The sequence below is a fragment of the Pseudophryne corroboree genome, chromosome 10, assembly GCF_028390025.1.
Source record: "Pseudophryne corroboree isolate aPseCor3 chromosome 10, aPseCor3.hap2, whole genome shotgun sequence".
NCBI lineage: Eukaryota > Metazoa > Chordata > Amphibia > Anura > Myobatrachidae > Pseudophryne > Pseudophryne corroboree.
In genome coordinates this window covers 21,081,430-21,369,787 of record NC_086453.1, presented here as the reverse complement: position 1 = coordinate 21,369,787, position 288,358 = coordinate 21,081,430, and the positions used below count along the sequence as shown (strand labels likewise).

Genomic DNA, 288,358 nt, shown 5'->3' with positions numbered 1-288,358 from the left:
TGTCCAGCTAGTGGAGCCCGATGCTGGTGTAAAAAATACGGGGGACCCCTACTCTTTTTGTCCCCCGTATTTTTTGCACCAGCACCAGGTGCAGCGCCCGGTGCTGGTTTTAAAAATACGGGGGATCCCCTGTCCGTTTTTCCCCCTGGATTTTTAGAACCAGGACCGGCTCGAAGAGCCCGAGGCTGATTATGCTTTGGACGGGGGACCCCACGAAAAATTTTTTCCGGGTCTTTCACATTCCATTAAAAAATTAAAAAATAATCTTTTAAAAAATATATAAATAATACTTGTGCCTCCAAAAAAGACAAACCAAGTACCTAATCCCTTCTAATATAAATAGATATGCTATTACCAAAAAAAAAAAACAGCAAAAAAAACATGTTTTTAAAATTTTTTATTAGATTCCGCCAGCAAAGTGTGGCGGATTGAAAATTACGAATTTACTGTTTAAAAGCACTGTTGTCGAATTTACAAACTTCAATTGAATATACTTTTGTCGAATTGCCGCATTTGTACCGTTGCAGAAAAGTCGAATTTGTCAAATGTCGAATTTAAAAAAAGTAGAATTTTGAAAGCCTGTAAGAATAGGCCTCGCCCCCTTCGTCACATCAGCCGTCCCCTTCTACCCCTGTACCTTGCTCTCTCCCGTCTGTAGGACTAGGCCCCGCCCCCTTCTTACCCTCCAGTGACTGCTCTCTCCTTACAAGTGGACCAGGCCTGCCCCCTACACGCTGCTGGTGTCTTCATTGTTACTTGGTCTGGAGCTCCGTTGGGGAGAGAACTCACGTGAGCTCATTAAGAATGAGGAACTGGGATGTTTTAATTTTATTGTGAGTAGTGTAGTGTAGTGTGGTGATGTAGTATGTTGTATGGGGGGTATAGTGTAATTATGAAGTGCAGCATATGGGAGGGCTATAACATAGTGATGTAGTGTGGCATATGGGGGGTGGTAGCGCATAGGCGTGCGTACAGGGGGTGCCTGGTGCGCACAGGCACTCCCTAATGTCCAGCACCGCTGCACGTCACGCTTGCTGTAGCACAGTGATCGCTGAGTGTGTGATCGGTGGAGCCTAGCCTGCAGCTCATTTCCGTACCTCCCACCACCGCTGCGCCCGCCCCCCCTCTGCCTGCTGCTAATACTATGCTGAGTGCATTCGTCGGCGGCCTCACTGGGGGGACTGGCGTCACCTTGCAATGTGACGTGGTGATGTCCGCCCATGCTCTCCTCCCGCCCACCTGTGCTTTCCTCCCGCTGCGGTCTCTCAGTCCTAGTGTGCCGCGGCCGCCACACCACTGGCAGTGTTCCTCTAGGGAGGACTGGGAGCCGCCGGCATACACATTTTGCTGAGACTTACTTGTCAGTGCGGGTTCCGAACGGCAGGTGGGAGGGCAGACGGGGAGCAGGTGTCACAAGGAGTGTTTGGGTAACTAATGCACAATACTTCCGCTCAACGTGGCACTGCTGGTCCTTCATCTCCCATGTCTCTTCACCAGGTGGCGGGCGGCCCGGAAATTAAGTGATGTGTTGTGCAGCAGTCAGTGTGAAGTGACTGTGAGTAACACTGGTGGTGCTGATGATGCTGCTGCAGAATCGGGAAGCAATTAATTCATAAATATAATGGCCCTCATTCCGAGTTGATCGCTCGGTATTTTTCATCGCATCGCAGTGAAATTCCGCTTAGTACGCATGCGCAATATTCGCACTGCGACTGCGCCAAGTATTTTTACAATGAAGATAGTATTTTTACTCACGGCTTTTTCTTCGCTCCGGCGATCGTAGTGTGATTGACAGGAAATGGGTGTTACTGGGCGGAAACACGGCGTTTTAGGGGCGTGTGGATGAAAACGCTACCGTTTCCGGAAAAAACGCAGGAATGGCTGGAGAAACGGGGGAGTGTCTGGGCGAACGCTGGGTGTGTTTGTGACGTCAAACCAGGAACGACATGCACTGAACTGATCGCAGATGCCGAGTAAGTGTGGAGCTACTCTGAAACTGCTAAGAAGTTTGTAATCGCAATATTGCGAATACATCGGTCGCAATTTTAAGAAGCTAAGATACACTCCCAGTTTAGCGTGAGCAACTCTGCTAAATTCGCCTTGCGAGCGATCAACTCGGAATGAGGGCCAATGTACTCTATCAGTGTATTATACATGCATAAACATGTACATATGTGTATTTGTGTATACATGTATATGCATGTATATACATGAGTGTGTGTGCATATATATATATATATATATATATATATATATAATAAGACTTGGGGTTTGTTTTATTAGATAAAGCATGTCCCTGTGACGTGCCTTTTGGGGTTGTGGTTTTTCAGAAAGTTACAGGGTTTTTTTAATTAAGAGAAATATTCCCCATTATAGAGATAGGGCATTTCAATTTGTTGCGCCTGCGCAGTGGCCGCCAGCAGGGGGTGTACTAGAGTGCCTTCACTTGAGAGCCGCAATATGGCCGCCTTCTCCCCGGTTATTCTGTAAATAGGAAAATAACCTCACAGGTTCACATAGGGCAGAGTTGCCACTACTAGTGCAGGGCTGTAACGTACAGTACTAAGGAAAAGCCATATACTAAAGCGGCACGGTGACCTCACCCCTCTCAGAGACACCAGGGCGCAGCACACTGTACGGGGTACACTTGGTACACACACCTGTTAGCTCAGGGCAGCACTATAGGACCCTCCTGTTATGCTGTGCTGGCGGCGTGTAGTGATCAGGGCACTGGGAGACTGGCTGGCTGGTCTCCGTCTCTGCTGCCTATAGAACTTCTACCTCTGTAATATATCAGGGCTGCTCTCCTGTGTGTTCTCTTCCTCTCCTACCTCACACTGGAACTGGCCGCCCAGAGAACGAGATTGCAGCGGCTGACTGAGAGGGTGCAGCAATCTGTGTGGGCAGAGCCCTTCACAGCAAGGTGTCCTTATGCTGTGCCCCGTGTAATCACTGTGATCAATACAGACTCTCACCCTGGTATGCTCTCTATTTATTATTTATTTTTTTACACTGCAGCATGCTCGAGGGAAGGGAGCTGGCACCCCACCGCCACTACTCCGCCAGCATCACTGCAGAGCCGGTCAGTGTTCCGGCGGCAATGAGCAGTAGGCAGCCACCAGCAACAACAGTCAGGAAGCTGTTACTCCCGGCAGCAGTAGCGTCAAGCTGCAATTCAGCCAGCGGCACGATTATCCGGGAGACAGTGGCAGCACAGGGAAGCAGTACCCCCTCCAATCGCAGCACCAACCAGGAGACTGAGGCAGCAACCTGCCCCCAGCAGCAGCATCACCCTGATGATAGGTAAGATGCATTTTGGTGTCACAAGAAGGTGGCCGGAGTAGTGGCTGGCTGTGGTCACACCCCGGGGAAAAGTGATAGTGATTTCAGTGTTCCCTTGCGCGGGGATTGGATGTGTAGATTTATGGAGGCTATGTATGTATAGATGTGAGCGTTAGTGTGCGGAAGTATGAGAGCGGCAGTGTGCGGATGTATGAGAGCGGCAGTGTGCGGATGTATGAGAGCGGCAGTGTGCGGATGTATGAGAGCGGCAGTGTGCGGATGTATGAGAGCGGCAATGTACGGCTGTATAACTGCATTGGTGTGCGGCTGTATGCGTGCGGCGGTGTGTGGATGTATGAGAGCGGAAGTTTGCGGCTGTAAGAGTGCGGCAGTGTGCGGATGTATGAGAGCGGCAGTGTGCGGATGTATGAGAGCGGCAGTGTGGGATGTATGAGAGCGGCAGTGTGCGGATGTTTGAGAGCGGGGTTGTACGGATGTATGAGAGCGGGGTTGTACGGATGTATGAGAGCGGCAGTGTGCAGCAGTAAGAGTGCGGCAGTGTGCGGCTGTAAGAGTGCGGCTGTAAGTGTGCGGCTGTATGAGTGCAGCAGTGTGCGGATGTATGAGAGCGGGGTTGTACGGCTGTATGAGAGCGGCAGTGTGCGGCTGTATGAGTGCGGCAGTGTGCAGATGTATGAGAGCGGCAGTGTACGGCTATATAAGAGCGGCAGTGTACGCTGTATAACTGCGTCGGTGTGTGGATGTATGAGTGCGGTGGTGTGTGGATGTATGAGTGCGGCAGTGTGCGGATGTATGAGAGCGGTAGTGTGCGGATGTATGAGAGCGGTAGTGTGCGGATGTATGAGAGCGGCAGTGTGCGGATGTATGAGAGCGGGGTTGTACGGGTGTATGAGAACGGGGTTGTACGGATGTATGAGAGCGGCAGTGTGCGGATGTATGAGAGCGGCAGTGTGTGGATGTATGAGAGCGGGGTTGTGCAGATGTATGAGAGCGGGGTTGTGCGGATGTATGAGAGCGGGGTTGTACAGATGTATGACAGCGGGGTTGTACGGATGTATGAGAGCGGCGGTGTGCGGCTGTATGAATGCGGCGGTGTGCGGATGTATGAGAGCGGCAGTGTGCGGATATATGAGAGCGGGGTTGTACGGATGTATGAGAGCGGCGGTGTGTGGCTGTATGAGAGCGGCGGTGTGTTGCTGTATGAGAGCGGCGGTGTGTGGCTGTATGAGAGCGGCGGTGTGTGGATGTATGAGAGTGGCGGTGTGTGGATGTATGAGAGCGGGGTTGTACGGATGTATGAGTGCGGGGTTGTATGGATGTATGAGAGCGACAGTGTGCGGATGTATGAGAGCGGCAGTGTGCGGATGTATGAGAGCGGCAGTGCGGATGTATGAGAGCGGGGTTGTACGGATGTATGAGAGCGGCAGTGTATGGATGTATAAGAGCAGCAGTGTACAGTTGTGTGAGAGCGGCAGTGTGCGGATGTATGAGAGTAGCGGTGTACGGATGGGGTGGTCTTCTGTATGCCGGCGGTCGGGCTCCCGGCGCGGTCGGGCTCCCGGCGCCGGTATGCTGGTCGCCGGGAGCCCGACCGCCGGCCAGCCGTAGTGAACCCGTACGGATGTATGAGAGCGGCAGTGTGCGGATGTATGGATGGCAGCGTCATAGGGAGGGATGTCGGAATGCTGTTATAGGATTCCTAATACAAAATGGAATCCGTATAGTGGGCGGGGCTGGCACCATGGCACCACGTTGGGCTTGATGGGCAGGTAGTGCGGCAAGCACACCCAAATTGGCGTCTGACGTCGTCCGCAGTCCACACTGTTGTGAGGAGTCCGAGTTAATTTTGACTGTGTAGTGCACTCACAGAGGACCTACCGCCCGTCCCCTCCTCGCATCTGAGCAGCAGGTCAGGCTCTTATTTTCTTTTTAATCAGTAGAGGCTGAGTGAACTGTGAGCAAGGGGGCAGAGCTACATGGGACCCAGAGGGGCTGCTGTGCTGTCAGAGAGGAAGAGAGAGATGAAGAAACTGCAGATCCCCAGCTGATTGTGAGGTGCCGGGTTGAAGGGTGATGTGAACACCCTTCTCCCTCGCTGCCGTTGGGGACCGCATCTAGGCTTCCTCCATCGAGGGCACGCGGCGCAGCAGTGGGCAGCATGTAATGAGTTTGTCTGACTCATACTGCTGCCTGTTGTGGACACCTCCGTCCGTACGGACTGGTGTACATGCCCAGCACAGAGGTGACAGTGTTGGTGGAAGTGCTGCCCGGCTCTGACCCTGCAGGCCTCCCTGATCTGGCTGCGAAACCCCTGCCGGTCCCCTCCATAGGCTTCTGCCTGGCCAGCACTGAGGTACTAGGGGTAGCCCAGCTGCGGGAAGGGTATGTCTCTGGCTTTCTCTCCGGCAGGGGAAGGTGACCGCGGCGGAGGAAGCGCTGCCCACCTCAGACACTGCAGGCCTCCCCGATCAAGCTGCGGCCACAGCTGATGCTGCCAGAACCCCCTGCTGGTCTCCTTTGTTGACTGCCGCATGGCCAGTGCTGAAGTACTGGGGGTAGGCCAGCTACGGGAAGAGTGTCTCTGCCTCGGGCTCTCTCTCTGGCTGGGGAAGGAAGGGCTGATTCTCTGGCATAACAGGGAGGGCTGGGCTGCAGGAACACAGCACTGGAAGAAACAGGAGGCCGAACTCATGACCAAAAAGTGAGCAGTGCAGTGATCAGCCCCTTGGTCTTTCCCTCTCTCTGGGTGCAGAGCTGTATTCTATAGAGAGAGCTGGGATGGGAAGAAGGGGAACGGCACCTGACACACACATACACACGCAACACCTGACACACACACATATACATGTGCGGCACCTGACACACACACACGTAGCATCAGACACCATAAAATAAACATGCAGCACCTGACACATACATACACACGCAGCACCTGACACATACATATACACGCGGCACCTGACACATACATATACACGCACACCATCAGACACACTAATATACACACGCAGCACCTGACACATGCAGCACCTTACACACTCATGTACACGCGCAGCACCTGACGCACACTCATGTACACGCGCAGCACCTGACGCACACTCATGTACACGCGCAGCACCTGACGCACACTCATGTACACACGCAGCACCTGACGCACACTCATGTGCACGCGCAGCACCTAATGCACACTCATGTACACGCGCAGCACCTGACGCACACTCATGTACACGCGCAGTACCTGACACAGACATACGTATTCATGCACAACACCAGACATACACTTGTACACACGCGGAGCACCTGATACTCACACACATATACACCCGCAACACCTGACGCACACACACGTGCGGCAGCTGACGCATACACACGCACCATCAGACACACTCATATATACACGCAGCACCTGACACACACATACACACACACACACACACACAGGACCTGACACATACACAGGCAGCACCTGACACACACACATATACACGCACAGCACCTGACACCACGCACTCACACGTACAAGCAATGCATTTCACGCCTACCTCCAGCCTCAGTCACAGGCTGCTGCCGCCTACCCCCCTCCCTGCATCAGCTGCAAAGGCAGCAAAATATTTTGACCAAAGTCTAAAGGCCCATACACATTAAAAGATGTCGCTCTGTGAGCGACATCGTCTAATGTTTCTCCCTCCCGGGCCGGTCGGCCGGCGGCCGACTGTACACACTGAGCGATATGACCGCTCAAATCGCTCAGTGACGTCACGCCCCCGCCAGCCCTGCATGAAGGTCGTGGACGACAGTCCACATCCTTCATGCATGCCCTACCGACAGCGACGATTGTTGCCGACCCACGGGGCCGCGCATCGTTCGTCGCTGGCGGCTGTTGAATTCTCTTGGATTAACTAAATTAACCATCTTGTTGCTGTTTGGGTTGTTAGGTAAAATTAATGAATTGAAAATGGATTTATAAAAATCAATTATTATTTATTCAAAGGGCCACGCCCGTATACAGGGAAGAGGGACATCCTCTCGTCCTGTGTCAAATCATTTAACAACAACATACACGTATCAACAATGAGTTTTATATAATACAAAGTAACGCCCCTTTTGTATATTCCTCCCCTATGATTTCATACCTCAGGAATACAATGTTAGGCAATAGAGTTATGCAATATTGGGACAATTATCAAGAATACTAAAATGATACTCGTGATCGTCAACTGTGTCCATATTAGGAATTACATCTGGACTCTGAGCTTTTAGAAAGTGCGTATGTGGAATTAATACTCAGCCAACAAAGTTGTCTTTCTCTCAGGGTGTGTATAAAGTTCAAGATGAATTTGCTATATCATCTAGTTAGAATCAAAATGGATTCTGTTATGCTTTCATATTACACTAGTGAATATGAGAACCCTTTGCTTATTGGATGTATACATAATATACGTACTATCCCGTAGTGCACACACATAACTGTTAGGCCTTCAGCAGGTTGCCTCAGTCCCAGTATTCGACAGCTCCACCCTTTGATCAGGGACATTATCCATGTACCCTGTCATCTCAGGAGAATTTCTGGGAACGTATATTTCACTAATAATGTTTTCATGTAATATTGCTATTCTGCATTTGACAGTAGTCTTCTAAATACAACATAGGCCGCACCTGTATGCGGTGAACATCAAATGAATGTCTATAATCACATCGGGGTTACCAAAGAATAAACCTCATCACAGAATACATCATCACATACAATCACATACAATATACTTAAAAAACATTTTCCTAATCCTGAAAATTGAATACTAGGATTTAAACATTTATCTTTTCCAGTCCATATCATAATGCCTTGGTTAAAGTTCTTTTATATCATGGACCTCCTTTATATACTTGGCATTACACGTATCAGGATCCGTAATGTCTTTGGTCAAATAAGCACAGCAGTGAGCTTAAAGTGCTGTTTCCGGACAGCAACAATATCCTCCAATTTGTGGTATTAAAAAAAACTGTAGAACAATATGGTATCGTAATAGTTCGTGTCCAATGTCCTGGAATCATCACAAATGTCCACAGTTCTGGAATATCCTATCATAAAGATCAATCATGTTATCAATAATTTAATTGAAATAAAACGTCAACTTCCAGTTGATTAATCATACGACTTCATTAGCCATAGGAGAACTTATTAGCCACCTTTACCACTTCGAGGTTTTATTGATACTCTGGTGGCAGGAACATGTTTCCTGATTACTGAGTCAATTACTCTTTTTAGGAATAGTTCATCCTGCAAGAAAACTTTTCTCAAGTTAATATATGTTTTTGTATAACATTGCTAAATCAATCTTCTTAAATAACAAACATTTTTTTTAGAATTAATAGGTAAACAATTATATATCATATCCTAAGGACATGGTGACAACTACCATTCCCCGTTATGTATGATATCTTCTTTTAACCTTTGAATCTACTCCTAGTAAAATACATATTACATCATAAACCTTAATGAACATCATATGTAACCATTACTATATATATATATACCTAACTCATTATATCTAGCACATCTAGAAACCTTAGGTTAGTATATTGTAACAATCCTTTCACATTCCCTTAAATCAACCTTTTCTATCTACATAAGATAATTTTTTATTTCCCTGTATTATTGACCTATTTTATTTCCACTAACTGAAATACACCTGACATGTGTAACTAATATTATCACCAGTGGTTCTTTCTTGAGATACTATTGTATCTATACACATGTACTGTGTTTCACTATTATCACGACTCTATAAAGTTTTGGTAATCACATCAAATGTAACTTGCATAGAGAACTTTGGCCTGCTATTATCTATGTATACATATCTAACAATTATAATAGTCTTAAATAATGATTAGCAATACAATTTATATAGCTGCAGTACTTAAAATCTTTCCAACAATTAATGGTATTGCTGGACTGGATACTCCTCAGAATAATATCCTAAATTATTTAAATTATCCATGCATTAATCTATACATTTGTCTTCAAGTGGAGTATAATACTCACAACCACGTTTTTCAAAGTGTGTGTTCGTTACACCGGTCATAAATCCCTCTGGATTTCCTGCTTAGAAAAGAAAAGAGGAAGGAAGGGTCTTATTGAAATAATTCCCATCCACAATAATGGATGAGTACTCATACCTACACCACACGTTTGCTCGCTCTCTCTTCAAAGAAAAATAAATAAATTAAGTCCTAATGCTGTTATAAATAACGTCGCTCCCGTATACTTTCAAAAATATTAAAAGTTCTGTAGGATATTAGCTTATAAGCACATAGTCTATTATCAATGATCATAATCATCTCTATCTTGATTGAAGGGTTCATTCAAATACAACTCTGTGGTAGTAACAGTAGTAACAGTCTCTGTATTGTATCTCCATACAATTGTTTTTAGTGTTAGGTTCCTTTAAGCTCTGGTCTCTGACCTTTTCATTTCATTGCAAGCTCATGGATCTAGGTGTCCTTCTTCTGCAGCCTTTGCAACGGCTGTATCAGAGTCAGCGGTACTTGCCCAGGACCATCCTATGCGATCTGTAATGGAACCAAAACATAAGCAACTTCTCACCATAACACCGTCTTCACTCTCTTAGTGATTGTCCTGTGCCGGACTGTGCGTTTTCGTGTTGGTTAAATATCTTTCCAAGGTTCTTGCAGCTTTTGATATTCTTGTAACTGTTTAAATAATTTGTGTGACACATTTGAATCGTCAAATCATTTTGTAGTTTTGAATCAGTCTCTGGATAATATATCTTTGCTGGATTCCAAAAAGAATAACAAAAAAATGATATAGAAGAGAGATTAAGCAGAGGCTTAGGTGTAATTCTACCACTATTGAACCAACGATTGGACCATGCCATGATTCAAATTCTGCCTTTCCTGTCTCTTTTGTAGATTAATAATGCTTAATTCTTTAAACCTTTCTTGTCACATTATGACTTTTTATTCTCAACATTACACATATTAAACACAAAATATTCTTCAAACTCCTATAAACTCTTTCTATCAGTAAAGAAACTTTACTGTCTTTTGAAACAATAGCTCACACCTCTGGCCTTATTATTCATTTCTCAAATAACCCCTTAACACCTGTTACACATACTATAGTTCCTTTTTAGCATTACACTATGTTGTATTAAAACAATGTTGTTTTTAATCAACCCAATCATCTGCAGTAAACATGCTATAGCTTTCTTTATCACCATCACGATCCCTCTTATTATCACATAAATTATTTTGGTCCCATGCCAAAACACAATGTACACTTCTCCATTAAACTTCATCCCACTATAGAAAGCTTGTGAATCTAATTCATGTTAGTTACCCTTAGACTTGCATAACTCATGACATTTCCCCTTAATGAAAACTGGCAACAACACTTTATTATTAATAATACTAATTCACTAATTCACCATCCCATTATCCCCTATGGATGCTCAAGAAATTATTCTCCTGTTAATCAGTTTTTTTTCAATTCCTTTAAATGCAATGTAAAATGCGATGTAATCATTATAATTGTCTTACTCATCCACATTATATTCCTTATACTCCCCACTTTTGGGGGTGAGGAAGACAAGTATGCAGCTGTATCTAAGTTGTGGTGGATCCTGTGAATCATCAGCAGGAAACACTCTGAGCTGGGCATCACTGTGCCACCAGAGGAAACCCTACCAGAATAGGTTCTTGGACAGGGGAATCGGGTGACGAGGATCAGTGAAGCAAGTAAAAGGACTGATACGCTGAATAAACCATCTGCGGTGGTGCCTAGGCTATTTTCAGCCTCAGACCCAAGTTGCTTCTTTAAGCTAGCCCACCGCAATCCCATTATATGTTGAGAGATTTACATCTATCACACGGTCACTTTAACTGGTCCAGATTCACCCATGCACTTTATGTATGTAGTATGTCAGTGAGTTTATGTGTCCTAATAAACACATTTTTCATGGAACAAATCATTTGTTACAATTTCCCTGTTGGTTCATATATCCCCTATTGAATGAAGGGATATATCTTTAAATCTGAAATCTCTCCGTAAGCTACACTATTGCTATATTATATCTAAGTTGTATACTGTCAGAGGTAAAATGTACACATCATATAAAATCTACTGCTTAACCTCAGTATTAAACCTATATACTCAGTATTAAACATATATGTTCTTGCTTATGCATAATGGATGGTTTGGCTCTGACTGTGTATTCATAATGTTTTATTTATGATAAAGTGTAATATTGTATTACCTTCTATAATTTCTTTCGTTATGAACTTAAATGTATGCATATAGCATTTCCAAAAAAAAATTACTGTATCTAGAGATTTATCATCTGGTCATACATATCTATCTATCTATCAATAAATGTATACCAAGGCTCCACCCTCTAAGGGTTTTAACTATCTTTGGCCTAGCGCCAAATCATGTCTAGGTAGTTAACTATGTCAGCACACCGTTGACTTTTGTCTTTCGACACCGTGTGTCCTTTTCTGTAAGAAAACACAACTGTTTAGTATCTGACACCAATACTTCAAATAATTTATAACACAAAGGTATATCATCCACATACTGGTTACATTTCTTTACTTATCTCAACATGTCATTCAGACTGGCCAGTCCACACAAACTGTACGTTTTTTTTTCATGCACACTCTTATTTGCTTCCAAGCAAACTTTTCTTGGACTGTGTCCACTCTATGGAATGTCTTGGCACATATACGTATTCACTGAAAACTTACAAACTTAACAACGCTCCTGCTTTTATCTGTGCTTTTGTATACGATTATGTCCCCACACTTCCTGGCTACGGAACCTGGTTCATCACTGCATATTGTGCAGTCCACTAAGAACTTTTGCAATGTATTATATCGATGCCTATACAATGAGATGGATTTTAGCAAGCATATTTTTTTTTACCTCACGAACCCAGGGTAAGTGATATATAGATATGCTATGCATCCAATGTAATCTGTTCCTACTTTATTCTTCCTGGAATCTTTAGAAATACCCAGGGTAACTTTTACATTAGGATTCTTCCAAATAACTTTGAAGAATTGTCTAAAAGTATGTTAATACTGGAATCGTAGTGATTAATTGTTTGTCGCAATGTTTGATTTACAGCATATACATTAAAGAAAGCGTATTCCTTTATTTTTCCCTATGATTTTAGCTGCTGCTTTGAAAACTTTAGCTCACAAGAGACAGGGCGTTGTCTTCTTGACTGTCTGCCAGATGCAGATGTGTTAGCTTTAACGCTGTTAGCGCGTCTCTAGCCCATATCTGTTGCTGGGATTTTTTTGTTCTTATATTTTCTGATTACAGTTATGCTGTAGAAAGAAATTGGCAGCCTTCTCTACAGGTTATCTGGTTAAGATATTAGTTCTTATATTAAACTGGAGTAGATAGTTTGTATAACAAACTTTTCTAGAGTATTGCTTATGCCAGAGGTTCCCAAACTGTGTGCCGTAGCTACCTGGGGTGCCTAGGACACTTTCAGGGGTTCCCTGGGTTGATGGTCTAGTACCAATTCAAATTATTCAGTGCTGGTGGCTGCCAGTCATAAAATATGTGGCCAAACAGAAGCAAATATCCCTCACCACACAACTGACTCTAAAGATGGCATATAAACGCCATCTACTTAATGTAATATATTTTTACATTTCTTCCTAGGGGTGTTGTGAAGAAAATTCTGATATTCTAGGGCTACATGATTAAAAAAAAATTTGGGAACCACTGACTTATGCTTATTATGATCCATCTTGTTAGATGAAAAAAATTAAAGCTCACTGAACACTTTTTTTTTCTTTACTGCGTCATGGCTTACACTGCTGCTGGAAAGGAGGGGGCACGTTTCTGCGCTGTTAAAACTCTCCGTGCTCTCTGCTTCACAGCATTGGAAACTGAAGGGGTTTTTCTTTTTTTTTTTTTTTTCTTTCTGCTGGCAGACCTTCTCACAATATATTGCATTAAAGAATATTTGCGTATTAAACAATACCATATGGAAACTTCACTTCATAGTTAGATAGTAACATTAGATAAACACATATTTTTAACTACAGATCTGCCAAAAGCCATTTGAACACGGACATCAACCTTTGTTTCCTCCGTTCACAAATAAATATATATATATATATATATAAACTTTATTATTTCAAAACTTGTAACCATGCCAATCACAGACAGAAGGTTTCTATTAGACACAGATCTGAGAATATACTCCATTAGACACAGATCTGAGAATATACTTAACTGAACATTATGTCCCACACACAAAATCATAACACAAAAATTTAAATATAGTTTGCAAACTTCAATTTCTTGCAGATTTCAACAGTTTTGCCGATTTCAAAATACGCTTAGTATTGGTTGATCAGGCCAATATTATACAGCATGATTGAAATGCAAAACATAGACTGTACCCTTTGTCACAGTCTTATACAAAATTTGTGCTTCTATGGAATATTTCTTCCATACATGATATGCACACTTAGGGTTAATCCTCCCTGCCCTTCCCATACGCTGGAAAAATTCGCAATCCCTGCAATTTTTCACACACGCGACACGTCTGTCATCTGGGAAGCTGCAGTAGATCCTCTTATCACAGACTACAATCACAACGCAACATGCTTAGGTTATGCTTAAAACAACCAGCAGATCTTAGTAGCTCAGTATTGCAATATATTATTACACTCAATTACATATAATCCCTATAACCTCGGGTTGTTCACTCTATTTATTTAAAGTACTCTTCTTATACATGTGTAGCTGACTAACAAGGGGAGGTGATCTATGTGCTTTTTACTTTATTTGGCTCTTGGTCCAAAGCACTTATTCACGCAATCATTCATAGAGTGAAAAACACAGGTTCTTTGCTCAAATCTTTGAATTAATTTTGGTATTCTTATTTACATGCAACAGCATCTGTCAATCATCATTTCCGAGTTACTTGGTCCTTCAACCGATTTGGACATAATTTTGGTATTAATTTTACAAACAAGCAACAACAAACAGGCCCCTGAGTTATTTTACTAGTTTTTTTTTTCAATCTCTCCACTCATACTTCTCATATTATAAAAAATACAATCACACAGACAGCTGGCAGGTATAGAAACAGCATGTACTGGAATATAGCACATACCATGGTATTCTATACTTACCAGTGCTGTAATGACTTGGTATGTTCCATCCATCATCAGCTGCTGGCTGGCACACCCCTTTGAGAATTTGATGAAGAGATCGAGATCTATAGTTCCAAGGACATAGCCCCCATCTGTTGAATTCTCTTGGATTAACTAAATTAACCATCTTGTTGCTGTTTGGGTTGTTAGGTAAAATTAATGAATTGAAAATGGATTTATAAAAATCAATTATTATTTATTCAAAGGGCCACGCCCGTATACAGGGAAGAGGGACATCCTCTCGTCCTGTGTCAAATCATTTAACAACAACATACACGTATCAACAATGAGTTTTATATAATACAAAGTAACGCCCCTTTTGTATATTCCTCCCCTATGATTTCATACCTCAGGAATACAATGTTAGGCAATAGAGTTATGCAATATTGGGACAATTATCAAGAATACTAAAATGATACTCGTGATCGTCAACTGTGTCCATATTAGGAATTACATCTGGACTCTGAGCTTTTAGAAAGTGCGTATGTGGAATTAATACTCAGCCAACAAAGTTGTCTTTCTCTCAGGGTGTGTATAAAGTTCAAGATGAATTTGCTATATCATCTAGTTAGAATCAAAATGGATTCTGTTATGCTTTCATATTATACTAGTGAATATGAGAACCCTTTGCTTATTGGATGTATACATAATATACGTACTATCCCGTAGTGCACACACATAACTGTTAGGCCTTCAGCAGGTTGCCTCAGTCCCAGTATTCGACAGCTCCACCCTTTGATCAGGGACATTATCCATGTACCCTGTCATCTCAGGAGAATTTCTGGGAACGTATATTTCACTAATAATGTTTTCATGTAATATTGCTATTCTGCATTTGACAGTAGTCTTCTAAATACAACATAGGCCGCACCTGTATGCGGTGAACATCAAATGAATGTCTATAATCACATCGGGGTTACCAAAGAATAAACCTCATCACAGAATACATCATCACATACAATCACATACAATATACTTAAAAAACATTTTCCTAATCCTGAAAATTGAATACTAGGATTTAAACATTTATCTTTTCCAGTCCATATCATAATGCCTTGGTTAAAGTTCTTTTATATCATGGACCTCCTTTATATACTTGGCATTACACGTATCAGGATCCGTAATGTCTTTGGTCAAATAAGCACAGCAGTGAGCTTAAAGTGCTGTTTCCGGACAGCAACAATATCCTCCAATTTGTGGTATTAAAAAAAACTGTAGAACAATATGGTATCGTAATAGTTCGTGTCCAATGTCCTGGAATCATCACAAATGTCCACAGTTCTGGAATATCCTATCATAAAGATCAATCATGTTATCAATAATTTAATTGAAATAAAACGTCAACTTCCAGTTGATTAATCATACGACTTCATTAGCCATAGGAGAACTTATTAGCCACCTTTACCACTTCGAGGTTTTATTGATACTCTGGTGGCAGGAACATGTTTCCTGATTACTGAGTCAATTACTCTTTTTAGGAATAGTTCATCCTGCAAGAAAACTTTTCTCAAGTTAATATATGTTTTTGTATAACATTGCTAAATCAATCTTCTTAAATAACAAACATTTTTTTTAGAATTAATAGGTAAACAATTATATATCATATCCTAAGGACATGGTGACAACTACCATTCCCCGTTATGTATGATATCTTCTTTTAACCTTTGAATCTACTCCTAGTAAAATACATATTACATCATAAACCTTAATGAACATCATATGTAACCATTACTATATATATATATATACCTAACTCATTATATCTAGCACATCTAGAAACCTTAGGTTAGTATATTGTAACAATCCTTTCACATTCCCTTAAATCAACCTTTTCTATCTACATAAGATAATTTTTTATTTCCCTGTATTATTGACCTATTTTATTTCCACTAACTGAAATACACCTGACATGTGTAACTAATATTATCACCAGTGGTTCTTTCTTGAGATACTATTGTATCTATACACATGTACTGTGTTTCACTATTATCACGACTCTATAAAGTTTTGGTAATCACATCAAATGTAACTTGCATAGAGAACTTTGGCCTGCTATTATCTATGTATACATATCTAACAATTATAATAGTCTTAAATAATGATTAGCAATACAATTTATATAGCTGCAGTACTTAAAATCTTTCCAACAATTAATGGTATTGCTGGACTGGATACTCCTCAGAATAATATCCTAAATTATTTAAATTATCCATGCATTAATCTATACATTTGTCTTCAAGTGGAGTATAATACTCACAACCACGTTTTTCAAAGTGTGTGTTCGTTACACCGGTCATAAATCCCTCTGGATTTCCTGCTTAGAAAAGAAAAGAGGAAGGAAGGGTCTTATTGAAATAATTCCCATCCACAATAATGGATGAGTACTCATACCTACACCACACGTTTGCTCGCTCTCTCTTCAAAGAAAAATAAATAAATTAAGTCCTAATGCTGTTATAAATAACGTCGCTCCCGTATACTTTCAAAAATATTAAAAGTTCTGTAGGATATTAGCTTATAAGCACATAGTCTATTATCAATGATCATAATCATCTCTATCTTGATTGAAGGGTTCATTCAAATACAACTCTGTGGTAGTAACAGTAGTAACAGTCTCTGTATTGTATCTCCATACAATTGTTTTTAGTGTTAGGTTCCTTTAAGCTCTGGTCTCTGACCTTTTCATTTCATTGCAAGCTCATGGATCTAGGTGTCCTTCTTCTGCAGCCTTTGCAACGGCTGTATCAGAGTCAGCGGTACTTGCCCAGGACCATCCTATGCGATCTGTAATGGAACCAAAACATAAGCAACTTCTCACCATAACACCGTCTTCACTCTCTTAGTGATTGTCCTGTGCCGGACTGTGCGTTTTCGTGTTGGTTAAATATCTTTCCAAGGTTCTTGCAGCTTTTGATATTCTTGTAACTGTTTAAATAATTTGTGTGACACATTTGAATCGTCAAATCATTTTGTAGTTTTGAATCAGTCTCTGGATAATATATCTTTGCTGGATTCCAAAAAGAATAACAAAAAAATGATATAGAAGAGAGATTAAGCAGAGGCTTAGGTGTAATTCTACCACTATTGAACCAACGATTGGACCATGCCATGATTCAAATTCTGCCTTTCCTGTCTCTTTTGTAGATTAATAATGCTTAATTCTTTAAACCTTTCTTGTCACATTATGACTTTTTATTCTCAACATTACACATATTAAACACAAAATATTCTTCAAACTCCTATAAACTCTTTCTATCAGTAAAGAAACTTTACTGTCTTTTGAAACAATAGCTCACACCTCTGGCCTTATTATTCATTTCTCAAATAACCCCTTAACACCTGTTACACATACTATAGTTCCTTTTTAGCATTACACTATGTTGTATTAAAACAATGTTGTTTTTAATCAACCCAATCATCTGCAGTAAACATGCTATAGCTTTCTTTATCACCATCACGATCCCTCTTATTATCACATAAATTATTTTGGTCCCATGCCAAAACACAATGTACACTTCTCCATTAAACTTCATCCCACTATAGAAAGCTTGTGAATCTAATTCATGTTAGTTACCCTTAGACTTGCATAACTCATGACATTTCCCCTTAATGAAAACTGGCAACAACACTTTATTATTATTAATAATACTAATTCACTAATTCACCATCCCATTATCCCCTATGGATGCTCAAGAAATTATTCTCCTGTTAATCAGTTTTTTTTCAATTCCTTTAAATGCAATGTAAAATGCGATGTAATCATTATAATTGTCTTACTCATCCACATTATATTCCTTATACTCCCCACTTTTGGGGGTGAGGAAGACAAGTATGCAGCTGTATCTAAGTTGTGGTGGATCCTGTGAATCATCAGCAGGAAACACTCTGAGCTGGGCATCACTGTGCCACCAGAGGAAACCCTACCAGAATAGGTTCTTGGACAGGGGAATCGGGTGACGAGGATCAGTGAAGCAAGTAAAAGGACTGATACGCTGAATAAACCATCTGCGGTGGTGCCTAGGCTATTTTCAGCCTCAGACCCAAGTTGCTTCTTTAAGCTAGCCCACCGCAATCCCATTATATGTTGAGAGATTTACATCTATCACACGGTCACTTTAACTGGTCCAGATTCACCCATGCACTTTATGTATGTAGTATGTCAGTGAGTTTATGTGTCCTAATAAACACATTTTTCATGGAACAAATCATTTGTTACAATTTCCCTGTTGGTTCATATATCCCCTATTGAATGAAGGGATATATCTTTAAATCTGAAATCTCTCCGTAAGCTACACTATTGCTATATTATATCTAAGTTGTATACTGTCAGAGGTAAAATGTACACATCATATAAAATCTACTGCTTAACCTCATTATTAAACCTATATACTCAGTATTAAACATATATGTTCTTGCTTATGCATAATGGATGGTTTGGCTCTGACTGTGTATTCATAATGTTTTATTTATGATAAAGTGTAATATTGTATTACCTTCTATAATTTCTTTCGTTATGAACTTAAATGTATGCATATAGCATTTCCAAAAAAAAATTACTGTATCTAGAGATTTATCATCTGGTCATACATATCTATCTATCTATCAATAAATGTATACCAAGGCTCCACCCTCTAAGGGTTTTAACTATCTTTGGCCTAGCGCCAAATCATGTCTAGGTAGTTAACTATGTCAGCACACCGTTGACTTTTGTCTTTCGACACCGTGTGTCCTTTTCTGTAAGAAAACACAACTGTTTAGTATCTGACACCAATACTTCAAATAATTTATAACACAAAGGTATATCATCCACATACTGGTTACATTTCTTTACTGACAATGCTAAATTCCTTTGTCGTATAAACAACCCTTTTATGAAGCTAAGAACACTGTACGCTGTTTACTTAAGAAGTACCGTAATGGTACGCTATTGGCGTAGCGATCGCTCAGCAGTAGGCGAGACGCTCAAGCGTCACGTTCGCTCACGGCCCAGTGATCACAGGACACGTTATTGGCTATGTCTAGGGGAATGAATCGCTATGGCGTAGCATACGCTCGAGACCACGAGGAGGTCACCAGCGATGCAGACGCTCACAACACTATACCTTTATGTTAAATCCTTATACCAATGAAATACACTGAATACCTTAATGTGAGTACAGGGTGTAAGTGCAACCTTGTGTAACCTGGCTACCTACAAAGCTGCTTGAGCGTCACCGACGCTCAAGTGAACACTTAACACTATAGAAAATACAAAGATCCTGGTTTAGGTTTCCAAAGCCTATTAACTGTATTATATCTAATATACTTGTAAAAGGGGATAACAGTACATATGATACACTACAATATAACAGAGACCTCCTAACCACAGAACTAAACAATAAATACAAAAAGACAATACTACGCTGACCTAAATGCAATACAATACAATACTATGAGGTATATAAGAGAAAAGAGGAGAGAGAGAGATAGAGAGAGAGAGAGAGAAATTGGCTCACAGAAAGACAATGATTACATTAAATAAGAGACAACATGGTTGCAGATAAAACTACACATGTGAGAGACAATCGCTGCGCAGTTAGTCAATGCTGAATACAGCATGGGATGGAAGCTAGACTCCATTTCTGAGAAACCTCCACTTGATTCCAAAGACCACACCACATGCCTGAAAGGGGGAGGGGAAGACATCCAGCGGCAGCCATTTTAGATTTGCAGGTCCAAACACATGGCACCACAATCACATAGCAGAAAACACAAGACTCCATTTTATTCCAAAATGTCCAAGCCTCAAAACAATGCATATGTTCTGATTTTACAATTCCAAACCATCTAAAACACCTTTCACAATTTCAAGCAAACACAGTATCTCTATAACCAGAGCATATGAGTTATCACAAGACCAGACCACCAGGTACTCACAAGTATCAGCCTGCCATTGCTACCAGCACATATTCAAAAGTACTGCATGGTGGTATTTATGATTAACAAGATCCCAGCTACCATCACAGATTCCACAGGGCACCAACACTAACACCCAACAATCATCACAGATTCCACAGGGCACCAACACTAACACCCAACAATCATCACAGATTCCACAGGGCACCAACACAAACAAGTTACAATCACACGGCTGCGCAAGCCTCACCATCCCCAAGCCATTTGTTTCACCAAACCAACCACTCTATGCTTACCCATCTTTCCACAACTACCCCACCTCAAACCACACATTTAAAACTACTCTATGCCAATCAGCCATGAGATATTGATTTTATGATACTTAGCCTTTGTTTCGATGGCGAGGATCCAGCCATGCTTCTGAGAGCTCTGTTCTGAGTCCAGCCACATCACATCTGCTCTCTGAGGCAAAAACAAGCAACACTGAAAAACTACCTTCCTGTTTGACCAGTCCCTGGGGGAGGGGTCTCTCTAGCTTTTGTATTGAATCACTGTTCTCTTTGTATATGCTAATCAGGTTCAGCCCTGAAAACTTAGTTGATCATCCATTGTTCCCAACAAAGCTGATCTTAACTTTTATACATATAATCATATCTATCCGCTGCAATGTCCCACGACAACACAATAGGTCTCAAACTAAACCACACCTTATTCTGCTTGCTTCAATACCAAACATGATGTGTTTATCTGGTTCGGTTCGAATGATACACATCCATGACATTAATTCATCAGCCAATTCTAAATCTCCATAATGTCTGGTGTTTGCTGTGCTCGCTGCGCATATTTGCAAGTATAGCGGCTTATATGTGTGCAGTTTATATGGTCTCTCTATGTAATATTTTTGACTTTGACAGTCCACCCTTTGGCAGTCACCAATAACTGCCACTTCCTAAAACATTTCAAAAAGAGAAAAATATATGTCAGGGGTTAATACATTTCCATGGTTGGGTAAGGGAGGAGAGAGGAGAAGGTGTGAAGAGGGTATGACCTAGTGAGAAAGCAGAAGCATGTGTGTATGAATCCATGTTTGGGGGGTCATGTATCATCGTGCCGTACGTGTTGTACATCAAGCTTCGAGGTATTGCGAAGTATACATTTGAATTCCTTCTTATCCCGTACTAAGGGTCTGTGGATGGGCTGTCAAACTTTACCGAGCTCATTTCGGCTATGGTTGTAACAAAATGGGGATGCACATTTTAATTGATGATACATGAATGGGGGAGGTATGTGGTTGCTGATATCTGTGCCTGTATTCCCTATCGACTATGTGTGTCATTACCTAAGGGTTGTAGAGATGAAGATAAAGAACACTTATGGAAAATGCAATGATGTTCTATGTCAGGTTAATGTACGTTCGTCGATTGAGGTCTTGATTGGTGTCGGTTGATCGGAGTCTTCTTCTTTGTGCTTTTGCTCATAAATCGTGAGTAAAGCAAACAACGTCCATGGATTTACAAAAAATGTTGGGCTAGCGTGATTTTAAAATTTCTAGGGAAACTGGGGTACCCATGGCATTGTCCATCAAAATCTTGTATATCAGGTCGTCTGCTCTTCTTCTTTCCATCTTTCCGTTGTCGGCCCCTTGGCTCATCAAATCCTTCGTCTACGTGGGTCTTTGTACCTCGGAGGAAAACATAGAAATTGGTGAAAGACGGACCGTATACTCATTACATCATTACGTCGTGGTTTCTAGCATTGGGTCATAAATCAAATCCAGGTTAATTACAGTTTCCTCACTCCTTAAGCTCATCACTTTCGTACTTTGCTTGCACCTCATCAAAGCCTGCCCGCATCTAAATATCAATCCAATAGATATAACGACACCCAAAATACATAGGAGAAACTTTCCAACATCCATTATGACTCCTTGAGCCCAGTCTCCTAAACCGGAGAACCAATTTCGCGGGTTCAACCATGACACCCAACCAGTCAGCTCATTACCTACAGCAGCAAGGGTGAGATTGTGTTTTCGACGAAATTCCCACTTTAGTTGGAGAATATCGTCCATCTTTTGGTCTATGACCTCTACCGGATCCTCGGTGCTATTTGTGATATACGTGCAACACTTTATGCCGTACTGTGTTGCCAATGTAACACAATATCCGCCTGTTACTGCTGTAAGATAATTAAGAACCATCCTATGCTGAACTAGTTCTGTTTTGTAAGCTTGAAGTTCTCTTCCAGTGTATCTAAACGTGTCATCATACATTTCAGTGATATTATCTAATAAATTGGCGAGTGCGGAAATGTATCTATAATTCATCACACCTCGAGCGGTGCGAGTGAAATCTAACGCCACCAGAACCTGAATCCCGGTGGATTCATGGATAAGATCAGAGGCCGGATGCTCTAACCTTTCTGACAGTTGTCTTTTAACAAGGTGCTCGTAGTGAGTGTGAGTATAAGGAGCTTGGGCACCACGGTGTATGTCCTTCATTTTGTCATGTGTAACAGTCATCACTTCAGGCAATACTTTTCCAATATAACACAATCCTTCAGAGTTTGGGGCAAGCCACTTGTACGCCTTTCTCCCGCATATGAAATATGCATCATCGGGGAGAACATAAGGGACGGAGAAGGACATGACCATGTTACAAACCTTCCAGGTGAAATCTCCTGACCCTAATTCTTCCATCTGTCTAATGCACGTATCAGTTTGTACGATATGTGCACAGTATCCTGGTGATACCTCTCCAACTTTAGTAATCCTATTTCCTAAGGTATATCGATACCGGAAAGATTTTCCTCTACTGGCTATGTGGCGTACGAGCTCTGTATCTGTAGGCATTCTATCTGCTCTGTGTGAAAAGGTCATGGTAAGGTTGCTCCATGACACTTCCCAATTTCCCGGTTTTCTGGGATTGGAGATGTTAAAACATAAGAGGGACCTATCCACATGGTATTGGTGGAGCTTCAAACTAGGAGGGCTGGAGATGTTAAACCTCCGGTCCACCGGTCTCCCACCCTTTAGCTCAAGTACCTCCCCTACCGTTAAAGGAAATGGTACTAGCCCTGATTTACTATGACCCTGAGGTACTTGAGAGCATACCCAACAATCTGTTTTATTTAATACGTTACCCACTAAGGAGTGATAGTCACTCAATGGATGCCGGTCCATATGGATATTAAAACTAGATTGGCATTTCTTTGTTACAGAGCCTACAGATACAACTTTCTTTTTGAACTAACATTCCTTCACAGTTGTTTACAAATAACATGGTTGTTAGATCGTGCCCGGTACTCGCCTTTGCTTGGTGATTGGGTTACTATTGGAAATTTACACCTCCGTCTCAGTCATCAGGACCTTTCTGGATCCTTTCTCGACCTCACTGGTACTCTCACCGAAACAGACTGCTCTGGTCAACATCATGGTTAACGGGAAAAATCCATATCACAGTCTCTTGGGGCAAGTCCATCTTACAGGAGGAGAAAAGAAGAAATTTGTAAATGGGGTATAAGAAAATCAGTTTGAGGGGGAGAGAACTCGTTACGATAATAAGTTCTCTCGTCTTGTTGTTCTTCTTGTTCTGCTGTCCTCTCAAAGGTGTTGTCTCTCAGTCTTCAAAAACGATCATTCTGGTGATGCAATATTCCTTCCTAACCGACGATCTTTCTGTAAGGAGCAAAAATCTGGCATTACCATTGGTTAACACTTAGGGGTGACATACCATCTTTAAATCATGGAAACATGAGTGAGGAGAGAGAGAAAATAAAAAAAACAAAAGAGATAGAGAACAATTCATGTGCATATATACATTACATAACCCGACAATAACCACCAATAAGAGAAGAGAAACAAAGCATTTCATGTGCATATATACATTACATAACCCGACAATAACCACCAATAAGAGAAGAGAAACAAAGCATTTTTAAACGTTGTCAACATTAGGAAAACATTGTCAGACTATTAGGCTGTCGTATCTACGTGTCTAATGGTTTCCTTGAGCAGTCCCTCCCCACCAGCACTTGCATTATTCCACTGTCTGTATCTGGCCAGAATACATAGTGGCGGATAGGTCATGCTGGGGTTTGGTAGACTTCTACAAGGACCAAGCGAATATGCAATGTTTGAATTCTTACCAATAATCGTCAGAGATGGGGATAGAGAGTGAGAAAAGAGAAAAAGATTTTCACGAATACATTTACAACTTTTCACCCGGTCATTCCTGTGTCTTCAGGGAATGACCTCCCACTTCATTAACCGTTACCTCAGGCTTACCATCAGTCCTAATGATCACCTTTCCTGACCACATATCATGGGTGTGGCCCGGAATTCTTCCTATATGATCCCTGATTATAATTGTGTGTGTTATAATTTTGCTCATTTCTTGGTCTAGGGGGTCTGACTTTATATGGGTTATTACAGTTGCTGGCATAATGCCCTTCTCTTCTACAATTATAACAAATCCTTGGCTTTCTTCCAAGTGTCAGTGACCTGAGGTTTTGGTTGATTTGATGCCTCCCCAAACGCTTGGATGCTCATCACCACCAACCGCTTTCCCTGTACCTACCCGATCCCTTGGATACCATGATTATGTCGTTGTCTAGGGAGTTGATATACCTTCTGTGAATCTTTGATCATACACTTAGATCTTTCCTAGGATCTGGGTAATCAGACATGATTGATCTCAATTCTGTCCGGGACCAGGGATGGCGCATTGCACTGTCCTTGACGGGGATGGTTCCCTGATCGTCAGTCTTCCCATTGGGGACTGTGATCACCCTGACAGGACTAAACTCAATTACATCACCTTGTTTTGGTCTTACAATATGGGGTACATTTGTTTGTGCGTGATATAAAACATTGTACGTACCTGTGGACACGACCTCACCTGACCCTCCGTTAGGGGGTTTGATTATTGCCTTTACCAATTTGGTCGTGTCCACCTGGATGTCTTGTAGGATGGCTTCTGGAAGAGGTGCTGACATCGTTCTGGGCTCACTTTCTTGTTTGTATTCCTGAGGAAAGTTTAACAAGGAGTGCAACTGGCACGGGTTAGAATTTGTAATTTTTACACTTTCATTTTCATAAACATTATTACATTTTACACTTTCATTCTTAATACAGTTACTAAGTGCCTTTTTACCGTACAACATTGTGCTTTTCTTTGCAACCATAATGTCTCCATTGCCATGTCTCTCTTCCCATGATGAGGGTTAGGTATGTAAGTTACATTTCTTTGCATTTCACTTTCCTGTTGCCATAACTGCAAACAATCATGATGCTGAATTCGTCTCTTTGTTGATTTTACGAGACATATCCTCCTCCTTAAATTTTGTAACACCTCTGGACTGAAGCTACCTATTCTTGGGAACTTGTCCCTGTCTTGTACAGTCATTCTCTCCCATTCATCACATAAAACCTCTGTGTGACTACCGTATTTTTCACACATTACATATCGTGCCGACCCAACTGGTCGGTTCACAGAATCAACCTGAACCTGGGTTGATCGCCCCCTACCTGAGCAACTGGCCCCCATAGTCTGTAGGTGTTGCTTAGTCCTCCTTGGATCTCTGTATCAAGGTTTTCAGCAAGCCTTTTCAGACAACCAAATTACTCCACAGTAGGCCGGCGGTGGCGGTTTACCGAGTACCCCACTCACTCGCCCACCTCGACCAATACGACCTGATCACACCGACGTGGTGCTGGCGTACTCGATACAGGGCCCCTATGGAACCTTCAGTTTACTGGAACATATGAGGGTTACCCGCAGGACACTTACTCTTTCCAGTAAAGGTGGGGTTGTTAGATAGTTCCTGAGTGACCAGCGAACTTCCCTTCCAAAAATAAAAAATTACACAAATCACGTCAGAATGTACAAATAGCGTTTGTGACCACTTTACTCTAATGGTATTAGGTCAGATTACTAACTACTGCACACAATTACGTGCGGTCCAATCGTTCAGTACACGAGCACTACTTGTCATGTACTGAAAGACCAATGGAATCGATGTTTCCGGCCGCGATTCCTTCAGCAAGAGCTTATGGCCTATATGGGTTCTGCACCAACACCCCAGGCGTTGTGCCACTGGACTTTTATAGCGGACCTTTTACCTTACGACCTCCTGGTCTTGTTCCTTATGACCTCCTGGTCTTGTTCCTTATGACCTCCTGGTCTTGTTACCTTATGGTCCGCTATACTCTAATGCTCAAATATTATTTAACCAGGGATGCCTCCCTGGCCACCGTATATGTCACTTACACGTATGTCCCTTGACGAGTACCCGGCTTTCCTTTTGGTTCCACCTTAAAGTTATATAAACTTTTGTATACAAAACACACTCACTCAACACATGTACACTTTGTTTCTATATCTATTTCTGCGCAGAAATTGTCTTCAGGCCAAGAGTGTTACCAATTAGGAGCAGGATCTGTTAAACTAAATTTCAGATTTTTCCAAAAATAGATTTGCGTTATTTACCGCTTCGCGTTATCTACCGCTGTGCGTTACTTATCGCTTTTGCGCTAATTATCGCTTTGCGCTAATTCAACTTTTCGTGACTTGGGCTACGTGGGCGTAACCAGACGCTACGTTGCGTAATGAACGCTGCGTGCGTCTGCCTTTTGGATTGCGTACGCTAGTCTTTGTTAGCGACACGTGTACGCAATGCAAAGGATCCACCGTAACACAATATATATACTTTTATCAATGTAAATGATCCCTGATCATCTACCGCAATCCACACTGACTGCCTTGTATCTCAGACAAACCGTGTGTTTGTTCTATACTTTAACTATTACCTCTACTATTAAATAACAGCAAATCTCTTTTTAGCACTTTCTATCAACTATAAAAATTGGCAAACAGGAATGTGAGATGTGAAACTTACACAGATGAAAATGCAATTCTAAATTTAATCTAATAACATACATTGATGTAAGCACACGCATATGAAATTACATATAAGTACCAATCACTATTACTTATGATTGACTATGATATAGATTAAATAAATGCATAAAAAAAACCTCATTAAATGATGATTTCTTTTTGACAGTGGATGGCTGATTGTTTCCTGAGTCAACTGAAAACCAGCCGCTCAGAAAAAAAAAATTTTTTTTTTTTTTTTTTTTGACCTTCCCAAAATGGCCGCTGCTCCTCCCCCTTCCACCTCCATGAGGGTCACACAAAATGGTGGACAGACCATGCGGCCTCTTGTCACAAAGAAAGTCATCATTCAAAACTCCTAAAGTTATTCTAGGCCTGAGTGTGTAGTTGGCACCAAATTGAAATAAAAACCAGATTTTCAAAGACAATAGCGTACTGTTCTTACCTCCGGTTACCGGGTTCCTTCAGCACTCTTTATCTAAGCGAAGCAGACGCTTATCCCGTCAGCACTGTGAGACAACCTCCCACCCTTTGCTGGAGGGATAATGTCTGCTGATCTACCTAGTGCAGATATGAGAAGTATAGGACGAGCCCGCAATTGACAATGCTAAATTCCTTTGTCGTATAAACAACCCTTTTATGAAGCTAAGAACACTGTACGCTGTTTACTTAAGAAGTACCGTAATGGTACGCTATTGGCGTAGCGATCGCTCAGCAGTAGGCGAGACGCTCAAGCGTCACGTTCGCTCACGGCCCAGTGATCACAGGACACGTTATTGGCTATGTCTAGGGGAATGAATCGCTATGGCGTAGCATACGCTCGAGACCACGAGGAGGTCACCAGCGATGCAGACGCTCACAACACTATACCTTTATGTTAAATCCTTATACCAATGAAATACACTGAATACCTTAATGTGAGTACAGGGTGTAAGTGCAACCTTGTGTAACCTGGCTACCTACAAAGCTGCTTGAGCGTCACCGACGCTCAAGTGAACACTTAACACTATAGAAAATACAAAGATCCTGGTTTAGGTTTCCAAAGCCTAATAACTGTATTATATCTAATATACTTGTAAAAGGGGATAACAGTACATATGATACACTACAATATAACAGAGACCTCCTAACCACAGAACTAAACAATAAATACAAAAAGACAATACTACGCTGACCTAAATGCAATACAATACAATACTATGAGGTATATAAGAGAAAAGAGGAGAGAGAGAGATAGAGAGAGAGAGAGAGAAATTGGCTCACAGAAAGACAATGATTACATTAAATAAGAGACAACATGGTTGCAGATAAAACTACACATGTGAGAGACAATCGCTGCGCAGTTAGTCAATGCTGAATACAGCATGGGATGGAAGCTAGACTCCATTTCTGAGAAACCTCCACTTGATTCCAAAGACCACACCACATGCCTGAAAGGGGGAGGGGAAGACATCCAGCGGCAGCCATTTTAGATTTGCAGGTCCAAACACATGGCACCACAATCACATAGCAGAAAACACAAGACTCCATTTTATTCCAAAATGTCCAAGCCTCAAAACAATGCATATGTTCTGATTTTACAATTCCAAACCATCTAAAACACCTTTCACAATTTCAAGCAAACACAGTATCTCTATAACCAGAGCATATGAGTTATCACAAGACCAGACCACCAGGTACTCACAAGTATCAGCCTGCCATTGCTACCAGCACATATTCAAAAGTACTGCATGGTGGTATTTATGATTAACAAGATCCCAGCTACCATCACAGATTCCACAGGGCACCAACACTAACACCCAACAATCATCACAGATTCCACAGGGCACCAACACTAACACCCAACAATCATCACAGATTCCACAGGGCACCAACACAAACAAGTTACAATCACACGGCTGCGCAAGCCTCACCATCCCCAAGCCATTTGTTTCACCAAACCAACCACTCTATGCTTACCCATCTTTCCACAACTACCCCACCTCAAACCACACATTTAAAACTACTCTATGCCAATCAGCCATGAGATATTGATTTTATGATACTTAGCCTTTGTTTCGATGGCGAGGATCCAGCCATGCTTCTGAGAGCTCTGTTCTGAGTCCAGCCACATCACATCTGCTCTCTGAGGCAAAAACAAGCAACACTGAAAAACTACCTTCCTGTTTGACCAGTCCCTGGGGGAGGGGTCTCTCTAGCTTTTGTATTGAATCACTGTTCTCTTTGTATATGCTAATCAGGTTCAGCCCTGAAAACTTAGTTGATCATCCATTGTTCCCAACAAAGCTGATCTTAACTTTTATACATATAATCATATCTATCCGCTGCAATGTCCCACGACAACACAATAGGTCTCAAACTAAACCACACCTTATTCTGCTTGCTTCAATACCAAACATGATGTGTTTATCTGGTTCGGTTCGAATGATACACATCCATGACATTAATTCATCAGCCAATTCTAAATCTCCATAATGTCTGGTGTTTGCTGTGCTCGCTGCGCATATTTGCAAGTATAGCGGCTTATATGTGTGCAGTTTATATGGTCTCTCTATGTAATATTTTTGACTTTGACATTACTTATCTCAACATGTCATTCAGACTGGCCAGTCCACACAAACTGTACGTTTTTTTTTCATGCACACTCTTATTTGCTTCCAAGCAAACTTTTCTTGGACTGTGTCCACTCTATGGAATGTCTTGGCACATATACGTATTCACTGAAAACTTACAAACTTAACAACGCTCCTGCTTTTATCTGTGCTTTTGTATACGATTATATCCCCACACTTCCTGGCTACGGAACCTGGTTCATCACTGCATATTGTGCAGTCCACTAAGAACTTTTGCAATGTATTATATCGATGCCTATACAATGAGATGGATTTTAGCAAGCATATTTTTTTTTACCTCACGAACCCAGGGTAAGTGATATATAGATATGCTATGCATCCAATGTAATCTGTTCCTACTTTATTCTTCCTGGAATCTTTAGAAATACCCAGGGTAACTTTTACATTAGGATTCTTCCAAATAACTTTGAAGAATTGTCTAAAAGTATGTTAATACTGGAATCGTAGTGATTAATTGTTTGTCGCAATGTTTGATTTACAGCATATACATTAAAGAAAGCGTATTCCTTTATTTTTCCCTATGATTTTAGCTGCTGCTTTGAAAACTTTAGCTCACAAGAGACAGGGCGTTGTCTTCTTGACTGTCTGCCAGATGCAGATGTGTTAGCTTTAACGCTGTTAGCGCGTCTCTAGCCCATATCTGTTGCTGGGATTTTTTTGTTCTTATATTTTCTGATTACAGTTATGCTGTAGAAAGAAATTGGCAGCCTTCTCTACAGGTTATCTGGTTAAGATATTAGTTCTTATATTAAACTGGAGTAGATAGTTTGTATAACAAACTTTTCTAGAGTATTGCTTATGCCAGAGGTTCCCAAACTGTGTGCCGTAGCTACCTGGGGTGCCTAGGACACTTTCAGGGGTTCCCTGGGTTGATGGTCTAGTACCAATTCAAATTATTCAGTGCTGGTGGCTGCCAGTCATAAAATATGTGGCCAAACAGAAGCAAATATCCCTCACCACACAACTGACTCTAAAGATGGCATATAAACGCCATCTACTTAATGTAATATATTTTTACATTTCTTCCTAGGGGTGTTGTGAAGAAAATTCTGATATTCTAGGGCTACATGATTAAAAAAAAATTTGGGAACCACTGACTTATGCTTATTATGATCCATCTTGTTAGATGAAAAAAATTAAAGCTCACTGAACACTTTTTTTTTCTTTACTGCGTCATGGCTTACACTGCTGCTGGAAAGGAGGGGGCACGTTTCTGCGCTGTTAAAACTCTCCGTGCTCTCTGCTTCACAGCATTGGAAACTGAAGGGGTTTTTCTTTTTTTTTTTTTTTTCTTTCTGCTGGCAGACCTTCTCACAATATATTGCATTAAAGAATATTTGCGTATTAAACAATACCATATGGAAACTTCACTTCATAGTTAGATAGTAACATTAGATAAACACATATTTTTAACTACAGATCTGCCAAAAGCCATTTGAACACGGACATCAACCTTTGTTTCCTCCGTTCACAAATATATATATATATATATATATATATATATAAACTTTATTATTTCAAAACTTGTAACCATGCCAATCACAGACAGAAGGTTTCTATGAGACACAGATCTGAGAATATACTCCATTAGACACAGATCTGAGAATATACTTAACTGAACATTATGTCCCACACACAAAATCATAACACAAAAATTTAAATATAGTTTGCAAACTTCAATTTCTTGCAGATTTCAACAGTTTTGCCGATTTCAAAATACGCTTAGTATTGGTTGATCAGGCCAATATTATACAGCATGATTGAAATGCAAAACATAGACTGTACCCTTTGTCACAGTCTTATACAAAATTTGTGCTTCTATGGAATATTTCTTCCATACATGATATGCACACTTAGGGTTAATCCTCCCTGCCCTTCCCATACGCTGGAAAAATTCGCAATCCCTGCAATTTTTCACACACGCGACACGTCTGTCATCTGGGAAGCTGCAGTAGATCCTCTTATCACAGACTACAATCACAACGCAACATGCTTAGGTTATGCTTAAAACAACCAGCAGATCTTAGTAGCTCAGTATTGCAATATATTATTACACTCAATTACATATAATCCCTATAACCTCGGGTTGTTCACTCTATTTATTTAAAGTACTCTTCTTATACATGTGTAGCTGACTAACAAGGGGAGGTGATCTATGTGCTTTTTACTTTATTTGGCTCTTGGTCCAAAGCACTTATTCACGCAATCATTCATAGAGTGAAAAACACAGGTTCTTTGCTCAAATCTTTGAATTAATTTTGGTATTCTTATTTACATGCAACAGCATCTGTCAATCATCATTTCCGAGTTACTTGGTCCTTCAACCGATTTGGACATAATTTTGGTATTAATTTTACAAACAAGCAACAACAAACAGGCCCCTGAGTTATTTTACTAGTTTTTTTTTTCAATCTCTCCACTCATACTTCTCATATTATAAAAAATACAATCACACAGACAGCTGGCAGGTATAGAAACAGCATGTACTGGAATATAGCACATACCATGGTATTCTATACTTACCAGTGCTGTAATGACTTGGTATGTTCCATCCATCATCAGCTGCTGGCTGGCACACCCCTTTGAGAATTTGATGAAGAGATCGAGATCTATAGTTCCAAGGACATAGCCCCCATCTGTTGAATTCTCTTGGATTAACTAAATTAACCATCTTGTTGCTGTTTGGGTTGTTAGGTAAAATTAATGAATTGAAAATGGATTTATAAAAATCAATTATTATTTATTCAAAGGGCCACGCCCGTATACAGGGAAGAGGGACATCCTCTCGTCCTGTGTCAAATCATTTAACAACAACATACACGTATCAACAATGAGTTTTATATAATACAAAGTAACGCCCCTTTTGTATATTCCTCCCCTATGATTTCATACCTCAGGAATACAATGTTAGGCAATAGAGTTATGCAATATTGGGACAATTATCAAGAATACTAAAATGATACTCGTGATCGTCAACTGTGTCCATATTAGGAATTACATCTGGACTCTGAGCTTTTAGAAAGTGCGTATGTGGAATTAATACTCAGCCAACAAAGTTGTCTTTCTCTCAGGGTGTGTATAAAGTTCAAGATGAATTTGCTATATCATCTAGTTAGAATCAAAATGGATTCTGTTATGCTTTCATATTATACTAGTGAATATGAGAACCCTTTGCTTATTGGATGTATACATAATATACGTACTATCCCGTAGTGCACACACATAACTGTTAGGCCTTCAGCAGGTTGCCTCAGTCCCAGTATTCGACACGGCATACACACTTAGCGATAAAACGAGCGACGTCGCTTAAGGAGGGGGAGAATGAGCGACGACGCTCATTAAATCGTTAAGTGTGTACGGACCTTAAACAATTCGGTTTGGTAAATAAAATAATTTTGCACAGAACAGTGATGTTATACGAACATTTTTATTAAACGTTTAAAAAATCAAATGTTTATTCTTACAGTGAAATTTTACATTTCTGAATAAAAAAAATAAATTTAAAAAAAGCGATGAAATTCCATAGACAAAAAACCTTACGGTTTCACATGTCCCATTAAGGCTTCTTAGACATGATCGAAATTTCAGAAACCTGTTGTAACTCTTCCACTCAAACTCCAAAAAGCAATGAAATTCCGATCATTAAGGCTGACGCCTTAATGGACGTGTTCCTTGCGCAATACAGATATGGTATGCCATCACAGCCTGTGGGTAAGTGCAGATTCAGCACTCTCACAGAGTGACATTGCTGTCACTCACACAATGGTGGAGCTGCTAATTCACAGATTTGTGTGCTCATTGGAATACACACATGCAGTCTATGCAACTGAAGGTCTGGGCGGAAGACAAAGCTGCTCGGATGAGGTAAGAGTGTTGTTGGTTGGAGGGAGGAGACAGCATTGTGGATGGGGGAACAAAAGTGTGTGGCTAGAGGGAAGACTAAGCAGCATTGATGGGTGGTGACAAAGAAACACGGGATAATTCAGACTGCAGCGATCGCAGTCTGAATTAGTTTGTGGGGTGCGAATGCGCAATGGCTGCACTGTGCGTGCGTACCCGGGAGCCCAGTGGGGGGAGGGCCTGACATGCGGGACGGACTATCCCTGTGCTGGGCATCCCGCCGCATGTCAGAGTAAATGATTGTAGATGTGCTAAATTTGGCACATCTACAACCAACTCTGAATTACCCCCACAGATGGAGGGGGGGGGGTAAGACAGATGGGGGAAAGACAGTGGCACAGATGGTGGGGAGACAGCTGCATGGATGGGTGGACAGTGCCGTGTGGATGAGGGGGGAAAAGCAGCACAGATGTGGGAGGGGAAAGAGCAGTATAGATGGAAAGAAACGGCATGGATGAGGAAGGCAGAGCAGCATGGATGAGGGGAATACAGTCCCAACATTGGAGGAGATAAGTATTTTTACCTTCCCTTGGGGGGTGGCAGCTAGGCCTAATCCTTGGGTGGGTTGTATAGGGCAACCCCCCTCCCACCCAAATAGTGACCCACGAAAGGATGACAGCTATATGAATAGGGTAAGAGTGGTGTGGATAGGGGGTAGATCAAGCAGCAAGTATGGGAAGGGAGACATCGGTGCAGATCGGTTGAAAACACTGGCACGGATGGGTAGAAAGCTGGTGCAGATGGGAGAGAAGACAGTGTGCTATGTATTGGAGGAGGCAGAGTGACGTTGAAGAGGGAAACACTGAGCAGCACAGAGAGAAGGAAACGGTGGTACAGACAAGGCACAGGTGGGGAAAGACAGATGGTACAGATAAATTAGTACAGACTAGCACAGATGGGAGAACACAGCAGTAGGGATTGGGGAAGACAGAGCAGCATGGGGGTGTATAGGGGAAGTAAGTGTAGATGCATAGACCGTAGATGGGGTATTATAGTTTTAGCAATTAACCAAGATGTTTGAGGGAGCTAAATGTGTATTCTAAATGAGATGGATGTATGGAGTTAGAAGGATGTTGTAACAAGGTGGGATTGTTGTGGTGACTGAATGGGATGGTTGTGAGGACTGTGTGGGATGGGAGCACCACATAACTGCTCAGACCTTCAGTTGCATAGACTGCATGTGTGTATTCCAATGAGCACACAAATCTGTGAATTAGCAGCTCCACCATTGTGTGAGTGACAGCAATGTCACTCTGTGAGAGTGCTGAATCTGCACTTACCCACAGGCTGTGATGGCATACCATATCTGTATTGCGCAAGGAACACGTCCATTAAGGCGTCAGCCTTAATGATCGGAATTTCATTGCTTTTTGGAGTTTGAGTGGAAGAGTTACAACAGGTTTCTGAAATTTCGATCATGTCTAAGAAGCCTTAATGGGACATGTGAAACCGTAAGGTTTTTTGTCTATGGAATATATATATATTTATTATAAGACAAGCCGCTCACATCAACAAATCCAACTTCAGGAGTGCTAGGCTTATAGTATGTTTCAATGAGTAAAGTGAAAAGCCAGCAGCATCCGATTCAATCCAAAGAATCCTTTATTATATTACTGCATGTTAAAAATAGATGAAATTGCAGTGCATATCAAAACAGCATACAACGTACAAAAAGTAGGAGACTGGGATACATGACCAACAGCGTGGTAATTAGTAATAGGAGTACTTATCCACCAGTGTCAGGGTGATGAACGAGCACCAGTCATCCTATGGGAGCAAAGTATAGCTCGACAGCTGTTTCAGTGCATCCATTGCACCTTAGTCAAGAGCATACTCCACCAGTGCCAGAACCCCCCCATATATATACAGGACACAGACCAAGTAAGCCCATACAAATCAGTGCCGTTTCTTGCGGCGGGCGAGCCGTGCAACCGCACGGGGCGCCCGCCGCGGCACTTCTTCTGCTCTTTGATTCCCCCTCCTCCAGAGTAACCAGCTCAGGGGGCGGAGTTTCGCGGAATTACGCGGGTGCATCGTGACGTCACAACGCAATAGCGTCATTCCGCGAAACTCCGCCCCCCGAGCTGGGTACTCGGGAGGAGGGAAGAGGCCAGGAGGGGGAGCCAAGCTGTAGGGGGAGCCAAGCGCGGTGAAGACGAGGGAGAGGCTGCCGAAGAGCGGGAAGAACCACTTCAAACGTAAGTAAGCCTCTCCCTCTTCCCCCCCCTACCAGAATGTGTAAAATGGGGACTCTTGCCTGCCATCATGTGTAAAATGGAGACGCTTTCCTGCCGTATTGTGATAAATGGGGACACTTGCCTGCCGTATTGTGGAAAATGGGGACACTTGCCTGCCGTAATGTGTAAAATCGGTACTCTTGCCTGCCGTATTGTGGAAAATGGGGACTCTTGCCTGCCGTATTGTGGAAAATGGGGACACTTGCCTGCCGTATTGTGGAAAATGGGGACACTTGCCTGCCGTAATGTGTAAAATGGGGACTCTTGCCTGCCGTATTGTGTAAAATGGGGACTCTTGCCTACCGTATTGTGGAAAATGGGGACACTTGCCTGCCGTCATGTGGAAAATGGGGACTCTTGCCTGCCATAATGTGTAAAATAGGGACTCTTGCCTGCCGTAATGTGTAAAATGGGTACTCTTGTCTGCCGTAATGTGTAAAATGGGGACACCTGCCGTATTGTGTAAAATGGGGACTCTTGCCTGTCGTAATGTGGAAAATGGGGACACTTGCCTGCCGTAATGTGTAAAATGGGGACTCTTGCCTGCCGTAATGTGTAAAATGGGGACTCTTGCCTGCCGTAATGTGTAAAATGGGGACACCTGCCGTATTGTGTAAAATGGGGACTCTTGCCTAACGTAATGTGGAAAATGGGGACACCTGCCGTATTGTGTTAAATGGGGACACTTGCCTGCTATATTGTGTAAAATGGAGACACTTGCCTGTCGTATTGTGGAAAATGGGGACTCTTGCCTGCCGTAATGTGTAAAATGGGGATTTAATGTATCAAGGGCATTGCAGTTTATGGCATAATATATATGTTTTTATTTTTTTCCTGTGCTCGCCGTGATCTGCTGGTGCAAGGTCAAAAACTGGGGTGTAACGTAGTCTTTTCAGACGAGGCCACACCCATTTTACAGAGCCCACTCCCCCTTTGCCAGGAGCGCACATACCTTCGGTGTGCGCATACCTTTTTCTTTTTATATTTATGGGGGGGGGGTGCATTTTTTTGTTATGTCAATGGGGGGGTGCATTTTTAAATCTCGCACTGGGAGCCAAATTGGCTAGAAACAGTCCTGCAAATCGGACTCACTAATGTAGATCACCTGAAGCCACGGCTCCGCGGTCCCGGAAGTGTGCGGTCTCACCATGGAAACTAACAGGATATAGTAGCCTGTTACATGGACAACCCTAGACTCCACAGCGCTGGGCTACACCACACAGGAAATTACATAGTCAATCCGGAAGCAGGGAGCCACGTCTCCTAGGAGACCAGGGTAAACAGCCCTCCGTTATACACAATGCTAATAAGAAGTATGTTAGCAGCTTAAAGCAGGACAATCTGCCCTTTAGTAATAAAAGTTATATTACCACTGTTAAGGACATTTTAATTAAATGTAAGAACATATAAAAAAATTACAGAAAAGAGTCTGTGTCCCATATATACAGAGGGGCACATGGCATCACAATACATACATATAACAATACATACATAATCCAAAAAATACAGAAAACATAAAAATGGAAAAAGGGAGAAAGAAAGAGCAAAGATACATCAATTAATTAGAGATGTGCACCGGAAATTTTTCGGGTTTTATGTTTTGGTTTTGGGTTCGGTTCCGTGGCCGTGTTTTGGGTTCGAACGCGTTTTGGCAAAACCTCACCGAATTTTTTTTGTCGGATTCGGGTGTGTTTTGGATTCAGGTGTTTTTTTCAAAAAACCCTAAAAAACAGCTTAAATCATAGAATTTTGGGGTCATTTTGATCCCAAAGTATTATTAACCTCAATAACCATAATTTCCACTAATTTTCAGTCTATTCTGAATACCTCACACCTCACAATATTATTTTTAGTCCTAAAATTTGCAGCGAGGTCGCTGGATGACTAAGCTCAGCGACCCAAGTGGCCGACACAAACACCTGGCCCATCTAGGAGTGGCACTGCAGTGTCACGCAGGATGGCCCTTCCAAAAAACACTCCCCAAACAGCACATGACGCAAAGAAAAAAAGAGGCGCAATGAGGTAGCTGTGTGACTAAGCTCAGCGACCCAAGTGGCCGACACCAACACCTGGCCCATCTAGGAGTGGCACTGCAGTGTCACGCAGGATTGCCCTTCCAAAAAACACTCCCCAAACAGCACATGACGCAAAGAAAAAAAGAGGCGCAATGAGGTAGCTGTGTGAGTAAGCTAAGCGACCCTAGTGGCCGACACAAACACCTGGCCCATCTAGGAGTGGCACTGCAGTGTCAGGCCGGATGGCCCTTCCAAAAAATACTCCCCAAGCAGCACATGACGCAAAGAAGAAAAAAAAGAGGCGCAATGAGGTAGCTGTGTGACTAAGATAAGTGACCCTAGTGGCCGACACAAACACCTGGCCCATCTAGGAGTGGCACTGCAGTGTCACGCAGGATGGCCCTTCCAAAAAATACTCCCCAAACAGCACATGACGCAAAGAAGAAAAAAAAGAGGCGCAATGAGGTAGCTGTGTGACTAAGATTAGCGACCCTAGTAGCCGACACAAACACCTGGCCCATCTAGGAGTGGCACTGCAGTGTCACGCAGGATGGCCCTTCCAAAAAACACTCCCCAAACAGCACATGACGCAAAGAAAAATGAAAGAAAAAAGAGGTGCAAGATGGAATTGTCCTTGGGCCCTCCCACCCACCCTTATGTTGTATAAACAGGACATGCACACTTTAACCAACCCATCATTTCAGTGATAGGGTCTGCCACACGACTGTGACTGAAATGACGGGTTGGTTTGGACCCCCACCAAAAAAGAAGCAATTAATCTCTCCTTGCACAAACTGGCTCTACAGAGGCAAGATGTCCACCTCATCATCATCCTCCGATTCATCACCGTGTACATCCCCCTCCTCACAGATTATCAATTCGTCCCCACTGGAATCCACCATCACAGCTCCCTGTGTACTTTGTGGAGGCAATTGCTGCTGGTGAATGTCTCCATGGAGGAATTGATTATAATTCATTTTAATGAACATCATCTTCTCCACATTTTCTGGAAGTAACCTCGTACGCCGATTGCTGACAAGGTGAGCGGCGGCACTAAACACTCTTTCGGAGTACACACTTGTGGGAGGGCAACTTAGGTAGAATAAAGCCAGTTTGTGCAAGGGCCTCCAAATTGCCTCTTTTTCCTGCCAGTATACGTACGGACTGTCTGACGTGCCTACTTGGATGCGGTCACTCATATAATCCTCCACCATTCTTTCAATGGTGAGAGAATCATATGCAGTGACAGTAGACGACATGTCCGTAATCGTTGTCAGGTCCTTCAGTCCGGACCAGATGTCAGCATCAGCAGTCGCTCCAGACTGCCCTGCATCACCGCCAGCGGGTGGGCTCGGAATTCTGAGCCTTTTCCTCGCACCCCCAGTTGCGGGAGAATGTGAAGGAGGAGATGTTGACAGGTCGCGTTCCGCTTGACTTGACCATTTTCTCACCAGCAGTTCTTTGAACCCCTGCAGACTTGTGTCTGCCGGAAAGAGAGATACAACGTAGGTTTTAAATCTAGGATCGAGCATGGTGGCCAAAATGTAGTGCTCTGATTTCAACAGATTGACCACCCGTGAATCCTTGTTAAGCGAATTAAGGGCTCCATCCACAAGTCCCACATGCCTAGCGGAATCGCTCAGTGTTAGCTCCTCCTTCAATGTCTCCAGCTTCTTCTGCAAAAGCCTGATGAGGGGAATGACCTGACTCAGGCTGGCAGTGTCTGAACTGACTTCACGTGTGGCAAGTTCAAAAGGTTGCAGAACCTTGCACAACGTTGAAATCATTCTCCACTGCGCTTGAGACAGGTGCATTCCACCTCCTATATCGTGGTCAGTTGTACAGGCTTGAATGGCCTTTTGCTGCTCCTCCAACCTCTGAAGCATATAGAGGGTTGAATTCCACCTCGTTACCACTTCTTGCTTCAGTTGATGGCAGGGCAGGTTCAGGCGTTTTTGGTGTTGCTCCAGTCTTCTGTACGTGGTGCCTGTACGCCGAAAGTGTCCCGCAATTCTTCTGGCCACCGACAGCATCTCTTGCACGCCCCTCTCGTTTTTTAAATAATTCTGCACCACCAAATTCAAGGTATGTGCAAAACATGGGACGTGCTGGAATTTGCCCATATTTAATGCACACACAATATTGCTGGCGTTGTCCGATGCCACAAATCCACAGGAGAGTCCAATTGGGGTAAGCCATTCTGCGATGATCTTCCTCAGTTGCCGTAAGAGGTTTTCAGCTGTGTGCGTATTCTGGAAAGCGGTGATACAAAGCGTAGCCTGCCTAGGAAAGAGTTGGCGTTTGCGAGATGCTGCTACTGGTGCCGCCGCTGCTGTTCTTGCGGCGGGAGTCAATACATCTACCCAGTGGGCTGTCACAGTCATATAGTCCTGAGTCTGCCCTGCTCCACTTGTCCACATGTCCGTGGTTAAGTGGACATTGGGTACAACTGCATTTTTTAGGACACTGGTGAGTCTTTTTCTGAGGTCTGTGTACATTTTCGGTATCGCCTGCCTAGAGAAATGGAACCTAGATGGTATTTGGTACCGGGGACACAGTACCTCAAACAAGTCTATAGTTGGCTCTGCAGTAATGATGGATACCGGAACCACGTTTCTCACCGCCCAGGATGCCAAGGCCTCAGTTATCCGCTTTGCAGCAGGATGACTGCTGTGATATTTCATCTTCCTCGCAAAGGACTGTTGGACAGTCAATTGCTTGGTGGAAGTAGTAAAAGTGGTCTTACGACTTCCCCTCTGGGATGACCATCGACTCCCAGCAGCAACAACAGCAGCGCCAGCAGCAGTAGGCGTTACACTCAAGGATGCATCGGAGGAATCCCAGGCAGGAGAGGACTCGTCAGAATTGCCAGTGACATGGCCTGCAGGACTATTGGCATTCCTGGGGAAGGAGGAAATTGACACTGAGGGAGTTGGTGGGGTGGTTTGCGTGAGCTTGGTTACAAGAGGAAGGGATTTACTGGTCAGTGGACTGCTTCCGCTGTCGCCCAAAGTTTTTGAACTTGTCACTGACTTATGATGAATGCGCTGCAGGTGACGTATAAGGGAGGATGTTCCGAGGTGGTTAACGTCCTTACCCCTACTTATAACAGCTTGACAAAGGCAACACACGGCTTGACACCTGTTGTCCGCATTTCTGTTGAAATACTTCCACACCGAAGAGCTGATTTTTTTTGTATTTTCACCAGGCATGTCAATGGCCATATTCCTCCCACGGACAACAGGTGTCTCCCCGGGTGCCTGACTTAAACAAACCACCTCACCATCAGAATCCTCCTTGTCAATTTCCTCCCCAGCGCCAGCAACACCCATATCCTCCTCATCCTGGTGTACTTCAACACTGACATCTTCAATCTGACTATCAGGAACTGGACTGCGGGTGCTCCTTCCAGCACTTGCAGGGGGCGTGCAAATGGTGGAGGGCGCATGCTCTTCACGTCCAGTGTTGGGAAGGTCAGGCATCGCAACCGACACAATTGGACTCTCCTTGTGGATTTGTGATTTCGAAGAACGCACAGTTCTTTGCTGTGCTTTTGCCAGCTGAAGTCTTTTCATTTTTCTAGCGAGAGGCTGAGTGCTTCCATCCTCATGTGAAGCTGAACCACTAGCCATGAACATAGGCCAGGGCCTCAGCCGTTCCTTGCCACTCCGTGTGGTAAATGGCATATTGGCAAGTTTACGCTTCTCCTCCGATGATTTTATTTTAGATTTTTGAGTCCTTTTTTTACTGATATTTTGTGTTTTGGATTTTACATGCTCTGTACTATGACATTGGGCATCGGCCTTGGCAGACGACGTTGATGGAATTTTATCGTCTCGGCCATGACTAGTGGCAGCAGCTTCAGCACGAGGTGGAAGTGGATCTTGATCTTTCCGTATTTTTGGAACCTCAACATTTTTGTTCTCCATATTTTAATAGGCACAACTAAAAGGCACCTCAGGTAAACAATGGAGATGGATGGATACTAGTATACTTATGGATGACGAGTGACTGATGACACAGAGGTAGCTACAGCCGTGGACTACCGTACTGCGTCTGCTAGTATAGAGATGATAATGATATAAAAAATATATATATATCACTACTGCAGGTATATATAATATAATGACGGACCTGCTGGACACTGTCAGCAGACTCCTAAACTACTAGTATGAAGAAGATAGAAAAAAAAACCACCACCACAGGTAGGTATACAATTATGGACGAGCACTGATGACGCAGAGGTAGCTACAGCCGTGGACTACCGTACTGCGTCTGCTAGTATAGAGATGATAATGATATAAAAAATATATATATATCACTACTGCAGGTATATATAATATAATGACGGACCTGCTGGACACTGTCAGCAGACTCCTAAACTACTAGTATGAAGAAGATAGAAAAAAAAACCCCACCACAGGTAGGTATACAATTATGGACGAGCACTGACGACACAGAGATAGCTATAGCCGTGGACTACCGTACTGCGTCTGCTAGTATAGAGATGATAATGATATAAAAAATATATATATATCACTACTGCAAGTATATATAATATAATGACGGACCTGCTGGACACTGTCAGCAGACTCCTAAACTACTAGTATGAAGAAGATAGAAAAAAAAAAACCACCACAGGTAGGTATACAATTATGGACGAGCACTGACGACACAGCGGTAGCTACAGCCGTGGACTACCGTACTGCGTCTGCTAGTATAGAGATGATAATGATATAAAAAATATATATATATCACTACTGCAGGTATATATAATATAATGACGGACCTGCTGGACACTGTCAGCAGACTCCTAAACTACTAGTATGAAGAAGGAAAAAAAAAAACCCCACCACAGGTAGGTATACAATTATGGACGAGCACTGACGACACAGAGGTAGCTACAGCCGTGGACTACCGTACTGCGTCTGCTAGTATAGAGATGATAATGATATCAAAAAAATATATATATCACTACTGCAGGTATATATAATATAATGACGGACCTGCTGGACACTGTCAGCAGACTCCTATACTACTAGTATGAAGAAGATAGAAAAAAAAACCCACCACAGGTAGGTATACAATTATGGACGAGCACTGACGACACAGAGGTAGCTACAGCCGTGGACTACCGTACTGCGTCTGCTAGTATAGAGATGATAATGATATAAAAAAAATATATATATCACTACTGCAGGTATATATAATATAATGATGGACCTGCTGGACACTGTCAGCAGACTCCTAAACTACTAGTATGAAGAAGATAGAAAAAAAAACCCCACCACAGGTAGGTATACAATTATGGACGAGCACTGACGACACAGAGGTAGCTACAGCCGTGGACTACCGTACTGCGTCTGCTAGTATAGAGATGATAATGATATAAAAAATATATATATATCACTAATGCAGGTATATATAATATAATGACGGACCTGCTGGACACTGTCAGCAGACTCCTAAACTACTAGTATGAAGAAGATAGAAAAAAAAAACCCACCACAGGTAGGTATACAATTATGGACGAGCACTGATGACACAGAGGTAGCTACAGCCGTGGACTACCGTACTGCGTCTGCTAGTATAGAGATGATAATGATATAAAAAATATATATATATATCACTACTGCAGGTATATATAATATAATGACGGACCTGCTGGACACTGTCAGCAGACTCCTAAACTACTAGTATGAAGAAGATAGAAAAAAAAACCCCACCACAGGTAGGTATACAATTATGGACGAGCACTGACGACACAGAGGTAGCTACAGCCGTGGACTACCGTACTGCGTCTGCTAGTATAGAGATGATAATGATATAAAAAATATATATATATCACTACTGCAGGTATATATAATATAATGACGGACCTGCTGGACACTGTCAGCAGACTCCTAAACTACTAGTATGAAGAAGATAGAAAAAAAAAACCCACCAGAGGTAGGTATACAATTATGGACGAGCACTGACGACACAGAGGTAGCCACAGCTGTGGACTACCGTACTGCGTCTGCTAATATAGAGATGATAAAGATGATAGAGATGAACAAAAAAAATATAACACTACTGCAGGTAAATATTTATATAATATAATGAATGACGGACCTGCTGGACACTGTCAGCAGAATGCATTTATAGAATAATAATAAAAAACACCACAGGAGTGTTTAACTTTTTCAGGCAGACAATATACTGGTGGTCACTGGTCAGTCACACTGGCAGCAAAAGTGTACACTGTACTCCTGCTATAACTGCACCCCAGTCTCCCCCACAATTCAGCTGTGTGAGCAGTGAGCACTCAGCACAGTCAGATATACATAGATGATATTATCATGCAGCACACTGAGGCTGAGCACAGATATGGTATGTGACTGTGTATCGTTTTATTTCAGGCAGAGAACGGATTATATTAAATAATAAATAAAACTGGTGGTGGTCACTAGTAACTATCAGCAAAACTCTGCACTCTGAGTACTCCTAATGCTCCCCAAAATTACTAAGTTAGTAGTAAATCAACTCAAGTGTCTCTATCTATTCTAACGGAGAGGACGCCAGCCACGTCCTCTCCCTATCAATCTCAATGCACGTGTGAAAATGGCGGCGACGCGCGGCTCCTTATATAGAATCCGAGTCTCACGATAGAATACGAGCCTCGCGAGAATCCGTCAGCGGGATGATGACGTTCGGGCGCGCTCGGGTTAACCGAGCAAGGTGGGAAGATCCGAGTCTGCCTCGGACCCGTGTAAAAAGGCATAAGTTCGGGGGGGTTCGGATTCCGAGGAACCGAACCCGCTCATCTCTACTATTAATGGCATGGTTTTATAACAAAACCACCACCAGGTTCAAAAGTCATATACCTATAGGAAACAAGAGACTGAGCCTCATATAAGCCATTAGAACAAACGGCATATAAACGATATATCCACATGCATTCTCTTTGGAGAAGTAATTTATTCCGATCCCCACCTCTTCTAAGTGGAGGAATATGGTCAATCGGCGTACAATGGAAGGGTCTGAGAGACACCGGGGGAGTATTGGTATCCACTTTAAACATAGCTTTCTTGATTGATGAACGATGCATTAATATAAGTTCCTTAAGTGAACAAATTGTCTTCCCTACATAGAGAGACAATTGGCTGATGTAGAATGCTACAAGATGTTGACCTATGATCCTACCTACAACTATTAAAAGGAGATTGATGCTATTATTGCTTTAGGGTTGGCTAACAGATGGATAGATGAACCTACTTCGCAATTTCTTACTCAGACACATCCTAGAACACCATTAATCTATGTACTGACTAAGATACATAAAACCTTGATACGACTGCCAGGTAGGCCGATAATTTCGTCCTGCGGGTCCCTATGTCAATCGATCTCCCAGTACATAGATTTCTGGTTGCAAGCAACCTATTGTACAAAATATGGATTACTTTTTGCGTGATACTTCAGATTTTATTAGGAAACTAAATGCACTTGGCACTTTACCTGAGTCTTGTTTGTTGGTAACCATCGACATCACCAGCTTGTATACCAGTATAGAACATATAGATGGTTTAGACTCAGTCTGTACACTTGTCTCCACCAGTCCATACTATAAGGGTCCTAACTTAGATTTTCTATTGTTGCTGTTCCAAATTGTTTTGCAGAAAAAAATTTTTTTATTTGAGAATTCATGCTACCTGAAGCTGAGGGGGACTGCGATGGGATCCAGTGTGGCCCCATCGTATGTCAATCTCTTCATGCATATGTATGAGTAGCAGCATATTATGGCACACCCATTTTTTTCACAATTTATATATTTTTATGCAAGATATATAGATGATCTTTTTATGGTGTGGACTGGCGGTGCTGACCGTCTGATTGAGTTTATTGATGTCCTCAACTCGCTCAATACCACCATCAGTTTCACTCTTTCCTTTTTTGAGACTACCATTAATTATTTAGACGTATGTGTTTCCCTGAAGCAGGTACCCTGTTTACAAAGATTTTTAGGAAAGAAACGGACAAGAATATGATACTGATTGTGGATAGCTTTCATCCAGAACCTTTGAAACGTGGGTTGCCACTATCCCAATTGCTCAGGGTGGTAAGTATTACCTCGGATGTGGATGAACTTCCATATGCATTACAAGAAATGGGGAAAAGATTTATAGAGAGGGGTTATGCTGAACATGAGATCCAGGATGCCATAACCAACTGTCCTAATCTGCCATGTGATCAGACTCTCTTGAATTGTGAACGAGATACTAATAATGACAGAATTATGTTTTCCACCACTAACTCTGTTTCCTCTAAACATATTCGCAACAGTTTTTTTAAACTTTGGCATATAGTACAGTCGGACGAAATTGTTGGACCGTATTGTCAAGAAAAACCATTGTTCTGCTACAAGAGTAGGGAGGCCAATTCCGGCCCATTTTTTCAATCCCGGGTATCGGGATTGAAAAATGGTCAATCCTGGGATTCCCGGGATCCCTGGGATTGGCGTTTCCTGAGGACGCTCAACGCTGATCCCTCAATCCCCGGGATTGGAGCTTCCAAACCCGGGATTGAATCCCGGACGTTTTTGGCCCTAAATCCCGGGATCCCGCTGATCCTGATTCTGGGATTGGCCTCCCTATACAAGAGGAGTCAGAACATTAAAGATATTGTGGCCAAATCTGATATCGGGCCTATTAAGAACAACACTTGGTTGCAACCCAAGAATGGAGTACATAAGTGTCATGGGTGTGTAAACTGCCAATTTTTGTGTTTGGAAAACAAGTTTGTGGATCCTAAAAAAAGGAACTGTATATGACATAAGACATCATCTGGACTGTGATAGTCGTTTTGTGATATATGTGATCAAAAAATGTCCCTGTCAAAAAAATCTATGCAGGAAAGACAATTCGTTCACTTAAGGAACTTATATCAATGCATCTTTCATCAATCAAGAAAGCTATGTTTAAAGACCAATACTCCCCCGGTGGCGAGACATTTCTATTCGTACAAACATTCTCTCAGAGACTTCCGTTGTACGCCGATTGACCATATTCCGCCACTTAGAAGAGGTGGGGATCGGAATAAATGACTTCTCCAAAGAGAATGCATGTGGATATATCGTTTAAATGCCGTTAGTCCTAATGGCTTAAATGAGGCTCAGTCTCTTAATTATTTCGTATAGGAATATGACTTTTGAACCTGGTGGTGGTATTGTTATAAAACCATGCCATGAATACATGTATCTTTGCTCTTTCTTTCTCCCTTTTTCTATTTTTATGTTTTCTGTATTTTTTGGATTATGTATGTATTGTTATATGTAAGTATTGTGATGCCATGTGCCTCTGTATATATGGGACACAGCCTCTTTTCTGTAATTTTGTATATGGTCTTACATTTAATTAAAATGTCCTTAACAGTGGTAATATAACTTTTATTACTAAAGGGCAGTTTGTTCTGCTTTAGGATGCGAACATAATTCTTATTAGCATTGTGTATAACGGAGGGCTGTTTACCCTGGTCTCCTAGGAGACGTGGCTCCTGCTTCTGGATTGACTATGTCATATCCTGTGTGGTGTAGCTCAGCGCAGTGGAGTCCAGGGTTGTCCAGGTAACAGGCTACTATATCCTGTTAGTTTCCATGGTGAGACCAGGGCCGGCAACAGAAATTTTGGGGCCCGGTACACTGATATCTCTGTGGGCCCCCTCCAGGCCACTACTGTCACTGCCACTAATGTCACTACCATGTAAAGAAGTTCTATTCCAAGTGCAGATAGTGCTAGCCGTGTGCTCAGCAGTAGTGCAGTATATTTTTATTACACTGCATATTGTATAAAACAGATAATATTTGCTATGCAATGTAATAAAAATATGCTGCACTACGACTGAGCACCCAGAACAGTGGGCCCAAAATCTGTACCTTTGTACACACGGGGATATCGAGACAGGTGACCTGGTGGCATGGGGCGGTGGTGAGTCCCCAAGGCCGTTTCTAGACAATATTGCTCGCAGTGAGAGCAATATAAATGCCCCCTGCAGAGTGAGGTCATGCTGCAAAAAAGGGGTGTGGATTAACTGCTAGGGGCATAGCCAAATAAGTCTTTGAGAATTACTTTAATGGAGGACAGTATGGGTGAGCTGGGGGCATAGGTAATGTAGTTAGCAGAAATCCTTCTACTGTGTGCTAAAGAGCCACATAGCCCAACAAGGAGAATGGAAAGTAATGCCCAAATATAACAGGAGGTCTCACCCAGGGGTCACTGAGGCTGCAGTGTCCAGGTGATGTCTCCACTGCTGCTTTCCAGCTGGCCAAGGATACTGAAAGGTCCCTGGAGAGTGTCTGGGACGCCATAGAACCGCACAGGCAGAGTGCTGCAGCGTGAAGCATTTCCAGGCACACAGCCGGAGGGAGCTGGGGAAGCTGTATGCTCCAAGCAGAGGGGAATGCTTCAGTGACACAGGCAGGACGAGGTCTGGAGTCAGACAGAAACCAGTGGTGGGGAGCAGCAGCCAGCAAGTCAAGGTCAGCGTGATAACTCCCCACCAAACTGTAGACAGACGCTCCAGGAAGCTGCGGCTGTCACCCGGGAGCAGAGAGGGGAAGTAACAGCACGTTTTGGCAGGGGCGTGGCAGGGGGCCCTGAGGTAATGATTGACAGCTGTTAGTTGCCCAGCAACTAACTTTCCCTCACAGAATAGGGTCAGGGGCGCCCAGTGCGATTGCGGCAAGCAGGCGGCCAGGTGCGATCCATAAGCATTTTAATACATTTATTGCACCGCACTGCCTCTAAATCCACGCAGCCGCCACACTGCCGCAGTCATGGTTACCCCAGAACCTTGGGGCCCCTTACAACGTCGGGGCCCGGTACGGGTGTCCCCTTTGACCCCCCCTGTCGCCGGGCCTGGGTGAGACCGCGCACTTTCGGAAGCGCAGACCCGTGTCTTCAGGTGATCTACATTAGTTACAGGTAGGGGCGGATTGGCCCACCAGGACACCATGACAGATTCCGATGGGCCGGTTCCATACCCCCCTCAGCCAGGCTGATTCACACTCAGTCTGGGCTGGCTCACACTGCTTCCAGTACTTGCAGTTCATTGGAACAGAATCCAGAAGTTAGGCTAAAAAGGACTTCCGGGTGTCGCTAGCCGTGAAAAGTGGTAATGCTGTTCTACCAACGGGGGACCTGGAGAAAGTTAACCAGCCCTGCAGAATTCTCTCCCTGGCCCCGGCCAAAGGTCTCTTCAATGATCCTGTCTCAGAAGCAGCAGCATAGCGATGGTCGGAGCCGGGTTCACTGTACCAGCCGCCACGTTAGCTCCCACACTCTCACTGAACTGGCCAGAGCGGCACCTGAGCACTGAAGGGGACCCAGCAGAGAGATTATTTTTAATTACATTATTTGCATTGTCATGTTGATGTAAGGGTTAGGGCATCCCCAGTCACAGTGTATGGTTTGGGGACTGGACAGGAGCAGAACGTACCTTGTTCTCAGGATGTCAGCTGATCCGGCAGCACTCACAGCCTGCTTTGTAGCAGCATATGCATAAAGTCGCATGATAACATTAACATAACGTAAAGCAAAGGAGGCCAGAACTGTGTCTATCTCAGAATCAGGACCTCTGAGGAGTGACCCCTCCCTCTTAACAGTCCCCTCCACAGACTCTGCCCCCATTAGGGCTGCTTCCATAAATTTCCCGGGCTGGTGTTCGATCCCAATCCGCCCCTGGTTACAGGTGAGTCCGATTTGTATGGGCTTAATTGGTCTGTGTCCTGTATATATATATATATAGGGGGTTCTGGCACTAGTGGAGTATGCTCATGACTAAGGTGCAATGGATGCACCGAAACAGCTGTCGAGCTGTACTTTGCTCCCATAGGATGACTGGTGCTCGTTCATCACTCTGACACTGGTGGATAAGTACTCCTATTACTAATTACCATGCTGTGGGTTATGTCCCCCAGTCTCCTATTTTTTGTACATTGTATACTTTTTTGATATGCAATGCAATTTCTTCTATTTTTAATATACAGTAATATAATAAAGGATTCTTTGGATTGAATTGGATGCTGCTGGCTTTTCTCTTTACCCTATATATATGTAAAAAATATGTTTTTACATAAAATGTGTGTTATATATAATATATGTATATGTGTGTGTTTTATGTATATATAGGGTAACTAATTAAACTCCAAATGTTTACAATATTTTGAAATGAAAGAAAAGTCTCTTTACAAGTTAATCACTGCTTTTCAAAATATATTTAAAATATGTCAGTTCTTCATGTTCGTTTTGCTGTCTGTAAGTTGCCACAATGATTTGCGTGTATACAGTATACATAATTAGTGGCAACATTTTGTGATTGTGATAGCCAAACTACAATGTGATTGCCAGCAGAGCACTATTTTAATTTACTGAAGCCAGTCACCTGACAGTGGGTAGGAATATTTTTCAGAAATGTGGAAATGTGCATTAACCAACTGAAATAATATTTTCAGAGTAAAAATGATCACTCTCAAGTAGGAAAGGTAAGATTACAGTCACCCAATGTTAATTTATTTTTTTATTAGCTTTAGTTCCATTTTACCAAGCATACATGTTTCACAACAATAAAAATACAGGACGGCATAATTAAGTATACATTAATGGTACAGTAGATGAGCACTTTTTCTAAGCTACTGTAGAAACGCTTATGTTTCAAGCAAATGTCCGTTTGAGGACATACATTAGAGTAACAGGAGATCCTTACAGTGGAGAAGACAGGATTTGAAGTTTCTTGGGAAGAATGGTGTAGATTAATCTTCTCATACCGGACTAAAGGAAAAAAAAAAGTTGTTGAAAGTTTTGATTATTTATACTTCGGATTGAAGTATGTGAAATAAGTATACTTATAAAAAATGCAAGTTATACTCTGTGCTGCTGGGGACCCTGCTCCTTCCACTATATACCTCTCAGTCTGTGGCTTCCTGCTGCCTCCTTTCCCCTCCTCACATAATGTCACTGCTCCTGTCACATGCAGCCCTGTCCTCACTGACACATCACTCATCTCCTGATATACTCTGTGCTGCTGGGGACCCTGCTCCTCCCACTATATAACTTCCAGTCTGTGGCTTCCTGCTGCCTCCATTCTCCTCCTCACATCATGTCACTGCCCCTGCCACATGCAGCCCTGTCCTCACTGACACATCACTCATCTCCTGATATACTCTGCGTTGCTGGGGACCCTGCTCCTCCCACTATATAACTCTCAGTCTGTGGCTTCCTGCTGCCTCCATTCCCCTACTCACATCATGTCACTGCCCCTGTCACATGCAGCCCTGTCCTCACTATCCTTATCACTGCCTCTGTCACATGCAGCCCTGTCCTCCCTAACACATCACTCATCTCCTGATATACTCTGTGCTGCTGGGGGAATCTGCTCCTCCCACTATATAACTTTCAGTCTGTGACTTCCTGCTGCCTCCATTTCCCTCCTCACATCATGTCACTGCTCCTGTCCCATGCAGCCCTGTCCTCACTGACAAATCACTCATCTCCTGATATACTCTGTGCTGCTGGGGACCCTGCTCCTCCCACTAAATAACTCTCAGTCTGTGGCTTCCTGCTGCCTCCATTCCCCTTCTCATATGTCACTGCCCCTGTCACATGCAGCCCTGTCCTCACTGACACATCACTCATCTCCTGATATACTCTGTGCTGCTGGGGATCCTGCTCCTCCCACTATATAACTCTCAGTCTGTGGCTTCCTGCTGCCTCCATTCCCCTCCTCACATCATGTCACTGCCCCTGTCACATGCAGCCCTGTCCTCACTGACACATCACTCATCTCCTGATACACTCTGTGCTGCTGGGGACCCTGCTCCTCCCACTATATAACTCTCAGTCTGTGGCTTCCTGCTGCCTCCATTCCCCTCCACACATCATGTCACTGCCCCTGTCACATGCAGCCCTGTCCTCACTGACACATCACTCATATCCTGATACACTCTGTGCTGCTGGGGACCCTGCTCCTCCCACTATATAACTCTCAGTCTGTGGCTTCCTGCTGCCTCCATTCCCCTCCTCACATCATGTCACTGCCCCTGTCACATGTAGCTCTGTCCTCACACATCACTCATCTCCTGATATACCCTGTGCTGCTGGGGACCCTGCTCCTCCCACTATATAACTCTCAGTCTGTGGCTTCCTGCTGCCTCCATTCCCCTACTCACATCATGTCACTGCCCCTGTCACATGCAGCCCTGTCCTCACTGACACATCACTCCTCTCCTGATATACTCTGTGCTGCTGGGGGATCCTGCTCCTCCCACTATATAACTCTCAGTCTGTGGCTTCCTGCTGCCTCCATTCCCCTACTCACATCATGTCACTGCCCCTGTCATATGCAGCCCTGTCCACTCCTCACTGACACATCACTCATCTCCTGATATACTCTGTGCTGCTGGGGACCCTGCTCCTCCCACTATATAACTCTCAGTCTGTGGCTTCCTGCTGCCTCCATTCCCCTCCTCACATCATGTCACTGCCCCTGTCACATGCAGCCCTGTCCTCACTGACACATCACTCATCTCCTGATATACTCTGTGCTGCTGGGGACCCTGCTCCTCTAACTGTATAACTCTCAGTCTGTGGCTTCCTGCTGCCTCCATTCCCCTCCTCACATCATGTCACTGCCCCTGTCACATGCAGCCCTGTCCTCACTGACACATCACTAATCTCCTGATATACTCTGTGCTGCTGGGGACCGTGCTCCTCCCACTATATAACTCTCAGTCTGTGGCTTCCTGCTGCCTCCATTCCCCTCCTCACATCATGTCACTGCCCCTGTCACATGCAGCCCTGTCCTCACTGACACATCACTAATCTCCTGATATACTCTGTGCTGCTGGGGACCGTGCTCCTCCCACTATATAACTCTCAGTCTGTGGCTTCCTGCTGCCTCCATTCCCCTCCTCACATCATGTCACTGCCCCTGTCACATGCAGTCCTGTCCTCACTGACACATCACTAATCTCCTGATATACTCTGTGCTGCTGGGGACCGTGCTCCTCCCACTATATAACTCTCAGTCTGTGGCTTCCTGCTGCCTCCATTCCCCTCCTCACATCATGCCACTGCCCCGTCATATGCAGTCATTTCACAATCACACAAGTGGATAGGTTACAGTCTCCCACAAGATCGGCACACTGTATTCTGTGCTGCTGGGAACATCATGACAATCTAATTTCAAGACCGCTCCGTGACGATGACAGTCTAGTGGTAACAATACTAGCAACCCGATTATACCCAGCATAGGCGGTACTTCAGATCTGATCGCTGGGCTGCGTTTTTTGCAGTCCTGCGATCAGATAGTCGCCGCCTACAGGGGGAGTGTATTTTCCCTGTGCAAGTGTGCGTTTCTACAGTATGTGTTAGCAGAGCTGCTAAAAATCAGTGTGTACAGTCGCTGCGCAGCCCAGGACTTACTCTTCCAGTGCAATAGAATCAGGCTGATGGGGGCCGGAGCTGACGTCAGACACCCTCCTTCAAAACGTTTGGACACGCCTGCATTTTTCCGGACACTCCCTGTAAACGCTCAGTTGCTACCCACAAATGGCCTCTTCCTTTCAATTACCTTGTGAACGCCCAATGAGATCGGATTTTTCGCACCATCCCGTTGTTGACCGGCGATGCCTGTTATAGCGGTGCATACGCATACGCAGTTTGGACCTGATCGCCCGCTGTGCGAAAACGTACCGCAGCGATCTGATCTGAATTACCCCCATGGTTCCCAGCTCTGAATGGAGACATTTCTGTGACTTGGGGAATCGGATAAGTTGATGTGCACATTTGATAACAATAGATATATTCTTTGTCATGGACTAATGAGAATAATATCTATTGAAATGTATTTACTTTTTGTTCTTTTATTCCTTTTTATATCAATAAAAGAGAAAGACGATCAGGGTGAAATGAAGGCCCTCATTCCGAGTTGTTCGCTCGCAAGCTGCTTTTAGCAGCTTTGCACACGCTAAGCCGCCGTCTACTGGGAGTGAATCTTAGCATAGCAAAATTGCGACCGAAAGATTCGCAATATTGCGATAAGACTTCTCTGTGCAGTTTCTGAGTAGCTCGAGACTTACTCGGCATCTGCGATCAGTTCAGTGCTTGTCGTTCCTGGTTTGACGTCACAAACACACCCAGCGTTCGCCCAGACACTCCCCCGTTTCTCCAGCCACTCCCGCGTTTTTCCCAGAAACGGTAGCGTTTTTTCACACACTCCCATAAAATGCCCAGTTTCCGCCCAGAAGCACCCACTTCCTGTCAATCACATTACGATCACCAGAACGAAGAAAAAACCTCGTAATGCCGTGAGTAAAATTCCTAACTGCATAGCAAATTTACTTGGCGCAGTCGCACTGCGGACATTGCGCATGCGCATAAGCGACTAATCGCTCCGTTGCGAGAAAAAAATAACGAGCGAACAACTCGGAATGACCCCCGAAATACAGGAAATACGGGAAAGATGCCTTTGGAGACGTTTTCTTGGCAACGTCTTGTTTCATTCCTTACAGCGCTGTATAAAAAACGCAAGCTCTTACCATGGGCTCAGGTGTTTTGCAAACCAGGAGCTTATTGTGAACGCGATGTCCATTGAGGGGCCGCCATTCCGCAGCCGGAGATCATCGCTGGCAACCCCATTGAAGTTTCCGCAGGGCCCACATATATTTCCGGCTGTTTGTTTTTTGCCGATCAGTTTGATCTCGCCGCCGGCGTTCATCGTCACCGTGACCTGGTCCCGCAGCACAATAGTTACTGTATCTGCAGAAACCTCAATCTGTACAGAGCCACCTCCGAGGACACTTGGGGCGTGCAGCTCCCATCCGTTTAACTGGAGAGAACAAATGAGAATAATTCAACATATTGATATCATACACACATAATACCATTGTCTACTGCGTAATGTGCTGTTATACTGCGCACCCACAAATACTGCGCGCAGTCATTGTATACCGTATAATGTGCTGTTATACTGCGCACCCACAAATACTGCGCGCAGTCATTGTAAACCGTATAATGTGCTGTTATACTGCGCACCCACAAATACTGCGCACAGTCATGGTATACTGTATAATGTGCTGTTATACTGCGCACCCACAAATACTGCGCACAGTCATGGTATACTGTATAATGTGCTGTTATACTGCGCACCCACAAATACTGCGCGCAGTCATGGTATACTGTATAATGTGCTGTTATACTGCGCACCCACAAATACTGCGCGCAGTCATTGTATACCGTATAATGTGCTGTTATACTGCGCACCCACAAATACTGCGCACAGGCATTGTATACTGTATAATGTGCTGTTATACTGCGCACCCACAAATACTGCGCACAGTCATGGTATACTGTGTAATGTGCTGTTATACTGCGCACCCACAAATACTGCGCGCAGTCATTGTATACCGTATAATGTGCTGTTATACTGCGCACCCACAAATACTGCGCGCAGTCATTGTATACCGTATAATGTGCTGTTATACTGCGCACCCACAAATACTGCGCACAGGCATTGTATACTGTATAATGTGCTGTTATACTGCGCACCCACAAATACTGCGCACAGTCATGGTATACTGTGTAATGTGCTGTTATACTGCGCACCCACAAATACTACGCGCAGTCATTGTATACCGTATAATGTGCTGTTATACTGCGCACCCACGAATACTGCGCGCAGTCATTGTATACCGTATAATGTGCTGTTATACTGCGCACCCACAAATACTGCGCACAGGCATTGTATACTGTATAATGTGCTGTTATGCTGCGCACCCACAAATACTGCGCACAGTCATGGTATACTGTATAATGTGCTGTTATACTGCGCACCCACAAATACTGCGCACAGTCATTGTATACTGTATAATGTGCTGTTATACTGCGCACCCACAAATACTGCGCACAGTCATGGTATACTGTATAATGTGCTGTTATACTGCGCACCCACAAATACTGCGCACAGTCATGGTATACTGTATAATGTGCTGTTATACTGCGCACCCACAAATACTGCGCGCAGTCATGGTATACTGTATAATGTGCTGTTATACTGCGCACCAACAAATACTGCGCGCAGTCATTGTATACCGTATAATGTGCTGTTATACTGCGCACCCACAAATACTGCGCACAGTCATTGTATACTGTATAATGTGCTGTTATACTGCGCACCCACAAATACTGCGCACAGTCATGGTATACTGTATAATGTGCTGTTATACTGCGCACCCACAAATACTGCGCACAGTCATGGTATACTGTATAATGTGCTGTTATACTGCGCACCCACAAATACTGCGCACAGTCATGGTATACTGTATAATGTGCTGTTATACTGCGCACCCACAGATACTGCGCACAGTCATGGCATACTGTGTAATGTGCTGTTATACTGCGCACCCACAAATACTGCGCACAGTCATTGTCTACTGTATAATGTGCTGTTATACTGCGCACCCACAAATACTGCGCACAGTCATGGTATACTGTGTAATGTGCTGTTATACTGCGCACCCACAAATACTGCGAACAGTCATGGTATACTGTATAATGTGCTGTTATACTGCGCACCCACAGATACTGCGCACAGTCATGGCATACTGTGTAATGTGCTGTTATACTGCGCACCCACAAATACTGCGCACAGTCATTGTCTACTGTATAATGTGCTGTTATACTGCGCACCCACAAATACTGCGCACAGTCATGGTATACTGTGTAATGTGCTGTTATACTGCGCACCCACAAATACTGCGAACAGTCATGGTATACTGTATAATGTGCTGTTATACTGCGCACCCACAAATACTGCGCACAGTCATGGTATACTGTATAATGTGCTGTTATACTGCGCACCCACAAATACTGCGCACAGTCATTGTATACTGTATAATGTGCTGTTATACTGCGCACCCACAAATACTGCGCACAGTCATGGTATACTGTATAATGTGCTGTTATACTGCGCACCCACAAATACTGCGCACAGTCATGGTATACTGTATAATGTGCTGTTATACTGCGCACCCACAAATACTGCGCACAGTCATGGTATACTGTATAATGTGCTGTTATACTGCGCACCCACAAATACTGCGCACAGTCATGGTATACTGTGTAATGTGCTGTTATACTGCGCACCCACAAATACTGCGCACAGTCATTGTATACTGTATAATGTGCTGTTATACTGCGCACCCACAAATACTGCGCACAGTCATGGTATACTGTATAATGGGGGTAATTAATGCTGCATCACTGCAGCGGCAGCGATCGCAGTCTGAATTACTTTGTGGATTGTGGTCGCGCAGAGGCCACACTGCACGTGTGCACAGGGGTGCCGGAATGGTTTGTGGTGGGGTGGGGGCGGTGGTGGGGCATAGTAAAAATAGATTTTGGTGCTCCCCCCTTCCCCCTCCCCCGTTCCGACGCCACTGTGTGCGCACCCCAGGAGGCCAGTGAGATGCTATCAGCATAAAATATTGTCTTTTCCAGGAGGACTTAAGGTCCCAGCAAATCTAGCTGGTACTTGGAGAACCACAAGTGTCAGCATGCCGCTGGCATTTATAAGCTCCCTGTTAAATAAATACAAAAATAAAAACATGACAGCGAATGTTTTAATATTTTATAATGCAGCACCTTAACCTGGGGGCGGCGGCCTTTCAGCTTGTTTGCATGTCCGCCGCCCATCCTGGAATTCCCCACTGTTTTCTCTCTTCAGTAGCTCTTCTTGCTCCTCCTCTGCCATCGGACTAACACCTGCTGCCTCCTACTGGCTAATATTAGGCAGGCACAAGGGGGCAGGGTGATGACACAGTCAACCATGATTGGCTCACCGAAGCCATCTTGAATTTAAACAAAATGAGACAGCTGCGCCATTTTTGAAACCGGAAGCCACGCTCGCTGCTATTAAGCTTTCTGCTCGTTGTGAGCTCTTCACAGGTAAATTTTTCTGTCCCACCGCCTTGCTCTCCACCACCATACCCTCCCCTGAGTTCCGCAGCGGCAGCGGATGGTGGCAGGATCCCTCCGGATACACCACCGCCACTATGCTGATAGTGTGCTGGGGGTCCCAGCACCGGATATCTGTTATCTGCTCCGCTCTCCACAGCCTACACACCACAATATTGGTCGTCTGGTCAGCTGTCGGGTCTCCTGGTTCTTAAGCAGGTTTAAAAACCAGAAGATCCGACAGGAGACCAGGATCGGGTGTGAGGGTTGGTCGGCAGAAGATACACACTTGTCCAATGTTGGGCAAACCGGTCGGTCAGGAGGATTGGACAAGTGTGCACCCAGCTTAAGATCTTATCTAGAGTTTTCTTTAGATCTGTGAAGCGGTGCTGCTGATCCCTGGGGTCAGGAAGCCAGTACATATATTACACACAACACTACAGGTATGTTTATATACTGTATGTAAACCCCCCCCCCCCAACATTATGGTTGTCGACATTGTAAATATTGACTTAATGGGGCATATGTACTAAGGCGCAGGGTTAAAGAAGTAGGGATATTGTCCATAGCAACAAATCAGTTTGTCCGTTTCATTTATTTAGCACCTTGTAGAAGATAATAGAATCCAATTGCTTGATATGAGCAACATCTCCACTTCTATAAACCCGCCCCTTAGTAAATATTCCCCTATAACTGCATCTCCTCATCTACGTATGGAGTTTTCCAGCAATCTAATCAAGATTATTTAACCATGAGTGGTATTATAATTGTTTAGGTGGTAGTACGGACGGTGTATTGGTCAGCATTACTGCCTCACAGCACTGAGGTCATGGGTTCGATTCCCACCAAGGCTCCAACTGTGTGGAGTTTGTATGTTCTCCCCGTACTTGCGTGGGTTTCCTCCGGGTACTCCGGTTTCCTCCCACAGTCCAAAAATATACTGGTAGGTTAATTGTATCCCAAGAAAATTAACCCTAGCATGAATGTGATTGCGTGTATGTGAGATAGGGAATATAGAGTGTAAGCTCCACTGGGGCAGCAACTGATGTGAATGGACAAAAATATTCTCTGTAAAGCGCTGCGGAATATGTGTGCGCTATATAAATAACTGGTAATAATAATTAAGTTCTCTCATCTATTGATGCTACTATAACAAACATGAAAATCTCACCCAGACTTCCCGCTCTTTGTTGACGGATATCAGCCCCAGTGATGTGAGGATGTGCAGAGTTATTCCACTTTTAGACTTTCCGCTGCATTTTCTTACGTCGACGACAACCATAAAACGCTCTTTGTCGCTTGCGTTGCAAGATGACGACATCACGTACGACCCTTCATTTGGAAACATTCCAGACACCCCATCAAAAGTGGTGAAGTGATGGTCAGCTCTTAGGGTACACTGAGATTCCCTCGGCTGGCAACCGCGTAACCCTTCTCGGAGCTGGCACACCTCGCTGGCGGCACAACTGATATTGACGCATGACACAACACCCGACCGACAGGTACAACGCTGCCTGCAGTCCTCGGAAACCACAACTTCATTTGCCTGAAAATAAAAAAGATGCAGTATCAGCATTAAGAACACCCTGAATTTCTAGGAAGAATTCTTTATTTGATACAAAATGATGTAACACATTGGTGGTACTGGGGAGCGGGGACCTGTAGCGAGGGTCCTGGGACCCCGCAGAAGGTAGCTCCTTGGGCTGAAAGGAAGGACAGGAGGCAAAGTACTTATCTCTGCACCCTCTCAGATTCTGCACCCGGGGCGCATGCTCCCTTAGCCCCCCCCCCCCCCCCCTCAGTTGCGGCTATGCTACTGTACAGTGCACCCTCTAGTATAGTGGGCAAATTCCTCACGCTTTAAAATAATAATTGTCATATGAATGTGCTGACAAACAATCATTTTGGTATACTTCAGTCGTGACAATGATTAAACCATTTTTGGACTCACCTTCAAATATCTCCCTTCGAGGTTACATCCACAGTTATTCATGGTCACACACTTATCTCCGTCATATATATAACCAGGGTCACACTCACAGCCTTCAAAACATCTGTCGCTACAAGAGCTCGGTGCGAGGAGACCATTACAGGTGTAGTCGCAGGTCCGGGTACACAGCGCATAATGGCTCTTGGATGGACATGCAAGTGCTGCACAAAATTAAAATTATTATTATTATTATTATTTTAATAAGATGATAAGACAGATTACAAGTATTTGCATATTAAACATAACAATACTGCCATAAATAATTATGTTTTTCAAGCAGCGTGGTTATGTTTTATCATAATTCTATATTTTTCTCATTGTTGAGTTATAAGGTGTCACAGTAATACACAGCGCTGGATAATGGGATAAACAGGACATCTATAAAACTTGGATCATACAAGACAAATTAAATGCACAAAAGATAGGACTTGCCCTACTCGGGAGAAATTGTAATCTAGCACAGTGGTTCTCAAACTGTGTGCCGTGGCTTCCTGTGGTGCCTCAGGACACTTGCAGGGGTGCCCTGGGTTGTTTGTTGGTCAATGTAATAGGCAAAACCAACGCTGGTGGCTGCCAATCATAGCTTATGTGCCAATCAGAAGCAAATATTGTCCCTCACCACACAATAGAACCTAAGGATGACATGTAAACACAATTTACCTAATTTAATATTTCTTTCTAAATTTCTCAATAAAAAACTTTTGGCCTAGGGGTGCCGTGAAAAAAATTCTGATACTCTAGGGCGCCGTTTTTCAAAAAAGTTTGAGAACCACTGATCTAGCGGTTAAAAGTCACATCTGAGACATGATGAGCAAGTGTAGCTCAGAGATGTAGACCATTGTAGGCAGTGGAGGCATTGGTTGGTGACATCCAGTTCAGTAAACCTTCTCCTCTTGAGCACCAAAAGCGTGCACAACTGAAAAAGGGTGTGGCTTTGGGGAAGGGTATGGCTTTTTGGGAAACATGAATTTACTACAATATGAGGCGTGGCTTCGCAGGAGGGGCGTGACCTTGCAGGAAGCCCCCGTTACATCACTCCAGTGGCGTGCCCAGCACTCCTGGGATTCTGGGTTGCCCTTAGAGACTCTGGCTAAACTGCTAGCTCCTCCGCAGTGACAGGTGCCGGGCACTGCATGATAATGTCTCAATGTAGTACCCGGCTCCCTGTCACTGTAGAGGAGTGACACTTCTGGTTGGGAGGGTGTAGTAGAATGGTCAGTACAGGTGGAAGAGTGTAGAAACTACTGTAGTAAAGAAATGGGGGTCTAAAGAGTGCTTAAAGTATTTAAAGGGAGACTTATAATAGATTTCCAGACAGGAAAAGGTTACAGTAGACAATGTGGGAGATGATGCGAGATTGGATGAGAATTTTGGGTGGACCTTTGGTAAGAAAGGGTCATACAGATGTGTCCACTTACATCCTTGCTATTTTGCTAAATTTGGCACAACATGCAAAACACGGCTCAGCTGTTATTCACGAGTAGCGAGTGGATGGATTTTAACATCTTTGCGTGCCATAATAGAATATGTATAAAGTAATATATTAAAGAAGCAAATTAAGACAAATCACAAGGCATGGCTAAATCTCTGAGTGTATGGCATGCAAAACGATGCCATACATGGCAGGATATAGCAAAGATGTATGTGGACACATCTGTACCTTCATCATACTAAACTGGCAGGACTAATATCTCTGTGCATGAAAGGTTTATCTATTTTGTATTCTTAGAACCCTGGCTACAATGTATATAGGGCAGTAGTGTGAAATAGGAGTTTATATCATTGTTAGTAGATAGATGGAAACATTTCTAATATAGGGCCTAATTCAGACCTGATCATTGTTGTGCGAAATCGCATAGCGGGTAATTATCGAATGACTGTGCATGCGTATGGATCGTAATGCGCACACTGCGATAAAATCCTGTGTCTTTTTTGATCGCTAGTTGAATGCAGGCTGATTGAAAGGAAATTGACGTTTTTGGGTGGTAACTGTCCGTTTTCTGGAAGTGTCTGGAAAAACGCAGGCGTTCCCAAGCATTTTCAGGGCGGGTGTGTGACGTCAGCTCCGGCCCTTATCAGTCTGCTTGTATCGCACTGTAGGAATAGATCCTAGGCTACGCCCAAATGGGATTACTTAAAACTGCCCTAATAAAAAAACAACAGAAGCTACACAAAAATACATAAAAAGCAGCCTTTATCAAACTGGGTTCCGATAAGGATCCCATCAGTCAGGATCCCCGCAGACAAAATACTGATGCCAGAATCCCGACACTCATCGGAATGTCGGCACCGGCATCCCAGCTCGGATCACAAGCACGGCTCTGGAATCCTGAATGAGTGTTTGCCGGACCGCCAAAGAGGTAAGCCAGAAGGTTAGGTTAAATAAGGCTGAGGGGTGAGGGTTAGGCTCTGGGAAGGGAGGGTGGGGGGTGGGGCATTGGGGAAAGGTAAGTATACTTACCTTGACCCTGTCAGGATTCTCACCATCAGGACGCCGTGGTCTGTATTTTGATCGCTGTCATCCCAATACCGGCATTTCAGACCCAGCCCATCAAAACAATTTGTTATTCATTAAATATTTCTATAGAAACTTTCATCTACTTTTCGCTCATTTTAATTTTATCAATACATAGAAAATATTACTCTCAAACAGCAATGATAAGTTATGATGAGAAGAAATATACCACCCTTTAATGACTTATTTTATAATTTATCATAGATTTGTTCCCTTGAGAACTAAACTGCAGATTAATACCTATAAAAAAATGTTTTTGCAATATTACCACAGAAAAAAATAAAACACTAAAAATAAAACCTCACCCGAACATGGTTGAAATATTCATCACAACTGATTTATTCATTCATAATGAATTCAAGAATTAAAAGAGCATGACTTACGGCAACTGGCGTTATCTCTCCAGGCTCCGACGTTGGCTCCTTTTTCTTGGCATATTGCCATATAAGCTTGTAAGCTGGCACACACAGCAGCTCGTCCACCGCGGTTACCACAGCCATCAGATATGCAGCTGTTGGCATATCTCTCTGGAGGCACCAAGGCATGGCAGTCCTTGAATGGACCCCGAGGGTCTGTTAACAACCCACATTTGGTGGGAGAATTAGCCTCAGCGGATGCAGCTTGAGTACAGACTGGACAGTGGTCTCCTGTACATCCGCGACAATCCGAACCATCTCCAGCTACTGCCCAGGAGCCACCAAACACCGCCGGATCGGAGACAATGGTGCCGTTCGGAAGACGGAAGTCATCTTTAATGTTCTTATTGTAGTTTCCACAGAGCCCTTCAGTGATTCCAGCGTATGAACTGGGTACCCAGACTGAGACAGAGTACTGCCGGTCAAACATCACCTTAAAGCCAGCTTTAGTTTGAATGATAACATTATTCCCTTCTTCGTTTATCCAAAATTGACGATTTCGTTGCTGGCAGGGAAGGTTATATCTTTCACTGTTCAACTGAGAATAAAAAAAAAATTAGAAAACAGATCGGTGGTTACAATAACAGAAATATTCCACTGTTGTAATAATAATACATAGCGACAGCCATAGGTAGTTGTCACGAACAAATGACGTTAATATTTTCCTGAAATAATTGTTATGTCGTGCTCTTCTCTACGGATGGCAAGGTTCATCCCCAAGGATCCCTGGCAGTCCATGTTTTCCATATAACCTGTAGCTCTTTTAAACTGTGTCTGTAACTGAGGGGAAGATGTATTATAATGGCACAGATTGTGCCGGTATGGCTCATCCTGCTTCACTTCTTTACCAAGGTGAAGCAGGAAGAAGTATCGACAAGATAATGGAACATGTCGGCTGCCAGAGAAGGGGGTTTAATAAACTCCCCATTCCAGCAACCCCTGTCTGACCCCCCCACAGTGCTGATGCGCTGTGTCTCTCCTCCCGGCCGGGTCCACTGGTCATAAGCAAGATCTCGCAACCATCACAAGATCTCCCTTGCAGCCCGGATCCTGGCAGTTGCAGCAGCCACAGACAGTGGCTGTGACTGGGACAATGAATGACACCTGCAGCTAGGGCTGCCATCAGAAATTGTGGGGCCCAGAACTGACAAAATAGACTGCTCCACCCCTATGTGATGTCATACATTGTGACGTTACATATAGGTGGAGCGTTGCGGACCTACCGTTCCGGTTCAAAGAGAGCTGATATGCAGGGAAGGTTTGTTTTAAGAAGTCCTCCTGCGCATCAGACTGCTGTTGTTTCACAGCATGGTGCAGCTCTCCTGGTATTGGCAGTAAAAGCCAGGGGTGGGCCCCCCTCTCTGTAAGGGCCCAGGACACCAGTCCCCACAGTCCCCTACTGATGGCTGCCCTGCCTGCAGCTCTTGAAATTGATAGAACATCGGTGACCAATAAATTGGTCTTCCGATAATTGGAACATCAAGTCACCATGGCTTTGCATTTATTATTGACTGCTCTTCTCTTCCAGAGGCCATAATGTATATGCAGGGAGGCTAGGGGCTGCTTCCTCTACATTTCCTCTCTGCAGCTGCTAAGTGGGGGAGGTGCTGTCGGGCTGGCCAATCAGTAGTGATCGGCTGCACGAAAGGTACTGGGGAGAGAAAAAGGATACAGAGGGGTCGAGTGGTCCTTCTGACATTGTGGCTGCTGGAAGATTGTCTTCCAGCAGTCATCCAGCGTGCATTTCTAACTAGTTGTATCAGGTGCTACCATGCCAGGCAAGTGATTAATCCATCCAATAGAGGTGGACAAATGGAAGACCAACGAAAATCAATATATATGCATCCTAATTTACATAATTATTCTTTACTATACATTTACCAAAGACTTATTAACAAAGGAAAATATAAAAAATAAAAAGGTAAGCAAATCACTAATAAATCACCCACCACTATGCTCCAGGTTCTCTCTCTCTCCAAATGTATGATCTGGTCTCCAATGGTGACAGTGACTGATTTGATGACAGCAGAATTTCCATATGGTTCATAGTCTACCCTCACCAGAAAACTTGCTTGGCTTCCCTTAACCCTAACCAAGGCATAGGAGCACGTGCCCTGAAGGCCATAGTATACATTATCAAAGGAGACATGGTGGGGGTCACCCCATGTCACACATTGGCCAAACTCTTTGGCATGGCAGCCCAGGACACCATCCACTTCTTTGCATTCTTCGTTTGCTCCACAGGGGCTGCTCCGGCAGGTGGTGATGCCATTCTGCCCGCACGTACATTTCATTCGGCACAGGTTGTCGGTGTAGAATTCCTGCCCCAACTTGTAATATGTATTGTTCGTAACACAACCACATTGGGGAATAGGCACACAGTCCTGGCCACTGAGGATGAAGCCGTTATCACAGTAGCAGCCTTCAGTTTGGGATTTGACACAGTCTGGTGGAGCTTTGAGACCAAAACAGGTAGCCGGGCATCCATCGCCAAGGAGTTTATGGTGGCTTTTGGTGGGGCAGCCCTTTTCTGAAAACACAAAATAAGAATATTGGAGATAAATGTATCACAGAGGTGAGGAAACCAAAAAATTATATGTATTTTTGTTTTTTTACCATGAATGGAGTCTAAATCTTTCCTCATTTTTTCCCGTTCCCAAAGAGCTCATAATTGAGAACAGGATTTTAATAGTTTTGGTCTATTGCTTCCTTTTTGTCTATGAAGAGAAACTACTGCATCTCTACAGAGGTTGCTCCCTTCATAATTAATAATAAAAAGCTTCTTACCACAGAAAGATGGCGTCCTCCATTCCTTGACCACAGAGCCATTTCCTTGGCAATCGGAGACATAGGAATCAATGCTGCCACAGACAACAGATTGGTGACCATTGGAAGCACATGCATCAGATAAACAGTTATTAAAGTATGGAGTTGGGTCAATGGAAGCATAGCATTGGCTGAATGGACCACCAGGTTTGGTGAGAAGTCCACAAAATCGGTCATTTTTGTAAGTTTCCATTTCTTTCTCATTGCACTTTTTACAGTCTGAGCATTTATCCGTGCATCCCTTTACTCCCCCCACCTTCCAGTGGTCTCCAAATTGTTCTGGAGTTTTGGCTGTTGCTCCTCCACCCATGGTGAAGTCATCAGATGGATTTTTATTATTGTTGCCACACAAACCATTGACGGCTCCCTTGTAAGTACTTGGCATTGCCACTCGTACATGGTTCCATCCATCAAAACTCACTGATAGACCAAAATCTGTCCTCATAATCACATTATTTCCTGACAAATAAACTGAGACCAAGTTCACATTTTTTCCTGGCAAATGAGTTGGCTGAAGATAAAAAGGCAAGCTTGTCCCTACTTCATCAACCTGATCAGAAGAAAGGCATATTAATTCAGACAGAGAAAAATAAAAAGGGGTACATCACAGCGTATAAAATATTTCAATTCATAAATCCCTTTTTACGAAGCACAACACAAACACATATGAAATAATGAAAAATAGTGAGATGATTATCTTTCATGATAAAACAATATTTCACTTAATTCACTAATCCACTGTATGGAGTATGTTTTGTGCCATGCCCAGCTTCAACGTGTTTCATCAAACCTGAATTTTGTCAGGATGTTGGGTCAACCTCAAATGAAAAAAAAAATATATACTGTAGAAACCAAACTGCTGTAGAATCAGTGGAGTGAGAGGTGAGTTTAAGAAACACAATCACTGAAAAAATCAGTAATAAATAATCAGAATGTTTGGGTGAAAGGGATATACTGTACAATAATTTAAGTATTCTCATACATCAAACAGCAAACTACTATCAGTAAAAAGCACTTTACATCTTCTAATATATTCATGAAGCAGTGAAAAGTTTGAAGAAGAGAGCCAGTAGAGAAGTTGGCCATGGCAACCAATCAGCTGCTACGAATAATTGAATAGAATGAAGTTTATAAATGTTACCTCAACACTGATAGGTTGCCATGGGCAACTTCTCAACTGGCTCACTTCTCCACACTTTTCACTGCTTCATGAATAGACCCCATAGTCTTTAGCCTGGAACACCTTCACATTTGCCTATCTGCTCTCTGGTCATTTGCTGTATCTGATACAGTGTACTCATCCCTACTGCAACATGGTCACAGGAAGTTATGATGTCTACAGTATTTCTGTACCTTGATCTGCTGGGGGGAGTCTCTGCTCATGGTTATTGTTTTTTTGTAGACCTTCAATGTCACATCTTTTATGAAGGATATGGCCTTGTTTCCCCGCCATTCCTTCTGTATACTGACTGTGAAGGGCGTCAGAGATTGGTTATTTGGTATCATGTTCACCATCTCATAGATACAGGTGCCCACATGTGAAAACCACTTATTATCAAATGTCTTGTAATGATCCCCAGTAGCAGTGCAAGTGGAGTTCTTGGTAGGATAGCATCCCCGGATCCCGTTGGCCACCATGCACTTCTCACTGTCTTTGCAGCTTGCCGATTGGCAGGTCACTTTTCCCAGGAGTGGGTCGCATTTGCAAACCCTAGTACACTTCTCATCATACCAGGACTGGTTAGGCTCGTAGTAGCGTCCGTTCTGTTGGCAGCCGCAGTTTGAGATGGGGACACACTTGTTCACACTGAGGACCATGTTGTGATTGCACTCACACGTCTCTACACAATGCTTTGTGCAATTTGCTGGGGCATCTCTGTTGGAGCAATAGGCTGGGCAGGCATTTCCACAGGCGTTATAGTGACTGTTCTTATCTTCACATATCTTGGCTGAAAGGAGTACAACAAAATGAATATTAAGCAACTGCATAATATGATGTATAACTAAAAAAAATGTTGCATTGCTCATTCTCTTATTTTTCATTTATATGTTTATTGTGTCCCACTATACATGTCTACAGTATTTGAACCATCTCAGGCCTTTCACTTCTCGGGATTACTAAAAAAGTTATATCGGACTATTGCAGTCTCAGTACAAAATGGGAGACTGAAATGTTTGTCAAATCTGACAAGTGTACAGCAGTGGTTCTCAAACTCAGTCCTCAGGACCCCACACAGTTCATGTTTTCCAGGTCACCCAGCAGGTGCACAGGTGTTTTCATTACTCAATGATACGTTTTAAAAGATCCACAGGTGATGCTAATTATTTCACTTGTGATTCTGTGAGGAGACCTGGAAAATTAGAACTGTTTGAGGTCCTGAGGACCGAGTTTCAGAATCTGTGATCTACAGTATATACGCATCCTACAGTATATGACTTATGAAACAAAGGCTATCCAACCATCGATGAACAACAAGATCAGTCAAAATTGTTTGGTAACTTTATCTAAATGTGTGGTATATATTAACTATCTTAACATTATTTTACTTTATATTGTGTTGCAATCTTTTCTCTTAAAGTTAGTGTTGTTTCTGGTTAAAAAAGTCCTATAGTTTAGGTTTCTTGATCTCTGGCATCAGTCTAAGTTGTGTAACTTTATTGCCCCCTAAAAACCATCAAGACTGATGGTATATGACAGTGTAGTACACTTTTCTCTTAGGGTTGTAGTAGCATCATGCTTAATATAATTTTTTCCAAAATGTACATTTAGGTTCGAAAGGTAAATGCATTAATTCTTACGGCAACCAGATGGCGTCCTCCAATCGTAAAGTTTAGCTCCTTGTCCTTGGCAAGTGATTGCATACGTCTCTAGTACTTGACAAAGAATATTTTTAGCACCATCACTCATACAGACATCAAAGAGACAGGAGTCAAAGAAAGATCTGGGGTCGACTTTTGAGGTACACTCTCTGAATGGTCCATCCTTTTTAAAAATGAGACCACAGTTATTATTGCTGGCAAACTGCTGCTTCTTGCTTTCTTCGCAGGTCGGACATTTGCCTGGACAATGGTCAAAACAGAACGGGTCTCGGTCGTAAACTTTCCACAATCCTGCCCAGTCTACAGTGGAGTTCACTAGATTTCCATTTGGTGCTCTTTGATCATCTTTTGGATCTTGGTTGAAGTTCCCACAGAGTCCAGATACCGAGTTATAGTAGCTGCTGGGCACGGTTACGGTAGTGTGCCAGTTCCAATCAAAAGTGAATACCAAACCACCTTCAGCTTCTACAATGGCGGTCAGACCACTTTGAGTCACTTTGAGTTTGCCGTTGGCTAGGCTGACTGGAAGATTTGTTAATTCATCATTGACCTGTGCAGAAAAAAAATATACATGTTTTATCTATCTAAAGCCAGACAAAACTTCAATAGTCTATTAAAATAAATGTTACAATGCTTAATGTATTATGCTGTTTGCAAGAAGATGTTGTCTTTGGAGTGAAATAGCCACAGGCATGCTAAGTAAATGTATCAAACAAATGTAGCTTTTACACTTTTAGTAATATAAATTACCATTATTTCTGTACTGCCTACATATTTTGCAAAACATTTTAGATTTTTTTCCAGTCGTTGTCCTAGTAGAGCCTACAATCTACAGTCCCCATCATTTGACCTCACATAACAGCAGGGCTAATTTGTCAGGGGCCAATTAATTGAATTCTCTGTATGTATCTCTATCTATCTATCTATCTATCTATCTATCTATCTATCTATCTATCTATCAATCAATCTATCTATCTACACAGTGGTTGCTTATTGTCATATTCACCAGTGCGTAATTGGCACCAGAAGTAGAGAACCCGCATGTGATCCACAGCCATACACAATTTGAAAATGTGTATTTTACATACAAACAAGACACTTACATCCAACAATATGTAAAAAATCCAACAATATGTCATCCCTGATATGAAGTATACAAAAAAATTATATAAAACTGATTGATAATTTCTAGCAATAACCTTTTTTGGGTAATTTACATGTAACACATTAGCGCTACTTACTCGTATTTGAGGAAATTCTCCAACATTAATTTTGATGTCGTTGGAATACATGTTAATTTCTGTGCTCCTGACAAATGAGGAGGCTTGGGTTGCCCTGTTATCATTTTTTATGGTGATCTGGAATGGTTCCAGGGTGGGATCTTTACCGGTGTATTTAGCAAGGATGTAGCTGCAGGTGCCTTGGAAGTCAAAGTCAAGACCATCAAAGGAGTGGAAATGGGGGTCACCCCATGCCCAACACAAGCCGCTGAAGTCTGGCACACAAACGGCTTTGTCATTTTGAACTTTGCAGCTCTCCTTGGCACGGCAGGTCTTGTATCTACAGGGGTCTGAAATGAAATTTTAAAACACAGTTAATCTGCAATAAACAATCCTGTGTTTCATATGTAAAAAAAAAAACAAAGAAAATACTGATCCTGGGATCAGCCCGGTGACCGAGGAAGAGGGGGGGGGGTCAAAGAGGACAACCTCAAGGGTCATTGGGACCCCACGGATCCATTACAGAAAATGTGGGGTTGTAGCACCTATTACTACTTTTCAAAATGATCGCCTAAATGTCCGCCTACCAATTACTTAAATTAATTTTGACCCTGGCTGCACGACCTCCCCCTCCATACACTGACAAATGGTCTTGCCCAGAGGTGACACTGTGCCAGCCCTTCCCACCCTGTCTCTTGCACTGCCACCGAGGAGCAGACACCAGTTGTCTGTGCCCAGCCGGCCACCAGCGCCGGGCACAAGGAAAGTCCCTCCAGACAACACAAACACCCTACCTGTGGTGAGTCCCTCCAGGGCACCTTCACCCCTGTGTTTATGTCTGGGGTATATATTACATATTATATATATATATATATATGTGGTCCCCAGAGATGTCAGTTCACCAGGCCCCAAGATGTCTGTTGTTGGACCTTCCTGGAATACAGACATCATTTGCATGTTCACAAATGTCAGGGCGGTTTCAGTGCTCCAGTCCGTCCCTGGGCGGAACACATGGTTCAGGTTAGTGGCAATGTCTGTGGCTCCCTGAACAGGGCTATTTGGCGCGATTTGAGGATAGGTGTATGTGGACACATCTGTATTCCCATTGCTAAGTAAATGTTCTGCACTCACCCTTGTTGACACACATCCTCACACCATCCCGCAGCTGGCATCTCTCATCCTGAGCACAGCGGGTGCTACGGCAGCTCACGCTGGGGCCAAGATTACATGTGCACTCTTGGCTGCAGTCAGCACTCAGCACCGATTCATTATACTGTAACACAGGACCAAGATGTTTCATATATACTGTATAATACCCTTGTTATTAGTACTTCACTGCACTAACAATACAGATTATATAATACATATTCAATCCATAACCGCAACCCTAAATATGCGAAAATGCTTTTACATGTTTGCCGGGGTATGGGGAGAGCCTGGCATGTGGGGCGGACTTGCTCCGTGCTCGGCATCCCCCTGCATGTCAGTGTAATGTATTGTAGATGTGCAATTTGTTGCACATCTACGATCCATGCTGAATTAGGCCCTGACTCCTCAATTATTTTAGTTTAGTTTTATTATTATGGGGTGTTTTATTCCTAATTTTCTGTCTCTTAAGAGAGCATTAAATGCAATTTAAGCATTCTCTGATGAAGTCAATGGGTGTTTTACGAAACGCGTTAAATTTACTGCTTTGGTTATTTGAATTACCTGGAGAGCTACTATTACTCTATTAATAATTAAAACATTTGGAAAAAACCTTGTGAACAACTCTAATTTATTCAAAGTGGAGATAACACTCCAGCCAAGAACCCTATGTAGATCGTATACCTCTGCAATGACTATGTTATATTGTTTTAGCCTCAGACTGTTTTTTAGGTTATCTCTTTGTTTCAAGTCATCTAAAATGTTGGTGTAATTTCATCTTTTCCTAGGAAACTGTCCTTGTGGTATACTTGCTATCCAGTGGTGATTACTAATAGCCAGAATATAACATAATAATATTCTTCTACTTTCTTGTAGTGTGATTTGGTTTCTATCATTGAATCTCTGATATAAAGTATATCTTTCAGTATACAAATTACATAATTCCTTTGCTATAGTTAGATGTGAACCTTAAGTTATGATCATTGGAAATGAGGTATGTGAGAAATTGTGTCAAGTATGTCTCATCTCCTTGTCCTATGAATAATATATCATCAATATATTGTCTCCTGTGAACCGAGATTGCCCCTTGGTTCTCTGGAGATGATACTCTACATAGATGATTACCTTCAGGTTCACAAATAACTTACACACCTGCAAACAAGACCAAGGGTTAGGTAGGAAGACAGAGTAACACAAGGGCTGGATTGATAAGCAGACAGCAGAAATGCCCTCTATCTTTTTTCAACCACAAGTCCCCACAATGATCACTCATCTGTCATTCACTGCTTTGGCAAGTGGCAAGACAGCAGCAGAGACGTGTAGTAAGGTCTATGGCTGGGGAGGCACTGACTAGTATCCGAGCCAGATTTACACACATACTGTATATTTTATTTGGGGGTGAGTTTTGACTATACAAATTATTAGGTTAATACAAAGATGATATGTATAATACTAATATGATATTTCTAAATTAAAATGTCTTATTGGTATTATTCTAATTATTTTTATATACAACACTTTGGCAGTGTGACAAGTGAGGCTCTACCTCCCCTGCCTCTCCTGATGACACGTCACTGGATAGCAGTGCCCCGTGGTATGATACTCCATCTGTCTTCACCCTATCTAGTAGAAAATGGTCACAGTATGTTGGATTTTTATGTTGGATAGCCCACAGTACAGCTTATGTACTTAAACTCACTGTCACTTATGAAAAGAAAGTGCAATACAGCAATGCACCCCTATGTAGCATTACAGCACACTGTACAAATATTCTCCATATTAAAGCATCACAAAATAAATCACTTAATAAATGCATCATAAACCCATTAACAGTGGGTTTATGATTCAGAAAGAAAATATCTAACAAAATCTAATGGAGATGCAGTTAAACTAACTCAAACAAGTATATCATTCACTTAAAGATTGTTATCTTGGGATAAGTATTATTATATTTATGTTTAGGTATAATATACACAATATATTTGAATGTACAATTTACTTACCCTTAAATACCTTCCGTTGTGGTCGCATCCACATTTATCCATTGTGACACACTTGTCCCCATCGAATATGTAACCAGTGTCGCACTCACAGCCTTCGAAACATCTGCCTGTACAAGAGCTCGGTGTGGTGAGACCATTGCAGGTTTCTAGGCAGGTCCGGGTACACAGCGCGTAATGGCTGTGGGCCTGACAGGCAAGCGCTGCAGAAAAATATAATGAGAATATTGTGATGGCTGTTTTGCATGATGCTGTATGTAAGAAGTGCAGAACAGTCTCCTCCTTCCATGCGCCAGTGTCTTAGAATTTGTGCATTTAGTGATTGACCTGTCAAACTGTAAGAACCCTTTCAGACCGAAACCCTGGATCTATGAAATCATCTGCAAGGGCCAATGAGCTACCACTCCATAGGGGTTGAACTTAACCCGAACCAACTGGGTAGGTAACAGGGTTGGATTCCCGGGGTCACTGGACCCAGGTTAACCCTTTCACACAGAGCTGCAACACAGGTTAACACGGCAATGACCTGGGTTTTTGTGGTGGTGTGAAAGCGGTACAAGTGTTGTGTACCATAGTTCCTTAAATATATTATTGCTATAAGTCCCCATAACAGGCATCTACTTATGTGTATACTTTTTTATTTAATGATATTCATGAAGAGAAGCCTTTGCCTTGGCCAGCCATTGGTTACATTACTTTGCTCACAATGGGCCTCATTCTGAGTAAGATGCAAAGTGGCTGTTTTTGTTGGATGCTACAAACCATGGATCCAATTGCGCAAGCCGAAAAGTATGGAGAGGGATCATTCAGATCCCTCTCCAGATAATTTTTTGCCATTGCCATCTATTGTTGGGGGGCACAAGCTATGGAATGTAATGCTTTTTGGTGCTTGCTCCATGTGGGTATATGGCAGGCACATCGGACTCTACGGGACTGCTATGCGACAGGACAGCAGCTAATATATCTAATATGTTCTGCATCCAATTGTAATACATATGGGGATCAATATCTACCACAGAGTATTTACCACATTGTTACTTTTATACATCCCTGCTGTGGTGAAGGTTTACCGTGACTGGACAAATGGCACCTTAGCGAATAACCAACGTGGAAACTGTAGCGCACCACGTGCCATTGATGTGAGAGGTGAATGTCGGCTAGGAAGGTGCGTGAGAGGTGACCGACTTGCTACAGTGGAGAAGATCACCGTCAAAATGAACCTGGGGTCTACCAGACGTGTGTCTGATATATGACAGATCAGCCCGTCTAGCTGCTGTCCATGCTGCACATGGCGGTTACCATGGCTACTTGCAGGAGGTCATAATAATGTGACGGTGAGTGTTGCATACATAAGAACATGTTATGTGAAAGTCTCTGTGAGTCAAGGTCTATGCATCATATTTTTGGGATAATTTGCAATTCTCAAAAACAATAACTTTAAATGAAAAGCTTACGGCAGCTGGCAATCTCTCTCCAGGATCCAATCGTGACGCCTTTTTCTTGACATAATGCTGTATACGCTTGTAGGCTGGCACACAGAGTGCCATGCCGATCACTTCCAGCGCAAACATCAGACGCACAGCTACTGGCATATGTATCTGGGGGCACTAGAGCATGGCAGCTCTTGAATGGACCACGGGGGTCTTTTATCATCCCACATTTGGTAGGTGAATTAGCCTCAGCAGATGCAGCTTTATCACAGGTTGGACACTCATCTCCAGTACATCCTTTGCAACGTGACCCATCTCCAGCTACTGCCCAGGAGCCACCAAACACTGCCGGATCGGTGACAATGGTGCCATTCGGAAGGCGGAAGTCATCTTTCTTGTTTTTATTGTAGTTTCCACAGAGCCCTTCAGTGATTCCAGCGTATGTGCTTGGCACCCAAACTGAGACACAGTACTGCCGGTCAGACATCACCTTGAAGCCATCCTTTGCCTGAATAATAACATGATTCCCTTCTTCATTTATCCAAAATTGTCGATTTTGGGACTGGTAGGGAAGGTTGTATCTTTCTTCGTTCACCTGCGATTGAACAAACAAAAGCAGAAAACCTATTATACAGGACCATTACAAAAACAATAGTCAATGACAGTTATAAATAAGACATGAAACCCAATGGTATTTGTAAATTCCTAAAATAAAAGTTGCATGTTACTACCGCCAGCGATGCACAAAGCCTGTAGACTTACAAACCTCACACAGACAATTGGAGATCAATGACTGACGGAAGTAACTATTTTCCTAATCCAACCTTGATTTAAGATTCCAGAACAATCATTTCTTAATGTACCCACATTGTAGACCCTGTGGGTAGGCATTCTGACTGCCGACATTTTGAGAGCTCGGCATTCCAGTGTCGGCATGGTGACCGCCAGGATCCCAAGCGCCGGTGACATGACCGCATTCCCTCCTGAATACACTTCTATGTAAATGTATACTGTGACTAGGAAGACATGGCGGTAAGGGTGTGCCCATAAGTAACCATGAGAAAAAATAGCAAGGCTGAAAACATCATTGTATTTATTAAGCATTTACCACTTTGGTGATATTTAACAATGTATGCTCATTTATTAGTATGAATCAAGTAAAGTGAAAAAAATTAAATAAATATAAAGGGTTGCCAACCACTCACCACTATGCTCCATGTTCTCGCTCTCTCCAAGCGTAAGACATGGTCTCCAATGGTGACGGTGACCGATTTGGTGACTGCAGAATGTCCATACGGTTCTTTGTCTACTGTCACCATATAATTTCCATAGTGTCCCTTAAGCCTAACAAGGGTAGAGGGGCAGGTGGTCTGTAGGTCATAGTATACATTATCAAATGAGGTGATGTGGGGGTCACCCCATGCCACACATTGGCCAAACTCTTTGGCATGACAGCCCAGGACACCATCCACCACTTTGCATTCTTCGTTTGCTCCACAGGGGCTGCTCCGGCAGGTGGTGATGCCATTCTGCCCGCACGTACACTTCATCTGGCACAGATTGTCGGTGTAGAATTCCTGCCCCAACTTGTAATATGTATTGCTCATAACACAACCACATTGGGGAATGGGCACACAGTCCTGGCCACTGAGGATGAAGCCGTTATCACAGTAACAGCCTTCAGTTTGGGATTTGACACAGGTTGGTGGAGCTGTGAGACCAAAACAGGTTGCCGGGCATCCATTACCATGTAAATCATAGTGGCTTTTGGAGGGGCAGACCTTTTCTGTGAACACAAAACAAACATTATTGGAGATTAATATATCATAGATTCTTATAAGAGAGTAAACAACAAATTATATGTATTTTTTCACCATAAATGCATTGGAGAGCTGGGCACTACTGCATCTTCTGTTTAGTAAAGCCGGCCAGGCACCCTTTACCAAAATGGCTGCCGGAGTGTCACTGCACATGTGCTACCCCATGTGTTGTGTGTTGCAGTACTGCACAGAAGCTCAGGAGCTAGCTGCTCTGTATGAGTACCTGCTGTTTACCACAGTTGGGTGGTCCTACCGTCACTATACCAATTACCACTGTCACTACTGTTTCTGCTGTTCCACAATAAACCTGCAAACCTGGCTAAGGATCACAGTGTGACCTAACTCCATTATCCAATTCCACTGGTGTCTGTTATTATTAACCTCCTAGGTCAATAGTCTGTATTTTTCCTCATTTTATTTGTTCCCCTGTTCCCCAAGAAACTTAATTGAGAACAGGATTTTAATTAAAGTAAGCAAAATAGTTTTGGTCTATAGCTGTCTTATTGTCTATGAGGAGAAACTATTGCATCTGTGCTGAAGTTGTTCCCTTAATTACTGTATGTATTAATAATAAAAAGCTTCTTACCACAGAAAGATGGCGTCCTCCATTCCTTGATCACAGAGCCGTTTCCTTGGCAATCAGAGACATAGGAATCAATATTCTCACAGACAACAGATTGGTGGCCCTTGAAGGCACATGCGTCAGATACACATTTGTCAAAGTATGGAGTTGGGTCAATGGAAGCATAGCATTGGCTGAATGGACCAGCAGGTTTGGTAAGAAGTCCACAAAACCGGTCATTTTTGTAAGGTTCCATTTCTTTCTCATTGCACTTTTTACAGTCTGAGCATTTATTCGCGCATCCCTCTACTCCTCCCACCTTCCAGTGGTCTCCAAATTGTTCTGGAGTTTTGGCTGTTACTCCTCCACCCATGGTGAAGTCATCAGAGGGATCTCCATTATTGTTGCCACACAAACCATTGACGGCTCCCTTGTAAGTACTTGGCAATACCACTCGTACATGGTTCCATCCATCAAAACCCACTGATAGACCAAAACCTGTCTTGATAAGCACACCGCTTACTGACCAGTAAATCATGATCTTTCTTAGCTCATAATAAAAAGGCAAGCTTGTCAAGATACCATCAACCTGGTAAGAGGAAAGGCATATTAATACAGGAAAAGTTGTGAGCGTTTGTTTGTATTTGTCAAATATAATATAGTGACAAAACAACTACAAAACTGAAAGTGCATTTATACTACACGGTCAAGTCACATTATTATGACCACCAGCTAATAACCGCTGCGTGCAGCACAGACAGAAGCTAGACAGGCTGAACGATCATTTTAGACACATGTCTAGTAGCCCACAGGTTCTTTTTAACTGTGAGCTGTTCCACTGTAGCGTGTCGGTTGGCCATCACGCACCTTCGTAGCCGACGTTCACCTCTCATATCAATGACACGTGGTGCTCCGCAGTTTCCACGTCGGTTATTCGCAATGGTGTCATTTGTCCAGTCACAATACACCTTCACCACAGCAGCACGCGGACAGGTCACACACTGCGCTGTGTCAGAAATACCGCCACCCTAGGCCCGAAAGCCGATAATCATCCCTACTGCAATTCAGATAAATTGCCCCTTTTACCCATGACAGCAACGAGTGATATGTGTGCAGACGGCCTATCACACACCTTATATACCCACCAAGCCAGCGCACGTCACATGACATACTTCATGGTCTACGCAGTGCCAGGGTCAAATGTAGGAGGAGGTGGTCATAATAATGTGACTCCACCATGTATTACCGTTATCTAGTACAGAATTTTATATATAAGCGTGTAGGAAAGTGTAGTAGATTTAAGAATTTAATAAAGTATTATACAGGTTGAGTATCCCATATCCATATATTCCGAAATACGGAATATTCCGAAATACGGACTTTTTTGAGTGAGAGTGAGATAGTGAAACCTTTGTTTTTTGATGGCTCAATGTACACAAACTTTGTTTAATACACAAAGTTATTAATAATATTATATTAAATGACCTTCAGGCTGTGTGTACAAGGTGTATATGAAACATAAATGAATTGTGTGAATGTAGATACACTTTGTTTAATGCACAAAGTTATAAAAAATATTGGCTAAAATGACCTTCAGGCTGTGTGTATAAGGTGTATATGTAACATAAATGCATTCTGTGCTTAGATTTAGGTCCCATCACCATGATATCTCATTATGGAATGCAATTATTCCAAAATACGGAAAAATCCGTTATCCAAAATACCTCTGGTCCCAAGCATTTTGGATAAGGGATACTCAACCTGTATATTGTATTTTTACATTTGTTTAAACATTAATTCCAGCAGTATTCAGATGTCTATGTAATCAAGGTTGTTGCCAATGACTGTCAGGTGTCTTCCAGCTGTGGTACTCTTTATCATTGGGTCCAAGCCTCTGACTCTCATCTAAGCTGATTCATAGGGGAGTCATTAGATAACAAAACCTGTGGAGAGGGGCTATGGAATGGGGCATGTGCAGTGGGCCAGATGGGAGAAGGGCTTGGTTCCGTATACATGTACAGAATACTGTATATTGAAACCAAGTGCATTTTCCACAGTCATATAGAGGATTATGTAACAGGTTCCGATATTTAGGAAACTGCACCATTCTGGCATGTATCATGTGATTTGGCAAGTCTATTTAAAGTGGCAATTACTTTAGGGCAAAACAGCCTTTAAAGCTTTAGGATTACCTGAGCAAGGGCAGTTGGACTTAATCCCCTGCTGTAATGACTTAATCCCCTGCTGTATTGTTCTCTGTATTGTATTGCAGCTGAGAACAATAGATGAAAGGCTCATGCTAATAAACCTTGGTGCACCTAGGTGCAGCAGAGAAGCCTAGATGAGCGTGGCTCCATCTGTATGTGACCGGCGCACAAACCCGACAGTCGGAATGCCGACAAAAAGGGACTATTCCCACTCGTGGGTGTCTACAACACCCATACAGTGGGAATAGAGCCTGTGTTGATGGCAGCTCACCACCGAGCCTGCAAGGGTCTTCATTGCGCTCGTCCCCCCCCTCCCCCATCCCCCACAGGGCATCTCAATCCCGGGATGCCAGCGTCGGCATGGTGACCGGTGGTCTCCCGACCGCTGGCCACGTGATACACACCCCTTGAAACAGGGTGTTATATACTTGGCATGTTGAAGTGAAAACATTTGGTGGCAATGTAATCATGTATGGGAAGCCTCAGTTATGACCGTATGCTACATCTGTTAATATCTTATTATATGGTGACTTAGGAGGTAATTTATGAAGCCTTCGAGAGATATTGTGGAGAAGCTGCCCATGGTAAACGATGAGATGTCTCTCTTATAGCCTGTGCTAGATAAATGATAGAAATTGATTATTTGCGACAAGCAACTTTACCACTTTGGGGGTAATTCATAACCCCATCCTGGCGCCAATGCGCACGTGCAGGTCCCGTCTTGTGCATGCGTGACCAGCCAATGCAATCTGATCGCATTGGCTGTGAACGCCTCTGCCTGATTGACAGGCAGAGCCGCTCGCAGGCCGGGCAGGGGGTGGTGACAGAGCGTTGCGATGGCGGTGGTGGGAAAATGGGGGTGGGTCGGCGGCATTTTGGGACAGCTCCGATGTAAAAAATGGCTTAGCTGCGGCTGCAGGGGATCTTCCACAGTTGCTTCCATGCTACATGCTGGGCGGCCTTGCCCTGTGATGGGTGGACCCCAGCAGTATCTGCAATCTGTACTGAATAACACCCTTTATCTCTCTGAGGTTTGACACATTTCCCCAAATGTCACATAAGAAGGTAATTTCCAGAGTCTTTCCATACCTGGATCTGCTGAGGGTAGTCTCTGCTTATGGTTATCGTCTTGCCGTACACCTTCAATGTCACATCTTTGGTGAAGGATATGGCCTTGTTACCCCGCTGGTCATTCTGTATACTGACTGTGAAGGGCGTCAGAGATGAGTTGTTTGGGATCACGTTCACCATCTCATAGATACAGGTGCCCACATATGGAAACCTCTTATTATCAAATGTCTTGTACTGATCCCCAGAGGCGATGCAAGTGGAGTTCTTGGTAGGATAGCATCCCCGGATCCCGTTGGCCACCATGCACTTCTCACTGTCTTTGCAGCTTGCCGATTGGCATGTCACTTTTCCCAGGAGTGGTTCGCATTTGCAAACCCTAGTACACTTCTCATCATACCAGGACTGGTTAGGCTCATAGTAGTGTCCGTTCTGTTGGCAGCCGCAGTTTGAGATAGGGACACACTTGTTCACACTGAGGACCATGTTGTGATTGCACTCACACGTCTCTACACAATGCTTTGTGCAATTTGCTGGGGCATCTCTGTTGGAGCAATAGGCTGGGCAGGCATTTCCACAGGCGTTATAGTGACTGTTCTTATCTTCACATATCTTGGCTGAAAGGAGTACAACAAAATGAATACTAAGCAACTGCCATAAAATTATGTATAACAAAAAAAATGTTGCATTGCTCATTTTCTTTTTTTATTTCATTTATATGTTTATTGTGTCCCACTATACATGTCTGGTTGAACCATCTCAAGCCTTTCACCTCTGGGGATTACTAAAAAAGTTATATAGGACTATTACAGTCTCAGTACAATATGGGAGACTGAAATGTTTGTCAAATCTGACAAGTGTACAGCAGTGGTTCTCAAACTCAGTCCTCAGGACCCCACACAGTTCATGTTTTCCGGGTCACCCAGCAGGTGCACAGGTGTTTTCATAACTCACTGATACGTTTTAAAAGATCCACAAGTGGAGCTAATTATTTCACTTGTGATTCTGTGAGGAGACCTGGAAAATGAGAACTGTTTGAGGTCCTGAGGACCGAGTTTCAAAATCTGTGATCGACAGTATATACGCAACCTACAGTATATGACTTATGAAACAAAGGCTATCCAACCATCGATGAACAACAAGATCAGTCAAAATTGTTTGGTAACTATCTAAATGTGTGGTATATATTAACTATCTTAACATTATTTTACTTTATATTGTGTTGCAATCTTTTCTCTTAAAGTTAGTGTTGTTTCTGGTTAAAAAAGTCCTATAGTTTAGGTTTCTTGATCTCTGGCATCAGTCTAAGTTGTGTAACTTTATTGCCCCCTAAAAACCATCAAGACTGATGGTATATGACAGTGTAGTAGACTTTTCTCTTAGGGTTGTAGTAGCATCATGCTTAATACAATTTTTTCCAAAATGTACATTTAGGTACGAAAGGTAAATGCATTAATTCTTACGGCAACCAGATGGCGTCCTCCAATCGTAAAGTTTAGCTCCTTGTCCTTGGCAAGTGATTGCATATGTCTCTAGTACTTGACAAAGAATATTTTTAGCACCATCACTCATACAGACATCAAAGAGACAGGAGTCAAAGAAAGATCTGGGGTCGACTTTTGAGGTACACTCTCTGAATGGTCCATCCTTTTTAAAAATGAGACCACAGTTATTATTGCTCGCAAACTGCTGCTTCTTGCTTTCTTCGCAGGTCGGACATTTGCCTGGACAATGGTCAAAACAGAACGGGTCTCGGTCGTAAACTTTCCACAATCCTGCCCAGTCTACAGTGGAGTTCACTAGTTTTCCATTTGGTGCTCTTTGATCATCTTTTGGATCTTGGTTGAAGTTCCCACAGAGTCCAGATACCGAGTTATAGTAGCTGCTGGGCACGGTTATGGTAGTGTGCCAGTTCCAATCAAAAGTGAATACCAAACCACCTTCAGCTTCTACAATGGCGGTCAGACCACTTTGAGTCACTTTGAGTTTGCCGTTGGCTAGGCTGACTGGAAGATTTGTTAATTCATCATTGACCTGTGCAGAAAAAAAATATACATGTTTTATCTATCTAAAGCCAGACAAAACTGCAATAGTCTCTTAAAATAAATGTTACAATGCTTAATGTATTATGCTGTTTGCAAGAAGATGTTGTCTTTGGAGTGAAATAGCCACAGGCATGCTAAGTAAATGTATCAAACAAATGTAGCTTTTACACTTTTAGTAATATAAATTACCATTATTTCTGTACTGCCTACATATTTTGCAAAACATTTTAGATTTTTTTCCAGTCGTTGTCCTAGTAAAGCCTACAATCTACAGTCCCCATCATTTGACCTCACATAACAGCAGGGCTAATTTGTCAGGGGCCAATTAATTGAATTCTCTGTATCTCTATCTATCTATCTATCTATCTATCTATCTATCTATCTATCTATCTATCTATCTATCTATCTATCTATCTACACAGTGGCTGCTTATTGTCATATTCACCAGTGCGTAATTGGCACCAGAAGTAGAGAACCCGCATGTGATCCACAGCCATACACAATTTGAAAATGTGTATTTTACATACAAACAAGACACTTACATCCAACAATATGTAAAAACATCCAACAATATGTCAACCCTGATATGAAGTATACAAAAAAATTATATAAAACTGATTGATAATTTCTAGCAATAACCTTTTTTGGGTAATTTACATGTAACACATTAGCGCTACTTACTCGTATTTGAGGAAATTCTCCAACATTAATTTTGATGTCGTTGGAATACATGTTAATTTCTGTGCTCCTGACAAATGAGGAGGCTTGGGTTGCCCTGTTATCATTTTTTATGGTAATCTGGAATGGTTCCAGGGTGGGATCTTTACCGGTGTATTTAGCAAGGATGTAGCTGCAGGTGCCTTGGAAGTCAAAGTCAAGACCATCAAAGGAGTGGAAATGGGGGTCACCCCATGCCCAACACAAGCCGCTGAAGTCTGGCACACAAACGGCTTTGTCATTTTGAACTTTGCAGCTCTCCTTGGCACGGCAGGTCTTGTATCTACAGGGGTCTGAAATGAAATTTTAAAACACAGTTAATCTGCAATAAACAATCCTGTGTTTCATATGTCAAAAAAAAATCAAAGAAAATACTGATCCTGGGATCAGCCCGGTGACCGAGGAAGAGGGGGGGGGTCAAAGAGGACAACCTCAAGGGTCATTGGGACCCCACGGATCCATTACAGAAAATGTGGGGTTGTAGCACCTATTACTACTTTTCAAAATGATCGCCTAAATGCCCGCCTACCAATTACCTAAATTAATTTTGACCCTGGCTGCACGACCTCCCCCTCCATACACTGTCAATTGGTCTGGCCCAGAGGTGACACTGTGCCAGCCCTTCCCACCCTGTCTCTTGCACTGCCACCGAGGAGCAAACACCAGTTGTCTGTGCCCAGCCGGCCACCAGCGCCGGGCACAAGGAAGGTCCCTCCAGACAACACAAACACCCTACCTGTGGTGAGTCCCTCCAGGGCACCTTCACCCCTGTGTTTATGTCTGGGGTATATATTACATATTATATATATATATATATATATATATATGTGGTCCCCAGAGATGTCAGTTCACCAGGCCCCAAGATGTCTGTTGTTGGACCTTCCTGGAATACAGACATCATTTGCATGTTCACAAATGTCAGGGCGGTTTCAGTGCTCCAGTCCGTCCCTGGGCGGAACACATGGTTCAGGTTAGTGGCAATGTCTGTGGCTCCCTGAACAGGGCTATTTGGCGCGATTTGAGGATAGGTGTATGTGGACACATCTGAATTCCTATTGCCAAGTAAATGTTCTGCACTCACCCTTGTTGACACACATCCTCACACCATCCCGCAGCTGGCATCTCTCATCCTGAGCACAGCGGGTGCTATGGCAGCTCACGCTGGGGCCAAGATTACATGTACACTCTTGGCTGCAGTCAGCACTCAGCACCGATTCATTATACTGTAACACAGGACCAAGATGTTTCATATATACTGTATAATACCCTTGTTATTAGTACTTCACTGCACTAACAATACAGATTATATAGTACATATCCAATCCAAACCCCGCAACCCTAAACATGCGAAAATGCTTTTACATGTTTGCCGAGGTATGGGGAGAGCCTGGCATGTGGGGCGGACTTGCCCCGTGCTCGGCATCCCCCTGCATGTCAGTGTAATGTATTGTAGATGTGCAATTTGTTGCACATCTACGATCCATGCTGAATTAGGCCCTGACTCCTCAATTATTTTAGTTTAGTTTTATTATTATGGGGTGTTTTATTCCTAATTTTCTGTCTCTTAAGAGAGCATTAAATGCAATTTAAGCATTCTCTGATGAAGTCAATGGGTGTTTTACGAAACGCGTTAAATTTACTGCTTTGGTTATTTGAATTACCTGGAGAGCTACTATTACTCTATTAATAATTAAAACATTTGGAAAAAACCTTGTGAACAACTCTAATTTATTCAAAGTGGATATATCACTCCAGCCAAGAACCCTATGTAGATCTTATACCTCTGCAATGACTATGTTATATTGTTTTAGCCTTAGACTGTTTTTTTAGGTTATCTCTTTGTTGCAAGTCATCTAAAATGTTGGTGTAATTTAATCTTTTCCTAGGAAACTGTCCTTGTGGTATACTTGCTATCCAGTGGTGTTTACTAATAGCCAGAATATAACATAATCATATTCTTCTACTTTCTTGTAGTGTGATTTGGTTTCTATCATTGAATCTCTGATATAAAGTATATCTTTCAGTATACAAATTACATATTTCCTTTGCTATAGTTAGATGTGAACCTTAAGTTATGATCATTGGAAATGAGGTATGTGAAAAATTGTGTCAAGTATGTCTCATCTCCTTGTCCTATGAATAATATATCATCAATATATTGTCTCCTGTGAACCAGGATTGCCCCTTGGTACTCTGGAGATGATACTCTACATAGATGATTACCTTCAGGTTCAAAAATAACTTACACACCTGCAAACAAGACTAAGGGTTAGGTAGGAAGACAGAGTAACACAAGGGCTGGATTGATAAGCAGACAGCAGAAATGCCCTCTATTTTTTTTCAACCACAAGTCCCCCACAAGGATCACTCATCTGTCATTCACTGCTTTGGCAAGTGGCAAGACAGCAGCAGAGACGTGTAGTGAGGTCAATGGCTGGGGAGGCACTGACTAGTATCCGAGCCAGATTTACACACATACTGTATATTTTATTTAGGAGTGAGTTTTGACTATAAAAATTATTAGATTAATACAAAGATGATATGTATAATACTAATATGATATTTCTAAATTAAAATGTCTTATTGGTATTATTCTAATTATTTTTATATACAACACTTTGGCAGTGTGACAAGTGAGGCTCTACCTCCCCTGCCTCTCCTGATGACACGTCACTGGATAGCAGTCCCCCGTGGTATGATACTCCATCTGTCTTCACCCTATCTAGTAGAAAATGGTCACAGTATGTTGGATTTTTATGTTGGATAGCCCACAGTACAGCTTATGTACTTAAACTCACTGTCACTAATGAAAAGAAAGTGCAATACAGCAATGCACTCCTATGTAGCATTACAGCACACTGTACAAATATTCTCCATATTAAAGCATCACAAAATAAATCACTCAATAGATGCATCGTAAACCCATTAACAGTGGGTTTATGATTCAGAAAGAAAATATCTAACAAAATCTAATGGAGATGCAGTTAAACTAACTCAAACAAGTATATCATTCACTTAAAGATTGTTATCTTGGGATAAGTATTATTATATTTATGTTTAGGTATAATATACACAATATATTTGAATGTACAATTTACTTACCCTTAAATACCTTCCGTTGTGGTCACATCCACATTTATCCATTGTGACACACTTGTCCCCATCGAATATGTAACCAGTGTCGCACTCACAGCCTTCGAAACATCTGCCTGTACAAGAGCTCGGTGTGGTGAGACCATTGCAGGTTTCTAGGCAGGTCCGGGTACACAGTGCGTAATGGCTGTGGGCCTGACAGGCAAGCGCTGCAGAAAAATATAATGAGAATATTGTTATGGCTGTTTTGCAGGATGCTGTATGTAAGAAGTGCAGAACAGTCTCCTCCTTATATGCGCCAGTGTCTTAGAATTTGTGCATTTAGTGATTGACCTGTCAAACTGTAAGAACCCTTTCAGACCGAAACCCTGGATCTATGACATCATCTGCGAGGGCCAATGAGCTGCCACTCCATAGGGGTTGAACTTACCCCGAACCAACTGGGTAGGTAACAGGGTTGGATTCCCGCGGTCACTGGACCCAGGTTAACCCTTTCACACAGAGCTGCAACACAGGTTAACACGGCAATGACCTGGGTTTTTGTGGTGGTGTGAAAGCGGTACAAGTGTTGTGTACCATAGTTCCTTAAATATATTATTGCTATAAGTCCCCATAACAGGCATCTACTTATGTGTATACTTTTTTAATTAATGATATTCATGAAGAGAAGCCTTTGCCTTGGCCAGCCATTGGTTACATTACTTTGCTCACAATGGGCCTCATTCTGAGTAAGATGCAAAGTGGCTGTTTTTGTGGGATGCTACAAACCATGGATCCAATTGCGCAAGCCGAAAAGTATGGAGAGGGATCATTCAGATCCCTCTCCAGATAATTTTTTGCCATTGCCATCTATTGTTGGGGGGCACAAGCTATGGAATGTAATGCTTTTTGGTGCTTGCTCCATGTGGGTATATGGCAGGCACATCGGACTCTACGGGACTGCTATGCGACAGGACAGCAGCTAATATATCTAATATGTTCTGCATCCAATTGTAATACATATGGGGATCAATATCTACCACAGAGTATTTACCACATTGTTACTTTTATACATCCCTGCTGTGGTGAAGGTTTACCGTGACTGGACAAATGGCACCTTAGCGAATAACCAACGTGGAAACTGTAGCGCACCACGTGCCATTGATGTGAGAGGTGAATGTCGGCTAGGAAGGTGCGTGAGAGGTGACCGACTTGCTACAGTGGAGAAGATCACCGTCAAAATGAACCTGGGGTCTACCAGACGTGTGTCTAATATGACAGATCAGCCCGTCTCGCTGCTGTCCATGCTGCACATGGCGGTTACCATGGCTACTTGCAGGAGGTCATAATAATGTGACGGTGAGTGTTGCATACATAAGAACTTGTTATGTGAAAGTCTCTGTGAGTCAAGGTCTATGCATCATATTTTTGGGATAATTTGCAATTCTCAAAAACAATAACTTTAAATGAAAGGCTTACGGCAGCTGGCAATCTCTCTCCAGGATCCAATCGTGACGCCTTTTTCTTGACATAATGCTGTATACGCTTGTAGGCTGGCACACAGAGTGCCATGCCGATCACTTCCAGCGCAAACATCAGACGCACAGCTACTGGCATATGTATCTGGGGGCACTAGAGCATGGCAGCTCTTGAATGGACCACGGGGGTCTTTTATCATTCCACATTTGGTAGGTGAATTAGCCTCAGCAGATGCAGCTTTATCACAGGTTGGACACTCATCTCCAGTACATCCTTTGCAACGTGACCCATCTCCAGCTACTGCCCAGGAGCCACCAAACACTGCTGGATCGGTGACAATGGTGCCATTAGGAAGGCGGAAGTCATCTTTCTTGTTTTTATTGTAGTTTCCACAGAGCCCTTCAGTGATTCCAGCGTATGTGCTTGGCACCCAGACTGAGACACAGTACTGCCGGTCAGACATCACCTTGAAGCCATCCTTTGCCTGAATAATAACATGATTCCCTTCTTCGTTTATCCAAAATTGTCGATTTTGGGACTGGTAGGGAAGGTTGTATCTTTCTTCATTCACCTGCGATTGAACAAACAAAAGCAGAAAACCTATTATACAGGACCATTACAAAAACAATAGTCAATGACAGTTATAAATACGACATGAAACCCAATGGTATTTGTAAATTCCTAAAATAAAAGTTGCATGTTACTACCGCCAGCAATGCACAAAGCCTGTAGACTTACAAACCTCACACAGACAATTGGAGATCAATGACTGACGGAAGTAACTATTTTCCTAATCCAACCTTGATTTAAGGTTCCAGAACAATAATTTCTAAATGTACCCACATTGTAGACCCTGTGGGTAGGCATGACTGCCGACATTTTGAGAACTCGGGATTCCAGCGTCGGCATGGTGACCGCCAGGATCCCAAGCGCCGGTCACATGACCGCATTCCCTACTGAATACACTTCTATGTAAATGTATACTGTGACTAGGAAGACATGGCGGTAAGGGTGTGCCCATAAGTAACCATGAGAAAAAATAGCAAGGCTGAAAACATCATTGTATTTATTAAGCATTTACCACTTTAATGATATTTAACAATGTATGCTCATTTATTAGTATGAATCAAGTAAAGTGAAAAAAATTAAATAAATATAAAGGGTTGCCAACCACTCACCACTATGCTCCATGTTCTCCCTCTCTCCAAGCGTAAGACATGGTCTCCAATGGTGACGGTGACCGATTTGGTGACTGCAGAATGTCCATACGGTTCTTTGTCTACTGTCACCATATAATTTCCATAGTGTCCCTTAAGCCTAACAAGGGTAGAGGGGCAGGTGGTCTGTAGGTCATAGTATACATTATCAAATGAGGTGATGTGGGGGTCACCCCATGCCACACATTGGCCAAACTCTTTGGCATGACAGCCCAGGACACCATCCACCACTTTGCATTCTTCGTTTGCTCCACAGGGGCTGCTCCGGCAGGTGGTGATGCCATTCTGCCCGCACGTACACTTCATCCGGCACAGATTGTCGGTGTAGAATTCCTGCCCCAACTTGTAATATATATTGCTCATAACACAACCACATTGGGGAACGGGCACACAGTCCTGGCCACTGAGGATGAAGCCGTTATCACAGTAACAGCCTTCAGTTTGGGATTTGACACAGGTTGGTGGAGCTGTGAGACCAAAACAGGTTGCCGGGCATCCATTACCACGTAAATCATAGTGGCTTTTGGTGGGGCAGACCTTTTCTGTGAGCACAAAACAAACATTATTGGAGATTAATTTATCATAGATTCTTATAAGAGAGCAAACAACAAATGGTATGGATTTTTTCACCATAAATACATTGGAGAGTTGGCTACCGCTGTATATCCTGTTTAGTGAAACCGGCCAGGCACCCTTTACCAAGATGGCTGCCGGAGTGTCACTGCACATGTGTGACCCCATGTGTTGTGTGTTGCAGTACTGCATGGAAGTTCAGCACCTAGTTGCTCTGTATGAGTACCTGCTGTTTACCACAGTTGGGTGGTCCTACCATCACTATACCAGTTACCACTGTCACTACTGTTTCTGCTGTTCCACAATAATCCTGCAAACCTGGCTAAGGATCACTGTGTGACCTAACTCCATTACCCAATTCCGCTGGTGTCTGTTATTAATAACCTCCTAGTCAACAGGACATATAAACAAAATGGAGTCTATATTTTTCCTCATTTTATTTGTTCCCCTGTTCCCCAAGAAACATAATTGAGAACAGAATTGTAATTAAAGTAAGCAAAATAGTTTTTGTCTATAGCTGTCTTTTTGTCTATGAGGAGAAACTATTGCATCTGTGCAGAGGTTGTTCTCTTAATTATTTATTAATAATAAATAGCTTCTTACCACAGAAAGATGGCGTCCTCCATTCCTTGATCACAGAGCCGTTTCCTTGGCAATCAGAGACATAGGAATTAATACTCTCACAGACAACAGATTGGTGGCCCTTGAAGGCACATGCGTCAGATACACATTTGTCAAAGTATGGAGTTGGGTCAATGGAAGCATAGCATTGGCTGAATGGACCAGCAGGTTTGGTAAGAAGTCCACAAAACCGGTCATTTTTGTAAGGTTCCATTTCTTTCTCATTGCACTTTTTACAGTCTGAGCATTTATTCGTGCATCCCTCTACTCCTCCCACCTTCCAGTGGTCTCCAAATTGTTCTGGAGTTTTGGCTGTTACTCCTCCACCCATGGTGAAGTCATCAGAGGGATCTCCATTATTGTTGCCACACAAACCATTGACGGCTCCCTTGTAAGTACTTGGCAATACCACTCGTACATGGTTCCATCCATCAAAACCCACTGATAGACCAAAACCTGTCTTGATAAGCACACCGCTTACTGACCAGTAAATCATGATCTTTCTTAGCTCATAATAAAAAGGCAAGCTTGTCAAGATACCATCAACCTGGTAAGAGGAAAGGCATATTAATACAGGAAAAGTTGTGAGCGTTTGTTTGTATTTGTCAAATATAATATAGTGACAAAACAACTACCAAACAGAAAGTGCATTTATACTACACGGTCAAGTCACATTATTATGACCACCAGCTAATAACCGCTGCGTGCAGCACAGACAGAAGCTAGACAGGCTGAACGATCATTTTAGACACATGTCTAGTAGCCCACAGGTTCTTTTTAACTGTGAGCTGTTCCACTGTAGCGTGTCGGTTGGCCATCACGCACCTTCGTAGCCGATGTTCACCTCTCATATCAATGACATGTGGTGCTCCGCAGTTTCCACGTCGGTTATTCGCAATGGTGTCATTTGTCCAGTCACAATACACCTTCACCACAGCAGCACGCGGACTGGTCACACACTGCGCTGTGTCAGAAATACCGCCACCCTAGGCCCGAAAGCCGATAATCATCCCTTACTGCAACTCAGATAAATCGCCCCTTTTACCCATGACAGCAACGAGTGATATGTGTGCAGACGGCCTATCACACACCTTATATACCCACCAAGCCAGCGCACGTCACATGACATACTTCATGGTCTACGCAGTGCCAGGGTCAAATGTAGGAGGAGGTGGTCATAATAATGTGACTCCACCATGTATTACCGTTATCTAGTACAGAATTTTATATATAAGCGTGTAGGAAAGTGTAGTAGATTTAAGAATTTAATAAAGTATTATATATTGTATTTTTACATTTGTTTAAACATTAATTCCAGCAGTATCCAGATGTCTATGTAATTAAGGTTGTTGCCAATGACTGTCAGGTGTCTTCCAGCTGTGGCACTCTTTATCCGTGGGTCCAAGCCTCTGACTCTCATCTAAGCTGATTCATAGGGGAGTCATTAGATAACAAAACCTGTGGAGAGGGGCTATGGAATGGGGCATGTGCAGTGGGCCAGATGGGAGAAGGGCTTGTTTTCCATATACAAGTATACAATACTGTATATGGAAACCAAGTGCATTTTCCACAGTCATATAGAGGATTATGTAACAGGTTCCGATATTTAGGAAACAGCGCCATTCTGGAAAGTATCATGTGATTTGGCAAGTCTATTTAAAGTGGCAATCACTTTAGGGCAAAACAGCCTTATAGCTGCAGTTATGTGACCGGCGCAAAAACCTGACAGTTGGCATGCCGACGAAAAGGGTCTATTCCTACTCATGGGTGTCCACTACACCCATAGAGTGGGAATAGAACCTCTGGCGAGGGTAACTTGCCACCGAGCCCGCAAGGGTCTTCGTTGTGCTCACCCCCCCCCCCCCCATCCCTCACCAGGCATCTCAATCCTTGCCGGCCACGTGATACACACCCCTTGAAACAGGGTGTTATATACTTGGCATGTTGAAGTGAAAACATTTGGTGGCAATGTAATCATGTATGGGAAGCCTCAGTTATGACCGTATGCTACATCTGTTTATATCTTATTATATGGTGACTTAGGAGGTAATTTATGAAGCCTTCGAGAGATATTGTGGAGAAGCTGCCCATGGTAAACAATGAGATCTCTCTCTTATAGCCTGTGCTAGATAAATGATAGAAATAGATTATTTGCGACAAGCAACTTTACCACTTTGGGGGTTATTCCCAGAGCCGACCATAGGCATAGGCAAACTAGGCAATTGTCTAGGGCATCCTAGTCACATAGCACTGCAAATAAGATGCATTTACACATCTGTATCCAAGCAGCCTGCAGAGGTCACAGTGTTAGTGGCAGTGTGAGTGCTGTGTGCATGTGAGTGGGTTGGTTGTGCAGTAGTGTTCAGAATATGTGTAAATAGCATTATGTGTGTATGTAAAAATGCATTAATAATGTGCAACATTTGTGTAAGGGGCACTATGTGTGTCATTATGTGTATAAGGGTATTAATAATGTGTGGCATATGTGTAACAGGGTACTACTGTATGTGTGTCATTATGTGTACGGGGCCACTAATAATGTGCAGCAAATGTGTAGGGGGCACTAGGTGTATAAGGGCATTAATAATGTGCAGCATATGTGTAAGGGACATTATGTGTAAAAGGGCATTAATAAAGGTTGTCATAATGTGTAAGGCGCATTATGTTTATAAGGATAATAAGGTGTCTCATATGTGTAAGGGGCATTACTGTGTGGAATTATGTGTATAAATGCATTACTAATGTGTGGCATTATGTGTATAAGGTACTCTACTATGTGGCGTTGCGTATAGAAAGGGCACTACTGTGTCGTCTAATGTGAATAAAGAGCAATAGGGTGTGGTGTAATGTGAATAAGGAACAATTCAGTGTGATGTAATGTGAATAAGGGGCACTACTGTGAGGAGAAACGTTTATAAGGTAAAGTGATACTACTGTGCGATGTAATATGAATTATGGACACTATCGCATGATCAAATGTGAATAAAGTTGCAGTACTGTGTGGCGTAATTGGAATTGGGGTTACTATTGTGTGGCCATGCCCCTTGCCAGCAAAAACACACCCCTTTTTGGGCTGTGCGCCAAATGTGCGAGCTGTTCCTATTTAAAATATAGGGGTACAATCCCCAAAATAAGGAATGCTATGGGTGAGGGGTGATGGTGCTGTAAAAGAGGTGCAAGGTCAGAGGCTGAACCAGCGGTGGTGCTAGGGGGCACCAGCCAAAATCTTGCCTAGGGCATCATATTGTTTAGGGCCAGCTCTGGTTATTCACAACCCCATCCTGGCACCAATGCGCACGCGCAGGTACCATCTTGTGCATGCGTGACCAGCCAATGCAATCTGGGGCAGCGGGTGGTGACAGAGCATTGTTAGGGCGGGGCTGGGAACATAGGGGCAGTTTGGCGGCATTTTCGGGACAGCAAAATGGCTTATCTGCGGCTGCAGGGGATCTTCCACAGTTGCTTCCATGCTGCACGCTGGTCGTCCTTGACCTGCGATGGGTGGTCCACAGAATGCGAAAGAAAGGAATGCAGATTCTGCTTTTTAGCAGTATCTGCAATCTGTACTGAATAACCCCCTTTATCTCTCTAAGGTTTGACACACTTCCCCAAATGTCACATAAGAAGGTAATTTCCAGAGTCTTTCCATACCTGGATCTGCTGAGGGTAGTCTCTGCTTATGGTTATCGTCTTGCCGTAAACCTTCAATGTCACATCTTTGGTGAAGGATATGGCCTTGTTGCCCCGCTGGTCATTCTGTATACTGACTGTGAAGGGCGTCAGAGATGAGTTGTTTGGGATCACGTTCACCATCTCATAGATACAGGTGCCCACATATGGGAACCTCTTATTATCAAATGTCTTGTACTGATCCCCAGAGGCGATGCAGGTGGAATTCTCGGTAGGATAGCATCCTCGGATCCCATTGACCACCATGCACTTCTCACTGTCTTTGCATTTGACTTGTTGACAATCCACAATTCCCAGACGTGCATCACATTTGCAGAGCATAGCACACTTCTCGTTGTAAAAGGACTGGTCAGGTTCGTAGTACCGTCCATTGTATTGACAGCCGCAACTTGAGATGGGCACACACGTGTCTCCACTGAGGACCATGTTGTGATTGCATTCACAAGTCTCCACACAGGGCTTTGTGCATTTGGCTGGGGCATCTCTGTTGGAGCAATAGGCCGGGCAGGCATTTCCACAGGCGTTGTAGTGACTGTTCTTATCTTCACAAATTTTGGCTGAAATAAATATAAAGAATAAATATCATTCATAAAATATATCTGGGGGACTACAGACACCTTACCGGTCTGTGCAAATAACTCTATCTTACTGTAGGTTCTATTTTTTTAATACTATGAACAAGTTTTTCCAACACAATTATTATTTATTTTTGGATCGCTCATCTCATTTATATAATCAGCCCCCTATTTGGTACTTAGGGGACAATTTACTGAGCCTTGGATGGAGATAAAGTGGCTGGATATAAAGTACCAGCCAATCGGCTCCTAACTGCTATGCCACAGGCTGTGTTTGAAAAGTGACAGTTAGGAGCTGATTTGCTGGTACTTTGGGGGTCATTCCGTGTTGATCGTAGCTGTGCTAAATTTAGCACAGCTACGATCATTCACACTGACATGCGGGGGGATGCCCAGCACAGGGCTAGTCCACCGCACATGTCAGTGCCGGCCCACCCCGCAGAAGTGCAAAAGCATTGCACAGCGGTGATGCCTTTGCACTTCAAGAGTAGCTCCCGGCCAGCGCAGCTTTAGTGTGCATACGGTCACAGATGTGAGTACCGCAACAGTCGCTAAAATGAAATATTGAAATATAAGACCAAAATCTGTTAAGGTGATAAATTGCTTTTAAAGGGCTGGAACCTAACTTGCTACTACAGTATACTATATTGAGTGTACAGTAAATAAAAGCATTGAACTCACGACATCCAGAAGGTGCCCTCCAGTCATAAAGTTTAACTCCTTCATTTAAGCAAGTGCTTGCGTATGTCTCAAGTGCTTGGCAAAGAATGAGTTTTGCACCATCATTCATACAGACATCAAAGAGACAGGCATCAAAGAACTTGTTGGGACTGACTTTTGGGAAACATTCCCTAAACGGGCCATCTTTTTTGGAGATGATGCCGCAGTTGTTGTCAGCCTTATACTGGAGCTTCTTCTTTTCATCACAGGTTGGACATACTCCCGGGCAAACATCAAAACAGAATGGATCTCGGTCATACACTTTCCATGATCCTGCCCAGTCTATGATGGAGCCCACCGGAGCTCCTTTAGGTGTTCTCTGATCATCCTTAGGATCTTGGTTGAAGTTGCCACAGAGTCCAGATACTGAGTTATAGTAGCTGCTGGGCACAGTTACGGTAGCAACCCAATTCCAATCAAAAGTGACTACCAAACCACCTTCAGCCTCTACAGTGGCTGTCAGACCACTTTGACTCACTTTCAGTTTCCCACCAGCTAGGGTGACTGGCAGATTGGTTGACTCGCCATTGACCTGTGCAAATACACAGAAGCAAATACAGTTTTTAATACAATAATTTACAACTTCTGATACACAGGAGTTTTTATGCAGTGCTTGAATAGCATGCCTTGTAATGGTTATATTGTGCTTTGTGTTTTCTCTCTACATTTTCTATTTTCCTTTTTTTCTGTCTATTGTTTCTCTGTCTCTCTTTCTCTTCTCTGCTTGGTCACTAGTAGTGGTAGTTCTAGAGGTGGGGCTGCAGTGCAGTCCAAAGTTCAAAAATGGGAGCCACACCAACTGCCAGTGAGTTAGTTTGGGATGACAGTTGGCGTGGCTCCCCTATTTGAATTTGGACCACCTTTAGACCACCTATTTGAATTTCAGCACCACCACTGGAGCCACCACTGGTCACTTGCCAATACACCTCCATCTACTTTCCTTCCCACTCTTCTCTGTCATCTCTTATTTTTTATTTTTCTGTCTTCTTACTTTCAAGTATATACTGTATAATAACAGGAAACTAATACAGGCAATTTTCTAGCTCTAGTTACTGTACTGTAGATCTCCCAAACCTTTGAAGATTACAAAGAAAGAAACGATGGTGGAATTACTGCTAATAGCTGGGGGGTAGAACTGCAATGGAGCTTGGAGGACAAGGAAGAGCCTGGCAATGCCAGTTAATCTCCCAAGGTCCCAGTACTGTTCTCAGTAGAGCATTGCTAAGGCCCTTTCTAAGCCAGACCATACATGGTAAGAATGTCACCATTATCCCCTTCTGAGACTTCAAATAGGGCCTGGGAGGCTGGAGCTGCACCTTCGGACTCCAGGCATTCCCCCAAATTGTACTAAATGTTGCATTTTTTTTTGTGTATGTTTGTCCTATTCTGAGTAGTAGGTAACTTGCCCAGATTAGTCTATCCAATGAAAAATGCATTCAGAAACTGGTCAGGAGGAAAGCAATTGCACAGAACCACCTTGACTTTTTTTTAAGGAAATTTTCTCCAACAGTGATCCTGACACCATAGAAGTCATTTTCATCTTCTGGGCAATTTTTCTACTCAACATTTATTTAATTTGCTATTTTGTATTATGAACAATTAAAAAATGTGGACGGCTTCTTGTGGCAACTCGTATTGTAAAATTGTGGATTTAAGGAACTGTCATTAAGCCTTTACTACATTCATGTGTGACGAACGTAAAAAAAATAACAATTCTGGTGGGGGGGCGGTTCAGTTTGGCACTATGGATCAAAGAGTGATAAAACTTGTTGTGAATGATAAAACTTGTTGAGCATGATAAATGATGCTCTAGCCAATCAGCTGCTAACTGTCATGTGTTTTTAAAAGGACAGTTGGGAGCTGATTGGTTGGAGCACCATTTATCATATGCAATGAGTTTTATCACATGTTGATAAATGGTCCGCGAGATGTTCTGTTCCAGAATGGCACATCGCTTCTGTCGTCATCACAAAGTTTCCCTTGTCACTGCAGAGTTGTAAGGGAGAACATGCGATGTTGACCCTACCATATTTGGCCGATATATGCAAATCTGTCCGAGAGCACATCATGTTCAATTGAATTCCCTTTAGCTATCTAATTCATTATTTCAACAATTATATTTATGGGTCACTTGCATGCAGTAACTTGAAACAACTTACTTGTACTTGAGGAAATTCTCCAACATTAATGGAGACTGTGGTAGAATGCATCATAATTTCCATGGTCCTGACATAGGAGGCAGCCTCGGTTCCTCTGGTATCACTTTTTATAGTAATCTGGAACGGTTCCAGGGTGGGATCATTGCCCGTGTACTTAGACAGAATGTAGGTGCAGGTGCCTTGGAAGTCATAGTCAAGCCCATCCAGCGTGTGGAAATGCGGGTCACCCCATGCCCAGCACATACTTGTGTATTCTGGCACACAAACTGCAGCAATGCCCCCCTGGACCTGGCATTGCTCCTTCAAACGGCACTTTTTGGATTTGCAGGGATCTGAAATGCATCAAAGTTGTTATCACTTTCCATTGTTGCAGTATAAATCTGTCACATTGCGCTAAATCCAGATTTTTGCCAACAATGTTATACCTAAAGTATGAAATGTTTATAAGAGCAACTAATGGACATTTTCTGTGGATAGCATTCGTCTAAAGGACCCCATTACAGGGTCTGGAGCCAACAGTAGGTAGGTTTAACTCAGTCCTATTTAGTTTTGTACGTGTGCAAGAATTACCTTTTGCTTTACAAAGGGAGAATTTCCAATGTAACCACAAGCACTCTCCCTAGCTGCGTATCACTGTAGGCGCACCTGCTGTCCTTTCCTGGGGTAGAAGAACAATTCCTGAGCCCTACTAAACATTTATCCACCAGGAAATATTTTCAAAACATACCAATTTTTCAAGTGACTCTTGGAGGGAGATATTCAGCAGTTACATTTTCTGTTTTATTTTTGTAAGGGTGAGCTATATGGGGGGCATTTACTACACAATTGCGGTGCAGAGTCTTTATGGGAAATTGGATAATCTTGGCTAGAGCTGACACTCCTGTATTTCTCTAATATTTAAGGGGATCAAGTCAGGATGAAGTGTGATCATGCAACTCAGGGTGTTCTCAATTCTCACTTACACTCAAGTTATGGTATTTCTGCTTCTACAGTCCTCTCTACACCAATCCAAAATATATGTCGGCCTGATACCTCTAAATTGGCTTCCTACGGAACTCCAGTACCATGCCTGGAAGGCTGAAAGTACATTTTACCTTTTTTGGGGGAGAAGGGGGGGGTGGGCTTCACACAAATACAGCTACTTTGAGTCTGACTCAGAATCAAACCCCCCAACCACTAACCCTCGCCCCCCCCCCCATTCCCCCCCACACAATTTCTTCTCTCTCCTTGATCATAGATGCAATTCTCCTGGGCTAAACAGAAGAAATATGGTTGACCAATACACTGCATCATTTTACAGGCAAAACACAAAGCAGTGACCGTCCCACAACAAAATGATGAGATTTGTAGGATTTTATCACGGGTCTGTTTCTTTTGCTAATGTGTCGAGTACTATCTGGATGATTGGTGGACAGTCAATAGATCGACACAATAATGTTGACATGCAACATGGTCAAAAGGTCAACAAGTTCAAATGGTGGACATGACAATGGTCGATACAACATATGGTCGACAGAAGTTTTTTGGAATTTTTTCAACTTCTTTATACGTTACCGTCCACTTGGACTACAATTGGGAATGGTAACCTGCGCCAAGCGCAGCAATGGTGGACCGAGGCACCTTGCCCGAAGCATGGGGAGTGGTACACTAATTGGGGTTTTATGTGCTGAAACCTACAATAACCCTCATGTCGACCTTTTCATGTGTGGACCATTTCCGTGTTGACCTTTGCACTGTGTTGACCTTTTTCACATGTCCACCTTGTGCATGTTGACCTTTTATGTTTGACCTATACACTGTCTACCTTTTTACTGTTGACCTGTTGACCCATAACAGTGTTGAGTATGTATATTGTTATGTTTTTAGTTTGTTTTTTTATTACTATTATTCTAAGTGATTAGCAATGGGGGCTTACAAGATTTAGACAAAGTGAGCAAGGTAAGGAGCAGGTGGGATAGTCCATGTTGACCCTTATCCACCTATCCCCTGTTCTACGATGTCCCCAAAGACTTTTTTGTGATTTGTTATTGTCGTAAAGTCAGTCCAGAAGACACCGCAGAGATTAACATCACTGCTTGGCTAAAGAATATTCCAAAATATAGTCCTTCCAGCCATTGAGTATTGAGATGCTTCACTCACCAGTGTTGACACAAGACCTCACACCATCCACAAGCTGGCACTTCTCGCCCTTCGTGCAGGTTTTGTTCTGACAGCTGAGTCCGGAGATAGGATTGCAGGTACATTCCCGACTGCAGTCGTCGGTCAGCACAGTTTCACCAGCCTGCGGAAACAATAAAGAGATGGTCTTTGAAGCTATTGCTCAGCTTTCCATTTGGTGGACTCCAATGTCCGTCCAGCTCCTCGTAACAGTATTTTCTAATCATAGATTGCACTTTGTTTGTAGTACAATTTGTCAATAAAAAAAACATGCAACTTTGCCAATGTATATTTGCGCGCATTTGGCAGAACGCCAAATGCGCCCAAATATACATTGGCAAAGTTGCATGTTTTTTTTTACAAACCCCACTCATCCTATATTCTGATTTTGTAAGCATAAAGATACAGAACGTATCTTTATGCTTACAAAATCAGAATATAGGATGAGTGGGGTTTGTAAGTGTTTGCAATGTACAGTACGGGGCATCCCATTCAGATGGTAAGAAGAACGTATATTATGTATGCACCTGTGAATAGACACATCACTTGCAGATACTCAGCCCCCGATGACAAATATGCACTGATAATGGTGACAATTGGTAGCTACTTTTGATTGGCTTGTTCCCTCTCACTGAAATGATTACTTGTACAATGTGGCTGTTACACTGTGCAATATTTTTTTATTAGATATTACACAAACAGAAATTCCTGTTTATGTGTAAAAGGGGAAGACAATGAATGCTGGTTAGCATTTTAATGGAAATGGAATATGCTGCACTATAAAAGAAACTAAATAAATAATGTTACAGTATATTTGTATTAAATGTATTTTGCACGGTAATGTAGGAACTAATTCAGACCTGATCGCTCCTCTGCGAGTTTGCAGAGGACACCGCCCAGAGAGCGTGAAAATCCACCCCGTGCAAGTCTGCGTACACCGCGATTATTTTTCCAGTCTGTGCACACACTGCACAGACTGGAAAAATAATTAGATGGTGAGTGAGTTGCGAACGGATTTGCAGCTGACCGGCATTTGCAAAGCTTTTCTCACAGCATACACAGACTTGCTCGAGGCAGATTTTCACTCTGTCTGGGCGGCAACTATCCAATCGCAAACCTCCGCAAACCTCCGCAAATTCGCAGAGGAGTGATCAGGTCTGATTTAGGTCTTTAGTTCTGTGCCCTCCTGGCATGACAGTAGCGCATACTCTGTCCCTGTCGAGTTGGACAAATCTTGGGATGGGATGCGGTCAACATCCCGCTGGATGGGATCCCGGCGGTCGAAATACCGACGCCGGAATCCCGACCGCCACACTCCTGACATATTCTCCCTCCGTGGGTGTCCACTAGAGATGAGCGGGTTCGGTTTCTCTGAATCCGAACCCGCACGAACTTCATGTTTTTTTCACGGGTCCGAGCAGACTCGGATCCTCCCGCCTTGCTCGGTTAACCCGAGCGCGCCCGAACGTCATCATGACGCTGTCGGATTCTCGCGAGACTCGGATTCTATATAAGGAGCCGCGCGTCGCCGCCATTTTCACACGTGCATTGAGATTGATAGGGAGAGGACGTGGCTGGCGTCCTCTCCATTTAGATTAGGGTTGAGAGAGAGAGAGAGAGATTGACCTGAGGCTGTGATACTGTAGAAGAGAGTGCAGAGTTTAGTGACTGACGACCACAGTGACCACCAGACAGTGCAGTTGTTTGTTTTATTTAATATATCCGTTCTCTGCCTGAAAAAAACGATACACACAGTGACTCAGTCACATACCATATCTGTGTGCACTGCTCAGCCCAGTGTGCTGCATCAATGTATATATATATATCTGACTGTGCTCAGCTCACACAGCTTATAATTGTGGGGGAGACTGGGGAGCACTGCAGTGCCAGTTATAGGTTATAGCAGGAGCCAGGAGTACATAATATTATATTAAAATTAAACAGTGCACACTTTTGCTGCAGGAGTGCCACTGCCAGTGTGACTAGTGACCAGTGACCTGACCACCAGTATATATAATATTAGCAGTATACTATCTCTTTATCAACCAGTCTATATTAGCAGCAGACACAGTACAGTGCGGTAGTTCACGGCTGTGGCTACCTCTGTGTCGGCACTCGGCAGCCCGTCCATAATTGTATATACCACCTAACCGTGGTTTTTTTTTCTTTCTTTATAGTCATACTAGTTACGAGTATACTATCTCTTTATCAACCAGTCTATATTAGCAGCAGACACAGTACAGTGCGGTAGTTCACGGCTGTGGCTACCTCTGTGTCGGCACTCGGCAGCCCGTCCATAATTGTATATACCACCTAACCGTGGTTTTTTTTTCTTTCTTTATACATACATACTAGTTACGAGTATACTATCTCTTTATCAACCAGTCTATATTAGCAGCAGACACAGTACAGTGCGGTAGTTCACGGCTGTGGCTACCTCTGTGTCGGCACTCGGCAGCCCGTCCATAATTGTATATACCACCTAACCGTGTTTTTTTTTTCTTTCTTTATACATACATACTAGTTACGAGTATACTATCTCTTTATCAACCAGTCTATATATTAGCAGCAGACACAGTACAGTGCGGTAGTTCACGGCTGTGGCTACCTCTGTGTCGGCACTCGGCAGCCCGTCCATAATTGTATATACCACCTAACCGTGGTTTTTTTTTTCTTTCTTTATACATACATACTAGTTACGAGTATACTATCTCTTTATCAACCAGTCTATATTAGCAGCAGACACAGTACAGTGCGGTAGTTCACGGCTGTGGCTACCTCTGTGTCGGCACTCGGCAGCCCGTCCATAATTGTATATACCACCTAACCGTGGTTTTTTTTTCTTTCTTTATACATACATACTAGTTACGAGTATACTATCTCTTTATCAACCAGTCTATATATTAGCAGCAGACACAGTACAGTGCGGTAGTTCACGGCTGTGGCTACCTCTGTGTCGGCACTCGGCAGCCCGTCCATAATTGTATATACCACCTAACCGTGTTTTTTTTTTCTTTCTTTATACATACATACTAGTTACGAGTATACTATCTCTTTATCAACCAGTCTATATATTAGCAGCAGACACAGTACAGTGCGGTAGTTCACGGCTGTGGCTACCTCTGTGTCGGCACTCGGCAGCCCGTCCATAATTGTATATACCACCTAACCGTGGTTTTTTTTTCTTTCTTTATACATACATACTAGTTACGAGTATACTATCTCTTTATCAACCAGTCTATATTAGCAGCAGACACAGTACAGTGCGGTAGTTCACGGCTGTGGCTACCTCTGTGTCGGCACTCGGCAGCCCGTCCATAATTGTATATACCACCTAACCGTGGTTTTTTTTTCTTTCTTTATACATACATACTAGTTACGAGTATACTATCTCTTTATCAACCAGTCTATATATTAGCAGCAGACACAGTACAGTGCGGTAGTTCACGGCTGTGGCTACCTCTGTGTCGGCACTCGGCAGCCCGTCCATAATTGTATATACCACCTAACCGTGGTTTTTTTTTCTTTCTTTATACATACATACTAGTTACGAGTATACTATCTCTTTATCAACCAGTCTATATATTAGCAGCAGACATAGTACAGTGCGGTAGTTCACGGCTGTGGCTACCTCTGTGTCGGCACTCGGCAGCCCGTCCATAATTGTATATACCACCTAACCGTGGTTTTTTTTTCTTTCTTTATACATACATACTAGTTACGAGTATACTATCTCTTTATCAACCAGTCTATATTAGCAGCAGACACAGTACAGTGCGGTAGTTCACGGCTGTGGCTACCTCTGTGTCGGCACTCGGCAGCCCGTCCATAATTGTATATACCACCTAACCGTGGTTTTTTTTTCTTTCTTTATACATACATACTAGTTACGAGTATACTATCTCTTTATCAACCAGTCTATATATTAGCAGCAGACACAGTACAGTGCGGTAGTTCACGGCTGTGGCTACCTCTGTGTCGGCACTCGGCAGCCCGTCCATAATTGTATATACCACCTAACCGTGGTTTTTTTTTCTTTCTTTATAGTCATACTAGTTACGAGTATACTATCTCTTTATCAACCAGTCTATATTAGCAGCAGACACAGTACAGTGCGGTAGTTCACGGCTGTGGCTACCTCTGTGTCGGCACTCGGCAGCCCGTCCATAATTGTATATACCACCTAACCGTGGTTTTTTTTTCTTTCTTTATACATACATACTAGTTACGAGTATACTATCTCTTTATCAACCAGTCTATATTAGCAGCAGACACAGTACAGTGCGGTAGTTCACGGCTGTGGCTACCTCTGTGTCGGCACTCGGCAGCCCGTCCATAATTGTATATACCACCTAACCGTGGTTTTTTTTTCTTTCTTTATACATACATACTAGTTACGAGTATACTATCTCTTTATCAACCAGTCTATATATTAGCAGCAGACACAGTACAGTGCGGTAGTTCACGGCTGTGGCTACCTCTGTGTCGGCACTCGGCAGCCCGTCCATAATTGTATATACCACCTAACCGTGGTTTTTTTTTCTTCTTTATACATACATACTACTACGACATCTCTTTATCAACCAGTCTATATTAGCAGCAGACACAGTACAGTACGGTAGTTCACGGCTGTGGCTACCTCTGTGTCTGCACTCGGCAGGCAGTCCGTCCATAATTGTATACCACCTAACCGTGGTTTTTTTTTCTTTCTTCTTTATACATACATAGTTACATAGACATCTCTTTATCAACCAGTCTATATTAGCAGCAGACACAGTACAGTACGGTAGTTCACGGCTGTGGCTACCTCTGTGTCTGCACTCGGCAGGCAGTCCGTCCATAATTGTATACCACCTAACCGTGGTTTTTTTTTCTTTCTTCTTTATACATACATAGTTACATAGACATCTCTTTATCAACCAGTCTATATTAGCAGCAGACACAGTACAGTACGGTAGTTCACGGCTGTGGCTACCTCTGTGTCTGCACTCGGCAGGCAGTCCATAATTGTATACTAGTATCCATCTCCATTGTTTACCTGAGGTGCCTTTTAGTTGTGCCTATTAAAATATGGAGAACAAAAATGTTGAGGTTCCAAAATTAGGGAAAGATCAAGATCCACTTCCACCTCGTGCTGAAGCTGCTGCCACTAGTCATGGCCGAGACGATGAAATGCCAGCAACGTCGTCTGCCAAGGCCGATGCCCAATGTCATAGTACTGTTAGTACAGAGCATGTCAAATCCAAAACACCAAATATCAGAAAAAAAAGGACTCCAAAACCTAAAATAAAATTGTCGGAGGAGAAGCGTAAACTTGCCAATATGCCATTTACGACACGGAGTGGCAAGGAACGGCTGAGGCCCTGGCCTATGTTCATGGCTAGTGGTTCAGCTTCACATGAGGATGGAAGCACTCAGCCTCTCGCTAGAAAAATGAAAAGACTCAAGCTGGCAAAAGCAGCACAGCAAAGAACTGTGCATTCTTCGAAATCCCAAATCCACAAGGAGAGTCCAATTGTGTCGGTTGCGATGCCTGACCTTCCCAACACTGGACGTGAAGAGCATGCGCCTTCCACCATTTGCACGCCCCCTGCAAGTGCTGGAAGGAGCACCCGCAGTCCAGTTCCTGATAGTCAGATTGAAGATGTCAGTGTTGAAGTACACCAGGATGAGGAGGATATGGGTGTTGCTGGCGCTGGGGAGGAAATTGACCAGGAGGATTCTGATGGTGAGGTGGTTTGTTTAAGTCAGGCACCCGGGGAGACACCTGTTGTCCGTGGGAGGAATATGGCCGTTGACATGCCAGGTGAAAATACCAAAAAAATCAGCTCTTCGGTGTGGAGGTATTTCACCAGAAATGCGGACAACAGGTGTCAAGCCGTGTGTTCCCTTTGTCAAGCTGTAATAAGTAGGGGTAAGGACGTTAACCACCTCGGAACATCCTCCCTTATACGTCACCTGCAGCGCATTCTTAATAAGTCAGTGACAAGTTCAAAAACTTTGGGTGACAGCGGAAGCAGTCCACTGACCAGTAAATCCCTTCCTCTTGTAACCAAGCTCACGCAAACCACCCCACCAACTCCCTCAGTGTCAATTTCCTCCTTCCCCAGGAATGCCAATAGTCCTGCAGGCCATGTCACTGGCAATTCTGACGATTCCTCTCCTGCCTGGGATTCCTCCGATGCATCCTTGCGTGTAACGCCTACTGCTGCTGGCGCTGCTGTTGTTGCTGCTGGGAGTCGATGGTCATCCCAGAGGGGAAGTCGTAAGCCCACTTGTACTACTTCCAGTAAGCAATTGACTGTTCAACAGTCCTTTGCGAGGAAGATGAAATATCACAGCAGTCATCCTGCTGCAAAGCGGATAACTGAGGCCTTGACAACTATGTTGGTGTTAGACGTGCGTCCGGTATCCGCCGTTAGTTCACAGGGAACTAGACAATTTATTGAGGCAGTGTGCCCCCGTTACCAAATACCATCTAGGTTCCACTTCTCTAGGCAGGCGATACCGAGAATGTACACGGACGTCAGAAAAAGACTCACCAGTGTCCTAAAAAATGCAGTTGTACCCAATGTCCACTTAACCACGGACATGTGGACAAGTGGAGCAGGGCAGGGTCACGACTATATGACTGTGACAGCCCACTGGGTAGATGTATGGACTCCCGCCGCAAGAACAGCAGCGGCGGCACCAGTAGCAGCATCTCGCAAACGCCAACTCTTTCCTAGGCAGGCTACGCTTTGTATCACCGCTTTCCAGAATACGCACACAGCTGAAAACCTCTTACGGCAACTGAGGAAGATCATCGCGGAATGGCTTACCCCAATTGGACTCTCCTGTGGATTTGTGGCATCGGACAACGCCAGCAATATTGTGTGTGCATTAAATATGGGCAAATTCCAGCACGTCCCATGTTTTGAACATACCTTGAATTTGGTGGTGCAGAATTTTTTAAAAAACGACAGGGGCGTGCAAGAGATGCTGTCGGTGGCCAGAAGAATTGCGGGACACTTTCGGCGTACAGGCACCACGTACAGAAGACTGGAGCACCACCAAAAACTACTGAACCTGCCCTGCCATCATCTGAAGCAAGAAGTGGTAACGAGGTGGAATTCAACCCTCTATATGCTTCAGAGGTTGGAGGAGCAGCAAAAGGCCATTCAAGCCTATACAATTGAGCACGATATAGTAGGTGGAATGCACCTGTCTCAGGCGCAGTGGAGAATGATTTCAACGTTGTGCAAGGTTCTGATGCCCTTTGAACTTGCCACACGTGAAGTCAGTTCAGACACTGCCAGCCTGAGTCAGGTCATTCCCCTCATCAGGCTTTTGCAGAAGAAGCTGGAGACATTGAAGGAGGAGCTAACACGGAGCGATTCCGCTAGGCATGTGGGACTTGTGGATGGAGCCCTTAATTCGCTTAACAAGGATTCACGGGTGGTCAATCTGTTGAAATCAGAGCACTACATTTTGGCCACCGTGCTCGATCCTAGATTTAAAGCCTACCTTGGATCTCTCTTTCCGGCAGACACAAGTCTGCTGGGGTTGATAGACCTGCTGGTGACAAAATTGTCTAGTCAAGCGGAACGCGACCTGTCAACATCTCCTCCTTCACATTCTCCCGCAACTGGGGGTGCGAGGAAAAGGCTCAGAATTCCGAGCCCACCCGCTGGCGGTGATGCAGGGCAGTCTGGAGCGACTGCTGATGCTGACATCTGGTCCGGACTGAAAGACCTGACAACGATTACGGACATGTCGTCTACTGTCACTGCATATGATTCTCTCAACATTGATAGAATGGTGGAGGATTATATGAGTGACCGCATCCAAGTAGGCACGTCACACAGTCCGTACTTATACTGGCAGGAAAAAGAGGCAATTTGGAGGCCCTTGCACAAACTGGCTTTATTCTACCTAAGTTGCCCTCCCACAAGTGTGTACTCCGAAAGAGTGTTTAGTGCCGCCGCTCACCTTGTCAGCAATCGGCGTACGAGGTTACATCCAGAAAATGTGGAGAAGATGATGTTCATTAAAATGAATTATAATCAATTCCTCCGCGGAGACATTGACCAGCAGCAATTGCCTCCACAAAGTACACAGGGAGCTGAGATGGTGGATTCCAGTGGGGACGAATTGATAATCTGTGAGGAGGGGGATGTACACGGTGATATATCGGAGGGTGATGATGAGGTGGACATCTTGCCTCTGTAGAGCCAGTTTGTGCAAGGAGAGATTAATTGCTTCTTTTTTGGGGGGGGTCCAAACCAACCCGTCATATCAGTCACAGTCGTGTGGCAGACCCTGTCACTGAAATGATGGGTTGGTTAAAGTGTGCATGTCCTGTTTTGTTTATACAACATAAGGGTGGGTGGGAGGGCCCAAGGACAATTCCATCTTGCACCTCTTTTTTCTTTTCTTTTTCTTTGCATCATGTGCTGATTGGGGAGGGTTTTTTGGAAGGGACATCCTGCGTGACACTGCAGTGCCACTCCTAAATGGGCCCGGTGTTTGTGTCGGCCACTAGGGTCACTAATCTTACTCACACAGTCAGCTACCTCATTGCGCCTCTTTTTTTCTTTGCGTCATGTGCTGTTTGGGGAGGGTTTTTTGGAAGGGACATCCTGCGTGACACTGCAGTGCCACTCCTAGATGGGCCCGGTGTTTGTGTCGGCCACTAGGGTCGCTAATCTTACTCACACAGCTACCTCATTGCGCCTCTTTTTTTCTTTGCGTCATGTGCTGTTTGGGGAGGGTTTTTTGGAAGGGCCATCCTGCGTGACACTGCAGTGCCACTCCTAGATGGGCCCGGTGTTTGTGTCGGCCACTAGGGTCGCTTATCTTACTCACACAGCGACCTCGGTGCAAAGTTTAGGACTAAAAATAATATTGTGAGGTGTGAGGTATTCAGAATAGACTGAAAATGAGTGTAAATTATGGTTTTTGAGGTTAATAATACTTTGGGATCAAAATGACCCCCAAATTCTATGATTTAAGCTGTTTTTTAGTGTTTTTTGAAAAAAACACCCGAATCCAAAACACACCCGAATCCGACAAAAAAAATTCGGTGAGGTTTTGCCAAAACGCGTTCGAACCCAAAACACGGCCGCGGAACCGAACCCAAAACCAAAACACAAAACCCGAAAAATTTCAGGCGCTCATCTCTAGTGTCCACGACACCCATAGAGGGAGAATATAATAGTGTGCCCGCAGCGTGGCGAGCGAAGCGAGCCCGCAAGGGGCTGCGTTCCGCTCGCCACCCCTTTCGGGATTGTGTGGTCGGTATTCCGGCGTCGGTATTTCGACCGCCGGGATCCCGTCCAGCGGGATTACGTACTGATCCCCTTGGGATGTATGCATCAGAGGCCACTAATGCAAAGTACAACATTGTGTGTGCAGATTTCACTTCTGTGCGTTCGGCACAAAATGATTCCAACAATGGGCCGTCCCCAATATACATATGTACAGAGAGTACACTGGTGCAACCAGCGCTTTACATGTAAGCAGACCCTGGGCCATCCCTTCTGAAGAAGCAGTATTGCAGCAAATATCGGGCAGTTTACTGGACTTTTCAGCGCAAGTGCACCTATAATATCTATGATGCCAGATAATGAACCTATAGAATCTATCTATCTGTCTATCTGGATAATACATTTTACACATTGGTTCAGTCCCACTTCCAAATGAAATATTCCTTTGATCCATACCAAAAGAAGCAGTATTTTCCGGCACATCCGTAAACTGAATAAATAGCTATTAAGGGGGGATTCAAATCTTTTATTGCCCCTGATCTCCCGTCTAAAGTGACGGGAGATCGTGGGGCGATATTCTATGGCCCCCTGTTATTGCGCTGATCGCGTTAAGCAGCAAAACCCGACTAAAGACATGGGCGCGATCGTGAAAAGTCCCGTTTGGGCATCCAAATGGGACACTTTTCAAGCATTACAGCTCACCACCCCTGGGGGTGGCGAGCTGAAATGCTGATATTGCGCCCATCGGCAATAACATTTGAATACTGCCGGCGAGCGCGATGGGGGCGGGAGGTGAGCTGCAAGATTAGAATACTGCCCCAAGAATGTAAGAAAATTGTAAAAAAATGTCTTTATATTTTATGAGTTTTGTAGATAATTATCAAAATATTTAGTTAAATTATAAGAAAAAATCTAAAAAGACCATATAGATCATCTGATATATAAATCATAATAAATCTCAATCTATGCAACTTCTAAACAAATAACTGTCTATACATTGCATAACGGTATTAGGCAACTGCATAGATTAAGATTTATTATGATATATACTTTATCAGATTATCTGTACAGTATTTATATATATATATATATATATATATATATATATATATTTTATTTATTTTTTTACTGAATATTTTGATAATTATCCATATCTGCAAAATGAATAGAAGAAAGAGTTTGTAGAATTTTATTATGGTAATAGCCATTTATTTAATTTACGGGCGTGCTGGAAAGTACCGTTATGTTTGTTGGTGGCTTATGCTAGGGGTACTTTGCGTATACCCCACTATTTTTTAAGGGACTCACTGGTACTGTGAGTATGGGGGTCATTCCCAGTTGATCGTAGCTGTGCTAAATTTAGCACAGCTACGATCATGTTCCCAGACATCCGGGGGACGCCCAGCACAGGGCTAGCCCACCTCGCATGTCTGGCCGCCCCCCCCCTGCACAAGTACAAAAGCATCACACAGCGGCCATGCTTTTGTACTTGTGGAGTAACTCCCGGCCAGTGCAGCTCCTACGGCTGGCCGGGAGTTGATCGTCGCTGCCCCTGGTCGCAGCGGCGGCGTGTGACTTTACGCAGCCGCTGCGGCCCGCCACCCCACGCGGTCCACCGCGCCCCCATAACAGCGGCCAAACACCGCCGTGACACCCCCTCCCAACCAGCGTCCGCCTCTGCCTGTCAATCAGGCAGAGGCGATCGCTAAGGAATGACGGCCTTCAGCCGTCCGGCGCATGCGCAGTTCCGACCCGATCGCTGCGCTGCGTTAACCTGCAGCGAGCGATCAGGTCGGAAATGACCCCATAATGCACAATCCTTTCACCTATGCCTGAAAGCTTACCGGCCAATAATGTGCACTTTAGTTGTAACTATGATTATCCAAAACTGATGTCCAGGATATTACAGACAGTTACTCTAGATACCACGAAAATATTTCCTTATTATACAAAATCCAATGCTTATTGTGCCATACCTGGTAGTAGCGTCCATTGTCAAAGCATCCACACTGGCTTAATGGTATACAATCTTCTCCATCAAAGACGTAACCCTCATCACACTCACAGCCTTCATCGCAGAGGTCAGAGCACTCGTATGTGTCCGCGATGGAGGCGCAGCTGGTGGAACACATGTCTGCGCAGGGAACATAGTGACTGTGCGGCCAACACATCATGGCTGCAGGTAGAAAAAGTGAGACACTGTTACGTAGAGATAAACAACACACAACAAGGACTGTACATGCAGGGCCGGTTCAAGGGCGCAGAGCGCCCCGGGCAGGGAAGGGGCGTGGCCTAATACAGGGGGGCGTGGTGAGTCACGCCCCCTGTACATTGAAAGCGCCGCTTGAATGCTGAGCGGTGCGCGATGACGTCATCGCGCACCGCACAGCAAAAGGTCCTCTCCACGAAGAGAAACTAGACGCTATGCGTCTAGTTCCCTTCGTGGAGAGGACCTTTGCTGTGCGGTGCGCAAGAACCGCCACTGTGTACATGCATAATAATACTGTCGTCCTCAACAGCAAATAAATATATCCTAGTCAGAGGCAGAACTCTGGGAGGCAACGGAGTCATCTGCCGCCGGGCTCCTGCTCTAAAGGGGGGCACCTCTCCTCCCATTCTGTGACACCATTGAATTAAGCTCGTTGATAGCTGTTGCTGTCTTTTCAGTGGCCGACTTCCTCACCTTACAAATCACACCCTTTTTATTATACTGCAGATACACATTTTACAAGTGTCATACTCAGGATTAGAAACCACAACCTATTACACTGGATGCGGCACCTTACCGATGAAGCTGTTTGCTCTTCTATAGGAAGTATGAGAATTCTAACTATATGAAGTTACTTCTCTGACAATTACACATAACTTATAGTATAGTTAGAATCCTCATGCTTCCTGTACAGGAGCAAATAGCTCCATCAGTAAAGTGTCTGCTGTCAGTGTAACAGGTCATTGGTTCTAATCCTGTGTATGACGGCTAAGAAATGTGTGATTTAAAATAAAAGACAATTAAATGTAGAAATACAGTATATACATTTTTTTCAGAGCACTCCAAATACATCCATACACACGCACACACACGCACGCACACACACGCAAGTACACACACATACATACATATATTTATCTTAATATAGGAAATAGGGGGGCACCAATATTTATCTTGCCTCCGGGCAATTGTGATGAACTTACGCCACTGATCCTAGTTATTACTTATGTATTAGAAGGTGATTGGTTATCTTGGCCAATTTCTCCACTTTATCTCTCTCCAAGGCTTGATAAAACTCCCCCTTTATAATTTTAACTCAGCTGCATATTGATTGTCTGCAGACGTAATACTGTTGGAAAGGTGAAGTCAATAGAGTCTTTGGAAGATGGTGCAATAAATCCACTTTGGCTTACTGCGCCCTGCACGTACTGTAGGCCAACATTTGCCTGTTTAATAGTCATTCAGTAATATTTATAGCACCAGCAAATGGCTCCATCCTACTAAGACCTACAAATGAAGCCCTGCAGTGCCGTACCTACGCGTGTGCCAGGTGTGCCTGGCACACAGCGCAGTCGCACTAGGGTGCAACGGCCCCCATTCTCTAAAGTCAGCGGCTTGTAATGAGTCAAATTGACTCATTACAAGCCGCCTGTGCTGGAGGAGGAGAGGGAGCAGCGGAGAAGGAGGAGGAGCGAGAGTGCCACAGCAGCGCTATGTAATTGGTGGCGGCACCGCTGCAGCTGTCCCTCTCCTTCCGCATTGGCTGGCCGCCACTGCTGTGAATGCTGGGATGCACTTCCAATGCTCTGCCAGCCAATGCAGAAGGAGAGGGATAGCTGCAGCGACGCCGCCACCAGCTACACTGCGCTTCTGGGGCTTCCTCCTCCTCCTTCTCCCCTGCCCCTGGAGTTGCCAGTACCAGGAGCCTGACTGCCTGAGCCAACAGAGAAATGGTAAGTATCATCTATTCTATTCGTCTGTCTGTCTGTCCACCTAATGTGTTAAAGGGGGACGCTGTCTGCCGTAATGTGTAAAAAAGGGGACGCTGTCTGCCGTAATGTGTAAAAAGGGGACGCAGTCTGCCGTAATGTGTAAAAAGGGGACATTGTCTACCGTAACGTGTAAAAAGGGGAACTGTCTGCCGTAATGTGTTAAATTGGGAGGCTGTCTGCCGTAATGTGTAAAAAGGAGGCGCTGTCTGCCATAATGTGTAAAAAGGGCGATTGTCTGCTGTAATGTGTAAAATGGAACGCTGTCTGCTGTAATGTGTAAAAAGGGGACTCTCTGTGCCGTAATGTGTAAAAATGGGGGCGCTGTCTGCCGTAATGTGTAAAAAGGGGGACACTGTCTGACGTAATGTGTAAAAAGGGGGATGCTGTCTGCCGTAATGTGTAAAAAGGGGACACTGTCTGCTGTAATGTGTAAAAAAGGGGGCGCTGTCTGCCGTAATGTGTAAAAAAGAGGATGCTGTCTGCAGTAATGTGTAAAAAAGGGGGCGCTGTCTGCCGTAATGTGTAAAAAGGGGGATGCTGTCTGCCATAATGTGTAAAAAGGGGGACACTGTCTGCTGTAATGTGGAAAAAGTGGAACGGTCTGCCATAATATTTGAAAAGATGGAGCGGTGGCTGTGAGAGAGGAAGAACTGGGGGGGGGGGGGGAGAGCCGCTGCTGTAGCGCTGCTCTCCCCCGTCTGCCCACGGCTCTCCCCCGTCTCCCCTCCCGCATCTCAATTTTTTAAAAGTTGAATTGAGATGTCCATTGAATAGCCCAGGTCGGATCCATTACGACAAATGAATGTTGGAATGGATCCGACTTCAGTTGAATATACCCCTAAATCTTAATATGTGTTCTCTTAATAAATATTTCAACTTTGCTGTAATGAGTTTTATTAGCTAAACCTATATAAAATGGTCCAGTCACCCTGAGCAACTAATCCTATAATAAATCTAATTATTCTATTGTCTCTTGTTAATCTAACTACATTGCTCCTTGTTAATCTAACTACATTGCTCCAGGCTTCTGCAAGATCTGATTAGCGGCTGTATCTACTTTCTGCAGTATGTGTAATGTTTTGGGTTTTTTTCTTAAGGAGAAAACCTCCTCTTGCTAATGAAAAAAACAAAAACAAACACAGACAAGCAAAATAGGGTGTCATTCCGACCTGATTGCAGGGCATCGATCAGGTCACTACTGCTCATGCGTATGGGTACAAAGCGGATCGTTGCTGAACCGCGGATTTAGGAAGAGGGCGTTTGTGGGTGGCAACTGACCATTTTCTGGGAGTGTTTGGGAAAACGCAGGCGTGTCCAAGCGTTTGCAGGGTGGGTGTCTGACGTCAATTCCGGGACCAAACTGCACAAAATGTTTTTGCAGAGCTCGGCTGCACAGGTGTTCGCACACTTGCAAAGCGAAAATACACTCACCTATAGGAGCTGACTCTCTGATCGTGGCGCTGCAAAAAGTAGCTTGCGAGCGATCAACTCGGAATGACCCCCATAGACAGGAAAAAGCAACTGTGGCAGTAAATCCTCATCTATTATAAGACTTACCATAATATCCCTATCATCCGTGGCTGCTTAATTTCAAGCCTGAATTTCACCTGGTTTTAATCAGCCACAAAACCAGTGTAGGTCATAGGTGTCCCGGATTCAGGGGATATTATGGCCAGCCTACAGTGTCTACTGTAATATGAAGACGTATATTTTTGTCTTTCAACCTTTACTTTCTAAATACTTTTCTTAACCACATGCCTGGCATAATCGCAGTAAGGATTGCGTTACCTAGCCTGCTCGTGTCACATGCAACAGTGCTGCCCCGCTATGTCCCCCTCTGTAATGGTGAAAATCCATTCTGCAAAAGTGCAGAATGGACATCTTCCTGCTGCAGCGGCCCCCTGGAAGTGACATCACTCCCGAAATTGTGCCCCAGAATTCCTTAGGAGCGGCATTACGGGGTGCATGTGCCGGAACTAAACGTGCTGATCTCTGTGTGTGCAGAGATCAGTTGCAGCAGTGGGGACTGATGTCACCCACACTCCGCTGCACTCTGCAAAGATGTGAGGGGAGGGGCTACAACAGGGGGTGGGGGTTATCTGTTGGGGGTGTGGGGGTGTATGATGCCCCACAGTTTGATGACTATATAAAAAATAAAATGACTATATATATATATATATATATATATATATATATAGTGACACATGGGGAAGGGGGTTTACTAAATAATAAGGGCCTTTGACACTGGGAGTGAAGTTGGGATGTACTACCAGTAGGGGTGATAATGCTGGGAATTATTTTGCACTGAGGGGAGTTATGTACTTGGGGGAGGGATGTATTTTACAATAGGGGCCTATAGACATGGGGGGTGGGGTGCAAAAGTAAGTATGCTTAAGTATGTATTTTTTAAATAAAATATTTAAATATATTTTAAAAATACATTTTAAACTTTATTTAATAAATGTAAAAAAAAAAGTCAATTTTTGACAGTTTTTGTTTTGGGTGGAAAAAATGGTCAGTTTAGTGGTTATATAAAGTTTTGCAATCTCTGGATTCCATCATGTACTTACGACAGAGCGTATCGGTCCTCCACGTTATGTCTTTCATCCCGGCTTGGTTGCAGGCGGCGACGTAGACCGCGATACTGCTGCACAGCGTCATGCTGTCCTCGCCATTGGTCTGGCACAAGTCGGAGACGCAGTCATTCAGGAAGGAAGTGGGGCTGACAAGGGCGTGGCATTTTGCGAATGGACCAGAGGGGTCACTAATAATGCCGCAGTAATGCTTTTGTGAAAATATTTTCTCCTTTGCCCCCTGGCAGGAAGGACAGGGGTTACCCGTGCCACCACACCCATCACACCCCTGTCCTTGAACTCCGGGAACTTTCCACTTAGTTCCAAACTCATGAATCTCATTAGGTGTTGCCCCTACATCGTCTGCAGCGTTCCCATTGTAGTTACCACAAAGACCACACATGTGATTCCTGTAGTTGCTCGGAACAGTGACCCTGACTTGGTTCTGGAGGTCAAAGGTCACCAATAGGCCGAAAGAAGTCTTAATTAGCTTGCCTAGACCGTAACACTCAGCTCGTACTTGACCAGCCAATAAAGTGCTTGGAAATCTGAAGGCCGCCCCATTGACCTGAAAAAAAAAACAACCACAAATTTAAAAAAATGGCAATTAAAAAAAACTGAAGACAAAAAAAAAAGAAATAAAATGGCAAAAATAGCACATTTTTAGAAACCAGTAACAGCCAATCACAAAGTACACATACATATTTATGTTATATGCCCATTTTTACCAAATCCAATATAAAGAGCTTCTATCTACAGTACATGCAAGACCATGAACAACACTACACCAAAATATAACGCTTCACTTATCACAAAATGACTTCTAAATTGACCCCTGTGCTCTACCCAGGATACCTGCTGCCATTGAGGTTACAGGACTGTTTCTAAGTTGCACCAACTCTGTAGAATGTCCTCCCTCTTACAACGATACATTATTCTAGCCATATTCCTATTGGGTTGTGGCTAATATACTAGCGTTCGGAATGCCGGCGGTCAGAATACCGACCATGGCATCCTCCCTGCAGCCTAAACCTAACCTCACACCCCGGATCTTATTTCTCTGTCTGGCCGGCAATAGTCATTCCGGATACCGACGGTCGGGATTTCTGCCCCAGTATTCTTTAGTGGGAACTTTCTTTTTCTTTTTCTATGCTTGTAACAGTACAGGAATTCTAGGGGGGGGGGTTCCAAATGCAAGCCACAATCTCCAATCTGCGGAATTTTGGAGCAAGTGCGGGAGTTTGAGGGGGCAGTAAATGACACTAGTAGCGACCCTGGAACATACATGTGCACATTAGTCTTTTTAAACACTAGTGTATGTAAAACAGTATTGATATTTAACACTATGAATGGTCAATAGTATAAACTAAATCAAACATATTTAACTAATATAAATAACATAAGTGGTCAGTAAAAGTTAAAACATCAAATATAAATAAATGAATGCACAGACATAATAGAACCAGTACAGCACTACCTAAGCACACATTCTCCTGTAAGGTAAGGCTCCTGTCTCTTCTTCCTGGCAGCTACTCTCTGGTCCAGAGCACTGATTGAGCGCTCAGATCCTCACACACAGAAGAAGCTGCTACCACTGGGCACGTGCAGCAGTTCTGCTCTGTCCCTTAAACTACATGTTGCGGCGGCAGCACAAGTAATCATATTATATGCTATTGCTGTTATCATATGTGTCCCTGATAAATAGGAGGGGGGGGGGTGTTTCCTGCCCACCAGAAACCCCTTTCCCCGTCCCGAGTTTGCCTATGAGTAGTTGGATTGTTTTAATAAAAGACAGGTTTAAAATTAAAAACACCTGTAATTTGGACCTGAAATCATAATCACCTGGATAACACCTCTTTGCTTGCTGGAGAGAGTCAGGTTTAGTTTGAATACTTCTACTGTTACACTCTCGATCACTCCAGCGCCGGAACCAAGCTTCTCGTGTTTGACCGTCACCTTGAACTCATTGAAATCTCCGCCACTCTGAGCGCCATTGGCCTTGCAACTTTCAGCAAGCACATAGGAGCAGGACCCACGGAAGTCGTAAGCTCGGCTGTCGAATGTCCGATAATGAGAATGCCCGGCAGCTGTGCAAGTGGCTGAGCCTAACGGATGGCAGCCAAGCACCCCCTTCTCCACGCGGCACTCCTCGTTGGAGGAACAAGATGATGCTGCACACTCCATAAATCCCCCCTCAGTGCAGTTGCATCTCTGGGAACACCTGTCTCCGGCGTACGTGCTCTGACCAACAGAGTAATAGACATCGTTGTAGGTGCAGCCGCACCTTGAGATTGGGACACAATCTTCTCCACTCCACATGAATCCATCATTGCACACGCAACCTTCCATACAATTCCCATCACAGCCTTCTGGGGAGGAGAGACCATTGCAGGTTGTAGGACAGGGGTCAGCACAGATGTCGTAGCTGCTATGATCAGGGCAGGATAATGCTGGAAGATAATAAAGATTTTTTTATTTAAGAATCCATTAAAATATCTATCTATCTATCTATCTATCTATCTATCTATCTATCTATCTATCTATCTATCTATCTATCTATCTATCTATCTATCTATCTATCTGTCTCTCTATGGTTAAACTATTGTAAGGTTTTAACCTGCAAATTCAATAACGTCTCCAGACTCCTTCAAGACTGAAAAGCTAAATGAAAAGAACTTGAAGTTGTAAAGGATTAATAAAAAGTTTAAACTTAGAACATGAGCCCAAATGTATTAACAAGAGATACATTTGAGAAAGAGAAAGAGTGATAAATGAACAGCCAATTAGCTTCCTAATTGTCATTTTTCAAACACAGCCTGCGACATGATTGGCTGTTACTTTGTCACTCTTTGGGGGACATTTACTAAGCAGTGATAAGAGCGGAGAAGTGAGCCATGGAGATGTTGCCCCATCAACCAATCAGCAGCACTGTATCATTTTGCAGTATGAAAATTATAGATGTCACGTCAGTGCTGATTTGTTGCCATGGGCAACTTCTCCACTGGCTCACTTCTATTTATTTATTTATTAACAGTTTCTTATATAGCGCAGCAAATTCCGTTGCGCTTTACAATTTGAAATAACAATAACAAACTGGGTGATAACAGTCATAGAGGTAGGAAGGCCCTGCTCGCAAGCTTACAATCTATTTATCACTGCTTAGTAAATGTCCCCCTAAATCCGTCTCCACTTTATCTCTTGGGCCATGAACACAAAGCCAGTAATGCTTTTAAAGCAGTGATTACCAACTCCAGTCCTCAGGGAACCCTAGCAGTGCATGATTCCTGGCTCTCTTCACAGGATCACAAGTGAAATAATTACCTCCGCCTGTGGATCTTTTTAAATGAATACAAATGTGCTCCAACAAGGAGATATGGAAAACATGCACTGTTGGGTTCCTTGAGGATTGGCGATGACTGTCCAAGAGAATCTCGCCCCATGTTCAAAAAGTGACTTACGGCAGAATTTTTGACTACGCCATGGGTAGACCTTTCCTCCGGCAGCTTGGCATGCCATGACATAAGAATATATGTCTGAGCAGAAAACTGTCTGACGCTTCTGGAGAATGCAATAATCAAAGACGCAGTCCTCGAAGTAAGGTTCTGGATCTACAAGACTGTGGCAGTCACGGAACGGCCCCTGGCGGCTGACTAAGATGCCACAATCAATGGCTCCATCCCTTTGTTTTTTTAGATCAGACGATAGTGTAGCACAAACTGGACCACTGTCATCTTTGCACTTATGCACTTCTCCCACCTTCCAACTCTTGACAAATGTAGCAACATCGGTGACACTTTTCCCCCCTTTGGGTGTCAAATCGTCACCGGGCTTGCCATTAAAGTTGCCACAAAGCCCGCAGACGGCTTGTGCATATGTTCCTGGTAGGCCAACTCTGGCAACACTGTTGAAGTCATATCCAACTTTCAGGCCAAAGTCAGCACTGACAACAGCTAAGGAAGGGGTGCGGAAGATAAAGACTCGACCATCGAGTGATCTGTACGGCAGATTTATCAGCATGTTGTTCACCTAGATAAAGAGAGGAAACACATTTTAGGCAGCAGTTGTCAAACTTAAGTCTAAAGTGAGATATTTGGTGCTACCATGGCGCTGTCAGCAGGTCCACATAATGTCTTCTGAAGACTCCATCATGAAAGTAGCTTTATCAGTTATGAAATTGTGATTGTGGTTGCTGATACATTTGTTAACATGATACCACACATGTGTGATGAATAATCGATAATTGCTAAACAGACTGATCATTCAAATCAGTTTATGGGTCCGGATAGGTGTAAGTGAAGGAGGATTTATCTAGACAAGAAAGAAACAGCTAATTCCAATGCAAAAGAATCTGTTACACACACTGTAATTGCAAATATAACATACAGTACAGTATGTCTCTGCAAATGGTGGTCCTAGCTGCATACAGTGAGACACCGCATTGGTTCATACCAGAACCGTAACTAGACTTTTTGGTGTCCTGTGGCAGAGAGAGAATTGGCATTAAACCCAATCCTGATAGGGAAGGGGCATGACAAGATTGATCCCAGAGAAAGCACATGCTATGTTGCCACCAGTAGCGGATCTTGCCACGGGCAAGCAGGACTTTTGCCCGGGGCGCCGCCTTCCGGAGGGCGCCGCACCGTGGCAAGATCCACCACTGCTGCCCGCTGTGTCCCCCGTCTGCCTCCGCTGCCCGCTGTCGTCCCCGTCCGCGGCGCCTCCTGTGAAGGGAACTAGACGCTATGCGTCTAGTTTCCCTTCGTGGAGAGTAACTTTGCTGAGCGGTGCGCGATGACGTCATCGCGCACCGCACAGCAAAGGTCCTCTCCACGAAGGGAACTAGACGCATAGCGTCTAGTTTCCCTTCGTGGAGAGGACCTTTTGCTGTGCGGTGCGCGATGACGTCATCGCGCACCGCTCAGCATTCAAGCGGCGCTAGCAATGTACAGGAGGCGTAACTGACCACGCCTCCTGTATAAGCCACGCCCCCTTTCCTGCCAGGACCTTGAACCGGCCCTGGTTGCCACTTCCCACATTTTATATGTATGTACAAATACAAACACAAATCCTCTTACCGCATTCATGCACTTAACTTGAGAGCTTGTTGTTATTGTTACAATACACTTTATTAAATACCACATTTCAATAAACTGCCATAACCAGGATTCAAACCTATACCCTGCTGAATTCTAATCTCACACCTTACTCATTGAGCTATTTGATTCTGCATAAGAACTATTAACACTATATTAAGCTACTGGTACTTTGTAAAAACATAGGAAGTCATTCCAAATTGATCGTAGCGGTGCTAAATTTAGCACAGCTACGATCATCTTCCCTGACATGCGGGGGGATGCACAACACAGGGATAGTCCGCCCCGCATGTCAGTCCGCCCCCCCCCCCCCACAGAAGTGCAAAGGCATCGCACAGTGGCAATGCCTTTGCACTTCAAGAGTAGCTCCCGGCCAGCGCAGCTTTAGCGTGAAGGCCGGAAGCTACTCATCGCTCCACGGCCCGCAGCGGTTGTGTGTGACATCATGCAGCCGCTGTGGCCCGACCACTCACCCACGAAATGGCGCCCAACTGCCGCCATTCCACCCCCTCCCGCCCAGTGAGCACCTTTGCCTGTCACTCAGGCAGAGGCGATCGCATCCCTGCTACGGCCTTCGGCGCAGTAGGGACCTGTTCGCTCTGTTGCGTAAAAAAAGCAGCGAGTGAACGGTTCAGAATGACCCCCATAATCAGCATTTCAATTGAGCAGATCTACGTACTGTGTAGCCACACATCCAATCCCTTGCAGCCGCACACTACATAGAGCTACTCAGCCGCAATGCTGATACTTTTTTCACAAAATACAATGTGAGCTTCAAATAGATAAAATTCTCTAGCTTAGAATTATCTACCTTTTTGTTCTAATTCATCATCATGTTTTGGTTCAGATTCGGTTTTTGGTTTGGTTTTGGATTCCTTCTAAATCGCTAAAAATCGATAAACTTTGTACTTAAATTTTTTTATAAAAATTATAAAAACAGCTAAAATCATGGAATTTAGTCATGTTTTCACAATCCAAAACCCGAACTCGTTTTTTTAATCTGAGTTCCGAACGTGATTACGAACTGGGACTTGGAACCTATAAATTTGAGTGTCTTTGTTTTTCAGGAAAAGCGCACATCTCATATTACAATAGGATACATCGGTAGTTTTATTTTTTTCATTCTTCCTTCGTCTTAAATGGCAATACTTACCATGACTTTATTAGGATACTGTCTGCTGAGTTGAATCTCAAGGCCGTAGACGAAGATATAGACTACTGTTGCATATGAAATTCTGTGATTGCCACGGTTCTGGTTCTGGACCCAGACACTGAAATTGGTAAGTCCACGACTGTGGTCACAAAGACTGCTGAACAGATACGTACAGGTACCCTGAAAATCGATCTTCTTTCCATCATAGGTCTTGTAATGTGGGTCACCTACTGTATTACACACACCAAACGATTTTGGGTAACAGCCTAGAAGGCCATTCTTCACAACACATTCTTCCTCCACTCGACACGGACTGACTTTGCATTCAACCTTCTGGGTATGTCCATTGCACACACATCGCTGTCGGCACTGTGTGTCGTTCCAAAATGAATCATTGGGGGAATAGGAGAATCCATTATAAGAGCATCCGCAGCTTGCTTTGGGAATACACCTCCCTTCGCTCAGAACAAAGCCTGGATTACACTCACAAGTCTCCACGCATGGCTCAGTGCAGGTGGCTGAACCATCTGGATCTTGACATGTTGCTGGGCAAGCCTTTCCACACAGCTTGTAGGTGCTATTGCCATTGCAAGAGATGGCTGAAAAACAGGACAGTGGGGTGTTGATATAATAACACTATGGAATCCATCACTTTATTATATTAACCATAATAAACCAAACTTTTAACTAACATCTATTAAAAATAAACAGTGTGAGCAGTATAGGTGAGAATAGGGTATGTGTAAGTGTGTACCAGTGTGAGTGTTATACAGTAGGAGGGAGCAATGTAGGTGTAAGTGTGTACCAGTGTGAGTAGTATACAGTAGGAGGGAGCAATGTAGGTGGAAGTGTGTACCAGTGTGAGTGGTATACAGTAAGAGGGAGCAATGTAGGTGTTAGTGTGTACCAGTGTGAGTGGTATACAGTAGGAGGGAGCAATGTAGGTGTAAGTGTGTACCAGTGTGAGTGTTATACAGTAGGAGGGAGCAATGTAGGTGTAAGTGTGTACCAGTGTGAGTAGTATACAGTAGGAGGGAGCAATGTAGGTGTAAGTGTGTACCAGTGTGAGTGGTATACAGTAGGAGGGAGCAATGTAGGTGTAAGTGTGTACCAGTGTGAGTAGTATACAGTAGGAGGGAGCAATGTAGGTGTAAGTGTGTACCAGTGTGAGTGGTACTGTATACAGTAGGAGGGAGCAGTGTAGGTGTTAAGTGTGTACCAGTGTGAGTGGTATACAGTAGGAGGGAGCAATGTAGGTGTAAGTGTGTACCAGTGTGTGTGGTATACAGTAGGAGGGAGCAATGTAGGTGTATGTGTGTACCAGTGTGAGAGGTATACAGTAGGAGGGAGCAATGTAGGTGTAAGTGTGTACCAGTGTGAGTGGTATACAGTAGGAGGGAGCAATGTAGGTGTAAGTGTGTACCAGTGTGAGTAGTATACAGTAGGAGGGAGCAATGTAGGTGTAAGTGTGTACCAGTGTGAGTAGTATACAGTAGGAGGGAGCAATGTAGGTGTAAGTGTGTACCAGTGTGAGTGGTATACAGTAGGAGGGAGCAATGTAGGTGTAAGTGTGTACCAGTGTGAGTAGTATACAGTAGGAGGGAGCAATGTAGGTGTAAGTGTGTACCAGTGTGAGTGGTACTGTATACAGTAGGAGGGAGCAGTGTAGGTGTTAAGTGTGTACCAGTGTGAGTGGTATGCAGTAGGAGGGAGCAATGTAGGTGTAAGTGTGTACCAGTGTGAGTGGTATACAGTAGGAGGGAGCAATGTAGGTGTAAGTGTGTACCAGTGTGAGTGATATAAAGTAGAAGGAAGCAATGTAGGTGTAAGTGTGTACCAGTGTGAGTGTTATACAGTAGGAGGGAGCAATGTAGGTGTAAGTGTGTACCAGTGTGAGTGGTATACAGTAGGAGGGAGCAATGTAGGTGTAAGTGTATACCAGTGTGAGTGGTATACAGTAGGAGGGAGCAATGTAGGTGTAAGTGTGTACCAGTGTGAGTAGTATACAGTAGGAGGGAGCAATGTAGGTGTAAGTGTGTACCAGTGTGAGTAGTATACAGTAGGAGGGAGCAATGTAGGTGTAAGTGTGTACCAGTGTGAGTAGTATACAGTAGGAGGGAGCAATGTAGGTGTAAGTGTGTACCAGTGTGAGTGGTATACAGTAGGAGGGAGCAATGTAGGTGTAAGTGTGTACCAGTGTGAGTAGTATACAGTAGGCGGGAGCAATGTATGTGTAATTGTAAGGGGGAGGGGTGCTGGGGGGGTCTTTAATACATGTTGGCAGCACTGTGTTTAATGTGTGCATGTTTAAGTGAGGTGTGTGTGTGTGTGTGTGTGTGTGTGTGTGTGTGTGTGTGTGTGTGTGTGTGTGTGTGTGTAAGTGAAGGAAGCATGTGTTTGTTTTTGTTTGTGTGTGTATTTTTCTGAGTGAAAGAGGCGTGTGTGCGTGTAAGGGAGACTGTGTGTGTATGTGTGAAAGAGGCACTTGTGTGTGTGTGTACAACACAGGTATGTTTGTGTGTTTAAGTGAAGGAGGCGTGTGTGTGTGTGAGTTTAAGTGAAGGAAGCATGTGTAAGTGAGAGGCGTGTGTGTAAGTGAAAGGCGTGTGTGTGTTTAAGTGAAAGAAGCGATTGTGTGTTTTTAAGTAAAAGAGGCATTTGTGTGTGTTTAAGTGAAAGAGGAGTTTGTGTGTTTTTAAGTGAAAAAGGCGTTTGTGTGTTTTTTACATATATTTATCGGCACTCCACTGCGCCAAAGCATCTACATTGTGACACGCTGGTGGGTGAGGGAGTACTGTAGGTGTGCTATAAAGGAATGCTGGTGTCTATTGTATTGTGATGACTGACTTGGAGTGCCGTCCACTTTGCTTGTGTATCTATATTGCTATTGGGAAAGGCACATGAGCATGCTGTTACTGTTCACCATGAGTGCCGGATAGCTACATATGAAGGGTGTGTGTGTGTGTATATATACAGTATGTAGGGGGGGGTCACCAACATTTATCTTGCCTCCGGGCGACTGGGGCGAACTTACGCCACTGGTGAGTGGTATACAGTAGGAGGGAGCAATGTAGATGTAAGTGTGTACCAGTGTGAGTGGTATACAGTAGGAGGGAGCAATGTAGGTGTAAGTGTGTACCAGTGTGAGTAGTATACAGTAGGAGGGAGCAATGTAGGTGTAAGTGTGTACCAGTGTGAGTAGTATACAGTAGGAGGGAGTAATGTAGGTGTAAGTGTGTACCAGTGTGAGTGCTATACAGTAGGAAGGAGCAATGTAGGTGTAAGTGTGTACCAGTGTGAGTAGTATACAGTAGGAGGGAGCAATGTAGGTGTAAGTGTATACCAGTGTGAGTGGTATACAGTAGGAGGGAGCAATGTAGGTGTAAGTGTGTACCAGTGTGAGTAGTATACAGTAGGAGGGAGCAATGTAGGTGTAAGTGTGTACCAGTGGGAGTGGTATACAGTAGGAGGGAGCAATGTAGGTGTATGTGTGTACCAGTGTGAGAGGTATACAGTAGGAGGGAGCAATGTAGGTGTACGTGTGTACCAGTGTGAGTGGTATACAGTAGGAGGGAGCAATGTAGGTGTAAGTGTGTACCAGTGTGAGTGGTATACAGTAGGAGGGAGCAATGTAGGTGTATGTGTGTACCAGTGTGAGAGGTATACAGTAGGAGGGAGCAATGTAGGTGTAAGTGTGTACCAGTGTGAGTGGTATACAGTAGGAGGGAGCAATGTAGGTGTAAGTGTGTACCAGTGTGAGTAGTATACAGTAGGAGGGAGCAATGTAGGTGTAAGTGTGTACCAGTGTGAGTAGTATACAGTAGGAGGGAGCAATGTAGGTGTAAGTGTGTACCAGTGTGAGTAGTATACAGTAGGAGGGAGCAATGTAGGTGTAAGTGTGTACCAGTGTGAGTGGTATACAGTAGGAGGGAGCAATGTAGGTGTAAGTGTGTACCAGTGTGAGTAGTATACAGTAGGAGGGAGCAATGTAGGTGGAAGTGTGTACCAGTGTGAGTGGTATACAGTAAGAGGGAGCAATGTAGGTGTTAGTGTGTACCAGTGTGAGTGGTATACAGTAGGAGGGAGCAATGTAGGTGTAAGTGTGTACCAGTGTGAGTGTTATACAGTAGGAGGGAGCAATGTAGGTGTAAGTGTGTACCAGTGTGAGTAGTATACAGTAGGAGGGAGCAATGTAGGTGTAAGTGTGTACCAGTGTGAGTGGTATACAGTAGGAGGGAGCAATGTAGGTGTAAGTGTGTACCAGTGTGAGTAGTATACAGTAGGAGGGAGCAATGTAGGTGTAAGTGTGTACCAGTGTGAGTGGTACTGTATACAGTAGGAGGGAGCAGTGTAGGTGTTAAGTGTGTACCAGTGTGAGTGGTATACTGTAGGAGGGAGCAATGTAGGTGTAAGTGTGTATCAGTGTGAGTGGTATACAGTAGGAGGGAGCAATGTAGGTGTAAGTGTGTACCAGTGTGAGTGATATAAAGTAGAAGGGAGCAATGTAGGTGTAAGTGTGTACCAGTGTGAGTGTTATACAGTAGGAGGGAGCAATGTAGGTGTAAGTGTGTACCAGTGTGAGTGGTATATAGTAGGAGGGAGCAATGTAGGTGTAAGTGTGTACCAGTGTGAGTGGTATACAGTAGGAGGGAGCAATGTAGGTGTAAGTGTGTACCACTGTGAGTGGTATACAGTAGGAGGGAGCAATGTAGGTGTAAGTGTGTACTAGTGTGAGTGGTATACAGTAGGAGGGAGCAATGTAGGTATAATTGTGTACCAGTGTGAGTGGTATACAGTAGGAGGGAGCAATGTAGGTGTAAGTGTGTACCAGTGTGAGTGGTATACAGTAGGAAGGAGCAATGTAGGTGTAAGTGTGTACCAGTGTGAGTGGTATACAGTAGGAGGGAGCAATGTAGGTATAAGTGTGTGCCAGTGTGAGTGGTACTGTATACAGTAAAAGGGAGCAGTGTAGGTGTTAAGTGTATACCAGTGTGAGAGGTATACAGTAGGAGGGAGCAATGTAGGTGTAAGTGTGTACCAGTGTGAGTAGTATACAGTAGGAGGGAGCAATGTAGGTGTAGTTGTGTACCAGTGTGAGTGGTATACAGTAGGAGGGAGCAATGTAGGTGTAAGTGTGTACTAGTGTGAGTGGTATACAGTAGGAGGGAGCAATGTAGGTGTAAGTGTGTACTAGTGTGAGTAGTATACAGTAGGAGGGAGCAATGTAGGTATAAGTGTGTGCCAGTGTGAGTGGTACTGTATACAGTAGGAGGGAGCAGTGTAGGTGTTAAGTGTGTACCAGTGTGAGTGGTATACAGTAGGAGGGAGCAATGTAGGTGTGTGTACCAGTGTGAGTAGTATACAGTAGGAGGGAGCAATGTAGGTGTAAGTGTGTACCAGTGTGAGTGGTATACAGTAGGAGGGAGCAATGTAGGTGTAAGTGTGTACCAGTGTGAGTAGTATACAGTAGGAGGGAGCAATGTAGGTGTAAGTGTGTACCAGTGTGAGTAGTATACAGTAGGATGGAGCAATGTAGGTGTAAGTGTGTACCAGTGTGAGTAGTATACAGTAGGAGGGAGCAATGTAGGTGTAAGTGTGTACCAGTGTGAGTAGTATACAGTAGGAGGGAGCAATGTAGGTGTAAGTGTGTACCAGTGTGAGTAGTATACAGTAGGATGGAGCAATGTAGGTGTAAGTGTGTACCAGTGTGAGTAGTATACAGTAGGAGGGAGCAATGTAGGTGTAAGTGTATACCAGTGTGAGTGGTATACAGTAGGAGGGAGCAATGTAGGTGTAAGTGTGTACCAGTGTGAGTAGTATACAGTAGGTGGCAGTAGAGTAGGGGTGAGGGTGTACTTAGATATGACATGTACTTACGGCATCCAGCGGCCTCTCGCCATGGCTTAATATTCACCCCTGCCTGCTGGCATGTTTCAGCATAAGCTCGGACAGCATCACATGAAATCTTCTTATACCCTTCGTTTACACATGCATCAAACACGCAATTATCCATATACATCTTTGGGTCTGCAGTGGCGTGGCATTCACTAAAGGGGCCATCCTTTTTGCTGATAAGTCCGCAATACTTATCCGTTGAATACTTTTTTGCAGAGTTTGATGGGCAACTCTGACAAGGTCCACGACAATCATGCCAGCAAAATGTGTTATCTTTCACCTGTAAGTATAAAGAGATAAACACGGAGCGCTAGTAATGATCAATGTTTAACATTCAGTGAAAAGAAGTTTGCAACCTGCTCATGCCCTGGAAATTAGGATATGTACTGTGGTATTCCCACAAACTTGCAAGTGTGCCTAAATACACTCATCTGCAGCTCCATAGATAGCTTAGGCTAGAGAGTAGCTTATAAGAGGACCCAGTGAGGAGAAGGTCAACGAAGAGCCGAGGGGCAGGCTCACTGAGGAGCAGAAGAGAAGGCTCAGTGAGGAGCAGAAAAGAAGGCTCAGTGAGGAAGGGGCTCAGTGTGGAGCAGAGGGGAAGGCTCAGTAAAGAGCAGAGGGGAAGGCTCACTGAGGAGCAGGTCAGCAAAGCGTAAAGAGGAAGGCTCACTGAGGAGCAGAAGAGAAGGCTCAGTGAGGAGCTGAGGAGAAGGCTCAATGAGGAGCCGAGGAAAGGGTTCAGTGAGGAAAGGGCTCAGTGTGGAGCAGAGGGGAAGGCTCAGTGAGGAGCAGAGGGGAAGGCTCAGTGAAGAGCACAGGGGAAGGCTCAGAGAGGAGCAGAGTAGAATGCTTAGTGAGGAGCAGAGGAGAAGGCTCAGTTAGAAGAAGAGGAGAAGAATAAGCGAGAAGCAGAGGAGAAGACTCAGTGAGGAACAGAGAAGCAGGCTCAGAAAGGAGACGAGGAGAAGGCTCAGTGAGAGAAGAGGAGAAGGCTCAGAGAGGAGCAGTGAAGAAGACTCAGTGAGGAGCTGAGAAAAGGGCTCAGTGAAGAGCAGAAGATAAGGCTCAGTGAGGACAAGAGGAGAAGGCTTAGTGAGGAGCAGAGGAGAAGGTTTAGCAAGGAGCTGAGCGAAGTCTCAGCAAAGAGCAGAGTCCCATGTCACTAAAAAGAGTGTGGAAGACCAGTGATGAATGAAAAGGGAATCTTAGCAGTACAAGGACTGTGTGGTTTGTTTACTCAGCCATTAAATAGAAAGTGGTCCAGTAACTGGTTGAACCGAGGACAATGAGAGAGACATTGCCCTGAATGGATGTGTTTGGGGGTTGCTGTATACTTTAAGCCAATGTTGTTTTGTATCAAAGTTGCTGATAATTACTCACATTTATGTTAAAAATGTTCGAGCATATCGCTTGGGAACCTTTTTTTAAATCACAGACCAAAGGCTGCCACCAAGCAATTTATGTTTTGATACTCCAGCATGATAAGAATTGATGCAATGGAAGCAAAAGACAGAGGTTTATTTTTTTTATTACATCAGAACAGCAATGAGTTAAGGGGATGGAGTTGTGAGATCATATTCACTTTATTAAATTTTACTGAGTTCAAAGTACGAGATGCCCTGAACAGTATATATATATGCAACTTCATATGCAATAGGCATCTAGAGCCTTTAATTAACAAATGCATATTTTAGTCTCAGCTTTCCTTAGAACCATGTTCTGTCCTTGCCATGGCTAGCATATTGGTGATGTACTTCTGCTGATGCACCAAATAATTCCCAAATATGGCCATCAGCTTGTAAATTCCACATTAGAGCAGGAGGGTGGTCTTACAGCAGAGATGTACTGTATCTAACTAGATGGTCAAATGTCTTGACCATTAAGGAGCTTATTTGGGCAATCTTAGACAATTATTTTACTGGCTACATCTTAGAAATGGGGCACATATCAGGGGAGAGAAAGAGGAAAAAGGGAGAAGAAGAAGGGAGAAGAAGAAGAAGAAGAAGAAGAAGAAGAAGAAGAAGAAGAAGAAGAAGAAGAAGAAGAAGGTAGAAGTAAAAAGAAGAAGAAGAAGAAGAAAAAGAAGGAAGAAGAAGAAGGTAGAAGTAGAAAGAAGAAGAAGTAAAAAAAGAAGGAAGAAGAAGAAGAAGAAGAAGAAGAAGAAGAAGAAGAAGAAGAAGAAGAAGAAGAAGAAGAAGAAGAAGAAGAAAGAAGATGGAAGAAGAAGAAGAAGAAGAAGAAGAAAGAAGAAGAAAAAAGAAGATGGAAGAAGACAGAGGATTGAAGAAGAAGATGAGGAAGCAGAAGAAGAAGAACAAGAAAAAGAAGAAGGAAGAAGGCGTGATCTCAATAAATCACCTTTAAAAAAAAACAAGTAAAAACACACATATAGTAAGTATATGGATTAATTAATAAAAATCAAATACATTTATACATTTAAAATAACACATGTAATAAATACACTTAGATGATCATTTAAAGCATCTTTTTAAACTTTTTTTTATTTAAACAATTAATACGTTATCCATACATCAATTAGTCCAAACCATGGACCCCAAATTGTGAATTGTCTCACACACACTGAAGCATTGGAGTCCGACTGGTTTTGTCATGCACTTAGATAAGGTATACTTTACATAGCCAGTGAAATGTATAATTACAGCATATCTTACCATCCAGCTCCCACCAAAGGCTATTGCATCAGGAGCTTTCGTCCCAACCGGCGTTAGAAAGTCATCATCTGGATTTTGGTTATAATTCCCACACATGCCGCACATTTTGCCAGCGTAGCGCCTGGTGAGCAGCACCAGCAAAATATGGTTCCAGTCATAGGACACCAGCGCATCTTTCCCAATGTGTATGACTGCTGAGTGCCCACTTTGGAAGAGCTTCAGGGTCCCATCTAACAGTGACAGAGGAAGTTGTTTTCGGTTATTGTCCACCTAGGAAGAAATAGAAATAAAAAATTAAGATTAAAAAAATCATCAATAAATACACAAGCACCTCCCCTGTTCTGCCCCGAGTGTATACAGTATATGCAGTTCAGCAGGTCCCATCCACCACCATGACTTCTGCCATACTTTGCTACCTTGTGTGAAAAACTGTGTATCTGCTGTTTCTACACCTGAGTGGATCATCTTCACTCCTACCAGAGTCCTCAAATCTCTCTCACTATCACCACTATGGATCTGCCACTTTCCTACCCTTGGTGCAAGAGCCCTGCTTCTCCAATGCTCTCTGAACAATGTCACTTGTCATGCCATTAAATTCTCTTGACTCTAAGGCCCCCATTTATCAAGACTTGGAGAGTGATAAATACCATGGTGATAAAGTACCAGGCAATCCGCTCCTAATGTCCTTGTTACAGGCTGTGTTTTAAAAATGACAGTTAGGAGCTGATTGGTTAGTACTTTACTCTCCAAGACTTGCTAAATCTGGGCCTAAATTATTTTTTATGAGAAAAGCTGAGGACTTAAGGCATCTTAGAACATTTAAATACAGTGCTCCAATGTGACAATGCTAGCCAAGGGCATAGCTAGAACTTTGTGGGCCCCATAGCAAAATATTTAAAGGGCCCCTATCCTAATGCTTCTTGAGAGACACCTCTCCTCAGCAGTTGTTAATTCTATGCCCCATAGTTGTACCCTAGTTCATTTTATGAACCATAGTAGTGTCCCAGTTCACATTGTTTCTTATTGTAGGGCTGCCAGATCCCATTATGACATACAGTGTCCCAAATGTATATGATGCCACATTATAGTGCTACTCAGTTCATATTATGTAACATAAAATAAGGTATTACAGCCTGCATTGCTCCTTATTACAATGCATGGTTAACTGCACCCAGTTGATATTATGTAACAGTATAATGCTCTCCCCTTCCTTTTGTTACCACATTATAAGGTGCCTACCTACTGTAGATATATTGTAAGCCCAAAGGCAAAAGTTTGTAATGGCCTCTATGTACCACCCAATGGAGAAAAATGTATATAACACATGTAACTGTGACAGGGAAGGTGGCCCCTCTCAGCTCTGGGCCCCATAGCAGCTGCACTCCCTGCACCTATTGTAGCTACACCCTGTATATAACACATGTAACTGTGACAGGGAAGGTGGCTCCTCTCAGCTCTGGGCCCCATAGCAGCTGCACTCCCTGCACCTATTGTAGCTACACCCTGTATATAACACATGTAACTGTGACAGGGAAGGTGGCCCCTCTCAGCTCTGGGCCCCATAGCAGCTGCACTCCCTGCTCCTATGGTAGCTACACCCTGTATATAACACATGTAACTGTGACAGGGAAGGTGGCCCCTCTCATCTCTGGGCCCCATAGCAGCTGCACTCCCTGCACCTATTGTAGCTACACCCTGTATATAACACATGTAACTGTGACAGGGAAGGTGGTTCCTCTCATCTCTGGGCCCCATAGCAGCTGCACACCCTGTACCTATGGAAGCTACACCCCTGTATATAACACATGTAACTGTGACAGGGAAGGTGGCCTCTCTCAGCTCTGGGCCCATAGCAGCTGCACTCCCTGCACCTATTGTAGCTACACCCTGTATATAACACATGTAACTGTGACAGGGAAGGTGACTCCTCTCAGCTCTGGCCCCATAGCAGCTGCACTCCCTGTACCTATGGTAGCTTTGCCCCTATATATAACACATGTAACTGTGACAGGGAAGGTGGCCCCTCTCATCTCTGTGTCCCATAGCAGCTGCACTCCCTACACCTATGGTAGCTACGCCCTTGTATATAACACATGTAACTGTGACAGGGTTGGTGGCCCCTCTCAGCTCTGGGCCCCATAGCAGCTGCACTCCCTGGACCTATGGTAGCTATGCCCCTATATATAACACATGTAACTGTGACAGGGAAGGTGGCCCCTCTCATCTCTGTGTCCCATAGCAGCTGCACTCCCTACACCTATGGTAGCTACGCCCTTGTATATAACACATGTAACTGTGACAGGGAAGGTGGCTCCTCTCAGCTCTGGGCCCCATAGCAGCTGCACTGCCTACACCTATGGTAGCTACACCCCTGTATATAACACATGTAACTGTGACAGGGAAGGTGGCTCCTCTCATCTCTGTGTCCCATAGCAGCTGCACTCCCTGCAGCTATGGTAGCTATGCCCTTGTATATAACACATGTAACTGTGACATGGAAGGTGGCTCCTCTCAGCCCTGGGCCCCATAGCAGTTGCACTTCCTGCACCTGTGGTAGCTACGTCCTTGTATATAACACATGTAACTGTGACAGGGAAGGTGGCTCCTCTCAGCTCTGGGCCCCATAGCAGCTGCGCTCCCTGCAGCTATGGTAGCTACGCCCTGTATATAACACATGTTACTGTGACAGGGAAGGTGGCCCCTCTCAGCTCTGGGCCCCATAGCAGCTGCACTCCCTGCACCTATGGTAGCTACACTCCTGTATATAACACATGTAACTGTGACAGGGAGGGTGGCCCCTCTCAGCTCTGGGCCCCATAGCAGCTGCACTCCCTGCACCTATGGTAGTTACGCCCTTGTTTATAACACATGTAACTGTGACATGGAAGGTGGCTCCTCTCAGCCCTGGGCCCCATAGCAGTTGCACTCCCTGCACCTGTGGTAGCTACGCCCTTGTATATAACACATGTAACTGTGACAGGGAAGCTGGCCCCTCTCAGCTCTGGGCCCCATAGCAGCTGCACTCCCTGCACCTATTGTAGCTACGCCCTTGTATATAACACATGTAACTGTGACAGGGAAGGTGGCCCCTCTCAGCTCTGGGCTCCATAGCAGCTGCACTCCCTGCACCTATGGTAGCCTAGCCCCTATATATAACACATGTAACTGTGACAGGGAAGGTGGCCCCTCTCAGCCCTGGGCCCCATAGCAGCTACACTGCCTGCACCTATGGTATCTACACCCTGTATATAACACATGTAACTGTGACAGGGAAGGTGGCCCCTCTCTGCTCTGGGCTCCATAGCAGCTGCACTCCCTGTGCCTATGGTATCTACACCCTGTATATAACACATGTAACTGTGACAGGGGAGGTGGCCCCTCTCATCTCTGGGCCCCATAGCAGCTACACTGCCTGCACCTATGGTATCTACACCCTGTATATAACACATGTAACTGTGACAGGAAAGGTGGCTCCTCTCAGCTCTGGGCCCCATAGCAGCTGCACTCCCTATGCCTATGGTAGCTATGCTATTGATGACAGATTGCATTACTCTTTTACTGCATAGATTGTGGGAGATGGGGTGGAAGGGAGAACACTAAACTGTAAAAGGGGGCATTGGGCTGAATGAGGTGACCCTTGTACATGACTGGTAGGGGGGGGTGTAATCAGGCCTTGTGACGCATCGGGTGAAAAATATGGGCGTGGCTTCATGGAGGGGCGTGGTCAGTTATGCCCCTAGTATAGTTGTTGTGCCCTCTAGTTTGTGCCCTCAGTATTGCCCCCAGTAGAGTTGTGCCGCTTACACAAAAAAAAATTAATTCTTACAATCCCCGCTCCTGATTCCCGACCGCTGCTGCCCTCCGTGTCCGGCCACCGGCGCCGCTCCTCTGATCTATGGGAGAGATGTGATGACATCTCTCCCATAGCACCGCATAGACACTAGAGGTCAATCATGACCTCTAGTGTCTATGTGCCGCTCCCACAATGCAGTGAGGTGCGCAATGACTTCATTGCGCACCGCACAGTCAGCACCACACAGCACCGGGGGGCATCACCAGTAGCGGATCTTGCCATGGCGCTGGCGCCCTCCGGATGGCGGTGGCGCCCTCTTGAAGGCAGTGCCCTAGGCAAAAATCCTGTGTGCCCGTAGCAAGATCCGCTACTGTGTGTAATATGCAGGGGAGGGTTGGATAGTGGAGTGGGCTTAAGATTCATAATTTTCTCTTGGGAAGGCAGCTTGCTTGACTGCATATATTAATTTAAAAAAAAATACAGAATAAAGAGTGCGCTTTCAACGGCAGCCTGTAAAGGAGAGGTCAACTCCCTTAAGTATGTAAATGCAAACAAAGAGAAAAAGGGTACTGGCGCCGGCTGTTAATTCAAATAATAAAGGGACAATTTCACAATTATCACAATAAAATATGTATACAATTTATTACACATTCATAAAATGAGGTTTTCTGCTCCTCAATTGATAAATAAGAAAATACTATAAAACATTTAGTATCATAAATAAATATACCACTAGTTTTCCCCTCCGAGATTATTATATGCCACAAACTCTGGCTAGGACTCAGTTCCACATATGTTCACAAGTTCATTTGAAGGTAAGTGTTACCAGATCACTGAACATATGTGGAACTGAGTCCTAGCCAGAGTTTGTGGCATATAATAATCTCGGAGGGGAAAACTAGTGGTATATTTATTTATGATACTAAATGTTTTATAGTATTTTCTTATTTATCAATTGAGGAGCAGAAAACCTCATTTTATGAATGTGTAATAAATTGTATACATATTTTATTGTGATAATTGTGAAATTGTCCCTTTATTATTTGCATTAATAGCCGGCGCCAGTACCCTTTTTCTCTTTGACTGCATATATCTCCAGTTCCTGGAAATAGATTTCTTAGCTTTCAATAGGATAAAACACTAGAGAGTCCTATCTTTCAGAAAGCACTGGATACTTGGGGATCAGAGTTCAGGAGCCAGAGCAATCCACCTACAAATATATAAAACTGCATTCCAGGTGTGTGGAGCTGGAGCAAGGACCAGCTGCTGGAAGGCTGATATCTCTGCTTCTGGGCATAGCAAAGACAAGTTGCCAGTGTCCACTGAAAAAGGAGAGTCCCATCTTTTGGAGTATTACCTCAGAAACACTCTAATGGGCCCTACACATTTTACGATGCGCCGCCGAGGTGCCCGACGGCCGATACGGCCGACGAGCGACCCGGTGGCGGGGGGGGGGGGGGCAGTGACGGGGGGAGTGAAGTTTCTTCACTCCCCCCGTCACGCGGCTGCATTGAAGTGCAGGCAAATATGGACGAGATCGTCCATATTGGCCTGCATGCACAGCCGACGGGAGACCAGCGATGAACGAGCGCGGGGCCGCGCATCGTTCATCGCTGGAGTCTCCACACTGAAAGATATGAACGAGTTCTCGTTCATTTATGAACGAGATCGTTCATATCTTTCAGAAAATCGGCCAGTGTGTAGGGCCTATAAGTCAAACAGAACCTGAGATATCTGGCTGGGAAGAGCAATTAACAGACTTGGGTGGGGACCACTGCTTTGAAGTCAGATATCTTCGGTTCCCAAGGGCCAATTTTCAAAAATCTGGTACCCCTGGAAATAGGGGACCCTCAGCTATCACTCTAGGGCCCTTATACTCCTGTTGACCTTAGGAAACTGCCCATTGAGCCCATACGACAACATAGCCCTGGCTACAGTGACTGGGGTAACCACGATTATAGCTGCCTCACAAAAAGATACATTTGATTTGCAAAGCGTTGCACAGAAGATGGCTGAAAGGGAACTGCTCCTCCTCCCCTGAAGTGGGAGAGAGAGAGTACATATATGGACCCCCCTCCCTGCAGGAAAACTTTATTGTTACCCTGCAATTGATATTTGAATTTGGACACACCCCTCCCATATCCACGTTACATCTGCCCCACATGCAGTGCAGCACGGTTTTTAAAAAGTGCAAAGTGGCTTGCCTGTGAGGAAATGAGGTCTGTGACAATTAATATAGCTATGCCTCATTTCCTGTGTCAAATATGTACTTTTTATACCCATATACATATACATCCAATTCATCTGTTTGTTCATTCTCCATAACATGTCCATTGCTGCTCACCTAATACTGTGTTTAAATCAACCTTGATATTGTTAATATATGCAATTGTGTTATGTTATCTGTTACCCTTTAGATAATGTATTTATGTTAAACCTATAGTTTCCTTTTGTTTTCATACTCCACAGTGGACATTCAAAGGTTGAGTCATATAAGGTACCATTGTCCCTTTTTGTTTACTCCCTATTGTCCAAAAGTGAAATGGCCAGACAAGGTGTCTCTCTGGCTGATGTAATCACCTTGATTAGAAAATGTATTGTATTCCAATGCTTTAAGATCCTAAAACAAATAAGTCAAACACACCCCTGCAATATGAAGCTTCTGGGAGTATAAGTAGAGCTTCTCAGAGAGCTGAAGAGAGATTATTTGACCCTAGGCTAAGAAGTAATGTTCTGCCAGGGATCTGCTGTGGGACCAGGCTTGGACTGGCCCACAGGGGTACAGGGGAAACCACCAGTGGGCCCCCCTGCCTGGGGGCCCACCTCGTGCTCTAAGGTTCAGGTTCTAGACTGTGCACTTGAATTATACATCATACATATGTTACCTTATACTGGACTATGGTGTATTCTCTACAGTGCATTGCTGTTATTAATCTGTTATTAATCTGGTACATTATCATACATGCAGCAGCTGAATTTACTGTATATATTTATGAAGGGGCCCAGATGTTGCACTCTCTAATGGTTAGTCAAACCAATGAGGTGGCAGGCCACACCCCCTCTGCAGACTGGCCACACCCATAAACATGGTCCCCTATTACTGCATTCCCCTGGTGGGCCCTACATGCCCCAGTCCGACACTGTGTGGGACTCATGATATTGGATTTATCTGGGACTCTGTGTTGCTGGAAGAGATTCTATGATCCTTGACTAAGAAGTAATGTTCTGTCAGGAGTTTGTGGTGGGAATTGTCGTGTGGAATTGGATTACAGAAGTGTGCTGAGCTGTTTATTACCCATTCTGTTCAATAAACCATTGGTTTTTCATCTACCACCGTGTCTGAGTGATTTGGAACCCGGTATCTTCACATTGCCTATTTTGCTTTCTGCCTTACTCAGAGTTACTCTTATTACGTTCGGTCATCTGTGCAAAAATATTGCGCCTGCGTACAGCATCAATTTGTTTTAATATGCATTAAGCAAAAGTAAACATGAATTCTATCGGCCATTGTAAGAGCTTTAAAAAAAAAAGTTTTAAACGTTACCATTTTGCTCTACAAACCAGTACTCACCCTTACGTAGCCGACTTCTCCCTTTTTGATTACGATAGTATGTATCCCCATTTTCACGGTGACCTGAGCGACGTAGGAAACACGGACATTCCCGCGATTGTCATTCTTCATTAGAACGTTAAATATTGGAAGATCTGCTTCAACAGGTTTACAGACATATGTTAAATTATAGGTGCAAGTGCCCATGAAGTCGTAATATTTTTGATCAAAAGTCTTAAAGTGGGGATCTCCTGATGCTGAGCACGTGTCCACCTGCGGTCTGACACATTTTGGCTTCCCGCTCTGCATGACGCAGACTTGACGATATGGGCAGAGAGTAGTTTTGCAAGTCGGTGGTGGAGGTCCCGGCTCTAGATAAGACAAAGGGTTAACTAGATAAAAATATCTGCAGGAATTCTCCAACTAATTTATACTTTTCTAATTCCTATAATTTTACTTTATTCATTAAAAAAAATGGGACTCTTGACTATAGCTAAAGATCGGACTGGGTACGAAATACCAGCAGTCCAGAGACTGGTGGTTATACAGTACTGGGCATATGTGCAGTCAATGCTTCATACATGCACAAAAAGCTTAGCTGTGTGGACACCAATAGAGGGTATCCGCAGCCGCAACTGCATACAAGGCATTGGATGGGCATCGAAAATCTAATATGTTGACAAATGGAAAGATTTATGAAAAGAACAGCACAAATATACCTGAATTTTACATATTTGTTGTAATACATTGTAAGGCATTCAGTTTAATGCATTCGATTTAGGCCGATATTCTATTAGCTGTGGTGAGTTACCGCAGCTAAAGGATCCGGCTGGGCTATCCTATTAATCCCGTAAACCGGCACTAATCGGGGATTCTGCTTCACATGCCTCAGTCACGCGAAGCAGAATCCCCAATATCCAGCCACCGGAGACCCCGTTATCGGTCCCGAACACATGGGTCAGCAATGTTTTCACGGATCCCAGGTGTTACCGGCCGATAACGGGTGAGTTACCGCACTTTTAAAAAGGGGCTGTAATAGGATAGCTCTATAGCATTATCGGGCTAAAAAGCCCGTTATTACAGTGAGGTAACCCACCGCTGCTAATAAGATATTGACTATACACACAAATAACAGCGCTAATTAAAAAGGTATGAACTTTTAATAGCAAATTAAAATTTAAACATACAATAAATTCACATCATACTGTCGGTCAGTCCTGCAGGACATATATTTCAGGGTACAGTATAATTCTGAGCCTTTATAAAAATATATATATATTCAATATCCAGGCTTTCTAGGCAGGGTTAGTTTTTTAGCTCTTTCCAAGTTAGTAAGTCCTTTGCAAAGCAGTAGTTATTGTCACCGATGCTGGCTAATTGGTTAGTTGCAACAACCATTCAAAGCATTGTTAGTTAGTTATTATAGCATGCTATTTATATTATTTAAACAGAGCAAGTAGCAGTGATCCGCATTTTTGTATAAATAAACCTGCTTCCTGGGTCTAGAGGTAAACCCTTTGGTCCAATCCGAGGGTATCTCCTGGCTCCTGGTGCTTTAATTTCCCTTTGGTGGTGCCATATCTGGAGTGTCCCACTGATGGTCCAAAATGCCTGCAGGTTATCAATTTGTAGACCGATATCAGATGAGCGTGGTAGAGACGACTTACGCGTTTCTCCACCTCTCAAACGTTCAGCGGCTTCCTCAGAGAGATGTAGCTCTATCTCTCCTTGCTTACATTTAAATAGCGGACATTCTACCGCCAGCGGGGGCGTGTAGCGTGATTCACCAAACCTCATTCCGGACTGGAACGCATACGCATGCGCACTCGAGTGTGGTCACGATCCTTTCCGGTCACGTGACTGCTTCTCAAGCCTCGTAGACAGAAAGTCACCACTCAGATGTCGCATACGGAGGATATGTTTCTTCCCTCTATATATATGTTGGGAACTCTAGTACCTGGAGGTCTAAATGATACGGTGGAGTTGAATAATATATAGATTTTTTGGGATCTCTGCTGATATCTGTTGTGCGCTCTCTTCGTTATATAGTAGTAATGATACTAATCATTTTGGTGTCTCTCACATTCTGAAGTAAAAGAAGTTTACTACTTTATATGTGTTTGAGATTTATGCATCTTTTTCTGATATTCCTTAACCACCCAATATGGGTTATATAACTGGGTTCCTTTGTGTGTGTATATATAAAGGTCTTCCATATGGACTACATTTCATCTGTCTGTATGTGTAATAATAAACAAACATAAATCTATACACACACATATATATATATAAATATATGGAATTCCTATAATGGGGTTGTTAATAATAAGAGCTAATTGATATAAATAGTCTATATATAGAGGGAAGAAACATATCCTCCGTATGCGACATCTAAGTGGTGACTTTCTGTCTACGAGTGTGCATATATACACATGCATTTGGTTGCATGTGTGTATGTGTGTAGAAATGAAATTGTATTTTTATAAGTGCATATATGTGTGTGTTTTTAACTTTTTATTATTGATTTACTATTTATATTTATTTATATATCTGTAGTATTATTTATGTGGTTATTGACTATACATGTCTTATTATGAAGTAATGAATTAATTTCATCTCCGTGTTTATGTATTTATGATTAATTATAAAAGTTCTAGGGGACTCTAATTATATAAAATCTAATTTCGGAAGCTGTGGAACGCATATAGGATATCTAGCATAGCAAAAGTATAGCTACGTCACACCAGCAAAACGAGGCTTGAGAAGCAGTCACGTGACCGGGAAGGATCGTGACCACACTCGAGTACGCATGCGTTCCAGTCCGAAATTAGGTCTGGTGAATCACGCTACGCGCACCCGCTGGCGGGAGATTGTCCGCTATTTAAATGTAAGCACGGAGAGATAGAGCTACATCTCTCTGAGGAAGCCGCTGAACGTTTGAGAGGTGGAGAAATGCGTAAGTCGTCTCTACCACGCTCATTTGATATCGGTCTACAAATTGATAACCTGCAGGCATTTTGGACCATCAGTGGGACACTCCAGATATGGCACCACCAAAGGGTAATTAAAGCACCAGGAGCCGGGAGATACCATCGGATTGGACCAAAGGGTTTACCTCTAGACCCAGGAAGCAGGTTTATTTATACAAAAATGCGGATCACTGCTACTTGCTCTGTTTAAATAATATAAATAGCATGCTATAATAACTAACTAACAATGCTTTGAATAGTTGTTGCAACTAACCAATTAGCCAGCATCGGTGGCAATAACTACTGCTTTGCAAAGGACTTACTAACTTGGAAAGAGCTAAAAAACTAACCCTGCCTAGAAAGCCTGGATATTGAATATATATATATTTTTATAAAGGCTCAGAATTATACTGTACCCTGAAATATATGTCCTGCAGGACTGACCGACAGTATGATGTGAATTTATTGTATGTTTAAATTTTAATTTGCTATTAAAAGTTCATACCTTTTTAATTAGCGCTGTTATTTGTGTGTTTCTAAGGGTGGAGTACTCCCCTTTTTTTAACAGCTGCTATTGACTGGTGTGTTCTTTCCTTTTACATCTTTATTTTAATTGTATTTACATATATGCACTCGTCCATATTTGCCTGCACTTCAATGCAGCCGCGTGACGGGGGGAGTGAAGAAACTTCACTCCCCCCGTCACTGCCCCCCCGCCGCCGTGTCGCTCGTCGGCCGTTTCGGCCGTCGGGCACCTCGGCGGCGCATCGTCAAATGAGTAGGGCCCTTTAGTCCTTTAAACCAAGTCCTGACTCATAGCAACAAAAAAGGAGCAAATTTGCACAATGACTTTCTCCTTCATGTAAAATGATGACAAAATGCATTTGCACCCCTTACAAGGGACGAATTTAGGGGTCAGGCACATTATTGGCTGCCGCTCCCCCCCCCCCCCCCCTTCATCACGTCATTGCCCTCTTAATTTCGGGTGCCAGTCCGGAAGCCTCAAGACCACCGAAGCAGCCACAACCTCAACCTACTACCAACTCCTGGAATACAATTTGCTGCCCATTTTCTTACCCCTACTATTTGCTAAATTATATATATATATATATATATAGTTTTAATGAGGAAAAAAAAAAGAATCATCTGGCCCTTATCAGCCAGGTGTGCTCACGTGCCTAGTGGGAAGTCCACTACTGCTCCTTATCCCAAGATGGCTTTACCCACCGGGCCTAAGCTCCAAAATGTATCGCATTCCAAAGATTAGTGCAAAAGCAAAAAGCGTGCAAACCTCAGAAAACTGTATTTTCAGAGGTCTGACAGCAAAATGCCCTTTGATGCATTCTGACCTGTATGAGCTTAGTCACCTAGAGAAGGTTTATATGAGACACAAAGTTACAGCAGTTTGTTTAATGTGTTTTCAAAAAGAATAAAATAAAAAGTTTTTTTAAAAACAATTCATAAAACTTAGATACTGGGGTATGTTTGTGCAGGTACGAAAACCATACTCCAAATACAGTACTACACTATGAGATCTTGGCATATCGGTATCTACAATTTATCTATCATCACTGCCATCCCCAGGTGACAGTTTAAAATAATATGTTTAAATCTGACTCGCAAATTGAAACTCACAGAGAATAGATTAAGGGGTCTATTCATGAAGCAGTGAAAAGGGTTGAGAAGTGAGCCAATGGAGACGTTGCCCATGACAACCAATCAGCATTGAAGTAACATTTATAATTTTCACACTATACAATTGTACAGAGCAGCTGATTGGTTGCCATGGGCAGCTTCTCCACTGGCTCACTTCTTCACTCTTTTCACTGCTTCATGAATAGACCCCTAATTACCAAGCCTTGGATGGAGATAAAGTCGACGCAGATAAAGTCCCAGCCAATCGGCTCCTAACTGCCATGTCACAGGCTGGGTATGAATAATGATATTTAGGAGCTGATTGGCTGGTACTCTATCTCCATTGGCTTTATCTCCGTCCAAGGATTAGTAAATATCCCCCTAAGTAATGTAGGATTAAAATGCTAAGACACATGCTGATAGAGCCCCCCAAAAATATTTTAATAGTTCATTATAAAATTGCCAAAATGTACCTTTCGTGCAAGTCCCCGGAGAGCCATAGCTGAAGAGTGCGCTGATCCCAACACTCTGCAGCCCAAATCTCGTTGTCGGATGATCCACCTTGTGAGAAGTGAAACTGTTTCCAAAATTGTACTCAAGCCAACTGAATCCGGTTGCTCCTATCGCAGTCCACTGTGGCTTAATAAGTGGTCTTCCATCAAATGTGAGTTTGTCGGTTGAAGAGGTCTCGGCTATTATGATTGCATAGTTGTCAATGCCCCTTTGCCCGTATATGTGATAGGAAGTGCAATAACTGTCCGTGTCTAAGATATTCATCAGGAATGGGTCATACATGTACCGCCTTCCCCTACCACCGGTGTTAAAATAGGTGACTTGTATAACAGCGCTTGCTTCAATTTTCATAGGTAGCTTTGATATTTCTACATCTAGGACCTGACCAGCTACCATGTTTTCTTTTCTTTGGGTGTTATTGACAAGGATGGTAACTTCTGCTTTGCCCGCTGCTATGACATAGACAAGGTCTGTGTTTTGTTGAAAAGATAATGGGACAACAAAATACTTTGTTCCCCACTCAGAGACAGGAAGCATTTGTTCATAGACATGATTGCATTTAGTGTTCTTCTGGGCGCATGTGTGTCCACTCAACACAGCCACTGGGTACGAAGAAGTCACTAGAGAGCCCGACAGATCATCAGCACTGGTCACCTGGACCCCATGGAATGGAAGCAAGTCCACACTGATAACGCTACCTGCTAAATATCTAATTCCATTTTGCAGTACAAGACCTTTCGTGTGAATTTTAACAGAAGTCTTTTCATTGGAGGCCAGGACTGAGAACACCTTCGCAGAACCAGAAGAACCAGTTTTGGGGGTTATTAAATAATAATCTGTTCCCAAGGAGTCCAGTGGGTACACTATTGATACCTCCCCACTTTGGAACTTGTAGTTAAGGGAAACAACAGTGATGGGTTTGTTGGACCTGACGTAGACGGTGTTGATAAAAGTCACACTCCCCCTGATCTCCACAGATGCTGGCAGTTGCACAGAGATCGTAACGCCACCTTTTAGAGTTATGTTTCTGTTGTAAGCTCCCCCAAAAACAGTGACTGACACAGCGGTATTATCCTGAAGGGCAGTTATACGAAGTTCATATCTCTGCTCACTGGATCTGGGCAAAGCGTTCTGCATGAAGGTGGTGATGAATTCAGTCCCTGCTGGACCGGCCAATCCAAGTTCTGAAAGAAAAGACATTGTTAATGTGACTGACAGGTGAGTTAATAATGACTGAGACACTGCAAGCATGTTGACCTATCTGGGATGAGTTAAGCACTTGGTGCACATCATCAGAATTGTGGTTATCTTACACATGGGCCTATATCCAAGGAGGAACCTTTCTTGGAGTGTGGTTGGGTGGTGGACATTTGGGCCTGATTCTGATTTGGAAGTTAAGCAAAAAAAGCAAGTAATTTTGTATCTGGAATAAACTATCCGGCAGTGCAAGGGGAGCATATACATGTATTTATTTTTTCTGTGCAGAGTAAATAGTGACTGCTTTTGCATGTATCCCTCACATGTTAACCAGCTTTATTCTTAAACTGCAATTTAGATTTTAGTTTGGACACCCCTCCCAAATCTAAATCTCTGCACATGTTACATATACCCCACCTACAGTGCAACATGGTTTTGCCCAGGTGCACAGTTAGCAGCTTTTTTCTGCTTTACTTCCAAATCAGATTATGGGCCAACTTGTTGCTATGGTAAGGCTTATAAAGCTATTGAAGGCCACCATATTTTCATTTTGGTGACCAACGTTGACACAAGTAGTGATACGCATACTTAAACAGAAGCATGAACCAATTACAGATTATTCGGTTATTTTAAGTGCTCCGGGGATCTGAATGATGGAACAATGACATTCTGCTCTTAATGATACAAGATCTTTGACACTTCTGGGGATGAGTAGTTTGGCTCCAGGGTTTCAGTGCCAGCACTGCTACATAGGTCATGTGCAAGTCATATGACACATATACATAGTATAGGGATTGATAATGTAATTGATATAAGAATATCGGGAGTAGAGTGATGGGCTATTGAATATTATGGTTACACCCACTTGGCATACTCTATCACCAGTACCTCTATTCATGTTCTCTATTCATATTTGTGTAATGTTAGATGTGTATAAATGTTACTTTGTTCTTAGATGTCACCAGATGGCTTTGTTGGGCACTGCTATATTCTTTAGCATGGCTCCTAAAAAAAAGTTACTATCACTGTAGGCATAGAGGCACCAAACAGCTGGCCGCATCCTAAGGAGTTATGCTAACTGCTGACAGATGTACACCATTGACTAGACAGAGGACGATCGGGCACCAGTCAAATTGATACAGTATTGTTATGAGAAAACCAAAATTTTCTTAAATTAATGGCGTCGTCCTAGTTGGTGGTGCGCCCAGAGCCAGAGAGTAACTGTAAAAGGTAAATGATCCATGTGAAATAAAGATATAATAATTAAAGATTTTTAAAATGTTCTGGTCTGTTTTGTCACAGTGTGTGATTGGAAAGGTTAGTCTGTGTGATTTATAACACTTGATTTTCCAACGTAAATGAATTTCTCCACTCAGCACAGGGTGTGTTATGATCCTTAATGAGATTCCTCAAATTGATGTTTAAATACCACGATTGCATTGTTTGCCCAGCCTGAGTAACATGCTATGTATTTAAATCTTGGAAACTAATTTTCTCTTTCCACCTATGTGCAAATACCAGCGCTTATTATTAAGGGCTGATTTCTCTAGTGACACAGATAATTATTGTATGATCTATCTGATCTCTAACGCAATCTCTCACCAGTTTTTGTGCTGTCTTTTGTTAGACAATTTAACCAAAATCATAGATTTTGTATCTCCTGTTCATGCTCTACTATTTTTCCGTGGACTCTCATCTGCGATCCACGGAGCACAATACCACAGACGTGGGATCTGATGAGCCGTGCCTAACGTAGAAAGTAGATCCACACATTTTCTACTTTACTTATTCATCTCTTTCTTTGGCTTCCCACACTCTCTCCACTCTTTCTCTTATTTCGTATATAGGTGCACTCTCATTGGTGTACTATCATATAAATGCTCTACTATCATACCACGCTGCCAATGCCCGATCTCGTCCGATCTTGGAAGCCAAATAGCGTTGGGCCGGGTTAGTACCGGGATAGGAGACTTCCTGCGAATACCTGGTGTTGTAGAGCAGGGATTAATTCCCTTTCTATGTGAGTTGTGACGCCAATAGCAGTATCACCACTAATTCTTACCTCTATGATATTCTTTCATATTTGAGGCTTACGACCAATCATTGTGGCATACGTCAGAAAGTCAGGTCCTTTTGAATGCTGGTGACCATTAATTCTTGAATTTAAGTAGCCCTATTGGGACGTACTTATCAAATAATCCTTTATGACCACTCCCCGGTCCCATCAATACAGATATTCTGTACTGGTCAGGGGAAATGGGGGTAAGACGATCAAATGTCTACAACCTTTCCAATCACACACTGTGATAAAACAGACCAGAATATTTTAAAAATCTTTAATTATTATATCTTTATTTCGCATGGATCATTTATATGGGTAATCTCGTTTTAAATGTTAACATTAAAAATTATGTTTTAAACATTTCTTTTCATATGGTATAGGAATTTTCCTTTCTTTCTAAAGAGTGCGCCCACACAACAGCCTTCTCTCTCTCCCCTTTTACAGTAGATGTACACCATTAACAGATTAGAGATTTATGAACTAAGGGTCTATGTACTAAGCCATGGAGAATGGTAAAGTCACCTTGGTCATTTTTATCCACCCCTCTATGCGTTTCTGCATAACTGTTGACCATGCACAATGCAATCTGTAGGCAACTTTGCTCGCATCCTGCTCCAATTCAACAGCTGGTTTGCCTTATTACTTGCCCAAATGTAGAGAGAACTGTATAAGACATCATGATCCCACCTCCCAAAGAAGAGAACGTTATCTCACCACAGAAGTCCAGGATGAGACTCTGAAGTTTCATACCTTTTATGAAGCCCCACTTTTACTCCAAAGAGAAACTGATTTAAACAAGGATGCAAAAGAGCTGGTGCATGACAGCAAGGTGGCATCTAAAGTGATGAGCTGAGAATGGGTTTCCTCAGATGGGGCTCATGTTTACTCCAACTGACATCTTCTTGGAAAAAATTTAGGAGCAGGACAAGTAACTTTCTCGGTCATTAGAACTCAGACTGCGGTAACCCCAGATGTCCTGCATCCACTCAGGTGCAACCCCTAGAATCACTAGAATTGCATCTATCTATATACTCCAGATTCTTGTCCTTTGGGCGAATGTAGCTGTGAATTACAGTGCTCGTGATATAGAGCAAGACATTACTAGCAGGGAAAAGACTAGAGAAGTCCATATTGGTTGATGCTGTCCATGAGTTACCTCGGTTCTCGGACTTTGTCCCAAGGCAAGGAGTTTACATCATTGTAATCTGTTTTCTTGCACACTGTGAAATAACATTCACCTATAACTATCCCTGTATGTTAGTGGCCAATAAAGTGAAGTTTAAAACTGTTAACTAATTTCACCTGTTCTCATGAATTGAACTTATATCTCTGTGCTTTACCACAGCTCCTAGGGTAATTGATCATATGACCCATTGCTGCAGACCTATCTATATGGCCCTGCTCCAGGGGGAACAGGAAGGCGTGGGACTGGATAAGGTACTGTAGAAACGATGTACCCACTCCCCGACCTGGCTGTGCGCCTGGCAGGGAAACCTGACCACACCCCCATGATGCCATGGCCGCATTCTGTTTGGTGTTGTGCGTCCTCTAAGGCATGGCCGTGCCTCCATACGCTTAGCATATCTCATAGTGCAGGCTCTCCAACTGTTGCAAAAAACTACAAGTCCCAGCATGCTTTACCAACTGATTAGTGGGAGGACACGCTGGGACTTCTAGTTTCACAATAGCTGGAGAGCCCAAGGTTGGCCATCCCTGCCCTAGTACCTGGCCTGACCTCTCCTGTCGGCCCTGTCTGTATTATGTAAAGCAGCTGGTGGGAGAAATTCCTACTGTTGTGGACCTTTAATTCTTTCAGATGAGACCCTGTGGTATTGTCACAATTGTAACTAGCATACAGTACCTTCCAACAGTCCAATATTTTTTTTTCATAAAAGCCCTATTTTAGACCACCCATAGGGTGTGTTCTAGCCAAAAATGTCACACTCCAAAGTGAACTTAGTGCAGTGAGGGTGGAACCTTGGCTGTATTAAGGGTCACATGGGTCTGGAGTCAAAAATGTTGAAGGGCCTATACTGAAAAGGGGAGGAGCTGTGACCAGTGCTGTGTGGGTGTGGCCAGTGCTTGTGGGTGGGGGCAGTGCTGTGTGGGTGGGGCCAGTGCTATGTAGGTGCCTGGTAATGATATTGAACATATTTTAGGAAACTGCACATTTTCTTTACTGCTCTTTTTGTCCATACCCTTGGTAATTATAAAGATGGCTTCTGGATACTGCATTGGTTACACTGTATAACAGATCTGCTCCTTTGAGCTAGTTTGACTAATTTAGGTCTTACCACAAAGCAATGCAATCCATGCACATAAGTGCAGAATCCGATGGACCCCCATCTCTGAGAAGAAATCAAACAAAAAGAAAAGTTATTACAAGCGTTATTGGACAGTGAGAAACATAAATAGCTTGTTTTTAATTTACTTTTGTGGAAAATATCCAATGAAACATGTGCATAGTTATTGTAATCCGACTATAACTTTTATTAACACACAAAACAAACAGGAACTACGGAAAATGGTGCCACGAGTGGCCAGAATTGTCTGGTGGTATCAATTAATAAGCCCCCCCCCCCCCCGCAAACAAGCAAAAGCATCACACGGCTGTTGGAAAGCCGCAGGTTGACCAAGCCTGGTCTATATGAAAATGCGCAGTTCACAACATGGTGAGTGCAGCTTATCCAGCACTTCTGAGAGACTCCTCGAAAACTGTAAAGAATGTGCTGACTGCATACACAAGCCCTGTGAACGCTGGTCACAACACACATGTAGTATGTGCCATTGTCCTGCTTTCCTGTTACATGCAACGTTACTTTTTTAACACTCATGAGTACTGGGGGCTGTTTTTTTTAGGGTGCAATTCACCATCTTTGAGACTCCAGTTGAGCTCCCTAATCAGTTAACACACCTGAAATGGGATCCGGTCAGAAGAATCCCAGCTGTCAGGATCCCCGCAGTCAGAATATCAACGCCAGAATTCTGACACTATTTGGAATGCGTCCCAAATAGGTTAACCATCCTAGCACTGGATTCCCGACAGCCAAGATGCCAAATGAACATCCACGAGGACGCAGGACAGGTAAGCCAGGGGCGGAACTGTGGGAGGCAGTGGAGTCGGCTGCCGCCGGGCTCCTGACCACAAGGGGGCGCATCTCCTCCACTGTCTCCCGCAGCCTGAGAACTGCGCTGCTATTGTGGACGGAGGAGCAGTCACTGACACGGAAGCTGCCTCCTGTAGGGAGAGATGGCACTGGCTGCAGCTAGGGGGAGCTCCAGAGCACAGCTCCTCTTCTAGCCAGCCGAGGGAAGCTCTCTGCTCCGTCAGCCTGATGATGAAAGCCAAAGGTAGACACTGTGTGGGGGGTAGGGGAGAGGTGTATTTGGGGGGAAGCACTGTGTTTTGTGTGTGCTTGTTTTTAAGTGAGGTGTGTGTGTGTGTGTTTTTAATGAAAGTTGTGCATTCAAGTAAAAGGCATGTGTGTGAGTGATGTGTGTGTGTGTGTAAGTGAGAGACATGTGTATGTAAGTGAGAGGCATGTATGTGTGTGTAAGTGGGAGGCATGTGTATGTAAGAGAGACTTGTGTGTGTAAGTGAAAGAGACGTGTGTGTGTGTGTGTTTAAGTGAATGAGGCGTTTGTGTTTTTTTTATATATATATCTAGTGTTCACGCTAGGTGTCTGCACCTTTTTTTAGACAGATGAATCCCACCCTGCCCGTTTTTGTGCGCCCTACCAACCCGCCGTTTTCTGCCTGCCGTACCCCGCCACGCCGCCAGACCCAGCCGTGCGCCGCCGGACCCGGTAAGCACATGAGAGTCCCCCTGGGCTAAATTAACCTTGTAAGTATTTTGCAGCTGTAAACTTCAATCTCAGTGCTCTCTACCTGGTGCAGTGTGCCTCAGTGCTCTCTACCTGGTGCAGTGTGCCTCAGTGCTCTCTACCTGGTGCAGTGTGTCTCAGTGCTCTCTACCTGGTGCAGTGTGCCTCAGTGCTCTCTACCTGGTGCAGTGTGCCTCAGTGCTCTCTACCTGGTGCAGTGTGTCTCAGTGCTCTCTACCTGGTGCAGTGTGCCTCAGTGCTCTCTACCTGGTGCAGTGTGCCTCAGTGCTCTCTACCTGGTGCAGTGTGCCTCAGTGCTCTCTACCTGGTGCAGTGTGCCTCAGTGCTCTCTACCTGGTGCAGTGTGCCTCAGTGCTCTCTACCTGGTGCAGTGTGCCTCAGTGCTCTCTACCTGGTGCAGTGTGCCTCAGTGCTCTCTACCTGGTGCAGTGTGCCTCAGTGCTCTCTACCTGGCGCAATGTGTATAACGTGCTCTATCTGTCGCAGTGTATAGGAGGTTCTATCTGGTGCAATGTGTATTAGGTGCACTACCGTGTGGTGTAATGTGAATTGCCACTATTATGAAACAACGCCGCTAGATTTTTGGAGCGCGCCTTCGGCGCGGACAGTCCATGTTTTGGCCCATAGGTATGGGAGCACCAAGCATTATAGTATGTACCTAAGTTTGCCCATCCCTCCCCGTGATCAGCACCCTGCCGTAAAAAAAATCCTACAGTGAACACTAATTATATCGGCACACCACTGCGCCAAAGCATCTCCATCGAGACCTGCTGGCGGGTGAGGGAGCACTGTAGGTGTACTATAATGGTATGCTGGTGTCTGTTTTATTGTAATAACTGACTTGGTGTGCATCCACTTTGTATGTGTATCTATATTACTACTGGGAAAGGTACCTGAGCACGCTGCTACTGTTCACCCTTAGTCCCGGATAGCTACATATGGTATGTGTGTGTATGTGTATATGTAGGGGGGCACCAACATTTATCATGCCTCCGGGCGACTGGGACGAACTTACGCCACTGAGGTAAGCCACAGGGGGTAGTGGTGGTGGGTGTTAGATTTAGGCTGCGAGGGGAGGGTTGGGGTGTTAGGCTGTACCGGTAATTGTTTCCATTGCCTATGGCTGTGATCATACACCAGACCTGGGATGTCTTTTTGTGCTTGCAAAGTGCATGAATTTTACTGTTTTTATGTGGTTACATTTTTATCCATTATTAAAACATATCACCCTATGGGTAGAATGTACTAGCCTGCGAGGTGCAGCCGGCTCAGAAATTTCTACGAGGCAAAACTACAGTAGGTTGACATTATGGGGTCTATAAGGGAAATTTGATAGTTTTAGGTGCTGGCAGACATTAGATGGCATCCAATGGAGCAATTAAATTGCTTGGTTGTAAACCACTGCCGACAACAGCATTTCAGCTCGCCCCAGATTCTGTCGAGAGACGAAACAAGTGAAACGTGACCTGTGTATATACTGCTGCACCTGTGTATAATGCTAACATGTATATACTGCTGCACCTTTGTATAATGCCCACATGTATATACTGCTGCACCTGTGCATAATCCCCACATGTATGTACTGCTGCACCTGTGTATAATGCCCACATGTGTATACTGCTGCACCTGTGCATAATCCCCACATGTATGTACTGCTGCACCTGTGTATAATGCCCACATGTATATACTGCTGCACCTGTGTATAATGCTCACATGTATATACTGCTACACCTGTGTATAATGCCCACATGTATATACTGCTGCACCTGTGCATAATCCCCACATGTATGTACTGCTGCACCTGTGTATAATGCCCACATGTATATACTGCTGCACCTGTGCATAATCCCCACATGTATGTACTGCTGCACCTGTGCATAATCCCCACATGTATGTACTGCTGCACCTGTGTATAATGCTCACATATATATACTGCTACACCTGTGTATAATGCCCACATGTATATACTGCTGCACCTGTGTATAATACCCACATATATATACTGCTGCACCTGTGTATAAGGCCCACATGTATATATATATATACTGCTGTACCTGTGTATAATACCCACATATATATATATATACTGCTGTACTGTACTTGTTTGCTCCGGGCACTGATAACCCAATAGCTGATATAGCTATGTTTATGTACCCTGTACTTGTCCTATATTGTCTTCAACTGTAAGTTGCTGTTTTCCTATTTTGATTATTTGTTTATGTACTCTGTAATTGGACACTGCGGAACCCATGTGGCGCCTATGCGCTCCATTGTAACCAATGGTGGGAACTTTGTGGTCAGCGGTTGAACGAAAGTAACCTCACCGCTAACCACAAAGTTCCCACCATTAGTTACAATGGAGCGCATAGGCGCTACATTGTAACACTGCCGGGTGCTGCCTGTCATACAGTACAGGAGCACACAGCCAATCAGGAGGGTGCCACAATGTGGCGCTCCCTGATTGGCTGATGGAACCCTCTTAGACAAAAGTCAGGGGGGGTTTCTGGCATTCGGGGAAAAGGGTCCCATGTGAAAACATGGGGCCCCTTTCAGTGCGAGGTCGGGTGTCCGTTTTGTTATTTTGCAAAGTACCAGGATTACAAATGGATTAAAAGAGGAGCCATCTACACTGGATTTTGTGAGTATAATTTTTTCAACAGGTACACCATGGATTCTACATGGAGAAGAGGACCGACCCTCGTGAGAACATAGGTAAGTATGTGTATATGGAGGTGTGGATGTATGTATTAAAAGTTTTACTTTCAAGGTGTATGTCTTATGTTTTTATTGGGGTATTTTTTTAGTAGTAGTACTACAGGTACCAGCGGGCCCGGTTTTCCACCGCATGCTGGTACTTGTGGTTCTCCAAGTACCAGCTTGCGGGGGAGGCTTGCTGGGACTTGTAGTACTGCTACTAAAAACAATGGGGGTAATTCTGAGTTGATCGCAGTAGCAAGAAAGTTATCAATTGGGCAAAACCATGTGCACTGCAGGGGGGCAGATATAACATTTGCAGAGAGAGTTAGATTTGGGTGGGTTATTTTATTTCTGTGCAGGGTCAATACTGGCTGCTTTATTTTTACACTGCAATTTAGATTGCAGATTGAACACACCCCACCCAAATCTATCTCTCTCTGCACATGTTATATCTGCCTCCCCTGCAGTGCACATGGTTTTGCCCAATTGCTAAAAAATTTCCTGCTGCGATCAACTTGGAATTACCCCCAATATTCATTTTTTGTCAAAAAGGCTATCAGCCTCCCATCCGCAGCCCTTGGATGGGGGGGACTGCCTCGGGCTTCACCCCTGGTCCTTGGGTGGCTGGAGGGGGGGGACCCCTTGATTGAAGGGGTCCCCACTCCTCCAGGGTACCCCGGCCAGGGGTGACTAGTTGGTTATGTAATGCAAGGGCCGCAGGGACCTAGATAAAAGTGTCCCCTGGCTGTGGCATTATGTATCTGGCTAGTGGAGCCCGGTGCTGGTTTCAAAAATACGGGGGACCCCTACGCTTTTTGTCGCCCGTATTTTTGGAACCAGGACCAGGAGCAGAGCCCGGTGCTGGTTGTTTAAATATGGGGGAACCCCTATAATTTTTTTCCCCATATTTTTTCAACCAGGGCCGGCTCAAAGAGCCCGAGGCTGGTTTTGCTTAGGAGGGGGGACCCCACGCAGTTGTTTTTTTTTTTAAATAACACTTTCCCAGAAAAAAATGCACGGATCTCATGGATCCGTGCATGCCTATCCGAACACGGTAAAAAAAAGCAGGTCTGTTTTTTTTTAGCACTTTTTCACGAATTGTATTTCAGCACGGCAGTGTTTGGCTATTGTCGGCAGTGTTTGTGATTTGCACTTTTTAGTAAATTCCCGATTTCTACCAAATTGCAGGCGTATTTGACCAATGGTGTATTGATTCGTAATTTTTTCCAAGGACTTCCAAAATAATACGAATGCCCTCATCACTGCCGTCATTTGAGTTTAGTAAATTCCCGAGATGACACTTTGAAGAAAAAACGTCCTCTCGGTCAAAATCGGGACCTTAGTAAATATACCCCAATGTTTCTGTACTATATTATGCTATGTATCTGTTAAGCGCCTTGAGTCCTATTGGAGAAAGAGCGCTATATAAATAACATTATTATTATTATTATTACCTGTGTATTGTACCCACACATATATACTGCTGTACCTGTATATATTGCCCACACGAACCCTCGTATATACATGTGTGTGTAAATCTGTCTCTGATGCTAGCCAGTGCCTCCCCAGCCATTTACCTCACCGCATGTCACAGGTTGGTTATTACTTTATCTCCATCCACATTATCTCTCTCCAAGGCTTAGGGGGTAATTCAGACCTGATCGCTCGCTAGCTGTTTTTTGCAGCGCTGCGTTCACATAGTCACCGACCACCGGGGAGTGTATTCTAGCTGTGCAAGTGTGCGATCGCATGTGCAGCCGAGCAGTACAAAAAGAGTCTGTGCAGTTTCTGAGTTGCTCTGGACTTACTCAGCCGCTGCCATCACTTCAGCCTGTCCGGTCCCGGAATTGACGTCAGACACCCACCCTGCAAACGCTTGGACAATGCATGCGTTTTTTCAAACACACCCAGAAAATGGTCAGTTGCCACCCACAAGCGCCTTCTTCCTTTCAATCTCCTTGCCATCGGCTGTGCGAATGGATTCTTCGTAAATCCCATTGCACAGCAACGATCCGCTTTGTCACCCGTGCAACGCGCCTGCACATTGCGGTGTATACGCATGCGCAGTTCTTACCTGATCGAAGCGCTGCAAAAAACGCTAGCGAGCGATCGGGTCTGAATTACCCCCTTAGTACATAGACACCTACAGTATATCAAGGTTGACATTTTGAATGTCAACATTTTCACTGTTGACATTTTCACCATGTAGACATTCTGAAATCTGAATTTCCAAAGGTCGTCCTTCAGACCATGGGGGTCATTCCGAGTTGTTCGCTCGCAAGCTGCTTTTAGCAGCTTTGCACACGCTAAGCCGCCGCCTATTGGGAGTGAATCTTAGCTTCTTAAAATTGCGAACAAAAGATTCGCAATATTGCGATAAGACATCTCTGTGCAGTTTCTGAGTAACTCGAGACTTACTCTGCCAGTGCGATCAGTTCAGTGCTTGTCGTTCCTGGTTTGACGTCACAAACACACCCAGCGTTCGCCCAGACACTCCTCCGTTTCTCCAGCCACTCCCACGAAACGGTAGCGTTTTTTCACACACACCCATAAAACGGCCAGTTTCCGCCCAGAAACACCCACTTCCTGTCAATTACATTACGATCACCAGAACGAAGAAAAAACCGTGAGTAAAATTCCTAACTGCATAGCAAATTTACTTGGCACAGTCGCAGTGCGGACATTGCGCATGCGCACTAAGCGGAAAATCGCTGCGATGCGAAGAAATTTACAGAGCGAACAACTCGGAATGACCCCCCATGTCGGCATACTGGTGTTGACATTCACCACTCTATAGGCAAATTAAGAGATGATGTGCCTCTTATTTGCATTTTCTCTTTGAAACAAAGATTTGCAGATGAGATTTCCAGTCATTATTTGATATAAATGCCTTTATTATGTATCAATTTTTATGAATATTTCTTTATATAGGACCAGTATAATCAATGGCACTTACAATCAGGCTTGGACTGGCCCACAGCGGTACAGGGGAAACCACCGGTGGGCCCCACTGCCCAGGGGCCCCACCTCCTGCTCTGAGGATCAGGAACTAGACTGTGTACTTGAATTATACATTATACATATGTTACCTTCAGGGCCGGTTCTAGCCCTTTTTGCGCCCCGGGCGGGAAATAGGGATGTGGCTTAATACAGGGGGCGTGGTCAGTTACGCCCCCTGTACAGTAGAGTAGCGCCGCTGAAATGCTGTGCGGTGCGCGATGACGTCACTAGACGCTACGCGTCTAGTTCCCTTCGTGGAGAGGACCTTTACTGTGCGGTGCGCGATCACGTCATTGCGCACCACACAGCAAAGGTCCTCTCCACGAAGGGAAACTAGACGCGTAGCGTCTAGTTCCCTTCACAGCGGGACCAGCGGGGGACACAGCGGGCAGCGGGGGGCACAGCAGTAGCGGATCTTGCCGTGGTGCGGCGCCCTCCGGAAGGCGGCGGCGCCCCGGGCAAAAGTCCTGCTTGCCCGTGGCAAGATCCGCTACTGGTTACCTTATACTGGACTATGGTGTATTCTCTACAGTTCATTGCTGTTATTAATCTGTTATTAATCTGGTACATTATCATGCATGCAGCAGCTGAATTTACGGTATATATTTATGAAGGGGCCCAGACGTTGCACTCTCTAATGGTTACTCAAACCAATGAGGTGGCAGGCCACACCCCCTCTGCAGACTGGCCACACCCCTAAACATGGGCCCCTACCAATGCATCCCCCCTGTGGGCCCTACATGCCCCAGCCAGACACTGCTTACAATTATACAAAGTCCAGATCATGCCAAAACAGTAATTTATAGGGAACGATTGATTGAAGTGCATGAATAAGAGAACAGGTCATTACATGCAGTGAGGAAATCTCCCGCTAGGGAGTAGTCTGGTCATTTTAAAAACCAGTTGTTCAACTATTAGGTGTAACATTGGTGTAATAGGACTTAATAACACACGTACCTAAATAATTAATGTTATTTACAGGCAATTTGTTTCTCAATAAGTCAATTATCTTCCGTCACTAAGCACGGACATTACAATTCAGGCCACTGAAGTCAAAGAGAAGTTATTAAAGCATGAATATTAATGAACGGGAAAGAACAAGTCTGGGAATGAAAATAAAAAAAATCGTCAGAATTTGGGACGTGTCAGAATTACAATTATTTAAAAAAACAAAAACATTTGTTCTATTGTTTAACAAAGCAAATTGTTCTTTCTTAGGGATGACGTGATATTCTTAGCAATACATTGGAATAAATGATGTTAAATCTCATATCTTTTCACATTCTATTCTTTTATATATTTGTTATTGTACTTTTTAACTATTGTAGATCCACAGCAAATTCACTATTGGGGTAATGTCACCTTGAAGTGTTTTGACATACATGTGACTGTATTTCCACACACGCGGTAGATGCCCTTCTGGCTGCAGAATTTTCTCTGTACTACACTGTAAATACAGATGGGTCCACGTTTATCTTGGCCTTTAATAGGATTAACTGAGACTCGGTAGTCGGAGTTATGGGGTCAGTCCGAGTTGATCGCTCGCTAGCAGTTTTTAGCAGCTGTGCAAACGCATTGTCCCCGCACACGGGGGAGTGTATTTTCGCTTTACAGGAGTGCGAACGCCTGTGCAGCCGCGGGGCAGCAAACACATTTTGTGCAGAACAAGACCACCCCTCTAGTTACTTATCCTGCGCGATGATTGCTGCGACGAGTGACACGGTAATGACGTCAGATACCCGCCCAGCAAACGCCCGGCCACGCCTGCCTTTTTCCAAACACTCCCAGAAAACGGTCAGTGGACACCCAGAAACTCCCACTTCCTGTCAATCTCCTTGCGTTCGGCTGTGCGATTGGAATCGTCGCTAGAACCAGTGCAAAACCACAAAGGACTTCGTACCCGTACGACGCACGTGCTCATTGCGGTGCATACGCATGCTCAGATTAGCCAGTTTTTTTTCATTGATCGCTACGCGGCGAACAACGGCAGCTAGCGATCAACTCGGAATGACCCCCGAAATCCCCTGCTGTAATGACTTAATCCCCTGCTGTATTGTTCTCTCTGTATTGTATTGCAGCTGAGAACAATAGATGAAGAGTTTATGTAAACAAACCATGGTGTGCCTAGGCGCAGCAAAGAAGCCAAGATAACCGTGGATCTATCTGTAGATCATTAGATTTGATGGAGATAGAGTAAGGGGGAGTTTATAGTAGTGATGTGCACCGGACATTTTTCGGGTTTTGTGTTTTGGTTTTGAATTCGGTTACGCGGCCGTGTTTTGGATTCGGACGCGTTTTGGCAAAACCTCACCGAAAATTTTTTGTCGGATTCGGGTGTGTTTTGGATTCGGGTGTTTTTTTCAAAAAACCCTAAAAAACAGCTTAAATCATAGAATTTGGGGGTCATTTTGATCCCATAGTATTATTAACCTCAATAACCATAATTTCCACTCATTGCCAGTCTATTCTGAACACCACACACCTCACAATATTATTTTTAGTCCTAAAATTTGCACCGAGGTCGCTGGATGGCTAAGCTAAGCGACACAAGTGGCCGACACAAACACCTGGCCCATCTAGGAGTGGCACTGCAGTGTCAGGCAGGATGGCACTTCAAAAAAAATGTCCCCAAACAGCACATGATGCAAAGAGAAAAAGAGGCGCACCAAGGTCGCTGTGTGACTAAGCTAAGCGACACAAGTGGCCGACACAAACACCTGGCCCATCTAGGAGTGGCACTGCAGTGTCAGACAGGATGGCTCTTCCAAAAAATAGTCCCCAAACAGCACATGATGCAAAGAAAAAAGGAGGCACACCAAGGTTGCTGTGTGACTAAGCTAAGCGACACAAGTGGCCGACACAAACACCTGGCCCATCTAGGAGTGGCACTGCAGTGTCAGGCAGGATGGCACTTCAAAAAAATAGTCCCCAAACAGCACATGATGCAAAGAAAAAAAGAGGTGCAATGAGGTAGCTGTGTGACTAAGCTAAGCGACCCAAGTGGCCGACACAAACACCTGGCCCATCTAGGAGTGGCACTGCAGTGTCAGGCAGAATGGCACTTCAAAAAAATAGTCCCCAAACAGCACATGATGCAAAGAAAAAAAGAGGTGCAATGAGGTAGCTGTGTGACTAAGCTAAGCGACCCAAGTGGCCGACACAAACACCTGGCCCATCTAGGAGTGGCACTGCAGTGTAAGACAGCATGGCAGATTATAAAAATTGTCCCCAAACAGCAAATGATGCAAAGAAAAAAAGAGGCGCAATGAGGTAGCTGTGTGACTAAGCTAAGCGACCCAAGTGGCCGACACAAACACCTGGCCCATCTAGGAGTGGCACTGCAGTGTCAGGCAGAATGGCACTTCAAAAAAATAGTCCCCAAACAGCACATGATGCAAAGAAAAAAAGAGGTGCAATGAGGTAGCTGTGTGACTAAGCTAAGCGACCCAAGTGGCCGACACAAACACCTGGCCCATCTAGGAGTGGCACTGCAGTGTCAGACAGGATGGCAGATTACAAAAATTGTCCCCAAACAGCACATGATGCAAAGAAAAAAAGAGGCGCAATGAGGTAGCTGTGTGACAAAGCTAAGCGACCCAAGTGGCCGACACAAACACCTGGCCCATCTAGGAGTGGCACTGCAGTGTCAGACAGGATGGCACTTCAAAAAAATAACAGCACATGATGCAAAGAAAAAAAGAGGTGCAATGAGGTAGCTGTGTGACTAAGCTAAGCGACCCAAGTGCCCGACACAAACACCTGGCCCATCTAGGAGTGGCACTGCAGTGTCAGACAGGATGGCAGATTATTAAAATTGTCCCCAAACAGCACATGATGCAAAGAAAAAAAGAGGTGCAATGAGGTAGATGTGTGACTAAGCTAAGCGACCCAAGTGGCCGACACAAACACCTGGCCCATCTAGGAGTGGCACTGCAGTGTCAGACAGGATGGCTCTTCCAAAAAATAGTCCCCAAACAGCACATGATGCAAAGAAAAAAAGAGGCGCAATGAGGTAGCTGTGTGACTAAGCTAAGCGACCCAAGTGGCCGACACAAACACCTGGCTCATCTAGGAGTGGCACTGCAGTGTCAGACAGGATGGCACTCCAAAAAAAATGTCCCCAAACAGCACATGATGCAAAGAAAAAAAGAGGCGCAATGAGGTAGCTGTGTGACTAAGCTAAGCGACCCAAGTGGCCGACACAAACACCTGGCCCATCCAGAAGTGGCACTGCAGTGTCAGACAGGATGGCACTTCAAAAAAATAGTCCCCAAACAGCACATGATGCAAAGAAAAAAAGAGGTGCAATGAGGTAGCTGTGTGACTAAGCTAAGCGACCCAAGTGGCCGACACAAACACCTGGCCCATCTAGGAGTGGCACTGCAGTGTCAGGCAGAATGGCACTTCAAAAAAATAGTCCCCAAACAGCACATGATGCAAAGAAAAAAAGAGGTGCAATGAGGTAGCTGTGTGACTAAGCTAAGCGACCCAAGTGGCCGACACAAACACCTGGCCCATCTAGGAGTGGCACTGCAGTGTAAGACAGCATGGCAGATTATAAAAATTGTCCCCAAACAGCAAATGATGCAAAGAAAAAAAGAGGCGCAATGAGGTAGCTGTGTGACTAAGCTAAGCGACCCAAGTGGCCGACACAAACACCTGGCCCATCTAGGAGTGGCACTGCAGTGTCAGGCAGAATGGCACTTCAAAAAAATAGTCCCCAAACAGCACATGATGCAAAGAAAAAAAGAGGTGCAATGAGGTAGCTGTGTGACTAAGCTAAGCGACCCAAGTGGCCGACACAAACACCTGGCCCATCTAGGAGTGGCACTGCAGTGTCAGACAGGATGGCAGATTACAAAAATTGTCCCCAAACAGCACATGATGCAAAGAAAAAAAGAGGCGCAATGAGGTAGCTGTGTGACAAAGCTAAGCGACCCAAGTGGCCGACACAAACACCTGGCCCATCTAGGAGTGGCACTGCAGTGTCAGACAGGATGGCACTTCAAAAAAATAACAGCACATGATGCAAAGAAAAAAAGAGGTGCAATGAGGTAGCTGTGTGACTAAGCTAAGCGACCCAAGTGCCCGACACAAACACCTGGCCCATCTAGGAGTGGCACTGCAGTGTCAGACAGGATGGCAGATTATTAAAATTGTCCACAAACAGCACATGATGCAAAGAAAAAAAGAGGTGCAATGAGGTAGATGTGTGACTAAGCTAAGCGACCCAAGTGGCCGACACAAACACCTGGCCCATCTAGGAGTGGCACTGCAGTGTAAGACAGGATGGCAGATTATAAAAATTTTCCCCAAACAGCAAATGATGCAAAGAAAAAAAGAGGCGCAAAGAGGTAGCTGTGTGACTAAGCTAAGCTACCCCAGTTGCCGACACAAACACCTGGCCCATCTAGGAGTGGCACTGCAGTGTCAGGCAGTATGGCACTTCAAAAAAATTGTCCCCAAACAGCACATGATGCAAAGAAAAAAAGAGGTGCAATGAGGTAGCTGTGTGACTAAGCTAAGCGACCCAAGTGACCGACACAAACACCTGGCCCATCTAGGAGTGGCACTGCAGTGTCAGACAGGATGGCAGATTATTAAAATTGTCCCCAAACAGCACATGATGCAAAGAAAAAAAGAGGTGCAATGAGGTAGCTGTGTGACTAAGCTAAGCGACCCAAGTGGCCGACACAAACACCTGGCCCATCTAGGAGTGGCACTGCAGTGTAAGACAGGATGGCAGATTATAAAAATTGTCCCCAAACAGCCAATGATGCAAAGAAAAAAGAGGCGCAATGAGGTAGCTGTGTGACTAAGCTAAGCGACCCAAGTGGCCGACACAAACACCTGGCCCATCTAGGAGTGGCACTGCAGTGTCAGGCAGGATGGCAGATTACAAAAACTGTCCCCAAACAGCACATGATGCAAAGAAAAAAAGAGGCGCAATGAGGTAGCTGTGTGACTAAGCTAAGCGACCCAAGTGGCCGACACAAACACCTGGCCCATCTAGGAGTGGCACTGCAGTGTAAGACATGATGGCAGATTATAAAAATTGTCCCCAAACAGCACATGATGCAAAGAAAAAAAGAGGTGCAATGAGGTAGCTGTGTGACTAAGTTAAGCGACCCAAGTGGCCGACACAAACACCTGGCCCATCTAGGAGTGGCACTGCAGTGTCAGGCAGGATGGCACTTCAAAAAAATAGTCCCCAAACAGCACATGATGCATAGAAAAAAAGAGGCGCAATGAGGTAGCTGTGTGACTAAGCTAAGCGACCCAAGTGGCCGACACAAACACCTGGCCCATCTAAGAGTGGCACTGCAGTGTCAGACAGGATGGCAGATTATAAAAATTGTCCCCAAACAGCACATGATGCAAAGAAAAAAAGAGGCGCAATAAGGTAGCTGTGTGACTAAGCTAAGCGACCCCAGTGGCCGACACAAACACCTGGCCCATCTAGGAGTGGCACTGCAGTGTCAGACAGGATGGCAGATTAAAAAAATTGTCCCCAAACAGCAAACTGCACAACTGAAATGCACCACAGGTATAGAATCTTGATGGATAGTATACTTGACGACACAGAGGTAGGTACAGCAGTGGCCTTCCGTACCGTACTGCTATATATACTGGTGGTCACTGTGTCAGCAAACTGCAAAACTAAAATGCACCACAGGTATAGAATGTAGATGAATAATATACTTGACGACACAGAGGTAGGTACAGCAGTGGCCTTCCGTACCGTACTGCTATATATACTGGTGGTCACTGTGTTAGCAAACTGCAAAACTAAAATGCACCACAGGTCTAAAATCTAGATGGATAGTATACTTGACGACACAGAGGTAGGTACAGCAGTGGCCTACCGTACTGTACTGCTATATATACTGGTGGTCACTGTGTCAGCAAACTGCACAACTGAAATGCACCACAGGTATAGAATCTAGATGGATAGTATACTTGACGACAGAGAGGTAGGTACAGCAGTGGCCTACTGTACCGTAATGCTATATATTATATACTGGTGGTCAGCAAACTGTGCAAAACTGAAATGCACCACAGGTATGGATGGATAGTATACTTGACGACACAGAGGTAGGTACAGCAGTGGCCTTCCGTACCGTACTGCTATATATACTGGTGGTCACTGTCAGCAAACTGCAAAACTAAAATGCACCACAGGTATAGAATGTAGATGGATAGTATACTTGACGACACAGAGGTAGGTACAGCAGTGGCCTTCCGTACCGTACTGCTATATATACTGGTGGTCACTGTGTCAGCAAACTGCACAACTGAAATGCACCACAGGTATAGAATCTAGATGGATAGTATACTTGACGACACAGAGGTAGGTACAGCAGTGGCCTACTGTACCGTAATGCTATATATTATATACTGGTGGTCAGCAAACTGTGCAAAACTGAAATGCACCACAGGTATGGATGGATAGTATACTTGACGACACAGAGGTAGGTACAGCAGTGGCCTTCCGTACCGTACTGCTATATATACTGGTGGTCACTGTCAGCAAACTGCAAAACTAAAATGCACAACAGGTATAGAATGTAGATGGATAGTATACTTGACGACACAGAGGTAGGTACAGCAGTGGCCTTCCGTACCGTACTGCTATATATACTGGTGGTCACTGTGTCAGCAAACTGCAAAACTAAAATGCACCACAGGTATATAATGTAGATGGATAGTATACTTGATGACACAGAGGTAGGTACAGCAGTGGCCTTCCGTACCGTACTGCTATATATACTGGTGGTCACTGTGTCAGCAAACTGCACAACTGAAATGCACCACAGGTATAGAATCTAGATGGATAGTATACTTGACGACACAGAGGTAGGTACAGCAGTGGCCTTCCGTACCGTACTGCTATATATACTGGTGGTCACTGTCAGCAAACTGCAAAACTAAAATGCACCACAGGAATAGAAGGAGAGCAAAATGACAGGCATAGGAATGGAGAGAGTTAAACCTCCTGTGAGGGGTGGACCTAAATGTTATGAAAAGTACAGCCAATGGTAGAGAGGGGAGGGTTCAGTATATATAGGGATGTATAGGCTAGCTGAGTCTCTCTTGCTGCTGGTTTGCCTTCTGGTGAGTTTTGCAGAATTGCATATTCACTAGTGTTTTAGCTAGGCTAGTTAGAGTATTCAGGTTTACACTGAAAACTGTTATACTGTTATATAGTATACTGTTATACTATTATAGCTGTTATACTGTTATACTGTTGTACTGTTATAGCTTCACCCTCCTCTCTCATCTCACCACACACTGCTTTGGGATAATGGCCGCCTCTCGCCCCCTCCGTTCTGCTGGGACCCCAGCTCGTTACCGCTCACCAGGCTGTGAAGCTGGGTCCACGGATGGGCCTGCTGGCTCATCTGCCCGTTCCCCGTCCACCAGCGCCGACGCGGGTGCCCGCGCGGCGGTGGATGAACGGACCCGGTCTTCCCTGCCCCTGGTTTCGGGTCCGGTAATAACCTCCGGCCGCGAGCGGCAGGGGGGGCTGGGGGCACGGGGGAGACGACCGGAGGTGGCCGGGCATCGGTCTTCACCTCCACCTCTTGAGGGTGAGGCGCCATTTCCGGGAGCAGGCGCCCGTGGGCGCGCGCGGCCAATGGGGGCTCCCATCCCATCTCCCCACCCGTCCCCCTTGTCACGGCCGCGGGGTGATGCCGGGCGAGGGAGTCAGGGTGGGCGGAGAGCGGCGGCGGGTCGGACGAGGCCTGTTGCAGGGTCTCATCCGGCGGTCCTTTCCGGTGGCCCAGACGCTGGAAGGAGGGTGGCGGGAAGCGGCGGACTGCGCGCACGCCCGCGCTCTCAGCCAGTGGCGCCGTTCACGCACGTGTGCGCGCAGCGGCGCCGCCAGTTTCAACGTCTTTCCTGCTGCCTCCCTTACAGCCGGAGTCTGGCGGGGAGCGGCGGCGGGGGGGGGGGGGGGGGGGGGGCGTCCCAGGATAGAGCGGGCAGCATTGAGCCCCGCAGAGGTGCCTTCCCTGCAGACGGAGAGAGCTCCAGCCTGCGGGGGGGAGGGAACGCGCGGGGGGGGCGGTGGTAGGCACAACAGCGATAGTGAGGGCCAGCAGGCGCAGGATAGGATAGAAGATTGGTGGGGGGCCACGCCAATTGTGGTCAGGGGGGCCAGCAGATCACCAACAGGCCAGGCGGGGCATTGGCCGTTGGGTCCCTTATTGGCGCCTGCCGGCCGACGGGCCAGGAGAGGTGCGCCGGCATCTGCGGGGGCTCCCGCCGGTGCCGTCCGCGACTTTTGGGAAAGTTAGGAGGCTTCCGGAGAGTTGGCGTCGGCTCTGTCGACGGTGGTGGCCGCATTGGGCCCATTGGCCGCATCCCCGGAGGCAGCAAGGCATTCCGGCGCGCGCGCAGAAGCAAGGGCGTCCGGTACGCAGCCGGATCAGCAGCTCAGCGAATAGCGCGCGCTTGCCGTGACCTGGGGCGGCCGCGGCGCTGTTGGGACACCGTCCAATACGGACGGAGCGCGGACGCGAGGTGGGGACGTCTTTGCCCCGGAGTGCTAGGCATGCCCCCGGAGTGGTTTCCGGGTCCCATGCTTTGTCTTCTTCTTCAGGTGATCGCGGAGAAGTTGAGGTGGACGTGAGCGATGAGGAGGATTTCGAAGTTTCCACACCGGAGGACTCCCAGTCCGAACAGTCGACAGCGTCAGGTGAGGTTGAGCAGTCGGCGTCGGGCTCCAGCGCGCGCTCCAGTTCTCTCAGTTCATCCTCTTCTTCATCCCTGTTGTCACAAGCGTCCGACGTCAGTAGCACGACTAGGGCAAAAAAGCGTGCGACGAAGTACGCTAAGAGGGCGGCAGGGCAGCAGGAGAGGCAGAAGAGACGCAACCGGCTTAGCGAGGACGCTCGCAGGGCCAAGAAGCTCCGCGATTTGCTGGGAGTAGTCCTCTGTGATTATACGGCAGTGTTGAGGGGGTTGCGGGATAGCTGCCGTAGGAAGATCTGCAGAGGCGATTACGTTGATATGTTCGTGCTGACTAAGGACGCGAAGAAGGAGTTTAAGGCAGCGACAGCTAAGAAAGGCATCGGAGCTGAAGCTTTCCGTACTTTCGACAACTGGCTGGCCGTTTTTTGCGTCTTTGCGGCGTGTTATCTGGAAGATAGGCCTGAGGAACATATGAACGTCATACGATACCTGCACTTGATACACGATATGCAGCGCACATCGTCAGGAATCGAATGGCGGATGTATGATGAGAAGTTCAGAGAGAAGCAGGACTGCTTACAGATTTTTTGACTTTGGTTTCAAGGACGTGGAGGTCTGGCTCCAGGTCACCCGGGCTTCTCAACCCACAAAGGAGCCCCGGAGTCCGGGGGCGGACGGGCAACGCGCAGGGTCGTCCGCCCAGGGGAGTAGCGCGGAAGGGGGACCGGGTAGGAGAGGTAGGTTGGCTATCCGCGGGGGAGGGCAGGCCGCCGTGAGGGGGAAGTGCTTCGCATTTAATAATGCGACCTGTTCCTTCGGCAAGCAGTGTCGGTTTCGACATTCGTGCTTGCAATGTGGCGGCTTCCACCCGGCCTCCAACTGTTTTAAAGGAAATCGGCAAGGTGCGAGGGGAAAGCAGAGCTACGCAAGACCCGGCGCGAGCGGGATCGCTCCACAGGGCCCAAACGCCAATTAATTTGGACGCCTTGTCCAAATGGTTGGATTGGTATCCGAATAGTATGGACGCTCAGTTTTTGTTTCAGGGTTTTAAGTTTGGTTTCCGCTTGCCAGTTGCGGGCGAAGTATTGGTCAAGGCTCTCCGGAATCTTCAGTCCGCTCGCGCCTTGCCGTCTGTTTTGCGTGAGAAGGTTGATAAAGAGGTGCGAATGGGTAGGATGGAGGTCCCGTTTAGCTCGCCCCCAGTAGATGACCTGGTCATTTCCCCAGTGGGGGTAGTTCCCAAGAAGACTCCGGGTGCCTTTCGGCTCATTCAACATCTTTCTTACCCGTCAGGGTCGTCGGTCAACGACGCGATACCACCGGCACACTGCTCGCTGGTGTACCAGTCGTTTGACGAGGCGCTGGAGTTGGTTCGTAGTTACGGCCCGGGAGCTCTGATGGCTAAGATCGATGTTGAATCCGCATTTCGGTTGCTCCCGTTGCATCCGATGGGATGTTCCGTTTCATGCTCGTTTTTTGAAAGGTTTAGCACGTTCTTGCATTGGTGCATGGAGTCTTCTTCAGGGGGTCATGGAGTTGCGCATTACCTCGTGGATTTCCTGTGTGTGGGACCGGCGAATTCGCCGCGCTGCAGCGACTTGCTGTTCAGCATCCGAGCGTTGTTTTGTCACTTTGGCGTTCCTGTGGCCGAGGATAAAACGGAGGGGCCGGTTTCCTGTTTGTCGTTCTTGGGGATTAAAATCGACACGGTGGTGGGATTGCCAGGCCAAGGTCGCGAAGCTCCGCAAGGTTATTTGCCAGTTTGTGATGTTGCGCAAAGTCACGCTTAGGCAGGCGCAGTCCTTGCTGGGCCTCTTGAACTTTGCTTGCCGGGTGATCCCGATGGGCAGGGTTTTCTGCCGAAAGCTGGAGAGGGCGACGGCGGGGTGTGCCAGGCCGCATCATTTCATTCGCTTGTCCTCCGAGATTAAGAGGGATTTGGCCGTCTGGGCCTCGTTCCTGGAGGACTTCAATGGGGTGCGTATCTGGCTGGCCCCAACGATCGACAATGCTAGGTTACAGCTGTTTACCGACGCGGCGGGTTCCTCTGGGTTCGGTTGCTACCTAGAGGGATCTTGGTGCGTGGCCTCGTGGCCTGAGGAATGGCATCGCAAAGGTTTCACTAAGGACCTTTTGCTGCTGGAGCTTTTCCCCATTATGGTAGCGCTGGAGGTTTGGGGCGATCGTCTGGCTCATCGCAGCATTTTGTTTAGATGTGACAATCTGGGCGTGGTGCATGCGATCAATAACCAGAGGGCGAAGTCGCTGGTGGTTCTGAGGGTGCTTGGGTGATTGCTGCTGACATGCTTGCATAAGAATGTATGGTTCCGCGCGCAGCATGTGCCAGGACTTGAGAACGGAATTGCCGACGCGTTGTCCCGCGGTCAGTGGGAGAGATTTCGTTTGTTGGCACCCGAGGCCGATGAGCGGGGGTTTCAATGTCCCGGTTATGTCTGGCAGGTGATCGGACCGGACTGGAGGGTCTAGCGATGCGGTCAGTGGCTCCGAACACGCTCAAGGCTTACGGTCAAGCTTGGAGCGAGTGGGAAGAGTTTGTCCGAGGACGTAGTCAAGAAGGTAAGAGCGGGCATCGGATGATGCTTTCTTTTATTTGGCAGCTTTTTGTCACGGGTAGGTCCAGAGCGGTGGTGTCCCGGTACTTAGCAGGGATTTCGTTTTTTAATAGAATCAAGGGTGTCCCTGACGTGACAAAGAGCGGGCTTCTTGTAAAGGCGATGAAAAGGTGGGCGCGCGTGGCGCCAACGCCGCCTGATAGGCGACGCCCCATCGATGCGGCCTTGCTACCGGCCATCATCGATGCGGTAGGTAGTATCGCGTCGTCAATTTTTGAATCGCTTTTGTTCCAGTTGGCGTTCTCCATGGCTTACCACGGAGCCTTTTGGGTTTCGGAGCTGGTAGCGCCATCTAAGCGGGCAGACTCGCGCATGCTTCTGGATGACGTGGTGGTGGGTGAGAGGTCCTTGCTGTGCAGATTGCGTCGCTCTAAGACGGACCAAGTAGGTAGAGGGCGATGGGTCACTCTGGTACCGTCTCTGGAGGGGAGCATTTGCCCGGTGAGATTGGCATCGAGATATGCAGCAGTTCGGCCCGGTGTGCAGGGGTCGTGGCTGCTGCATTATGACGGTTTACCTTTGATGAAATATCAGTTTCGTTGGATGCTGAGCCGCTGTCTGGCGAGCTTGGGCCTTTCACCTGCTGCTTTCGGTACGCATTCTTTCCGAATCGGGGCGGCGACATCGGCTGCGTCGGCGGGTTTTCCGTTGCGGAGATTCAGGCAGTGGGGCGATGGAAGTCGTCATGTTACAAACGATATATTCGCCCAGTTTCATGAGTTTTTAGTTTGATTAACAGTTCAGTTTTATTAGACGTTGTATAAGTTCATGTTGTAAGGTTAAGTACGTCCTTGTGCAGTTTGTCTGCTCGTCTCCCTTGTTCATCCTACTCAGGGATTAGCTACTCGCCGCTGCTGGCAGCGGGGGTCTGGAGTTCTTTTGCGATTTTTTGCCTGACTTGACGGACTGAATTCCAATCTACAATTCGGCTGATTAGTTACAACACGAAGTCCCTCAGCAGGTTTTTACGCTTTCACCTCCAGCTGAGTTCTTACGTGTGTTTTCCCATTTTAAACCCCCCCCCCCCTTTTTTTATTTTCCTTATTTTACTTTGATCTTTCCCGTTGTGTTTTTATGTTATGCTTCAATTGGCTGGAAGCTTGTTTAGATCGGCTAGGCCGTAACTCATGCAAGACACGAAAACCCCTTTTTTCTTTTGGCAGATCCTTCAGGTTAATGCATTCAATAAGCTCCTGTTAGGATACTTATTAACCGATTTTTACTCCTTTCCTTCTCTTCAGGTTGGGTAGAAGACGATTTGGCAATCTGGGTAGTTGGCCACTCTTATGTTTACTGGGCAGCCAGGTTTTTGGCCTCGGAGGGGGCGCAGTTTTTTCCTTGGGCTCATGGCGTTCGTTGGCTTGGTTGGCGGGGGATGATGTGGCAAGATCTGAAGAGTAGATTGGTCAGTCAGGTCAGCAAGCATGGAGTCCCTAGGGTGCTGGTTGTCCATTTGGGTGGCAATGATCTGGGGAAGAGGACATCTTTGGAGCTGCGATGGGCCATGATGGAAGTTCTGCCCAGTGTGGCCGCAGCGTGGCCCAATTGTGTTTTGGTGTTCTCTATGATGGTGCCAAAGTTGCGTTGGCGAGGAGTGGTGGACGGTCGCCTGATTGATGAGGCCAGGCAAAAGGTGAATGCGGCGGTGGCGAAGTGGGTGTTGGCTCACGGAGGGAAAGTGGTTCGCCACCCTAGGATTCGGTTTCGTGCCAGTCACCTTTTTCGGCCTGATGGTGTGCATCTGTCCAAGGAAGGGATGTTGTTTTTCCTGGAGGATCTGTTTCTGGTGTTGCAGGAGTTAGGTTGAGGGTATGGTGGCGGTGCGAAGACTCTGGGGAAGAGTCTTTCGCTGTTGGCGGAAAAGAACGGCAGGTTGTAGTTTGACTTGTTAGTTACAGTTGTTTACAGTATTGGTGTGGTTTAGGTGCACTCACCTCCATTGACTTTTAAGGCCGCTAGATCACTCATCAGGGGGCAGCGTCATCACCCATCAGGGTGGGCAGTCAGCGTGGAGGTCTGAGTCGGGCACCTATTACCTATGTATGGTTTGTGGTAAATTAGGATCGTTTGGGTTGTAATGTTTTTTGAGGTTATCGTCAGTGGAATATAGCCGTTCTTTTTTCTGCCACCATATGCCGGCTGAATCGGCATGTTAACTTAAATTTTACTTTACAGGTTTTTTCAAATGGTTAGGGTACAATAAATAGATAACAATTTTCTGCCAAATTCAAGTCTCCGTGTCATTATTTCTTGGTATTAAAGGTATTGAATGCTTTACTTTTTGAATAAGGGTCCACACATTATCATTAGGAGGTTTATGTAGATGGATAGTATGCTTGACGACACAGAGGTAGGTACAGCAGTGGCCTTCCGTACCGTACTGCTATATATACTAGTGGTCACTGTGTCAGCAAACTGCAAAACTAAAATGCACCACAGGTATAGAATGTAGATGGATAGTATACTTGACGACACAGAGGTAGGTACAGCAGTGGCCTTCCGTACCGTACGGCTATATATACTGGTGGTCACTGTGTCAGCAAACTGCACAACTGATATGCACCACAGGTATAGAATTTAGATGGATAGTATACTTGACGACACAGAGGTAGGTACAGCAGTGGCCTACTGTACCGTAATGCTATATATTATATACTGGTGGTCAGTAAACTGTGCAAAACTGAAATGCACCACAGGTATGGATGGATAGTATACTTGACGACACAGAGGTAGGTTCAGCAGTGGCCTACTGTACCGTAATGCTATATATTATATACTGGTGGTCAGCAAACTGTGCAAAACTTAAATGCACCACAGGTATGGATGGATAGTATACTTGACGACACAGAGGTAGGTACAGCAGTGGCCTTCTGTACCGTACTCCTATATATTATAAACTGGTGGTCAGCAAAATTATGCACTGTACTCCTACTATACTACACAATGCAGCACAGATATGGAGTGTTTTTCAGGCAGACAACGTATACTGGTGGTCACTGGTCAGCAAAACTCTGTACTGTACTCCTCCTATATAATATTATACTGGTGGTCCCCAGTCCCCACAATAAAGCAGTGTGAGCACAGATATATGCAGCACACCGAGCACAGATCTGGAGTGTTTTTCAGGCAGACAACGTATACTTGTGGTCACTGTCAGCAAATCTCTGCACTGTACTCCTCCTATATAATACAGCTGCTCCCCAGTCCCCACAATTAAGCAGTGTGAGCACAGATATATGCAGCACACTGAGCACAGATAAGGAGCGTTTTTTTCAGGCAGAGAACGGATAAAACTGGTGGTTACTGATCAGCAAAACTCTGCACTGTACTCCTCCTATATTAATATACAGCTGCTCCCCAGTCCCCACAATTAAGATATAAGCAAGCACAAATATTTGCATCAACAATGAATAAACGGAGAGGACGCCAGCCACGTCCTCTCCCTAACATTTCCAATGCACGAGTGAAAATGGCGGCGACGCGCGGCTGCTTATATAGAATCCTAATCTCGCGAGAATCCAACAGCGGGATGATGACGTTCGGGCGCGCTCGGATTAACCGAGCCATACGGGAGAATCCGAGTATGCCTCGGACCCGTGTAAAATGGGTGAAGTTCGGGGGGGTTCGGTTTCCGAGGAACCGAACCCGTCATCACTAGTTTATAGATGTCTTAATACCGCCTCCTGGCGCGTTGCTCTGCCACCTGGCATAGAGAGACGGGGCATGCCACGAGGCCAGACCCCATGACTTACAGCACCCCCCGTGAGCCATGACCATGCCACCTTTTTCGTGAACGAGCACTCACAATAAAATGCCAGGGCTGTATAACAGCCCCAGTCTATCCCTGTTGTCAACATTGACTACGTCGACACCACAATGTAAACATTTATGAAATCAACATGGTTAAAATGACAGCTAACATACCGACAGCTGGATAATATTGTTGACATGGACAAAATGTCAACATATTTCACGTCAACAGTGAAAATATCGACATTGGCATTATGGTTAGGCTTAGGTTTAGATGTTAGGGGTTAATATTAGGGAAACACAGTACTTCAGAAACTAATTTTTAACATTAGGACCAAGTTGACATCTAATCAGTGTCGGCATGCCGAATGTTGACGAGGTTCTAATGTAGACATGTTTAGCAAGTCAACACTGACCAAGTTAATATTCAGCATGTGGACAGTGATGCAGTTGTTGACATGTGCAGAATGTCGACAAAACGGTGGAGTTCATTCTACAGAATGTCATCATTTCACATGTCGGCACTGTGAACATGTCAGCATGCAGCAAATGTCATCATGTCCCATAACAACAGTTGTACAATGTCAACATCATATCTGTATCTTCTGGGGTAATACAATGACTGTTGACATTTTTGATTGTTGACGTGGTGATTGCATCCTGTCGGCAGGATGTCTGTATAAGTACACAGAAAGTTGTGCAGTCACACTGCTGACATTCAGTATGTCTGCATTCATATGACACCAGAATGTTGATATCTAACTTGTTGACCTCTGAAAAATGATGAAATGAACATAATGCCGACATGACATGCTGACATAGTGGAAATGTTGACATTAGCATTAGGGTTAAGGTCAGGGTTTGCATAAAGCTTATGGGGTTAGGGTTACAGATAGGACTAGCATTACAGATAGTGAAATTTCAGAAAGGTTGTCAACATTATGATCACGTCGACATTCCATTAGCATGTTGACATGCTGATTGTTGACATGATGAACAGGTCAACATGTCTGTCATCATGATGAACCTGTTGTTTGTTGACAGTATCACCATATCAACATTCTCACATCAACATTATAAATACCGACATTGTCACCGTCGACATGTATGAACCAGAGAAATGGGCTATTATATTTCCAAGGGCAACATTTACGTAGTTTGCAGAGCGCCAGAGCCGGCCATAGGCATAGGCAAACTAGGCAATTGCCTAGGGCATTTGATATGCCTAGGGGCATCAGCAGCTTCTGCTGATTAAAATGATATGCAGCATGCCTATATTCTGTGTGTAGCATTTCATATGCAGATACAGCCACAGTCTCGCACAGTATATAGGCATGCTGCATATAATTTTAATCAGCAGAAGCTGCTTGTGCATCCCAGCCACATAGCAATGCAAATAAGATGCATTTTCATTAAAAAAATGTGCCCGACGTTTGCATTGAGGCAAGATTTATGAGGACACATCTGTATCCAAGCAGAGGCAGAGGTCACAGTGTTAGTGGCAGAGTGAGTGCTGTGTGCATGTGAGTGGGTTGGTTGTGCAGTAGTGTTCGGAATATGTGTAAGGATCATTATGTGTGTTATGTAAAAATGCATTAATAATGTGCAACATATGTGTAAGGGGCACTATGTGTGTCATTATGTGTATAAGGGCATTAATAATGTGCGGCATATGTGTAACGGTACTACTGTATGTGTCGTTATGTGTATAGGAGCACTAATAATGTGCAGCAAATGTGTAGGGGGCACTATGTGTATCATTATGTGTATAAGGGCATTAATAATGTGCAGCATATGTGTAGGGGACATTATGCGTAAAAGAGCATTAATAAAGGTTGTCATAATTTGTATGGCACATTATGTTTATAAGGACATTAAAAATGTGTCTCATATGTGTTAGGGGCATTACTGTGTGGCATTATGTGTTTAAGGTGCTCTACTATGTGGCGTTGCGTATAGAAAGGGCCCTACTGTGTCGTCTAATGTGAATAAAGAGCAATAGGGTGTGGTGTAATGTGAATAAGGAGCAATTCAGTGTGATGTAATGTGAATAAGGGGCTTTACTGTGAGGAGTAACGTTTATAAGGTAAAGTGATACTACTGTGGGATGTAATATGAATGATGGAAACTATCGCATGATCAAATGTGAATAAAGTGCAGTACTGTGTGGTGTAATTGGAATTGGGGTTACTATTGTGTGGCCATGCCCCTTGCCAGCAAAAACACACCCCTTTTTGGGCTGTGCACCAAATGTGCGAACTGTTCCTATTTAAAATATAGGGGGTACAAATACCAAAATAAGGACTGCTATAGGTGAGGGGTGATGGTGCTGGGAAAGAGGTGCAAGGTCAGAGGCGGAACCAGCGGTGGTGCTAGGGGGCACCAGCCAAAATCTTGCCTAGGGCATCATATTGGTTAGGGCCGGCTCTGCAGAGCGCTCACATAATTACAGTGTTTTCTGATACTCTGATCCCTTTTTAGATTGCTCCAGAATCCATATCGCTCGTTACTTCCTCCAGTAACTTGGAACACAACCAAGCGTAGACATGACTCAGTAGGAAACTCTGGTATAACCTGGTGATAACTCCATATCTGAGCTACGATGAATACAGTTCTCAGTGACAATCTCCTAATTATATCTGTGTGATTTATTTTTATGTATGGATTTATCCAGATGTTCTCCTGCCTGCGGCTTCAACAAGCATTAATCTCTTCTTTACATGTACGCTACCTGCCATAGGGGTTTATGTAGGAGTTGGGTGCATTTTGAATTATTAGACTTTTGCATCAGGAAAATGAGTATTTTTAAAAAGAATTCCTTCATTCTCCTGATCCTACACTAACCACGTCAGCTTCAGGCATAGCCATATTTATAAAGGGTACTGGGTATGCAGTGCAAGCGGGCCCAAGGGGGGACCCGTACCTCACACCCTGCACCCAGAGTATAAGTACATTGTGCCAAAAAGTGGGTCCATCCTTCTCAGTGGTGACATCTTCCCAGTGATATCTTCGTCAAGATGGTGCTGCCCGGTGAAAGCAAACTCTGTCACTGTTGCAGAGACAATGCTCTCTTGTGCGCAGAGGCATGACTTACGTTCTGGAAACCCAGTGCGGCGCCGCAAAAAAGTGGGGATTCATGGGAAGGGGGTGGAGCTTTGCCATAGGGGCGTGGATTTGCACTCTGACCCCTGTTTTTCGTCACTTGGGAGATTTGGTGGCCCGGAAAGGGGAGGGGCTTCAACGGAAGGGGTGGGGCTTCATTGGAAGGGGCAGGGCTTTGCGTTCCGACACCTGATTTTCATCACTTAGGATATTTGTTGGCGCCAAAAAGGGGGAGGGGCTTCATGGGAAGGGGGCAGAGCTTCACTGAAGGGGTGGGGCTTCGCATCCCAATCCCCGTTTCTCATCACTTGGGAGATTCGAGAGGTGCGGGCTGCCTCCCGGGGAGTGCTGTATCTGCAGTGCCAGCTCCTACACAGTGACAGGAGCCGAGTGCTACACATAATGTAACAGTGCAGCACTCGGCTCCTGTCACTGAGCAGAAGCAGGCAGTTTGGTGTCACCCCTCGGCCGGTGAAACCTGTGAGCGGGCCGCATTCCCCGCACCCACCTTGTGACGTACAGTATGCACCAGTTTCATGAGGATCAGTGGGAAGATGGCAAAGTGGAGGAGAAGATGCCCTCTTGCCGATACAAGGTAGCATGTAGGGCTGGTGGTGGTTCTGAGTCGGAGTCACCCTTAGAATTTTGACCCAGCACCCTCACTTCAGGCACATCTTTCGTGCACAAGTCGTTGTACAATCTAACTATGGAAACTGGGAGTTTTTGGAGGATTTGGTGCTGTGCTATGGACAGAGCGTATCATAAAATAGGCCATTGCAATTAACCACTGAGCTAGGAACAGAGAAGGAACTGTGATTAGCTGCCACAGACCAGGGGCTGGCTGGACAGGGGGGCAGGGTGCCATCTGCCCCCCTGGCCAGTGCAATTTAAGTGTTCCAGGGCCATTTTTACATTGCATTCCCTGTGAAAAGCTTGCTTGAGTCTGCCCCCCAGGCTGAAAGTTGCCAGCCAGCCCCTGCCACGGAGTAACCCTCTAAGTACATTACAGTAGGTCAGCTTTTGAGCAGTAGCTGTAGACAAATACTGCAGCGTTATTACCACAGCTGCTGGCAGGTGTTGCTCTCTGAAACCTGACTGAGTAAACATCTACAGTATGTAAGTGGATGCCAGGTCTGCACGTTCTAAAAGATTTGCTGCCAGAGTAATACAGAAACAACTACGGTATGTTTTCTGTAAACCAAACTGCTTTTGGTAATTGTTTGAGTTGTTATGAAATGAACAAATAAAGAATACCCTGATAAGTGTACTGGGCCAAGCCGGTATATTCTCTATCACCGAGTCTGAGGGCTATACTGTAAATATAATAATATCTTCATGCCTGCAACCATTGTACTACAGAATTCATCTTCATGAGATCATTTCAACTGGGGTTCTCCAGTAACTACAGATTGAGATTAGCAGTGTCCCGTGCCTAGCAGATGAGGATTGTATATGGGCTACATGAAGTTAACTACATACAGGGTCGGACTGGCCCACAGGGGTACCAGGGAAACCACCGGTAGGCCCCAATGCCTGAGGGCCCCAACTCCTTCCTCTAGGGATCAGGTTCCAGACTGTGCACTTGTATTATACATGGTAGATATGTTGCATTACACTGCACTAGACTATTGTGTATTTCAAGCCTCTGTTGAGGCTGGCCACACCCCCTTTGTAGGCTGGCCACACCCCTAAGTATGGGCCCCTATAAATGCATTCCCCCGGTGGGCCCTTCATGTCCCAGTCCAACACTGACTACATATATACAAGCAAAAGTATTTTATTTTATGGTGGGGTGCATGAAATTAAATGGAACCACAAGTATGAAGATAATAACACATTGCTAAGAGCAATGTACAAATGTATAGTAATGTATTATGTAAAGGTTGTGGAGGTAATGTATGAAGCAACAAAGTAATGATTGGATACTGTGCTATGCTATCTCACCTGTTACCAGGGATGGACTGGTCCACAGGGGCACAGGGGAAATCCCGCGGTGGACCCCACTGCCTGTCACCCTACTGGTAATCTTGGCCCAGCACTGCTCTCTACGGCCCTGGTGATCCTATACAGCATCACAGTCAGGAGGCGTCTTTTCTCCTCAGATGCCTCCAGCAGCATTACCATATTAGTTGTACGGTGTCTGTTTATCTCATTCCTAGGCAATAGAGCATGCAGGGGGGGTTTCTAAGTAACCCCCCCAACAGACTGTTGTTGTTGTTTTTTTAGAGAGAGAGAGCTCGAATTCACAATCAACTATATCATATTACAGACAGCTCCATAGCCAAGATTCCATGGCTGGTCCCTCCCCCTGGACCAGTCACCAATTAGCTGCATTTAAAACTAGCTCTCCTCCTTCTCAGCCTAATTATTTGTGTCTGCTGAGCAAAGCCCTCACTGGCACCCAGATGTAAAATAGTACCGACAAGCAAGTGTCTCCTCTCCTCCCTCACACCATCCTGCATCAGCCGCCTCATCTATGCCTGTGCTCCCCTGGTGCCCACCAGTAGCCTAAGCCTTGCCGAGGAGAGGGCACAGCCTGGACTTCTGCCTACAAGTGGGTGATAGCACAGCAGCCTGCCTAAGCCGCTGAATATCCCGGGGTGCCTGGCCAGAGAGATGACGCAGCCTCCTCCCACAGACCTCCTGGTAACTGCTCTCACGGGCACCTCACAGCTCTGAGCGCAAGCTCTTCTGCCCAGTCTCATTCTGCTGCTGATGATAAACTGTACCTGTCTCTCTCTCCCTCCCCATGTCTCCCTCTCTCCCCAAGTCTGTATCCTAACCTGAGATGAAGCTTAGCACAATGGGGGTCATTCCGAGTTGTTCGCTCGCAAGCTGCTTTTAGCAGCTTTGCACACGCTAAGCTGCCGCCTACTGGGAGTGAATCTTAGCTTATCAAAATTGCGAACTAAAGATTAGCAGAATTGCGAATAGACACTTCTTATCAGTTTCCGAGTAGCTCCAGACTTACTCGGCATCTGCGATCAGTTCAGTCAGTTTCGTTCCTGGTTTGACGTCATAAACACACCCAGCGTTCGCCCAGACACTCCTCCGTTTCTCCAGCCACTCCTGCGTTTTTCCCAGAAACGGTAGCGTTTTTTCACACACACCCATAAAACGGCCAGTTTCCGCCCAGAAACACCCACTTCCTGTCAATCACATTACGATCACCAGAACGAAGAAAAAACCTTGTAATGCCGTGAGTAAAATACCTAACTGCATAGCAAATTTACTTGGCGCAGTCGCACTGCGGACATTGCGCATGAGCATTAGCGACTAATCGCTCCATTGCGAGAAAGAAATAACGAGCGAACAACTCGGAATGACCCCCAATATCACAGTGTGGATAATGTTCACCAATTGCTTATTCAATCAGACTATCGGCATAGTTACCGACATGTCAGCATATTTCCATTGCAGCTAAACCCATCGCAGACAATACAATCCTACCTGATCTAGAAGAACTACAAACTGCACCATGTCTCACTCTCTCCTTTGCAGCAGTCTAACAAACGTCATTGCATTTTAAATTTTCATCTTTTAACAAATAGCAACTTATAAAGAAAAAGGAAACATGGTAAGAGTTCCATGAAAGAGGCACAAAAGGGGGAATTTTATGGTGCATCAGGCAAAAAATTAAAAGATCAAGATACAGTATATCTATTTAAGACATGTCTACAGTAGGTACAAAGCTCTATAACCTAGTGCTTTTCCTAGATGTTACGGGCAGTTGCCAACTATATACTGTATATACTATACATGTATGCAATTTACTGTGTATCACCCACAGCCAGAACTAGATAAACAGGTGCCACGGAGAAGAAATATCAGATGTCTGTATACACAGTTATGAGAAACGACACACCATACACCAGTGTATTACAGAATGCCGCCATATCAGTACCGGTGCATTACACAGTAACCATTAAAATATTCTCTGTGATGCATTAAACGAAGGGGCTCAAGTGCTCATAGGTTTCTTAAGAAAAAAAAGTTGCATGAAATTAAATTTTTTGGCATTTGTATTTACTATTTTTGTTGTGTTCTAGGTACATATTAATAGGCATACAGTATATATATATATATATATATATATATACTTAATTAATTAATTAATTAATGCAGAGCACAAGTATTGTGAAAATAGCCTCTTCTATGATTTTCTAAATCGATATAGACTTTTATTATCCCTTTCCTCTGCTTGGGATTACCTATCAAAATAATATCATTTAATTGGTTTATTGTACTAGTTTTATATATTATAGAATGCATTGCCCTAGTTAATGCAATTACTCTTATTGCTAGTGAACGGTTCTAACGAGTGTTACATTGTCTCTAGTTGCTGCACCGGCTCACACACACTTACCTGATGCTCTCCTGCCTGGGTCTGTCTGCATTGGTGCTGGACACCCTTTATAAAGGCTACAAGTGCACAACTGGCACCGCACATTGGGAAATTTGCATAATTAAAAAAAGAAACCACAATCAGTGACCCGCCCTTCATAAATTACACAAGGAGGATTTAACTCAGTCTGAGGAGACTGGCTGAACAACTTGAGCCACTACACAACTACCGTCAGGGAGAAGATGATCAAAAGATAAATGTTGTGTGGCATTGCTACAGTATATGTTTGCATATCAATGGAGTTAGAACGGCTTCACACCTCACTCTATTTACTGTGAAATATGTTGATGAGTTCCTATAGCAATGCAAAAGAAAAGAGGAAATGACTTTTGTTCCTTTTGGGCTTTTGCACATTGATAAACAAAATTAATCTACTGTATGCAGTAATATTGTAAGGTCTGTCCCATCCCCTACTGTACATGCATGTACAGTGAAAGCCGAGGTGTGTGCCGCCTCTCCAACGGCTCTTACTGCTGGAGAGATGGGACAGACCCTAGAGAAGGAGGGCCCACAGGGAATGGCTAAGTAATAATTATGCAGCTGTGGGTGCTAGGGGGCGGGACAGAGGAGCAGAAAGTAGAGCGGGGGTGGGAACAAAGGGTTAGATAGAGCAGGGGTGGGACGGAGCACACAGGAGACAGAGCCGTGAACAGAGATGGGGTTGGGTGGAGCAACAAGTAGACTAAGGTGACCCAAAGTATGCCTGGTGACTTTAAAATTTAAAGCATAGGCCAGTGGCTCCTAAACTGTTTGCCTAGGCACCCTGGGGTCTAGTGAGGCTCTTGCTGAGGTGCCTCAGGTTGGTGGTCCAGGACCAAATCAAATTATTTATGGTCAAAGTGATAGGAAAAACCAGTGCTAGTGGCTGTCGATCATAGAACATGTGGGCAGTCAGAAGCACAGTTGTATACCACCACATAACTGACCCTAAGGACATACCTCCCAAGATGACCAATTCCTGGAAGGACAAAAAGTTCTGCTCCTGGACTTCTCTCTTAATTTATGATTGCCATCACCTGTGTTGAACTAGTTAATTGATCAGAAAAGTGTTTCAACACAGGTGATAGCAAGCATAAATTAATAGAGAGTTCCAGGAACATAGCATTGTGTCCCTCCTGAGATGGGTCATGTTGGGAGGTATGTAAGGATGACAGGTGAGCACAATTTACTTCATTTATTTTTAATTTTTTCAAAATGTGCTGTGAGAATAACGCTGATACTCTAGGGCAGTGGTTCTCAAACTCAGTCCTCAGGACCCCACACAGTGCATGTTTTGCAGGTAACCCAGCAGGTGCACAGGTGTATTAATTACTCACTGACACATTTTAAAAGGTCCACAGGTGGAGCTAATTATGTCACTTGTGATTCTGTGAGGAGACCTGCAAAACATGTACCGTGTGGGGTCCTGAGGACCGAGTTTGAGAACCACTGCTCTAGGGCACTGTGATTCAATACCACTGACATAGGCAAAGACATGTACTTGGGGCCTGGTTCATGTTTGTAAGTAAAGTAAAAAAGCGAGCAGCTGGGCCAAACCATGCTGCACTGCAGGTGGGGCAGGTGTAACATGTGCAGAGAGAATCACATTTGGGTGGAATGTGTTCAAAGTGAAATCAAAATTGCAGTGTAAAAATCAAGCTGTCTAAAATGTGTGGGCTACATGCAAAAGCAGCCAGTATTTACCCTGCACACAAATAATATAAATGCATTTGCTCCCCTTGCTTGGGAACATGGACTGTTCCAGGCACAAAGTCATTTACAATCATGATTGTCCACACTTTAACAGATTATCAGAAGTTCATTCACCAACACATCTCAAAGCATCCCTGCAGCACAGCGTACGGTGAACTTAATGGGTTCCCTTACCAAACCAATTGTATTTAATGGAACGTAAATACTTTTAAATGTTTCAGGCAGGACTGGTGCTGCTACTACTAGGCTAACATCAGTGGTTTCCTATGTAGTCAGAGATTATAATGTAAATAATGGAAAAAGAGGCATTATGTCACCATGGTGCCCCTGCCAGGTTGTCGCTGACATGGAGCTGCGGCAGGTGGCAGCTGTTTGGTTGTCAAGCTGATAGCTGCGGTTCCTCTGTATTGGTAAGGTTCCTAGGAATTCAGCATTGGGCTTTATTGCTTTATTGCCATTGTGCAGATTGACACTCCTAGTAGGAAAACTGTAACGCCTTTAACTAGCAAACAAACCTCTTTTCTGCTATGTCTCTTGGCTAAACCAAGTTATCCCATACAGTATATTAGGGTGTGCAGGTTATCTGTACTATACACACAAAGTTTCATGCTGTCGTGCAAACATGAGGAAGAGAATCATCTTTTCTGTATGAACATTTCCAATTAAGTAGTAAATTATCATGATAGGATGAATGGTTCCACAGTGAATTACTATTCAACATCATCGATGGAGGGGTCTGGAGAATACCGTATGTGCAGGCAGTGATTCTTGAAAATTTTGCACACAAGCTTTCCAGGGTTTCTCCTTCTTGCAGAGACTTGTTTCCAGATAGTGTCATTATAAAGCAAAGAAAAAAAAAAACAAGACTCAAATTCCCCCAGCACTCTGCAATGGACCAGCAAATGGGAAATGCACAGTAGATGATAATAAATTGCAGAGGACTTAGGGGGTGATTCAGACCTGATCGTAGATGTGCTAAATTTAGCACATCTACGATCAGCTTCCCTGACATGCGGGGGGGACGCCCAGCACAGGATTAGTCCGCCCCGCATGTCAGTCCCTGCCCCGTCGTACAAGTACAAAAGCATCTCACAGCGGTGATGCTTTTGTACTGTAGGAGTAGCTCCCAGACAGCGAAGCCCCTGCGCGCTGGCAGGGAGCTACGCATCGCTGCCTGGGTCGCAGTGGCTGTGTGTGACATCACGCAGCTGCCGCAGCCCGCCCCCACCAACGGGTCGGACACACCTGCGTTGCCCAGACTGCACCCCCTAAATGGTGTCAGGCAGAGGTGATCGCAAGGCTGAGACTGCCGCAGGCCATCAGGCATGTGCCGGCGCACTGCGGCGAATGCGCAGTTCAGACCTTATCGGCAGCTGTGCACAGCACCGATAAGGTCTGAATTTGGCCCTTAGTTCCACATATTTGCAAATACATTATAAGCCACCAGTTATATCAAGGCATCTCTGCTCAGGTTGTCCTGCACTACCTAATGATAGCCCAACTTTGGTTCATATAATCACGTGTTTCTAAACTAAAAGCCAGCTCACCTGGAGGCACTCCAAGATCCTCCAGTAAGTTGCGCAACTGATTGTGCAACTTTCATTCTGTGCATTCCTATAAAGAAGCCTATGAGAAATCTGATTAGGTATGCATCTCTGTGCGGCAATACAATAATCACCAACAGCTAATTATAGAGCTCATCAGGCAGCCAGGCCTCATTAGATAACAGACACCCTCCAACCACATCTCCCTTCTGCATGGTGGTCGGCTCAGATGTGGGAAATCCAAATTTTATTCAGGTCTGGCTTTTCAAAATATAGTATATTAACTACTTGGTAAATAAACTAAATGTCATTATTAATTTCACATGTAAGAAAAAAGCAACTTTCAGGATGTTTAAGTTGACAATGGTATCACTATCATCATCATCATCATTATCATCATTGTCATCATCATCATTATCTACTCTTTGTAATGAGTTTTAGATACATTTTTAGATTCCTAAAGATTCTAGAAGACATATCATTGACATAATTTATACATTTACAGATGTGTCCTTATTTTACTGAGGCTTCAGTTGCACCAGCTAGGCCTTCTCGGCGTGCCAGGATCCAGATGACTTGTCTGCGCTTAGAAAGAGTTAAAATAATTTTAAAAAGTGTGTGGTGTCAGCAAATCAGTAACCAGCCCTGGACTTCTCGGACTAGGCTGGTATCAGAAAATAAGTAGAGATGTGCGGCGGGCACTTTTCGTGTTTTAAGTTTTGGTTTTGGTTCTATTTCCACTTTTGTGTTTTGGTTTTGGCTTGGTTTTGCCAAAACCACCCTTTCGTGTTTTGTTTTTGTTTTTGGATCTGGATGATTTTTGAATAAAAAACATAAAAACAGCTAAAATCACAACATTTTGTGGGTCATTTTGCTGCTACGGTATTATTAACCTCAATAACATTCATTTCCACTCATTTCCAGTCTATTCTGAACATTTCAAACCTCATAATATTGTTGTTAGGCCTAAAAGTTGCACCGATGTGGCTGTATGACTAAGCTAAGTGACACAAGTGTGCGGCACAAACACCTGGCCCATCTAGGAGTGGCACTGCAGTTGCAGACAAGATGGCACTATTCAAAAACTAGTCCCCAAATAGCACATGATGCAAAGAAGAAAAAGAGGTGCAATTAGGTAGCTGGATGGCCAAGCTTAGCGACACAAGTGTGCGGCACAAATACCTGGCCCATCTAGGAGTAGCACTGCAGTCACACTCAGGATGGCAGATTTAAAAATAGGCCCCAAACAGCACGTGATGCAAAGAAGAAAAAGAGGCGCAATGAGGTTATTATTATTATACGGCAGCAGTGGACATATAGCAGCAGTCATTGGAATGACTGATGATGAGACAGGACACTACCACTGGTCTGATGCAGCACAACACAGACAACAACACTTTATACAGCTACACTGGCAGGAGAGAACACCAACACTGTGACTGGCTGGATTGATGCAGCACAATACACTGACTACACTGGACTGGTCTGCACAACACAGCACCACTTTATACAGCTACACTGGATATATGGCAGCAGAGAACACTAACACTGTGACTGGCTGGATTGATGCAGCACAATACACTGACTACACTGGACTGGTCTGCACGACACAGCACCACTTTACAGCCACACTGGATATATCTGCCTGGACTGATGCAGCACAATACACTGCGTGATTACACTGGACTGGACTGAGCGGAACAACACTTTCCACCCCACTTTCCCGCCCCCACACAGACACTGAACACTGAGGACACGTCATCTCTATACACTCTCCGAGACTGGACTGAAAATGGCCGCAATGCGCGGCTCCTTATATGGAATCCAAATCCAACAAGAATCCGACAGCGGGATAATGAAGTTTTTCCGTGTTCGGGTTTCCGAGTCAGGTGGGAAAACCCAAGCCTGACTCGGATCCGGGCTCGAGACGTGAAGTTCGGTAGGGTTCAGATCTTTGAGAACCAAACTTGCTCATCTCTAAAATAAGAGGAGGAAATGATGTGGGGTTCACTCTATTTTCCTAGGAGCAGCACCTGGCTAAAGCAGCCGTGGGGCTGACGCTACAGCAGGGGGACACACAGGTCCCCCTACATTAACAACAGCCATCCCCAAACTGCTCAGTCCAGTGTTGATAACCCTCGGAAAGTCAGTACTCCCCCCAAAAATGAGTATGGTATAGAACAGAGGTTCTCAAACTCGGTCCTCAGGACCCCACACGGTGCATGTTTTGCAGGTCTCCTCACAGAATCACAAGTGAAATAATTAGCTCCACCTGTGGACCTTTTAGAATGTGTCAGTGAGTAATTAATACACCTGTGCACCTGCTGGGTTACCTGCAAAACATGCACTGTGTGGGGTCCTGAGGACCGAGTTTGAGAACCTCTGGTATAGAAGATCTACAGAAATTAGACAATCATTAAGTTGTCCCCATATGATCAACATGTATTAGGTCAATATGGAAATGGTCAACACAAAAACAGGTCAACGCGAGATTTTAAAGTTTTTTGGATGTCGTTTTCTATGTTTCATCCTATGTGATCACAATTATTCGCTGGCTGCACTTCAGACAGGTTGCTATTCCCAGTCATAGTACTTGTGGATGGAAAATCAGGCAAAAGTCTAAAAATATGTGAACTCCCCCCAAAAATACTTGCGTGGACCATATGTGTCATGTTGACCTTCTGAACCTGTTGACTTTTGTACCTGTTGAACTTAAGCTCTGTCTACCTTTTACCTGTTGACCTTTTCACCATGTTGACCTAGGCATGTGGACCATATGGGGTGGACCTATTGACTGTCTATCTAGGCAACTGTCAATCTATACATTGGATCCCCCAAAGAATGGTGACTTACCTCGCAACGTCAGTGCGTGAGGGGTTAATGGCAAAAAATAGATAATAATATTGTTCGTTCAGACTAGTGCACAGGTTCTCAAACTTGGTCCTCTGGACCCCACACGGTTCATGTTTTGCAGGTCACCTGTAGATTTTTAAAATGTGGCAGTTGGTGATACACAGTGCACCTGCTGGGTGACATGGAAAACGTGAACCGTGTGGGGTCTTGAGGACCGAGTTTCAGAACCACTGGAGTAGTGTATAAATCAGTTTTAACTTTAGTAATGGTAAACTACCAAAAAACAAAACAAAAAAAAACCTTTAGTACATAATCCCCTAATGTATGCAGACACATCTTTATCCCTGTAGGGGATTCTTCTTCCTCTTGTTGCAGGTGCCGATTGTCTCTAGTCTTTTATTGCATTCCATTCAGATGTTTGCGAAATTACTCACTATGTTTTCTTGACCCAAAAAACTCACTGGGAGTGTCACCACAGACACCTAAAGGTGATAGTTAGCAGTTATCGCTCCTGTTTGTCACCTCTTAATATAATGGTGCATTAACAAATGTTGCAGTACTGGATCATCCAAATAATGTGGATGGCGGCAAAGTTACATGCTCTGAGAACAGTTTAAGGTCCCATCCCAAATTTGGCCAACCAGAATTTTTATTTTTTGCTAATAGAAAATATAGTAGCTGGAGGTTCATTTTGGGTTAAGTCATAATCTGTGCATGAAGTTTGAAAGCTTTTATTTCACATGTTACAGTATAAGAATATTTTTATACTTATCAATGTTTTCTATTTAGTAAGTATGCCCTTAAATACAGTACACAGCAAACAAGAATTTGGTTAATCCTGTTTCCTATTCTCCCCAAATAGAAATGTTAGGTGTTGCCAGCAGAAACATGATTGATGATGGGAGTTATTTACAGCAAGATGTGGAATACATTAGGAACACTTAAAGACAAGGACGTTTAGAACTGATGACTAATGGAGAAGCCTTTTTAATATTTTAAAAGGTGTGCAAAAATGTAGGCAAAAACCCCATACTGGGACCTCAAAGGCAGAACATCTGACAACCAGATCCACTCTGGACCCATAGACGTCTCCTCCTATCTGCAGAGACGTTATAGCAAAGCAATGCTTTTTCCACTTCTTTTGTGCTTGGGGGTCATATAATAGCAAAGTTCCTCAGAGAGGAATCAACAGCTGGGACATCTTAAGAAGAATGAAGCCACAGAGTACAAAGAGGGCAAAGGTATAAATTCCCTCATGGGTCTGGATATTGGTAAAAAAATACAGCCCAGGGTAACAAATTCACCCAATCATCCTTGTCCGTCGAGTATTACAGCATTGCTCTCCTGAGTTGAGGACTGATGCCATACACCCCCACATACCAATCATCTGTCACTAGGACGCTGGTTTGTAGATGACCGCATCACTGAGTGCTCTCCAGCACACTTGTGAGATGTTACCTGTCCATTTTATCCTGGCAGTTTTAAAGTCAATTATTGATTAGTCTTGCAGGTGATATTTTCTGCCATGGTGGCCTCTTCCTGAGCGTCCTGTACACTGTTCTTCATACTGCTATTATTTTGACCATGGCTTTGTCTATTGGCTACATCTACCTCAACTGTGGAATTATTTTTGGATTATTTGTCTTCACCCCTTTTTCTTGGGACTCAGTCCCTCAATCATTTTGCTGTTTCTGTTGGAACTGTTGCTTTCATCATCTGTCTACTGACCTGATTCAGGGATTTATGTAAATGTGATGGTTACACAAATCTCCGATGTCTTCAGATCTGCTCATGCACAGAAGCCATGCTGCACGTGTGCAGATGAGGTCCAGCAATGTCGATCGCAGTGCCCCAACAGTCGTAGCATGATTGACACGTTGCTGGCATTTTGAGGGAGTGACAGGCAGCGATGAGCATGCAGTCGTTTTGGTGCTGTATCTACGGACGCAACAACAGATCACAGAAGCCATCAGGAGGCGTCTATTTGCACAACATGCCTCCTGTGGCATTTGCTGCTGCGTACAGAGATGCAGAGGCTGAAGGTAGAGCGTCCACCTCCGGAGCAGCCCCTAGACCTGGCAATACATATTATTATTTCTGTTATCATTCAACCTCTGCCAGAGAAAGGTGTCAGCCTACAGATGTGTCCACGGTCATCAATGCCGTGATTAAGTCTCACGGCCGTACTAGTTGCAATTTGCGACTAACCATGACTGCGCATTATACGTTTACGGTTGCATCCACAGTGCTCCACACACATTCCTCGGCATTCATGGATCACATCAATTTCAATGAAGCTGGCACGTTATTTCTATCAATTATCTCTTAGATGTTAAGCCATTTAGAAAAGTGTATTTGGACCTCTAAAATAAACCAGACATTTTCTTTCACTCTTTATTGATATCAAGTTAATTGCATTTTTTTAATGAACAGCAAAGGAGTGGTGATTACTTTTAGCAAAAACATATAGACTAATACACTTAAATGTATGTTTTTTATATAATTGGATTACCTCGATAGCTGCAATGCTCAAATATCCAGATGATATACTGTATCCGTGTTTGTTAAACTGTAAATGTCTGACAGACTAGGATGATATCCCGCACCACGGATAATGAGTGAAGAAATTATTTTAAGTATATTCCAAGTATTTCTTGTCAATAAGGAGAAAAAGGAGCTCTCCCTTAGGTATCTTTTTGGCAATGCTATCAACTGACTCTAATACATATACAAAGTTGAAGGAAAATGAAAGGAGTCAGTTTAAATAAGATGCACTCAAGTACCTTTTAATGATACAATTATTAAAAATATATATATTACTCAGAGACCAAGCTATCACTGCTGATCCATTAAAGGTTCTCACCTAAGTGAATTCCTGCTACACCTGAGAATCTAGATTTCACTTTCAAGTAGTCGACCCATGAGGATTGGCGGACGACTCAAATAGTAAGCCGCTCTGATACTAAGGGTTTTTTATATTGCTGTGTCGGGTATCCATATCCGCTTATTTTAGATAATACTTACCATACAGTTAATATGTACCCCTGATGAAGTCTTATAATAAGACGAAATGCGTTGGATATTCTTGTTCTTCCTTTATGATGTCACCTCTGAATATATATTGAAGAAAAAGAGGAGACTGTAGAGATTCACCTACTATTGTCCTCGATATCTTAAACGGAAATACAATAAGTGTGGAGCGACTTATTACTCCTTGTACAAATGAACCATGGACTATGAACTTGTTTTTATGTATATATAATACATTTTATGATGGAACATGTTGCCACCATGTTTTGGCTTTTAAAGGTGTGAATTATAAGTGCCTTTTGTAACACAGGGTGTTGACTCAACCCTCAGGCGCCAGCTCACCTATTGTTTTGTATATATATATATATATAAACTTCCAACGGCGGCACTCCGGACAGGTAAATAACTTTCAAATAGACTGCATTTCTTTGCAACGTTTCAGCTCCTTTATTGAGCTTTTTTCAAGCAGGTAACATACAAAACTGTGGTACATCTCAGTTAAATACCCTCCACCTGAGCACAAACATGACGTCAGTTCAGTGGTTCCAGCCCACAGGTGTCTCAGAATCAGAAACTGAGTCCGCCCCAAACACCTGGGATAACTAAATCATTAACCCATACATACAACAAATTGTAAAACAAAATGAAAATACAAAATATACATTAAAAACAACTACAATGGCATAGATTATATACGGTGTTATTGTATTATTCCAATCTTTATAATGTTGGATTGTCCAGCTGACAATCAAAGACATATCTTGCCCTTAATTCATAACCAATACCTAAGCTTAAATTAATCACTCAGACGTTGTTAATAGATGCCAATTATATGGTGTCATAACTACAGACCTTAAATGGCCTCATAAGGAACTAGCTAAAAGGACCTCAATAACTTAATGAAACACTGTAACCCCAGAGATTAATTCAGTCCCCTTGGCGACATCGTATCCAACCTTATGATCCATTGTGACTCCAAGCGTAGCAATTTCTTCGCCCTATCACCGCCCCTTGGTAAGGGAGGGACATGATCAATTATTCTATAACGAAGTGTTGCTAAATTATGTTTATGAGTAACAAAGTGGCGAGCCACCGGCTGCTCACTGTTACCCACTGCCAAGGCCAGACGTATGGCCGAACGATGTTGATTCATGCGTTCCTTCAAAGTGCATTCTGTTTTACCAACATACATCTTGGAACATGGGCAAGTAATAACGTAAATAATAAATCTACTAGTACAGGTCAGATGAAACCGAATATCATATTTCACCCCCGAATAATGGTGACAAAAAGAAGGACCTGTTTGTAAGTAGCTACAAGTCGTACAATTCGGGCATCTATAACAACCGTTCTTGGGTTTCCCCAAAAACGTGTTGCCCCTGGATACCTTTCCTAGCTTTGAAATGTCATTAAGAACTAGATAGTCCTTCAAATTTTTACCTCTTTGATAACATAACATCAATGTTGAATGTTGCAAAGGTTTCAAATCCTTGTCTGAACTGATAATTGGCCATAGGGATTTGGCTTTACCATTAATTGTAGAACTCATATGATTAAATTTATTAACCTAACAATGTTTGTTCTCAATCTGTCTCTTTTTTTATTTAAACGTAAGAATCTGATTGGGAGGAATCGCTAACACTTTCTCTTTAGCTGAATTTAGCTGAATTTAGCAGATCAACACTATAGCCTCGCTCAAGAAATTTACTGTACATATTATCTAGTTGATCAATACCTTGTTCACGGCTACTGGAAATCCTCAATGCCCTCAAAAACTGGGAATATGGTAATGCGTGTTTTAATGGAGCAGGATGTGCACTATGGGCAAATAGCAAATTGTTCCTATCTGTCGGTTTCGTATATAAGGATGGAACCAATCTATTGCCTTCTCTGGTCAAAGTAACATCCAAAAAATTAACCGAATGTTGGTCTATTGTAAAGGTAAATTATACCGGATGATTACTTTGATTATGTTTTTCAATTAATTGTTTAAATGTTTCTACTTCTCCCCTCCAAATAATCAACAGATCATCTATATACCGATAGAATGCCATAATGTTATCTGCAATATTTTTATCCGAGAAAAATACATCATTTTCAACTGCGAACATGTACGCATTTGCGTATGATGGGGCCACATTGGACCCCATCGCACAACCAGATTGCTGTATGTAAAACTTCCCATCATGCATAAAGTAATTCCTCGTAAGTACCAATAATAATAATTCCCAAAATAATTAAATATTAGGGCCCTTATACAGCACATTATTAGTCAACAACTTCCGAGCAGCCTGCACACCCTCCATGTGCGGAATGCAAGTATAGAGGCTACTTACATCTACCGAGCATAGCGTACAATCAACAGGTAAGTCAGGAAGATCTTTCAAAGACATCAACAATGAATGTGTATCTTTAAGGAATGTTGGTCTGGCCTGCACACAGGGCTGCATCAAAGCATCTAAATAGGTAGAAATGGGCTGGAAAAGCGAGCCTCTAGCCGCAATAATAGGATGACCCGGCGGCCGCACGGGATCCTTATGTATCTTTGGGATCATATACATCAATGGTCTAATAGGATATTCAACGCACAGCGCTTTTCTTATTTCAGGTGAAATCAAACCCTGTGTGCAAGCACCCGACAACAAAGAATCAATTTAATTTTTAAAGCCACTAGTAGGGTCACACGGAAGTTGTTGACTAATAATTTGCTGTATAAGGGCCCTAATATTGAATTATTTTGGGAATTATTATTATTGGTACTTACGAGGAATTACTTTATGCATGATGGGAAGTTTTACATACAGCAATCTGGTTGTGCGATGGGGTCCAATGTGGCCCCATCGTACGCAAATGCGTACATGTTCGCAGTTGAATATGATGTATTTTTCTCGGATAAAATATTGCAGATAACATTATGGCATTCTATCGGTATATAGATGATCTGTTGATTATTTGGAGGGGAGAAGTAGAAACATTTAAACAATTAATTGAAAAACATAATCAAAGTAATCATCCGGTACAATTTACCTTTACAGTAGACCAACATTCGTTTAATTTTTTGGATGTTACTTTGACCAGAGAAGGCAATAGATTGGTTCCATCCTTATATACGAAACCGACAGATAGGAACAATTTGCTATTTGCCCATAGTGCACATCCTGCTCCATTAAAACATGCATTATCATATTCACAGTTTTTGATGGCATTGAGAATTTCCAGTAGCCGTGAACAAGGTATTGATCAACTTGATAATATGTACAGTAAATTTCTTGAGCGAGGCTATAGTGTTGATCTGCTAAACTCAGCTAAAGAGAAAGTGTTAGCGATTCCTCCCAATCAGATTCTTACGTTTAAATAAAAAAAGAGACAGATTGAGAACAAACATTGTTGGGTTAATAAATTTAATCATATGAGTTCTACAATTAATGGTAAAGCCAAATCCCTATGGCCAATTATCACTTCAGACAAGGATTTGAAACCTTTGCAACATTCAACATTGATGTCATGTTATCAAAGAGGTAAAAATTTGAAGGACTATCTAGTTCGTAATGACATTTCAAAGCTAGGAAAGGTATCCAGGGGCAACACGTTTTTGGGAAATCCCAAGAATGGTTGTTATAGATGCCCGAATTGTACGACTTGTAGCTACTTACAAACAGGTCCTTCTTTTTGTCACCCTTATTCGGGGGTGAAATATGATATTCGGTTTCATCTGACCTGTACTAGTAGATTTATTATTTACGTTATTACTTGCCCATGTTCCAAGATGTATGTTGGTAAAACAGAATGCACTTTGAAGGAACGCATGAATCAACATCGTTCGGCCATACGTCTGGCCTTGGCAGTGGGTAACAGTGAGCAGCCGGTAGCTCGCCACTTTGTTACTCATAAACATAATTTAGCAACACTTCGTTATAGAATAATTGATCATGTCCCTCCCTTACCAAGGGGCGGTGATAGGGCGAAGAAATTGCTACGCTTGGAGTCACAATGGATCATAAGGTTGGATACGATGTCGCCAAGGGGACTGAATGAATCTCTGGGGTTACAGTGTTTCATTTAGTTATTGAGGTCCTTTTAGCTAGTTCCTTATGAGGCCGTTTAAGGTCTGTAGTTATGACACCATATAATTGGCATCTATTAACAACGTCTGAGTGATTAATTTAAGCTTAGGTATTGGTTATGAATTAAGGGCAAGATATGTCTTTGATTGTCAGCTGGGCAATCCAACATTATAAAGATTGGAATAATACAATAACACCGTATATAATCTATGCCATTGTAGTTGTTTTTAATGTATATTTTGTGCTTTCATTTTGTTTTACAATTTGTTGTATGTATGGGTTAATGATTTAGTTATCCCAGGTGTTTGGGGCGGACTCAGTTTCTGATTCTGAGACACTTGTGGGCCGGAACCACTGAACTGACGTCATGTTTGTGCTCAGGTGGAGGGTATTTAACTGAGATGTACCACAGTTTTGTATGTTACCTGCTTGAAAAAAGCTCAATAAAGGAGCTGAAACGTTGCAAAGAAATGCAGTCTATTTGAAAGTTATTTACCTGTCCGGAGTGCCGCCGTTGGAAGTTTGTATGAGACACGCCATTTGACATGATCTCTGGAGGGCACCCGGTAAAGTTACAAGTCTGTTCTCGTGGAGTGCCGGATTTTGGGATATGTATATATATATATATATATATATATATATATATATTTATTTTTTAAATGCCTTAAAATAAAAGTATCAGGCCATTATTAAATTAATAATTATTTTAACCAATATTTGCAATTCAATCTCTCAATCAGTGTTTACAAATAAATGAAGAATGTACCCAAAGTTGGGATCAAGTAATCTAAATATTAAAATAATAGAGAAGAAATGAGCGAAAAGAAAGGAAAGAAGTGTTGGATTAAAAAGTGCTGTGCACTGTGTTTATTCAAAACTGACAAGTGCGTTAAGGGCTGTAACACACGCGCCGGTTTCTCCCGGATGGCAAAAAGCCGGACAAACTTTGTCCGGCTTTTTGCCATCCGGGAGAAACCGGCAGAGTCACTCACACAGGACGGCTTTGAGCCGTGTGTAATGCTGTGCGCATGCGCAGCATTAGACACGGCTTGGGAAAAAAACATTGTGTGTGAAAGCTCCCCTTCACACACACGGTTTACTGGCTGCAAAGACGGCCCGGCGGCGGCCCGGCAGCCGGACCTTCCAGTGGATAGTTCCGGCTGCAACCCGGCAGCCGAGCCGGGACCGTGCCGTGTGTAAGGACACATTGCGCTCAATGTGTCTTTGCATCACGGCAGCGGTTAAAAACCGGCCGGGTTTTTGCCGGGCGGTGCCAGCCGGGTAGTGTGTTTTAGCCCTAACTGTGTGTGAGCTGAAAGTAGAGGACATACTGTATTATACAATGTATGATATCATCCAGAGTCTGGAAATAATGTCATTTTTTTTGTTATTAATGTAACAAAATAGTGACAAATGCCTGACACTATGTAGCTTATTGATAAAACAAATGAATATACAGTAGATGGCATTCTGCTGCCTTATAGTGCTGTATTTATGGATCATTCGTATCATGTACACATATAGGTTGGGTCTGAAATGTCGGCGTTCGGGATGCCGGCGGTCAGTATACCCATCATGGCATCCCGATGGTTAGAATCCCAGGTCGGGTAAGTATACTAGCCCTTCCCCCTTAACCCCGTAACTCTAACCCTTCCCTCCCCCAGCCTAAACCTAACCCTCCATCCATCCTCCTACCCCCTACAGTCTAACCCAACTGTAACCCTCCCAACCCTACAGCCAGAGGCAGATTGGCCATAGGGTTTACAGGGAAGATTCCCGGTGGACCGACGCACCCGCGGGGCCAGTTTTGTTTAAGGGCATGTGGTCTTTTTTATAGACATAATGAATAAGATGCAAAATAATTTGCATATATGAAAATGACTTTGCCACTTAGCCTGTGATTGCAGATGATCTAGTGTATGCTCTGTCTGCCTGCTTGGCTGACATATAAGATTGAGTGAATAGTGATTGGGATACGGTTGGTGTAATAAGCAAGAAAATATATCTTTCTAAAGAATGATATAGTTTCCTAAATTCTGAAGGTGTATCATATAATGTGCTCATAATGTCACAACTGAGGGCCTGAGCTGACGGGAGGCAGCCTCAGTTGTAGGGGCTGAGATGTACCGGAACCTGGGAGGTTGTATCAGACCCCTGGACATGTAAGTAACATGAATAATAACTGCCCGAAGGCGTGACCACGACAACTTGGATAAAAGTCAATGATGTTTATTATGACAACTCCGCAACACAGCAGCAGTAAAAGAAAACGTAAAAGTCAGCAAAGAATAAATACAGTTCCTGGGTACTACAGGATGGCAGGAGCCACAGGGCACTGGTAGTGTGAGATAGTTCTTATGATCTTCTAGATGGAAAGTCCTTACCAGGCCCGACTGTAGCAATGGAGATAACCCAGGATTGTGCCAGCTGGTGTTCCAGGAAAAGCTGGGTTGCTGAAGATAAAACAGCTGCTGTGGATACTTGCTGGAACCAGACTGTTGTTAGCACGGAGTGGATACTGGCTGGAACCAGTTAAATAATAAATGAACTTGGGAGCGATGAAATATGAACTGAAATGTAGAACTTGAGAGCGGAGAAATAATAATACCGGTGGAGAGTGGTAAAGTGTAGAAAGGACACCGGCCCTTTAAGGGAAGCTGTACTCTGCTGGAAGCTGAGCTGGAAGCAGGTAATGTTGTAGCTGGAAACAGATGAATCCACAATGGATTGGAGAGTCAGGCTACACCGCAGGTGGAATGCTGGTGCGGGTCTCTATGGTGGAAGTCTTGAGACAGGAGCTGGAACCTGGAAGACAATCACAGGAGAGAGACAAACAGGAACTAGGTTTGACAACCAAAGCACTGACGCCTTCCTTGCTCAGGCACAGTGTATTTATACCTGCAGCAAGGAAGGGATTGGCTAGGCAATTATGCAGATTATCAATACTGAGAACAGATTGGTGGAAATGATCAGCTGACAGAATCCAAGATGGCTGCGCCCATGCAGACACTTGGAGGGAAGTTTGGTTTGTAATCCATGTGGTAATGAAAACAGTAATGGCGGCGCCGGCCACCGGAGACAGGAGGCGCCAGGCTGACAGATGCACATCCAACCACGCGGACACAGCGGAGGCCGCGGCTGACGTAATCGCCACTCAGACACTCTGCATGCAGAAGTTCAGGGACGGCGGCGTAGGCCGCGGGAGACGCCATGCCAGGTGTAATATGGCGTTTACTGTGACAGCGTCCCAGAGTGACAGGAGAGGATACAGGAATGTACACATCAGGATAACAGATGGGATCCGGTCCTGGAGCGCTGAGCCAGCCTTAGGAGGCATCTGATGGGTAAGAAATGGCGTCCAGATACCCGGATCGTGACAGCACCCCCCCCTTTAGGAGTGGCCCCAGGACACTTCTTTGGCTTTTGAGGAAACTTGGAATGGAATCTCCGGACCAAGGCAGGAGCATGGACATCAGAAGCATTGGTCCATGAACGTTCCTCAGGACCATAACCCTTCCAGTCAATAAGATATTGTAGTTGACCGTAACGGTGACGTGAGTCCAGGATCTTGGCCACTTCATACTCAACGCCTCGTTGAGTTTGGACTTTCGGAGTTGGAGGAAGTGAGGAATGAAACCGATTCAAGATCAGCGGTTTCAACAGGGAAACATGGAATGTCCTGGGTATTTTTAAGAAGGGAGGCAACTGGAGTCTGTAAGCAACAGGATTGATGACTTGTTCAATCTTGAAAGGACCGATATAGCGAGGTGCAAACTTCATACTGGGAACTCTTAACCTCAAATTCTTCGTGGATAACCATACCCGATCACCCACCTTGAGAGCAGGAACTGCTCGACGCTTCTTATCCGCAAACTCCTTGTACCTGAACGATGCCTTGAGCAGAGCTGATCGTACGCTCTTCCAGATATTGGCAAACTGATGCAAGGTGATATCCACTGCGGGAACAGAAGTTGCTGGAAGCGGTTGGAACTCAGGGACTTTAGGGTGGAATCCAAAGTTAGTGAAGAATGGTGTTGAAGCAGATGAAGAATGATACTGGTTGTTATGACAGAACTCGGCCCAGGGAAGTAATTGAACCCAGTCATCTTGAGAGGAGGACACATACAGATGTGTCCACTATTACCTTTCTGAAAACAGAGCTATGGTAGTAAATTTGGCATGACATGTATTCCTTGTACTTTGGTGCCATCATATTGTGCCGTGACAGTTCGTGACAATTGATAGTTTCACCACTGGGTGGCCAGTGCACCACGTAACATAGCTTTGCACTAATATTGCTGTTAAATAGACACTGTAATCAGTAGGGCCAGCTTTAAAGTCTAATTGCTAATTGTGTAGGTGTGAAAATCTCAGTGTGAGAGGCCTTTGAAGTAGACTCCTTGGGGGTTACAGATTTTATCCTGGCTGGGGGATGTTACTATCAGTGATGTGCGGTGGGCACGTCCCTGCTTACTATACAGTATGTTGCTCAAAGCACAGAGGTGAATGAAATCTAAAGTGAAATTAAATAATAAGTTAATAAAAACATTAGTGCTATAGAGTAAAAGAACATATTATAAGATTTTGCAATGATAAAATATTTCCAAATAAAGGGCCTCATTACGAGTTGATCAGACGAAGATGCTTTTTTCAGCCTGTGCGACAAACTAACCTCCGCCTATGGGGGTTGTTTTTTTTTCCCATACCAAGGCTTTGATCACTTGTGCAGGCCTGTTATGGTAAAAAATGTTGTGCAGTTTCTAAGTAGTTCTGGACTTAGGGGGTCATTATGACCCAATCGCAGCGTGTTGTCATTCGCACAGTTGCAATCGGGTCCCTACTGCACATGTGCGACGGCCGCTATGCGCACGCACGGCCATCGACGGGAAACGACGCTGGAACCGAAAAAAGCGATCGCTGCAATGATTGCACGAAGATTGACAGGCGGAGGGGGTACCTGGGCATCAACTCACCGTTTGCAGCCGTTTTCGGGGGGGGGGGGGGGGGTAAGAAAACGCGGGTGTAGTGAGAGAAATGCAGGCGTGTCCAGGACGGGTGTTTGACGTCAGTGCCAAGACCGAACAGGCTGAAAACGTTGCAGCAGGTAAGTAAGTCACCGGCACCCCTGCACTGAGGACACCGCCGGCACTGCCCACACTGCCGGCACCCCTGCACTGGGGATGCTGCCAGCACTCCTGCGCTGAGGACACCTCCTGCACTGCCGACACTGCCGGCACTTTTGCACCGAGGACACTTCCAGCACTCCCACACTGCCTGCACCCCTGACTGCTGACACTTCTGGCACCCCTGCGCTGGGGATACTGCCTGCACTCCTGCACTGAAGACACCTCTCGCACCAAGGACACTTCTGGCACTCCCACACTGCCGACACCCTTGAACTCCTGCACTAAGGACACCTCCAGTACTCCCGCACTGCCGACACTGCCGGTACCCCTGCACTGAGGACACCGCCGGCACTTCCCGCACTGCCGACACTCCTGCACTGGGTATACTGCCAGCATTCCTGCACTGAGGACACCTCCTCCACTGCCGACACTGCCGGCACCCCTGCACAGAGAACACTTCTGGCACTCCCACACTGCTGGCACCCCTGAACTCCTGCAATGAGGACACCGCCCTCACTGCCAGCACTCCTGCAATGAGCACACCTTTTGCACTGCCGACACCCCTGCCCTGCCGGCACACCTATTGCTAGCACTCATGGACTGAGGACACCTCCCGCACTGCCGGCACTTCTACACCGAGGACACTTACGGCAACCCCACACTGCCGGCACCCCTGAATTCCTGCAATGAGGACACCTCCCGCACTGTCGACACTGCCGGCACACCTGCACTGGGGATACTGCCAGCACTCCTAGACTGAGGACACCTCCCGCACTGCTGGCACCCCTGCACCGAGGACACTTCCGACACTCCCACACTGCCGACACTGCCAGCACCCCTGAACTCCTGCACTGGGGACACCTCCCACACTGCCAACACTGCTGGAACCCCTGCACCGAGGACACTTCTGGCACTCCCAAACTGCCGACACCCCTGAACTCTTGCACTAAGGACACCTCCAGTACTCCCGCACTGCCGACACTGCCGACACCCCTGCACTGAGGACACCACCGGCACTGCCTGCACTGCTGAAACTCCTGCACTGGGGATACTGTCAGAATTCCTGCACTAAGGACACCTCCCGCACTGTCGACACTGCCGGCACACCTGCACTGGGGATACTGCCAGAACTCCTAGACTGAGGACACCTCCCGCACTGCTGGCACCCCTGCACCGAGGACACTTCAGACACTCCCACACTGCCGACACTGCCAGCACCCTTGAACTCTTGCACTGAGGACACCTCCCACACTGCCAACACTGCTGGAACCCCTGCACCAAGGACACTTCTGGCACTCCCAAACTACCGACACCCCTGAACTCCTGCACTAAGGACACCTCCAGTACTCCCACACTGCTGACACTGCCGACACCCCTGCACTGAGGACACCACTGGCACTGCCTGCACTGCTGACACTCCTGCACTGGGGATACTGTCAGAATTCCTACACTAAGGACACCTCCTGCACTGCCGACACTGCCGTCACCCCTGCACTGAGGACACTTCCGGCACTCCCACACTGCCGGCACCCCTGAACTCCTGCAATGAGGACACCGCCCTCACTGCCGGCACTCCTGCAATGAGGACACCTTTTGCACTGCCGACACCCCTGCCCTGCCGGCACACCTATTGCTAGCACTCATGGACTGAGGACACCTCCCGCACTGCTGGCACTTCTACACCGAGGACACTTCCGGCAACCCCACACTGCTGGCACCCCTGAACTCCTGCAATGAGGACACCTCCCACACTGTTGACACTGCCGACACCCCCGTTCTGCCGGCACACCTATTGCCAGCACTTCTACACTGAGGACACCTCCCACACTGCCGACACCGCTACCCTGCCGGCACACCTATTGTTAGCTTTCATGGACTGAGGACATCTCCCGTACTGCCGACACTGATGGGACCCCTGCACCGAGGACACTTCCGGTACACCCACATTGCCGACACTGCCAGCACCCCTGAACTCCTGCACTGAGGATACCTCCCACACTGATGGCATCCCTGCACCGAGGACTACATTGTTTGACCAGTAATGAGTGAAGCTGAAGCAATTATATTTTTAAATACATAACATATTTTTTTATTGCAAGGAACAAGAAATGTATAAAAAAAACTTTTAATATTGTAGCTGCATACACTAAAGTTAGAAGCTGAGAAAACTTGTGACAATAACTCGGCATTCAAATCGTATTTTTTATATATAGTGTACAGTACATGAAATATACAGTACAATAGCTGCTGCAGGAAATACAGCATCTAGCAATGACTGTTGCAGGATATACAGTATCTAACAATGGACAGTATTAGGTTAGGCAGAGGCTGTGGTTCAATACATGGCTTTGGGCTGAAATTAGCAGAGTTCCACGTTGGACATCATTATCCCAGGGCTGTACTCTGCGCATCCTTAGCAATGAATTCAAAGTACTCTTAATCTTTGTAATATCACTGTTTATTAGTTGGAATTTCTCCCCACATCGCTTCAGGATATCCTCCTTTAGATTTACTGGTAGCGCCCTTTTTATCTTGTTACCATCAAAGTTCACATTATTAACCCAAGCCAGGTACAGTTGGTGTGGAACATGCTCCTGGAATATGGCTTGGGCATATCGATGAAGATGTCCCTTGCTCAGGGTGAACAGCAATAAATCTGTTTCAGGTGAGATGTTTCTGAGTGGTATGTTTTCCACAGGTCTTCCTGCTATCGCTGAAAAATCACTTTGTGTAAGTTGCTCAGGTGTGCTGAACCTGTGTGGCACTCCTGTATCACTATCCCCAGTCCTTCTTACTGTTGGTTGCTGTACTGGTGTTATCGGTGCAGTGGCATCGTTAGTGAAAAGTAAGTCATCTTCCATGCAGACATTGTCAAAATCATTTAAGAATTGTTTGGGATTTTGAGATTTTGTCTCTTTCATTGTAGTACTTTGCTCAGTAATAGCATTCTTCCACTCAACAGCAGCCTCTCGAACAGACTCATGGACAGTGTCCTGAACAACATTTCTAACAGTTTCCACCAAAGCAACACTCATAATGTCCACTTCAGCCCTGAGCTGTGTCCTCATCTCAGCTCTCAATTCTTTTACCTCACCCATCAGCTGACTCACCAACTCAGCACAGGTGCTTGTACAGACACCATCACTGACTCCCATGTACTCAAGTTTCCTACGGAGTCCAAGCGGGGATCTGCTACATGGTAACACTGGTGTGACTGTACTGTTCTCTGGTAAAACGTTGTCTTGCTCCATTATACCAATATCATCCATTAATGGCATAAAATTAGGTGTAGCTGGGTCCTTCTGGAAGTTCACTGCTTGCTCCACATCGATGTTGGCTTCCCAGTTTCGAGAAAGAACTGCACACTTTGCCTTTGCAGTTTTTTTCCTTGCATTTGGTACATTTTCTTTCCCCACTTTCTGCGGTTTAGTGGTCTTCGGTACCATACTGGCAAGCTTCTTGGAAACACTTCTATTTGGAGATTTGTTATAGAAAGAATTCTTCTTCATTCTGCTGGTCTTTGTTCACAGAAAGCGCAGTACTGTGAAGTCCAATAGGTAACAGACCACTATTTAAACTGTGAACTAATTTGTATACAATCCTGTCTCAAGTTCCCAAAGGTTGTCCTTGAAATGATTGGACAGCTTTATGAGACATCCCACATTCAAACCTGTACTGTATGTACTGGTCTGCTCTTATAACCTCCTCCACTTTTCTGCAGTACATAAAATTATACCTACTGTAAACAGTATGTTTGTACACACTACAAGATGACACGCACAATTTCAAAGAGTGTGAGCCAAATCATTGCTAATATGAAGAAGGAGAATAAGAAAATAAGTGAGATAAAACAGTGGCTGCAATACAGTGGTATTGAGGTCAGTTTACCCACGGTTCGTTATCATGCCTTTGAGAGGACTTTACTAAGAATCAACACACCTACAAAATGCACATGGTACGTATAGTCATTTTCAATATATGTTGTTTCAATTGTTTACTTTACAGTTTCAAAATATATCACTATATTTAATATTATGAAGCCAGGAAATCACATTCTAGTTAAATGACTGCACTTTAATGTAGACATACAGTACATATTAGTGCTTAAAAATATGGTACCAAATAGTATTTCATACACTGATGCAGTATAATGTAATTAAATTACTGACAGTGATTGTGTGACTTTCATCCACTGTTTGCCTCAAAACACAGAAAGAAGGAACAAGAAATTTGGAGACAGTGCATGTGCTACTTTATGAGAATGAGACTGTACAAAAGTCTCAATACAACATCAATTAGCATTAACAAAAGGCAGGGGGGAGGGCAAATGGAGACCTAATTAGTTGTCTGTCTGGGGACAGTGCACTGGGCCTCATGTATGAAGCTTAAAAAGTGATAAAATGCTGAGTGATAAAGTACCAGCCAATCAGCTCCTTACTACCCGGTCACAGGCTGTGTTTGAAATATGACAGTTAGGAGCTGATTGGTTGGTGGTTTATCACTCTCCACTTTATCACTTTTTAAGGCTTAGTACATCTTACCAATTGTCTCCAAATTCATTTCTCATTCCCCCTTTGTGTTGAGGCAAACAATAGATGAAAGCAGGGTCTCTTTAAGAGAGCAGGAGGCGCGTGTGATCGCTGACATCACCGGGCTAAAAATTGCTCAGTGCATACACACTGAGTGATTTCCCCCCTGCCCAGCGATGTCAGCGGGGGTGAATGGCTTTCCATAGCAGGACGCTATGGAAAGCCGTCCACCCCACCATTCATTTGCTGGTAATACCAGCAGATGAACGGCTGCCGCCGGCGATGAAACGGAAACACACTTCGGCGCTCACCGTTCATCGCCAGGGCATACACACTGGGCGGTTTTGAGCTGAAAGCAGCTCAAACAACCAAAACGGAGCTGCTTTCAGCTCAAAATCGCTGGAGGAGAGAGCACCGATACACAGAGCTGGATTAAAGGGGGGGGGAGGGAGTACGTACCCCGGGCCCCCCTTTCCAAAGGGCCCCCTGCCACACCACAGATCGGATCTCTCTTCCGATCCAATCTGCGGTGCTGGGCTCCCGGCTCACGTCCTCACTGCATAGGCGGCCGCACAGGTAGGACAGCTGAGCTGAGCGACAGCTCAGCTGTCCAATAATATATGAATGAAGCAGCCAGTCCCTGCAGCCTGCGTGCCCATCCAATGACTGGCTACTGCATTCATACATTATTGGACAGCTGAGCCGTCGCTCAGCTCAGCTGTCCTGTCTGTGTGGCCACTGCTGCAGTGCGGTAGTGCAGGGCAGGTCAGCAGGTCCGCCGTGTGCTGCTTGGGGAGCACATTAAGCTGCTGCATATATATATATATATATATATATATATATATATTCAGCTGCCTTCTTTTTATTAGAGGCTCCACAGTATTAAGAGCCACAGGCCCCCCATGGTCTTAATCCGGCTCTGCCGATACACATACAGTACGATACACCCTTGTCATTTGTTATTATTTAAACTCTTTGACAATACTGTATTCTTGCTGATATGGCATAGATATACTATAGATAGTACTTTACATTTTGATTATAATCTCTAATTTTTCATCGACTGTACTTTAGGAGAGTCAAGAAAATAGTAGATGAGCTGACTGCTGATAATGATGAGCTTACTGCCATAGAACTCCGTCGTATTCTGCAAGCTGAGTATGGCCTTGACATCTCCTGTAGTAGCATAAAAAGAATGCGGAGGCAACTTGGTTGGACTTATGCCGGTGCTAGGTACTGTACAGTAAATTGAAATTTCAATTACAATTATAATACAATTTCTATACAGTTTGTATACAGTGCGGTAAACTAATTACATCTCTGAAATCAGCATCTGATTTTTCTTTAACATTATCTTAGTTTGGACGCTCAATTATCCTATTTCCACTGTAAAATGTATCCCATTTTACATTCCTTTCACAGGATGACTCACATGATTAGAGATGTTAACAAGGAAAAGAGAGTTCAACAGGCTCGTCAATGGATTGCTATTGGAGAAAATTTTGACAATGTCATATTTACAGATGAAACTTCTGTAGCACTTGAGAGGTTTGCAAGGAGGTCCTTCCGCAAACGTGGCCATTTATCATTTAAGCCATCTCCAAAGCACCCATTAAAAGTACATGTGTGGGGTGGTATTTCCCGCAGAGGCCCAGGACCAATTTTAATTTTTGAAGGTACATATGAAGTACAGTAGTAATGTACATTACTATGTTGTTTTTCAATATTTTCTATTTAGAACTACTGTCCAGTGACTACTGTAAGTCTATGGACTACGTGAAAAGGATTTACTGGTAGGTATATAAAATCCTGTTTTTTTTATTGTTCTACGTCAGGTATCATGGATAAAACATTCTTCCAGTCCATGATCATTAATGATACTTTAGTGCCGTATGTAAGAAAGTATTGGTCATCTGGACATCGAATGTTCCAGGACAATGATCCAAAACATAGTGCTTCGGCCAAATTCATAGAGGAAAAAGGCATCATTTGGCAACGCACACCACCAGAGTAAGTACAGTTTTGCCCTGTAGACTGATGCTTCCTGTAAAGCATGAAATGCCAAATATTCCATTTTTAAATTCTCTCCCTTTATTGACTTTTCACAGATCACCGGACATGAATCCTATCGAGCTAGTGTGGTCTCAAATGAAAAGTTATATTCGTTCTCAATGTAAGCCAAGGACAAAAGAGCAACTGATTGATGGCATCAATACATTTTGGAAAAACGTACTTACATTGGAGACCTGTAATAATTATGTAGACCATTTATTTTCTGTGCTGCCAGTGATTATAGAAAGAAATGGACAAGCCAGCTGCATGTAATTGGAATGGATCATATTGTCGACAAAAAGAAGGTCAACAGTCATTAGGTCGACCAATATTGGTCGACAGGCCATATGTCGACACATCAAAAAAGACAGTACGCAAACGAATAATGCATAGAATTTGCATAAAGGGCCCTTTACCTATCGTACTCATCCTTTCTGCAAATGCTTGAAATATCAAAATTAGACTACTTGCTTAAATTAATTAACTTGTTATATTTTATCTGTAACATGTACTACACCCTAGTATTACATTTGTTATGCAATCTTGAAAATTGTTTAAAAAAAAAAAGAAGTAGTCACCTCTGCAACACTGTATTCTGTAATTGTGTATGGATTGTACAAAGCATCCAAGTGATTGCATTCAGTTTTGTCTAACTTACAGTATATTTATACTATTTAGTTGGAATTATTTTATCATTGCATAGTCTTATAATATGTTCCGTTACCTTGTAGCACTATTAGGTTTTAATTAACTTATTCTTTAATGTCACTTTAGACTTCATTCACCTCTGTGCTCTGAGTAACAAATAACCCCAATTTTTTCATTAATAATAATAAACTGAGGCTCTGAATTGCTAAAAGTTCACTGTTTATTTCAAATTCCAGGACAGCAGCCCTTCCCCCACCCAGAATACACGTTACTGTGCTGTAACTCTATTCCCCAAGGAATCTACTTCAAAGGCCTCTCACACTGAGATTTTCACACCTACACAATTAAGAACTGGACTCTAAAGCTGGCAATACTGTACATCAGAATGACCTGAATACGATCACACACACATAGCGATTTGGACTGCTTTTCTAATTGATTTGCTGAGTCACTTAGAAATACAGCACAAATCGCTATGTGTGTATAGCGATAGTGATGTGTGTCCCTGCATGCTTGAAAGATCTAGTCATCACCCATGTTTTCTCTATTGCAAACACGGGCAGTGACAGATCGCTCAGCACACATCGCTGGTGCAGCTCTGTGTGCTGAGTGATCTTGCTGAGCCCGTGTGATCACCGATATCGCTGGGCAGAAAACAGTCAACATAGGTAAGTATGTGTGTGTCGACATGTGTGAAATAAAGTTTTACTGTCACGGTGTGTGTCTCCTGTTTTTATTTGGGTATTTTTTTTCCATTAGAACTACAGGTACCAGCGGGCACGTTTTTCTCCCGCATGCTGGTACTTGTGGTTCTCCAAGTACCAGCTTGCGGAGGAGGCTTGCTGGGACTTGTAGTACTACTGGAAAAAACAATATTCTTTCAATTTTCTCAAGGCTATCAGCCCCCCATCCGCAGCCTTTGGATGGGGGGACAGCCTCGGGCTTCACCCCTGGCCCTTGGGTGGCTGGGGGGTGGACCCCTTGATTGAAGGGGTCCCCACTCCCCCAGGGTACCCTGGCCAGGGGTGACTAGTTGGATATTTAATGCCATGGCCGCAGGGCACTGTATAAAAGTGACCCCCGGCTGTGGCATTATCTGTCCAGCTAGTGGAGCCCGATGCTGGTGTAAAAAATACGGGGGACCCCTACTCTTTTTGTCCCCCGTAATTTTTGCACCAGCACCAGGCACAGAGCCCGGTGCTGGTTTTAAAAATACAGGGGATGCCCGTCCATTTCCCCCCCGGATTTTTAGAACCAGGACCGGCTCGAAGAGCCCGAGGCTGGTTATGCTTTGGAGGGGGGACCCCACGCAATTTTTGGGGGGGGTTTTCCCATCCCATTAAAAAAAAAAATATATATATAATAATAATCTTTTTAAAAATATATAAATAATACTTGTGCCTCCAAAAAAGAGGGCAGTGGGGTGCTAGCAGTGCGGGAGTGCCAGAAGTGTCCACGGTACCATCAACCAAGTACAAGGAGCACATCTCCCGCACTACTGATACTCCTGCACCGGGGATACTGCCAGCCCTCCTGCACTGATTACACCACCTACACCTCTGCACCGAGGACACTGCTGGCACTCCCACATGTATTGGAGATATATTAATACTTCACAATTAGCTGCCGCTGCTGATATTCCCGTGTGCCTGATGGATAAATTGCCCTGCACATATGGATGTCCATGTTGCTGCCCACGGTGCTGTTGGTGGCTAGAGGTGGGAGGAGAAGCCACCGGCATCCTTGATTCTGCTGACCGGAAGTCTGACCCGGTCACATACTCGTGGCCAGGGGTTACATGCTCGTTGCCAGGGGTTACATATGCTTTTTGCCATAGGGGTTATATGCTTAGAGCCAGGGGGTTACATGCTCATTCTGGGTAGCGCTGGGTAATGGTCTAGTAATACCCCTGGCATCTGCCTCCTATAAGGGCCGTCTTCCAATGCGATCTGCATGGAATCTGCAGCTTCCAGTAGTAGGTAGAGCCTAAGCATCTATTGTGCCGGTGCTGCGCCCCCCCAGGACTCAGCTATCCAGGCTGCAGCCTTATGGCTGATCAGGCCCTGGGTCTCATGTTTCTTCACCCACTTGTATGGCAGGCAGAGCACCCACTGACTTATGGAGCACAGCCCAAGCACAGGACTGATTTGTGGCAGACAGGCACAGCACCCACTTGTATGGCAGACAGAGCACCCAGTGACTTATTAATGCAGCACAGCCCAAGCACAGGACTGATTTGTGGCAGACAGGCACAGCACCCACTTGTATGGCACACAGAGCACCCAGTGACTTATTATGGAGCACAGCCCAAGCACTGGACTGATTTGTGGCAGACAGGCACAGCACCCACTTGTATGGCAGACAGAGCACCCAGTGACTTATTATAGCAACACAGCCTCAGCGCTGGACCGATTTGTGTCAGACAGACGCAGCACCCACTTGTATGGCAGACACTGTCGATCTTCAGACCGGATCCCAGTGAAATATATGTGGTATTGAAATACCAAAAATTCTCTCTACTCACACCTTAACCACCAAACAATTGCAAAAAATGACAAGTATCAATAGTGCCTTTTAGTTAGTATCATAATTTCTATATTGAATCTCTGTGTGGAGTTTGTATGAACTCTTCATCAGCACATTATCAATCACAAGGAAAAAGATTTTTTTAAACATGTAGGCAACATTGAGCCAGGTACATGTTGGAAGTTAGTATGAGAGATGTATTGGAAAAATATTAATACTTCACAATTAGCGGCTGCAGCTGATATTCCCGTGTGCATGATGGATAAATTGGCCTGCACACACGGCTCATGGGGGTCATTCTGACCCGATCGCTGCTGCTGACCAGCCGCTGCGGGCCGTGTAGTAATGAGTAGCTCCCGGCCAGCACGCTAAAGCTGCGCTGGCCGGGAGCTACTCCTGAAGTACAAAAGCATCGCCGCTGTGCAATACTTCTGCACTTCTGCAGGGGGGGGGGCGTAACTGACCTGCGGGGCGGACTGGCCCTGTGCTGGGCATCCCCCGCATGTCTCTGTTCCTGATCGTAGCCCTGCAAAATTTTGCAGGACTACGATCAACTCGGAATGACCCCCCCATCGCTGCAATTTTGTTAGCAGATGGGCAAAACCATGGGGGTCATGCAGGCCTGATTGCACGCTAGGTTGTTTCGTTGCGCTGCGATCAGGTCATAACTGCGCATGTGTGTGCACCGCAATACGCAGGCGCGTCGCACAGGTACAAAGTGGATCGTTGCTGAGCAATGGATTTAATGAAGAATCCATTCACACAGACAATCGCAAGGAGACTGACTGGAAGAAAACATTTGTGGATGTCAACTGACCGTTTTCTGGGAGTGTTTGGAAAAACGCAGGTGTGTCAATGCGTTTGCAGGGTGGGTGTCTGATGTAAATTCGGGGCAAACACTTTAGCCTGTTCGTGTCCGGAATTGACGTCAGACACCTGCCCTGCAAACGCTTGGACACGCCTGCGTTTTTCCAAACACTCCCAGAAAGCGTTCAGTTGCCACCCACAAATGCCCTCTTCCTGTCAATCTCCTTGCTATCTGCTGTGCGAATCGATTCTTCGTTAAATCCATTGCTCAGCAATGATCCGCTTTGTACCCGTACGACGCACATGCGCATTGAGGTGCATACGCATGTGCAGTTTCGACCTGATCGCACCGCTGCAAAACAACCTAGCGTGCGATCATTTCGGAATGACCCCCATGGTTTTGCCCATTTGCAAATAAAATGCTGCTAGAATCAGGTCTGAACTACTCCCTCTAGAATCTCTTTATCAGACTTTCTGCTTGCTCAGTTTTTGAAAATGCCACCTGCTGTCTGAAAAGTGGTACTGCACTATATTTCAGAGGAGATACACATGGCTTGCCGTGTATATCTTAAGAGGAAATCTTATCTCGTGCCATGAACGGCAGGCCATGATACTTTTTTCAGAAAGGTAATAGTGGACACATCTGTAGATGCGGAGGAAGGCCTCCAAGTCCTGATTCACCCTCTCGGTTTGACCATTGGTCTGAGGATGGTAAGCCGTGGAAAACTTTAGCTTGACTTGGAGGACTTGACATAAACTTCGCCAGAATTTGGCTGTGAATTGAACTCCTCGATCTGAGATAATTTCTTCAGGAAGACCGTGGAGTCGGAAGATCTCTTGTATGAATACTTGAGCCAACTTGGAAGCTGACGGAAGACCGATGAGAGGAATGAAGTGTGCCATCTTGGTGAACCGGTCAACTACCACCCAGATGGTATTGAACTTGTTGCACATGGGTAAGTCTGTAATGAAATCCATCGACAAGTGGGTCCATGGTCGACGGGGAACGGATAGTGGAACCAGTTGCCCCGCAGGCGACTGGCGGGATACTTTATGTTGGGCACACTTTGGGCAAGATGCAATAAACTCCAAGACGTCCTTTTTCAGAGTTGGCCACCAATAGGACCTAGAGATAAACTCCAGGGTTTTTTGGATACCTGTATGTCCGGCAAAACGGGAAGCATGGGCCCAATGCATGAGCTTCTTCCTTAGCATCGGCTTCACAAAACTTTTCCCTGATGGGGGCGTAGAGTCCATCCCTACCGTGGAGAATGCCAACGGATTTATAATAGGATGCTTGTCTGAAGACTCTGACTCATTTTCTTGCTCCCATGAGCGGGAAAGGGCATCGGCCTTGCGATTCTGAGAGCCCGGACAGAACTGGAGTTTAAAGTCGAACCTGGAAAAGAAAAGTGCCCATCTGGCCTGACGAGGGTTGAGACATTGTGCGCCCTTCAGGTATAAAAGGTTCTTGTGGTCTGTAAGTATGGTGATTGAATGAGAAGCTCCCTCCAACAGATACCTCCACTCTTCTAGAGCGAGCTTGATGGCTAGCAACTCCTGGTCGCCAATGGCATAGTTGCGCTCAGCTGGGGAGAACTTCCGGGAGAAGAAACTGCAAGGGTGTAAATGGCCATCTTTAGCCCTCTGAGATAACACCGCTCCTACTCCAACGGAGGAGGCATCCACCTCTAAGATGAAAGGAGAGTCGATGTCAGGCTGTTTCAGAACAGGCGCAGAGATGAACCTTTGTTTTAAAAGATGAAATGCTTGCATGGCTTCTTCAGACCACTTGGACGGGTTAGCACCCTTCTTAGTGAAAGCAGTAATAGGCGCCACAATGGTGGAAAAGTCTCGTATAAACTTTCGGTAATAGTTGGCGAACCCTAAGAACCTCTGGACCCCTTTGAGGGTTAAGGGTACCGGCCAATTTTGGATTGCTTGTAGTTTCTCAGGATCCATCTCTAGTCCGGAACCGGACACAATGTACCCTAGAAACGGAATGGACTTGACTTCAAAGACGCATTTTTCTAATTTGCAATAGAGATGATTGACACGGAGACGGGACAGAACCTCTTTAACCCAAAAACGATGTTCCTCTAAATCGTTGGCAAAAATGAGGATATCGTCTAGATAGACCACGACATGACGGTATAGAATGTCTCTGAAGATCTCATTGACAAAATGCTGGAAGACAGCTGGAGCATTGCTCAATCCGAAGGGCATGACGAGGTACTCATAATGTCCGTCACGGGTGTTAAAGGCGGTCTTCCACTCGTCACCCTCACGGATCCGGATGAGATTGTATGCACCTCGCAAGTCCAGCTTTGTAAAGATGGTAGCTCCGCTAACTCTGTCAAAGAGCTCAGTAATCAGGGGTAAAGGATAACGGTTCTTGATGGTAATGTCGTTCAAACCTCTGTAGTCGATGCACGGCCGCAGACCACCATCTTTCTTTTTTACAAAAAAGAAGCCTGCGCCGGCTGGGGAAGAAGAAGGTCGAATGAACCCCTTTGCTAGGTTCTCTTTAATATATTCCTCCATAGAATGCGTCTCAGGCAGAGACAACGGATAAGTTCGGCCTCGAGGTGGAACCTTCCCTGGAACGAGATCAATCGGACAGTCCCATTCTCTATGAGGAGGAAGGATATCAGCAGAAGCTTTACTGAACACATCCGTGAAATCTTGATATGGAGGAGGTGGAACATCAGACGACCTGGGGGAGGAAGAACAGACAGGCAATACTTTAAACAAACATGTCTCAGCACAGGAGGAACCCCATGCCAGGATTTGCGTAGTCGTCCAATCAATTGTAGGATTGTGAAGACGGAGCCATGGAAGGCCCAGGACCACAGGATGTGTGGCTCTTGGAATCACTAAAAAAGAAATAAGTTCGGAATGAAGAACTCCCACTCTCAGACGAACTGGTAGAGTCCTTAAAGAAATAACTGCATCAAAAATTTTGCTGCCATCCACGGCAGTTAAAGAAATGGACGAAGGAAGTCTCTCGGTGGGTAGGGACCACCGTTTAACATAGGCTTCGGTAATAAAGTTCCCAGCCGCTCCGGAATCAAGGAGGGCAATGACGTTCCGATAACGTTGAGCAACTTGAAGCGAGACTGGGAGATTACAATCTTGAGGAGATGGAGAGGAGATCATTACTCCTAGCCGGCCCTCTCCTTGGCGAGCTAGGATTTGGAGTTTCCCGGACGTTTGGGACAGGCATTAATGGTGTGAGACGGAGCTGCACAATAGAGACAGAGAAACTCGGAGAGACGTCTTCGGCGCTCAGCAGGAGTTAAACGGGAACGGCCAAGTTGCATGGGCTCATCTTTAGATGGTGACAGTTGACGAGGAGGAGGAGCAGAAGATTTTGGAGCAGATGATCTTCCACGCTCAGTTGCTCTCTCTCTGAAACGTAAATCAACTTTCGTGCAGAGTGAGATTAGCTCATCTAACTTAGAAGGTAAGTCTCTGGTAGCTAACTCATCTTTAATACGCTCAGATAAGCCATGCCAGAATGCAGCATACAGGGCCTCGTCGTTCCATGCCAGTTCGGATGCCAGGATCTGGAACTGTATCAGATATTGTCCTACAGTACGTGACCCCTGGCGTAAACAGAGAATCTCGGATGAAGCTGAGGTTACCCGGCCTGGCTCGTCGAAGATGCGCCTGAATGTTGACACGAAGGCAGTGTAGGAAGATAGCAGGGTGTCGGACCTCTCCCATAACGGTGATGCCCAATCAAGGGCTGAGCCACTGAGAAGAGAAATAATGTAGGCAATTTTTGTACGGTCACTGGGAAAATTGCCAGGTTGTAGCTCAAACTGAATCTCACACTGGTTGAGAAATCCCCTGCAGAATCTTGGAGATCCGTCAAATTTTGCTGGCGTTGGAAGATGAAGACGTGGAGCAGAAATGGGTAAGGTGGGTGGGGTTATAGCTGGAGTCACTGTGGTTGACGCACCAGACGCGCCTGATCCACGGAGAGTTGTCTGAATCCCATCCAGCCGAGTAGAGAGATCCTGGAGACAGCGGATGATGTGGCCCTGTGCAGCCTCCTGATGTTCTAGTCGGGCTGCCAGTTCTTGCATCGGCCTGGCCGCTTGATCCTGGTCTCCGGCTGGATTCATTAGGTCAGTGCTTACTGTCACAACTGAGGGCCTGAGCTGACGGGAGGCAGCCTCAGTTGTAGGGGCTGAGATGTACCGGAACCTGGGAGGTTGTATCAGACCCCTGGACATGTAAGTAACATGAATAATGACTGCCCGAAGGCGTGACCACGACAACTTGGATAAAAGTCAATGATGTTTATTATGACAACTCCGCAACACAGCAGCAGTAAAAGAAAACGTAAAAGTCAGCAAAGAATAAATACAGTTCCTGGGTACTACAGGATGGCAGGAGCCACAGGGCACTGGTAGTGTGAGATAGTTCTTATGATCTTCTAGATGGAAAGTCCTTACCAGGCCCGACTGTAGCAATGGAGATAACCCAGGATTGTGCCAGCTGGTGTTCCAGGAAAAGCTGGGTTGCTGAAGATAAAACAGCTGCTGTGGATACTGGCTGGAACCAGACTGTTGTTAGCACGGAGTGGATACTGGCTGGAACCAGTTAAATAATAAATGAACTTGGGAGCGATGAAATATGAACTGAAATGTAGAACTTGAGAGCGGAGAAATAATAATACCGGTGGAGAGTGGTAAAGTGTAGAAAGGACACCGGCCCTTTAAGGGAAGCTGTACTCTGCTGGAAGCTGAGCTGGAAGCAGGTAATGTTGTAGCTGGAAACAGATGAATCCACAATGGATTGGAGAGTCAGGCTACACCGCAGGTGGAATGCTGGTGCGGGTCTCTATGGTGGAAGTCTTGAGACAGGAGCTGGAACCTGGAAGACAATCACAGGAGAGAGACAAACAGGAACTAGGTTTGACAACCAAAGCACTGACGCCTTCCTTGCTCAGGCACAGTGTATTTATACCTGCAGCAAGGAAGGGATTGGCTAGGCAATTATGCAGATTATCAATACTGAGAACAGATTGGTGGAAATGATCAGCTGACAGAATCCAAGATGGCTGCGCCCATGCAGACACTTGGAGGGAAGTTTGGTTTGTAATCCATGTGGTAATGAAAACAGTAATGGCGGCGCCGGCCACCGGAGACAGGAGGCGCCAGGCTGACAGATGCACATCCAACCACGCGGACACAGCGGAGGCCGCGGCTGACGTAATCGCCACTCAGACACTCTGCATGCAGAAGTTCAGGGACGGCGGCGGAGGCCGCGGGAGACGCCATGCCAGGTGTAATATGGCGTTTACTGTGACAGCGTCCCAGAGTGACAGGAGAGGATACAGGAATGTACACATCAGGATAACAGATGGGATCCGGTCCTGGAGCGCTGAGCCAGCCTTAGGAGGCATCTGATGGGTAAGAAATGGCGTCCAGATACCCGGATCGTGACAGCACCCCCCCCTTTAGGAGTGGCCCCAGGACACTTCTTTGGCTTTTGAGGAAACTTGGAATGGAATCTCCGGACCAAGGCAGGAGCATGGACATCAGAAGCATTGGTCCATGAACGTTCCTCAGGACCATAACCCTTCCAGTCAATAAGATATTGTAGTTGACCGTAACGGTGACGTGAGTCCAGGATCTTGGCCACTTCATACTCAACGCCTCGTTGAGTTTGGACTTTCGGAGTTGGAGGAAGTGAGGAATGAAACCGATTCAAGATCAGCGGTTTCAACAGGGAAACATGGAATGTCCTGGGTATTTTTAAGAAGGGAGGCAACTGGAGTCTGTAAGCAACAGGATTGATGACTTGTTCAATCTTGAAAGGACCGATATAGCGAGGTGCAAACTTCATACTGGGAACTCTTAACCTCAAATTCTTCGTGGATAACCATACCCGATCACCCACCTTGAGAGCAGGAACTGCTCGACGCTTCTTATCCGCAAACTCCTTGTACCTGAACGAAGCCTTGAGCAGAGCTGATCGTACGCTCTTCCAGATATTGGCAAACTGATGCAAGGTGATATCCACTGCGGGAACAGAAGTTGCTGGAAGCGGTTGGAACTCAGGGACTTTAGGGTGGAATCCAAAGTTAGTGAAGAATGGTGTTGAAGCAGATGAAGAATGATACTGGTTGTTATGACAGAACTCGGCCCAGGGAAGTAATTGAACCCAGTCATCTTGAGAGGAGGACACATAGATGCGGAGGAAGGCCTCCAAGTCCTGATTCACCCTCTCGGTTTGACCATTGGTCTGAGGATGGTAAGCCGTGGAAAACTTTAGCTTGACTTGGAGGACTTGACATAAACTTCGCCAGAATTTGGCTGTGAATTGAACTCCTCGATCTGAGATAATTTCTTCAGGAAGACCGTGGAGTCGGAAGATCTCTTGTATGAATACTTGAGCCAACTTGGAAGCTGACGGAAGACCGGTGAGAGGAATGAAGTGTGCCATCTTGGTGAACCGGTCAACTACCACCCAGATGGTATTGAACTTGTTGCACATGGGTAAGTCTGTAATGAAATCCATCGACAAGTGGGTCCATGGTCGACGGGGAACGGATAGTGGAACCAGTTGCCCCGCAGGCGACTGGCGGGATACTTTATGTTGGGCACACTTTGGGCAAGATGCAATAAACTCCAAGACGTCCTTTTTCAGAGTTGGCCACCAATAGGACCTAGAGATAAACTCCAGGGTTTTTTGGATACCTGTATGTCCGGCAAAACGGGAAGCATGGGCCCAATGCATGAGCTTCTTCCTTAGCATCGGCTTCACAAAACTTTTCCCTGATGGGGGCGTAGAGTCCATCCCTACCGTGGAGAATGCCAACGGATTTATAATAGGATGCTTGTCTGAAGACTCTGACTCATTTTCTTGCTCCCATGAGCGGGAAAGGGCATCGGCCTTGCGATTCTGAGAGCCCGGACAGAACTGGAGTTTAAAGTCGAACCTGGAAAAGAAAAGTGCCCATCTGGCCTGACGAGGGTTGAGACATTGTGCGCCCTTCAGGTATAAAAGGTTCTTGTGGTCTGTAAGTATGGTGATTGAATGAGAAGCTCCCTCCAACAGATACCTCCACTCTTCTAGAGCGAGCTTGATGGCTAGCAACTCCTGGTCGCCAATGGCATAGTTGCGCTCAGCTGGGGAGAACTTCCGGGAGAAGAAACTGCAAGGGTGTAAATGGCCATCTTTAGCCCTCTGAGATAACACCGCTCCTACTCCAACGGAGGAGGCATCCACCTCTAAGATGAAAGGAGAGTCGATGTCAGGCTGTTTCAGAACAGGCGCAGAGATGAACCTTTGTTTTAAAAGATGAAATGCTTGCATGGCTTCTTCAGACCACTTGGACGGGTTAGCACCCTTCTTAGTGAAAGCAGTAATAGGTGCCACAATGGTGGAAAAGTCTCGTATAAACTTTCGGTAATAGTTGGCGAACCCTAAGAACCTCTGGACCCCTTTGAGGGTTAAGGGTACCGGACAATTTTGGATTGCTTGTAGTTTCTCAGGATCCATCTCTAGTCCGGAACCGGACACAATGTACCCTAGAAACGGAATGGACTTGACTTCAAAGACGCATTTTTCTAATTTGCAATAGAGATGATTGACACGGAGACGGGACAGAACCTCTTTAACCCAAAAACGATGTTCCTCTAAATCGTTGGCAAAAATGAGGATATCGTCTAGATAGACCACGACATGACGGTATAGAATGTCTCTGAAGATCTCATTGACAAAATGCTGGAAGACAGCTGGAGCATTGCTCAATCCGAAGGGCATGATGAGGTACTCATAATGTCCGTCACGGGTGTTAAAGGCGGTCTTCCACTCGTCACCCTCACGGATCCGGATGAGATTGTATGCACCTCGCAAGTCCAGCTTTGTAAAGATGGTAGCTCCGCTAACTCTGTCAAAGAGCTCAGTAATCAGGGGTAAAGGATAACGGTTCTTGATGGTAATGTCGTTCAAACCTCTGTAGTCGATGCACGGCCGCAGACCACCATCTTTCTTTTTTACAAAAAAGAAGCCTGCGCCGGCTGGGGAAGAAGAAGGTCGAATGAACCCCTTTGCTAGGTTCTCTTTAATATATTCCTCCATAGAATGCGTCTCAGGCAGAGACAACGGATAAGTTCGGCCTCGAGGTGGAACCTTCCCTGGAACAAGATCAATCGGACAGTCCCATTCTCTATGAGGAGGAAGGATATCAGCAGAAGCTTTACTGAACACATCCGTGAAATCTTGATATGGAGGAGGTGGAACATCAGACGACCTGGGGGAGGAAGAACAGACAGGCAATACTTTAAACAAACATGTCTCAGCACAGGAGGAACCCCATGCCAGGATTTGCGTAGTCGTCCAATCAATTGTAGGATTGTGAAGACGGAGCCATGGAAGGCCCAGGACCACAGGATGTGTGGCTCTTGGAATCACTAAAAAAGAAATAAGTTCGGAATGAAGAACTCCCACTCTCAGACGAACTGGTAGAGTCCTTAAAGAAATAACTGCATCAAAAATTTTGCTGCCATCCACGGCAGTTAAAGAAATGGACGAAGGAAGTCTCTCGGTGGGTAGGGACCACCGTTTAACATAGGCTTCGGTAATAAAGTTCCCAGCCGCTCCGGAATCAAGGAGGGCAATGACGTTCCGATAACGTTGAGCAACTTGAAGCGAGACTGGGAGATTACAATCTTGAGGAGATGGAGAGGAGATCATTACTCCTAGCCGGCCCTCTCCTTGGCGAGCTAGGATTTGGAGTTTCCCGGACGTTTGGGACAGGCATTAATGGTGTGAGACGGAGCTGCACAATAGAGACAGAGAAACTCGGAGAGACGTCTTCGGCGCTCAGCAGGAGTTAAACGGGAACGGCCAAGTTGCATGGGCTCATCTTTAGATGGTGACAGTTGACGAGGAGGAGGAGCAGAAGATTTTGGAGCAGATGATCTTCCACGCTCAGTTGCTCTCTCTCTGAAACGTAAATCAACTTTCGTGCAGAGTGAGATTAGCTCATCTAACTTAGAAGGTAAGTCTCTGGTAGCTAACTCATCTTTAATACGCTCAGATAAGCCATGCCAGAATGCAGCATACAGGGCCTCGTCGTTCCATGCCAGTTCGGATGCCAGGATCTGGAACTGTATCAGATATTGTCCTACAGTACGTGACCCCTGGCGTAAACAGAGAATCTCGGATGAAGCTGAGGTTACCCGGCCTGGCTCGTCGAAGATGCGCCTGAATGTTGACACGAAGGCAGTGTAGGAAGATAGCAGGGTGTCGGACCTCTCCCATAACGGTGATGCCCAATCAAGGGCTGAGCCACTGAGAAGAGAAATAATGTAGGCAATTTTTGTACGGTCACTGGGAAAATTGCCAGGTTGTAGCTCAAACTGAATCTCACACTGGTTGAGAAATCCCCTGCAGAATCTTGGAGATCCGTCAAATTTTGCTGGCGTTGGAAGATGAAGACGTGGAGCAGAAATGGGTAAGGTGGGTGGGGTTATAGCTGGAGTCACTGTGGTTGACGCACCAGACGCGCCTGATCCACGGAGAGTTGTCTGAATCCCATCCAGCCGAGTAGAGAGATCCTGGAGACAGCGGATGATGTGGCCCTGTGCAGCCTCCTGATGTTCTAGTCGGGCTGCCAGTTCTTGCATCGGCCTGGCCGCTTGATCCTGGTCTCCGGCTGGATTCATTAGGTCAGTGCTTACTGTCACAACTGAGGGCCTGAGCTGACGGGAGGCAGCCTCAGTTGTAGGGGCTGAGATGTACCGGAACCTGGGAGGTTGTATCAGACCCCTGGACATGTAAGTAACATGAATAATGACTGCCCGAAGGCGTGACCACGACAACTTGGATAAAAGTCAATGATGTTTATTATGACAACTCCGCAACACAGCAGCAGTAAAAGAAAACGTAAAAGTCAGCAAAGAATAAATACAGTTCCTGGGTACTACAGGATGGCAGGAGCCACAGGGCACTGGTAGTGTGAGATAGTTCTTATGATCTTCTAGATGGAAAGTCCTTACCAGGCCCGACTGTAGCAATGGAGATAACCCAGGATTGTGCCAGCTGGTGTTCCAGGAAAAGCTGGGTTGCTGAAGATAAAACAGCTGCTGTGGATACTGGCTGGAACCAGACTGTTGTTAGCACGGAGTGGATACTGGCTGGAACCAGTTAAATAATAAATGAACTTGGGAGCGATGAAATATGAACTGAAATGTAGAACTTGAGAGCGGAGAAATAATAATACCGGTGGAGAGTGGTAAAGTGTAGAAAGGACACCGGCCCTTTAAGGGAAGCTGTACTCTGCTGGAAGCTGAGCTGGAAGCAGGTAATGTTGTAGCTGGAAACAGATGAATCCACAATGGATTGGAGAGTCAGGCTACACCGCAGGTGGAATGCTGGTGCGGGTCTCTATGGTGGAAGTCTTGAGACAGGAGCTGGAACCTGGAAGACAATCACAGGAGAGAGACAAACAGGAACTAGGTTTGACAACCAAAGCACTGACGCCTTCCTTGCTCAGGCACAGTGTATTTATACCTGCAGCAAGGAAGGGATTGGCTAGGCAATTATGCAGATTATCAATACTGAGAACAGATTGGTGGAAATGATCAGCTGACAGAATCCAAGATGGCTGCGCCCATGCAGACACTTGGAGGGAAGTTTGGTTTGTAATCCATGTGGTAATGAAAACAGTAATGGCGGCGCCGGCCACCGGAGACAGGAGGCGCCAGGCTGACAGATGCACATCCAACCACGCGGACACAGCGGAGGCCGCGGCTGACGTAATCGCCACTCAGACACTCTGCATGCAGAAGTTCAGGGACGGCGGCGGAGGCCGCGGGAGACGCCATGCCAGGTGTAATATGGCGTTTACTGTGACAGCGTCCCAGAGTGACAGGAGAGGATACAGGAATGTACACATAAGGATAACAGATGGGATCCGGTCCTGGAGCGCTGAGCCAGCCTTAGGAGGCATCTGATGGGTAAGAAATGGCGTCCAGATACCCGGATCGTGACAGCACCCCCCCCTTTAGGAGTGGCCCCAGGACACTTCTTTGGCTTTTGAGGAAACTTGGAATGGAATCTCCGGACCAAGGCAGGAGCATGGACATCAGAAGCATTGGTCCATGAACGTTCCTCAGGACCATAACCTTCCAGTCAATAAGATATTGTAGTTGACCGTAACGGTGACGTGAGTCCAGGATCTTGGCCACTTCATACTCAACGCCTCGTTGAGTTTGGACTTTCGGAGTTGGAGGAAGTGAGGAATGAAACCGATTCAAGATCAGCGGTTTCAACAGGGAAACATGGAATGTCCTGGGTATTTTTAAGAAGGGAGGCAACTGGAGTCTGTAAGCAACAGGATTGATGACTTGTTCAATCTTGAAAGGACCGATATAGCGAGGTGCAAACTTCATACTGGGAACTCTTAACCTCAAATTCTTCGTGGATAACCATACCCGATCACCCACCTTGAGAGCAGGAACTGCTCGACGCTTCTTATCCGCAAACTCCTTGTACCTGAACGAAGCCTTGAGCAGAGCTGATCGTACGCTCTTCCAGATATTGGCAAACTGATGCAAGGTGATATCCACTGCGGGAACAGAAGTTGCTGGAAGCGGTTGGAACTCAGGGACTTTAGGGTGGAATCCAAAGTTAGTGAAGAATGGTGTTGAAGCAGATGAAGAATGATACTGGTTGTTATGACAGAACTCGGCCCAGGGAAGTAATTGAACCCAGTCATCTTGAGAGGAGGACACATAGATGCGGAGGAAGGCCTCCAAGTCCTGATTCACCCTCTCGGTTTGACCATTGGTCTGAGGATGGTAAGCCGTGGAAAACTTTAGCTTGACTTGGAGGACTTGACATAAACTTCGCCAGAATTTGGCTGTGAATTGAACTCCTCGATCTGAGATAATTTCTTCAGGAAGACCGTGGAGTCGGAAGATCTCTTGTATGAATACTTGAGCCAACTTGGAAGCTGACGGAAGACCGGTGAGAGGAATGAAGTGTGCCATCTTGGTGAACCGGTCAACTACCACCCAGATGGTATTGAACTTGTTGCACATGGGTAAGTCTGTAATGAAATCCATCGACAAGTGGGTCCATGGTCGACGGGGAACGGATAGTGGAACCAGTTGCCCCGCAGGCGACTGGCGGGATACTTTATGTTGGGCACACTTTGGGCAAGATGCAATAAACTCCAAGACGTCCTTTTTCAGAGTTGGCCACCAATAGGACCTAGAGATAAACTCCAGGGTTTTTTGGATACCTGTATGTCCGGCAAAACGGGAAGCATGGGCCCAATGCATGAGCTTCTTCCTTAGCATCGGCTTCACAAAACTTTTCCCTGATGGGGGCGTAGAGTCCATCCCTACCGTGGAGAATGCCAACGGATTTATAATAGGATGCTTGTCTGAAGACTCTGACTCATTTTCTTGCTCCCATGAGCGGGAAAGGGCATCGGCCTTGCGATTCTGAGAGCCCGGACAGAACTGGAGTTTAAAGTCGAACCTGGAAAAGAAAAGTGCCCATCTGGCCTGACGAGGGTTGAGACATTGTGCGCCCTTCAGGTATAAAAGGTTCTTGTGGTCTGTAAGTATGGTGATTGAATGAGAAGCTCCCTCCAACAGATACCTCCACTCTTCTAGAGCGAGCTTGATGGCTAGCAACTCCTGGTCGCCAATGGCATAGTTGCGCTCAGCTGGGGAGAACTTCCGGGAGAAGAAACTGCAAGGGTGTAAATGGCCATCTTTAGCCCTCTGAGATAACACCGCTCCTACTCCAACGGAGGAGGCATCCACCTCTAAGATGAAAGGAGAGTCGATGTCAGGCTGTTTCAGAACAGGCGCAGAGATGAACCTTTGTTTTAAAAGATGAAATGCTTGCATGGCTTCTTCAGACCACTTGGACGGGTTAGCACCCTTCTTAGTGAAAGCAGTAATAGGTGCCACAATGGTGGAAAAGTCTCGTATAAACTTTCGGTAATAGTTGGCGAACCCTAAGAACCTCTGGACCCCTTTGAGGGTTAAGGGTACCGGACAATTTTGGATTGCTTGTAGTTTCTCAGGATCCATCTCTAGTCCGGAACCGGACACAATGTACCCTAGAAACGGAATGGACTTGACTTCAAAGACGCATTTTTCTAATTTGCAATAGAGATGATTGACACGGAGACGGGACAGAACCTCTTTAACCCAAAAACGATGTTCCTCTAAATCGTTGGCAAAAATGAGGATATCGTCTAGATAGACCACGACATGACGGTATAGAATGTCTCTGAAGATCTCATTGACAAAATGCTGGAAGACAGCTGGAGCATTGCTCAATCCGAAGGGCATGACGAGGTACTCATAATGTCCGTCACGGGTGTTAAAGGCGGTCTTCCACTCGTCACCCTCACGGATCCGGATGAGATTGTATGCACCTCGCAAGTCCAGCTTTGTAAAGATGGTAGCTCCGCTAACTCTGTCAAAGAGCTCAGTAATCAGGGGTAAAGGATAACGGTTCTTGATGGTAATGTCGTTCAAACCTCTGTAGTCGATGCACGGCCGCAGACCACCATCTTTCTTTTTTACAAAAAAGAAGCCTGCGCCGGCTGGGGAAGAAGAAGGTCGAATGAACCCCTTTGCTAGGTTCTCTTTAATATATTCCTCCATAGAATGCGTCTCAGGCAGAGACAACGGATAAGTTCGGCCTCGAGGTGGAACCTTCCCTGGAACAAGATCAATCGGACAGTCCCATTCTCTATGAGGAGGAAGGATATCAGCAGAAGCTTTACTGAACACATCCGTGAAATCTTGATATGGAGGAGGTGGAACATCAGACGACCTGGGGGAGGAAGAACAGACAGGCAATACTTTAAACAAACATGTCTCAGCACAGGAGGAACCCCATGCCAGGATTTGCGTAGTCGTCCAATCAATTGTAGGATTGTGAAGACGGAGCCATGGAAGGCCCAGGACCACAGGATGTGTGGCTCTTGGAATCACTAAAAAAGAAATAAGTTCGGAATGAAGAACTCCCACTCTCAGACGAACTGGTAGAGTCCTTAAAGAAATAACTGCATAAAAAATTTTGCTGCCATCCACGGCAGTTAAAGAAATGGACGAAGGAAGTCTCTCGGTGGGTAGGGACCACCGTTTAACATAGGCTTCGGTAATAAAGTTCCCAGCCGCTCCGGAATCAAGGAGGGCAATGACGTTCCGATAACGTTGAGCAACTTGAAGCGAGACTGGGAGATTACAATCTTGAGGAGATGGAGAGGAGATCATTACTCCTAGCCGGCCCTCTCCTTGGCGAGCTAGGATTTGGAGTTTCCCGGACGTTTGGGACAGGCATTAATGGTGTGAGACGGAGCTGCACAATAGAGACAGAGAAACTCGGAGAGACGTCTTCGGCGCTCAGCAGGAGTTAAACGGGAACGGCCAAGTTGCATGGGCTCATCTTTAGATGGTGACAGTTGACGAGGAGGAGGAGCAGAAGATTTTGGAGCAGATGATCTTCCACGCTCAGTTGCTCTCTCTCTGAAACGTAAATCAACTTTCGTGCAGAGTGAGATTAGCTCATCTAACTTAGAAGGTAAGTCTCTGGTAGCTAACTCATCTTTAATACGCTCAGATAAGCCATGCCAGAATGCAGCATACAGGGCCTCGTCGTTCCATGCCAGTTCGGATGCCAGGATCTGGAACTGTATCAGATATTGTCCTACAGTACGTGACCCCTGGCGTAAACAGAGAATCTCGGATGAAGCTGAGGTTACCCGGCCTGGCTCGTCGAAGATGCGCCTGAATGTTGACACGAAGGCAGTGTAGGAAGATAGCAGGGTGTCGGACCTCTCCCATAACGGTGATGCCCAATCAAGGGCTGAGCCACTGAGAAGAGAAATAATGTAGGCAATTTTTGTACGGTCACTGGGAAAATTGCCAGGTTGTAGCTCAAACTGAATCTCACACTGGTTGAGAAATCCCCTGCAGAATCTTGGAGATCCGTCAAATTTTGCTGGCGTTGGAAGATGAAGACGTGGAGCAGAAATGGGTAAGGTGGGTGGGGTTATAGCTGGAGTCACTGTGGTTGACGCACCAGACGCGCCTGATCCACGGAGAGTTGTCTGAATCCCATCCAGCCGAGTAGAGAGATCCTGGAGACAGCGGATGATGTGGCCCTGTGCAGCCTCCTGATGTTCTAGTCGGGCTGCCAGTTCTTGCATCGGCCTGGCCGCTTGATCCTGGTCTCCGGCTGGATTCATTAGGTCAGTGCTTACTGTCACAACTGAGGGCCTGAGCTGACGGGAGGCAGCCTCAGTTGTAGGGGCTGAGATGTACCGGAACCTGGGAGGTTGTATCAGACCCCTGGACATGTAAGTAACATGAATAATAACTGCCCGAAGGCGTGACCACGACAACTTGGATAAAAGTCAATGATGTTTATTATGACAACTCCGCAACACAGCAGCAGTAAAAGAAAACGTAAAAGTCAGCAAAGAATAAATACAGTTCCTGGGTACTACAGGATGGCAGGAGCCACAGGGCACTGGTAGTGTGAGATAGTTCTTATGATCTTCTAGATGGAAAGTCCTTACCAGGCCCGACTGTAGCAATGGAGATAACCCAGGATTGTGCCAGCTGGTGTTCCAGGAAAAGCTGGGTTGCTGAAGATAAAACAGCTGCTGTGGATACTGGCTGGAACCAGACTGTTGTTAGCACGGAGTGGATACTGGCTGGAACCAGTTAAATAATAAATGAACTTGGGAGCGATGAAATATGAACTGAAATGTAGAACTTGAGAGCGGAGAAATAATAATACCGGTGGAGAGTGGTAAAGTGTAGAAAGGACACCGGCCCTTTAAGGGAAGCTGTACTCTGCTGGAAGCTGAGCTGGAAGCAGGTAATGTTGTAGCTGGAAACAGATGAATCCACAATGGATTGGAGAGTCAGGCTACACCGCAGGTGGAATGCTGGTGCGGGTCTCTATGGTGGAAGTCTTGAGACAGGAGCTGGAACCTGGAAGACAATCTCAGGAGAGAGACAAACAGGAACTAGGTTTGACAACCAAAGCACTGACGCCTTCCTTGCTCAGGCACAGTGTATTTATACCTGCAGCAAGGAAGGGATTGGCTAGGCAATTATGCAGATTATCAATACTGAGAACAGATTGGTGGAAATGATCAGCTGACAGAATCCAAGATGGCTGCGCCCATGCAGACACTTGGAGGGAAGTTTGGTTTGTAATCCATGTGGTAATGAAAACAGTAATGGCGGCGCCGGCCACCGGAGACAGGAGGCGCCAGGCTGACAGATGCACATCCAACCACGCGGACACAGCGGAGGCCGCGGCTGACGTAATCGCCACTCAGACACTCTGCATGCAGAAGTTCAGGGACGGCGGCGGAGGCCGCGGGAGACGCCATGCCAGGTGTAATATGGCGTTTACTGTGACAGCGTCCCAGAGTGACAGGAGAGGATACAGGAATGTACACATCAGGATAACAGATGGGATCCGGTCCTGGAGCGCTGAGCCAGCCTTAGGAGGCATCTGATGGGTAAGAAATGGCGTCCAGATACCCGGATCGTGACACATAATATGTAATTTTATTTCCTTTTTAACTTCCCCCTTGATGCTGGACATGCCCACTATCTGGAAAGTCTTGGGGGGAGGGTGCTGCTGCCATGGCCCATGGCTAGACCTTACACCTCTGGTGCTGCCCATGTGGGGCCACTAGTACAAATTTTTCCAGGGCCGCTTTTTGTTCCCAATCCGCCCCTGCCCACAGCCTAACCCTACCCCTGGAGCCTAAACCTAACCTCCCCCCAAACCCCTCCTCCCAACAGCTTACCTCTCCGGTGGCCCGGCAGTCACTCATTCAGGATCCCATCTGTTGGGATGCCGGCAGCGGGATTGAGACTCCATTTGGGATGCCGCCGCTGGGATTCCGTGCAGTGTCTGGATTTCGGAGTCGAGATTTCAACTGCCGGGATCCTAACTGTATCCCTATTAAAGAATGGATATTGGCATTTAAACCACCGACCTACAGTAGGTTACCTTTTTTTTCCCCTTCAATATCAGAATGCTATTACAATGTAAATATCATGTGTCAGTTCTCATATATAAAGCATTCAATTTGTAACTATTTTGTTAAATTAATAGTAACAAGCGTTTGTCACTAATTACACTGGATGATATACATTGTATAATATTTTAGCTGCTTTGTGCTGACAGCTCACACACAGTGAATCCACTTGTCAGCAGTACACAGCAGATTTTAATTCAACACTTTATTATCTCACAATTACTTCTCTATCATTTGAATATTTTGCCTACTTGAGCCCTACTTAGAGGACATTATTCACTTATTGGTAAACACTGATTGAGTGATAAAATTTTGAACACTGGTTATAATATGTATTAAGTAATGTCTATCTATCTATCTATCTATCTATCTATCTATCTATCTATCTATCTATCTATCTATCTATCTATCTATCTATCTATCTATCTATACAGTGTCGGACTGGGGCATATAGGGCCCACCGTGGGGATGCAGTGGTAGGGGCCCATGTTTAGGGGTGTGGCCAGTCTGCAGAGGGGGTGTGGCCTGCCACCTCATTGGTTTGACTAACCATTAGACAGTGCTATGTCTGGGCCCCTTCATAAATATATACAGTAAATGCAGCTGCTGTATACATGATAATGTACCAGATTAATAACAGATTAATAACAGCAATGCACTGTAGAAAATACACCATAGTCCAGTATAAGGTAACATATGTATAATGTGTAATTCCAGTGCACAGTCTGGAACCTGATCCTTAGAGCAGGAGGTGGGCCCACCGGTGGTTTCCCCTGTACCCTTGTGGGCCAGTTCAAGCCTGTATGTATGTATGTATATATATATATATATATATATATATATATAGCAGAAGGACAGTGAGTGCCATTATATATGCATGGATATATATATATATATATATGAGTGTGTATGTATGTATATATATATATATATATATATGTGTGTGTGTGTGTATATATATATATATATATATATATATATATATATACAGTAAGGTTATAATACCTTTATCTTAACACATACCCAATAAAAATTGATTTTAATTAATTTCACCACTAAAAAGGACAGGAGTGCGCCTCTTTTAAACTAACTCCTTATGTTTCTCTTCAAGTTTGTATAATCTTTAAATGTACAATCCTAAAGGGTACAGCCATCAGAGATTATTCATAGCATAGTGTATTTGTTTCGCCCATATATAGCATAGTCACAATTGGAAAAAAAGGTGGTTTAAATCCATTTTCTTTTTGAGCCATCTAACCAGACAACATCTGTCTGTCTCAGCAGGTGACGGCGGATGGAGCAGCGTGACGTCCGAGGGATCCGGGTAGCATCTGACTGTCCTTAGGACGCTCAATACTGCTCGGCTTCAAAAAAATCACAGGGCCGCCTGATTCCTCAATCCCCAGGATTGGAGCTTCCAATCCCGGGATTGAATCCCTGCCGTATTTTGGCCGAAATCCCGGGATCCCGCCGATCCCACTATTGGCACCCTACTGACACCCCTGATTTTCTAGTCATGGATTTACAGACAGAGGAAGTTTTAGTCTACACTCTACATGTAACTGTGTTATGAATCAATCCCCATGGTTATATTGAATTACTTACTAGGTAGTAATAGGCAATGCACTGTGGTAGCTATTGCTTTGCTTTGCTAAATTGAGATTGTTTGGCTACCTTTTGCCATTCCCCGGACAGGCTGGCACCTCAACGAGCTGTTTGTTTATTTAGTTATATTAGTTTCCTCATTCTTTGTGCTGGGAATTCCCCCCCCACACCAAACTGATTAAACACAACTATTAACCGTTACCATCAGGGAATGCAAAGATCAGTACAATACAACTCTATCCATTTTATATACCTCGACTGTGACCCTCTTAAAAGCAGAACCCCTTTTAATTCAGAACAAATTCTCATAGTAACATAACTTTTCTCTTACGTCCTAGAGGATGCTGGGGACTCCGTAAGGACCATGGGGATTGACGGGCTCCGCAGGAGACATGGGCACTAAGAAAGAACTTTAGGTATGGGTGTGCACTGGCTCCTCCCTCTATGCCCCTCCTCCAGACCTCAGTTTATTACTGTGCCTAGAGGAGACTGGGTGCATTACAGGGAGCTCTCCTGAGTTTTCCTGAAAATAAAGTATTTTGTTAGGTTTTTTATTTTCAGGGAGCCTGCTGGCAACAGACTCCCTGCAGCGAGGGACTGAGGAGAGAGAAACAGACCTACTTTAATGTCAGGCTCTGTTTCTTAGGCTACTGGACACTAGAGATGAGCGCCGGAAATTTTTCGGGTTTTGTGTTTTGGTTTTGGGTTCGGTTCCGCGGCCGTGTTTTGGGTTCGACTGCGTTTTGGCAAAACCTCACCGAATTTTTTTTGTCGGATTCGGGTGTGTTTTGGATTCGGGTGTTTTTTTCCAAAAAACCTAAAAAACAGCTTAAATCATAGAATTTGGCGGTCATTTTGATCCCAAAGTATTATTAACCTCAAAAACCATAATTTCCACTCATTTTCAGTCTATTCTGAATACCTCACACCTCACAATATTATTTTTAGTCCTAAAATTTGCACCGAGGTCGCTGTGTGAGTAAGATAAGCGACCCTAGTGGCCGACACAAACACCGGGCCCATCTAGGAGTGGCACTGCAGTGTCACGCAGGATGGCCCTTCCAAAAAACCCTCCCCAAACAGCACATGACGCAAAGAAAAAAAGAGGCGCAATGAGGTAGCTGTGTGAGTAAGATTAGCGACCCTAGTGGCCGACACAAACACCGGGCCCATCTAGGAGTGGCACTGCAGTGTCACGCAGGATGTCCCTTCCAAAAAACCCTCCCCAAACAGCACATGACGCAAAGAAAAAAAGAGGCGCAATGAGGTAGCTGTGTGAGTAAGATAAGCGACCCTAGTGGCCGACACAAACACCGGGCCCATCTAGGAGTGTCACTGCAGTGTCACGCAGGATGTCCCTTCCAAAAAACCCTCCCCAAACAGCACATGACGCAAAGAAAAAAAGAGGCGCAATGAGGTAGCTGTGTGAGTAAGATAAGCGACCCTAGTGGCCGACACAAACACCGGGCCCATCTAGGAGTGGCACTGCAGTGTCACGCAGGATGTCCCTTCCAAAAAACCCTCCCCAAACAGCACATGACGCAAAGAAAAAGAAAAGAAAAAAGAGGTGCAAGATGGAATTGTCCTTGGGCCCTCCCACCCACCCTTATGTTGTATAAACAGGACATGCACACTTTAACCAACCCATCATTTCAGTGACAGGGTCTGCCACACGACTGTGACTGATATGACGGGTTGGTTTGGACCCCCACCAAAAAAGAAGCAATTAATCTCTCCTTGCACAAACTGGCTCTACAGAGGCAAGATGTCCACCTCATCATCATCCTCCGATATATCACCGTGTACATCCCCCTCCTCACAGATTATCAATTCGTCCCCACTGGAATCCACCATCTCAGCTCCCTGTGTACTTTGTGGAGGCAATTGCTGCTGGTCAATGTCTCCACGGAGGAATTGATTATAATTCATTTTAATGAACATCATCTTCTCCACATTTTCTGGATGTAACCTCGTACGCCGATTGCTGACAAGGTGAGCGGCGGCACTAAACACTCTTTCGGAGTACACACTTGTGGGAGGGCAACTTAGGTAGAATAAAGCCAGTTTGTGCAAGGGCCTCCAAATTGCCTCTTTTTCCTGCCAGTATAAGTACGGACTGTGTGACGTGCCTACTTGGATGCGGTCACTCATATAATCCTCCACCATTCTTTCAATGGGGAGAGAATCATATGCAGTGACAGTAGACGACATGTCCGTAATCGTTGTCAGGTCCTTCAGTCCGGACCAGATGTCAGCATCAGCAGTCGCTCCAGACTGCCCTGCATCACCGCCAGCGGGTGGGCTCGGAATTCTGAGCCTTTTCCTCGCACCCCCAGTTGCGGGAGAATGTGAAGGAGGAGATGTTGTTGACAGGTCGCGTTCCGCTTGACTTGACAATTTACTCACCAGCAGGTGTTTGAACCCCAGCAGACTTGTGTCTGCCGGAAAGAGAGATCCAAGGTAGGCTTTAAATCTAGGATCGAGCACGGTGGCCAAAATGTAGTGCTCTGATTTCAACAGATTGACCACCCGTGAATCCTTGCTAAGCGAATTAAGGGCTCCATCCACAAGTCCCACATGCCTAGCGGAATCGCTCCGTGTTAGCTCCTCCTTCAATGTCTCCAGCTTCTTCTGCAAAAGCCTGATGAGGGGAATGACCTGACTCAGGCTGGCAGTGTCTGAACTGACTTCACGTGTGGCAAGTTCAAAGGGCATCAGAACCTTGCACAACGTTGAAATCATTCTCCACTGCGCTTGAGACAGGTGCATCCCACCTCCTATATCGTGCTCAATTGTATAGGCTTGAATGGCCTTTTGCTGCTCCTCCAACCTCTGAAGCATATACAGGGTTGAATTCCACCTCGTTACCACTTCTTGCTTCAGATGATGGCAGGGCAGGTTCAGTAGTTTTTGGTGGTGCTCCAGTTTTCTGTACGTGGTGCCTGTACGCCGAAAGTGTCCCGCAATTCTTCTGGCCACCGACAGCATCTCTTGCACGCCCCTGTCGTTTTTTAAAAAATTCTGCAGCACCAAATTCAAGGTATGTGCAAAACATGGGACGTGCTGGAATTGGCCCAGATTTAATGCACACACAATATTGCTGGCGTTGTCCGATGCCACAAATCCACAGGAGAGTCCAATTGGGGTAAGCCATTCCGCGATGATCTTCCTCAGTTGCCGTAAGAGGTTTTCAGCTGTGTGCGTATTCTGGAAACCGGTGATACAAAGCGTAGCCTGCCTAGGAAAGAGTTGGCGTTTGCGAGATGCTGCTACTGGTGCCGCCGCTGCTGTTCTTGCGGCGGGAGTCCATACATCTACCCAGTGGGCTGTCACAGTCATATAGTCCTGACCCTGCCCTGCTCCACTTGTCCACATGTCCGTGGTTAAGTGGACATTGGGTACAGCTGCATTTTTTAGGACACTGGGGACTCTTTTTCTGAGGTCTGTGTACATTTTCGGTATCGCCTGCCTAGAGAAATGGAACCTAGATGGTATTTGGTACCGGGGACACAGTACCTCCAACAAGTCTCTAGTTGGCTCTGCAGTAATGATGGATACCGGAACCATGTTTCTCACCACCCAGGATGTCAAGGCCTCAGTTATCCGCTTTGCAGTAGGATGACTGCTGTGATATTTCATCTTCCTCGCAAAGGACTGTTGGACAGTCAATTGCTTGGTGGAAGTAGTAAAAGTGGTCTTACGACTTCCCCTCTGGGATGACCATCGACTCCCAGCAGCAACAACAGCAGCGCCAGCAGCAGTAGGCGTTACACGCAAGGATGCATCGGAGGAATCCCAGGCAGGAGAGGACTCGTCAGAATTGCCAGTGACATGGCCTGCAGGACTATTGGCATTCCTGGGGAAGGAGGAAATTGACACTGAGGGAGTTGGTGGGGTGGTTTGCGTGAGCTTGGTTACAAGAGGAAGGGATTTACTGGTCAGTGGACTGCTTCCGCTGTCGGCCCAAGTTTTTGAACTTGTCACTGACTTATTATGAATGCGCTGCAGGTGACGTATAAGGGAGGATGTTCCGAGGTGGTTAACGTCCTTACCCCTACTTATTACAGCTTGACAAAGGGAACACACGGCTTGACACCTGTTGTCCGCATTTCTGGTGAAATACTTCCACACCGAAGAGCTGATTTTTTTGGTATTTTCACCAGGCATGTCAACGGCCATATTCCTACCACGGACAACAGGTGTCTCCCCGGGTGCCTGACTTAAACAAACCACCTCACCATCAGAATCCTCCTGGTCAATTTCCTCCCCAGCGCCAGCAACACCCATATCCTCCTCATCCTGGTGTACTTCAACACTGACATCTTCAATCTGACTATCAGGAACTGGACTGCGGGTGCTCCTTCCATCACTTGCAGGGGGCGTGCAAATGGTGGAAGGCGCATGCTCTTCACGTCCAGTGTTGGGAAGGTCAGGCATCGCAACCGACACAATTGGAGTCGGACTCTCCTTGTGGATTTGGGATTTCGAAGAACGCACAGTTCTTTGCGGTGCTACTGCTTTTGCCAGCTTTAGTCTTTTCATTTTTCTAGCGAGAGGCTGAGTGCTTCCATCCTCATGTGAAGCTGAACCACTAGCCATGAACATAGGCCAGGGCCTCAGCCGTTCCTTGCCACTCCGTGTGGTAAATGGCATATTGGCAAGTTTACGCTTCTCCTCCGACAATTTTATTTTAGGTTTTGGAGTCCTTTTTTTACTAATATTTGGTGTTTTGGATTTGACATGCTCTGTACTATGACATTGGGCATCGGCCTTGGCAGACGACGTTGCTGGCATTTCATCGTCTCGGCCATGACTAGTGGCAGCAGCTTCAGCACGAGGTGGAAGTGGATCTTGATCTTTCCCTAATTTTGGAACCTCAACATTTTTGTTCTCCATATTTTAATAGGCACAACTAAAAGGCACCTCAGGTAAACAATGGAGATGGATGGATTGGATACTAGTATACAATTATGGACGGGCTGCCGAGTGCCGACACAGAGGTAGCCACAGCCGTGAACTACCGCACTGTACTGTGTCTGCTGCTAATATATAGACTGGTTGATAAAGAGATAGTATACTCGTAGCTAGTATGTATGTATAAAGAAAGAAAAAAAAACCACGGTTAGGTGGTATATACAATTATGGACGGGCTGCCGAGTGCCGACACAGAGGTAGCCACAGCCGTGAACTACCGCACTGTACTGTGTCTGCTGCTAATATAGACTGGTTGATAAAGAGATAGTATACTCGTAACTAGTATGTATGTATAAAGAAAGAAAAAAAAAACCACGGTTAGGTGGTATATACAATTATGGACGGGCTGCCGAGTGCCGACACAGAGGTAGCCACAGCCGTGAACTACCGCACTGTACTGTGTCTGCTGCTAATATATAGACTGGTTGATAAAGAGATAGTATACTCGTAACTAGTATGTATGTATAAAGAAAGAAAAAAAAACCACGGTTAGGTGGTATATACAATTATGGACGGGCTGCCGAGTGCCGACACAGAGGTAGCCACAGCCGTGAACTACCGCACTGTACTGTGTCTGCTGCTAATATATAGACTGGTTGATAAAGAGATAGTATACTCGTAACTAGTATGTATGTATAAAGAAAGAAAAAAAAACCACGGTTAGGTGGTATATACAATTATGGACGGGCTGCCGAGTGCCGACACAGAGGTAGCCACAGCCGTGAACTACCGCACTGTACTGTGTCTGCTGCTAATATAGACTGGTTGATAAAGAGATAGTATACTCGTAACTAGTATGTATGTATAAAGAAAGAAAAAAAACCACGGTTAGGTGGTATATACAATTATGGACGGGCTGCCGAGTGCCGACACAGAGGTAGCCACAGCCGTGAACTACCGCACTGTACTGTGTCTGCTGCTAATATAGACTGGTTGATAAAGAGATAGTATACTCGTAACTAGTATGACTATAAAGAAAGAAAAAAAAACCACGGTTAGGTGGTATATACAATTATGGACGGGCTGCCGAGTGCCGACACAGAGGTAGCCACAGCCGTGAACTACCGCACTATACTGTGTCTGCTGCTAATATATAGACTGGTTGATAAAGAGATAGTATACTCGTAACTAGTACTAGTATGTATGTATAAAGAAAGAAAAAAAAACCACGGTTAGGTGGTATATACAATTATGGACGGGCTGCCGAGTGCAGACACAGAGGTAGCCACAGCCGTGAACTACCGCACTGTACTGTGTCTGCTGCTAATATAGACTGGTTGATAAAGAGATAGTATACTCGTAACTAGTATGTATGTATAAAGAAAGAAAAAAAAACCACGGTTAGGTGGTATATACAATTATGGACGGGCTGCCGAGTGCCGACACAGAGGTAGCCACAGCCGTGAACTACCGCACTGTACTGTGTCTGCTGCTAATATATAGACTGGTTGATAAAGAGATAGTATACTCGTAACTAGTATGTATGTATAAAGAAAGAAAAAAAAACCACGGTTAGGTGGTATATACAATTATGGACGGGCTGCCGAGTGCCGACACAGAGGTAGCCACAGCCGTGAACTACCGCACTGTACTGTGTCTGCTGCTAATATATAGACTGGTTGATAAAGAGATAGTATACTCGTAACTAGTATGTATGTATAAAGAAAGAAAAAAAAACCACGGTTAGGTGGTATATACAATTATGGACGGGCTGCCGAGTGCCGACACAGAGGTAGCCACAGCCGTGAACTACCGCACTGTACTGTGTCTGCTGCTAATATAGACTGGTTGATAAAGAGATAGTATACTCGTAACTAGTATGTATGTATAAAGAAAGAAAAAAAAACCACGGTTAGGTGGTATATACAATTATGGACGGGCTGCCGAATGCCGACACAGAGGTAGCCACAGCCGTGAACTACCGCACTGTACTGTGTCTGCTGCTAATATAGACTGGTTGATAAAGAGATAGTATACTCGTAACTAGTATGACTATAAAGAAAGAAAAAAAAACCACGGTTAGGTGGTATATACAATTATGGACGGGCTGCCGAGTGCCGACACAGAGGTAGCCACAGCCGTGAACTACCGCACTGTACTGTGTCTGCTGCTAATATAGACTGGTTGATAAAGAGATAGTATACTACTAATATTATATATACTGGTGGTCAGGTCACTGGTCACTAGTCACACTGGCAGTGGCACTCCTGCAGCAAAAGTGTGCACTGTTTAATTTTAATATAATATTATGTACTCCTGGCTCCTGCTATAACCTATAACTGGCACTGCAGTGCTCCCCAGTCTCCCCCACAATTATAAGCTGTGTGAGCTGAGCACAGTCAGATATATATATACATTGATGCAGCACACTGGGCTGAGCAGTGCACACAGATATGGTATGTGACTGAGTCACTGTGTGTATCGTTTTTTTCAGGCAGAGAACGGATATATTAAATAAAACAAACAACTGCACTGTCTGGTGGTCACTGTGGTCGTCAGTCACTAAACTCTGCACTCTCTTCTACAGTATCACAGCCTCAGGTCAATCTCTCTCTCTCTCTCTCAACCCTAATCTAAATGGAGAGGACGCCAGCCACGTCCTCTCCCTATCAATCTCAATGCACGTGTGAAAATGGCGGCGACGCGCGGCTCCTTATATAGAATCCGAGTCTCGCGAGAATCCGACAGCGTCATGATGACATTCGGGCGCGCTCGGGTTAACCGAGCAAGGCGGGAGGATCCGAGTCTGCTCGGACCCGTGAAAAAAACATGAAGTTCGTGCGGGTTCGGATTCAGAGAAACCGAACCCGCTCATCTCTACTGGACACCATTAGCTCCAGAGGGAACGGAACGCAGGTCTCACCCCGCAGTTCGTCTCAGAGCCGCGCCGCCGTCCTCCTCGCAGAGCCGGAAGATAGAAGCCGGGTGAGTATGTGAAGAAAGAAGACTTCAGAGGCAGCAGAAGACTTCAGATCTTCACTGAGGTAACGCACAGCGGTAATGCTGTGCGCCATTGCTCCCACACAGCACACACACACTGCAGTCACTGTAAGGGTGCAGGGCGCAGGGGGAGCGCCCTGGGCAGCAATAAGGACCTCCAAATCTGGCAATAAGCATATATACAGGCTGGACACTGTATATAAAAGAGATCCCCCGCCAGTTTTTAAATTTTTCAGCGGGACAGAAGCCCGCCGCTGAGGGGGAGGAGCTTGTTCCTCAGCACTCACCAGCGCCATTTTCTCCACAGCACACCGCTGAGAGGAAGCTCCCCAGACTCTCCCCTGCTTACCACGGTGAAAGAGGGTTTTAAAGAGGGGGGGGGGGGCACATAATTTGGCGCAAATAGATAATTACAGCGCTACCTGGGTAAACATATAGTGGGTTTTTTCCTGGGTCATTAGCGCTGGGTGTGTGCTGGCATACTCTCTCTCTGTCTCTCCAAAGGGCCTTGTGGGGGAACTGTCTTCAGATAAGAGGTTTCCCTGAGTGTGTGGTGTGTCGGTACGCGTGTGTCGGCATGTCTGAGGTAGAAGGCTTTCCTAGCGAGGAGGTGGAGCAAATAAATGTGGTGTCTCCGTCGGCAACACCGACACCTGACTGGGTGGATATGTGGAATGTTTTAAGTGCTAATATGAATTTATTGCACAAAAGGTTGGACAAAGCTGAGTCCAGGAATTATGCAGAGAGTCAGGCCCTGCCTGCCCCTATGTCGCAGGGAACCTTGGGGTCTTAAAAGCGCCCACTATCCAAAATAGTAGATACTAATACCGACACGGATTCTGACTCCAGTGTCGACTACGAGGATGCAAAGTTACAGCCAAAATTGGCTAAAAGTATTCAATATATGATTATTGCAATAAAGGATGTTTTGCATATCACAGAGGAACCCCCTGTCCCTGACACGAGGGTACACATGTATAAGGAAAAGAAACCTGAGGTAACCTTTACCCCTTCTCATGAGCTGAACGAGTTATTTGAAAAGGCTTGGGAATCTCCAGACAAGAAACTGCAGATTCCCAAAAGGATTCTTATAGCGTATCCTTTCCCGGCTAAGGACAGGATACGGTGGGAATCCTCCCCAAGGGTAGACAAAGCGTTGACGCGCTTATCCAAAAAGGTAGCCCTGCCATCCCAAGATACGGCTACCCTCAGGGATCCTGCTGATCGCAAGCAGGAGGCTACCTTAAAGTCCATTTACACACACTCTGGTACATTACTCAGACCGGCAATAGCGTCGGCTTGGGTTTGTAGCGCTGTAGCAGCGCGGACAGATACCTTATCGGCGGAATTGGATACCCTGGATAAGGATACCATTTTATTGACCCTGGGTCATATAATAGATACTGTCTTATATATGAAGGATGCTCAAAGAGACATTGGCCTACTGGGTTCTAGAGTCAACGCTATGTCGATTTCTGCTAGACGAGTCCTATGGTCCGGCAATAGACAGGTGATGCCGACTCAAAGAGGCATATGGAGGTTTAACCTTACAGGGGTGATGAATTGTTTGGGGAAGGTCTCTCGGACCCGGTCTCCACAGCTACGGCAGGTAAATCAAATTTTTTGCGTATATATTCCCTCACACCCTAAGAAAGCACCACATTATCAAATGCAGTCCTTTCGGTCAAATAAAAACAAGAGAGTACGAGGATCGTCCTTTCTTGCCAGAGGTAAGGGCAGAGGGAAAAAGCTGCCAACCACAGCTAGTTCCCAGGAGCAGAAGTCCTCCCCGGCCTCTACAAAATCCACCGCATGACGCTGGGGCTCCGCTGACGGAGTCCGCCCCAGTGGGGACACGTCTTCGACTTTTCAGCCACATCTGGGTTCACTCACAGGTGGATCCCTGGGCAATAGAAATTGTTTCCCAGGGTTACAAGCTGGAATTCGAAGAGGTGCCTCCTCGCCGGTTTTTCAAATCGGCCCTACCAGCTTCTCCCCCAGAAAGGGAGATAGTTTTAAATGCAATTCAAAAATTGTGTCTTCAACAGGTGGTGGTCAAAGTTCCCCTGCTTCAACAAGGGAGGGGGTATTACTCAACCCTATTTGTAGTCCCGAAACCGGACGGTTCGGTCAGACCCATTTTAAATTTAAAATCCTTGAACCTATACTTAAAAAGGTTCAAGTTCAAGATGGAATCGCTCAGAGCGGTCATCGCCAGCCTAGAAGGGGGAGATTTTATGGTATCCCTGGACATAAAGGATGCATACCTTCATGTTCCCATATATCCACCTCATCAGGTGTACCTGAGATTTGCGGTACAGGATTGTCATTACCAATTTCAGACGTTGCCGTTTGGGCTTTCCACGGCCCCGAGGATTTTCACCAAGGTAATGGCGGAAATGATGGTGCTCCTGCGCAAGCAGGGTGTCACAATTATCCCGTACTTGGACGATCTCCTCATAAAAGCAAGATCAAGAGAGCAGTTGTTGAACAGCGTGTCACTTTCACTGAAGGTGTTACAGCAACACGGCTGGATTCTCAATATCCCGAAGTCATAGTTAGTTCCTACAGTACGACTCGTTTGATCTTCTTAGGCATGATTCTGGATACGGACCAGAAAAGGGTTTATCTTCCAATAGAAAAGGCCCAGGAACTCATGACTCTGGTCAGGGACCTATTGAAGCCAAAACAGGTGTCAGTGCATCACTGCACTCGAGTCCTGGGAAAGATGGTGGCATCGTACGAGGCCATTCCCTTCAGCAGGTTCCATGCGAGGACCTTCCAATGGGACCTACTAGACAAGTGGTCCAGATCACATCTACAGATTCATCGGTTGATCACCCTGTCCCCCAGGGCCAGGGTGTCTCTCCTGTGGTGGCTACAGAGTGCTCACCTTCTAGAGGGTCGCAGGTTCGCCATTCAGGACTGGATTCTGGTAACCACGGACGCGAGCCTCCGAGGTTGGGGAGCAGTCACACAGGGAAGAAACTTCCAAGGTATTTGGTCAAGTCAAGAGACTTGTCTTCACATCAATGTCCTGGAGCTGAGGGCCATATACAACACCCTTCGTCAAGCGGAGACTTTGCTTCGCGACCTACCGGTTCTGATCCAGTCAGACAATATCACCGCAGTGGCTCATGTAAACCGCCAAGGCGGCACAAGGAGCAGAGTGGCAATGGCGGAAGCCATCAGGATTCTTCGCTGGGCGGAAAATCATGTAGGCGCACTGTCAGCAGTGTTCATTCTGGGAGTGGACAACTGGGAAGCAGACTTCCTCAGCAGACACGATCTACATCCAGGAGAGTGGGGACTTCATCAGGAAGTCTTCGCACAGATTGCAAGTCAGTGGGGACTGCCCCAGATAGACATGATGGCGTCCCACCTCAACAAAAAACTACAGAGTTATTGCGCCAGGTCAAGAGACCCTCAGGCGGTGGCAGTGGACACCCTCATGACACCGTGGGTCTTCCAGTTGGTCTATGTGTTTCCTCCTCTTCCTCTCATCCCCAAGGTGTTGAGAATAATAAGAAAAAGAGGAGTACAGACAATTCTCATTGTTCCAGATTGGCCGCGAAGGGCCTGGTATCCGCATCTGCAGGAAATGCTCACATAAGATCCGTGGCCTCTTCCTCTAAGACAGGACCCGTTACAACAGGGGCCCTGTCTGTTCCAAGACTTATTGCGGCTGCGTTTGACGGCATGGCGGTTGTATGCCGGATCCTAGCGGAAAAGGGCTTTCCGGATGAGGTCATTCCTACTCTGATAAAGGCTAGGAAAGACGTGAAAGCTAAACATTATCACCGTATATGGCGAAAGTATGTTTCTTGGTGTGAGGCCAGGAATGCTCCTACGGAAGAATTCCATCTGGGCCATTTCCTTCACTTCCTACAGACTGGAGTGAATTTGGGCCTAAAATTAGGCTCCATTAAGGTTCAGATTTCAGCCCTATCCATTTTCTTTCAGAAGGAATTGGCTTCTCTCCCAGAAGTACAGACTTTTGTGAAGGGAGTGCTGCATATTCTGCCTCCTTTTGTACCTCCAGTGGCACCTTGGGACCTTAATGTGGTGTTGAGTTTCCTTAAGTCACACTGATTTGAACCACTTAAAACACTGGAGTTAAAATATCTCACTTGGAAAGTGGTCATGTTGTTAGCCTTGGCTTCGACTAGGCGAGTGTCGGAGTTGGCGGCTTTATCTCATAAAAGCCCCTATTTAGTTTTCCATATGGATAGAGCGGAATTGCGGACCCGTCCTCAATTCTTGCCTAAGGTGGTTTCGTCTTTTCATATGAACCAACCTATTGTGGTGCCTGTGGCTACGCGAGACTTGGAGGATTCCGAGTCCCTTGATGTGGTCAGGGCTTTGAAAATTTACGTGGCCAGAACGGCTAGGGTCAGGAAAACAGAGGCACTGTTTATCCTGTATGCAGCCAACAAGGTTGGCGCTCCTGCTTCCAAGCAGACTATTGCTCGCTGGATCTGTAACACGATTCAGCAGGCTCATTCTTCGGCTGGATTGCCGTTACCAAAATCAATATAGGCCCATTCCACCAGGAAAGTGGGCTCTTCTTGTGCGGCTGCCCGAGGGGTCTCGGCATTACAGCTGTGCCGAGCTGCTACTTGGTCGGGTTCAAACACTTTTGCTAAATTCTACAAGTTTGATACCCTGGCTGAGGAGGACCTCATGTTTGCTCAATCGGTTCTGCAGAGTCATCCGCACTCTTCCGCCCGTTTGGGAGCTTTGGTATAATCCCCATGGTCCTTACGGAGTTTCCAGCATCCTCTAGGATGTAAGAGAAAATAAGATTTTAAACCTACCGGTAAATGTTTTTCTCCTAGTCCGTAGAGGATCCCAAGTGCGGACTACTTCTGCAAGACTTGTATATAGTTTTTGCTTACATAAGGGTTATGTTACAGTTTTCCTCAGTCTCGGACTGATGCTGTGTTGTTTCATACTGTTAACTGGTTCGTATATCCCAAGTTATACGGTGTGGATGGTGTGGGCTGGTATGAATCTTGCCCTTAGATTAACTAAAATCCTTTCCTCGTACTGTCCGTCTCCTCTGGGCACAGTTTCTCTAACTGAGGTCAGGAGGAGGGGCATAGAGGGAGCAGCCAGTGCACACCCATACCTAAAGTTCTTTCTTAGTGCCCATGTCTCCTGCGGAGCCCGTCTATCCCCATGGTCCTTACGGAGTCCCCAGCATCCTCTACGGACTAGGAGAAAAAGATTTACCGGTAGGTTTAAAATCTTCTTTTCTGTCCTACTTTACTTCAGTATACTGAAGAGGATGAAAATGGACTCAACCTTGTTTCTGACTGCCAATACAGAATTGATGCCTCTGTCGGGACCAAGCTTACACAAATCCCAGATCCTGTACGTCATCATTAAGCCTTTGGTGCTTTGCCATCTGTAGCTGAAACACCCTCTCAGATTGGAGTTCTGCAGAATCTGTCTTTGCTTGGGCCTGGCAATCTGTTTTAGTAATTCTCTTTACAGCCTGTGGATTCTCTTGGTACTGACAGATAAGTTCCAACTTTGCTGCTGCCATAAGCTATGTGTGAACTTTAACTAGTACTGTCCAGTTGCCAGGGGGACCCAGAATAGGGTGGAGGAGTCTAATCACGCTGATGGTTTTCACCAGGGACCCCTGCAAGGGAGTTTGGGCTTCGCTGTTCCTGATGTGCAGGTCGCATCCCCCTGCCTCATCACCCAGTACTAGCACTCGAGGACTTTGTCTGAATGGAGAGGCAGGAAACTAGCAGGCAAGATCTGGAAATCTTAGATGCAGGATGGTTATAGTACAGTATAGGTTCAGAACTGTGGGTTGAATAGCAAACTGGAATCGATGACAGATAATGAACTGGAACTAATGGCAGGTATCAAAATGGAACCAATGGCAGATATCAGACTGGAACCGAGATATCGGACTGGAACCAGTGACAGATATTGGACTAGCACAGATGGCAGATATCAGTCTGGAACCAATGATAAATATTGTACTGGAGCTGATGGCCGATATCGGACTGGAACGGAGGACAGATAACGGACTAGAACCAATGACAGATATCGGACTGGAACCAATGACAGATATCGGACTTGAACAGGCGGCAGATATTGGACTGGAACTGGTGGCAGACATTTGACTGGAACCAATGGCAGATATCGGACTGAAACCGGTGATAGATGTTGCAGGAACCGATGATAGATACTGTATCAGACTGGAGCCAGTGACAGATATTGGACTGGAAGCGATGGAGAAATTATCGGACTGGGAATGATGAAGCAAGTATCGGACCGGAACCAATTGGAGCCTAGTGGTGCAGCAGGATGGAGATCTGCACTGAAGTCACTGAGAAGGATGAGAATCCACAGGAGCTTTATAAAAGACACACAGCTAGACTGTGGATATCATTGCACTGGCCACTTGAGACTTCATGGACTGACCCTTTTATACCTGCTGGGAAGCAGGAGTAGGCTGCTGCAATCAGCTGGCCTTAGAGCAGCATCTGGATTGGCTGCAGAGAGTCAGCTGACTGAATCCAACATGGCTGTGCCCATGTCTGGGTTTTGCAGGGAACTCTGGCATTCAGGACTCTTAGCGGAGTCAGCTGGGAACGAAGTGCAGAGAGGCCAGTTGGTCGGGATAACACTGCTGAGCTCAGGATTCTGCAGGTTACTCAAACAGGACAACTCTATGAGGTGGTTAATCAGGAGATTCAGCAGCTAGTAACACACAGTGCAGCTTCTATGCTGAGCCAACCGCTTAGATCAGGCTTTTTCAACCAGTGTGCCGTGGCACACTAGTGTGCCGCGACCAGTTGCAAGGTGTGCTGCGGAGCCAGAGCAGCTTCCTGCACCTTCAGGGTGAACTGTTGGCCTGGGCTCTTCTTAGAGTATCAGTCGTGCTCCGGCTGTGACGTATGCCTTGAAGACGTGGTGGAGTGATATCATAGGTCACGGCCGCCGCTTCTCACCACCCAGCCAGCCCACACACCTGCACACACATCTTCCAGTTCCTGCCTGCATACACAGCTTTCCTAGCCCACCCACATCCACTCCTGCCCGACCGCCCGCTGCTCAGTATTCGCAGCACTCCACTATGAACAATCCGCGCCACTGAGGGACAGGGAGGACAGCTGACCGGTAGGGGCTAATATTTTTTTTTTTTTTTTTTGGGGGGGGGGGGTTTCCTGTGGGGAACAATAGGATTTATGTGGGGAGAATAAGGATTTATGTAGGGAGCAATATGATTTATGTGGGGAGCAATGTGATTGTTTTTTCTGTGTAGGCCAATGTATGTGTAGATTATTTTTTACTATGAGGGCCAATGTGTGTTTTTTGTTTTTTTCTGTGGGGAACTGATGGTGTGCCTTGGCAGTTTTAAAATATTGTTCGGTGTGCCGCGAGTAAAATAGGTTGAAAATCACTGATCTATACTGTATTCCAAGTTCCGTAGAGTGGGATATTTGCAGATTGCATTTGGAAACCCCCCTCTAGAAATCCTGCGTTTGCCCCTGGACGTGAGCTATATTTTTGTGTTCAAAAAACGTTGTTTCATTTTTTCTTTTACCTGTCCCAGGTGATTATGATGATAAGGTGTTTGAATACTTTGCATGCAGTGTGAAGGCTGTCACCAGCGGCCAGGCAAGCCTTGTTCTTCATTGTCATATAAATCCCTTATATTACACACACCCTCTCTGAGATAACAGCACAGTCAGGAACCCTCAGGAAACACAATGACAGTTCTCAGAAACTCCAACTGCAGTGTGTATTTGGTACACGGACAGGGAATTACCTCTAGGTGATATGTTTGTGAGGGTTTTCGCACTAAGTCACTGACCCGCCAGGGAAAATACTGCTGAAATACTGCTAATAAATTCTAGCAATGAAATACACAGTGCATGAGCTCTCTGTTTGTTTTCCAGGTGGAAGCAGAAAGGGAAATTCTTATTAAATCTACTCACCATCGAATGATTTTTCCAGTCTGTCGAGTGTGTGCGTAGCCCATTTTTGAACTCTCATCAACAATTCTGGGTAAGACATGGGAGTTTTTTCAACTACCTAACCACACTTAAAATGTCCAATCTCATCCGATCTTGGAAGAGATAAAGTGTTGGGCCGGGCCAGTATCTGGAGGGTGACCCACAGAGAATATCCAGTGTAGTAGATTAAGGCAAATTTAAATCCAGCCTAAGGTTGACAGCAGATTCATACATTTTCTAGATTTCATCCTTATTTTGATTTCCTTTTCACATCCATCACCTTTTGATATTGTTGGTCAGAATTGTGAAGTAGAAATTAATTTCCAATACGGTTTATATACTGAGCTAGACAATTTAAACATATCCTAGAGGGCGCCGCTGTCCAATTCCCTAATATAAGGTCTAATGGTATCCTGCTGCATATTAGGCTATTATGCCCTAATCAGTCTTATGTTTTTAGATTGTCTGTTTATCATGTATATGCAAATGATATGAGTATGAATTTTGCATGGTATAGTGGACAAAGGGCTCATTAATAATTTCTGTATATAAAAATTATTTTACATTGAGTTAATTAAAAGTTACGTTTTAACTTAAATATGTTTTTTTTTAACGAGTGCGCCAACAAAGGGTCTTTCTTTCTTGTCCTTAGTACATTGACTAACCAGCAGTACCTTACTGTACCCTGGTGCACCACCAACTAATTACAACTAGTGATGAGCGGGTTCAGTTTCTCGGAATCCGAACCCCCCCGAACTTCACCCATTTTACACGGGTCCGAGGCATACTCGGATACTCCAGTATTGCTCGGTTAACCCGAGCGCGCCCGAACGTCATAATCCCGTGGTCGGATTCTCGCGAGATTCGGATTCTATATAAGGAGCCGCGCGTCGCCGCCATTTTTCACTCGTGCATTGGAAATGATAGTGAGAGGACGTGGCTGGCGTCCTCTCAGTTTTGTTCAGGGGGCTGCAAATATCTGTGCTCACTGCTATTGTGGGGACTGGGGACCAGCAGTATTATATAGGAGGAGTACAGTGCAGAGTTTTGCTGACCAGTGACCACCAGTATTATACGTTCTCTGCCTGAAAAACGCTCCATATCTGTGCTCAGTGTGCTGCATATATCTGTGCTCACACTGCTTTATTGTGGGGACTGGGGACCAGCAGTATTATATAGGTGGACTATAGTGCAGAGTTTTGCTGACCAGTGACCAGTGACCACCAGTATTATACGTTCTTTGCCTGAAAAACGCTCCATATCTGTGCTCAGTGTGCTGCATATATCTGTGCTCACACTGCTTTATTGTGGGGACTGGGGACCAGCAGTATTATATAGGAGGAGTACAGTGCAGAGTTTTGCTGTCCAGTGACCAGTGACCACCAGTATTATACGTTCTCTGCCTGAAAAACGCTCCATATCTGTGCTCAGTGTGCTGCATATATCTGTGCTCACACTGCTTTATTGTGGGGACTGGGGACCACCAGTATTATATAGGAGGAGTACAGTGCAGAGTTTTGCTGACCAGTGACCAGTGACCACCAGTATTATACGTTCTCTGCCTGAAAAACGCTCCATATCTGTGCTCACTGTGCTGCATATATCTGTGCTCACACTGCTTTATTGTGGGGACTGGGGACCACCAGTATTATATAGGAGGAGTATAGTGCAGAGTTTTGCTGACCAGTGACCAGTGACCACCAGTATTATACGTTCTCTGCATAAAAAACTCTCCATATCTGTGCTGCATTGTAGTATATAGTAGGAGTACAGTGCATAATTTTGCTGACCACCAGTATATAATATATAGCAGTACGGTACAGAAGGACACTACTCTACCTACCTCTGTGTCGTCAATTATACTATCCATCCATACCTGTGGTGCATTTCAGTTTTGCACAGTTTGCTGACCACCAGTATATAATATATAACAGTACGGCACAGAAGGCCACTGCTCTACCTACCTCTGTGTCGTCAAGTATACTATCCATCCATACCTGTGGTGCATTTCAGTTGTGCGCAGTATATATAGTAGTAGGCCATTGCTATTGATACTGGCATATAATTCCACACATTAAAAATGGAGAATAATAATGTGGAGGGTAAAATAGGGAAAGATCAAGATCCACTTCCACCTCGTGCTGAAGCTGCTGCCACGAGTCATGGCCGAGACAATGAAATGCCATCAACGTCGTCTGCCAAGGCCGTTGCCCAATGTCATAGTAGAGAGCATGTAAAATCCAAAAAACAAAAGTTCAGTAAAATGACCCAAAAATCAAAATTAAAAGCGTCTGTGGAGAAGCGTAAACTTGCCAATATGCTATTTACGACACGGAGTGGCAAGGAATGGCTGAGGCCCTGGCCTATGTTCATGGCTAGTGGTTCAGCTTCACATGAGGATGGAAGCACTCATCCTCTCGCTAGAAAACTGCAGTGCCACTCCTAGATGGGCCAGGTGTTTGTGACGGCCACTTGGGTCGCTTAGCTTAGTCATACAGCTACCTCATTGCGCCTCTTTTTTTCTTTGCATCATGTGCTGTTTGGGGACTATTTTTTTGAAGTGCCATCCTGTCTGACACTGCAGTGCCACTCCTCGATGGGCCAGGTGTTTGTGTCGGCCACTTGGGTCGCTTAGCTTAGTCACACAGCTACCTCATTGCGCCTCTTTTTTTCTTTGCATCATGTGCTGTTTGGGGACTATTTTTTTGAAGTGCCATCCTGTCTGACACTGCAGTGCCACTCCTAGATGGGCCAGGTGTTTGTGTCAGCCACTTGGGTCGCTTAGCTTAGTCACACAGCTACCTCATTGCGCCTCTTTTTTTTCTTTGCATCATGTGCTGTTTGGGGACTATTTTTTTGAAGTGCCATCCTGCCTGACACTGTAGTGCCACTCCTAGATGGGCCAGGTGTTTGTGTCGGCCACTTGTGTCGCGTAGCTTAGTCATCCAGCGACCTCAGTGCAAATTTTAGGACTAAAAATAATATTGTGAGGTGTGAGGTGTTCAGAATAGACTGAAAATGAGTGGAAATTATGGTTATTGAGGTTAATAATACTATGGGATTAAAATGACCCCCAAATTCTATGATTTAAGCTGTTTTTGAGGGTTTTTTGTAAAAAAACACCCGAATCCAAAACACACCCGAATCCGACAAAAATTTTTCAGGGAGGTTTTGCCAAAACGCGTCCGAATCCAAAACATGGCCGCGGAACCAAATCCAAAACCAAAACACAAAACCCGAAAAATGTCCGGTGCACATCACTAATTACAACTGGCAATACCAGCATTTTGAAAATTTAGAGTTGGTTTCATCAGTATATTATTATTGTTGTTTATTTTGATTGTCTATTGGTGCGGAAACACAACTGTACCACAATAACTCCCCAAGAGTGCCTCTGACTCCCCTCCCCATTAGTTCCTTTGCCTTTTACCTCCCTATGTACACCTATCATCTCCCCTTCCCATATACAGTATATCTCTGCCCCCCACCCATGAGTGCCACTAACCACTGCCTCCCCAATTGTACCACTGCCCCCCTCCTCATGGGTGCTTCTGCCTCCATCCTCCCTATGTGTCCCTATGATCTCCCCTCGCCATATGTGCCTCTTGCGTCTTCCTTCCCATGTGTTCCTCTGACCCCCCTCTTAACATGTTGCCCTGACCCCCTTTCCTCATGTTTTCCTCTGACCACCACTACCTATCTGTAACTCTGCCTCAACCACCATTCCTACTGTGCCTTTGCCTCCTTCCAAACACTGGTGGCTGCTAATCAGAAGAAGCATGAACAGAAGACAAGTCCGTGTTCAGAGCGACATAACTGAACCTGAAGATGGCAGGTAAGAACAATTTTCCTTTTAATAATGATTAAAGGGATTATGTAGTAGAATCCGAGTTCAAGGAACTGTGTGCCTTCAGCAAATTTGCTGCTAAATTTAAAGCTTTGGGTGCCCCTTCAAATTTTGATATGTGGCCGACAAAGTTCAAGCTATGCCCCAGCCTGTATCTCTACATACAGATGGACCCACGCTAATTGTGGATCCATCTGCGACTGAGTGTGCCCGACGAGGCAGACTCCTGGGCATGAATGGGAAACGCATGCGTCGTAGACTCACATGCGTCCCATTCAAAGTGAATGGGAGCATCTCTGTGCGCTCGGCAGCGTGCTTAGGCACAGGTGCACCCAGGCACGCTGGGCGCCCCCGTCTGCGATGTAGCCGCGTCTCAATGAGCGTGGCTTCATCTGTAGTATAAAATAAAGTCCCTATTAGGGGTCTGTCTGTTTTTCGGGCTAATCTCAAAAAACACTGGATGGATTTAGATATGGTTTTCAAATTTCTATAGAGCATTTGTCGAGGAAGGTTTAGGTGTATGAAACATTAATATATTGTAAAATGGAGACGAGCAGTGACGATTTTAGTGAAGCAAGTCAGCTCTCATGCGAAGCAGGGGCGGGACGCTTTTATGATAGATAAAATAATACCTAAACAGTTAGGAATGCATGAACAGTAAAAGTACATGAATACACACATATTATTTATATATAAAAGATCAAGTTGATCTTAGTAAATGTATATATAAAAAGCGTATCAGGTTAATAGCAGGATCATAGTACGGGCAGGTAAAGTCCCACTGTTATTATTCAACTCTATAGCTGCTCATGAACAATTATACAGTGCATCCGGAAAGTGTTCACACCGCTTCACGTTTTCCACATTTTGTTATGTTACAACTAGTGATGTGCAACGGACATTTTTCAGGTTTTGTGTTTTGGTTTTGGATTCTGTTACGCGGCCGTGTTTTGGATTCGGACGCGTTTTGGCAAAACCTCACCGAAAATTTTTGGGCGGATTCGGGTGTGTTTTGGATTCGGGTGTTTTTTTCAAAAAAACCCTAAAAAACAGCTTCAATCATAGAATTTGGGGGTCATTTTGATCCCATAGTATTATTAACCTCAATAACCATAATTTCCACTCATTTTCAGTCTATTCTGAACACCTCACACCTCACAATATTATTTTTAGTCCTAAAATTTGCACCGAGGTCGCTGGATGACTAAGCTAAGCGACACAAGTGGCCGACACAAACACCTGGCCCATCTAGGAGTGGCACTGCAGCGTCAGACAGGATGGCACTTCAAAAAATAGTCCCCAAACAGCACATGATGCAAAGAAAAATAGAGGTGCACCAAGGTCGCTGTGTGACTAAGCTAAGCGACACAAGTTGCCGACACAAACACCTGGCCTATCTAGGAGTGGCACTGCAGTGTCAGACAGGATGGCACTTCAAAAAAATAGTCCCCAAACAGCACAAGATGCAAAGAAAAAAAGAGGCGCACCAAGGTCGCTGTGTGACTAAGCTAAGCGATCCAAGTGGCCGACACAAACACCTGGCCCATCTAGGAGTGGCACTGCAGTGTCAGACAGGATGGCACTTCAAAAAAATAGTCCCTAAACAGCACATAATGCAAAGAAAAAAAGAGGCGCAATGAGGTAACTGTGTGACTAAGCTAAGCGACCCAAGTGGCCGACACAAATACCTGGCCCATCTAGGAGTGGCACTGCAGTTTTCTAGCAAGAGGATGAGTGCTTCCATCCTCATGTGAAGCTGAACCACTTGCCACTCCGTGTCGTAAATGGCATATTGGCAAGTTTACGCTTCTCGTCAGATGCTTTCAATTTTGATTTTTGGGTCATTTTACTGAACTTTTGTTTTTTGGATTTTACATGCTCTCTACTATGACATTGGGCATCGGCCTTGGCAGACGACGTTGATGGCATTTCATCGTCTCGGCCATGACTAGTGGCAGCAGCTTCAGCACGAGGTGGAAGTGGATCTTGATATTTCCCCATTTTAACCTCCACATTTTTGTTCTCCATTTTTTAATGTGTGGAATTATATGATAGTATCAATAGCAATGGCCTACTACTATATATACTGCGCACAACTGAAATGCACCACAGGTATGGATGGATAGTATACTTGACGACACAGAGGTAGGTACAGCAGTGGCCTACTGTACCGTAATGCTATATATTATATACTGGTGGTCAGCAAACTGTGCAAAACTGAAATGCACCACAGGTATGGATGGATAGTATACTTGACGACACAGAGGTAGGTACAGCAGTGGCCTTCCGTACCGTACTGCTATATATACTGGTGGTCACTGTGTCAGCAAACTGCACAACTGAAATGCACCACAGGTATAGAATCTAGATGGATAGTATACTTGACGACACAGAGGTAGGTACAGCAGTGGCCTACCGTACCGTACTGCTATATATACTGGTGGTCACTGTGTCAGCAAACTGCCAAACTAAAATGCACCACAGGTATAGAATTAGATGGATAGTATACTTGACGACACAGAGGTAGGTACAGCAGTGGCCTTCCGTACCGTACTGCTATATATACTGGTGGTCACTGTCAGCAAACTGCAAAACTAAAATGCACCACAGGTATAGAATCTAGATGGATAGTATACTTGACGACACAGAGGTAGGTACAGCAGTGGCCTTCCGTACCGTACTGCTATATATACTGGTGGTCACTGTGTCAACAAACTGCACAACTGAAATGCACCACAGGTATAGAATCTAGATGGATAGTATACTTGACGACACAGAGGTAGGTACAGCAGTGGCCTACCGTACCGTACTGCTATATATACTGGTGGTCACTGTCAGCAAACTGCAAAACTAAAATGCACCACAGGTATAGAATCTAGATGGATAGTATACTTGACGACACAGAGGTAGGTACAGCAGTGGCCTTCTGTACCGTACTGCTATATATACTGGTGGTCACTGTGTCAGCAAACTGCACAACTGAAATGCACCACAGGTATAGAATCTAGATGGACAGTATACTTGGCGACACAGAGGTAGGTACAGCAGTGGCCTACTGTACCGTAATGCTATATATTATATACTGGTGGTCAGCAAACTGTGCAAAACTGAAATGCACCACAGGTATGGATGGATAGTATACTTGACGACACAGAGGTAGGTACAGCAGTGGCTTACTGTACCGTAATGCTATATATTATATACTGGTGGTCAGCAAACTGTGCAAAACTTAAATGCACCACAGGTATGGATGGATAGTATACTTGACGACACAGAGGTAGGTACAGCAGTGGCCTTCTGTACCGTACTCCTATATATTATATACTGGTGGTCAGCAAAATTATGCACTGTACTACTAGATACTACACAATGCAGCACAGATATGGAGTGTTTTTCAGGCAGACAACGTATACTGGTGGTCACTGGTCAGCAAAACTCTGCACTGTACTCCTCCTATATAATATTATACTGGTGGTCCCCAGTCCCCACAATAAAGCAGTGTGAGCACAGATATATGCAGCATACTGAGCACAGATATGGAGTGTTTTTCAGGCAGACAACTTATACTGGTGGTCACTGTCAGCAAAACTCTGCACTGTACTCCTCCTATATAATACAGCTGCTCCCCAGTCCCCACAATTAAGCAGTGTGAGCACAGATATACAGATGTGTCCACATACATCTTTGCTATATCCCGCCATGTATGGCACAGTTTTGCATGCCATAGACTCAGAGATTTAGCCATGCCTTATGATTTTTCTTAGTTTGCTTTTTTAATATGTTACTTTATACATGTTCTATCGTGGCAAATAATAATTTTAAAATCTATCCACCTGTTACTCGTGAAAAACAGCTTAGCCGTGTTTTGCATGTTGTGACATATTTAGCAAAACAGCAAAGATGTAAGTGGACACATCTGTATGCAGCACACTGAGCACAGATAAGGAGCATTTTTTTCAGGCAGAGAACGGATAAAACTGGTGGTCACTGATCAGCAAAACTCTGCACTGTACTCCTCCTATATTAATAAAAAGCTGCTCCCCAGTCCCCACAATGATATAAGCAAGCACAAATATTTGCATCAACTCAACAATGAATAAACGGAGAGGACGCCAGCCACGTCCTCTCCCTAACATTTCCAATGCACGAGTAAAAATGGCGGCGACGCGCGGCTGCTTATATAGAATCCGAATCTCGAGAAAATCCGACAGCGGGATGATGACGTTCGGGCGCGCTCGGGTTAACCGAGCCATACGGGAGAATCCGAGTATGCCTCGGACCCGTGTAAAATGGGTGAAGTTCGGGGGGGTTCGGTTTCCGAGGAACCGAACCCGCTCATCACTAGTTACAACCTGATTCCAAACTGGAATAAATTCATTTTTCCCCTGAAAATTATACACACAATACCCCATAATGACAACATGAACAAATTGTTTTTGAGATTTTTCCAAATTTATTAAAAATAAAAAAATAAGACCTCACATGTACATAAGTATTCACAGCCTTTGCCATGAAGCTCAAAATTGAGCCCAGGTGCATCCTGTTTCCACTGATCATCCTTGAGATGTTCCTACAGCTTAATTGGAGTCCACCTGTGGTAAATTCAGTTGATTGGACATGATTTGGAAAGGCACACACCTATCTATAGAAGGTCCCACACTTGACAGTGCATGTCTGAGCACAAACCAACCATGACATCAAAGGTATTATCTGTAGACCTCTGAGACAGGATTGTCTCGTGGCACAAATCTGGGGAAGGGTACAGTAAAATATCTGCTGCTTTGAATGTCCCAATGAGCACAGTGGACTCCATCATCCATAAATGGAAGAAGTTTGGTACCACCAGGACTCTTCCTAGAGCTGGCCAGACATCTAAACTGAGCGATCGGGGGAGAAGGGCCCTAGTCAGGGAGGTGACCAAGAACTTGATGGTCACTCTGTCAGAGCTACAGCATTCCTCTGTGGAGAGAGGAGAACCTTCCAGAAGGACAACCATCTCTGCAGCAATTCACCAATCAGGCCTGTATGGTAGAGTGGCCAGACGGAAGCCACTCCTTAGGAAAAGCACATGGCAGCCCACCTGGAGTGTGCCAAAATGCACTGGGAGGACTCTCAGACCATAAGAAACAAAATTATCTGGTCCGATGAGACAAAGATTGAACTATTTGGAGTGAATGCCAGGCGTCATGTTTGGAGGAAACCAGGCACCACTCATCACCAGGCCAATACCATCCCTACAGTGAAGCATGGTGGTGGCAGCATCATGCTGTGGGGATGTTTTTCAGCGGCAGGAACTTGGAGACTAGTCAGGATAGAGGGAAAGATGAATGCAGCAATGTACAGAGACATCCTGGATGAAAACCTGCTCCAAAGCGCTCTTGACCTCAGACTGGGGCGACGGTTTATCTTTCAGCAGGACAACGACCCTAAGCACACAGCCAAGATATCAAATGAGTGGCTTCAGGACAACTCTGTGAATGTCCTTGAGTGGCCCAGCCAGAGCTCAGACTTGCATACGATTGAACAACTCTGCAGAGATCTGAAAATGGCTGTGCACCGACGCTTCCGCTCCAACCTGATGGAACTTGAGAGGTGCTGTAAAAAGGAACGGGCGAAAAAAGATAGGTGTGCCAAGCTTGTGGCATCATATTCAAAAAGATTTGAGGCTGTAATTCAGCCATTTTCAACAGGTGTGCCGCGGCACACTAGTGTGCCGCAGGCAGTTGCCAGGTGTGCCGCCACTGCTGCCAGCCAGAGATGCCCGCCGCCTGCCGCCACACAGTCCTGCTGCCGCCTGCTGCCCGCACACTGACCCGGCGCCGCCGCCTGCACACAGACCCGCTGCAGCAGCTCCCGCACACAGAGCAGCACTGCCCGGCGAGCACAGGTACATCTGGCTGGTGGCAGCGGCAGGTCTGTGTCACAGACCCGCCGCTGCCACCAGCCAGATGTACCCGTGCTCACCGGGCAGCGCTGCACTTCCGCATCAGCTGGCCCGATCTCCCCACCTGCAGTGCACACTCAAACGCTGCTGCTGCTTCTTGTCCCAGCGCTCCCCACTGAGAGGAAAAGATTTAAGGTTAGAAATATACATATATATATATATATATATATATATAAAACTCACATAAGTATGTGCAAAGAATTACTATGGTGGGGGACCGGTGTATGTTATATTACTGTAAGGGGGTCAGGTGTGTGGAATTACTATAGGGGGCATGTGTGTATGATTACTATGTGGGGGCAGGGTGTGTGTAATGACAATGAGGGGCAGGTATGTATATTTACTATGGGTGGGACAGGTGTAAGGAATTACAATGGGGGCATGTGTGTGGCTTGACTATGGGGGGGGGGGCAGGTGTGTGGAATTAGAATGGGGCATGTGTGTATAATTACTATGGGGGGCAGGTGTGTGGCATTACTGGGGGGGTAATGAGTGGAATTACTCTTGGGTAGGTGTGTGGCATTAATATAAATCTGTTTTATTACAGTGGGAGCCAATGTGTTTTATTACTGCGAAGCCCAAAAAATTGATGGTGTGCCTTGGAAATGTAAAAATTTTGTTTAGTGTGCCACAAATTTAAAAAGGATGAAAATCACTGGCTTAGATAATGAACTCAGCAAAACAGGATATACTTGGAATGCCGCACTGATAGCAGAGGTAAGTCATAAGACCAGGTACTACAATAAGAGGAGTAAAGTCAGGATCATGACAGAAGCCATTAAAGATTTGACACTTTGCTCCAGCAAGTTTAAATAAAAAAATGACCTGTATCCATGCCATGGTTGATGTTCATGGTTGATGTTACAGTGAACTGTCAAGTTTACCAGCAGTTGAGTATTTGGACTAGCTTGCCTGACACAGAAAAAGGCCATATGAACTTTGAAATAACAACTTTACAGGTATGGCAATTTGAATTCAACCAGAAGATGGAAAAAGAGAGCTGGATTGTACAGCTACAGTACAGAACATCATCATTCAGGAATGAAGTTACCTCAAGCAGAGTAACACAAACTAAGAGACTATCATGAAGTTGTGACAAAGGCTTAACCACTTGCCTGGCATGGTGGCCTCAGATGTGACCATGCCTGCAAGTGCTCTATCTGACCTGGTCGCACAGGATGCGACCAGTCAGATAGATAGTGTTAGCAGCGGCAGGGAAGGGAAACTTCCCTCTGCTGCTGCTGTCAGAGGGACCTCCCTGCACTCTCCCCCACTGATTGCCGTGCTGCCGATCACTACTGATCGGTCAGCACAGCAGGATCCCCCCCTCCAGCGGCTGCAGACAATGGCAGCCGCTAGGGAGAGTAAATGAACCATCCCAAGCCACCCCAGACCCCCCCTTTATACCTGCAGGCTGTCCCAGCTTTCAAAATGAAAGCCGCGATGGTCACGATGTTCCTGATGTTCCGATGGTCGCGATGTTCCTGATCGATGTTTCAATGTTTGAAAAAAAATATTTTAAAAAAATATATATTATTTTTTTCTTTTTTTTTACTAAAATCATTTGGGATAAGGTTAAAGTCATGTTCTTCACCTAATTCACTCATAAAAACCCCCAACAATTTCGGAGCAGTTTTCAGCGAAATAAATAGTCAGTTAAGTGGTAAAAGACTTGTTATAATGGGATGGCCAAGAAGACAAAGGTTTATGATAAAACCCCTGTGTGTTATGATAAGATTGTTTGAGGAAATGTTTCCCAGCAGAAAGAAATAGACAGATGGAAGAGCAGTAGCATAAGGAATAGTTTAATTTGTTTTGATTTTATGGTTCATCTCACACTGCTTATTTTTCTTAGCCAACAGGTTGAGTTTTTTTTTACAGTGGTTGGAAGAGGAGATAAAAGGACTTCAATGAAGGTGTTCCTGAGATAATAATGATGATGACCAGAGAGTGGCTTCTGGTACAAGAGAAGTCAGGAAGACAAGAGAGCTACAAGATCTGGCACAATCTTTACCTCTATGTTTATCATGGAAATTTTAACTTGAGTTGGATTCACACACTTACCAATATTTTCAAGACTTTATTGTACTAAACTTTACTTATATGAACTTCCTTATAAGTAACTGATATATTTAATTTAATATGTAATCATAGTACAAATGTTGTTGTATTCTGCATAAGGAAATAGTAGATGTGCGGGATCTGGTCAACACAGTGATGCCGGAATCCTGGCACTGATCAGAATTCTGGGGCCGGCATCTTGACAGCTGGGATCCTGATCAGCTGACTCCCTGAACATCTGAGAGGTAAGCCAGGGGAGACGGGGATGATGGGATGTTAGATTTAGGCTGCGGTGGGAGGGATAGGGTTAGGCTGCAAGAAGGGGGGGGGGGGTAAATTGAGGCTGTGGGCAGGGGGGATTAGGGTTTGGCTGCAGGGGGGAGGGTTAGGTTTAGGCTGCTGGGAGTGGGGGTTAGGGTTAGGCAACACTGGGGAGGGTTAGGTTTAGGCTGCGTGGAGGAAAGGTTAGGGTTAGGCTAGAGTAAAAGAAGGTTAGGGTTAGGGAGTAAGGGGGTGAGGGGTAGCTTGCTTCCTGACACATGCTGGGATTCTAAACAGTGGGATGCGGTGGCTGGTAATCTGACCGCTGGCATCCCGCCCGTCAGCATTAAAGTTAGCCCCAACCAAAATGGACAATGCAGGTTTTTACATTGTAATGGGATCATGTTTGTTATATGTGTTACATAGAAATTAGAGGCATTGAAGAGTCTGTACATATACGTAGGACTGAAGATGACAGACCTTGAAGATAAGATAATGAATAATGACGTTGTCTGTAATACAGAGTGGTCACACTAAGCATTATGGGTCAAATACCAGTTAGAACCAGATTATGGGAGTTGCTCCATAAGAAAAGAAATACAGTATGCGAAAGGCTTTGAGATATGGAATGTCAATACTTAGTACCATATTTCTGCAATGATTGACCATTAAGTCTAAGCGTGATCTGTGATGACGGATTCCCCTCAGATGACTGAAGATATGAAGGACATGTTTATGAACTTTCACATATAAGTTGAGTAATAATTCTTGTTTGGCCATCACTCTTTTGACTTGCTGAACATCATTTATGTTCACCAATAAACTATGGGGGGAATTAAAAATGTTCAAAAAGTCAGTTGGGTGTTTATTTTTTCCTGTCTATTAGATAGAAATAAAAAAGACACCCAACTGACTTTTCAAACAATTGAATACCCCCCTGTATGTCTATATTTTGATACAATACTGAATCTAAGCGTATAGTCACTGACTGACATGGAATCATTTGACTGACACTTGTCAATCAAAGTGGTAAATGATTACCCTTGCCAAATAAAATAGAAAAGAAACAAATAGGGAGGATTACTTTGCATTAAATGTATATCTAGTAGCCACTTGCAAGGGGATGGTATTGGGATCCCAGCGCTTCGGATGCCGCATTAAGAATACCGACAGTGGCATCCTGACGCTCAGGATCCCGACACCAACTTGGTAAGTATACCAGCCCTAATCCGCAAACCCCCAAACCCTCCTTACCCGCACCCATGACCCTAACACTCCCCCCCCCCCCACGCAGCCTAACCCTAGCCATCCCCGGTGGTGCCTAACCCCCATTTCCTCACTCTAAACCTAACCCTTCCCCTGCAGCCTAATCCTAACCCTTCCCCAGCAGCCTACACCTAATCCCCCCATCCCCCATGGTTTACAAGAGTGGATTCTCTGCAGTTTTTTGTTTGGGATTTGGGATTTTGTTCAGGTCCCGGTGCTGGTATTTTGATCTATGTAATGATCCCAGCATCAGTATTCCAAGTAGTGTTGGGATTCTGGTGCCAGGATCCTGCCCGGATACCCATACAAGCCAATTTTTTTTGCCAATTTTAAGTATCAGATAGAGTATAATTTCTTACACCAAACACCAACTCTAGAAAATAAAATTATATTTCATTTTCAATGCTCCAAATCAAAATATATCAGGACCTAATCTATAATTAACATTTTCTTCCCTGCTAGGTGACCAGCTATCTCACCCGGTAGTCTGCCAAGACCTGTGGAAGCAGCGCAACAGGTTCCAAAAGCAATTTACAGTAGTTATAGTCTCTGAACATAAAGAATGCCTCTGTTAATTACTTCTATAGTTGTAAGGTAGCTTAGGCGATCAGTAGCTTTTTCTAAACTATGATTCCAGAACGTATATATAAACTAATAAAAAAATCTGAAGCTAATAAAAATATTATTTACAAAAAATGAACAATGCTTAGTTTCTACAAATGAGAGTTATAAAAGGTTACAATAAAAATAGACAATAGACGTGCTATACTTTTACCAGGTGGAACCTGATCAGGTGGATAATAATGATAAGTAATTTCTGGGTAATATGTTACGTAACTTTGTGCATTGCAAATTTCCTCCTAAGCAACATGAGCATGTCTTGTAATTGCATAATGTTGTATATGAAGAATCAGTTGTAAAAATGTTATAGTCACATGATGGAAATGCAATAAAACTTCATTTATGAGTTTTGCTTTTCAGTTGGTTGAAGATCCAAGTTCTCTTTAGTGTTTGAAGTATTATTATAGCTGGGACTACAAATCACAACACATTTGTTATTATGTAGGCAGAGTAGTAATTGATAAAGGTCAAGAATTCAAGAAATCTCCAACATATATAATTAGGAATATTATTCTGCTCTCTTCCTTTTTCTTTGGTTGTTTCTCGATAGGTTATCTTCCTTTTTCTTTGGATGTTTTTTGATAGGTTATCTTTTTTTTTCTTTGGTTGTTTTTCGATAAGTTCTTTTCCTTTTTCTTTGGTTTGTTTTAAGATAGGTTCTCTTTCTTTTTCTTTGGTTGTTTTGATAGCCTTCTACAACCTAATAAGTTGGATCTTGTTTGCATCTATACTTATATTTCCATCTTGCTTGCTTTTGCAGTAGTCACTACATCTTTGGAGAACCATATTGGCTTACTGTACTTTTCCTTGACCTTTTCTTAACCAGTTTTGTACAAACATCTGTTACCTTTACTGTTGTACTTTTTTATTTCCCTCCACAGTTTTTGCACTCTAGTTAAGTGCCTACCCTCGTACACTAAAGAACAACTGGGTGTTTTTCCAAATCCTAAAAGTTACCCCTCTGAAAATTTAGTTTTCATGTGATTTGAACCAGTCTCTGTCTAATGTCTTTGTATCCAACTTTACTGCTTGATGGCTACTGGATCTTAGCTTCTGAAAATCAGTTTCCATTAACTTCTGCTAATCTGTCATTATTGGGAAGCATTAAGGTCCTGGATCTGAGTCGCACAACAGTCCACACACAATGCCTATGTTCATGTAGTTGGGTGATTATTTGTAACTGCGCAAGTGCAAAAACTTCTGTAAACCCCTACAGCATGTGTTACACAGAGTATACACAAAGGTGCTGTTGTGATCAATACTGATACAGAAGGTATCAGAAAGGTGTAGCAAGGTCCTGGGTGGTCTGGTAGGTGGCTAGTAATGCACGTAAAATGGCCCGCTCAGTGGGCGTGTTTTGGGAATGTAGCGGACAGTTCAATGCAAGAGCTTGTATTCACGGATGCATAGAGCAAGCATAGGAGGCTGTGGTCATATGGAGAAGCTGTACCTGCCGTAAGGCTGGTGCAAGCGTCCATGCTATAACTGATGGTGGCGTATAAGGACACAACAATCTGTAGTAAAGCTAGAGATGTGAGCGGACCCCCATGTTTTGGTTTTGGCTTTAATTCATCATCATCATCATCATCATCATCATGTTTTGGCAAAATCACCCTCAAGTGTTTTGATTTGGATTCTGTTTTTGGTTCGGTTAGAAATCTATAAAAAAGTTATCATAATCATAAAAATCAACGAAATTATGCAATTTTTGCAATTCAAAACCCCAAATTTGGATTAAAAATCTAAATTACAAACCACGGGAAGATCTGAACCAGAACTCCATTTAGATCGTATATCCTTGGGAAATCCAGACTGGGATTTGGTTCATCTGTGAATTCATATTTCTGGAGAACCAAACTGCACATCTCTAATTACAGCATGCACAGGCATGAAAGTGGACGTCTCAGTCCTTTCACATTCAGCCACACAGGAAGATTTATGCCATCTCGTCTCGCCCAGAGATAGCTTCACCTATTGCCGAGACTGACTGGGTAAGCCGGGAGGGGGGTGGAGCATGTGGGGGGAAGCTGCATCACTGCCAGCTGTATTGTATGTAATGGTGTGTCCAGCAGAAAAGAAGCTGAGTGCACCACTACATACATGACAGCTGGTATCGCTGCAGCTAGCAGCAGTGGCAGACTGTGGTGGGGCTGGCTGGGGCAGTAAAGTAAGCAAGTGGCCATGTGGGTTCTGCAGGCTGGTTCTCCACCCACAGGCACCACTGGCACACCCCTAGTTATGGCCTTGATGTTTTCTGTCACCATTACTCCAACAGTAACTCTTTGTTATACTTATATGCACGTTCAGTTATAGCCATGGCTGTAGTTCTGGGATCTTGTATCATAAGCTGTGACCCTCGTGGTGTTCCACCTTTTCTCTCCCGTAGTCTTCATTCCATTTATGTTTTTTATTTTTATATGATCAGTCTTCTGTTGCTTTGGATATGTTTCCTGTATTAAGGGTACATCCAAACAAGATGTCTTGCACTTGTCAGCAAATTACATTATTCCTGTTTATTTCATTGTGATTCACTAGTTTATATACTTCCTAATGAAGCAACAAAATTGCTCAGACAGAATTAGAATTGTGACTTTAACGTTCACACAAAAATGTGCCTATAGACATGAGTATAAGGAACTGTATTTTCAGTTGCATATACCTTTAGACATAGATCTAATGTAAACATATTTCTGGCATATACAATAATTGCATCCTTGAACACCTTCAACATTGGAACTTCAAGTCTAATAGATGCACCAAGATGGACCCCCCTAAGAATATATCTTGAAGACATATATAAGTAAAAACCAGATGAATCTTTAAGTGGCATGGTTGACTAACCTCCAAGTGCTGACAATACTCTAGGCCAGTGTTTCCCAACCTTGGTGCTCAAGGCACACTAACAATCCTGCTTTTATGGATAGCACAGGTGATTTAATCAGTACCTCAGCTATTTTGATTTAACAATCTGTGCTCAAGAATGGATATCCTTAAAACCTGGTCTGTTAGTGGGCCATGAGGACTGAGGATGCAAACACCACTCTAGGCCATTTTCCATCTGTGCTGATCATGATGCAGTGGTAGTATCTTTGGTGGTGTTTTTGTTGAGCAAAACAGTGCTGATTGCACATGTGTCTGGGGTAATGGGGCATTCAGCCAATGGTCCTGTTTCTGCAGCAGTTATGAGCTCTTATAGACAACATCTGAATGCCTCAAATTTCTCTCAATATGCCAACCACTTTCCTCCCAACATTGAGGGTCTCTAAAGAGGGTAGAGGCATGGACACAGCACACTGATGGCTTCCCACATTCGGCAAGTACCAATTCTTGATTTAATGATATACAATCAATCAAGAAGTTGCTGCCAGCTTACAGTACTCTAAGAACCTTAAAACAAAACATTAAAATGTACAGAGAGTATAAGTGTGCCCAGGGGGATCCGACGGTAGCAGTGGGAGAAGGGAAACACCAAGAAGAATGTAGACAATAGTGACAATTAACTGAGGGAGTTCGAAGGATCATTATAGACTATTCAATGCTCATACCATGCTGTATGTTGTAAACTCTTATGAATTTGTTCATCTAGTGACAAGGGGTAGAGTATTGATGTAACTTTCCCAGACCTTAAAGAAGTCCATACTGTCTCAATCCACCCTATCTGAAACACGTCTCAACTTTTCTGTGAAAAAAGAAAGGAAGGGGGTTCACTTTGAATCCAATTCTAGAATATTGTTTTTCTACCCGCTGTACTAATGGCCAATAGTAACTTCTTACAGACCCTAGTAATTCTTTGAGTATCAGGAAAAAGACCCAATACAGTCCATTCAGGGTTAAAAGGAACATAGTTCTGTTATGATTCCAGCACTCCTGACCAAAGGAGATTTTATGACAAGGACCAGAGCGCTGGAATGGAATGCAGGTAACGGGAGCAGGAAAGACTAGTTGCCCCTGGCGCCCTAACTCTATTGTCTCACCCGTGCTATCGGAAATCCCCTGCGAGACTATGGTTTCTTGAGCCCCTGGCAGCCACGTTTGAAGGGCGGATTATGTCTGCCCAACTCCGGTGCCCCTCGGTCTTAGTGAGAGACAAAGGGAAATCCGAGGCAGGATGATAACAAGAGGACCTCTGACTGACAACAGGCCAGGGGCAACAAGCTAACTAACAAAACTTGAAGTATGTGCGGAAACCCGCCAGGGAAAAGGACAACCAAAATCCACTTGTCCAATACTCCTACCCAGGACCGCTGGATACCAGAGTGGACCTGTGGACGCGGAACCCTCCACGAAATGCTCCAAAACACAAATAATAAATAATAAAGCGGACAAGCCGCAACACACGGCAAAGCCGCGACTCACGAACACCACTGGATGTTATACGGTGATTAGTCAGGACTCCAGGAATAAGATGACAACTTCCGAGTTCAGGACTTCCGAATACTGGAATGACCGGATACAGCAAGTCTGGAAACAGACTCTCAGCAAACAGAGACAGCATGCAGGAAGCTATTACCGGTGTCTGTGAGAAGTCCTGAGAGTGCATATGAACAGGAGTCCTCCAATCCGGTGCTGACAGGGCTAATTACCTACATGCCGTGCAGCTGCCTTGCTGCACGGCCAGGAAACAGGTGTAGACTCATTAAACCCTGGACCCAGCAACGGGGAACGCGGTCCGTCAGTGGCGTCCCCGTTGCTAGGGTCCGTGCGGCTCAGTGCGCCCGGCGTCCAGCGTTGCCAGGGAGCCGGCGGCTGTCCACGTACGGCGTCCCTGGTTGCTAGGCGCCGGGCCGCACCGACGAGCGGACCCCGGCGCCTAACAGTACCCCCCCCTTGAGGAGAGGTCAAGGAACCCCTAAAGCCAGGCTTCCCAGGAAATTCCCGAAAAAATGCCCTCTTGAGCCTTGGGGCATGAAGATCCTTATCCAGGACCCAGGACCTTTCCTCTGGACCATAACCTCTCCAGTGAACCAGAAAATAAAGCCGGCCCCTGGACAACTTGGAATCGAGAACCTTCTCCACCAGGTACTCCTGTTGTCCCTGTACGTCCACTGGAGATCTTCCCTGAGAGATCTTCCGAGGAAATTTACTGGAAGAAATGTATGGCTTCAACAGGGAGCAATGAAACGTATTACCAATCCGAAGAGATTTTGGTAAACGTAACCGGAAAGCAACTGGGTCCCAACCTAGCTGAAGATTGTCGAAGTCTAATGTTACGAGTCGACAACCATACCCTATCTCCCACCTTAAAATTGCAAGGACGTCGGAGCCGGTCAGAAAAAATTTTCTCTCGAAAGGCCGCTTTTCTGAGAGCAAGGTGCACTTTTTTCCAAATGGCTCTGAGATGAGAGGTTAAGGTTAGTGAGGAAACTGAGGAATGTTGAAAAAAATAATTAGCTCTGGGGTGAAAACCAAAAACTGAAAAGAATGGAGACACGTTGGTGAAGGAATGACAAGAATTATTGTAAGCAAACTCCGCCAATGGAAGAACCTCGGACCAATCATTCTGGAGTTTGGCTGAGTACAAATGCAAATACTGTTTCAATGATTGGTTAACTCGCTCGGTTTGCCCGTTGGACTGTGGGTGGTAACCGGATGTTAATGACAATCTCATCTTTAATGAAGCACAAAAACACTTCCAGAATTGTGCAATGAATTGTGGACCCCGATCAGAAACAATATCAGTGGGCAACCCATGAAGTCTGAAAATATGGCGGAGAAACAAAACTGCCAATCCTTGGGCAGATGGCAGTCGGGGAAGGGCAATGAAATGAGCCATCTTGCTAAAACGGTCCACTACCACCCAAATGACTCTGCATCCAGCTGAAAGGGGAAGGTCCACCACAAAATCCATGGAAATATGAGACCATGGCCTGAGAGGGACATTTAAGGGCATAAGTTGCCCGATAGGCAAGGAACGGGGAACCTTATGCTGTGCACAAACCTGACATGAAGAAACAAACTCCTTAACGTCTTTAGAAAGACCAGGCCACCATACTGAGCGGGAGACTAACTCCAATGTCTTAGAGATCCCTGGATGCCCGGAAACTTTGTTATCATGGAACTCAGTCAAAACAGTAGCTCTCAAGAACTCAGGGACGTAAAGACGACCAGCAGGAGTATTTCCAGGAGCTTGGTGTTGAAGCTGTTTTAACTGGGTAAATAAATCTTGTGTGAGGCCTGCCCAAATGACTGAAGATGGAAGTATGGGAGTAACAGGACTGTTATCATGAACCGGAAGAAAACTGCGTGACAGAGCATCTGCCTTGGTATTCTTGGAACCTGGCCTGAAAGTTATAATAAATTTGAAACGGGTAAAGAACAAAGCCCAACGAGCCTGCCGGGCATTCAGCCGCTTAGCTGATTCGATGTATTGCAGATTCTTATGGTCAGTCAATACTGAAATGGTATGTGTTGCTCCCTCCAGCCAATGCCTCCACTCCTCGAAAGACCATTTTATAGCCAGTAATTCCCGGTTACCAACGTCATAGTTGGATTCAGCGGAGGAGAATTTCCTGGACATAAAGGCACAAGGATGTAGTTCCAGAGACTCTGGATCCTTTTGAGATAGTATAGCCCCTACTCCAACCTCCGAGGCATCAACCTCCACAACGAAGGGCAATCCTGGATTGGGATGTCTGAGGACTGGAGCCGAGACAAAAGCTTGTTTCAAGGCCTGAAAGGACAACTCCGCTTCACGCGACCAGTTGGTAGGATCCGCTCCTTTCTTTGTCAGGGCCACAATGGGAGCAACCAGGTCGGAAAAAGAATGAATGAACCTCCTGTAATAATTCGCAAACCCTAAAAAGCGCTGAATTGCTTTTAAATTGGTGGGTTGCGCCCAACTAAGGATGGCCTGGAGCTTCTTTGGTTCCATGAAAAATCCCCGAGGGGAAATAATGTACCCTAAAAAAGATACCTCCGTGACATGAAACTCACATTTTTCCAGTTTGGCATATAGATGATTCTCACGTAACTTTTGAAGAACCTGACGCACCTGGGTAACATGTTGTTCAATAGAGTCAGAATAAATCAGGATGTCGACTAAGTAAACGACCACGAATTTCCCTAGGAAGTCACGGAGCACATAGTTAATGAGGTCCTGGAAAACTGCTGGAGCGTTAGACAAGCCGAACGGCATCACTAGGTACTCGTAGTGACCCGACTGAGTACTGAAGGCTGTCTTCCATTCATCTCCGGACCTGATTCGGATGAGGTTATACGCTCCTCTTAGGTCAATTTTGGAAAAAAATCACAGCCGAACGCAGCTGATCAAAGAGGACAGAAATCAGCGGCAGAGGATAAGTATTTTTAACTGAGATTTTATTTAGGGCTCTATAGTCAATGCAAGGTCTGAGCGAGCCATCCTTTTTCTCCACAAAGAAGAAGCCAGCACTTAAAGGAGATTTAGATGGCCTAATAAATCCTTTCCCTAGGCTCTCTTTAACATAGTCATTCATGGCCGCAGTTTCTGGCCAGGATAAAGCATATAACCTTCCCTTTGGCAATGCGGCACCAGGAATTAGCTCAATGGTGCAATCATAAGGCCGATAGGGAGGCAGAATGTCTGCATTGCCCTTGGAGAACACATCAGCAAACTACTGGTACTCCACGGGAATGAGTTCAGGAATGGCAGCAGCTATTCTGACTGGAAACGAAATACATTCCTTATCACAGAAGGCACCCCATTGAGAAATCTCCCCTGACCGCCAATCAATGGTGGGATTGTGAAAGGCCAGCCAAGGGTGACCCAGAACCACTGGAACTGCTGGGCAATGGGTAAGGAAGAACTCGATTTTTTCAGAATGAAGAGCTCCTACCGTAAGTAGTACAGGGGGTGTACAGAGGGAAATAACCCCATTGGACAGTGGACTCCCATCTAAGCCATGCATGGTGACACACCTACCCAAAGATAACTGAGGAATGCCTAAGGCCTTAGCCCAAGTTAAATCCATAAAGTTTCCTGCGGCTCCACTGTCGACAAAAGCCGACACCGAGGAACTGAGGCTGCCAAAGGAAACCTTAGCTGGGACTAAAAGGGAGTTATTCGAGGAGATAAGCTGCAGACCTAGGTGAACCCCCTCACAATTCACCTGGTCAAGGCGTTTCCCGACTTATTCGGATAATTACGAGCAAAATGTCCCTTACCCCCACAGTACAAACAAAGACCAGAGTTTTGCCTTCTGGCTCTCTCTTCAGGAGACAACCGGGAGAGACCCATCTGCATGGGCTCCTCTATGTCCTCAGGGATGGAATATACACATGGAGATGACCTGACCGATGCTCCTTTTTCAGCCTTCCGCTCTCTGAGACGACGATCAATCTTAATAGAAAGCTCCATGAGTTTATCGAGAGTCTCAGGAGCGGGATACTGGAGGAGACTGTCTTTAATAGATTCTGATAAGCCGAGGCGAAACTGACTGCGCAGGGCTGGGTCATTCCAGCCACAGTCGTTCGACCACCGGCGAAACTCTGTACAATAAACCTCTGCAGGATTCCTACCCTGTCTGAGAGCGCGCAACTGACCTTCAGCGGATGCCTCTCTATCAGGGTCATCATATAATAGTCCTAAAGACCCCAAAAAAGCGTCTACTGACAATAACACCGGATCATCTGCTTTTAAACCAAATGCCCAAGTCTGGGGATCCCCCTGGAGCAAAGAAATAATAATCCCGACCCGCTGAGATTCAGTACCCGAGGAGATAGGTCTTAAACGAAAATAAAGTTTACAGGATTCTTTAAAATTAAAAAACTCTTTTCTATCACCAGAAAAACGGTCAGGCAAATGCATTTTTGGTTCAGAAACTACCCTCGGGGAAGTTCGTAAAAGATCTTCCTGCGACTTCACCCGAAGGGAAAGATCCTGAACCATCTGAGTAAGTTCTTGAATCTGACTGACTAAGAGCTGACCAGGATTTGGTCCTAACCCTGTTGGATTCATGAGGCCGACAATTTACAAAAACTGAATAAGAAAAAATTAAATTCCGTTTAATTTTAAGTTTTGGTAAGGCCGGTAATAATGTTATGATTCCAGCACTCCTGACCAAAGGAGATTTTATGACAAGGACCAGAGCGCTGGAATGGAATGCAGGTAACGGGAGCAGGAAAGACTAGTTGCCCCTGGCGCCCTAACTCTATTGTCTCACCCGTGCTATCGGAAATCCCCTGCAAGACTATGGTTTCTTGAGCCCCTGGCAGCCACGTTTGAAGGGCGGATTATGTCTGCCCAACTCCGGTGCCCCCCGGTCTTAGTGAGAGACAAAGGGAAATCCGAGGCAGGATGATAACAAGAGGACCTCTGACTGACAACAGGCCAGGGGCAACAAGCTAACTAACAAAACTTGAAGTATGTGCGGAAACCCGCCAGGGAAAAGGACAACCAAAATCCACTTGTCCAATACTCCTACCCAGCACCGCTTGATACCAGAGTGGACCTGTGGAAGCGGAACCCTCCGCGAAATGCTCCAAAACACAAATAATAAATAATAAAGCGGACATGCCGCAACACACGGCAAAGCCGCGACTCACGAACACCACTGGATGTTATACGGTGATTAGTCAGGACTCCAGGAATAAGATGACAACTTCCGAGTTCAGGACTTCCGAATACTGGAATGACCAGATACAGCAAGACTGGAAACAGACTCTCAGCAAACAGAGACAGCATGCAGGAAGCTATTACCGGCGTCTGTGAGAAGTCCTGAGAGTGCATATGAACAGGAGTCCTCCAATCCGGTGCTGACAGGGCTAATTACCTACATGCCGTGCAGCTGCCTTGCTGCACTGCCAGGAAACAGGTGTAGACTCATTAAACCCTGGACCCAGCAACGGGGAACGCGGTCCGTCAGTGGCGTCCCCGTTGCTAGGGTCCGTGCGGCTCAGTGCGCCCGGCGTCCAGCGTTGCCAGGGAGCCGGCGGCTGTCCGCGTACGGCGTCCCTGGTTGCTAGGCGCCGGGCCGCACCGACGAGCGGACCCCGGCGCCTAACAGTTCACAAGCTAGTCCTCAACATTACGAACCCTCAACTAAAAATGTCTTACCAGGGGATATTCCCACAAACAATGGAAGAAATTGGCCTTATTATGGGAGCAATTTAGACATTGATGAGGATCAGACAGTTCCATCAAATGGCGTCTCTCAGGGAAAAGATAGGTATGGTGGAGAGTATAAAGGAACAGTTCAATAAACATGCTAGATGGTAAAAATCTACAAGAGGAGTGGAAACAATGAATTAATTGAGGAATTGACATAGAGAGGGGAAGTGTTATAACCAATGTGACATACCAGTTCATATGAGGGACTGGTCAACTATATCTGTTAGGATGGTATAATAAATGGAAAGGGCTTTATGCATAGGTGAAGATTGTCTCAAAAGAAGGTCAAGGGAATTTTCCCAATCCTGCTCTGATAAAGATCTAATAGTATAACTCATATAATGTTGAGCCAGCAAGAAGACCACAGGATAGGGTCTTAAAATCTCAAATTTGTCTGAGTCTTCAGTATATGTGAGTGGTCGCTTAGTTGAGGTACTGTATCAACCAAATGTAGCAGAGAATATACATCTCCCACCACCAGGTGGTAAAGGGGTAAAAAGACATGCCATCATGGAATTCTGGGTTGTGTAAGACATTTGGATGAAGAGATTTATGTGGACCTTATGACTAAGTATATGCCATAATTTGTGTGTACTCCACTATAGAGGGTTGTCACGGTTCTCGGGTGGAATTTCCTGGTCATGTTGACGGATAAAACTAATGCGGTTCAATTGTTGGAAAAAGTCCCACTCCAGTCCAGTGCAAGTGTTTATCTCTTTAACAGCTAATCACGTAGATAACGTAGTATCTCGGCATGAGTATATTCAGTCCCAATTCTGAAGTACTGTCCACTTTCCTTCAACTTGGACATTTTAGTCCTGAATTGCATGGGAGCTAGAAGATGTTTCTCAGCTGCACACTGTGGAGTCAGGTGTATCTCCATGGTGTGTGGCATAAAATGCCCAGTGGTGACATGGCCACGCCTGCCTGTAGTGTGGCCACACCCCTAGCGTACAGAGGCAGAGTACGAAAGGTCATAAACAAGGTATAATTTAAGAGGTATGACATTGTCATTAATCTCTCTTAGTTCCCTGAATCTGACCTCAATACATTTTTGTTATTTTTATTTGTGGATCAGAGCTCAAGAGATAATTACTTTAGAACTTTTACATAAGATCAAGAGTGGATTAGTCATGAGAGAGGCTAAATAAAGGAGAGTAAAAATAAATTAAATCAAATCGATACTATTATTCAGCAGCATAACCTGTTTTATGATATAACTTGGGCACTCTGTTGGGCTGCTGTGTTCTTAGAGATAACCTCTTGCCAAGTCCGAGGTGACTAGTGTTGTAATATAACTCAAAATAGTTTCAGCATTGCTAATATTATGCACAAATTGCATACACAAATACACAGTATACACAGATTGTCTTTACAGTTTTGTTTGTGTTACTCTACTTTATCATACTTTCATTTGCCAGAGGAATTGGACCTAGAACCTTCTCCATTTTGCCAAAAAATAATTGGTTAAAAATCGGCAAAACCTCTGCAAAACTGGTTTTAATAATGAACACAATGTACAGTATTTGTGATCATAACATTCATTCTGTTGCAACGTGCATACATCCAATGTGAGTATACACAACTATAATGATCAACGAGCAAGTCTGGATAATACGCATCTCAATTCTCAACTACAGGCTGAGTGGGGTCACTGGATGTCAACTGGGCATTTGTATATAGGCTAAGTAGAATGAGGTTGTGTCGTTATGTAGGTAGAATTGTGACAGTTGTGTGTGTAGGAAGACATCTGATTTCAGATCTTCAACATTAAGCAAAGGGCTGGTGAAACTGTATGCTGATAGTGATGGAAGCCAATTTCTAAAGTGAATAAATAGTCATAGTGTGGCCATTACGATGGAGTCAACTTGTGGTAGTGATCTGTATTTATTTCCAAACATTTAGACAATGAGGCTGCAGCTGCCACCCATTTGCATGCGACTCCTGACCAGCCTCACAAACTGTTATTGAAAGTGTCTATCCTGCTATAAAAATACTAATTCACTAAAATACTGTAAACGTTTCCAAAAACTACCCAGCCTATAACAAGTTTAATCAATTTTTTGCTCAATGTAATTATTTGAATGGAACATCTTTTTAATTACTAGTAGCTGATAACATTTTACTGTCCCATCTCTCGTCTACAGATGCTATACTCTTATAGGCCCTACACACTGGGTGATAATACTCAAAGATATGAACAATCTCGTTCATTAATTAACGAGATACCGTTCATATCTTTAAGTGTTGAGGCACCAGCGATGAACGATGCGCGGCCCCGCGCTCGTTCATCGCTGGTGCCCCGTAGCCTGTGCATGCAGGCCAATATGTACGATCTCGTCCATATTTGTCTGCACTTCTATGGAGCCGGGTGACGGGGGCAGTGAAGAAACTTCATTCCCCCCGTCACTGCCCCCCCACCGCTGGGTCGCCCGTCGGCCGTATCTGCCGTTGGGCAACTCGGCGGCAGATCGCTCAATGTGTAGGGCCCTTAGAGTGACTTGTCTTCCATCATATACATGCATAGGCTCTTCCTTGCACGTGTACATACTCCCCTCACACATCGGCACCCCCATACAAAGATGCACCCCTCAACTCAGACTATGCACCTTTTCCTTGGGCCAACCAATGACATAGTGGTGCTGGAATGGTGCCCCAGCCTGGTACTGAGCATTCAGTGATAATTTGTGTTGGGACTGTCTAAGGGCTATACAGACTCCAACTGGGCGGTTCACTGGGGTGGGGGGGGTGGACTTCAGCCCTACAGCCCTAGGTAAATCAGCCGTTGCTATCAATATCAACTCTCCAGTCCCTCAGGTCCACCATCGGGGCATCATCATTAACTACTCCCTCTCCTTTACAGCTCACATTCACAATATCTACAAATCCTCCTACATTGACCTCTGCAACAGAGTATCTCCAGGATCAGACCCTTTCCTCTCCCAAAAGGCTCCCGACTCTATTATTCATGCCCTTGCCTGGGCTATTTTTTTCTGATCTTCTACTCTCTAATAAATCTATATACCACAGACCCTCCTCATGACTCAGTACAGGTTGAGTTTCCCTTATCCAAAATTCTTGGGACCAGAAGTATTTTGGATATCGGATTTTTCCGTATTTTGGAATAATTGCATACCATAATGAGATATCATGGTGATGGGACCCAAGTCTAAGCACAGAATACATTTATGTTTCATATACACCTTATACACACAGCCTGAAGGAAATTTTAGCCAATATTTTTAATAACTTTGTGCATTAAACAAAGTGTGTATATATTCACACAACTCATTTATGTTTCATATACACCTTATACGCACAGCCTGAAGGTCATTTAATACAATATTTTTAATAAGTTTGTGTACATCTAGGCTATGAATGAAATGAAAACCCAGGGATTTGGGCAAGTTGTTTATTTCAAATAAAAGATTTAAACAGTAAGGGGTTTAGTAATATTAGCTAAGTCTGGTGAACTACATGTAACAAGAGACCATGGGGGTCATTCCAAGTTGATCGTAGCTGTGCTAAATTTAGCACAGCTACGATCTTCTTCCCTGACATGCAGGGGGACGCCCAGCACAGGGCTAGTCCGCCCCGCATGTCAGTCCGCCCCCCCCCCCGCAGAAGTGCAAAGGCATCGCACAGCGGCAATGCCTTTGCACTTCAAGAGTAGCTACCGGCCAGCGCAGCTTTAGCGTGCTGGCCGGGAGCTACTCATCGCTCCCCGGCCCGCAGCAGCTGCGTGTGACATCACGCAGCCGCTGCGGCTGCCCCCCATTTCGGTCTGGTCACGCCTGCTTTGGCTGGACCGCACCCATGAAACGGCGGCCAAATGCCACCGTTCTGCCCCCTCCCGCCCAGCGATCACCTCTGCCTGTCAATCAGGCAGAGGCGATTGCATCCCTGCTACGGCCTTCAGCCATCTGGTATGCGCCAGCGCACTACGGCGCCGGCACATGTGCAGTAGAGACCCATTCGCTCAGCTGCGATAAACAGCAGCGAGCGAACGGGTTCGAATGACCCCCATTGAGCCATCAGAAAACAAAGGTTTCACTATCTCACTCTTACTAAAAAAAATTCCATATTTAGGAATATTTCATATTTCGGAATATTTGGATATGGGACACTCAACCTGTAGTGACATTTAATAGGATGAACTGAAAGTTTGGAAGAAGCAAGAGATGAACAAAATAAAAAAATTCAAAAACTTATTCACGTAGCGTGGATAGTGAAACAAACAGTGAACCTTCAAACAGTGAACCTTATAAGGTTTGGGCACTTTTTTAATAGAAAATATGTTTTAATGTTTGTCGATACAAAGGATTGTCATTTAGCTCGTGTCAGGACTTCTTTTTCCATGTTGGGCCCATTTTATTAAATCTTCCTTAAATTTCTTGTGGTCCAACAATGGATAATTCAGTAAGCCATATACCTTTGTATTTCCTTGTAAGCCTAGGAATGTAATAGCCTCCGTACATGTATAAATGTTTACGTGGGCAACTGATGAGTGTAAGTAAATATCTTGTAGGAGGTATTACCTACATAATTACAAAGCATAGGTTTCAGACGACAACACTGGCACGGAGCCCAGACTTCTTATTAAGAAAAAAAGGTGTTGGATATAGAAACAATGGGGTATAATAATCCAGACAAGCAGTCTTTTCAATGAATTAAATACATTTCTGAAAAATCCAGGCCACGCTATCAGCAGTACGGTGAGATTCTAAACTATATCATCTTCACATAAGCCTGGAGAAGTGATAAACCAGTGATAAGTGCAAGGTGATAAATGCACCAGTTAATCCGCTCCAATATGTAAATTTACAGCCAGGAGCTGATTGGCTGGTGCGTTATCACCTTCCACTTATCACTGGTTTATCACTTCCTTATGCCGTCTCCAGGCTTAAAACTTCTGCCCTATTAAATATAACTCACCTGTATCTTCTTCATATACTATAACTCACGGCTTACTTGGTAGTGGTGAGTTTTAACACGGGCCATCCTAGAGTATTATAGACAGGGCCGGATTATCAATGGGGCAGATGGAGCTGCAGCTCCAGGCCCCCCATTGAAAATAGGCTCAGCGCCTGCCACAGTGAAGCGGGCGAGGCCCATAACCACCGGCATTACAATGAGTCACACTGACTCATTGTATGCTGCCGCGTGACAGTGCGCCGGCCCCCAGTCTGCAAATCGGAAATCCCGGCCAGAGCAGGAGGAGGGTCCGCTGACGCTCTCTTCTCCAGCGTCTCCTCCCCACAGCTTATTGAACTGCCCGGTCGGGGAGGAGCTGCTCTCCCCTCTACTCTCAGGTCCTCCCCCAAAAAACGTTAGTGCCGCTAATGAGGAGGACTGGCTGGACGGAGGGGGAGAAGCCAGGAGGGGCATCGCAACGTAACGTGCGCCACACCACGCTGATCAGCACCTTCCCCCCGCTGCCCACACTGCACTTGCCAAAACCCTCCCCCTGCCACCGCCCGCACCACACACAGTGCTAGCCGATACTTTTCCTCCAGTCCCCCCCACTGCCTCTTCTCCCGCACCGCACAGGTGCACAACACGCTGGCCGGCACCTTTCCCCCCTCCCGCGCCATACACTAAGCTGTTGACCCCCTGGCCAGCACCACCCCTAGCCACCTCCCACTGCCCACTTCCCACACTACGCTGCCCCAACCCCAACTCACTTTCATCCTGCCTCAGGCTGGCATGGAGCCAGAGGGACATACTGGAGCCGGCGTTGTTGGTGGTGATTGATGCACACACTCGCACACACTCTCACTATCTCACACACACACACACACACACACACACACACACACACACACTCACTCTCTCTCACATACACACACTCTCACTCTCTCACAAACACACACACTCACACTCACACACACACACACTCACTCTCTCTCACACACACACACACACACACACACACACACACACACACACTCTCACACACAGGGGCTACCTGTTGCAAAGTTTATGTGGGGCTACCTGGTGCAACATTTATGAGGGGCTACCTGGTGCAATGTATATGAGGGGCTACCTGGTGCAACGTACTGTATATGAGGGGCTACCTGGTGCAATGTATATGAGGGGCTACCTGGTGCAACGTATATGTGGGGCTACCTGGTGCAATGTATATGAGGGGCTTCCTGGAGCAATATATATGAGGGGCTACCTGGTGCAACGTACTGTATATGAGGGGCTACCTGTGCAATGTATATGAGGGGCTACCTGGTGTAATGTATATAAGGGGCTACCTGGTGCAATGTATATGATGGACTACCTGGCGAATCGTGTGTAAGGGGATACCTGGTGCAATGTGTGTAAGGGGCTACCTGGCACAACGTGTGTAAGGGGCTACCTGGCGCAACGTGTGTAAGGGGCGACCTGGCGCAACGTGTGTAAGGGGCTACCTGGCGCAACATGTGTAAGGGGCTACCTGGCGCAACGTGTGTAAGGGGCTACCTGGCGCAACATGTGTATAAGGGGCTACCTTGCACAGTGTGTGTAAGGGGCTACTTGGCGCAATGTGTATACAGGGCTCTGCCTGGCACTACATGCATGTGGGGCTATCTGTCCCTATTTTGAGAGGGGGGTGCCAAAGGAAACATTCGCCCTGGGTGCCACAAGGTCCAGAACCAGCCCTGACTACATATACAGACGAGGAGGGAAGGGGAGCACACTGACGCATATACAGACTAGGTGTTATGATTCCAGTACTTCTGACCAGAGGAGATCTTTATGACAAAGGCCAGAGTACTGGAAGGGAATGCTGGTTACGGGATCAGGAAAGCCTAGTAACCCCTGGCGCCCTAACTCCGTTGTCTCGCCCGTGTTATCAGAAATCCCCTGCGAGACTATGGTTGCTTGAGCCCATGGCAGCCGCGTTTGAAGGGCGGATTATGTCTGCCCAACTCCGTTGCCCCCTCAGGTCTTAATGGGAGACAAAGGGAAATCCGAGACTGGGTGATAACAAGGGGCCCTCTGACTAAACAACCAGGCCAGGGGCTACAAGCTAACTAAACTTAAACCAGAAGTATGTGCGGACAAACCGCCAGGGAAAAGGACAACCAAAATCCACTAATCCGTTACTCCTACCCAGCACCGCTGGATACCAGAGTGGATTTGTGGGAGCGGAATCCTCCGCAAAAGCTCCGAGACTCAATATAACAAATAATAAATAGTAAGCGGTCAAGCCGCAACACACGGCTACGCCGCGACTCACGAACACCACAGGATGTTAAAGGTGCTCGGTCAGGACTCCAGGAACAGATGACAACTTCCGAGTACTGGACCACTGAGGACAGGAACGACCGGATAGAGCAGGACTGGAAACACTCTCTGCAACAGATACAGCAAACAGGAAGCTATTACCGGCGTCTGTGAGAAGTCCTGAGAGTGCCTTTAAATGGAAGCCCTCCAATCAGGTGCCAGACAGGGCTAATTACAAACATGCCGTGCAGCTGCCATACTGCACGGCCAGGAAACAAGTGTGGTAATTAACTTTGGACCCAGCAACGGGGAACGCGGTCCGACAGTGGCGTCCCCGTTGCTAGGGTCTGTGCGGCTCCGTGCGCCCGGCGTCTAGCGTTGTCAGGGAGCCGGCGGCTGTCCGCGTACGGCGTCCCTGGTTGCTAGGCGCCGGGCCGCACTGACGAGCGGACCCTCGGCGCCTAACAGTACCCCCCCCTTGAGGAGGGGTCAAGGAACCCCTAAAGCCAGGTTTCCGAGGAAATTCTCGAAAAAATGCCCTCTTGAGCCTCGGGGCATGGAGATCCTTATCCAGGACCCAAGACCTTTCTTCTGGACCATAACCTCTCCAGTGTACCAGAAAATAAAGCCGACCCCGGGACAACTTGGAATCAAGAACCTTCTCCACCAAGAACTCCTGATGACCCTGTACATCTACTGGTGATTTCCCCTGAGAGATCTTTCGAGGAAATCTACTGGAAGAAACGTATGGTTTCAACAAGGAGCAATGGAACGTATTTCCGATCCGGAGAGCTCTTGGTAAACGTAACCGGAAAGCAACTGGATTGATTTTTTTAATAATATGAAATGGTCCAATAAATTTGGGACCCAATCTGGCTGAGGTTTGTCGAATTTTAATGTTGCGAGTTGACAACCATACCCTATCTCCTACTTTAAAAGTGCAAGGCCGCCGGAGCCTGTCAGAAAATTTTTTCTCCCGAAATGCCGCTTTTCTGAGAGCAAGGTGCACTTTTCTCCAAATGAGTCTGAGATGAGAGGTTAAGGTTATCGAGGAGACAGAGGAATGTTGAAAAAAGGAATTAGCTCTGGGGTGAAAACCAAAAACTGTAAAGAATGGAGACACATTGGTGGAGGAATGACAGGAATTGTTGTAAGCAAACTCCGCCAAAGGAAGAAACTCGGACCAATCATTTTGGAGTTTGGCTGAGTACAAACGCAAATACTGTTTTAATGATTGATTAACTCGCTCAGTCTGCCCGTTGGATTGGGGATGGTAGCCAGACGTTAAAGACAATTTCATCTTTAATGAGGCACAAAAAGACTTCCAAAATTGTGCAATGAATTGTGGACCCCGATCAGAAACAATATCAGTAGGTAACCCATGGAGTCTGAAAACATGACGGAGGAACAAAACTGCCAATCCCTGGGCAGATGGCAGTCGGGGAAGAGCAATGAAATGGGCCATCTTGCTAAAACGGTCCACTACTACCCATATGACTCGGCATCCGGCTGACAGAGGGAGGTCTACCACAAAATCCATGGAAATATGAGACCATGGCCTGAGAGGAACATTCAAGGGCATAAGTTGCGCGATAGGCAAGGAACGGGGAACTTTATGCTGTGCACAGACCTGACAAGAAAAAACAAACTCCTTAATGTCTTTAGAAAGACCAGGCCACCATACTGAGCGGGAGACTAATTCCAAAGTCTTAGAGATCCCCGGATGCCCGGCAACTTTGCTATCATGAAACTCAGTCAAAACAGTTGCTCTCAAAAACTCAGGGACATAAAGACGACCAGCAGGAGTATTTCCAGGAGCTTGATGTTGAAGCTGCTTTAACTGGGTAAATAAATCTTGTGTGAGGCCTGCCCGAATGACTGAAGACGGAAGTATGGGAGTAACAGGACTGTTATCATGAACTGGAAGAAAACTGCGTGATAGGGCATCCGCTTTGGAATTCTTGGAACCTGGCCTGAAGGTGATAATGAACTTGAAACGAGTAAAAAATAAAGCCCAACGAGCCTGCCGGGCATTCAGCCGTTTAGCTGATTCGATGTACTGAAGATTTTTGTGATCAGTCAAAACTGAAATGGTATGTGTTGCTCCCTCAAGCCAATGCCTCCACTCCTCGAAAGCCCATTTAATAGCCAGTAATTCCCTGTTACCAACATCGTAGTTGGATTCAGCAGATGAGAATTTCCTGGACATAAAGGCACAAGGATGTAATTCTAGAGAGTCCGGATGCTTCTGAGACAGGATAGCCCCTACTCCAACCTCCGAGGCATCAACCTCAACAATGAAAGGCAATTCTGGGTTGGGATGTCTGAGGACTGGGGCTGAGACGAAGGCTTGTTTCAAGGCCTGAAAAGATAACTCAGCTTCACGAGACCAGCTGGTTGGATCCGCTCCCTTCTTAGTAAGTGCCACAATGGGAGCAACCAGGTCGGAAAAAGAATGAATAAATCTTCTATAATAATTCGCAAACCCTAAAAAGCGCTGAATTGCTTTTAAGTTGGTGGGTTGCGCCCAACTAAGGATGGCTTGGAGCTTCTTTGGTTCCATACAGAATCCCAGAGGGGAAATAATGTACCCCAAAAAGGATACCTCCGTGACATGAAATTCACACTTCTCCAGCTTGGCATATAGGTGATTTTCACGTAATTTTTGAAGAACCTGACGCACCTGGGTAACATGTTGTTCAATAGAGTCAGAATAGATCAAGATATCGTCTAAGTAAACGACCACGAATCTTCCAAGAAAATCACGGAGCACGTCGTTAATGAGATCCTGGAAAACTGCAGGAGCGTTAGACAGGCCGAATGGCATAACCAGATACTCGTAGTGACCCGACTGAGTACTGAATGCCGTTTTCCACTCATCTCCTGACTTGATTCGGATGAGGTTATATGCTCCTCTCAGGTCAATCTTAGAAAAAATCACAGCCGAACGTAGCTGATCAAAGAGGACAGAAATCAGCGGCAAAGGGTAAGTATTTTTTACTGAGATCTTATTCAAGGCTCTAAAGTCAATGCAAGGTCTGAGTGATCCATCTTTCTTCTCCACAAAGAAGAAGCCTGCACTTAACGGGGATTTAGATGGCCTGATAAATCCTTTCCCTAGGCTCTCTTTAACATACTCATTCATGGCCACAGTTTCTGGTCCGGACAATGCATATAACCTTCCCTTTGGCAATGTGGCACCAGGAATTAGCTCAATAGCACAATCGTAAGGCCGATGGGGAGGCAGAATGTCTGCATTGCCCTTGGAAAATACATCAACAAAATCCTGGTATTCCACAGGAATGGGTTCGGGAATGGCAGCAGCTATTCTAATGGGAAACGTAATACATTCCTTATTACAGATGGTACCCCACTGTGAGATCTCCCCTGACTGCCAATCAATGATGGGATTATGAAAGGCCAGCCAAGGGTGACCCAGAACCACTGGAACTGCAGGGCAATGGGTAAGGAAAAATTCAATCTTTTCGGAATGAAGAGCTCCTACCGAAAGTAGAACAGGGGGTGTACAGAGGGAAATAACCCCATTGGACAAGGGACTCCCATCTAAACCATGCATGGTGATACGCCTACCCAAGGTTAACTGAGGAATACCTAAGGCCTTGGCCCACGTTAAGTCCATAAAGTTCCCTGCAGCTCCACTGTCAACAAAAGCCGACACCGAAGAACAGAGGCTGCCAAAGGAAACCTTAGCTGGGACTAACAGGGAATTATTCGAGGAGATAAGCTGCAGACCAAAGTGAACCCCCTCACAATTCACTTGGTCGAGGCGTTTCCCGATTTGTTCGGACAATTACGGGCAAAATGTCCCTTACCCCCACAAAACAAACAAAGACCAGAATTTTGCCTTCTGGTTCTTTCTTCAGGAGACAGTTTGGAGAGACCCATCTGCATGGGCTCCTCTAAGTCCACAGGAATGGAAAAAACACAAGGAGAAGACACGACAGGTGCTCCTTTTTCAGCCCTCCGCTCTCTGAGACGACGATCAATCTTAATAGAAAGCTCCATGAGTTTATCGAGAGTCTCAGGAGCGGGATACTGAAGGAGACTGTCTTTTATAGACTCAGATAAGCCGAGGCGAAACTGACTGCGCAGGGATGGGTCATTCCAGCCACAGTCGTTCGACCAACGGCGAAACTCCGTACAATAAATCTCTGCGGGATTCCTACCCTGTCTGAGAGCACGCAACTGACTCTCGGCGGATGCCTCTCTATCAGGGTCATCATACAAAAGCCCTAAAGACCCCAGAAAGGCGTCTACAGACAACAATGCCGGATCCTCTGTTCTTAAACCAAAAGCCCAGGTCTGGGGATCCCCCTGAAGTAAAGAAATAATAATTCCGACCCGCTGAGATTCCGTACCTGAGGAGATTGGTCTTAAGCAAAAATAAAGTTTACAAGACTCTTTAAAATTAAAAAACTGCTTCCTATCACCAGAAAAACGGTCAGGCAAATGCATTTTCGGTTCAGGGACGACCCTCGGGGAAGTCCGTAAAAGATCTTCCTGCGACTTCACCCGAAGGGAAAGATCCTGAACCATCTGAGTAAGTTCTTGAATCTGGCTAACTAGAAGCTGGCCAGGATTTGGCCCTAAACCAGTGGGATTCATGAGGCCGACAAATCTTCCAAACTGAAATAAGGGAAAAAATCAAACCTTGTTTAATTTTAAGTTTTGGTGTGGCCGGTAATAATGTTATGATTCCAGTACTTCTGACCAGAGGAGATCTTTATGACAAAGGCCAGAGTACTGGAAGGGAATGCTGGTTACGGGAGCAGGAAAGCCTAGTAACCCCTGGCGCCCTAACTCCGTTGTCTTGCCCGTGTTATCAGAAATCCCCTGCGAGACTATGGTTGCTTTAGCCCATGGCAGCCGCGTTTGAAGGGCGGATTATGTCTGCCCAACTCCGATGCCCCCTCAGGTCTTAATGGGAGACAAAGGGAAATCCGAGACAGGGTGATAACAAGGGGCCCTCTGACTAAACAACCAGGCCAGGGGCTACAAGCTAACTAAACTTAAACCAGAAGTATGTGCGGACAAACCGCCAGGGAAAAGGACAACCAAAATCCACTAATCCGTTACTCCTACCCAGCACCGCTGGATACCAGAGTGGATTTGTGGGAGCGGAATCCTCCGCAAAAGCTCTGAGACTCAATATAACAAATAATAAATAGTAAGCGGTCAAGCCGCAACACACGGCTACGCCGCGACTCACGAACACCACAGGATGTTAAAGGTGCTCGGTCAGGACTCCAGGAACAGATGACAACTTCCGAGTACTGGACCACTGAGGACAGGAACGACCGGATAGAGCAGGACTGGAAACACTCTCTGCAACAGATACAGCAAACAGGAAGCTATTACCGGCGTCTGTGAGAAGTCCTGAGAGTGCCTTTAAATGGAAGCCCTCCAATCAGGTGTCAGACAGGGCTAATTACAAACATGCCGTGCAGCTGCCATACTGCACGGCCAGGAAACAAGTGTGGTAATTAACTTTGGACCCAGCAACGGGGAACGCGGTCCGACAGTGGCGTCCCCGTTGCTAGGGTCTGTGCGGCTCCGTGGGCCCGGCGTCTAGCGTTGCCAGGGAGCCGGCGGCTGTCCGCGTACGGCGTCCCTGGTTGCTAGGCGCCGGGCCGCACTGACGAGCGGACCCTCGGCGCCTAACACTAGGAAGAACGGGGGGCACAGTAATGTGTAACTATACAGACTAGGAGGTGAGGGTCACACTAATGCATGTAGTTTGATGGACACACTCCTTTTCTGTGGCCATGTCCCCTTTTTAGGTGCGCGCAACAGTAATTCCGTTTCATTTCCCATACCCCCACTTCAAAATTCCCACTTTGACGACCACTGTATGTATGTGTGTATGGGTCTGTTGTTCTGCTCCTCTATTAAATGGTTGAAGGAAGGCACTATGACCTCCATGGAGACAGCCACACCCATGGCACAGGTCACACACCCTATTTAGACCACCCTCACTACAGCACTTGTCATACCTCCTGCCAATGCACACAATAGGCCCTTCATACATTTCATCTCCAGACCCATGTGGACTTTAATCTGGCACTGATAATAGAACATTTCAATTACTTACTTGACAGGTACAGTATGTACTTTAAGGGAATCTATGAGTCAGAACATAGCAGGGCTCATTATCATTAATAATATTGTAATAGGTGCGTATTTTGCACCAATCCAGTTATGTAGACACTTGCTTGCATTGTGTAACTTGCACTAGACCAATAATAGCTAATTACTGATTCGCTACCATGGCATAGCGCAAATGTTAATAATAAATGTTAGTAACAGGTAGATATGGTACCTCAATGTAAATGATGGGTCTGTCAGATTCTTAGGTGAAGGACATAAAGGTTAAAGGAAACCTGCAGATGCGTCAGCAAAACAGAAGATTTAGAGTGTGTGGTTGATCATGTATGGATGTTCCCTGTGTATATCTTATCTTTTGTTTTGTTGTTTTACGAAATACATTGTGTAGACATCATGGGGCGGACACAGGATGGATTTTCTGGTAGTTACATAGAAACTTAGAATTTGATGGCAGATAAGAACCACTTGGCCCATCTCGTCTGCCCCTTTTACTTTTTATCCTTTAGGTAATCTCAACCCTTTTTGAACCTTAATTCTTTGTAAGAATGTTCATATGCTTATCCCAAGCATGCTTAAATTGCTCTACAGTCTTAGCCTCTACCACCTCTGATGGGAGGCTATTCCACTTATCCACTACCCTTTCTGTGAAGTAATTTTTCCTTAAATTTCCCCTGAACCTCCCCCCCTCCAGTTTCAGTGTATGTCCTCGAGTTCTAAGATTTCTCTTCCTTTGAATAATGTTTCCCTCCTGAACTTTGTTAAGACCCTTGGTATATTTGAAAGTTTCTATCATGTCTCCCCTTTCCCTTATCTCCTCCAAACTATACATGTTAAGATCTTTTAGCCTTTCCGGGTAAGTTTTGTGATGTAGGCCATGCACCATTTTAGTTGCCCTTCTTTGTACACTCTCTAATTTATATCCTTCTGGAGATATTGGGGGTCATTCCGAGTTGTTCGCTCATTATTTTTTTCTCGCAACGGAGCGATTAGTCGCTAATGCGCATGCGCAATGTCCGCAGTGCGACTGCGCCAAGTAAATTTGCTATGCAGTTAGGTATTTTACTCACGGCATTACGAGGTTTTTTATTCGTTCTGGTGATCGTAATGTGATTGACAGGAAGTGGGTGTTTCTGTGCGGAAACTGGCCGTTTTATGGGTGTGTGTGAAAAAACGCTACAGTTTCTGGGAAAAACGCGGGAGTGGCTGGAGAAACGGAGGAGTGTCTGGGCGAACGCTGGGTGTGTTTGTGACGTCAAACCAGGAACAACACTGACTGAACTGATCGCAGATGCCGAGTAAGTGTGGAGCTACTCAGAAACTGCTAAGAAGTGTCTATTCGCAATTCTGCTAATCTTTCGTTCGCAATTTTGATAAGCTAAGATTCACTCCCAGTAGGCGGCGGCTTAGCGTGTGCAAAGCTGCTAAAAGCAGCTTGCGAGCGAACAACTCAGAATGACCCCCATTGTCTCCAGAACTGGACACAGTATTCCAGATGAGGCCGCCCCAATGACCTATACAGTGGCATTATTATTTCTCTTTTCCTGCTACTGATTCCTCTTCCTATGCAACCAAGCATCTGACTTGCCTTTCTCATTGCTTTGTTGCATTGCTTTCCTGCCTTTAAGTCACTTGAAATAGTGACTCCTAAATCCTTTTCCTCCTCAGTAGTTTCCATTATAGTATCCTTGATGCTATATTTAGCCTTTGGGTTTTTGAGACCCAAGTGCATGATTTTGCATTTTTTAGCATTAAACTGTAGTTGCCATGTTCTAGACCATTTTTCAAGTCTAGCTAGGTCATCCCTCATTTGTTTTACCCCTCCTGGTGTGTCTACCCTGTTGCATATCTTTGTATCATCTGCAAAAAGGCATACCTTCCATTCAATACCATCTGCAATGTCACCAACAAAGATATTAAAGAGAACTGGTCCGAGTACAGATCCCTGGGGTACTCCACTGGTAACATTTCCCTCCATAGATTGCACTCCATTTACTACAACTGTCTGTTTCCTATCCTGCAACCAGTTTCTTATCCATTTAACTGTTTTATAATCCACCCCCACACTTTCAAGTTTATTTAGCAGTCTGCGATGTGGGACAGTGTCAAATGCCTTACTAGTCTAGATATGCTACATCTACAGCTACCCTTGATCTATTATTTTCATCACAGAGTCAAAAAAGCCAATAAGATTTGTTTGGCATGATCTCCCACCAGTAAATCCATGCTGTTTTGGATCCTGTAAATTGTAAGATTTAAGATAGTTGTAGTGCAACTTGCACAAATTCACTCTGCAAGTGTTGAGGGCCCATAAAGACTTACTAAACTGTGCAACTTACTGTCTGTCCATCAAGTGGGCAGATCTGGGTGGCACTGGGGCATCCTGTCATAAGCAAAGTACAGTGTGGGCATGTTGACACAATTGTGTATGCACACACATCTGGAACAGACAGGACACTTGTGGGAGGTCAGCATTAGGTGTAAATACCGGATGATAATGATGACAGCAAGAGATTAAAGAAGAAAAGTATAGGCCCTTTAAAAGACACGTTGGGAGTCTTAGTAAAAAATGATAATGACATAGCAAACAAACTACTGTAAATGAGTATTTACCAGAGAAGACCAAATGCAGGGTCTAACACACAAACTCAACAAAAATAATGTCCCACTGCTAAATGCTTATTTAAGTGAGGAGGTAGTCTGTGACCGATAATTTTTTTTAAAGATTATTAAGTCACCTGGTCCTGATGTAATTCACCCAATGGTTCTTATGGAGCTTAATTCTGAACTAGCAAGACCACTATTTTTGATTTTCAAAGATTCAGTTATATCAGGTGTGGTTCCCAAGGACTGGCGTATAGCGGAGGTGGTGCCAATATTCAAAAAGGGAAGTAAAGCCGAACCAGGTAATTATAGACCAGTTAGTCTTACATCTATAGTGGGGAAAGTATTGGAAGGTATTCTAAGGGACAGTATTCAGAAGTTCCTTGATGCCAATAAGGTCATTAAAAGGAACCAACATGGATTTGTTAAGGTTGGATCATGTCAAACCAACTTACTTGGCTTTTATGAAACAGTAAGTGCGAACCTTGATCAGGGTAAGGAGGTGGATATCATCTTTTTAGACTTTGCCAAAGCTTTCAACACAGTACCGCACTTGCGACTTATCTATAAGCTACAAGAAATAGGGCTAGGGAGCACAATATGCACTTGGGTGAGTAATTGGTTAGATAATAGGGAGCAGCGTGTTGTGGTTAGTGGATCATTTTCAAATTGGACTGAAGTGCTAAGTGGTGTACCATAAGGGTCTGTACTTGGACCACTATTGTTTAACATTTTCATTAATGACCTAACAGCAGGCCTAGAGAGCATGGTGTCAATTTTTGCAGACGATACAAAATTGTGTAAGGTTATAAATACAGAAGGGGATACTGAGTCTCTTCAGAACGACTTAGTGAAACTAGACGCATGGGCAGCAAAATGGAGAATGAGATTCAATACAGACAAGTGTAAGGTAATGCATTGTGGTAGCAAGAACAAAAACAACACCTACATACTAAATGGGGTAATATTAGGGGATTCTGTACTGGAAAAAGACTTAGGTGTTCACATAGATAGCAAACTAAGTAGCAGTACCCAAAGTAGGATTGCAACAAAGAAGGCTAATAAGATATTAGCATGCATAAAACAGGGAATTGATGCAAGGGATGAGAGTGTTATACTACCATTATATAAATCACTAGTGAAGCCACATCTAGAATACTGTGTACAATTTTGGGCACCCTACTACAAAAAGGATATCCTGGAGCTTGAAAAGGTTCAGAGTCGGGCGACCAAACTAATTAAGGGAATGGAAACGCTGGAATACGAGGAAAGGCTTGCAAGGCCAGGCATGTTTACACTGGAAAAGAGGAGACTAAGAGGGGACTTGATCAACATCTACAAATATATAAGGTGACAATACACAGAGCTTGCGTGGGACCTGTTTTTGATAAGATCAGCTCAGAGGACACATGGACACTCGCTTAGGTTAGAGGAGAGGAGATTCTGCACAATGCAGCTAAAGGGTTTTTTCACGGTAAGGACAATACGTGTTTGGAATTCCCTGCCTGAGGAAGAAGTAACAGAGAACTCAGTCAACAACTATAAGAATGGGTTAGATAAATTCCTAATGGATAAGGATAATCAGGGTTATGGTGCTTAGTCACACACTATAGTTATTAAAACACAACGGCTGTCATTAAAACAAAATGGCTGATATCAGCATGAGGCAAAATTAGTCCTAAAAGAAAACTGCATGGGAGACCACCAATAGGTTGAACTCGATGGACAAATTGTCTTTTTTCAACCTTAGATACTATGTTACTATGTATGATGGCAATCATCTGATCTGGCCAGTTGCTTATGATTGGCTGCTTGCAAATGCCACGCCGACATTGAAAAGTAATCAATTCATCACAAAAATAGACGTGATTCCGATGTATGGAGTTGTCACATGTTGCTGTTGTAAAGTGGGTGCACAGAGGGCAGTAACTATGAGTGTCTGAGTGATGGCATAACTCAGGGCATGGGGCATAGGAACGCCTTTCTGCAGCTTGTGTGGCTTTGGTAGAGCATCCCAGAGCTGCCTTAGGAGGCTCCGGGCAGACACCCTGCAGCCTGTAGAGCTTCATGGACTGTCCTCTCCTTCCTGATCCCAGTAGCTCCACCCTCTTGATGCAACTTAATAGCAGGACATGTTGGGAAGTGGGGCTGGCATAGGGCACCCAGCTGTGGGCCTGGGTGCATCTGTGGCAGTTCTAATGCATTTTGGCTACAGCTGTAACTCTGCATATGGGCAAATATGCCCCATTTTTGTGGGCTATCGTATCACTGAAGCAAATTTTGTGGCTCACCCTCCCAGAGCCCCCAAGTGTGAAAGAAAGAGTGTGAGTGCAAATGGATTACCGCAAATTATTATTTCACATCATTTCACAAGCTTTGGTGAATATCGTAACATCACTAAAATATGACGTAACTGGGAGAACTGGTTTTATGGAACGTATCAGATAAGAAATAAAATGAAACAAACAGGTGGAAATTATTGGCAAAGAACAGGAAGTTCAACATCAGGGTGAAACTTAAGTTGTTTAAAATACAGAAACTGTGCAATGAACAGTAGAGATCACCTGCCGCCAGTCTTGGACTGGGTCATAAAGTGCCCACTGGGGGATAACACTGGTAAGGGCCCAAGTTTAGAGGTGTTTCCAGCCTCCAGAGGGTGTGTGGCAAGCCGTTTGGCTAACAATTAGCGAATGCATGATCTGGGCCCACCACTGAACTTTGACAGATACACATTTGGCCCTTATTACTTTTGGTCCGATTGGTGACTGCCACTGCACCATCTTGTGGAACCAGTATAAATTCAGTAGTGTTCTTAAGGATTATCCATTTTCCTGGCCCAGCATAACTGTTGGTCACCATATATAGCAGTCCCTTTTAAGGATATTACTTTTTGGAGGATTTACCTATCCAATTTTAAATCAATGTTTTAATGATATTCCATATGGGAAACCCAATATGTTTTCAGATTGTTCCAAACCAGCACTTCTAGTAACATTTCTCTGTTCATCATGTTTTCCATAATTATTGATACTTACCCCTGAAGAAGTCCTTTGGACGAAACGCGTTGGGTTCTGTGTCTTTTCGATATCTGTACCATTATTTGAACAACCGTTCGGCAAGAAAAATGATTTGCCTTGTTCAACTGGAACAATTTCTGATGCTATTATATGTTTATATATATATTTGCTTCCCTGTGTGGAAGTGTAAATAAATGTTTATTTATATTGTTTTTATGTTGCACAATACTTTCTATACTGTTATTATAGATATACAGTTTTCCTAATAACTCCATTAGGGCCCTCAGAATTGTGTTCTCTCTCTCTATATATATATATATATATATATATATATATATATATACACTGCTAAAAAAAATAAAGGGAACACTTAAACAACATAATGTAACTCCAAGTCAATCACACTACTGTGAAATCAAACTGTCTACTTAGGAAGCAACACTGATTGACAATCAATTTCACATGCTGTTGTTCAAATGGAATAGACAACAGGTGGAAATTATAGGCAATTAGCAAGACACCCCCAATAAAGGAGTTGTTCTGCAGGTGGTGACCACAGACCACTTCTCAGCTCCTATGCTTTCTGGCTGATGTTTTGGTCACTTTTGAAAGCTGGCGGTGCTTTCACTCTAGTGGTAGCATGAGATGGAGTCTACAACCCACACAAGTGGCTCAGGTAGTGCAGCTCATCCAGGATGGCACATCAATGTGAGCTGTGGCAAGGTTTGCTGTGTCTGTCAGCGTAGTGTCCAGAGCATGGAGGCGCTACCAGGAGAAAGGCCAGTACATCAGGAGATGTGGAGGAGGCCATAGGAAGGCAACAACCCAGCAGCAGGACCACTACCTCCGCCTTTGTGCAAGGAGGAACAGGAGGAGCACTGCCAGAGCCCTGCAAAATGACCTTCAGCAAGCCAAAAATGTGCATGTGTCTACTCAAACGATGAGAAACAGACTCCATGAGGGTGGTATGAGGGCCTGACGTCCACAGGTGGGGGTTGTGCTTACAGCCCAACACCGTGCAGGACGTTTGGCATTTGCCAGAGAGCACCAAGATTGGCAAATTTGCCACTGGTGCCCTGTGCTCTTCACAGATGAAAGCAGGTTCTCACTGAGCACATGTGACAGACGTGACAGAGTCTGGAGACGCCAAGGAGAACGTTCTGCTGCCTGCAACATCCTCCAGCATGACCGGTTTGGCAGTGGGTCAGTAATGGTGTGGGTTGGCATTTCTTTGGGGGGCCGCACAGCCCTCCATGTGCTCGCCAGAGGTAGCCTGACTGCCATTAGGTACCGAGATGAGATCCTCAGACCCCTTGCGAGACCATATGCTGGTGCGGTTGGCCCTAATGCAAGACAATGCTAGACCTCATGTGGCTGGAGTGTGTCAGCAGTTCCTGCAAGACGAAGGCATTTATGCTATGGACTGGCCTGCCCGTTCCCCAGACCTGAATCCAATTGAGCACATCTGGGACATCATGTCTCGCTCCATCCACCAACGCCACATTGCACCACAGACTGTCCAGGAGTTGGTGGATGCTTTAGTCCAGCTCTGGGAGGAGATCCCTCAGGAGACCATCCGCCACCTCATCAGGAGCATGCCCAGGCGTTGTAGGGAGGTCATACAGACACGTGGAGGCCACACACACTACTGAGCCTCATTTTGACTTGTTTTAAGGACATTACATCAAAGTTGGATCAGCCTGTAGTGTGTTTTTCCACTTTAATTTTGAGTGTGACTCCAAATCCAGAACTCCATGGCTTAATAAATTTGATTTCCATTGATAATTTTTGTGTGATTTTGTTGTCAGCACATTCAACTATGTAAAGAACAAAGTATTTAATAAGAATATTTCATTCATTCAGATCTAGGATGTGTTGTTTAAGTGTTCCCTTTATTTTTTCGAGCAGTGTATATATATATATATATATATATACATACATGTACACACACATATATATATATATATATATATTTTTTTTCCCACAAAAGTGGCGCTCTGTTATCATCCAAGTATTATACAGCCACTGGGGTGTCCACAATGTAACCAATCATGGGCCCTCATTCCGTGTTGTTCGCTCGCAAGCTGCTTTTAGCAGCATTGCACACGCTAAGCCGCCGCCTACTGGGAGTGAATCTTAGCTTAGCAAAATTGCGAACGAAAGATACGCAATATTGCGAAAAGATTTATCTGTGCAGTTTCTGAGTAGCTCGAGACTTACTCTTCCAGTGCGATCAGTTCAGTGCTTGTCGTTCCTGGTTTGACGTCACAAACACACCCAGCGTTCGCCCAGCCACTCCCGCGTTTTTCCCAGAAACTGTAGCGTTTTTTCACACACTCCCATAAAACGGCCAGTTTCCGCCCAGAAACACCCACTTCCTGTCAATCACACAACGATCACCAGAACGAAGAAAAAACCTCGTAATGCCGTGAGTAAAATACCAAACTTCTTAGCAAATTTACTTGGCACAGTCGCAGTGCGAACATTGAGCATGCGCAATTAGCAGAAAATCGCTGCGATGGGAAGAAAATTACCGAGCGAACAACTCGGAATGAGGGCCATGGTTCACAAATGTAGAGAGAATGAAGGGGCACTCTCCAGGTTTATCATTGCAGGAATCGCATAAAAAAATATTCTCAATTAAGCATACTCATCTTCAGACTTTTCGAACGTTTTCGGTCCTGTCAGGACCTTCATCAGGAGCAGGGCAGTTGAGAGTCGGGCTGGGCCATGATGAAAAACCTTGCGTCGGTATAGGCACCCAATCAATGATTCTACACTTTAGGGATGCCATCTGATGACCCGCATCCAGAAAATGTTGGGCCACTAGCTTGACCGTGGTCCCTGTAGTCAGTGCTTGATGAATTGAGCTCCTGTGGTTAGCCATACGCTCACGGAAGGTACATGTAGTTAACCCTATGTAGGCCAAACCACAGGGACATAATAGCATATAAATTACGTGATTAAGTCTACAGTGTAGTTTGAAGCATATTTTGATGGACTTCACCCTTCGGGGGTGTGGAAATGTGCTGCCAGACAGTAAAGAGCGACATGTCACACATCCTGTGCACTTTACGCAACCTGTTTTCTGAGTGTTCAACCAGGTAGAGCCAGTTCCAGATGGTTGTCGTGTTGGGTGCATCAACAATTGCTTCAAATTTCGACCACATCTAAATGCCATCATGGGTGGATCTTTCAATGTCCCCTTGAACCTGTGCTCCGAACCCACAAGTGGCCAGTGCCTCCTAATAGCCCTTTTAATGTTGGATGCTCTATTGTCGAATTG

At 44.9% G+C, this 288,358-nt stretch overlaps 1 protein-coding gene, 1 long non-coding RNA gene and 1 pseudogene across 4 annotated transcripts; 2 read left to right on the top strand and 1 right to left on the bottom strand.

The window, feature by feature from the left end:
• Positions 1 to 50,612: 50,612 nt before the first annotated feature.
• FCGBP (Fc gamma binding protein) lies at positions 50,613 to 148,661 on the bottom strand. The gene is made up of 38 exons (XM_063942205.1): positions 148,360 to 148,661; positions 147,740 to 147,793; positions 142,147 to 143,370; positions 137,091 to 137,440; positions 129,727 to 129,996; positions 127,034 to 127,331; positions 121,157 to 121,755; positions 118,369 to 118,936; positions 116,753 to 117,360; positions 114,908 to 115,478; positions 110,333 to 110,532; positions 99,091 to 99,232; positions 96,952 to 97,283; positions 94,754 to 95,324; positions 93,459 to 94,054; positions 89,790 to 90,354; positions 88,575 to 89,155; positions 87,397 to 87,967; positions 85,948 to 86,147; positions 83,927 to 84,068; positions 82,810 to 83,138; positions 81,547 to 82,117; positions 80,105 to 80,700; positions 76,833 to 77,397; positions 75,632 to 76,212; positions 74,451 to 75,021; positions 73,000 to 73,199; positions 70,982 to 71,123; positions 69,872 to 70,200; positions 68,610 to 69,180; positions 67,164 to 67,759; positions 65,772 to 66,360; positions 64,934 to 65,514; positions 62,952 to 63,522; positions 60,015 to 60,214; positions 59,235 to 59,609; positions 54,649 to 54,938; positions 50,613 to 50,881 (listed from the first exon to the last, which is right to left on the bottom strand). Exons 2-38 carry the CDS (start codon positions 147,789 to 147,791, stop codon positions 50,872 to 50,874), a joined length of 16,107 nt encoding a protein of 5,368 aa, XP_063798275.1. The 5' UTR covers positions 147,792 to 147,793; positions 148,360 to 148,661; the 3' UTR covers positions 50,613 to 50,871.
• Positions 145,264 to 145,382, top strand: LOC134968273 (5S ribosomal RNA; annotated as a pseudogene).
• Positions 148,661 to 256,344, top strand: LOC134965830 (uncharacterized). 3 transcript variants are annotated; one of them, XR_010188520.1, is made up of 7 exons: positions 148,661 to 148,796; positions 149,146 to 149,252; positions 226,463 to 226,540; positions 241,967 to 242,075; positions 252,362 to 252,531; positions 253,670 to 254,120; positions 255,865 to 256,344. It is a non-coding gene; the product is annotated as an uncharacterized LOC134965830 (long non-coding RNA). The 3 variants fall into 3 exon arrangements; XR_010188518.1 differs by lacking the exon at positions 226,463 to 226,540; XR_010188519.1 differs by lacking the exon at positions 226,463 to 226,540 and having other exon boundaries at positions 149,146 to 149,290.
• Positions 256,345 to 288,358: the final 32,014 nt, after the last annotated feature.

Coding starts and splice junctions, on each gene's coding strand:
- FCGBP (XM_063942205.1), bottom strand. CDS start 147,791: ATGGGGGTCCATCGGATTCTGCACTTATGTGCATGGATTGCATTGCTT. Junction 127,332..129,726: donor CCTTTGGTGGGAGCTGGATG/GTAAGATATGCT, acceptor TTATACTTACAG/GTGAAAGATAACACATTTTG. Junction 90,355..93,458: donor ACTACCCTCAGCAGATCCAG/GTATGGAAAGAC, acceptor TCCTCTTACCAG/GTTGATGGTATCTTGACAAG.